Source organism: Schistocerca serialis, chromosome 1, assembly GCF_023864345.2.
Source record: "Schistocerca serialis cubense isolate TAMUIC-IGC-003099 chromosome 1, iqSchSeri2.2, whole genome shotgun sequence".
Taxonomy (NCBI): Eukaryota; Metazoa; Arthropoda; class Insecta; order Orthoptera; family Acrididae; genus Schistocerca; species Schistocerca serialis.
In genome coordinates, this window is record NC_064638.1 from 944,507,143 (window position 1) to 944,787,274 (window position 280,132).

General features: G+C 39.0%; 1 protein-coding gene and 1 non-coding gene across 3 annotated transcripts; one reads left to right on the forward strand and one right to left on the reverse strand.

Moving 5' to 3' along the window:
* Positions 1 to 7,549: 7,549 nt before the first annotated feature.
* Positions 7,550 to 170,856, reverse strand: LOC126412530 (transcription elongation factor SPT6). Of its 2 annotated transcripts, XM_050082176.1 has the most exons (31): positions 170,546 to 170,856; positions 159,092 to 159,170; positions 154,332 to 154,540; positions 154,137 to 154,253; positions 145,316 to 145,330; positions 142,264 to 142,427; positions 125,712 to 125,849; positions 113,981 to 114,089; positions 113,757 to 113,897; positions 109,762 to 109,950; positions 90,562 to 90,704; positions 86,786 to 87,087; positions 77,024 to 77,153; positions 75,524 to 75,703; positions 75,239 to 75,404; positions 58,816 to 58,992; positions 58,443 to 58,658; positions 57,600 to 57,812; positions 48,814 to 48,951; positions 41,082 to 41,377; positions 40,667 to 40,868; positions 39,654 to 39,828; positions 36,350 to 36,471; positions 24,719 to 24,966; positions 24,280 to 24,484; positions 23,880 to 24,188; positions 21,807 to 22,041; positions 21,551 to 21,702; positions 21,231 to 21,421; positions 19,669 to 19,803; positions 7,550 to 8,991 (listed from the first exon to the last, which is right to left on the reverse strand). In XM_050082176.1, exons 1-31 carry the CDS (start codon positions 170,582 to 170,584, stop codon positions 8,694 to 8,696), a joined length of 5,433 nt encoding a protein of 1,810 aa, XP_049938133.1. In that variant the 5' UTR covers positions 170,585 to 170,856; the 3' UTR covers positions 7,550 to 8,693. The 2 variants fall into 2 exon arrangements, with proteins under 2 accessions (XP_049938133.1, XP_049938141.1); XM_050082184.1 differs by lacking the exon at positions 145,316 to 145,330.
* On the forward strand, positions 113,131 to 113,205 carry Trnal-caa (transfer RNA leucine (anticodon CAA)). Its single transcript has one exon. It is a non-coding gene; the product is annotated as a tRNA-Leu (tRNA).
* Positions 170,857 to 280,132: the final 109,276 nt, after the last annotated feature.

The window sequence follows — 280,132 nt, forward strand, 5'->3', positions numbered from 1 at the left end:
AGTTAACTAATTTTGGTCATAGTCTGTAGAAAATATTGTGCAGATTGGAATATGGTTTTGAAATCTTTGTATTACCATTAGGTAACCTACCACTGTCTTTCATACTAACAAGCTTACACGGTTCTTAAACAAAGTGTTGGCAAATGGCTTCCCTTCCACTCTTTTGTGTACAGCTTAGCTTAGATTTGACCGTACTAATAACAAACATTCATAACTTTTCAATGACAACATATTTTCAGTTATTTCACTAAAAACTGTTTTTAGTTAATTGTTTCTGCTGGTAATTCTTTTTAATTTTTTAAACTGGAGGCAGGCACTCGTCCTAATAGGACACAGGCTTTGTGATATTTCATCAAGCTCCAAATAGAAGGTAATAAAATGCAGAGATTTTGACAGATAAACAACTGCAGGTAATGTGTGTTCATGAAAAAGAAATTTTGTTTACTTGCAGCAGTCATTGTCTTTTGTTTCTCAGCACTATCCCATAAATTAATGGTAGTACAATCTGCCTTTTTTTCCATTAAGAGCTCCCCAAAATCAGCTGAGTTCTTTCTCATTCTTGTCACACTGGACCTGTATGTAAATGCTTGTATATCTTAAGTATGTTTTATCACAGCACATCCAACATCCTTGTAAAACTGATCTGCACATGAACAAAGCAGCAGCAGCAACAACAACCACCAACTTCTAATTCTAAGCGCAGCAATATTAAGAGACAAATGCTGGAAACTGTATGTAAGGCAGTTGGAGTTCAAGTTCAACAGTATTTCTTATGATCATAAATCTAGTGTACCACATGACCTAATTTTGTTCGCACTTGGTCTTGACTTACTATCATGAAGTAATATTCCTGAAAATAACTAGTCTGATTAAAATTACTTGATAGTTCACACTTCATGCATTAGAACTGGTTTCCTTCAGTCAGAGTGATCAATGTCACATCCAAACTGTGTGCTGTTACCATGTCGGGTAGCCGCAAGGTCTAGTGCGCCTTGCCATGGTTTGCGCAGCTCCCTCTCATTGGAGGTTTGCATCCTCCCTCGGGCATGGGTGTGTATGTTGTCCTTAGCGTAAATTAGTTTAAGTTAGATTAAGTAGTGTGTAAGCCTAGGGACCAATGACCTCAGCAGTTTGGTCCCATAGAAACTTATCGCAAATTTCCAATAAATTTTTTGATTGCTGAACTGCCACAGCATTTGGTCAGTTCACTTCCAATTCCTTGTCTGGTTTTCTTTGTGTGTTTTTGATCCCAAACCCTATTTCTGGCCCTTTTATTTCATATATGATAACCACACCAAAAACAACAGAGGCAAACACACAATGATGCTGACGAAAAACACATTTCACACACAGGACTAACCGAACACTGTTAAATCATTCCACAAAGGTCGAATTCAGCATCACATATACAATTATTACAACCACAGAGATCGGATTACATTAGATTGGCTTTGCACATCGTGTGAAGCCGAATTTTTGAAGGCTGCAGGTTCATCGTTGCGACTGGGAAATCAGAGTCACATTTATAACAACTTGTGGGAGTACAAGGACATAGTGCAGTGGTTAGTGTACAAGTCTGACATGTAGAAGGTTGTAGGTTTGAATCTTCTCAAATGCAAGGAATTTTTTTTCCTGGATTTAATCAAATGACGATTATTAGTTTATTCAATTAATTGATTTAAATGTATTTTTTTTTATTTCTGATACTTTGTCACATCTTTTTCATCACATTGACTTTTTTATTTGCTCTTATTTTTCTGCCTAACATTCTTTTTTTGTTTGGAATCTACCCATGTCGCCTATAATCTGCAACCAAGTGCCAACCACGACTGCTCACTGGTTGGTAAGGTGGCAGCTCGTGTAGCATTTGTGAGGATAGTTTCAGGTAACAAAAGACACTGAGAAATTATAGTTTGCTTTTATCATCGAACTTAAATTTTCCTGTCTTGAATTTGCTCATAGAGGTTAGCTGTAATTGCCATGAACAAAGCGATCATGATTTTAGCTCTGCCACAGATTGCTGAGTGGCGTTTTCTGGGATACACCACACATGATGAGGTTGCAGTTAGATTAGGACATGAGTTTAAATTCAGGGTTACAAAATGTGCTGTCTGTCGCAGTTCAGTCACTTGTCACTTAAAATCAACTGTCGACAGAGCATTAGAATTTCTGTCATACCTAGCAGTGACCACTTTCACATTGCTCTCCATTACACATTGACAGTATTTGTGAAGTGACCCGCCCTGTTTGTGCCACCTATAACCATGTGGTAGCTGACAGCCAATGTGGCAACACTGTAGAGGCAAGTGACAGACATTAACTGCCAAGTAATTCTAATCAGACTATAGTTTTTAGTCAAAAAACAAAGTCACTTGAAGCACTCTTGAAATGGAGATCGTGAGCGTTGATGTGCCTCAATTTCAGCAATCTGCATCCATTTTCACATCTCTGAAGAAGCACTACTGGAACTGTGATGTCCAGGACCTCAAGCAATAATGTGATAATCTTAATATGTAGATATTCTTGGTGTTCTGGCTGACATCCATTACCAAAATAGTTGTTAAGGACCTGATCCTCACATGAGTCTATTGGTCATGGCCGGGAGCAGGAAGATTGTGTCTTTGAAATGGGCTTCAGTGTTTTGAATCTCTGTTAGTAATTTATATTCTAAATGTTTGTCTCAGAGAGAGAGAGAGAGAGAGAGAGAGAGAGAGAGAGAGAGAGAGAGAGGAGCAAGGAGGTGGGGGGGAGGGGGGGTGGCAGCAATTGGTCTGCCTGCCAGCTTAAGGTTTCACTTGGCAACAAAGACACAGTTAAAATGATCCTCATTGGGGACTATGCATTTCTGTAATGCCCAAGCTGTTACATAATGTTTAGCTCTATGTGTTTCATGGTAAACAGCTACATAAATAGCTAACAGCCAAGAACAATTCAACAAAGATTACAGAACAAATATGCCCTACAGTAAAGGAGCAGCAGTCAATTGCACAGAATTTCAGGTGTGCAGGACAAGGGAGTGAGGCCACTTAATTCGACTGTTCCAAGTTAAGAACATAGTTACTACATTCATGTTCAACTGACCTCAGATTTCCATTATGTTTTCACTCTTAATATCTGTCTCTGGGAGAGAAAAGGGGGGAGATGGTGGTGGGAGGGGAGAAGGGAGGGAGAGGGAGAGGGAGAGGGAGAGAGAGAGAGAGAGAGAGAGAGAGAGAGAGAGAGAGAGAGGGGACTTGCAAGGTATCAAGAACTTACAAGGTATCAGAGCTAATGAAATTTTGGTGAGTCAACTTTCTTACAAAGAATGTCGCCTATTTTCAGAAGCTGAGCACTTACGATCAAATCCAAATTTTTGGATAGAAATTGATAAATGTGCAGCACTTCTGTGTGTGCATGCGCGCGCGCGCGCATCTTTCCATTATGGCTGTCAAAACATTTTGCATGCTAGCAACCAGAGGAGCTGTTTTATTCCTGGGATAGGATTATTCTTAGACTGGTTGTCTATTGTTTTTCAGAGAGATTGCTTTTACTTCTTAGATTATGGACTAAATATTCTTAAAGGAAGGTTCTACATGTATGCAAACTTCTACGAAGCTAATTAGTCCCCATAAGTTTCCTTTCCTGTGCCAAGCGATAAAGTGTTGGTTTGTTCCTCATATGAAAGGTTGTATTTCATATACTAGACAGGCTAGATCTAGACACAAGCAAATTAGATGGCCTTAAGGCAGATGTAGCAGCCAACCTGACAGAAGAATGTGATGAAAACACAAATGCAATGTTTTAAGCAAGAAGTTGTAGTTTTGGGTATTTGGCACATTTATTTTTAAGCAGGTACGTCAACTCTGTTTGGACTGCAGTTCCACCTGTTACGTTCTTTTTATGAGTACTAAAATGCATTTGCTACTTACAATTGTTGCATTATTAACTCCTTGACTAGGCTGCTCCTTGCACTGCTACCTGTTATCATTCACGTAATTATTCCCATGCCTTGCTGCATTTTCTTGCAGTGCAATGTAATCTGATTGTAAGTTGCCTACAATTCGAAGCTTTGGGCAGCAGCATTGTGTACTATGAAAATAAGCACATTACAATTGATTTATTTTGACAGTCTCTGGAAAATAGATGCTTCAAGAATTTATTTACTTGAGTAATACACTTCAAAATCGAGTTTCTGAACTATGCTTTGTACGAATAACATTACAAACATGGAATAGAAATGTCTATTGTTGGTTGGTACCAAACTGTGCACATGCGATCATTATTTCAGTGTATCCACATGTGAACTTACAAACTGTTCAACATATTTGGTCGTCACAATTATTATTGTTAACAGTCTGCCACCAAGAACAAATGTGAAAATATCATGAGCACCCTTGAAGCTGTGTAAAACTCTAAATGCACTTTGTAGAGTCTTCTGAATGTTGCAAACTGCAGGCCCAATCGCCATTCATCGAGCAGGCAGCCCAAACACAGTTCGTTGAGCAAGGTTGAGGGGAGATATATTTTTTGTGGAGAGTAACTATACAATGTAAAGATGTTCTTTATAACCATGGACACCTTACCTAATTAAGATTAAAAAAGACTCTGGTTCAAAGATGAAATACTACTTTTGTCTCTGCTGTTGAAGAATTAAGTTGCTTAGCTGTTCTGATGCACTAAGTATTTGATGTACGTATTTTTTTTTTATAATACATGGCAAAAAGTTAATGTCTCCTGTTCTTATTCAAAGTCTCTCCCTCCCTGTACAAATATTTATGTGAAAAATAATTATTTAAAGTGGTTTGTGTAGAAGATCGCCCATCTGGCTCTCTTTTGTTGTAATGGCGGACAGGTTGCCATTACGCAATATTTAATTAAATATTGGGCTTCACTCTCAAGTTAACATTATAAATACTTTGAATATTGATAATAATTTCCAGGCATTAACTTACCAAAGTTCATTTTATCAGAATTTTAACAGAATTGCATGGATAGATTTAACTGCAATATAGGTGACAAGACTTAGGTTTGCTTCACGATATCTCTGAGTTTGCAATTGAATTCATTTCTGTCAAGGAAATGTTTTAACTTAAAATGAACCCAGTGAGATATCAATGAAATTATTTATCGTGAGTAGAAATCCTTACGCTACGGTAGGTGGTTATATACCGTATTTACTCGAATCTAAGCCGCACTCAAATCTAAGCCGCACCTGAAAAATGAGACTTGGGGAAAAAAAAAAAAAAAAAAAAAAATAAAATAAAAAAAAAAAAAATTCACGAATCTAAGCCGCACCTGAAATTTGAGACTCGAAATTCAAGGGGAGAGAAAAGTTTTAGGCCGCACCTCCAAATCGAAACAAAGTTGGTCCATTGTAATATGAGACACAATTTAGGTTGAATGAATGACGATACAGCTACAGTAGTTTGGTTCGAGTCGTAAGCTTAGCAGTTAAGCTTTACCAGGTAGTCATTGCTATGCGTCAGGCGCTCCGTCCGTATTTATATGGGTACCCTTCCTTTTCACATGCTTCGTCTGGTTTGAATCGATTGCTTATTTTGCTTTGATCTGATAAGTGCCATTTTCTTTGTTATAGGTGTTTACGTCACTCTAAGCTGAAAATGCATTACTGTACTGTGTCATGCATTGTTTGTCTTATTCTGATAGTGCATGTTTACGGCCTGTCGCCGCTCGCGGCATGGCTTGCTTTTGTGCACGCTACCGCCGCTTACAATTAAAAAAAAGAGAGAGGAATCGTCTCATTAGCGAAACAATGGCAAGAGACTGCTATTTGTTATTACTTACACTGCTGCTTTCTTTGATAATGATCAACAGGAACCAAATAATAGACTGCATGTGATAGAACATGTTCTGAACGAAAGTTAGGCAAAAATTTTTCTCCGTTTGAAAATCTTTGCGGCCACTTCTTTAGTACATCAAATTCTGCACAGAAATTAGAGTCATCTTAGATTTAAAAATCTAGTCAGTTGCCATGCTTCATTTCTGACTGTATCACTATTAGGCATAAGAATAATACGAATATAAACATGACACGATACGTATATTCTTCCACGTTTGCTGTTGTCTCACTCTAGTTTCATAGTTTATTAGGCAGACAGGATTTAAATGAGATAGCAGCAAACACGAAAGAATACATTGCAAAATGTTTATATTTGTATTATTCTTATGGTGAAGAGAATACTGCATGTGATTCACATTTCATCAGGTTCCTCTTAGCAACCATTTCTTCTCACAGGTAGGAAAAAATTCAGAATGTAGAGTTGGCCATATTGACAAACATCCCAAATAGTCTTGCCAGTCGGATTTTCGTAGCACATTGAAATTCTGCTACATTCGAAGATGAACAATACGGAATTTGTATTCACTTCGTTGGATAATGTATGAAAATGCAGTGGTCGAAACTCGGGGAGGAGAGAAAGAGCTCGTCTTCCACCCTTTTTTTTTTTTTTTTTTTAATTTATTTACTGACGTAGAGGTTTTGGCGCCAGTATTTATCTTTGTGCCTACAAAGCATGCCTGTGTAGCGCTAGATATATTCGACGGCAGAAGTTAGTTGTGGCGGCACCTACCAACATTTTTCAGAACTTCCGCTTGCTTTCCACTCGATTCTAAGCCGCAGGCGGATTTTTGGATTACAAAAACCGGAAAAAAGTGCGGCTTAGATTCGAGTAAATACGGTAGTCTCTCAAACCATTACAAGCAAAACTGTACCCATTTTTACTTATATTTGTGCCTGCATAGCAACCTTGATTATTGTCAGCATTTACAAGCATGCAGAATATACACGACGCTAACAGTGTATTAAATATATATATTTTTTTCCAACAATCCTGACCACATCTTATATTAAAATCAAAACACTTTAATACCAACGAAGATAGAGAGATGATATACAACCAGTAAGCAGAGATTCCAGCATGGTGAAAACTGAAATAAAATGAATATCTTACTTAATAATGGTAGAGACCAGATGTGGTTCATCAAGCTTTACACAACAATTTCCAAGGCTTTATTATTTTCTTGGACAAACAATGTCAATGGAATTGCCAGAAGCCTGCTTTTGCACTTTATTATGACGTTTAATTAGTATGAACTGTACAACACTAAAAAATGTTTTAAAAAAGAGGACAGTTCTACAATTAAAAACTTTGGAGCACATAGTGCTCACATTAATCCCAAGTTTGAATTCAGCAGATAACAGGCAACAGGAAAAATCATACTTTTAGTTTCAAAATTCCTCACACAAAATGAAAGTTTCCTCAGTTAACGACAAATAGAAGTGAGAAAATAGACATACCATGATTAAATATGAGGTGTAGTAAGAGTGACAGCAAAATTTAGCTACTACACTCTCACTGGCAAATACTTTCTTCTCTGCACACATGACTAAAACAAGGCAGAGGAGGAGAGGACATTAAATAACATATAAGATTTATTTGATTGATTGAATTTGCTGTGACCAGAAAATCTGGAGAAGACTAAATCAAATAAACTTACAAACTTGGTGTAATTAACATCCAGAGGAAAAAAAAATACTTTTAAGACAAGATGGAAAAAATTTCTTTTGTAATACACTTCTGCACAAAAGTTATAACATTTGAATAGTTTTTAACATCAGGAACTTTGAATGTTGGACAAATCTGTATATGTCATGAAAGAATAAAGAGCAATTTGGACAGAGAACAGTATGACCAAAGTAAAAAAAGAGGGAGCAATATATTTAAACTGACAATATGAGAGACAGGAGATGTACACCTGCTAATGACAATTTGAGACAGGAGTGATTATTGCCCCCATCCCCTCTCGACCTATGAAAACAAGAGGACATATGATCTCTCATATTCCGAAAGCATGAGATTAAACGAGCAATATTTTCTATTTGCATACAAGTGCATAACCCCTTATGTGGCTGCCCTTTTCTAAGGAATCTGTAAGTGAAAGCTCTTCCATCTCTCACAGAGTCAACTAGAAAGTAAAATGTAAAAAATTATTACTAAAACAAGTATAAAACTGTTTATGTATCAAAGCTATTTGTTAAGTGGCACAAATGAGAACACATTAATCTGACTGTGAAAGTATTATGAATGTAACACGAGTTTATTCTACATGAAAATATGAAATGCATTGTTTGTGAAAGAACACATCTAGTATAATGTAGTGAAGGTTATTATTGCTTTTGAATGTTGTGTGACCATTAGCAGTGACAATAAATGTGCTTCTTTACCAATACAATACAAATCAAATGCCACTATCTGAGGAAACTTTTCAAACTATCCAAATATTTCACAAATTTCAGTAAAAAATAAATAATAATTCTCATGTAAACCAGGAGAATGGTCCTTCTGCACATATAGAATATTTAACATTTGTACAAAAATCAAATTCTTTTTGATAAAATCATAAAATCATTATACCTTTAAACAAAAGCTTAATCCACATTTATACAAAACAAATTATATATCTTTATTACAAAAGATATCTTATAAAAACAACTTCTTTTCAGACTCAGGATAATCTGAAGCTGGTAAGTTACTATCTGAAGCCAAACAGCACACTCCAAATACTTTTTAAGGAGGCATAAATCTTAAGCACATTGTTTTCACCCAGTTTTTAAATATCACTGGAACAGCACAGTTAGTGGTGTTTTGCAAATGAATTCACAGCAGTAACTGACATTGTAATCTGTTAAAACACTAGTTTTCATCATATAGTGGTGTAGCATCACCACTCAAAGAACTTTCAATCATAGAATGTGGGCTAGTGTTAGTGCGGGGTGTAGATCGAAGGCTGTCACGTCCTGATCCTGAAGTACTTCTTGGTGATTTCATATTGTTTACTGACAACCCATAAGCTAAACGGCTATTGTTCGATCTGACACTTATGTTAAAGCTGCTACTGCCACTACTGTTGCTTCTTGGTGTAGCTCGGCCAGCCTCATCAAACTGAGGAGTTGTCTTCCTTATATCATCAAATCGTGGTGTTGAACCTCCACTGTAATTAAAAGAGATACTCATATGAAAGCTTCAGTACTAGAGCAATTTATTTTTGCAGCACACAGTATCATTAAGAAAACTAAGTTATAAATAGGGCATAAACTAACGAAACATAAATCCTTATGTGGACTTTATCTACATTTACACGACTACTTGCAATTCACACATTGTGCTCGACACAGGGTTCATTGAATCACACTCAGAATATTTCTTGACTGGGTCATTCAGGAGAGGTCAGTAACTTTGAACATGGACTACTAACTGGATGTCACCTGAGTAACCTTGGACAAACAAACATCTACATCTTTCTGTGTTAGCTACCTTACTTTGTAACAATAATCATTTCTCGCTATTTATAGTGGAAGTCAACCCAAAATATTTTCACATTCAGAGGAGAAAACTGGTGATTGACTCCCACTGCAACAAAAAACACACTGTTTTCAGATTATCACCACAACTCATGTATCATATCTGTAACATTCTCTCCTCCATTTTGCGATAATATGGATTATAAACAAATGAATAATTACATTATTGCCGACAGTAGTAATCTACAAAACTACTCTCCCCTCTCACCATTACATTTAATAACTGTTGGATGGTGAGAACAAGTAATCCATTAAATAATGGGACAACATTTTTAAATGGCTTCATCATGATATTAGAGCAACAGTGGAATAACCACCAATGATATCTGGGAAAGTATAAAACAGTCAGTAGAAAACTATAACTAAAGGGCTTCAAGTATTAGGTAATACTTTTGCAAGGATTTAACATATCAGAGAAAGTATTTTAGCTGAGGTGGGAATCATTTCAGAATATAGTTTTATGAAATTGAAGCTAATAAATGATGGTAATTCTTTGTTTTGAAAAGATTTTAGACCACTTGATTTCATGCAAGGCAGACCCACCATTATGAAAGGAGGTGGTGAGTATTATGTTGTCAGCACAGAAGCAGTAACAACAGCACAATGGGTCACACAGGAGAGCTCAGTAACTTTGAACACGGACTACTAATTGGCTGTCACCTGAGTAACAAATCCACCAGGTATATTTCTGCCCTTCTAAAGTTGTCCAAGTTGATAGTTGGTGATGTGACTGAGAAGCAGAACAAGCAGTCTTCATGTAGTGATGGACAGGGACTGTCAAATATTTCAGACGGTGCTTGTAAAAAATAACATGAAATTAGTAGAAGGAATAACTTGGAGTTCAAAAGTGCCCCCAGTAGATCAGTTAGCAAGATGTGTGTAGGGGGTTAAAAGGAATGGGGTACAATGGTCGAGCAGCCCCTCAAAAGCCACATGTTTCTGGAGTCAATGTTATGCGACACATGAGGTGGTGTGAATAATGATGCCACTGGATGGTGGATGACTGCAAACAAGTGACTTGGGAGTGATGAATCACACTACAGACTGTGGCAATTTGGTGGAAGGGTTTGGGTTTGAGAGATGAACAGTTCCGAGATGATAACTGACTATATCAGCATGATACTGCACCCTGTCATAAAGCAACATTTGTGAGCAAAGGTCCAGGGGCAATAACATTCATGAAATGCACTGTCCTGCTCAGAACCCCAACCTAAACCCCATAGAACACCTCTGAGATGAGTTAATATGTTGAGTTTTCACCAGACTCTAGAGTACAAACACTATTACCTTATTTGGTTTTGTCTCTTGGGGAAGAATGGACTGCCATTTATCTACAGACATAACACACAAACTCAAAAAATAAAGTTGCGTAATTAATTTTTTGTTTGTTTGTTTTCAGGAGCTTGACTGATATATAACAGTGCCATAGCATGTTGCTAGAGGAGTGAAAACAAGATGTTGCACACCATAAATAGAGTATTGTGTGGTAACTATTTTCTGTATTTGAAGGGGTGTAATGCTGCAACAATCCATGCAAGTAGAGGTCCCCAGTGGTGGGATCAACTTTCTGAAACTCCCATTCATCCTGGTAGGCCCTTATTTGCAAGCTACTAACAAAATTTTTTTTTTGTATTTTGTGCGGTACCCAACAGCATTAGAATAGTAGTAACATAGGTTGGTTGTTTTGGGGAAGGAGACCAGACTGCGTGGTCATCGGTCTCATCAGATTAGGGAAGGATGGGGAAGGAAGTCGGCCGTGCCCTTTCAGAGGAACCATCCCGGCATTTGCCTGGAATGATTTAGGGAAATCACGGAAAACCTAAATCAGGATGGCCGGACGCGGGATTGAACCGTCGTCCTCCCGAATGCGAGTCCAGTGTCTAACCACTGCGCCACCTCGCTCGGTGGTAGTAACATACTGATACACCCGTGGTATAGGGGTATCGTCTTTGAGTAAGCAAAATGTTCATGGGCCTGGGTTCAAAACCCACCATTGCTTACATTTTGATTAATAATTAGCATTGGTGGCCAAGGACTTCCAGCATGAGAAGTCACCCTCACTCAGCCAATGGCCTTGTCAAACAGTGCGGAGGAGCAGACAGAGGTTCAAGGCACACTCTTGTCCTCGGGGTGGGAAACTGCCCCTAAATGCAGAAATATCAGCAATGCTAAATGTCATGAGGACGTAGAATGCAATGGAAACCACTGCATTAAAGACAAAAAATGTGTATCCACAGGACATAAGGCCTGTAACTGAAAAAGTGTCATGATGATCTCTCCATTGGCAAAAGATTCCGGAATAGTCCCCCATTCGGATCTCTGGGAGAGGAGTGCCAAGGGGGAGGTAACCATGATAAAAAGATTGAATAATCAATGAAAGGATAACGTTCTACAAGTCGGGGCGTGGAATGTCAGAAGCTTGAACACGGTAGGGAAGCTAGAAAATCTGAAAAAGGAAATGATAAAACTCAATCTAGATATAGTAGAGGGTCAGTGAAGTGAAATGGAAAGAAGAGAAGAATTTCTGGTCAGATGAGTACAGGGTAATATCAACAGCAGCAGAGAATGGTATAACGGGAGTAGGATTCATTATGAATAGGAAGGTAGGGCAGAGAGAGTGTTACTGTGAACTTTTCAGTGACAGGATTGTTCTTATCAGAATCGACAGCAAACCAACACCGACAGTGAGGGTTTGGGTATGCACGACGACGTTGCAAGCTGAAGATGATGAGACAGAGAAAGTATATGAGGATATTGAAAGGGTAATACAGGTGTAAAGGGAAATGAAAATTTAATAGTCATGGGGGACTGGAATGCAATTGTAGGAGAAGGAGTAGAAGAAGAGGTTACAGGAGAATATGGGCTTGGGACAAGGAATGAGAGAGGGGAGAGACTAACTAAGTTCTGTAATAAATTTCATCTAGTAATAGCAAATACTTTGCTCAAGAATGACAAGAGGAGGAGATATACTTGGAAAAGACCGGATGATGTGGGAAGATTTCAGTTAGGTTACATCTTGGTCAGACAGAGATTCCGAAATTAGATGCTGGATTGTAAGGCGTGCCCAGGAGCAGATTTAGACTCCGATCATAATGTAGTAGTGATCAAGAGTAGGCTGAAGTTCAAGACATTAGTCAGGAAGACTCAATACGCAAAGAAGTGGGATGCGAAGTACTAAGGAATGATGAGATATGCTTGAAGGTCTCTAAGGCTATAGATACAGCAATAAGGAATAACTCAGTAAGCAATACAGCTGAAGAGGAATGGACATCTCTAAAAAGTGCAATCACAGAAATTGGAAAGAAAAACCATAGGAAAAAAGCAGGTAACTGTGAAGAAACTATGGGTAACAGAAGAAACACTTCAGTTGATCGATAAAAGGAATACAGAAATACAAGTTGCTGAGGAATGAAATAAATAGAAAGTGCAGGGAAGCTAAGATAAAAAGACTGCATGAAAAATGTGAATACACTGAAAAATAAATGACTGTTGGAAGGGCTGACTCAGCATATAGGAAAGTAAAAATAATCTTCGGTGAAATTAAAAGCAAGAGTGGTAACACTAAGAGTGCAACAGGCATTCCACTGTTAAATGCAGAGGTGAGAGCGGATAGATGGAAAGAGTACATTGAAGGCCTCTATGAGGGGGAAGATTTGTCTGATGTGAAAGAAGAAGAAACAGGAGTTGATTTAGAAGAAATAGGGGATCCAGTATTAGAGTCACAATTTAAGAGAGCGTTCGAGGACTTATGATCAAATAAGGCAAAAGTGATAGATAACATCCCATCAGAATTTCTAAAATCATTGGGGCGAAGTGGAAACAAAACAACTATTCACATTAGTGTGTAGAATGTATGAATCTGGACACATACCATCTGACTTTCGGAAAAATATTACCCATACAATTCCCAAGACTGCAAGAGCTGACAAGTACAAGAATTACCACACAATCAGCTTAACAGCTCATGCATCCAAATTGCTGACAAGAACAATACATAGAAGAATGGAAAAGAAAACTGAGGATGTGATAGATGATGATCACTTCAGCTTTAGTAAAGGTAAAGGCGCTAAAGAGGCAATTCTGATGTTGCATTTGATTATGGCAGCAAGACTACAGAAAGATCAAGACACATTCATAGCATTTGTTGACCTGGAAAAGCACTTGACAATGTAAACTGGTGCAAGATTCTTGAAATCCTGAGAAAAATTGGGGTAAGCTATAGGGAAAGATGGGTAATATACAATATGTACAAGAGCCAAGACAGAATAATAAGAATGGACGACCAAGAACGAAGTGCTCCTATGAAACAGGGTGTAAGACAGGGATGTAGTCTTCCACCCCTACTGTTCAATCTGTGTATCGAAGAAGGAAGATGGAAATAAAAAACAGGTTCAGGAGTGGAATTACAATTCAGGGTGAAATGATATCAATAATACCATTCACTGATGACATTGCTATCCTGAGTGAAAGTGAAGAAGAAGTACATGATCTACTGAATGGAATGAATAGTAGCAGAAATGATAACAGTGAGAAATTTAGCATCAGGATTGATGGTCATGAAGTAGATGAAGTTAAGGAATTCTGCTACCTAGGCAGCAAAATAATCAATGATGGATGGAGCAAAGAGGACATAAAAAGCACTGTCAAAAAGGGCATGCCTGGGCAAGAGAAGTCTACTAATATCAAACATAGGCCTTAATTTGAGGAAGAAATTTCTGAGAATGTACATTTGGAGCACAGCATTGTATAGTAGTGAAACATGGACTGTGGGGAAACTGAAACAGAAGTGAATGAAAGCATTTGAGATGTGGCGCTACAGATGAATGTTGAAAATTAGGTGGACTGATAAGGTAAGGAATGAGGAGGTTCTGTGCAGAATCAGAGAGGAAAGGAATATGTGGAAAACATTGACCAGAAGACGCGATGGGATGATACGACATCTGTTAAGACATCAGGGAGTGACTTCCATGGTACTAGAGGGAGCTGTAGAAGGCAAAAACTGTAGAGGAAGACAGAAATTGGAATACATCCAGCAAATAATTGATGACATAGGTTGCAAGTGCTCCTTTGAGATGATGAGGTTGGCACAGTACAGGAAATTGTGGTGGGCTGCATCAAACCACTCAGAAGACTGATGACTCAAAAAAATCATACTGACTGGTTAAATGGTGTGATGGAAAGGGAAGGCCTTGACATACAGAAGGTTATGGGCTTGAATCTCATCAGGCAATAAAAATCCTTTTCCTATTTTTAAATTTTTATTTAAATTACAGTGATGATCATTTTTATTCCTATTGCTTTGTTACATTGTTTTTATCATCATATGAACTTCGTTTGCTCTCATTTTTCTTCCTATCACTCTTTTTCCACTTGAAATCTTTGAGATTAATTTTATGCTATAATTTGATTTTTGTTTTGTTTTATAATCATGTTTTTTATCCATGTTATTACATTCATTATTTGTGTTCCTTATTTTTCTTGAATTTTGTTTTCCTTTTAATCCCTTCTTTCATTTTAGCCTACATCTACATTATTTTGCCCATAGTGTAATAGGCATTTAGGCTATGTTTTAAATGTTTGTATGATGATTACAATAAAAAATGCTTATCTTGTAACAAAAACACATATTCGACAACACTACACATTTTCAAATATTTAAATATTGTAATAGATAAATATAATTAAATTCCCATTCACAAAAATTCCAACTGAAAAAAATGATATAAAGAAAAAGTGAGAACAAATGAAAAAAATTCATATGACGATTAGGATGTGACACAGGAATAGAAATAAAAAAAAAGTTTTAACCAAGTAATTGAATAAAAATAATGATCAAAGTCATTTCAATAATGATTTCAAAAAAATTTAAGGCATCTGATTATATTCTAACCCCTGACCTTCAGTATGCGATGTCCTTAGCCTAGTAATTACACAACACAATCAGTCTAGAAAATGGTCTCTCTTTTAACGCTACTGAGCAACATGTAAAATTCAATTTTTTTCCCCCTCTCCTCGTCTATTACTCGCAAATGAGGGTTCACTGAGGTGAATGGCTCCAGGATGTGATAGCTGGGATCTTAACCTACATCATCATACAGATGGTTTCGTAATACCTGGCAAATCGAGGCAGCAGTGAAGTGTTGCAGCTGTGTCAAGCAACTTCCAGTTAACTTCTCTAGCCACCTAATTACCATGGATAAGTACTGCATGTTTCACTATGACTCCAAGACAAAAGAGGTGGTGACTAAAAATATAAAAAAAAAACTCTCATATGTCTTGGACACTATGTCAGGGAGCTGATTTATATCCAAGGATCAGTACAGAACATTGCACAAGTTGGTAAAGGGAAGAAGATAACAATTACAAGGTTTAGTTCTTTTCTCTGCTTTCCTGTCTTAAAATTCATTTAGTTTCTCTCTACCACTAAAGTTAAATGAGGAATATATATTCTCTTGTTTTCATTCTGTGCACAGCATGTACCTTGTGTACCTCTCATTGCAAAATTTTGAGCACAATTTGGAAAATGTGGTAAAGGGAAAGGCATAACCGCTGCTCGATAAAACGGTTGGTATGAGTGATTACTATACAATTTCTTTAGGCAATTTTTCGTCGCCACTGTCTTCAGTGGGTTCACAAACCATTTCATTTCAACAATTGCAAGATTGGTCACTTCAAACTGTTAATTCATTCTGAAACATTCACATTTTCACATCCAGCTAGTTTTTTCATCTGTTCTGCCAACTGTAGGTCATCTTTGTCTATACTACAGGTATCCATTTCATTCCATAAAAGCTGTTTCCAAGACATTCTTGTGTCTCTGCCTTTATTTTAGACCATGAATCAGCTACCCAGTAAACTACATCTTTTATCATAGCTTTTTAAGAAATTCTTTGGTGGTTCCTTAACCTTCTGTTGTTTGTACAAGCATATGAAGCAAACAACAACGATACCTTTTTTCAAGCATTGTAAAACACCTTGGTCCAAAGGCTGTATTAAACTCGTCACATTAAGGGGTAAGAACAATGCGCGAATACTGCCACAGTGTAATTCTTCCTCATCAGGGTGTGAACCAGTGTTGTCAAATATTAAGATTGCTTTGGAAGGCAAGCACTTTTTCATTAGGTATATTTTAGTCTCTGGAACAAAATCATCGAAAAACCATTTCTTAAAAATAGTTTTAGTCTACCAAGCAGATTTTTGGTGGACAGAAGTAACAAACAGTGCAGAAGCAGTGATATTTTTTTTTTAGCTCTAAGCTTAGCAGACTTCCCTATCACCAGCAGCTTCAGTTTATGGTCCAAGATTTTCTTCCTCTATAATTTTTCTTAATTTCTCACAAAATTGTGTAACAGTTTGAGAACCTGAAGAAAGTTTTTCTTCACAAATTTCAAGCCACCTTACACCATATCACTTCTTCCCCCATCCAGCCATTCTGAACTTGCAGTAAAATTGTCCTCACCTTCCTTTAACTCATGTCTAAAAAATACAGCTTTTTCTTCCACAATAGGCTCTGAAACTGGACTTCCTTTTTGTCTTTGTTGAGTAAACAAAACAAACAAAACTTCTCTCATCTTTTCTTATTCAGATTTCTTCTCGGACTTCCGTTCAAATGATGAAATAGAACACTTGTTTAAAGAAAACTTCTCAACTTTGTTTCTATGCCAATCTCAAACTGTCACTTCACCAACTCCATACTCAGCAGCAAGGTTTTCCTTTTTCTTTTTAAAAGGTTTCTCTTTTGTCTAGTCTTTTCAAAACCTCCAGTTTCTCATTCAATGGCACTAAGTTTCTCTAACTCCTACCACTCACTGTAATGTATGAACATTAAGAAACGCACAGTTACATGTGTACAGTACACTGAACAAGTGTACAACACTTTAACATTACACAGGTGGGCTCACTACAGTATAGATGTTACTACACTACCAACTGCAGTGAAAACAACAATGGTATCCCACTGTTGTAAAATTAGTACTGTAATGTTACTTAGGCCTACTGTATTTTAATGACCACTGTTACTGAGTAGCCGCAGCAGTAAGGGTAACAAGGATGGTATGCACTGTACAACTGATTGTCAGGTGGTCCCAATTAGTAAAGTGTCAACAGAGAAAGAGCAAGGGCACTCCTTGAAACCTAATAGTACTTTTCCATCTGTAATAAAAATACATTAGCAGTCTGAGGCCAAGGTTATTTTTGTGCATTATGAACAAAAACCCCAAGTAGAACAGTTTTACCTTTATTGCACATGGAAAATTGAAAGGAAGTTCAAAATGTAACACGTTCCATAGTGTGTAAAATGTACATGTGGACAACATACGAAAACGGGTTTTTACTTCAGTTTTCTGTAACATTTTAATTTTCTTAAGACCAGCTTGAATTTTGAAATACCACATATCCAATTACCGGGGCTCTACTGTGTATATTAAATGTAATTCATTGTCTACTGACCTTCCTTTTTCTTCATAATCTTCTCCTCTATCTTACTTCATAAAATGTAGGATTATAGAGTTTAATGGACTGTCAATAACAAGATCATTAGGGACAGAGCACAAGCTCAAATTGGGAAGGATGAGGCAAGACATTGGGTCATGTCTTTTTCAAAGGAACCACCCCCACACTTGCAAACCATTGAAATCTAATTCTGGATGGCTGGGTGGGGATTTCAACCACCATTCTTCGCATCGCAGGTCCAATGTCATACCACTGCACCACTTTGACAGTGTTCATATAAGGATAAGAACTAATCTTTCTAACACAGTGAGAGAGAAAAAGTTATAAAAAAGAAAAGAAAAAAAAAACACATGCTCTCTCATGTAGTCTTCAATACTATGAAAGCAGCATTACAGTTTTTCTTAGAAGCTGCCCAAAGCAAATTAGACAAAGACTATATATCAATGCTTGCTGACATCAACTTCTAGTATTATGTATTTTTCTCTGAAAGTATAGCAATTACACAGTCTCTATTCAAAATAAACCAAATACACATTTTTAAATGTAATTAATTTGTAAAGGTTTTCCCATCACCTGGGTCAACTAGAACATGTATTTTGTACATCTCAGAAGGCAAAACAAAACAATAACTGAAGATAACTCTTCCTTATGAAAGTATTATTGAGATCAATATTATAAGACTAGTTTTTTAATGTGAAAGGTTTTATTTTGTGTTAGTTAATGTTCTTAATGTTTATCTTATAATGATGCATAGGGCCCCTACTGTGGGGCAAGGGAGTGAGGGAGGTAATTCAACAGTCCTGAACTGTAGTAGGAAATGCTCTAATACTACAGCCACTTAGTTAAAATAATGTGTATTTTAGCAATATTTGTCTTTCAACAATATTTATATATTTGCCATTTAACATAAACACAAAAACTTAGCTGACGAAAAATCAAACACTGTTCACCTTAACAATGTATTATAAAAAATTCCAGAGACTCATCTATAAGGAAAGGAAAATTAGGGTTTCATTTCCCATAAACATTTAAATAATTAAAAATGGTGCACAATTTCAGGCTGGACCAGAAGATAAGTAGTATAGTCTTTTATATTAAAATAAAATAAATCCAGAACTATCCTGACATAAAATAAGAAAATCATGGAAAACCAAAATGTGGATGGCTAGACAGGAATTTGAACGCTTCCAAATGCCTTAACTACTTTGTCATACTGGTGGATATGCTCTTACACAACACGGAGAGAAGGACTACACGCATTTCTAAGGAACTATTTGTAAGATTTTATTAGTGCAGATATATTTTTGAACCTAAATTATGTCCTTATCAGAATAATCAGTTCATCTGGCATTTGAATACAGTATACTGCAGCCATGGAGTCACTGTCCTACAGATGACAATAACAATCATACCTCATGGTAGAAATTTTCTGAACGGGAACATGAACAACACCAGATGCCTACGGACTCAAATGTATCTTACTTTGAAGACACCTACCATTAACTGAACTTATTTGGAATGCACACAAATATGCAGGATCACTGTTGTTTCCTTTGTGTCAGGCTTCATCCAAGACATTTTCTGGAGGAGCACACGAACAGATCTGTAGTTACCTACTCTCTTCTTGCAGCTGATTTGCTTGATTTTGAGTGAACTTGTCACATCATTAGCACACACCTCAGCACCACATTTATATACCTTTACAAGTAATTACTTTGTGGTGCAAGCAGTCTTTACACTTTTCCTGCACAATCTCACACTATCATGATGAAATTTTATGCACAAGTGTTTAAAACTAGCACTCTAAAACTGAAGTATACATTAAGGGACACATAATAAAAATCATTTCAACTTACCTGTGTTGACGTGGTGTTGTTCGACCATCTTGCCTTGGTGTTCCCAAACCTGCTTCACGATTTTTCAATTTTGCCCATGCTTCAGCAGCTTTTCTCCAGTCCATTGGCTCTGAGGTTTGTGGCGTAACTTGTGGCCTGTTGGCAGTCAAATATTAATTAAAAGCTGAGAACAATCTGTAATGACTATAGCAAAAAACAGGGAAGCAAGTGAGTAGAGCTGCTTTGTAGATTACACTGTGAAAATGTTTCTACATGAATCAACAGTATCACTGATTACTGAAAAATTACTCAAGAGTACCAGTATCAGTAAGTTGTTTTTTATTACAAATGTTCATTGGCCAAGAATGGAGAACTCAAAAGTTGTACAAATAATCAACAGTTTCTTTTGTTTCAAATTAATGAATCACCAAATAAAATAAAAACTTTACCAAGAATAGCTGTGTTAATTTAATGCTAATGAATCATATCTATGGGGCTATATGAACAAGGGGATGGATGAATGAGAATGAAGAGTAAATTATGATTGCTGAAAGTGTGTTCAGAACACAGAATTAAATAACAACACATCACTACAAAAGACATCACTTTTACACAAATAATTTGAGTTTCAGAAAGAAATTGCTGCACAATTAGATAATTTATAAATTATCTTAATGGATATCCTACATTTGATACAAATATATTACCTTACTGCCTATTAACTCAGTAAAAGTATCTCTCATTCAACTGAGAGGCCAAGTCAGTAATCAAACCTTACTGAACTTGTTACGAAAATAGACACACTGTACAACTAGAGGAAGTGAAACATATCATTATTATTTTTATTACTCTACACTTGGTTATATTGCACATATAGGTAGAAGACTACAATATTTTTACAGAATGTGCGGAGAATTATGAATGGTGAAGTGTCATTCACATACATATTTAGAAATTACATATAATTTTTTTAGACTTTGGAATTAAAAAATTGTTCCAAAAAAACTGTTGACTGACAACATGTTCCTGTGTTCCAACACAGCATCTACTAAACACATATGCAGTTTGAAATTCAATTATAGTCTTAGTTTTTGTTGTTAAAATTTTTTGTGGTTTAACCACACATTAGTGAGTTCTACTACAGTACAGGTTTATTTTTAAAAACTCTAAATGTATAAGATGTGATTAATGAAACATTGGTTCCCTTTTCAAAGTAGGCCTATATTCATAAGTGGAAAGGTTCATTGTCATATTATCTAAGTACAGCTCTGAAAGATATTTCATGTTCTCATTCTTCAAAATTTTTTCTCTGCTAACTGAGTATTCACTGTTCTCAAATCAAACAACGATGTTTTCCTCTTTCTCTGTAAAGGTATAAAATTATTTTGTCTCACAATACTGTATCCAGATCTATGTTGCATTTCCTAACAACAGTTATGAAAGGTCTATATATTGGGAAATGTGCATTTCAAAAACTTCTCTATTAACACTATATTTTGCATTCTTTTCATTGCTCATTAATTAATTATTTTTATCAGTCCAATTTTTTTTGAACTACTCAAATATATTTGAAATATACAAACCTTGGCTGTGGTGTATGTGGAGTATGAGCTGCTCTCTGAGAAGGTGTTCTATGAGATGGCGTTACAGAACCTGGATGCAAAAAGCCTCCTTGCGTGTGGGATGGTGTCTGCTGTCCATACCTAGGTGTCTGTGTCATATGTGGAGTATGGTAGGGAGTCATAAAAGGTGTTTGTCCAGATGGAGTGTATGGCTGAAAAACACAATTTTAACAATTAATAGCATTCTCTTTTCACTGAAAAGAGGTTGATAAATTCTAATCTGTACTATAAATGCATTTACTTCATCTATATGCAACAGTAATTACTTGAGGCTGACTTACGGTGTTTGGATAAGTATGAACATTGGCTCCATAAGTACCGCCACCAGGAGTGTGAGGATAATGTGGCGTCTGGCTTGCAACCTGAGACAGACTATGCAACATGTGTGTTGGCATATTCTGAGCAACCCTCTGTATTGCTTCTGGGTTCATGCCTGTGCAAGTAAAACACAAATAAAGAATTGTATGTACTTTGGTTTTTGAAGGTAAGATTTAGGAGAATTGAGTGCATTTTTAGTTTTAAAGAAGCTCAACCAACCAGCAATATTAATGTTTGGTGTCTGGTAAGGTGTTCTGTTGGTTGCAGCACCACGAGGTGTACTTGGTGTACCTGGTACTGGATCTCTGAAGTGTTCTTTAAACCAACGGAACAATGAACCTAGTGAATCAAAAATCTGCTGTCTAAATCGAAATCCTTCCGGAGTCACAGTCACATACTCATGCCGACATCTTGTTCTTGGTAGGTATGACAGCAAAAATTTTCCAGGATAGCTCTGTAGAAAAAGATGCAAATTACACTACTTTACAGGATTATCAGAAATAGCCACTCCCTGAAAACATTTCATAGTTCTTTACTATATTGCTTTATAAATTTATTCTGCACACATTCATGGAACAACTGTAAGATCTGCACACAGAAACATGCTGTAGACTTCCTTATGTTTACATAAGAAACTGTACAGGTCACACAGGCACTGAACAGCTGCAACTAACGAGTTACACTTTTGATTATATTGGAAGAGGGAGATCACTATCAATGACAAAGACCAGATTAAAGAAAAGACTAAGCAATGATTAGAAAATCTAATGAGGCAAATCGTACACATTAGAAAAAATAGCAGAGCAATTGGCGTTTGACAGAGGAGACAGTGGGATACTGTTAAGACATGAATTTCAAAATGTCAGTAAAGTCAGTAATCAAACAAATAATTTTGCATAAGAACTAAAAAGTGGAACTAGTATGTATCACAGCAAACTATCACCAACCAACATTATAGTCTCACCAACTACATAAATGATTTAACTGAGATTCCAGTGCCCACAATATATGTAAAATTAAATTTTCAGTGCTTTTAATTTACACACACATAGCACATATCTACATCTGTACTCTGCAAACCATTGTGAATTGCATGGCAGAGGGCACACATTAGGATTTCTTCCCATTCCATTCACGTATGTTGTGCAGGAAGAATGATTGTTTAAATGTCTCTGTGTGTGCAGTAATTATTCTATTCTACACAAGTGATTTGTAAGTGATCTCTTTTGTAGACTGATTGCATTTCCCCAGTATTCTACCAATGAACCAAAGTCTAGGACCTCCTTTACCCACAACTGAGCCGATATGATTATTACATTCATTATCCTTACAGAGTGTTACATCCAGGTATTTGTATAAGTTGGCCAATTCCACCAGTGATTCATTGCTATTATTGTCATAGGATACTACCTTTTTTCGTTTTGTGAAGTGCAATTTTACATTTCTGAACATTTAAAGCAAGTTTCCAATCTTTGCACCACACTGAAATCTTATCTAATCTGACTGCATATTTATGCAGCTTTTGTCATGTAGTACTTCATCACAGGTAACTGCATCACCTGCAAAAAGTCTGAGTGTACTATTAACATTGTCTGCAAGGTCATTAATATACATCATGAACAGCAAGGGTCCCCACACACTTTCCTGGGGCACACCTGAAGTTACTTCAACATCTAACAATGCCTCTCCATCCAACATAACATGCTAAGTCCTTCCTCCCCTAAAAGTCCTTAATCCAGTCACAAATTTCACTTGATGCCCCCATAAGATCGTACTTTTGACAATAATAATAATAATAATGAGCGTATGGCATTGGTGGCCGGGAGACCCCTAGCGGGGTGGTTCGGCCACTGCTCCACAAGTTCTTTAACGCCACTACGGCGACTTGCGAGTGAATGAGGATGAAATGATGATGAAAGACAGGCAGAGAAACTCCCTGACCCCACTGGGAATCGAACCCAGGACCCCGTGCGCGGGAAGCAAGAACGCTACCACAAGACCACAAGCTGCGGACACTTTTGACAATAAGTGCAGGTGTGACACTGAGTAAAATAACAACAACAAAAATTCATTAATGTGACTGCTACAATATTTAACCAAAATATGGCATTCCAAATAACTACTTGGTAAAAATAGGTCAGGCACTAAAACACTAAACTGTCAAGAACTGAGTACACAGCAACAGTATCCAAAAATTTTACCAAAAACATGTTCTACTCATTAGGAAAATACACACTTAGACTTGAGCTCATGTGTTCAGCCACTCCATGTAAAAGGTGTTTTTTTTCATACCTTGGAGGCACTGGTAAAGTAATGAATTTTAGAGGGGTTTTTCTTCTTCTCTTCCTTCAGAAGCTCTTCTGCTTTGTCCTTCAGACCTTCAGTATCTCGGTAGTACTTAAATGATAATAAGTCTCGAGCGTGTGCAGCCATTGGATTGACATAACGGGCTATGATTTCATCCAAATCTTCAAATTCTTCATTGCCAATCCAAAGTGACTGACCCAAACTAAATGCATTTTCCTTTCCTTCTTCCCTTACATCTATGTGCTGGTAGACTCCGTCAGTCACTTTCCATGTAACTGTGAGATGATCTGCACCCTATAAAGAAGGAGCCACAGACACAATGTCATAAGCACTAACACACAAATGAATGAACAGCTTTACTTCTTCGCAAAAGAATGTAACATACTTTACTTGAAGGTCGAACTATTACTTCACCCTGATCCATCTGATTCATAATTTCTTCTGCTTCCTTGAAAGAAATATTATGGAAAGAAGGATGGACAATAACACGTTTTATGTATGTTTGCCGCTGTTTCATCTTTTTAGCTTCCTCTTCTGCTTTCAGATCTTTATCTTCTGCTTCATTATCATAAAAGGGATCTTTAGGAGGCCTAATAGATAAGAAAGCACCAGTGTAACAAAACTGCTGAGATATGAACAAAAGTACAAATTTAAGAATTTAATTAAATTAAAAATGCATATGTCAAATGAGACTAACCCCAATATGGACTAATAAACAATTAACACTGAAGCCACTTCAACTAATGTCAAACACAACAAGATCAAGGTAATGCATTTTAAAGTGAACTGCATTAAACACAATTTTTCTGAGAACAGCAGCTTACCTCCATTCATGATTTTTGTCAGCAAGGTCAGAGCTTTTTGATGTACATTCCACAGAAAATCGCTCCACATCAATTTTAATTACCCGGCAATGTATGGTTTGTCCTCTTGTAACTCGCTCTTCTGGATTGCTCACATGCTTATCAGAGAGATTTTTAATGTGAACATAACCAGAAATACCATTGTCTAGTCGTAATCTTACTCCTGTGGCTTGGCCAGGGCAACCTCCAGCATCAAAGTGATTCCACACCTAGAAAAATAAGTCATGATTTTTTGTGGAAACAGTACCAATGATAAAAAAGTGAATGTAGAAAGAATGAAGAGAAGAAGAAAAGGAAGACAGAAGGAAGGGGGTCATTGTACATCACCAGTAACTACTCCAGCTACCTCAAACATTTATGGCTCTGCTAATGCAGCATTTATTATATCTGTATTGTAAAAAGAAAATTTGTTTGGTTTAAATTTACAATGGGACAGAATGGTCAACATGTATGTATCTTTAGGAGATGAAATTACAAATATTGTGGACAGACACATTTAAACACAGAAAAACTGACTAGGGTTTTCAACTGTTGCTTCCTTCTCCATGGAGGAAAGAGGTATCAGTTGTAAAGAAAATATGTGTTCTTGCATTTGTTTAAGCTTACAGCATTTGGGTCAGTATATGTCTGTGAAAATAGTGGAGTAGGACAAAGGTGCATTGACAAAGTCTTGCATTTGGGTCTTCTACAGAATTATGACTCATCTGGCAAGGGACTAAGAGTACGTGTCATATGAAAATAGGACAAGCGTATTTCATACATGTATAGTATGCCAGATTACCACTTTGATTTTGGTGGTAATGGTTGTAAGTAAAATAGTCCACATTTTTGGGAAGGATAATAAATACCCAAATCCCTGGCAAAAGATATGGTAAGCTGTTCATCTGCGGTGGTAGTGAGTGTCGATGGGGTGTTCCTTTTGCAGATGGTTATGGAGAGTGATGGGGTTTGAGAATTTGGGGGACTGTAAGGACATGGTATGGGAGATCTGTTTGTGCATTAGGTTTGGAGGGTAATACCTGTCTGTGAAGTATAAGGATAGAGTTTGCTTACAACTACCTGGGTGGTCGAAAGTATGAGACACACATTTAGTTTGGAATTAATGGTTGCTGTAAAAAGTTGGGTACTGTTGATGGTAATGCAGTTGATAAGGACACACTTTCAAGAAGCTATCAGGGGGGGGGGGGGGGGGGAGGAGGAGGAGGAGCTCAAAGTTCAGGAAGGTGGCTTAGATTTGATAAGGTCCAGTTGAGGTGGATGGGAAAGAACAGAAGATGCTGCAGCTGTGGGGAATAAAGATAATATGTCTTGTAATGTCTTGTTACATTCCATCCTGGATTTTCCATTGTTTGATAATATGTCTTGGTGTTATGTCTAATAATGAAGGTTAACCACATAAGGAGTTAAAGAATGTAAGTGGCTAGATGAGTTTCCTATACATGGGTGGCATATGACAGTCCATGCCAGTACTCATGGTTGTGTCGTACACCTAGTTTGTATACCTTCCCTTGAGAGGAGAAGCAGTTATACCTGGGGATGAAATTGGTTAGATGTGGAAGTAGGGACAGGAAACAATGGTTTTATTTTACAGGTGAATTCAGTGTTAATTTTTTCCAGTTTTGGTGTTTTTTTCCCCCTGATTCAATGTTACTTTTTGCCAGATTCACTGGTACTTTTTGCCAGATTCCTTGTTACTTTTTCCAAGTTTGTTGACATTTTTGCCATATTCATTATTTTTTGCCACATTCAGTGAAATTATTTTTACCTGAATTTTTTGCGAAATTTGGAGTTGTTTATTTTACCAAATTTGGTGTTGTTATTTCATTTTTTTGTAAAATTGAGTTTGGATTTTTTTTGCCCAATTCAATGTTTTTCATTTTTCATTTTGCAAAATTCAGTATTTTCTTTGCCAAATATGATGATCTTTTTTTGGCAAATCCTCCATCGTCTATCGCCAAGTTCTGCATTTTTGCTCAATGTGATGTTTTTCTGCCAAATTTGGTGTTGTGTGTGAGCCAAATTCACTGTTACTTCTTGCCAATTTTGGTATTTTTGCCAAATTGTGTGTTGATGTTTTTGCCAAATTCAGTAATTTTTTCCCTGCCAAAAAGTATTCTATATTCTGGACATCTGTAGCTGTTGAGGGACATGGTGTTAAGAAGAATTTTGCTGACAGCTGGTGAAATTGTTGTTTTATTAATGTACAGCCAGTTTTGCAGCCTAAAGTCGCATCATCCGGTGCAACACCTGCAAAGATGATATCATAAGGCAGAACAATCGAAGATGCTTTGCAATTTCTTGCAAATCTGGTGTTTTCTTTGCCAAATTTGGTGTTTTTGACAAATCCAATGCTTATTTATATTTCAGTGTTGTCCTTCCCAACTTCAGCGGATTTTGTCAAATTTGTTTTTTCATGCATACATTGTTTTTTCCCCATTTTTTTGATGTTGTTTTTGGCAAAACAGGTCCTTTTGTCCAAATATGGTGCTACTTTCATCAACACATCAAAGTTCATTATGTGTGAAATGAACTGTTATTTTAAGATTATACATAAACATCAGCCTTCGAGAGATTAGAAGTCAAAATGGAATTTTAACATACATTAACCATCAGTTAAGAATATTAGTAAACTGCCGTCCTCAGAATAATAAGATTTCTGCATAGCAAAATTCCAGATGTACCGAATCTCATAAAATATCCAATTTTGCATTAAATAGCCGATTTTGTGATATTGCCCCAGAAAATGCTAATTTCATGTTTTTTTCATGCTATCACTTTTGAAAAATTTTCTTTTACCTCTATATACAGAATGAGACAGTGGGTTTGAGTCACAAGGATGTTGCGAGAGGTAGTATTTATAGTGGTAAGACCATGGGTGCACTGTGCACGCCTGGCCAAATAGTGCTTCACAAGCACTCCTACCATGCACCTGACTAGCGCTCCAAGCAAAGGGGCGAGTGGGGCTGAAGGGTGAGGAGGATGAGGAAAAGATTGCAGCCAAATGCCACTAGTGCAAGGTAGTGGGCTTGTCACAGTTTGCTATCAATAGCGTGTGTGTTAAATTAGATTTACATTCTGAGTTAGGAATACCATGGCATCTACACATATGGTGTCTACACATGTGAATGGAATTCTTGTTACTTTTTGTATAATTCAAAAGCCATGCAACATGCTTAAAATGCCACTGCACTATCATGAGCCATAAAAACTTTCACTGTAACATTGTTACAACACCAACCATACAGACGGTAAGATTCACGTCTCTTCAGACGAATGAGTGTGATTGCTAGCTACACTGGAGGCTGTCATTAGGAAAAAAATTGAGTTAAGGGTAAATTGTGCAACGACAAAATCTTTTAAGGTTGACGTCACCAATTATTTGAATTCATTAAGTCTTAACGCAAGGAGTGGATCATTTGGTAATAGATATGGCAGGCATGATTGATGTTATCAAACCAAAATAAATCCTATAGAAAAACCAGCTTCAAGTTCATGAAATGGAACACTTCCTTAAACTTAAGGCTGCCATCTGTGTAGCAGACATGACTGACTGTTTCAATAATTGAAACATTTCATCGTGAGTTTTCAAAAATATTCCAAGATATTGCACGACTCAATTCAGATTTCAATTTATTTGTCAAACCATTCTTCCTTTTGATTGTAAATGTATCTTATTACTTTTATCTTGAGCAGATAGACATCCACTGATAAAATGTTTAAAAGAAACACTATTGATAAAATCCTGCTTATAGAACTATGCTGCCATATTCTGTGGAATAGTCGCACTGTGTTGCAAACAAGTTTTCTGCTTATGCAGCCTCACTCACACACCCGCTCAGAACAGCACAGTGGTGGGTGGATGCTAGAGCACCGGCTGCGCTCACAGAGCGCGAGTGCGAATCTTGGCCAGGCCTGGTATAAAGAGCTGTTGTCAACAGTAACACGACAGATCCAGGTGGCAATGGGAAGTGGATGGTTGAAAGATACCTAAGGGTTGGTCTGTGTCACTGATATGGAAACTAAGCTGTGGGTAATGGGCTGAAGGTGTTGGTCAACAAGATCTGAGATTTTTTCCACATAAGCACAGAAAGCGTGTAGAAAGAGTGTGTGTGTGTGTGTGTGTGTGTGTGTGTGTGTGTGTGTGTGTGTGTGTGAGATGGGGAGGCTGTGGGGTGGAGAGGGAGAGAAGTTCTGCTGGGACGGACCTAAGGATTTGGCTGAAAGAATCAGAAAGTTGGAGGATCACTACATAATATGGTAGCATGCAAATTTCAGTGAAAATTGAAATTCCTGCATTATGATTGTTCTGCCATCTTCATTTGGAGCTATCTTCCTGGATTTGGAAATTTTATGCCAAAAGAATGTGGCTGTAAGTTTGTTTGGTTTTCTTGGTGGTCAACGATATTCTACACAGAAAGACAAGTACTTTAAGTCCAAACTCAAGGGTAGAAGTGAGTTAAAATGTGAACATCCCATATCCAGAGTCATATACAGCCTTTTAAAGTTTTGGTTACTTGACAACCAACAGCTGTTAAGTACTTGAAAAAATTTATCATTAAAGATAAGCTGTTAATAATAAACATATCTATCTGCTGATTTCGGTCATAGCCCACCATCACAGGATATAAGGCGAAAACTGATCAGGTAATGGCATATTTCATGTTCCTTTTAGGCTCATACAACAAAGTTGACGCAGCTTGTGGACTTTCACTATGTGACCTTTGATGTATGATGTCCTAAAGAACAGACATGACGCATTCATATAACTGACACGCCTTGATGGACTATGAATCCACAACCATCAATGCAGATGCAAATTTACATTCAACCTTCAGCGAGAATCTAAAATTAGTGAGCATGGAGAACATGGACTGAGGATAAGTGGTGGCACTAGGTGGGATTGTGAGTTGGCTAAGTAGTGTGCTGAAATAGTCAGTGCATTTGCACTGTGACCTGGTGGTGAATTGGTTAATGCAACTGCCTAGAAAGCAAATAGGAGATCCCAGGTTTGTGTCCCGCTCTGGTACAAATTTTCACTTATCACCACTGATTCTGCATGAAGTTCCGATGCAGCTGATATCATCCGTTCTTTCCCTTTCCTTTCTCCCTCCACCATCTTCAGTTTACATAATATGTATCACAGCTGTGGATTCTATGTGGTGTCTGTTCTTTTGGGCATGTCTGAAAGAACATACACCACACATTCATATAATTCATAATAAACAACTGATGGTTAATAATGCATTTGTTCAAAAACATATGTGGTTGTTTCAAGGGGTGCTACATCTTTACCAGATACCATCAGAAGTATATCAACAAAAGAATCGACTGACAATTACTGCCATTTATTTTTTTACATTTTCTAGCATAACGAAAGGGTCAGTAATAAAAATATGTAGAAACTGGGACTTTTATATCCATATGACTACACTGCAGTTAACACTTACGTGCCTGGCAGAGGTTTATTGAACCACCTTCAAACTATTTCTTTACTGTTACACTTTTGAACAGCACACGGGAAACATGAACACTTTAATTTTCCCAAGCAAGCTCTGGTTGCTCTTAGTTTCTTATAATGATCATTTCTCCCTTTGTTGATGGGTGCCAGTTCTACCAAAAAAATATTTTAATTCCAAAATGTTTCATATTTATTCCTGAAAAGCAAATTTTTTTCTTAAAGCGGGATTGCTTAAAACCAATTTTCAATAACACAGCTCTTATGGCAGCTACTTCTCAAAATGGACACCACAATTGTTGAGGCATTTATCATAATGGTGCATTATCAATTGTATGCCCAGAATCTGCTACCAATGTCCAGAGCCACGAAGTGAATTCAGTCTGTGCCTCACTGTCGTTGCAGAAACTTTTTCCTGCCAGAAAATGCTTCACAAGATGGAAGAGATGAAAATCACTTGGGGCAAGGTCACGACTGCAGGGTGGATAGTCTATGATCTCCAATCCAAACTGATTCAATTCATTTTATGTGGTGTTGGCTGTATGGGGTGTTGCATTTTCATGCAAAGTGTAATTGTCTGACAATACCGATCAGCATTTATGGTCTCCCTTTGTGGCAAAAACTTGCACAGGAGCATACCACATCAATCCCAGAAGACAGTGCACATACTTTTTTTGACAGAGGCACACCTTGAATTTGGTCTTCACAGGTGCAACAATATGCCGCCATGCATGGGTTGTTGTTTTGTTTATGGGGTGGCATGCAACACCCATGTTTCATCCCCAGTGACAACATGGTTGAGATACTTGTTACCTTTCTGCGCATACTGATGTAGGAATGTCAATGCTGTGACCAGACTTTGATTTTGTGTGATTTGTTACATGCTTTGGCACCCACCTCGCACACACTTCATCAAAATCAATGAGAGAGAAATTCATGCAACAAATTGATGAGAAAGTTCTGAAACTGTGAAGCGCTTGTTCTGCAAAATTGCTTATCACACACTTTCTGCCCATTCCAGTGTCACCAGGGTGGTCGGCCACTATGGTCTTTGTCATGAATATTGGTTTGTTCTTCAGCAAATTGCCTGGAGTATCATCTGACCATACTGTCACTCAATATCGTGTCTATACACATGGGAAATTGGCGATGCATTGCTGCTGGAAATTTCTTCTGAGTGTGCAAAAACTGGATAACTACATGAGACTCACAGTTGGTGAGAGACATTATCAGAGCAGGCATTTTATTTTAGCACTGTGCAGTAACCACTGCTGTCACAAGACAAACTGCACTGCATTATCACTACATACCTCCTATCTACAAACATGTGCATTCCTATCCGATTACTCATGCCATTTCTGGACATGATCAGAACTTATTTTCTGATGTACCTCGTACATTTAGTTTCAATTGGCTTCAAAGTTCTTGAGCACACTCCCCGAAGCAATCAGCCTCATTCATGTGTTTGTCTAGTTCCACTAGAGGACATTTACCAGAATGGACAGCGATTTTGTATGGCTACAGTGTCTGTTTTCTGTGTGGGGCAATGAATATATCCAGCTGCCAATTTTTTGCTGGCTGGTTCTGGCAGAAGACATGTAATCAATAGAGTGGGAGTTACTTAGAAAATGGAAAATAAATTAGGCTGCTCTGCAAAGTTATACAAGTTCTCCATGTATGTCCTTTTTTTATTTTATCTTCCTCCACACAATTCCCATTCCCCAGAACATATAAATTAATAGTCACCAGTTGCAGCACATTCACAGTGATAGAGAAAGTATTTATTTTATTTTAAATCCAGTCTCACACCACAAATGTTCATATATTATTAATTTAATTTCCTCAAAGTCTCAACTTATGCATTGCAATGCGTGTTCACAGTACTCAAAATTGTAACTTTTTGACAAAGCTTGTACAGCTAATTATTATGACTGCAAGGAGACAATATGTATATGAAGATGGTGACTGTTGACTGAAATTAGTAAGCTGATTTGTTGCCCATGACTGGATTGACAATAAAAACAAACAAATTAATAGCTTCCCGGGAAAATAACAGAAACAATATAGTTATCTGAAGAGATTTATCTGTTGTTTAATGTCTTTTGTGTGTGAAACAACAGCAGAAGGTGAATTAACACAAACAGACTCTTTGGAGTGCTCATAATGATAATGAAAATAAAACACAAGACTACTAACATTTACTTACAAAAATATTTTGTAAAAAAAAAAAAAAAAAAAAAACACCTGGAAAGAACAGAGAACTAAAGATCATACTACAAGACCAAAAAATAAACTAAAGATCATACAATAAGACCAAAAAATAAGGATGATCAGTTCATTTCAAATATAGTGATGTTAATGGGAATAGCTACAACCTCAAAAGGGACAAGGAATAAATATGTGATGAGATTCCTGTGGTTATGAAGAGCTGAAAACCAATTCCAAGAGTTCCTGAAAATGTGCATGGACTAGCACACCTGCTTCTGCAACAGCTGGAAAGAGTCTTAACAGTTTGATGCATTCACATATGTATCCTTATGTATTTCATTTGACATCACAGCCAATATAAATCTTTTACAGGCAATTGTAATATAACCGTCACCTCTCAGTGGATGCCACAGAACAGCACATCAAAACACGCCACAATGCTTTCCAAATGGTGGCATTTACCAAACTGACAACAGAACAGGTCAGAAGACACTGTCACACATTAAGCTTTCTTTGGAACAAGGTTTAGACATTAACAGTGAGTGGATACCTACATACATTAAAAGTTAACCTATTGTCGCAGCACATACTCATGTTACAGAATGGGCTTTAGGGCTTTTGTGTCTGCTTTTTATTGCTTGTTTTGTTTTTGTGACACACTACAAAGAATGCATAAGGACTTCATGTGTTTCTTAATGCAGTTCCCCCATGAAAAATATCAAATATGTGAAAGTGAAAAATAATTTAGATTTTACCATACCTGGATAAAGAAAAATCCTACATTATGCATAAATAATAATAATCATCATCATCATTTAAGATTGATTATGCCTTTCAGCGTTCAGTCTGGAGCATAGCCCCCTTATAAAATTCCTCAAAGATCCCCTGTTCAGTGCTAACATTGGTGCCTCTTCTGATGTTAAACCTATTACTTCAAAATCATTCTTAACCGAATCCAGGTACCTTCTCCTTGGTCTACCCCGACTCCTCCTACCCTCTACTGCTGAACCCATGAGTCTCTTGGGTAACCTTGCTTCTCCCATGCGTGTAACATTCCCCCACCATCTAAGCCTGTTCGACCTGACTGCTACATCTATAGAGTTCATTCCCAGTTTTTCTTTGATTTCCTCATTGTGGACACCCTCCTGCCATTGTTCCCATCTACTAGTACCTGCAATCATCCTAGCTACTTTCATATCCGTAACCTCAACCTTGTTGATAAGGTAACCTGAATCCACCCAGCTTTCGCTCCCATACAACAAAGTTGGTCGAAAGATTGAACTGTGCACAGATAACTTAGTCTTGGTACTGACTTCCTTCTTGCAGAAGAGAGTAGATCGTAGCTGAGCGCTCACTGCATTAGCTTTGCTACACCTCGCTTCCAGTTCTTTCACTATGTTGCCATCCTGTGAGAATATGCATCCTAAGTACTTGAAACCGTTCACCTGTTCTAACTTTGTTACTCCTATTTGGCACTCAATCCGTTTATATTTCTTTCCCACTGACATTACTTTCGTTTTGGAGATGCTAATCTTCATACCATAGTCCTTACATTTCTGATCTAGCTCTGAAATATTACTTTGCAAACTTTCAATCGAATCTGCCATCACAACTAAGTCATCCGCATATGCAAGACTGCTTATTTTGTGTTCACATATCTTAATCTCACCCAGCCAGTCTATTGTTTTCAACATATGATCCATAAATAATATGAACAACAGTGGAGACAGGTTGCAGCCTTGTCTTACTCCTGAAACTACTCTGAACCATGAACTCAATTTACTGTCAACTCTAACTGCTGCCTGACTATCCATGTAAAGACCTTTAATTGCTTGCAAAAGTTTGCCTCCTATTCCATAACCTCGTAGAACAGACAATAACTTCCTCCTAGGAACCCGGTCATATGCCTTTTCTAGATCTATAAAGCATAGATACAATTCCCTGTTCCACTCATAACACTTCTCCATTATTTGCCATAGGCTAAAGATCTGGTCCTGACAACCTCTAAGAGGCCTAAACCCACACGGATTTTCATCCAATTGGTCCTCAACTAATACTCGCACTTTCCTTTCAACAATACCTGAGAATAAATAAGAACACAAATAGATAAAACATGTTTTTACAATGAAAGCTGTTTCAACACTGAAGACGTAAGCTCTACCGAAGGAGAGTAACACACTTTTTTTGATATTATTTGTTAATCAAGATGTAATAAAATGCAGATAATAAAGTAAATAGGTGCTGAGTAGTGCCTACAAAATACTGTTTGACGTGTTTATTTGGATGTATTTTCTTGAGTAATTAAATGCTGATGTTTTGAAATATTTGGATGAAACTTTTCCTATTCTTTTAGTAGGCAGTAATATGAAAAAATTATGATGTGTCCTTTGCCAAAACCCTCACCTCTTCACCCCTGCACCTGTCATTTTTTATTTTGCTTTCCCCATTAATAAACTCTTATCATCATTGCTAGTCCGTTAATCTATGTTCCTCTTTCCTGTCAGGTGGATGATCCCTCATGATCCATTAAATTTCTGGCAAGCAGCTGTACAAATTTCATTGCTGCTATTCATAACCTAATCTTTATCATTCTGTACTGGGCTGAGTGATAAGACATTAACTGGAGTTACGACCCGTATGATGATACTACCAAACACTTACAGGACAAAAGTCGTGGGATAGCGATATGCACATATACATACGGCAGTAATACTATGCACACACAGTATTAAAGGACAGAGCATTGGCAGCGCTGTCATTTGTACTAACATGATTCATGTGAAAAGGTTTCCAATGTGATTATGGCTGCATGGTGGGAATTAATAGATTTTAAATGCAGAATGGCATTTAGAGTTAAGAGGCTTGGGACATTCCATTTCAGAAGTCATTAAGGAATTCAATATTCTGAGATCGGTGTCAGAAGAGTGCTGAGAGTACCACATTTCAGGCATTACCTCTCACCACAGACAATGCAGTGGCTGACAGCCTTCACTTAATGATCGAAAGCAGAGGCATTTGTGTAAAGTTGTCAATGATAACAGACAAGCAACACCTGCAGAAATTGATGTGTAATGTACGAAAAACATACCAGTTAGGACAGTGCAGTGAAATATGGCTTTAACGGGCTATGGGAGCACATGACTGATGTGAGTGATTTTGCCTACAGCACCTCTACTGAGCTCATGACCACACTGGTTGGACCCTAGATGACTTGAAAACTGTGGCCTCATCAGATGAATCCCGATTTCAGTTGATAAGAGTTGATGGTAGTGTTCGAGTGTGGTGCATACTCCAAGAAGCCCAAGTTATCAACAGGGCACTGTGAAAGCTGGTGGTGGCTCCATAATAGTATGGGCTGTTTTTACACGGTATGGGCCGATCCTCTGGTACAAACTAACCAATCACTGACAGGAAATTGTAATGTTTGGCTTCTTGGAAACCACTTGCAGCCATTCATGGGCTACATGTTCCCAAACAACGTTGGAATTTTTAAGCATGACAATGCGCCATATCCTCGGGTCACTATTGTTCATGATTGGTTTGAAGAACATTCTGCAAAATTTGAGCAAATAATTTTGCTACCAAAACTGCTTGACATGAATGCCATTGGACATTTATGGGACATAACTGAGAGGTCAGTTTGTGCACAAAATCTTACACTAGCAACATTTTCTCAATTATGGATGGCTTTAGAGGCAGCACAGTTCAATATTTCTGCAGGAGACTTCCAACGACTTGTTGATTCCATGCCACGTAGAGTTGCTGCACTACAGCGGGCAAAAAGAGGTCCAACATGTATTAGGAGGTATCCCATGACTTTTGTCACTTTAGTGTGTAATGGTACGGCTCTGCCATGTTCCTTGGCAGTCCAATGATGTCAAGTGCAAATTGAGCTTAACACACAGATTCTGTGTCTGTACCGACATTACCTCTGAAAGTTCCGGAAAATCATTCTTCAAACAGAAAGGGCACTGCCAGAGTCCAGTTTCATCATTACGTACTGGGTTTGCTTGGTCCAACTGGTCTCCTTGAGGTTTCCTGTGCGTAATGCCTGAAAAATGTAAGTAAACAAACTCTCTTCATGGAACACAAAATTGGTAAATATTAATTACTAGGGGAAATTCAAATCATGTAAATGATGAAACTGATATACCAAAATTTGGCAATGCAGTACACAGTAGTAACATAAAGAATAATATTCATTTTCCAAAAATAAGGACTAAAAATGTAACAGTTGATAATATGTAATTTCAGAAATATATGACCAAACTACAAATTAATGTACCTCTCTTTAGTTATTGTATTACAAGAGGGTACCCAAACAAAACCGGAGTTATTTTTTAAAAGCTGTATATTTTCAAATCGTTACAAAGTAATCTTACCCATTCAAAATACTCTCCATTACAACCAATACATTTGTCACATTGGTGCTTCCACTGTTCGAAACATTCTTTGAAGTCATTTTTAGAAATGGCTCACAGTTTCTCACTCATTTTCTTTCTCGACTTCCTTAATGCTGTCAAACCAGTGTCCTTTCATGCCCCTTTTAATGCATGGGAATAAGAAAAAGTTGTACGGTGCCAGGTCAGGCGAGTAGGGCGTATGGGGGCAGCTGAAACATGTCATTTTTAGCCAAAAGCTGTCTAACAGAGATGGCTGTGTGTGTGTGTGTGTGTGTGTGTGTGTGTGTGTGTGCGCTTGTGTGTGTCTGTGTGTGTGTGCACCAGTAATAACCTTTGATAGAAAATCTGTATCAGTTTCAAGCCGTTGTTTCAAAGGACAATGTGTTTCAACTTGATGTTCCTTTTAATTGTCAGTCAGAATTCGAGGAACAAACTTGGTAGCAACCCTTTTCATTTCCAGTTCTTCCATTAGAAATTGCTGAGCCAAGCTCCAAGATAACCCACTATTCCCTGACAGCAGATCAACTGTCTGTGAGCACAAGCTCTCTAATTTTTTCAATATGTTCATCGATTTGGGCAGTTGACGGATGTCCAGAACGAGGTCTGTCATTAACTGACACATCGCCATTTTTAAATCGAGCAAACCACTAGTACATTTGAGTTTTTTCCATAGTGTCATCCTGGTAAGCTGTTTTCAACAATCAAACAGTTCCAGCAGCATTTTTACCAAGCAGAAAACAAAAGTTCACAGTTGCACATTGTTCGCATAAACTTACCATCATAAACAATGAAACAAAAACAAAACAGAGGTAGCAAAAACAATCACTGCAGCTGAATAGAACAAGCCAGGTCGACAACATAGGCAGCACTGAACTGGCGATGAGTTGTGCTATACACGCCTAGTGGCAGAAATGCATACTACACAAACTCTGCCCATGACAATATTATTCTGGTCTTCTTTTTGGGTACCCTCCCACATGTAATACATGGATATTTGTCAATAAATCCTATGGTCATAATAAGGATAAGGAAACCCAGAAGCTATATATCGGAATGTTTCAAGTTTCTTGTATGGAAATGGTCAAAACATCTTACAGCTACTTAATTTCCTTATAGTTCCTAAACAATTATGCAAAATATAATAACATAATTTTTTTATCTTTTCTCTTGTTCATGTATATCAAAATTTATGCAAAACTGGCTTTTACAGTTGCACAATTTGTCGTTAAAGAATAAGTGTACTGTTAAATGAGTGGAGAAACTATGGCTCAGAGCACAATGGGACATAACATCTGAAGTCATCAGTCCCCTAGAACTTAGAACTACTTAAACCTAACTAACCTAACGACATCACACACATCCGTGCCTGAGGCATGATTCGAACCTGCGATCGTAGCGGTTGCGCGGTTCCAGACTGAAGCGCCTATAACCGCTTGGCCACACCGGCTGGCGTGGAGAAACTATCAATGTGGCATTAGCATGACTGTTAATAATCAGTTGGACATGATATTCTTTTTCAACTGTTTTTGCAGAATAAATATCTCGCTAACACAGCCGTTACTCCAGTTACCCATTAACAAAAAATAACGAGCAACTATGCTGTCATTTTACCTACTGGCTAATTCAATAAGAGGAAATGCTTTTAACTAATTCACTTTTATGCCAAACTCAGAACCATCCTGGCAATTACCTGAAACGATTTAGGGAAATCACGGAAAACCTAAATCAGGATGGCTGGAGATGGGATTGAACCGTCGTCCTCCCGAATGCGAGTCCAGTGTACCACCATTTGTATAACAAAGAATATCACTTAACAGGTTTTAATTAGTATGGGCCCATTTATATCTATACCGATGTACTTCAAGTAACTTCATTTGTTTGGAATTACACTTAAAAATAAAAATTTGTAGTTGCAACACATGTACTATTGTCTGTATTTTAAAAAGACTCTCCGCGAGGCAGCTGATGTGTGCAGATGGATCAACAGAAATCTAATGACATCAAATAGTAATCATGTCTTCCTCATCACTGTCAGTGCTACCTAGCAGACAAAACTGTGTTTAATGTGTCTGTGTTTGTAAAAACAAAAGTGATACTCAGTTAATGACTGCTGAAATTTTATATGTAACTGAATTTTAAATAATCCTATCCGTTTGACACGTTAGAGACATTGAACACTTCAGTAAGCATTCAGTATGGTTAACATACTCCAATTTATACTGCTTTAGCTAATCTCATCATGCACCTCAAAGAGAGTCTTCTAAGGGAACTAATTACAAAACTGCCCAATAAATTTCTCAGCAATGCCTAGCACTTGTGCCATCACTAAACATAACAGATTTTGAAAAGCCCCTTAACATATCTGGTTTATCATTGATTAAGTGCAAGAACAAGCAGAGAAAATGCACACTTTAATGGAGTATGTTACATGGGTAAGACACAAATCATGCACTAGTTTCTCTGGTAAAATATAATAGTCAGTATAAACGGACAATCTCACCAAAGAGACAGAAAATAAAAACAATTATTTAGCTCCACCAACACTGAATTAGTACCATAAAACATAGCGCTATCAGTACACAAGCCTTTAGTAGCCAGACAGGGGTGTTTAACATGCTACATACATATTTGTTAACATTAGCACTTCTAAAGCTTGCATCAATTATTTGTCACATGCATCTGCACAAGAAACATACTGACCCCACCACTTAGGGGCAAAATGTCATACCAGTAATTTACTCGTGCACTAAAATTTCATTAGTGCTTGTACAGTCCATGTGCTAGTGCTTACTAAGCAATTTTATTTTGTAAAGTCAGAGGAAACACTTACCTATAACAGTCGCAAGTACCATTTTTCCAATGAAGAATGTTTCTGGTGTTTCCTTAGTCAGCATATTAAACAGTTCTTCAGGATTAGGTGATGTATATGGGCTTCGTAAGTCCTTATATCTATGATTGAGTTCTGCCCTGATATCATATAAGGTAATACTCTTGTTACCAAAGCCCTAAAAAGCAACAGACATTACAATATAACACTGCAAATGCAAGTATTTAACTATTAATGTCAAATTTAATCAAATGATGGAGCAAAATTTTCACCAAAAAATATCAGTCATGATCTAATCATGGTGCTTCTATCATGGCCCCTCTCTAGAATGAAAGCAAAGATTTTCATACTTCTTTGTTGTGAACACTGAAGAAAGGTTCGAAGACCATTCTGATATTCATTTTTTTAACTGCTGGTGCAAAATATCCGTTCTTATAACACACAAACATTTCTGCTGTTGTTATGTAAGGAAGACAGTATGGTATCATGAGACAAAAACACGTAATTGGATACATGTGATTTTGATGAGCACAGGAAAATGATTCCAATAGCTCTGAGCACTATGGACTTAGCATCTGTGGTCATCAGTCCCCTAGAATTTAGAACTACTTAAACCTAACTAACCTAAGGACATCCCACACGTCTGTGCCCGAGGCAGGATTCGAACCTGCAACCGTAGCGGTCACGCGGTTCCAGACTGAAGCGCCTAGAACCGCACGGCCACACGATGATAATAGGAGATTAAGAATGAGTCTGCCAGATTTGTAGGGACTGAATCCAATTCTGAAATACACAGTGTCACTTATGGCCTGTTCTGTTATTTTTCTAGGATGAGGGTGCATCAAGAAGTGATCAAGTATGAATCACGATTACCAATAGTGACTTTCTGTGAATAGGGATGTCATGTGCAAAAGCTCCTCGATCTGCCATCATTTTATTGCCACCAGTTAATTTTTCAACATCTTGATGCAAATTTGCATGGTTCTTCATGCTTGACACATCAAAAACACACATACCTGTCTCTCAAGTTCTTCAGCAAATGCATCAAGATCAAGATCTTTTAATCTTTCTGGAGACTCTAGAATTTCTTCCAAAGCACCAGCAGGATTAGGATCTTCATCATCATATTCTAGGGCATCTACAGCCATTTTCCGTGCCCATTCATATGTTTCGGGATGTACTCTTGAGCCATCAAGGACTTCTACATACGCTTCAGTGCTGAAAAAATAACAGATTTACAAATACCAAATGTATCACAAGTATATCTCCAATCCAACAACAAACAATATATACCTGTACACAACTATAAGATTACAATCAAGCAACTGAACCATCCCTCAACTTTATCTCCACAGTATAACTTTTTTTTAACTCAAGCAGGAGTGCATTTCCAGAAATGTTGATAATAGAGTTAATGAGATTTATATATACCTGTCTCCTAAGGAATTTGTATCGATCTTAATAAACCCTGCACAGTTGATGAAAACTTTTGGACCCATACGGCAAGACGTCACAAGCTGGGTCCTGTTTTCAAGTCTCTGATTGTTCTGTTTGAGCAACTTCAGCAGTGCCTGTCCTTTTCTTGGACCAAGACCACAAACAAACTGGACAAGGTTGCATGTGTATGCTTGCTGGACAGCCAAATTTATGTCAACACCTACTTCGTTGGTTCGATTCACAAACTCAAGATACAGTGCTTCAAGCAGTTCCTCTCTTACCAGCTGGTCCTAAAATTGTATTACGAAACAAAAATAAATATTTGTAATATCACAGTTTTAAACATGAATAACTTACAAGCTGATGATAATCTCTGAACAAGCAAGCATATGATTAGGAAGTAGATGTAAGAGGTACAATTGAATGAAGTGTATACAAAGAGAGATACCTTTGTGAAATGTAACAAATGTCAAAGTAAATTTGTGTCAGTATTGGGAGGAAGTTACTTCAAAAACTGTACAGAAATTCCATTAAAACAATTAAATCATGGATAACTGGAGGGAACAAAATATCTTGTAAATAGAAAATAGTAACTTATGTAATTGTCAGGAAAAACTACTTCTGAACCATTCCCAAACACACCCATAATTATCCAAATCTCCCCATGAAGCATCTGCAAAGGAGCACCCCCTCATAACTCAATATCACCCTTGACTGCACCCACCCAAAGCATTCTATTTCAATAACACCAAAGGCATATCCTACCCTATCATAAGCAGGGGTACCTGTGCAAGCAGTCACACAATATACCAACTTTGCAGCTCTGCACAGTCTTTTCGATAGGCAAGTTGTGACCAACAGTAAAATTGGCCATCCAGTGACAGAACATGCTTCTCAGCACATGATTCTTGACTTCAATGACAGCTCCACAGCTGATGTAATCTGGAGCCCCCAATCCCCCTCCAGAAACATCAGCTTCTCTGTATTACCTTACCTCTTGTCACAGTCAGACTACAGCAATGCAACCCCCCCCCCCTCTCTGTCTCTGTCTCTGTCTCTCTCTCTCTCTCTCTCTCTCTCTCTCTCTCTCTCTCCATCTACATCTACATCTACATCTACATTGATACTCCGCAAGCCACCCAGCGGTGTGTGGCGGAGGGCACTTTACGTGCCACTGTCATTACCTCCCTTTCCTGTTCCAGCCGCGTATGGTTCGCGGGAAGAACGACTGTCTGAAAGCCTCCGTGCGCGCTCTAATCTCTCTAATTTTACATTCGTGATCTCCTCGGGAGGTATAAGTAGGGGGAAGCAATATATTCGATACCTCATCCAGAAACGCACCCTCTCGAAACCTGGCGAGCAAGCTACACCGCGATGCAGAGCGCCTCTCTTGCAGAGTCTGCCACTTGAGTTTATTAAACATCTCCGTAACGCTATCACGGTTACCAAATAACCCTGTGACGAAACGCGCCGCTCTTCTTTGGATCTTCTCTATCTCCTCCATCAGACCAATCTGGTACGGATCCCACACTGATGAGCAATACTCAAGTATAGGTCGAACGAGTGTTTTGTAAGCCACCTCCTTTGCTGATGGACTACATTTTCTAAGGACTCTCCCAATGAATCTCAACCTGGTACCCGCTTTACCAACAATTAATTTTATATGATCATTCCACTTCAAATCGTTCCGCACGCATACTCTGTGTGTGTGTGTGTGTGTGTGTGTGTGTGTGTGTGTGTGTGTGTGTGTGGTTCAAGGGACAGCATCTGTGTGTTTCACCTAGGACTTTCCACTACCATATCTGTTGACGTGAAAAGTGCTAAATTGTGTCATGGTTCTGAGTCTGGCTCTCCCACCACTTTATCTATTTGGGTAAGTTATTTCTGAAGTTGAAGAAAGGCAATTGTTTAAAAAAACCTTTGGGTGAGGACAGCTTTATATACATATTCCATAACAGAATTTATCATAAATAATCCATCATAATTTCAGGAGAATTATGGGGTCTACAGTTAAACCACAAATGAGCTTCATTCCTCATGACTAAAGCTGTCACTATTCAATATGTAACCATACTACTATTTGATAATTTTCTCAATAACATCACAGTATCTCCAAGAGTTAAGAAAAATTTCAGTCTTACTCTACAGAAAACATCTGTACTAACAAATTAATAGTGTGTGTGGTACAGAGAGCAAAGGTGTTTACTTTGTCATTAAATTCAAAAATATATCACTATTAACATCAGAAGTGTTAAAGACTAATATCATTTTTATTACATTTAAGGCACTTTACTGTTTAGTACAATGTAAATAGACAGCACATAGCCATACACATTAACAAATCATTACAATATAACAAATTCCAGGATGGAGATGACAGAAATTACCACAGCAACATCTCACCTACAGCTGTTTGATGTACGGCAGATCAATATATATGAAGCTTGTAAACTGACTCATTGCACATAATTTCAACACGAATTGTTCAAATCATCTGCAGAATATGAAATTAACTAACTGATTAAATTGACTGATCTCAAATCAGGCCAAAACAGATGTTAGGGAGATTTTGAAAGTTATTTTGTGTAAGTGTAAAGAAAAGACTCTGTTACTTGTTTATTGTATGTATAATTCCTATTGTACAGACTGGCTTTTTTCTTAGAACAGGGAAAGAGGAGGTGATGGGCAGGGTGGATGGAATGCTTTGCAGTGTGTGAGAGTTGGACATGTTATTAGGTTCTGAAAATCTATGCAGAAATACTCCTGTGGGAGAACCATGTTAACCATGTTGGAAGCATAGTGGAATGCAATGTGCATCATGATTTAAGCAATTACCTATTATGGAATATGAAATTTTCATCACAAACTTAGTAATCTTTAGTGGACTAAAAACTGTATAAAATGTTTTATCATAATACACTTCTTTGGAAAGAAACAATATGTAAGTAATATATTAAAGGAATCAGGAATACAGCATTGTTAAATTCAGAAGATACACAAAAGAAGCAAGGTAAAGTACACCATAAAAATTATTTTACATGTGTGCTATCATCTGGCAGATGCCACAATCCAGATAATGAGGTGATGGATATTACACCTCTATCCAGCCACTGTATAACGGCTACATCACTGGTTCAACTGATGTGGAGAAAAAATGAAGAAACAGCAAGAAAATTTATACCTTGGTATAAATAGCCTTGCACATCTCGCCAACAGTGCAACATGGAATGAAACGACGACAACATACTCGCTCTGTACCTTCATAAAGAAATTCATAACATTTAAATCTATGCACTAATTACCTTAGAAGCTAGCTTACTATTATTTGCAGTAAGTGAAGACCCAATGTAAAACCAAGGTGTAATGAACAATATGATCTTTCTTCCAAGTGTAATTCTTGTATGAAAGAATTGATATGAATGTGACTGTGTGTATATTTCTAGGCTTCGCCATACATTAAAGTTGTTTGTAACTATTTCAAAACTCCACTGAGAAAAGCTGGTCCAACATTATCTTTTTCCTGTATGGGTATCATTATTTAGCAAGGTGTGCATGTATCTATTTATTTGTGATTTGTTATTTGCTTCTCTAACAATTGTACAAGGATATTCACAGCTAAGACCTATCCTACATTTTCCAAAGAGTATTATCTGGCTACTGAATATGTCAGTGGAGACACGACAAAGCAATGCTAAAACGCAGAATAGTTTTTGCCTTTACATACTTTAGATAAACCTTAATATTTCAAATATCTGCTCTGCATTTATTTGCAGGCATCTATGCAATCCTCACTGTTATGTGAAAAATTAAATCAGAAAATGGAAGAAAAACATGTATGAGTTATTAATCACAGGTACATAAAATCTGGACATGCCATCAGAGGCTTCTTATTAAGAGAACTGACACATCATCATACAACGCATACCAATGAAGAATTATTGCCATACATTGGCAAAGAATTAATCCCTCAAGAAGCACAATAAGGCATGCTCATACTTTCACTGGCAAATAGTCAGAGCCCCAGAAGCACTAGACCTCTGGGACAAATGGAACGACCATTCACCTAAAGCAGTAATGTCAACTATATAATCAATATACAAACACACTGACCAACAGCTAACCAACCCTGACAAACCACTGACTAGATAAAAGGAAATTCTACTTTATGTCTTTATCTGAGGTTATCAGAACCTCTATAGTCAGAAATAAATATCATTATTATTATTATTATTGTTTCACTACTGGCCATTAAAATTGCTACACCAAGAAGAAATGCAGATGATAAACGGGTATTCATTGGACAAATATATTATACTAGAACTGACATGTGATTACATTTTCACGCAATTTGGATGCAGAGATCATGAGAAATCAATACCCAGAACAACCACCTCTGGCCGTAATAACGGCCTTGATACGTGTGGGCATTGAGTCAAACAGAGCTTGGATGGTGTGTACAGGTACAGCTGCCCATGCAGCTTCAACACGATACCATAGTTCATCAACAGTAGTGATTGGTGTATTGTGATAAGCTAGTTGCTCGGCCACCATTGACCAGACGTCTTCAATTGGTGAGAGATCTGGAGAATGTGCTGGCCAGGGCAGCAGTCGAATATTTTCTGCATCCAGAAAGGCCCGTACAGGACCTGCAACATGTGGTTGTGCATTATCCTGCTGAAATGTAGGGTTTCGCAGAGATCGAATGAAGGGTAGAGCCATGGGTCGTAACACATCTGAAATGTAATGTCCACTGTTCAAAGTGCCGTCAATGCGAACAAGAGGTGACCGAGACATTTAACCAATGGCACCTCATACCATCATGTCGGGTGATATGCCAGTATGGCGATGACCAACACACGCTTCCAATGTGCGTTCACCGCGATGTCACCAAACACGGATGTGACCATCATGATGCTGTAAACAGAACCTGGATTCATCCGAAAAATTGACGTTTTGCCATTCGTGCACCCAGGTTCATCGTTGAGTGCACCATCGCAGGCGCTCCTGTCTGTGATGCAGCGTCAAGGGTAACCGCAGCCATGGTCTCCAAGCTGACAGTCCATGCTGCTGCAAACGTCGTCAAACTGTTCGTGCAGATGGTTGTTGTCTTGCAAATGTCCCCACCTGTTGACTCAGGGATCGAGACCTGGCTGCACGATCCGTTACAGCCATGCGGATAAGACGCCTGTCATCTCAACTGCTAGTGATACGAGGCCGTTGGGATCCAGCACAGCATTCCGTATTACCCTACTGAACCCATCGATTCCATATTCTGCTAACAGTCATTGGATCTCGACCAACGCAAGCAGCAATGTCACGATACAATAAACCGCAATCGCGATAGGCTACAATCTGACCTTTATCAAAGTCGGAAATGTGAAGGTACACATTTCTCCTCCTTACATGAGCCATCACAACAACGTTTCACCAGGAAATGCCGGTCAACTGCTGTTTGTGTATGTGAAATTGGTTGGAAACTTTCCTCATGTCAGCACGTTGCAGGTGTCGCCACCAGCATCCACCTTGTGTGAATGCTCTGAAAAGCTAATCATTTGCATATCACAGCATCTTCTTCCTGTTGGTTCAATTTGGTGTCTGTAACACATCATATTCGTGGTGTAGCAATTTTAATGGCCAGTAGTGTATTATGATATCGGGTCAAAGAAGGTAGACATTACTACAAAACGAATGATGAGATGGGCTGCTCCCGAACCTCAGCCCCTTGGGTCACAGGCCCATGGCACACGGAGGTGCAAGCAGAGTCACGTACAAGATCAGCTGTTCTAGTTCTTTTACCAACATTTCTTACCCTATTGAATCAAAACTACATGTGAAAGCAGCAACATAATACAGGATTGCTAAAATAAAGTTGGCAGAAAGAGTGTTTTCAGTGTTTCTGACAATGTATGAGAGGTGTTCAAAAGGAAAGGTACAAAACAACACTATGTGTGCAATTGAAATCTATTCAAAAATAATCACCAGAGGCCTGAGAACAACTATTCCTCATTCCCAGAATTGCTGTGGCTGTGACGAGAGCCAGTCTTCCAATGTGTCTCCAGTTCATCATCTGAGTTGAAGCACTTCTCTTCAAGATGTTTTTCATAGCTGATCAAATACGTGGAAGTTGCAGGGTGATATATTCAGGCTTTAGGGCAGATGTTCAAGCCCCTCCCATTTGAACTTTGCCATTACACTTTTCGAGACATTGGGAATGTGTGGATGTGCATAATTGTGGAGCAGAATCACTCTCTCTGTGAGCAGCCCAGGCTGTTTGCTCTTGGTGGACTTGCATAGGCTACAGAATGTATCACAGTGCACATCACTGTTAATGGTTTTTCTCTGCTCCAGGAATTATCTGAGTATAGGACCTCAGACGCTGAAAAAGACGGTAAGCTTTACATGCTAACTGCACAGATTTAAATTTTTTTAGGGAAGTGACAAAGCCTTTGCCTAGATGTCTCACAACATTATCCCAAAGTGACATGTAAATTTCACCCTGTTTGGTTGTTACATCATTCCATACCTTTTCATTTGAACACACTCAAAACCTAGATAACATAATGGTAAACTAGTAATTTGATAAAAGTACTGAACTGAGAACTGAGTGTGTAAAGCACATGTTGGGCTTATTAACGTTTTTCTGGAATAGTTTCATTTTGGCAACCAAATGTAACAACTTCACTGCAACTGCTACACAGCATTTTATAGGCATATGACTAAAGTGGAAGACAATAAGTCATGTGCCAGAACATAAGCGTACAAGCACTATCAAACTATGCACTCACAACAATGAGTAACGCTGAACTGTAGCAAAAGGCCAACCAGGCCATCATGTTGTAGAACATGCTGTGTGACGAAGGGTACGCTGAACTGTAGCAAAAGGCCAACCAGGCCATCATGTTGTAAAACATGCTGTGTGACGAAGTGTAGTTTACTCCCATGGATGCTTCAGAACCTATACCTTTTTGATCCTCACTACCAATACAAGCTTTTCTGAAATGTGAAGATGGAAGCTCTCCCTCCTGCACAGCCTTACTTAGTTCTCATAACCACCCTGGTCTTCCTTGCCTCCATTATTTTCCGACTCCAACCCCAAACAATGCTCTCACAGTCCAATTTCTTCTCTCTTACAACCCATTCTAGTTCCTTCCTTTAAGCATTTCATTATTTCCTATTTTTTCCTCCAATTTTATAACTGTTTCCCCTTCTTTCTTATGCCCCTACTAGCACAGTTCTCAACATCAAACTTGTTCCTGCATGCAGCTACTTGTTTCGCGCCAGCATGATTCTTCAAGTCCAATTTGCCCTATTCTTCACTCTCCTCATTCCACATATAATCAGGTTTCCTCAACAAGCACTTCATCCAATCTTCCAGTGAATGTTGTTAGAAGACAACAGTGAGCACGCGTGCACGCACATGTGTGCATCAGTGTGTGTGTGTGTGTGTGTGTGTGTGTGTGTGTGTGTGCGTGTGCGCATTTACAATACAGAGGAAGTGGCTATTTTTATAGAAACATAAAGAAAGCAAATAGATTTGTTACCAGAATCCGTTCACTGAACACTGCAAAAATGTTACACCCGCCCGAGTGTGTGTGCGTACATGTCTACACACAAACACGTGCACGCACACACCCACATCCACACAAATAGGATGATAACAGAAAATGATGGAGAATAATTCACAATTTTCACCAATGCATTACTATTATATACCCATGCAACTTACCTGCAAAGGATGGTATCTAAGGCACAAGATTTCTTCATCAGATGTACAAAGCTGAGAGAACTCAATAAGTGGATCTTGCATTCTTCTAGCAATTGATATAGCTTGTCGTAGCAGATGAGGATAATCACGGAAGTCATTCTGCCAAAAAATGAAAATAAAATTAACTCAAAAGTTTATGATACTTTTCATCAGTGATTATAAATTTACAGACAACTAAGGACAGTATAAACAAAATTTATATACAGCAGAGGTAACATAAATGCATCAGTGCGTAACTGAAAATTGGTAAGCACGTAACGAAAAGGCTAAGTTGAAGGCGTGGGCCAGGTAAAAAAACTGACTGCCTCTTTATATGTTTGTACATTGGTTGGAAATATTGCAAGCAATGTTGGATGCGTCGTGAGTAGCAGTTAGCCCCACTAGCTGGAATGCTACAGTTTGTCAGTTCAAATCCAATCACCAGAACAATATTTGTTAATCAGTATTTATCATTTCTAGATGGTTCACAAAATTACTTACATTTGTAATGTATGCATTTACTGAAATATTCAATGTCTGTATAAATAACAGCATCCTCCATCCAGGAGGTAGTTTAGTTCTGTTCTTTTTTGTCTGTACACTGGTTTCCATAGCTTTCAGAGCTGAATGTTGTGCTTCACTGAGAATCCTGCTTTTGGATTTGGACTTCATTGTGGCTATGATGCGACTTGGTTTGGTAGAGACTAGGACTTGATATTTTTAAAAATATCGGAAATCTGATACATTGTCATGTTTTTGTTCTGGTCTTCAGTCCAAAGACTGGTTTGATGCAGCTCTCCATGCTACTCTATCTTGTGCAACCCTCTTCATCTCTGGAGTCACTACTGCAACATACGTCCTTCTGAATCTGCATACTGTATTCATCTTTTGGTCTGGCCTGTATTACACTATCAAATTTCTTTGTCAAAGATTTGATCAAATATTCCGTCAAATATATTTGACAAAGATCTTTGATGTAGCGCTAGAAGGGGTGTTACACTGTCATCAAAGTTTTCATCAAAGTTCAAGATGGCTGACAACAACTTGTTATTAACAGCAGCAGTTGCACGTAACGCAATTGCATTGTGTGCGTATGCGGAAAAGAAATGGGGGAAAAAAAGGAACCATACATACGAGGTTGACAGTCTTAAATTCTTGGGATTACAACTTGATAATAGATTCAGTTGGGAGGAGCACACCACACAACTGCAGAAATGCCTTAACAAATCTGTATTTGCAATTCGAGTGTTAGCAGACATAGGCAACATAAAAATGAAAAAGCTTGCATACTTTTCCTACCGTCATTCCATAATGTCATATGGTATAATATTTTGGGGTAACTCCAAGTCCAAAAGCATGTAATGCGTATTATTTGTGGAGTAAAAACACGGATGTCCTGCAGAACCCTCTTCAAAGAACTGGGATACTAACTACTTCCTCTCAGTATATTTACTCCTTAATGAAATTCGTCCTAAATAATATATCTCTTTTTCCAACAAACAACTCAGTTCATACATACAATACCAGGAACAAAAATGATCTGCACAAGGACTTAAAAAGCACTTACTTAAGTTCAAAAAGAGGTCCACTACTCAGGAACACTCATCATCTATAGTTTGCCAGCAAACATAAAAAATTTAGTTACAAATAAAGATCAGTTTAAAAGGAGCCTGAAAGACTTACTAGTGGCCAACTCCTACTCCATTGACAAAATTTTTAATAGTAACAAATGATGTATTGTATTTATTCATACTATTAGTATTGTTATTTCAGCTTAAAAAAATAGACATGCTCCACATCCATGAGGATCTCCTCAGCACGGATCTATGGAACGAAAAACTAATCTAATCTAGGGGAAGCGGTGGGTTTTACAATGACACGATAAAAGCATTCAACAAAACTTGTTACGTGAGTTTACAGTGGAAGACGTCAAGTCGTACATCAATTACTTAAGAATGGATGAGCATACATTTCTGTATGTGCTCAGTGAAGTGTATCCTCATATCACAAAGCACAATATTCACTTAAGAACTGCTACATCTTCAGAAGACAGGATCACTGTAACACTCCGATTCCTTGCTACAGGAGAGGGTTGGGTTAGGTTAGGTTACGTCTCCAATCTTCTTAATCTATTTATGTATTCAGGGTGCCTAACTTTGTAAAGCGCCTCATCAGCTTCATACATCTCTATTAATTTTGTAGTTGTCGGCACACATCAATTGTATTTACTGGCAATGTTTATAAAAACACTACAGACGACAGAACGCTGCAGCGATGCTAGCGCTCCATGTGGTAGCATGTCACATTGCAGTGAACAGAAGACAAGCGATTTCTTTGATCAAATCTACAGCGAGGCCCTAGATTTGATCAAATATTGGACGACATTTGACAAAGTTCCTATTACACCATCAAATATCTTTGACAAAGAAATTTGATAGTGTAATACCGGCCTCTGCCTCTATGATTCACCCCCCCCCCCCCTTTGCCACCAGTACAAAATTGGTGATCCCTTCATGCGTCAGAATGTTTCCTATCAACAGATCCCTTCTTCTAGTCACGCTGTGCCACAAATTTCGCTTCTCCATAATTCTATTCAGTACCACTTCATTACTTACGTGATCCACTCACCTAATCTTCAGCATTCTTCTGTAGCATCACATTTCAAAAGTTTCTATTCTCTTCTTGTCTAAACTGTTTATCATCCATGTTTCACTTTCATATATGGTTATGCTCCATACAAATACTTTAAGAAGAGACTTCCTGACACTTAAATCTACACTCGATGTTAACAAATTTCTCTTCATCCGAAATGCTTTTCTTCCCATTAGCAGTCTACATTTTATATCCTCTCTACTTTGCAGCCCAAACAGCAAAACTTATCTACCACTTTGAGTGTCTCATTACCTAATCTAACTCCCCCAGCATCACCTGATTTAATTCAACTACATTTCATTATCTTCATTTTGCTTTTGATGTTCACCTTATATCCTCCTTTCATGATACTTTCCATTCCATTTAACTGTTCTTCCAAGTCCTTTGCTGTCTCTTGACAGAATTACAATGCCATTGGGAATCCTAAAAGTTTTTATTCTCCCTGGACTTTAATTTCTACTAATTTTGCTCAATATACAGACTGAATAACATCAGGGATAGGCTACAACCCTGTCATACTCCCTTCTCAAGCACTGCTTCCCTTTCATGCCCCTCGACTCTTATAACTGCCATCTGGTTTATGCACAAATTTCGCTCTCTGCAACACCTTTAGAATGTGAAAGAGAGTAATCCAGTCAACATCGTCAGTGGCTTTCTCTAATTCTACAAATACTGCCAATGCGAAAATACACTTTTTACATGTTAAATGACAGTATGCTTTCCCTTGGAACTGTATTTATCAATCCTTTGAATGGTTAAGCTTTTATATACCAGTGTAGAACTTTCCAGTACTTCAGGTAATGAAAGCCAGGGAAAAAAAAGAACATGTTTTGGAAAGATCTTTGATGTGCAGCAACTAGTATGGTGTATATTTTCATATTACAAATGTATATATTCAAGTTCCACCACACTTAAGCTATATGAAAAGCTAAGCTTTCATACATAATATTGGTCTTTTTTTGCGTTATTTGAAATAATGACATACATGTCTAGTCTTCTGGGCTCAAAACTCTTCTAAGTGGCTGGTCCTCAAAGTGTTAAGTTTTAAATGAGAGTCAAATGCTCTGTGATTTAAGAAATTCACCGCACATTCTCAAATGTAACATAATTCACCTTGTGTAAAAGGGAATTTACTTTGAAAGTAACGCTTGCCACACCACAATTCGCAATATTTTCCCACGACCTGTTAGAAATAAGCTCATTTCAGGAATTGCCAGCGCACACCATAAAATGGGCATTATTGTGCACATGTAGCTACAATTATGTAGGAAGCCTAAATGTCAGTATGTATATAGCCTTAAGAGATCTTACATTGCGTCATAAAATAAACAGGATATCGTAAACCGTACTAAAATGCATAATTCGGCTGAAAGTGGCATTTGTACGTCCAGATTCACAGTGAAGTAGGCCCCAACCTAATATGAAGCTTTTCAGTGTGGTTTTCAGGATGCAAATTTTCTTGGAATACCGGTACTGTATTATCTCATGTTCTGTTCTTTATTATGGCATAATGTCATATGTGCCAGAAGGTGAAAACGTGCACTTCAAATTCAGCGAAAGGTTGAAACTAGCCAGTAATGTGGAATGAAACACTTCATTTCAAATAAAATGATTGTCTCCGTGGAAAAGATTAATGAAAGCCAAACTTCTTTAGCAAACCGACAAAAATAACTTCATTGTTATCCAAGGCAATTAATGCTTGACTGCCAAAAATGTGGAAATAAAATAAAATCAGAAAACTGAAAAAAAAATACATTTTAGCCTTCCATAATTATATGAACATATTTTAATTCACTTGATAGCTGGCCACAGAAATCCATTTGTTTTCATTTGATGCGAGAGCTGAAAACGAAGTGGAAACAACAAAATCACTAAATGTAACCACGGGTAACATGGAGACTATACCTCTCTCCACTACAACTCAAACTGCTCTGCGCATGCATGAATCTGGCAGCTTGTGTGAGCCAAAAAATTCCTGGGTAGCATCTGACTGTCTGGCTGCTTGTTGCTACTGCTGATACAGCTAACTGCCATACATCAACTAGCCAGAAGAGAATGAAGGTACTGCTCATCGCATGCACATTGGCAATTGCTCAAGTGAACCTATATGTGAACAATTGTGACATCATACTCATCGGAAGCAGTTTGTTGTTACGAAGTATTCCATAGTTTTTGTCCTAAAGCCTTTGACAAATTTTGCTTGTGTGTGCACTGGGTTTTGTTGTTGTAAATGGCACATTTCCTTCACAATTCAAGTTATTTTGGTTCTTTCTCTTGTTAATGTTTTATTGCTGCAGTACTATTCTGCAGTATGGAGTACAGTAAAATTCTTTGTTACAGTATCAATTCTTACCAGTCAAAATTACAAAAATTTAACTGAAAAATAGTACAATGAAAAATTCCTGTGTTTTTCCTGGGGTATGTACACCCTGTTAACCTATCTTCTATGAGAAATTGTAGGGTCAAATACTGCCTTGCATGTTCCTACATTTCTCCCGAATAGAAGCTGATCTTCCCTGAGGTCGGTTTCTACCAGTTTCTTCTGTGAAGATTTTGTGTTAGTATTTTGCAACTGTGACTTATTAAACTGATAATTTTCACACCAGTCAGTATCTGCTGGAATTGAAATTATTATAGTCTTCTTGAAGTCTGAGGGTATTTCGCCTGTGTCCACTAGTTGCATTAAAATTGTTTTTTAATGCAAGTGGTGTGCTATTTCTTCACATCAGAAACCATTCCATCACTCCCCCCTCCCTGTGGAATCGGACATATTCTTTCTGCCACCTATACTCATGTAATACAGTCAAAGAGAAAGACTGGACATAATGAAAGCTCATAGACTAGTAAGACTCCACACAGTGAAATTAAAATTATGTTCTATTACAATTTTAAAAGAACGGTTTGAAATATTTATCAAAAACTGTGAAAAAATAGAATATAAAATAAAAATATCGGCATTTGATATTGCCAATTCGACAGTGATATACCAGTGGAAAAACTATTGCCGACATATAACGCTACTTTTTAGACAAAATATCAATATGTCGATATTTTGTCAACAGCCATAGTAGAACGCTGGGTACTCCAGAACATCTGTATCATCGTGGCTCTAATTAGGCAATGTAAAAACAGTTGTCTACATGGTCAGGAACCAGAATGCAAGCAGTACACTCTTCCTAAGGTCCTCATATTCAGAAGAGTAATGGATTCCAAAACAGCAGTTAGTTAGCTGTTCACCAGACATCAATCATATTTTGCTAGAGTCATTGATCACGAACCAATAAAATGGTTGAAAGTATTCAATTGAGTTGCCACAGACAAAATGTGGAGTAACATGATGGGTTTGGCAAATGTGTGCTTTTACTTGGATAGCACAGCCCAGCAGTCGTTCAAGAGCAATGAAGAGAAGCTTGATATCTGGGACAAATTCCAGATTGAAATGAAGAAAACATTTAGTAACAATCAGCAGCAAGTCCACTCCTGAAGAACAGGGCCCAATGTCACAGGGAAACAACACAGTCTGGCATACAAAACGTTTTGACCCTATGCCACACTGTGAATCCAAATATGACAGAAACCAACAAAATCTCACATTTGAGAAAAGGAGTTACAGAAGACAGGAATGAAACTCCTCTCATAAAAGAAGTCATAACAGCAGAGGAATTAATGAAGTGGTGCAACAGAAGAAGAATCTGATTGCCAAATGTGGTCCCTATGGCAGTTGTGGAATACCATTATGACCTCACCTCTCTCTCATGCCAGGTAGAAAGAGAAGGCCACAGCATTTCAGGACAGCCAGAAATGTCAGAAGATTGAGCACACAACAGATAGCAGCCATGAATGTTGATCCCATATGTATGAAGATAACTGAGCATGCCAAGAAAATCTTTTGCATGAGAATGGACTTATGCATACAAGCTACTGGCAAACTGAGGTTGAGGATTCTAACTGCGGAAAGACTGTTTTCTTAACACTGACAGTCTCAACAAGTTCAAAGTTATCCTGTTTTAATTACGTGATGTTCCACCCACGTTTGAGCTTATGACGGACAACCTGCCTTGATATCATAAATGGACTGTGTGTCTCAGCTATTTGGATGACACTTATTTTTTCAAAAACATCTGAACACCACCTATGCTGTCTAAGGTGTTTATTTGACAACACATCCACCTTTGTGGAGGATCATCATTCTCATTAACAACTGACCTTCCTAAAGGATCCATCGGGTTGGCTGGTGAAATGAGCACTGAGGCTTCAGGTATACATCACAGTGGTATACAAAAGTGGAACCAAACACAAGGATGCAGACTGCCCTTTAAGGAATCTTTCAGTAGAATATAGTGACGAAGATGTGATCTCCATCACTGTTGCATTAAATGACATTGCTTCTGAACAGATGGAAGATCCATTACTGCTGAAAATGTCAGTACCTCTGAAGGAGGAGGAACCAACTCAAGGTGAATTCCACTTAACAAATGGAACATTTCATAGGAACTATGATCCAATGAGGCTGGAACAGTTTTTCATCAGGCCAGTTCATCTACAGCAAGCTATCCTGAAGTTTTCCATGACACACCTACATCTGGTTCCCTGGGATTTGTGAAAACTATAGAAAGAATCAGAGGTAGATATCACTTGCCACTGTTCTACTGTAATGGGACACTATATGAGCCAATGTAAGGATTGTCAGTAATGGGAGTGAGTCGCAATTACAACAGAGCAGCTCATACCAATTCTGGTTGTAGTAGCACTATTCCACCGGATTGGAATCAATCTCTTGGGGATGTTCCTGAAGCCAACAAATGGGAATCAATGGACAGTAGTCTCCACTGAGTACTTCATCCACTATGTTGACACCAAAACTGTGTCAACTGCAGGGGCATTGGGAATTGCAAGGTTTCTTGTAGAAGACATAATTTTGAAGCATGAACACCCTGTTTAATGATCTCTTATGGTAGAAAAGTTTTCCAGTCGAGACTGGTATCAGGGGTAATTTCATGTTGCAAAAATCACCCACAGAATGACAACTGCCTACTGTCTACAGAATGCTTTAACAAGAATCTGGCAGACATACTCTTCATGTACGTTGATGTCTAATTGAGAGATTGGGATACAATATTGCCCACTGTGGCATTCATATGTAACACAATGAAGAAAAACATAAAAGCTTCACACAATTCTTTCTGGCCCATGGTCATGAGGTCAAAACAATGAATACACTGTACCTTTCAACCAGGCATTACTTAGTATGACTATGTGAAACATATTATCATCATTGAGAAACAAAACAGTTGGCTCTAGTACAGTCTCTGGACACCCAGTAGAATGAGCGAGACCACTATTTACTGAGCTCTGGTCAGTGAAATACAGCCCAAGAGACACAGTATGAATTTTCAAACTTCTACGGAAAGGGGGACTATCGAAAATGTTACTAAAATGTTACTTCATCAAGTAGACAGAGGCACATAAATATCGAATATGTCCTCTGTATGAAGCTCTATTACAGTCCTTAGGTGCAGAGCTTCTTGTTCAAGGAAAGCGAAAGCCTGCTCAATAACAGCAAAGCTTATGCCTTCAATGCCGAACATAATGACAAGGATGTATCAAGGGAAAGGCTATTCCAGTGCTACCATACAAAGGACTGCTGATGAGATCTACTTTTAGGAAGGTGTAGTTGGCTCCAACGAGAACTTCTGAAACTGTGGGTCCTGTTTCTCCACAAGAGGGACTAATGTCAAGAGCTGTGCTGCAGGCATGGTGGAGTAGCAGTTAGTGTCGCTGGCTGGCATGCTACATGTTGCCAGTTCAAGTTCAATTACCAGTAAATATTCGTTATCCAGCATTTATCAGTTTTAGATGGTTCTCAAAATGTCTTATGTTTATAATGGCTGCAGATTCTGGAATATTAAATGTTGATATAAATAGCAGCACTCTCCAATGAGAAGGCAGTTTCGTTCTGTCTATGTGATGGTGAGCATAATAAAAGTGCTTTCAGTGCTAAGTGTTGTACTTCATTGATGATCCTGCTTTGCACCTGGATTCGATTGTGGTCTGATGTGACATTATTATTAATAACAAATACATAGTGGGAAATAAATTTGTTGTAAACTGGTTACCTCTCCTTTTATAGAATTGGCATACACTTTAGCCAATTCATTGTCACATATTTCCACAGCTATTGTTGGAAACTGGTCCTCTTCTACTAGCTGACTGACTATTTCCTTCAAATCAGCAGCCACCATAAGTGCTTCCCGTGACTCTCCTCCAACACAAATCACATGAGGCTTCTTGGTGTAGATAAAATTTCGTAAAGCAAGTAAGTCTGCTTCCTGTGGAGGTAAGGATCAAAAAATATTTTCAAAACAGCATTTACAGTGAGAATGACAATAAAAAGAACCACTAGATATTAGATATGATTTCAAAACACCAACATTATTCTGACATGATTTAAAAGCTTGTGGAAAGTGCGGCCAGATGGCCACTTGAACATTGCTACTTCCAAATGTAAATCTTGCATAGTAATGTTTATATAACACTATTTTATAAGAATATTTAGCCATTAACATGGCAAACCATATTAACATTTGGAGTCCTGAGTTCAAAATGCTTATTAGAAACTTCTGGTAGAATATACAAATAATAGCAAAACTTGTACAGCTTTGTTCTTAAGTAGCAAACACTTGTATTTTTAATAACATATTGTAAAAGTGAATAAGTGGCAGCTTCCTATTCTTCTTCTTCTTCTTCTTCTTCTCCTCCTCCTCTCCCCTTTGCTACCCCTACCTTCAAATAGCAGCTTTTTTGTTAGTGAGACAGATAATTATCAATACAAACAAAGCATACACCCAGCTAAATGAAACTATAGTGTGTGTGTGTGTGTGTGTGTGTGTGTGTGTGTGTGTGTGTGTGTGTGAGAGAGAGAGAGAGAGAGAGAGAGAGATTATAAACATTCAATGTACCTTCTGCAACTTTTCTTCTTCTCTAAATGAATTTTTCCTTCTCAGCAAATGGGGTAATCTGAGATAGTCAGTGCAGTCTCCATCCGGCCCAACCATACAAGCAAAAGATGCTTGACTGTAATCTGGAACGTAAGCTACTGCCATAACTCTTAACCCTTTACTGGTGTCCCACTCTTCTTCTTCCTCATCTGTGAACTCCACTGAATATGGTGCAACCTGGAGAAATAGAGACAAGTCGGTAATTAATTCTGTTGAGATAATAGATAACTGTGATATAATTCCTATATTATATTTTAATATGGTGGTAATACATAGAGATTGAGTAATGAAGGCAACACACACATAACTCCACTGGAAATCTGTTCACTCTCACCTTCAGCCAATTATACAATTTGCGGCAACACGTTCTAAGAACAGATTCTCTTGCTTCCATTAGAAGATTTGTTCGTAGTTCTTTACGTAAATCCGGAAGCAGGAGGCATTTCAGTGCCAGCTCCACACAATTTACTCTAAGTGAATTCCACTCTTGGACATTTTTGCTGAATTCGTCCTATAATGGAAAAGAATCAAATTTATATTGAGGTCCACAAATATGGAATACATAAAAAATATGGGATTCTTTTTATTCCAACTTTTCCTTCACATCTCAAAAGCAGTCCTAATATTGGACCACAAAACACACATCCTTAGAAAATTTAAGCAAAGATGTGCTCCGACTGAGCAAAGCTAAGTGCAGCACAGAGTCAGATTTATACTCCGTAATCGCATCGAAAATTTGACATCCACCGATGGATCTAAGACTTTCAGCAGATTTCTCTATGTGCATAGGTGAGAAAAACTCAAGAATGAAAGTACCTTTTGCATGACGTGTCAGTGCCAAGTAACATAGCTCAGTGATATGTGGATCATACATACAGAGAACAGCCACAGTATAGTAAAGATGGTAATTGAAACAAATATGCAGTGAGACATACACAAATGACATTTTTCTTCAAAGACGATAAGTAGACTGAAGTCAGCGTGATTCATGATGGTCCCCTGGATATTAAAAATGCCAGGACATTGCTCTTAATAGAGGATGTGATCACTATGGACTACAGTGCATTTTCTGCAACGTCCCCCCACGCTGGCCACATGATCGGTAAGGAGTTCTTGGAATATGGCATTCCATTCCTCCACCAATGTGGTTGACAATTGCTGCATGGTCACTGATGCACATGGACATGGACATGCTGCAGTTTGTCTTCCCAAAGCACCCCACACATGGATAATGGATTTAAATGCGAAGAACAGGCAAGCCAGTGCATTTCCTGCAGCTCCTCTCATTTGATATGGTTGTGCATAGTCATACACAAAAATGACCAAGTGGGCCCCTCGATAGATGCACTTGGGGAAGGAGTGCAGTGTCATTATTATGTTGATCGGTAAATGTATCCTGTTCAAAGATTTTGAGGTCAGTACATCCGTGTAACATGCCTCCCTCACTCTAACACCTGAACTACCAAAACAATCATGTTCAACAATGCTGGATGTATCTTCATACAGCAAGAGGTGGGAACATTGTTGAACATGATTGTTTTGGTGGTCCAGGTGTTATGCTGTGGGTTGGACTAAGGTGAGTACACCGTTTGTTTGTTACATATTTTTACGAGCGTCAAACAGGAGCAACCTATTTTCAGTTATCTGTGTAGTTACTAGTTTATTTTTGTAATTTCTTGTGCATTTGAGTGATTACTAGGCACAACCTTTTATTTTAATAACAGTATAGCATGCAGTACCACTGCGGTTATCGACCCTTGTATCGACTGTGGTTCTTTGGTGCACAGTGGAGAGTTTGAATCAGAGGCTATGGTGGTTCTGTGACTGTGTAGGCTGCAGATTCCTTGACTTGCGCCATTGGGTGGTGGGTTTCTGGGTTCCACTTAATAGGTTGGGAGTCGACTACACACAGGAAGTGACTACACATGGAGCGGGGGCTGTGTGGAAGGGACTGGGCAGTTTTTTTAGGTTCGAGAGTCTCAGTAAACCACAGAAAGGGTGTACATCTAAAAGGGCACAGGTAAAACACAGTAAGGTAGTTATAGAAACTATTGGTATTGTGGTTGTAAATTGTCGTAGCTGTATTGGGAAAGAACCAGAGCTCCAAGCCCTTATAGAAAGCACTGAAGCTCAAATAGTTACATGTACGGAAAGCTGGCTAAGGCCAGAAATAAGTTCAGCTGAAATTTTTTCAAACGAAGTAACAGTGTTCAGAACGGATAGATTAAATACAGTGGGTGGAGGAGTATTTATTGCTGTCAGAAGTGGTTTACCTTGTAGCGAAACTGAAGTAGCTAGTTCCTGCGAAATAGTATGGGTGGAGGTTATACTTGACAATTGGACTAAACTATTAATTGGATCATTTTACCAACCCCTCAACTCAGAAGATACAATTGCTGAACAGTTCAAGGAAAACTTGAGTATCGTTTCAAATAGTTCCCTCACTCATACAATTATAGTCAGTGGTGACTTCAATCTACCCTCGCTATGCTGGAAAAATTACGCATTTAAAGCCAGTGGCAGGCATAAAACGTCATCCGAAATTGTACTGAATGCTTTCTCAGAAAAATATTTTTAACAGTTCGTACATGAGCCCACTCGAAGCATAAATGGATGTGAATGCATACTTGACCTCTCAGCAACAAAGAATCCGGGACAAATAGGGAGTATCATGATGGTTACAGGGATTAGTGACCACAAGGCTGTTTCTGTTAGGCTGAATACCACAACACCCTCAACCATCAAAAAGAAACCCGAAGTACATCTATTTAAAAAAGGTGGTAAAAATGCTCTTAACGTCTTTTTAAGGGACAGTCTCCACTCCTGCCGTTCTGATCATGTAAGTGTAGAAAAGATGTGGAATGATTTCAAAGAAATAGATTCGATGGAAATTGAGAGACATATACCACATAAATTAATAAGTGATGGTACTGATACACAAAACAGGTGTCAGATTACTGTTGCAGAAGCAACAAAAAAGCATGCCAAATTTAAAAGAAAGCAAAATCCCCAAGATTGGCAAAGTTTTGCATAAGTTCAAAAGATTGCACGTACTTCAATGTGAGATGCTTATAATAATTTCCGCAACGAAACTCTGTCTCAGAAACTGGAAGAAAATCCAAAGAGATTCTGGTCGCTGGTTACAGTGCCACAAAAGCAGATGAAGTAAATATTCCTGATTTCCAATCAAGAACAACAGCCAAGATGACAAACATAGAAGTAGATATCCTCGGTTTAGCAAATCAGCTTAAATCACTTAATAAAGGCAAGGTTTCCGGTACAGTCAGGTTCCTTTCAGAGTATGCTGATACAATAGCTCCACATTTAGCAATTATATACAACCACTTGTTCACAGAAAGATCCATACCTAAAGACTGGAAAATTGCTCTAGTCACACTAATACCCAAAAAGGAAAGGATGAGAAATCCACTGAATTACAGCCCATATCACAAACATCGATTTGCAGTAGGGTTTTGGAACACATACTGTGTTCTAACATTATGAAGTACCTTGAAGAAAAAGATTTATTGAGACGTAATTAGCACGGATTTAGAAAATATCGTTCTTGTGAAGCACACTAGCTCTTTATACTCATGAAGTAATGAGTACTACCGACAGGGGATGTCAAATTGATTCCATATTTTTAGATTTCCAGAAGGCTTTTGACACTGTTCCTCACAGGCATCTTCTAACCAAACTGTGTGCCTATGGAATATCGCCTCAGTGTTGCGCTTGGATTCATGATTTCCTGTGAGAAAGATCACAGTTCGTAGTAATAGACGGAAAGTCACCGAGTAAAACAGAAGTAATATCCGGCATTCCCCAGGCCCTCTGTTATTCCTGATCTCTATTAACGACATAGGAGACAATCTGAGTAGCCATCTTAGAGTGTTTACAGATGATGCTGTCATTTACCATCTTGTAAAGTCATCAAATGATCAAAACAAATTGCAAAATGATTTAGATAAGATATTTGTATAGTGTGAAAAGTGACAATTGACCCTGAATAAAGAAAAGTGTGAAGTTATTCACATGAGTATTAAAAGAAATCCACTAAATCTCGATTATGCCTCAAGTCACACAAACCTGAAGGCTGTAAATTCAACTAAATACTTAGAGACTACAATTACAAATAACCTAAATTGGAACAATCACATGGATAGTGTTGTGGGTAGAGCAAATCAAAAACTGTGATTCATTGACAGAACACTTAAAAGATGCAACAAGTCTATTACAGAGACTGCTTACCACACTTGTCTGTCCTGTTCTGGAGTAATGCTGTGCTGTGTGGGATCTGCACCACATGGGACTGACTGATGACATCAAAAAAGTTCAAAGAAGGGCAGCTCGTTTTGTTTTATTGTGAAATAGGGGAGATAGTGCCACAGACATGATACGTGAATTGGAGTGGCAATCATTAAAACAAAGACATTTTTTGTTGCGATGGGATCTTCTCATGAAATTTCAATCACCAGTTTTCTCCTCCGATTGCGAAAACATTCTGTTGGCACTCAACTACATAGGGAGAAATGATCATCAGGATAAAATAAGAGAAATCAGGGCTCGCACAGAAAAATTTAAGTGCTTGTTTTTCCCGCACGCCGTTTGAGCGTAGAATGGTAGAGAGACACCTTCAAGGTGGTTCACTAAACCCTCTGCCAGGCACTTTATTGAAAATAGCAGAGTAATCATGTAGATGTAGATAGCATAATGTTGCATGGGTGTACTGGACTATAAATCTTTGGAAATGGTGCACTCAATGGCCAATGTTATTGTGACACTACTCCATCTCCATGTGCATCTTTCCAGAGTTGCAATCAGTCCTGACTTCATTTTGATGGATGACAATGTGCTTTTGCATGAAACAGCACTGGTGGAGTGAGCTCTTGGGGCAAGGGAATATTCTGTGAATGGACTTGCCTGCCTGTTTCCCCCTCCCCGATTTAACCATGTGTGGGAAGCATTGGGGTGGGATACATTGCAGCATGTTCACACGCACAAATGGCCATCCAGCAGTTGTCAACAACACTGGTGCAGGAAGGGAATGCCCTATGATGATAACTCATCATCAACATTGTGACCAGCATCCGAGCAAGATCAGAGTAAGTGTTTCTGCACATGGTGATAACACACCCTATTACGAACCATATCTCACCTATTTTAGATGTCCAGGGGGCCATCATTGTAATTATTGTCTTTGAATTAAAACATCATTTATGTTCATCTCATTGCATATTTCTTTCAGTCAACTTCTGTAGCAGTTCGTTCTATGTATGGTCTAAGTTTCATTGACCTATGTTGGTTGGCAGTGACACAAAATGCAAAAGTTACTTTTGTCCATGAGATTCGCACACCAGTGTATTACAGCCTTCATTTATACAAAAACACACTGCTCCAACACATTTTCTAATGAGATTGTCTCACCTTCCATAGGACTGTTGTCTTTGTCTGTTCTTATCCTTTGACTCACCCAAACATTTAACTTCATTGCTCCATGTAGCATCCATTTGCCTGGCAAAATGTTCTGCCCGCCTCATTTTCATTACATTAACAATTACATCTACCACTCTAATATGTTCCTCCATTCATTTCTTTGTTTTCCTGTCTCTTCACAAAATTGCTACCATGCACATCTCCACTGTTCGCTAGCAACCATCAGTTTTTGTATTTATTAATGCGTCACCGCCGTAAGTCAAAACAAGTAATAAACACTGACGATAAACTTTTTGTTTCATTCTGCAAACTCCATTTACTTTAGTAAATGCTCTTCTCAACCCTTTGTTTGACTCTACCCGTGTACACTCAGTTGTCATCTTCATGTCATATATTTCCTTTGTCAGAGAAGTTCCTGGACAGGTTTTTTTTTTTTTTTTTTTTTTTTTTTTTTTTTTAAATAGGAAACTGTACTTACCAAGTTACAATCTTAGCTTCTATCAAAGTAGTCCCCTTGGCTATCTATACACAGCTGCCAACGTTTCTGAAGATCTTGAAAGCAAGCAAGAAAATTTTCAATTGTGATGCTTGTAAGCACACTTGGTACAGTTAGTTGGATGTCTTGTCATATCCTGATGAAACTTTCCTTTCAGTCACCTTTCCTCTCACAGAAACAAGAAAAAAATCACATGGTGAGAGGTCAGGCGAATACGGCGGATGTGGGATGGCAATAACAGAATGTTTTGGCCATATACTTGGTAACGGATAAAGCAGTATAGATTCTTGCATTGTCATGCAGTAAGAACCAGTCCTGAGAATGCCACAAATCAGGGCAGTGACATCAAACTGCTAGTCACAAACATTTCAAGAATCTGATGTAAAGAATTTGGTTCACTGTTTGATCTGGAGGAACATACTCATGGTGAAATAATCCTTTAGCATCAAAGAATGCAATCAACATTGTCTTTGTTCTCAAAGGTCGTCGTTTGACCATTTTTGAGGCTGGTAATCCAGGACTCTATCATTCGGCACTTTGACACTTCGTGCGACAGTCATACTGGTGGCACCAACTTTCATCCCCAGCAATAATCTTTGGCGGAAATGTGGGATCATGTCTGGTTGTATACAGCAGTTCAGCATATGTTCTTTGTCTTTCCTCTTTCTGCCTGTCTGTTGTGTTTGTGTGGGACAAGTTTTGCATTAAGTTTCTTTTTCCCTTAATCTTTGCATAAAATCTTATGACACCCGTGATGATTCAAGTTATGTTCTTTTGATAACCTTACAGTTATATCACAGCGTTCTCGCAATAACTGCCTTAAACACTTCACACTTGCATCGATTGTGTTGTAGATGGGTGACCAGCTCTGGGATTGTATTGCACTGCATCTCTGCCTTCACAAAAACTTTCATGCCACTCGAAAACATGATTTCTTGAAAGTGCCTTGTCGGCATTTGCTTGCTTAATCATTGTCCATGTTTCACTAGGAGTTTTCCCGAGCTTGCTACAGAACTTAATGTTGACTCTCTGCTTACTCTCAAGATCCACTGTGCCACCGTAACTAATTCGCCAAGAACCCAGTGTGTTGCTAAGCACAGTCCTACCACATAGTAAATTCGCATGGAAACATGTCCAAGGTCATTTCAATGACACACGTATACCAGGTAACATAAAAATAACATTTGTTCCTTTTTAGTATCGCAAATTCAGAAATGGGGGAAAAAAAAAAAACCTGTGCTGGAACATTTCTGGCAAAGAGAGTACACTTCATTGTTAATTTCAATAATTTCCTTTCCTATGTTTAGATTATACACTAACTTAATCTCATTATAATTACAAATTTTCAGGTGTACTTTCAACTTCATCTTCACAGTTTTTCCAATCTTTTTTTATATAATATGTGAACAGTACAATCATCTTGTATAGTCTGTCGGTAAACTGAAGAGCGAGCGAACGAGTCCCCACTCTGCCAACCCAGCTATGTCACAAGGCGCTTCTACAGGCTGTTTCACAACGTAGAACCGGCCCTGCCGTAGCGCGCTCTTTAAATCTGTGGCGACGCCGTGTACAGATACGTCTCGGCTGTGTTTATTTCTAGACAAATGCATTAAGAGCATAAGAAACACAAAAAAACGATAGCTTCTTCCGAAACACAACATTATAGAGTAAATATTATTAACATAAGAACGGAAGTCAGGAGTCTACTAAAACATAGAACCAAATGCCTGTTCATGTGAATGTATGTTCCTCTATTGCTATTCGTAAAACGAACCCCAATATAATGCAATCAGTCTGTAGAATTTAAGGTTTGTTCTCATTTTGTTTTTCTACTAAAAAGTAGAAGTTTTCTTTGAAGGACTGCATTGAAACTCAACAATTCTTGCAACACGAAGAGTGTTTAAAAATTAAGCAGAAATTTATAATTTTGTGTGTTGTAATAGTCCGATTTGCACCACTTTTTTGTCACTGCTTTTGTAAACATGCCTCAAAAGTATGTGTGCAATGTTATTCATATTGGGTATTTACTCTGTTGTCAGCTGTCAGAAAGGTTACATGTATTTTGGTAGTATCAACGATTATTTGTTTTGTATAAAAATAAATTAGAGAATCTGTATTAAATTTTGTTATAAGAATAGAATAAAGTGTATGAAATTTTTAGAAATGGTAAATATTGCTTTTGGTGAGCCTGTTATGAGTAAACCAAGGGCAGACAAGTGGTATAAACATTTCAAAGCGGGCCTTAAAGGACAGCGATTTTACAAGCATGGATGAGATTAAAAATGCACAGTTAAGAGACCTATTAACTATCCCGAAGAAACAGCTCCTAAAGTGTTTCGGGAACTGGAAAAAGTACTGCTATAAGTGTATAGTATGTATTCAGGAATATTTTGAAGAGGATAACATTGCTTTAGATTAACAAATAAAGTTCTTACCAAAACATAAAAATGAATATGTGAACGCATCTCGAATGTCAAGCTTTTTGCTTAGAAGTCTAGAATCGGTGTACATGTTTCGAAGGAAATTTCAGCAGTGTTTCGAATAGCTATTGCACACATGTTTTAAGCCATATGTCTTAGAATCAGGTGAATAGTGACCGAGGTACAGATTTAGTGTTCCATAAGCATCAAAGGTGTCTATACCGATGGGTTTCCTCCGAAAACTATTAGTTTTCCTTCGTGGCGATTCCAGTAAACCATGCGGCTTTTTTATCCGTTCCTTACTTATGTGTCCTATTGGGTGAGGCTGACGTTTGCATAGATTGCAGCCCTTTAATTGGGACTGGTAATATTAGCCAATAGGTCTTTTTGCGCCGCCTCTTTAATACACGCTGTAATAACATTAGAGACGATCGAACGCTCGTTACTCTGCAAATACCTTCACTTCTTCGTATTTTACACATTTTCTTGCAATGCTAGACGATTATCCATCACTTCCAGATATCGGAGTACATCAGTAAGTATACAACGTTAACTCACTGACACTGGCAACTAAGATCCCACGAACAGAAATGACGTGTATCACTGCACGCCGATCTACACCGCTAGACCGATAATGGGAAACTGATTTTGGGTGCCCCTGTAGGCCGGTGGCAGCGTTCTTTCGGGAAAGGCCACTTCCCCCACCAAAAGCGCTGCTCGCTCTTGAGTTTACAGGCAGACTATACAGTTTCCCACCACTGGCAGGGCCTGCTTGGAACACAAGCCTCTCAATCTTCTTCGGTCATCCCACCAGCTCTGTGTCAATGCTCTTGATAAGTCTCCTCCTCTTTTCTGACCACTTTCTACACTCCTTTTAGACACTTGTCCCTCAGCCTTGCTCTTGGTTTCTTGCACTCCATCTTCCCAAGCATCCTTGTCCATCCATTCTCTTCAAATGCCCGTACCATTTTAAATTTCTTTCCTCAGTTTTATCTGGTAGGGTTCCTCCGGTGTTCTCTGACAAACACTTTCATCTCTCTTTTTTTTCCATTTTAGTTACACCTATCTGACTTTTTAAAATATTCATTTCACTTTGTCACTTGTTATTTTTTCCACTTTCCTTCATAATCTAGCTTTCTTTAAGGTATAACAGACTTGGTGTATAATATGTTAGGAGTGTCATCCATTTTTCTGGGGGATTTCTTTGTACCATATCAATACTCTCAAATTTCTCATAAAGCTATCAGCTTGTCTTGCCCATTCACTTATCTCTTTGTCATTTCTTACATTTTCTTATACAACACTCCTCAAGTGCTTACAGCTTTCCACTGTTTTTTGCTGTTCAGTGTCTAAATTCATGTTTACTAGAGGGCTATAATTTTTTTCTATTTTTGATCAACAGCTCAAATTTCTTTGTGTAAATTTTAGGCCATATTCTTCACAACTTCTTCCCAAGATGTAACTGCTTCTGTATTCCCTCCTCATTCCCCCACACTATGAAATTATCAGCAAATAACATTGCTATCATCTTGTCAGCTACTTCTTTTGCCACCTGTTCATTGTATGGTACATCACTACTTTGGAAAATAAGACACATTTGTGCCCTTCTTTGTACAGTATAATGTCAAGACCAAAAACAAAGGCTGTATTACTATGTTCCATTATGATACTTTTATTCTCCCAGTTTAAGGATGTACCAGCTTCTTTTATGGCTGCTAAAAACAGTTTTAGCGGCACTGTATTTACCACTGTTTTGATTCAGTCTACTGGAAGCCACTAGTGTATGTACTTGGCCCTGCAAAAATTTAGACTTAACAGACACTATATGCTTATATTTTGAGGAGTGCAGTTGCAGCTGTAGCAGTTCTAAAGCTAAGTAGGCCTACTGACAAAGTTGTTTGCGCATTGTATTCAAATATTAAATTTAGTCTTCAGAAGTCACATTAAATTTAGTAGTTTTCAATCGTTCAGCCAAATATTAGCACAGCGTTTACATTTTGCAGAGTGCAATTGCAGCTGTAGTGGTTCTTAAGTTCTGACAAAGTTGTTTGTGCACTGTTATTCGGTTATTAAATTTAGTGGTTTTCAACAGTGTCTCATGCTGTTTCTGGTGAAATAACAGTTTAATAAACTTTTGCCCGCTGTGTTTTAGAGAGTTCTTTTCGCATTGATGTCATTTATTAAATTTAGTACAGTAGTTTTCAGCCGATGTTTCTTATTGTTTGTAGTGAAATATTTCAGTAAAACTTTCGTTCACTGTATTTAATTTTGTTGAATGTTCCAGTGTTGCTTGGATTTCTTTTATTTTGGATAAGAAATTGTGTGAAGGTCTTGTTGGTATTGATATTAGTAGTGGTTTAATAGCATTAATAAAAGTAGTTGGTTTCTTAGTAGAAAGCGAAATTCAAGATCACTATTGTTAGTTCTTTAAATAATTCTACTGTTATAATTGAACTTAGGGAATGTAGATGTTTAGTTCTTTCAGTAACTGTTAACATTTTACCACGAGTGAGAAGTGTGGGCTATGTCAAAGGTATGTGAATAGTGGGTTACAGTGTGAGATTTGTTCAAAGTATTTTCATTGGAAGGGGGGGAGTGCAGTGGGGAAGCCAGTGAGCATTCTAGCAAGATCCTCTCCTGAAATTCAGAATTTGCAGCAAAAATAAGTTGATAGAGGAGCAGGAGTGTAAGATCTGCGCAGTTACAAAAAGCAAAGGAGGAAGTAGATAGATTGAGGGGGGTGAAGGGTAATGGAGACTGGGAACTGGCAATTGGTAAGAAGGCAATTTGGCCAACTGTCAGAGTTTAGTGGAGAGAAGTCTCTTGTAGCTGTAGGTGTAGGAAACATGCAGCAGTCCTCAGCAATTAGGAAGCCTAAGGCAGTCGCAAATTCTAACAGAAAGAAGAAGGTTCTGCTGCTACGTAGTTCGCATGGCAGAGACGTGGGCCAGCAGCAGCAGGAAGTGTTAGGGAGTGAGTACCAGGTCACCAGCATCATGAAGTCCAGTGCAGGGTTAGCTCAGGTGGCTGACAACATAGGGGAGTTATGAAGGAATTTTACAAAAGAGATCAAGTAGTAATTGCAGGTGGAGCTGGGAATAGTCTTGATAGGGATGGGGAGTATAATGTAGATGGTGATCTGGTAAAGGTAGCTACTCAAACTGGTGGCACAAATGTAAGTGCAACAGTTTCAGCATCATGAGCAGCCTCATCTTAATGCTGCTGTTGGGGGTGTTAACACGGGGCTGGAGGAGGCGCTGATGGTGGAGGACATGGCTCACATTGCAGTGGTGCCAGTTGAGTCTATCAACAGATTGGGTTTCACTAGGTATGGCCTGCACCTCAACAGGTATGGGAAGGGGGGGCTGGCAAAGCTTATAGGTGACAGTGTAACAGGTGGTGGTGGGATCACTCATGGGAAAATTCCTGTAGTAGTTGGTGTCAGAAATGCATCTGTTTTAGATTGAAGTCAGCTGATAGGTATCCCTGCTTAAAGGAAGTCCCTGTAACAAAGGAATCACTTTCAAAGGAGGCCAGATATCGAAGTAGTAAAGGAATTAGCATATTTCATCAAAATGTAAGAGATATTATAGATAAAATTAGTGAACTGCTTATAGATGTTGGCTCTGAAATTATTGATATATCAGAGCACTACCTAAATAATTTGACAATTCAGAGGCTTCCTTAACCAGGATACAGACTAGCTGGCATTTTTCAAGGAGTTCTTCGCGGAGTGGAGGAGTGGTCATGTACATAAAAAACAGAATTCCATTTGAGTCTGTAGACGTATTTTGGCACTGCACTGAACAGGTATCTGAATGTTGTGCAGGGAGAAAGGGATAATCTAGACAATTTTAGACCTATTTCCATGCAATCAGCATTTGCTACAGTTATTGGAAAGGCTGTGTATGTAAGGATAATTGACCACTTTATCTAGCAAAATTTGCTATCAAATGTGCGGTCTGGTTTTAGAGGTGGTTTAACAACTGAAAATACTATATTCTCTTTTCTCTGTGAGTTACTGGATAGATTAAACAAAAGGTTTCAAACGTTAGGCATCTTTTTGAATTTAACTAAGGTGTTTGATTGCACAGATCACAAAATATTGCTTCAGAAGTTGGACCATTATGGAATACGGGGAGTAGCTCACAACTGGTTCACCTCTTACTTTAATGATAAACACCAAAAGGTCATTATCCACAGTGTTGAGAATGGCTATGATGTGGGGTATCAGTAGGGCATGGTCAAGTGTGGTGTGCCCCAGGGATCAGTGCTGTGGCCTGTCCTGTTCCTTATTTATATAAATGATATGCCTTCTAGTATTACAGGTGATTCTAAAATACTTCTGTTTGCTGATGACACTAACTTGGTAATTAAGGATGTTGTGTGCAACAGTGGCACTGTTTCAAATAGTGCAGTTCATGGCTTGTAGAAAATAAATTAAAGCCAAATCACAATAAGACTCAGTTTTTACAACTTTTTACACACAATTCAACAAAACCTGACATTTTAATTTCACAGAATGGGCATATGATTAGTGAAACTGAACAGTTTAAATTCCTTGGTGTTGAGATAGATAATAAACTGTCATGGAAAGCCCATGTTCAGGATCTTGTTGAAAGACTTAGTGCTGCCATTTTTACTATTTGAACGGTATCGGAATTAAGTGATAGTTTGACACGAAAAGTAGTCTACTTTGCTTACTTTCATTCACTTACTACATATGGAATTATACTTTGAGGTAACTTTTGCCACTCTCAAAGGACATTTTTGGCTTATAAACAGGCAGTTTGGACAATAAGTGGTGTAAGTTCGTGAACCTCTTGTCGACCTCTGATAATTAGTCTGGGTATTCTGACTTTGGCCTCTCAATATATATATCCTTTTCTTTCGTTTCTTGTTAACAATACTGACTTATTCCCAAGAATTAGCAGTTTTCACTCAGTAAGTGCTAGGCAGAAATCTAATCTGCATTCGGATCGCACTTTCTTGACTCTTGTGCAGAAAGGTGTGCAGTATATTGCTGTATACATTTTTAATTAACTACCACAAGAATTCAAAAATCCTAACAGCAATCCACAGACTTTCAAATCAAAGGTGAAGAGTTTCCTCATGGGTCCCTCCTCCTATTCTGTCAAGAGTTCCTTGAAAAATTGAATCCTGTGTTATATTGTTGATTGTGTTTACAAAAACTTGTGGTTTGTCTTTTTTTGGTTCGTAAATATTTTATTTTTATCTGTAATTACTTTTACCTTGGAGATCTGCTCCTCAATTTGGTCCTACAAAACTAAATGGTTAAAAGAAGGCTTCTTTGATTTTTGTGTTCCAAATTCTGAGTGGTTTTATCTATCTGTTTTTGTCCTTTTCTCAATTGTTTTTGAGGCTGTTTCAATGGTCTAAGTCTTAACATTATTTCATTCTATGTATATTGATGTCTTTACAGACTGTTTACTGAAGCAAGCTTTCCTTAAAGAGACTGCGCTGAAAATTTTTTCTAATAGTATATCCCAAAGGAAGATGCACTTTAAACGACTAATATTGTGGTTTCTTTTGGAGTTGCTTAGTTTTCTTCCACTTTGATAGTAGCCTTAGTGTACATCCTAAAAGGAAATTGTTGCTACCTCTGTTGCTTCCTCGATAAGCATGCATAAAATTCTTCATTGTACCATTAACTAGTATATAATCAATGACAGATCTTGATCCTTCTGTACTCTGTGTAAAATTATGAATGTCTTTCTTCTTTTAAAATTATTAAAAGAGGCAGACTTGTGTAGCTCTGGTCCATTATTATTAAGAGTCTTACCTCCAAATAATCCTACTATGCATAGTATAGCTAGGTTTCTGACTCTTGCATTGAAAACACCAGCAATCAAAATATGGGCTGTCTTTTTGTTCACTTCTTTATGAAGATCATCATAAAAAGTACCAGTACCACCTTTTCTTCCCTCTTCTGGGACATACACATCTACAGCTGTTAGATGACCTCTTGGAACTTTGAAATCTGTCTGTCTTCATTCCACGGCATTAAGCAATCTGTCAAATCTTTTGCTCCTTTTACTTTTTTTCTTACTTTCTGTTATTACTGCAATGTCTACCTTTCTTTCTTTGGATACTTGATTCAATTCGCTCTCTTTGTTGGTCAATCCTCAAACATTCCACACTGCCAAAGATACATAAGCCATATAGTCAAATAATTTGTTCTTTACTATTTGCCATTATCACCAGCTGATCCAGTTCTTTATGATCTTCGTTGATCCATTATGGTCCGTGGGACAACAGCTGGCAAGTATTTCTTGAAGCAATAATTTACCAACAGTCATATGTATTGTAGAAAATTATTTTATGAACTTCTTACATGCTACCAGTTCCGGCATTACATTGATGCCATCTTCAGGCCCCACACGTCATAGTCATAAAAATGCTATACATGGAAGGAGCCATATAACTGGATCCATGAATCAAGTCATTGTGCAACAGCTCTTGGTGACCAAACGACACAGGCTGCGTGATGGGAGCTGCCTCCTCTACGCATCACAATCTGCTTGATTTTCTATTGGGGTTGACTCCCTTATGGAATCTGGCTTCAGTATGACTCAAGAACCCCTACCCCCACCCCCTGCCCTATGTCGTAGGATACAGTTTGGCTCCTCTGTAGAGACCACAACCAGTAGCTATGCTACCACCCATGGGAGTAATGTCTTGTTTCTCAAGGTCTATAGGAAATAATTTTATTGAATATTTCCTGTCTGTTCCCATTGTTAGAATTTTATTGAATGTAAGTCATTGAATGTAAGCTAAAAGAATCATTACAATTAATTAATGTGAGGAAAAATGGTAATCAATATTTATTGCTTACACTACTGTTCCACTCACAAACAATTTTTAAAACCATCTTGTATCTCTGCTCGATTACAATCCAATGGTTATCTTTTATGCAGTTTGTAATAATTGCAGTAGACTGCAGGGAGAAGATTGTCACACCTACAGTTTCTGTTGTTAGCAATTGCAAGCAGATTTATCTTGTCAGATCACAGAGCTGATTCTGGTATTATTCTTTAACAAAATATATCAGGTTTTGTCTCGCATTGCAACTCACATCCATGTAACAGCTTGTCCCAAAATGGCTGCTTTCATTGGTTCTGCAGGTTCTCCCTGAATGTTTTTGTTAAAATAATGGAATTGTATGATGTTTTCTTGATTTTTTACTCTTGAGAAATTATTGAAGATACAATTTGGTCACTACTTAGACCAGCCATGCAGGCAAACTTAGAATGCAAAACTAGGCCACAGTTAAAGTTGAGTAATATGCTGCAGTTTACTTGCCATGAAATCTAATTCAGACAGCATGTCTGTTGAATTCTAAATGGATCTGGCACTGAACCTTAAAAAAATATAAGCTAAAAACTTAATGACAGCAGCCCTAGCACTGTCATTCACCACAATAAATTTCTACATAACCTCCTACAAGATTAACACTTTCTGCAATATAAAGTTTGACAAAGAAAAAAAAATGGATATTTTCCCCACTGATAAGTAACTAAGAAAAAAAAAAACAAGTTTGAAATCTGAAGTAAAAAAATTAAAACTACTAGCTGACACAGAAGAAAAATGTGTTTCCAAATCACAAAAACAATTAAGAATGAATTGCCATTTGTACAGTACATAATCACTGGAAAGAAAGTTCATATGTGGAATTAATGTCTTCAAGTTAACAAAAGTGTGCTTATCCTAGTATCACAAACTAATGCTGTGGCAGGCTAGGCTTATAAATGTAATTAATGGCTTATAAATGTAATTAATGATAATAATTACTGTTCAAGCATTGTGATAGAAATGAAAGATCTCTTCACTTTCAACCCAAGAAAGCAGATGAAGTATCATAATTTTCATGAAAAAGTTCCAGCTGAACACATTCCCTTTAAGCTCGCTAATTTGAAGATGACTATGAGAGAAGTAAAGCAATTATTGTGTAGTTGGAGCACCATAAATTTCATATTTCTATAAAACTAAATGGAAGAAACTAATAATGTGGTTCACAACTGGACTAATTTTTCTACCATTCTATATTTTAAAAATCAGCTGAAATATATATTATGTGTAACACACATTTAACTGAAAACAAAAATAGCTGATCGATACGGGCACTTATTGTAACAAGGGACGTTACAGCCTTTCATGTTACAGCTCTTTTTTTAGCGATAGCTCAAAAGTTAGGACCATCTCTGGTTTGTTGTGTATTTTATTGCCTCTCCACAAAACAGGTATAGGTTAGTGGCTGCAATTTTTATTCATTGTTGTCATCTCGGAATTTTTATTACCGTAACAAATTAAACTGCCATGTTGTCAATTCTTTACCTTTTGGCAGTAAAAGTTTCAGATATAATTAGACACTGAATTAAAAATCTCACCCGGTAATATAGCTGTTTAACTTCTTCAATATATGAAGATGATGTTATTCCATCAATTTGCTCACTGATTGTAACTGTCAGAAGCTTGTCAGTTTCAGCTATTGTCAGCTTCAGAAACTGGTCTCCAGTCAGATCACGGACAGGCTTGTTCTTAACATACTTCATACTGAGAAAAAAAAATTAATTTACTTCAATCAGCACCATGATATTTCACAAATTGTTTTCAAACAAGCAAAAAACGCATAATTTATAAATATTTTATGGCCATAAATCAGAAAAACATACCTGTAACAAGGATGACTTTCATCAATTTCTTTTATGCCTTTTTTCGTGGGTTTTACATTGATCTTCGCACGTTCAAAGAAAGTCTCTCGCACACATTTCCTAACAAGTGGATCACGTGACAACTGCATTGCAACCATGAACTTAACAGCTTTCAGTACATCATCCACTGATGAAAATTTGCTGAAAACAAAAGTATATTTGAACAATAAGTTACAAAAAAGAAATATAGCAAAGAAACCAACATGGCAGGAAATGTACAGACATGAGAAAACTTAAACGTAAAAATAATACATGATGTAAACACCAAGAAATTGTAAGATAATGGATGCCAAAGTTATCAACAGCAGAATATCATCATTTGGTGGTAGCTTCACTTTTTTCCAAATAAGCATATGTTGCATATGCACCGATGTGGAGCCACAGCTATAAAATGACACTCAGTGTGAGGAAGTTTGTCCAGTACACAAATGTGTCTGGATGTGTCTAGCAGTGCTGTTTAATTGGATTAAGTTGCTGTGTGTTACGCTGTGGTTATTATGCTCTGTTGCACTTTTTGCTATGTGCTGTATCTTGCATTTGCTGTTAAAAATGTTATTTGAGAGAAAAATGAGTGCTTGGAATTTAAGTTCTGTTTTCTTTTTCGGCATTATGTTAAAAAATGCTTCTGACCTTCTGGGCTTGATAGAATAAAAGTTGATTCATGTTCTTTGTAGATTAGTAAATGTTAAAACTAGTGGCCATTAGATTCCAGTACCACATGTTGACTACCTTACTGCTGCGCTGTTTTTTGAAACAGATGATTGTTTTAATAAATTAATGCCAATGCTGATCTTTATGAATAGTTGATTTAATACCAAATATTCTATCCAGTAAATGTCACAAAAAATTCATATCGAACATTACCAACCATGTATAGGAATTTTAGGCTTGCCTAGATTTCACAGTTTAACTGACACTATTATCTTAAGCTAATGTAATTAGTTTACTGCACTATCTAGCATAAGATGTGTTAGCTGGGATACGTTAGTTTAAATGCACACACTTACAAAAACTCATCACTGACTGACTGACTGACAAGACATTTTATGGCCAGACTGACAGAAATTTTATGGCCACACTTCCACAACAGTGCTTTTCTGAAAAATGGTTATTTGGAAAATTTTGCTTCGTTCAATATCATCTACCTTGTTTTGATATTATTATCTTGATGATTTTTTCTATGCAGTATATGAGGGCTCCTGATAAACAATCAGATAGCAATCTGCAGTTATGTTGTTAGTAGTTACTTGTGCATAGCATCCATCAGAAAATATCCGTACATTAACAATTACTGCAAGTGCACCAATTTCTAAAGAACTCTACAGTGATATACAGATTTTCTGGTGAGATATATTGAGATTAACTATTGTACCTCGTTGGACACAGAAGACAGTGAACAGTTTATACACTGACAAAAGTTTTCAAATGTGCTAAGAATACAGAACTATTAAGCTTGCATACCTGCTGACAAACTCCTTTGCAACTTCAGTTGGCTCTGTTGGCTCTTGTTCTACTTCATGGCGTTGATAATTATCTCTCAAATTTTCTCCAAACTGTTCAGGAGATAAACCGAATTTCTTAGCCAAACCATCTGGAAAAAAATAAAACCAGAAGTTAAACACACACACACACACACACACACACACACACACACGTCAGTATCTTTTACACATCTATCTGCTATATGTATCTATTTGCTTCTCAGAACTTGGTCTTACTTAAATATTGATGAGTTCTCTATATTTTTGGTTATTATTAATTTAGTGTAAATGTGCCATTCAGTATCCACTGCATACACAATGAAATGGGATAGTAGCATTTCAGATCTGGCTGAATTCTGCTACAGAATTTATGATGCCACATAAAATGGGAGTCAACCGCAACATGTAATTAAAGGTTCAATCATGACAGAATGCTGTATGGATACTAATTATCTTTCTGAAACAAGAATGTTCATATACCTACCGTGAAAGAGAATGGTTAATTTTAGAGCAATAAACTTCACAATGCTGTCCTACTAGCACTGATAATCATATAACAACATTAGTGTGTGAAGAAACACAGGGAAGATACACAAATACACCATCAGAAAAGAAGTACACCTGGAAAGATGATGTCAATTTTCATCTGATGATGGCATATGCCACCTGGGAGATAGTAGATATACTGATAATGGTTTCAACACTTTCCAACAGATAATGCAGCGGCATAGCAATGAGAATGCCGTCTGTGCCTACCCTTTCATTGGAAATGTTTATGGCCAGAAGGCTCAGCGTGGTGTAAACGTGTGAAACAGGCAGGAAACCATGCCGTGGAGACACACGCATGCTTCCACAGCCAACTGAGCGAGTTTGAATGGGGTCAAATTGTGGCCTTCTAAATGGTGGGATGGTCCTCTTGGAGAATTACCATTCAAATTGGATGTGCTGGATCCTTTCTGCAACTACTCTGGTCTCAGTGGTCAGTGAACATTCTCACACCTGTAGATGAGGTGAGGTTCTGGACATCCATGAAACACAGATGCCCGCCAGGATCATCATATTCTAAAGGCAGTAGTGGCAGATTGTACAGCTATCACAGCATAGATAAGAAGCTTGTGAGTCCAGACATGTCTCCACAAACAGTTGTGAATCAGTTATTAGCAGCTGGATGATGGGAACGCACACCTCTAGCCTGTCTTTCACTCACAGCACAGCATCGGCATGCTCAGCTCAACCTGTTATCACAGGATCATTTGGCATTTGGAGTGGTGCACCATGGTCTTCAGAGATGAAAGCAGATTCTGTCTGCATGCAAGTGATGGTCGTTTGCACTTACAATGTAGACTTCCTGGTGAGTGCTGTCTCATAGAGTGCAGCTGTTCAAGGCACACTGGTCCCATCCCAGTAATTATGGTCGAGGGTGCAATAAGTTACAACTCTCATTCACCTTTGGTGTTTCTGGAGAAGATGCTAACCAGCACTCTGTATGTGCAGAATGTTGTTGACCCCTTCTGTTGTCATTCTTGCAGCAGGAAGGTGATGTGTTTTTCCAACAGGATAATGCTCACTCACATGCTGCCTGTAAAACTCGATGTGCACTGCAAGGCATGCAGCAAGTTTCCAGGCTAACACTAACTCTGGACTTGTCTCCAATCGAGCACATGTTGGATGCGATGGGACAAAAAACGACTCGTCAACCAACACCCTTACAGAACTACATAGACAGATTGAGCAGGTGTGGAATAACACATCTGAGGACAATATTCACCATCTTTACAACCGATCGGATGCCAGAGTCAGCGACTAAATTGCAGCCCGTGGAGTTACACCATGTACTAACATGCATGTTCCAGCATGGGTTGATACTCAGTATCACAGAATCGCTTGTGCTATTGACCTTGTAATCATCTTGTGCACCCCCAGATGCACTGTTGCAACAATAAATCTTGAGCAAATTGGAAACCTCTAAAAGAGGTGTACTACTTTTTTTTCCAGCAGTGTACACGTCAGGCACAGAAAATAACACATGTTAACTCACAAAAAAATGTTCTGAAACAAGGGAATGAGCTGTGTATTTCATATTTCATAGCAGTGATGGATAATATAATGACACGAATGGCAAGAGAAATAGCACAATGGTAACAGTGAATCTGTTTGGGGATGATTTGATGGTATGAGGGAACGAGGAAAAGGAAGTACAGAGGCAGTTATATATTTGAGAAAATGTTGTGCAAGAATGTGTTCCAAAACTTAATGCAAAGAAGTGTGAGCTAGTAATTAAACAAGAAAAAAGTACAGACCTACAGTAAATCTGACACTGGGTGCTGAGCAGCAGAAAACAGTGGAAAGATTTAAGAACCAGCAGAGTGTCATAAAAGAAAATGCAAGGAATGACAGAGATGTAAATGAATGGGTGACTCAAGTCGACAGAAAGGTATGAGAGGAATGATATGGAATAACAAAGTCCCCCAGAAAAATAAGGTGATATACCAAACACATTAACGTATCAAGCCTGGTGCACACCACAGAAACATAGGTTATGAAGAAGAAGGAAAGGGGAAAAAAGTAAGGTATGAGAAAGTGAGAGAATTTTTCAGAAGCTGGCTAGGTGCAACAAAAATGAAAGAGATGAGAAATGACAATGTAAATGTGGTAACACTTCTGCAAGAGAAGATTGAGGAAAAAGGATTAAAATGTTATGGGCATTTGAAGATAATGGAAGACACAAGGAAGCTTGGGAAGACTCATGACATGAAGGTGGAGGGCAGCAGAGCATGGGAAAGCCTAAGGGACAGGTGAATATAAGTAGTGGAAGAAAGTATGTGGAAGAATGCAGAAGACAGGGCCTAGGTAAAGAACAGGGGGCTGGTAGGAAGAACAGAGAAAGTGGAAGGGTTTGTGTCACCAGCAACTGGCTACATACACAGGCAATATTAGTTCCAATGTTGCCTGGCTTATGATCCTGGAACCAAGTTCAATGGAGTTATGCGGTCCTCAGACAATGTAAATTGTATTAAAATTTGTTCAGGAAGCCAGCAAATGCACAAGCTATTCATCAGAACTTTGAGCTTCCAAGCCTAAAATGCCTGTATCCCTGCAGCTGAAGGGAATAAGGAGAATGGCAGCCAAAAGAGAAGCTGGAAGATAGTGTAAAATCATAGAACATAACTTATACTATTAAGACCAATAAACTTAAAAGTAACTGTCAGATACACAAGACTGAAATACACAGGATTGGGACGAACAACCATATTGTTAAGTCAGATCAGGGTAGGGGATGCTGAAAGGAGCAAAAGTTTCCAAATAACTATAGGTTGGAAATGCAACATTTTGAGATGACAAGCATTTAAACCAACGTGCCTCAGCTAATAAATATTACACTAAAGAGCACAGTTACTAATTAACTTAGCTGAAGATAATGATTTTGGTTGAACAGTCAAACTGGACAACATTTAAATTCCTATCTATAGGTGGTGATGTTAAAGCTTGGTTATTAAATTAACCACACTAAAAGTACTGTATTGACGTAACCACAGCATAACAAAGGAGCAGCTCAGTTAGACAGAACAGCACTGCTAGGTACACTCAAATGCGTGCTTACAGGACAAACCTCCATGTGCTTGTCACTGATTGACTGTTATTTTATGGCTGCAGCTCTACAACAGTGTGTTTCTGATGAGTGATCTGGAAATTTTTGCTATATTCAATGAACCCTACCCTGCTCTGACATTGTCGACATGTTGCTTTTCTCCACACTGTAAAGTGGAAACTCATTTACATTTTGGTAACTATGAAGAAATGGTACTTTAAGAAAAAATGAGATGGTAGGGAAACATTGTGTACAGATAGAAAATGTGCTAAGGTGAAGGGTAACTCATTCTGAATGAAAAATCAAGACAGAATAAAATGTAAAGGATTAAATTACATCAGACATACTATTCATCATCTATTCTCACATGAGACTTATATAAAGACAGATGAAAAGTTCACTTACATTCACAGGGTAACAATAGATGCACTGACAAAATACAGGTATTTTGATCACACTTTTTCAGAAGCAGTGGTCCTCCTTGCTTGAACAAGGAGGGAAAGGGAGAGAATTAAACACCATATTAAGAAAATATTGTCCAAGAGCCCAATTTTAAAAGAGGACTTGGTGTTGAATGGTGTGGAAACAAAACACACAAAAGTAAATTAGATTTAAAAATCTACAATAGTAAAAAAGCTCTAGGACAGAAAACACACTCATAACATGGATATAAATTAATAATTAAAGTGAGGGGAGAAGTGAAGTAGTAATAACAGCAGGATGGATGGATGGAGGGACAAACGAATAGGAGCAGCATGGTTATGTTATGCTACAGTAAAAAGCGGAATCAAAACAAACAAGAAAAAAGGATGCAAATATGAGGAGGGGGAGGAGGAGAAAGAAGAAGAAGACTTGTGGGTACAAGGAGAATTACATAAGAAATAAATGGGAAGTAACAAGCTGCTCTTACCACTAATAAGTGCTGTGATCTTCCTTTTGTTACTTTCATTTCCACATCTGCCCATTTGTATTCTTGCTAAATCTCATCTCCTTATCTCTGAACTATTGACTGTATTGTTTGATATAGGTCATTCCATATCAACTCACCTAGGCCTCCATGCTTGACCATCTCAGATTTTGTCGAAAATTTATGTGAAGATTCACAAATGTCCCCAATGAACAATGGTAAAGTTTAACATTCGTTGAAGCAACACTGACTGAGATATAGTCATTTTTTAAAAAAATACTTGCACAACTTTGTGCAAAGTGAGCATGAACTTATGGTGACTTGGAGCTGTTATATCTCTGGCAATAGTGCGTTGAAAGAAATTAAATTTGGTCACCTTGCACAACCTTACGCATTCTCTTAAGAATAAAAATTAAAAGTGTTATACAAGCAATATTCAGCCAGAAAATGTTAAGAAAAATTACCAGAAAAAAGTCAAAATTTGGCTTCTTGAATCTCAGAGACTAAATGTAAAACAGACACGAAACTTGGTACGTAGTAATGTAATAACACAAGGGTCTCAAATGTTAAGTTTCATTTATGTACCCTTCCCAATAACTAATAAATTAAGTGCCTAGTTTAAGGTTATTTTAAAAGGAAAAAAATGTGGTATTTTCGAACTTATTTTGCAAAAAATTATGCTCTACACAAGTTTCCAAACTTGTCACATAAGAAAGATCATGGTTTGAACCACAAAGCAAAGTGTATTTAATTATTCAACACAGGCTAATAATGCCATATAATTTGATGGGCATGAAAAAATGTAAACTTTGGATTCTCATATCTGACAGAGTAAACACAAGCTGGACATGAAACGTAATACACAATAGCTTGATACCACAAAGGTGTAAATACAAAATTTCATTCATGTACTATTTATAAATAATCTACAATTCGTCACGAAGATGATGAATTTGTGAAGTAGCAGAAACAGGGGATATGTGACACTTCTTTTACACATAATGTTTTCTATTTCAGCTTCAAAACAACTCTCATTTGAAATAACATGTTTTTAAGCACCCCCCCCCCCCCCCCCCCCCCCGCCCCTCCCCCCTGCCACCACCACCAAACAGTGGATTTAATTTCCATTATTAGCTAACAATCATACATAATCTGAGGCAAAGTAGCCATAAAAACCTGATACAAATAAAGTTTTAACTTTGGCTTCTTATATTCATTGATTAAAGGCATGATAAACACGAAACTTTGGACACAACAACTTAGCAACATAATATTTTCCAACATAAAATATCATTCATATACTGCTTTCCAAATTTCTACAAAATTATTTCAGATTAGATTTGTGTACAAATTACAAAAATAGATGACACTTTTTGAAAAGTGGTTTTCCATAATTGACTTCAAACTTGGAAAGAGCATGTTTTCAAGCATCCAGAAAAACCATATTCGATTTTCCAGTGCACGCAACAATACCTGAAAATGACAGACATTTTTGACAGAATGTACCATGGCAACAGGCTACAGCATGGCAACCTGTTTTCATGTTTCACTGCATGTGTTCCTATTTTTAAACTGACAAGTACTATTGCACTACTAAATTGTGCCGGTGCATGGTGACATTTTCACTACCTGTTCAAGAACATGAACCAGCAATCCATCCCCACAGGGGTCACACAACACCAACTATGATTGGGTTTCTTCATCTAGATTCCCAAGCCTTTAATTTGGTTTCTTAATTTACAATCCAAAATCTTGTGGTGGTACCTGTCTGCTTACAAAGTACCTTTTCTTGAATTCTCAAATCTGTAAGAATATCTCACATAGGTGGCAAGCAAAATGTAATATCAATTTTGATTTTAAACTTCTTGAAATTGCAGTTCACGTTTTTCATTATTTTTGAACCACAGTTCACTTTCTGGAACTTGATACTGTCGGCCAGTTTATTAAATTACATTAATACTTGTTCCATCATTCATGAACATGACATTTCATAATGATGTGGAACTTGTCAATGATATTAAAATAAAGGAGAGTGTGGAAATCCTGTCTTTCAGGCCAATGAAATGAATAAGCCGTACCTTGAGGTTGCATAAATTTTATCATAACATCATTTTGTTCCATTTATATGTCAACAATGTTGCCAATCCACCATTCGTTACTATACATACAGGTAATGTAGTGGCCAGATAACAGCTCAGTCATTTTGAAACTTAGGATGGCTGTGCTAGATAGGTGTGCAGAAAGGTGTACAGTATACTGCTGCATCCGTTTTCAATACAAATTCAAAAAACTTAGCAGTAATCCACGGGGTTTCAAATTGAAACTGAAGAGTCCTCTTATAGGTCACTCCTCATATTCTGTTGAGGAGTTCCTTGTAAAATTAAGCTGATTCCTATGTTATATTGCTGATTGCACTTACTTAAACTTACGGCTTGACTTTTTTGGATTCATAAACATTTTATTTTATCTGTCATTACTTTTATGTTGTAATTTCATGTACTGACATGTTCCATGACCTTGGAGATTTCCTCCTCAATTTGGTCCTATGGAACTAGACATGTAAATAAAATAAAATAACTCTGGCAACACAATTTATTGTGTCATTAGAAACTTTGCTGATACTAATTGAGTCAATGAAGTGGTACAAACTGATGACGTTCTCTCATACCGGCAACCACGCTGTCTTTTTGCCACCTTATTTCAAGGAACTTTTTGCTTTCCTATATTGCTTGTTTTGGAACACACATATTTGATGACATATACATTTTGGTCTGGTCATGAAAGTTGAATAGATCTTTAGGCGGCATCAGTATTTGATTTGTAAATGGCCTCTGTAGGCTTGTATGAGTAGCCACTCACTTGGTTGTGTCACCATTCCCAAAACTTGCAGATTTTTCGTGACTGATGCCAAAAATGTTCCATTCCCTGTCACTGTTAAAATAATTTTTATGGCTATACAGACTGACAAAACTTTTATAATCTTTATATTTTGCAGCCGAGACATCACTGAAATAATGTTTTTGTTTTAGCTGACAAAAAGTCAAACAATTTTTGAATAAACATATGTACCTATTGCAAGTGATCCGAAATAATGCAACAATGAACAGTTTGCAACATGCCATCATTGTCATAATATGCTACGAACGATGTAATACAGAATGTGAATTTTCCCTATTAAACCCCTGAGTAGCATCTTCAACAACAAACTAACAATTTTTAATAAGTCTTTGGAACCTAAATTAAGAAACAAAATAACAAGCTTGGGAACCTGGATGAAGAAACCCACCCATGGTTGGTACCGGATAACCCCAATGGCAATGGAATTGCTGGTTCTTGTACTCGAAATGGTAGTGACAATGTCACCATGGACCAACACATTATAGTGAGATATTTCTTGTCAATTTAAAAACACAAATCACGTGCAACAAAACATAGACAACAGGTCACTGCAATTTGGCCTGTTGCTGTGGTAGATTCCCTCAAATTTGTCCATCATTTTCAGGTACTGTTAGTGCATACAGGAAAATCAATCATGATTTTCTGGATGTTTGAAAACATGTCCTTTCCAAAACATGCCCTTTCCAACTTTGATCAGTCTGGAATCAATTATGGAAAACAAATTTTATGACAGCAAATTGAAAGTGATCTATTTTTCTAATTTTTAGGGAAATCAGGTTGAACTGGTCTTGTAGAAATTTGGAACGCAGTATGTGAATGATACTGTATACTGGAAAATCTTATGTTGTTAAGTTGTTGTGTCCAAAGTTTCATGTTTATCGTGCCTCTAATCAATGAGATACAAAAAGCCAAACTTCATACACAGTGTAATTTTTCCATCTACTTTGCCTCATTTTATCTAGCATTGTTAGCCCACATTGAATAATTAAATACGTTTTGTTCTGTGGTTCAAATTACGGTCTTTCTAATAATCCTAGTTTGGAGAGATTTATACAACATTATTTCTTTCCGCAACATCAGGTTGAAAAAATTGCAGTTCTTACCTTTTTACAAAATCTTCAATTTTGCACTTAATTAATTCAGAACTGGAAAGTGGTGCATAATGAAACTTTATGTTTGATATCCTTGTGTTGTTAGGTTACTGCATTGAAAGTTTCATGTTGTAAGAAAATGGAGCATCTACAGCGGTCCCTAAGATGTTATTTATTGCATAGCTACCAGTTTCGGCACTTCAGTGCACCATCTTCAGGCCCTAGTTGATCAAGATCCATACATATGAAGCATCAGTGACCAACATAACTGGTTTTTGCACACTAACTGTAACTGTGATGTTGACTCTCCAACCATTAACAGTCCTCCAGTCACAAAGATGGGGGGGGGGGGGGGGGGGGGGGGGAAGTTTGTCATACCTTTAGTCCCTGAGATGTAAGAAGCCAAACTTTGACTTATTTTTTGATGCCAATTTTTTTCAGCTTTTCTGTCTAAAATTTTCTGGCTAATTATCACTCATAAAATTCTTTTCATTATTGTTCTTAAGAGAACATGTAAAGTTGTACAAGATGGCCAAATTTTATTTCTTTCAACAAAATATTGCCCTAGATATAACAGCTCAAAGATGCCAGAAATTCATGCTCGCTCTACACACTTATCCTGTCATGTACAGAGTCAAACAGATGATTATATCTCGGCCAGCATTGCTTCAACAAATGATAAACTTTACCGATGTTGGTTGGGGTCCTGTACAAATGTTCACATTAAATTTCAACGAAATCCATGATTGTCGAGCAGGAAAATGTTCTGAAATTAGGCAATCTGATATGGAATGACCCCCACAGCAATTTTTTAAAGTATATGGCATCTGAATCTTGTCTACTATGCTCCACTATTAAATTCAATTTAACAGACTTCCTTAGAACACCTGCTTTCTAAGACCTCCATAAATTCTTACTGTTCTCCTCTTTACTCCCCGTTTCAAGAAGATAGGCTGCAATACCTTTAACCTTGTTGATCAGACATGTTCTTTGTTTCACTTGGAACTGAACTTTTGCGAAATCTTCTAAGATAAACTCTGCTCACAAATGCAATGATGCAACTAAGAGCTTGACAGTGGACATTTATTTGTAATATCATTTTGATGTGTGCCTGTAGTGATACGCAAAAAATGAAAAGGATGTCAACACCTCTGTTAATCATCTGTCATACTATAAATATGGTGCTAATGTACTGGAACTGTTCAATCCATGAAACAAATCACCTAACATTTTCCAGAAAATTTTTATACAGCCTACCTAAGCCAGCTTTTCTGCACATTGTGAATGGACCACTACGGACAGCTTGCTTCACCGTTTCGGTTTCAGTTGGTTCCTCCACAACTTCAGGCTCTTCAGCTTCATTTTCATCCTGTTCTGCTTCTTCTCCATCTTCTCCCTCAACAGGAGTCTTTTTCCTTTTGTTGCGACGAGCTTCCAGAGCTGCTTCTCTCTGTTTAGCTCTCCATGCTGCCTGCATGGCTGGAATTTCATGTGAGTAATAAAGGAGGAAATGAGAATGTACATCCTTTAACTCTTCTGTGGTCTGAACAGATTTCAACCTGTAAAAGAGAGAGTCGCACAATATCCATAAAAATTATCAGTTTTTCTTATTAAAATAGGGCACAAACACAGAAACAACACACTAGCAAAAAAGCAACAAACATGGAAATTTATGTTACATCTAATATGCAACTGTTTCTCCTAGTTCTACTGTATATAAACTCTTGCAATTGTATTACATAAACAGAACATCTGCTTGTTACCACTTACCCAGAGTGCACCTCCAGTACAAACGCACAGTTACTATCATCACTAAAAATTCATTCATTTTCCAATACAGTGCATTGATCATAATCAACAATTCTGTCTCAATTTTTCCTGTAACTAACCAACAGGTACTATCCCATCTCTCTGATTTTACCTTATTTCCTTCATCATCCATGCAGCACCAAACTTCAACACCCGTGGACTTTTTTTTTGCTATTTATCTACAGCAGACCTACTGTTCTTTATACTGCAACTGTCCTTTATACTGACACGTAAACATAAAATAAAATCTCTGGATTAGAATTTGTTAATTAGCATCCTCAATATTAACGTCCTTACCTACTGGTTCATGATTATTGCGTGTGGGGACATACCCAGTGTAAATCCTGCTCTATGCCACACACACATAAGAAAATCAATATTTTATTTCACTTAAGAAGCCATGGACCTTGAGAGCAGTACATGACTAATACAGACTCTCCATTTTGTGCTTCTGTGACATTCACTGCTTTTCACATTCTGTTTCACATTTTGTTGCTGCCACCTATCTCTGACATCATTGTGTAATAATTACTCAGACAGTAGGTGGCAGCACTAGCAGTGGAGGGCACATAAAGCATGTCCAGGAGAAGGGTGGTCATGCAGTTATCGTCATAATGCTGAAAACAAGTGATTCATCTGACATACAAAAGAGCATGACCATAAGCTTTTGGGCCAAGAGTAGAAGCATGTCTGAAATGGCTAAGTTTGTACACTGCTCACATACTGCCATGGTTAAAGTATACCGTGAGCGGCAAAACGGCACATCCGTAATTGGCACCAAGGCAACTGTGGTGGATCACAAGCCTTAGAAGACAGGGGTGAACAACAGTTGTGAAGATGTGAACAGCGAATAGACAGTAAATGTTGAGCAACGGACTGTCCAGATGAACCGAAGTGCTACCAACAGTGTCGTCTCAACAACTGTTCAGAAAACGTTGCTGTGCATGGGCATCTGCAGCACGCGCCTTGTTCATGCAGCCAAGCTGACTGCTGTTCATTGGTGAGGAAGTATGCAATTTACATGCCAGTATCACAACCGGACATCCACTGGGTGATGACAGGCGGCCCTATCAGATGAAACACATTTTATGCTCCATCAGTCAGATGGTTACTGGCATGTATGGCTTGAAACGTCTGAAAGCAAACACTCTGAACCAATCATCAGAAGCTTCCAAGCTGGAGAAGGGTCTGGGGAAATGTTTTCATTGCATTCCCTAGGTAATATCATCATTCTGGAAGGCACAATGGATCAACATAAATATGCATCCATCCTTGGGGACCTTGTCGACACATAAATGCAGAGTGTTTAACCTCAGCAGGATAGCATCTACCTAGAGGACAAAGATATGTATCACACAGCTCACAGTGTACATGCGTGTTTCGAAGAACACCAGTAAAGTTTACCATACTCTCATGGCCACTAAACTGCCCAAATTTAAACCCAATCAAGACTCTGTGGGACCACTTCGATTGGGCTGCTAGTGTCATGGATCCTCACCCAAGACACTTGAAGTCAGCATGGCTCCAAATATCTGTTGGTGCCAGAACCTCATTGACTGTCTCCGTGCATGTCTCGCGGTGTTCCATGCTGCAAAAGGTAGTTATTCAGGCTTTTGACAGGTGGTCATATTAGTGTGATTGGACACTGCACTTGTTACTTGATATCAGGATAGACAGAAGGCACTGCCTGATACGAAACATTGAACCTAGTCACATTAAGTATGTGGCTAAAATGTTAATGCTAAAAAATATCTGGGCAGCACCAAACTATGCAAGTTTTGCGTTATGTTTATCAGATTATGTATCAATTTGTATTCTTTGATACCTTGGTTGTCTTTTCTGTTTTTTACACAAGGTGTGGTCATTTTCAAAGTAAATCTACTATTATTCACAGTAAAATTGCTTCAAAGTCAAATCAACTGCACCACTTAATGCCCAACACCAGGTGGCTGTGATCTATCAGCTGCCATGCAATGCTGTCAGTGGTACTGGTCATAAAGCTAGCTATGACAACACGATATGTTTTGAAATCATAGTGCTTGAAAAGAGAACTTGCTGTTTACCTTGTGTTTTGGGCAACTGTAGTTAACACTCTGCATCAAGAGCCTTAAGCACTGTGAATTATATTGTTCCTTTTCATCTTCTTGGCAGGTATGTGACCATTCCGAACTACTAAGGAAGACAATGAGTTCCAACAAGCTTTCAATGTGCTCCGCAAAAGGGTGAATACATGGAATTAAATAATAAAAACCTGATATTTTGCATGGACAAAAATACTGAGCACAAATCAGAATTACTTTTTTCCTCTTTATGGTGTCATAACACACTTTTAAACTTTTACAGTCACGATTCGATCCAATGTTTCATCAATTAAAGTCAACAGTGACTTCTTCCCCATCTACTGGTTTGGTAGCCATGCAGTTACCTTACCATTTTTTCCCCCTTCAATCATGTCATTATACTGGCACAAGATGAATTCCAACAATAAATCATTTTCAGCTGTGGAGAAGTTTGAAGACTGTGCCTTCTCCTGCTAATTTCCCTCCATCTTTACAACTTTATTTCTGAAGGTATGATAATCAAATGCAGTTAAAGTGTAATAATAATGTGTATATCCAATTGGCAGTATTACCAAGTATGCTTTGTGCTAATTAAGATCAATAATGAACCTTGTTTATTTGATAAATGTCTAGCATTATACAATGTAGCAGTTGTGACCTGTGTTCATTTACTGAATCAAGATCAAAAATGATCTCCAGTCATTGAATTGTAAACACTTGGCCCTTAATGAGCACTTAATTGAAGGATAATACACTCAGACTTATTATTTTGATATGAATATTCAAGTATTCCTACTATGTATTTTACAAAATTGTGGAACAATTTTATGAAAATAAATTTCATTGAAATTTTTGCACCAGTGGTATACATCAATCACGAAAGAGCAAGCAGGGCTTATCAGTCAGACACCAGGATTAAGATTTTTCTTGTAAGACATGAGAGTACTATCTCCTGAAGTGAGTGTGATTCTCTGATTAGATGCACTAAACAAATCATGATTATGTATGATATGGCCTCATAAACAACATCCTTTTTAATACAAAATGGTATTTAAGAAGCTGTCAGTCTTATTAAAAAACCGTTGATACATAATATCAAACTAGGCTCCGATTCAAATCATTATACAGACTGAGGAAAAATCAGTTTTACATAATTTCCTATACCTTTCAATATCTTCTTCCTTTAGTACACGAACACTGTCTGGAATTGGCTGGTCAGGATCCTTCATCAGTTGTTCTGCCTGATAATCCCGCATTTTTTCAAATAATGACAATAAATTTGTTTTCCTTGTTCGTAGCTGACACCACTGAAATGAATCAAAATTCATCCAATTGTTAGTTATTTTACAGAGCGTAAATAAGAATCAAATTTATTTTAGATCCAAGAACATTACATCAACATTCTAAGCTACCAGGGCACATTTCTTGTTTCTGAGCAGTAGGTACAATCCAATATTTCACATTTATACACATTCCTAGCATTTTGTAATTTTAAATCTTTTTCAATAGGTTTTTACTTGTCTCATACGTTTCTCCATTGTCTCTAAAGAACATGCCCTGCTTGTGAAAGAGAACTATTGTATTGTTGTCATGTTTCCTGTTTACAAACTCAATCATAAATTCTGAGTAAGTTAACAGATGACTGCATAATTTTTTGCTACATTATATCATAAACTTTGACATTAATTCATTTTATTAACCCTTTGACTGCCACAGATGTGCTCTCTACATACCATGCTGAGAGCGGCTTTATCATTGCTGTACGAGGGGCATTTGCAAAGTCCGTGCAAAGTCCGAGAGATGGCACCACCGGTGCGTATCAAGGTCATGTTTAGTTAGTAGCATCTTTGGAAGGAACACACACCAAGTTTATGCCATATTGGTCTATTTTTTTGTGTTTGGCATTCGTGTGAATCAAGGAAGTCGAGTAAATGTCAAAAAATGGATGAAAAAGATTTCGTGTAGTGATTAAACATTACTTTATGAAAGGCCTCAGGAGACTAAAGAGAAGCTTGATAAACATTACGGTGACTCTGCACCTTTGATTAGAACAGTTTATAAGTGGTTTCAAAATTTTCAGAGAGGCCATATGGGCACAAGTGATGCTGAACGTTCTAGATGCCCTGTGGAGGTTACGACTCCGGAAACCATTGATAAAATCCATGATATGGAGGTGGATGACAGAGAGTTAAGGTGTGTGAGATTGCTAGTGCTGTGGGCATCTCAAATGAACGAGTACATAATATTTTGCATAAATATTTGAACATGAGAAAGCTATCTGCAAGATGGGTTCCACGACTGCTCATGCTTGACCAAAAACGGAATTGTGTGAAGTGTTGCAAGGATGGTTTGCGTCAAAATTTAAAAAAAAAAGAAATAAATGCCAAAAATGGAAAAATATAACAGAAAAACTGGCAAAATAATACAAAATTTGGCAGTAAATAACACAAAATTTGGCCATAAAATAAAACAATTTTTTCCTGTCCCTATCCGTAATCTATAGGGTCAAGAAATTTCACTAATACTTGTATGGAAGAAGCTCTGAACTGATCACATATCATAAGTCTCTGGTTCCAATATTCGATCTAAATAAACAGCTCCCAATAATGACAGTTTTACAATGATCAGTCACATTGACAGGATGGAATTGCGAAATCAGATACATGTCCATAGCAAAACATTGTGATGCTGATGTCTCATCAAGGCTGCCTACTGATGTGGATAAAAATTATTCAATATGTCTGAAGAAGTTAATAAACAATTCAATTCATTTTTGGTTGATCACAGAAAAATTCAAGAAGCTGTGAACAAATATGCAGTACTCAAAATGACTCTGCATTATGTGTAAAATGTATGGCCCGACTATTGCCAAATGATAAAAATATTTTGGAGCCATATTTTAACAAAAGGACTGTCTTGAGCACCAGCCATGACTTGTCACTTCTTCAGTCAGGTTTCACAAGAGTTCTCATACTCAAAATGTACCAAAAGAAAATACTGAAGATTCTTCATGGTGAACACTGGAGTTTCATCAAAATGAAACAAATGGACAGAAGATGTTGTTGGTGGCCAAATATGGATGAAGAAAATAAATAAATGGTTTTACAATGGCAAAAGGTAAAACAAAACCTATACAAGGATTTTCAAAACTGGTCCCAAGCAACAGAACCATGGGAAAGAATCCATACTGATTACTTTGGATCATTTTGGAAAGCATCCTGATTCAAAATATTTGAAATGACGTCAACAACTTCCGAAGCCACAATGAAGGCACTCAAAGAGATCTTTGCTATAGGTGGCTTCCCCCAGAACATAGTGTGTGACTGGTACACAATTTGTACCACAAGAATTCAAAGATTTCTGTGGCAGGAATCGCACTGAACATCTGGCTACAACTCCGTTTCACTCTGCTTCAAATGATGGTGAAGCAGGCAGATTTGTCAGGACTTTCATGGAAGCCATGAAAAAGGCTAACTGGGCTCGACGGAAAATGCTGATTACTTACCAGACAACTCCAATAACATGAAAATCACCTGCTGAACTATTTCATGGCCAATGGCCAAGCATCACTTTATCCCTGATCCTTCCATCAAAAGAGAAGGCAAAGCCAAAGAAGATTTCAAAATTTCAGGTTGTTTATCAAGTGTATGCCAAAAATTTCTCAAACAATTTATTAACTGGATCACCAAGGAACACTGGCAGTGTAATCAAACAGCTGGGAAATATGCTGTACACTGTGAAACTGCCTTATGGAACTGTCAAAGGGAATTAAAACAACTCAGAAAATTTTGCATCTTGTAGAAAAGAAGATGAACGGCACTGAATTTGGCTGTCTCCTGGATCAGTAGTAGAACAGGATGAAAAATGGACTCCTGGACACTTTAATGACCGAACCATACAATACACAGATTGAGGTGACATCAACCGGACTTAGGAGATCAACAAGGATTTGTTGAACTGGTACAGCCCATCCTCAAATTAACTAGTGAAGAAAGGTTATATTTGAACTGTACAGAATTACTGCTTTGTGTTTTGTGTTAATAAGGGTGTGCATTAAAGCACAGGCTATCACAAGAATTTTGACTACATAACCACTACCCAAATAACATATTAGGCTGGAAGATTTTATATGACTTTGGACTGACATACACTCATTTAGGTCATTTCCAACCTTAGCTACCAGTCCTGTGTACACTGTTATTTCCATGTTAGCTTTACCTTGTGACTATGATCATATACAGACAACATTCACTTCCCAACACCTGCAACTAATAATCTTGTTTCATTTACTATACATAGGTGCAATGAACAGTGTCATCCTTTATCGAAGGTTTAACTAGACTGACTGTGAGAAGAAAGCTTTCAATATCGAATGAGACCATTTGATTTCAATTGATATAGCTACTCCCATCAGTCACAATAGAATCTCAATTTTGTGTAGCATTGCTCATAGCTATTGCGTTTGTGAATGAAGAGTTGTATTGTTAGTTGTTTGGAATTAAAGTTTTTTCTGTCCGTTTTCAGGCGGAGAATATTAAGAAGAGAGACAGCAACACTCTCTTAAGGGAAGAGAGAGTAAAAATTCTCGAGAAAGTTAAAACTCATCATACAACACTGAATGGATGAACTAAGACCTCACATAACAGCACCTGTGGAAACTGTAACTCAAGACACGCTTGCTGCAGTGTCGGAAAAATCTGAATACCGCATTGACACATTCCGTGCATCTCAAGGATGCATATTGAACACCAATGAAACGGATGAAATAAACTTTTTCAGTTTCCCATTCATCAAAAATCAAAATTCATAGTATATGTTTCTTATAGTATATAGTATATGTTTCACAGTATATGTTTCTTATAATTAGGCCACTACAAAGGTGGGAGATAACAACTACTCACACATGCGTCTTTGCATGGGTTCGATAAAAAGGAGTAGCAACAATACCGTAACATGAATGATGTGCGTCATACGGTATGTATGCTATCTGTAGCTGATAGGAAAGGGTGGGGTGAAGTATGCAATCAGCAGAACAGGTTGTGTTTGAGTCAGTTGCGGTATGTACTATCTCAAAGTTGGAAAGGCTAGTTCCACCGCTTTAACAGTATGTCTGGGAAATATGAAAAAGGTGCGTGGATCAAGACTGAAGTGGCACTTGGTCGGAATGCACAATAATATTTCCTTCCGGCGATGCATCCTATCAACTTTCGCGACAATACAAGATGCCAAATGACGAGCCTTGTGCAGGAACTCTGCGTATTTGGCAGTGGGAGATACTAGAACATCCACTGTATTCACCAAATATGAGTACCCTGATTATGATTCGTTCGCCAAAATGAGGGAACTACTTCGTGGTAGGTGTTACAGCAAATAATAAGACACCATATGGCGGTCCTAGTGAGACATCATCACAGATGGATGCACTGACAGTGTATGACGTCTTCCACGTGGGTGTGGAAAGTGACGAGATGTGAGACGGGCATGTAATAAAGTGAATTTCACTCATTGAAGTCTGGCATGAATTATAACCAAATTGCCACTACTTTTAATCCACCTAATGCATATCACCATACCCATTTATTTTGACTCATAAAAATTTGTCAGCAGTCTTGTGTGAAACCTGTTTACAATTTTGGTTTGCTATCTACATGGATTTCCACTTACAGTACTGCCCTGGCTGCACACTTTTCTGGGTTCAGAACTGATATCTTTAGCTTGAATTTACTTTGGCTTGCACCACAGCACATTTACTTGACATAAAATACGACGAAATACTCCAACAATACAGTTTGATTACCATCTCGTAACTGTCGGACCTGGTGGTCTACCGGTACAGTGCATGCCTGCAAATCGAGAATCGTGGGATCAAATCCCAGTCAAACAACAAATTTTTCAGTCTGCGTTTAATCCAGCCTTCACCTCTTAATGATATGAGGAGTCGGCAGAAACAACATGTAGTGCGGATTCCCTGTGGATTCCCTTTCCCCAGTTGGACAAGTGGTGTACGTTAACGATAAGCAAATCGCCAAAGTGGCGTCCAATTGAAAGACTTAAACCAGGGTACTGACAAACGCAAAATTTATTATTATTATTATTATTGCCCAGAGGTACATCCTGATGAAAGGTTTCATGTTACACAAGAAGGCATTGGAAGTGGCCAGTATACTCGAAATCGAGACTCTCTCTGTATCCAGCAAGTGGGTGCAAGATTTAAGAAACATTATAATGTGATTTACGAAGCTGTATGTGGGGAAAAAAATAATGTGAACATAAAAACTGTTAGCGAGTAGCAGACTGGTGAGTTGAAAAAAATTTGAACAGCACTATGAACTGAACAACATTTTCAATGTTGATGAAACAGGTCTCTTTTTACCTTTCTACCACGAGAATCACATGTGTTCCAAGGTGGAAATTAGCATGGAGTGAACCATTGTAAAGTTCACCATACAGAAATGTTAGGCATTAATTTTGATGGCTCTAAAAATAAAACACTTTGTGATTTGCAAATCAAAGAAATGACATTGTTTTAAAATGTGAAAATTTTGCCCACAAACAAAAATTCCGATCACAAAGCATGGATGTGTCAGAACTCTTCGAATATATATATATAATAGAGGGAAACATTCCACATGGGAAAAATATATCTAAAAACAAAGATGATGAGACTTACCAAACAAAAGCACTGGCAGGTCGATAGACACACAAACAAACACAAACACACACACAAAATTCAAGCTTTCGCAACAAACGGTTGCTTCATCAGGAAAGAGGGAAGGAGAGGGAAAGACGAAAGGATGTGGGTTTTAAGGGAGAGGATAAGGAGTCATTCCAATCCCGGGAGCGAAAGACTTACCTTAGGGGGGAAAAAAGGACAGGTATACACTCGCACACACACACATATCCATCCGCACATACACAGACACAAGCAGACATTTGTAAAGGCAAAGAGTTTGGGCAGAGATGTCAGTCGGGGCGGAAGTAAAGAGGCAAAGATGTTGTTGAAAGACAGGTGAGGTATGAGCGGCGACAACTTGAAATTAGTGGAGGTTGAGGCCTGGCGGATAATGAGAAGAGAGGATATACTGAAGGGCAAGTTCCCATCTCCAGAGTTCTGACAGGTTGGTGTTAGTGGGAAGTATCCAGATAACCCAGACGGTGTAACACTGTGCCAAGATGTGCTGGCCGTGCAGCAAGGCATGTTTAGCCACAGGGTGATCCTCATTACCAACAAACACTGTCTGCCTGTGTCCATTCATGCGAATGGACAGTTTGTTGCTGGTCATTCCCACATAGAAAGCTTCACAGTGTAGGCAGGTCGGTTGGTAAAATCACGTAGGTGTTTTCACACATGGCTCTGCCTTTGATCGTGTACACCTTCCGGGTTACAGGACTGGAGTAGGTGGTGGTGGGAGGTTGCATGGGACAGGTTTTACACCGGGGGCAGTTACAAAGGTAGGAGCCAGAGGGTAGGGAATAGTTCATCCCTATGAAATCACCAAATCACCTTCCCTACCCTCTGGCTCCTACCCTTGTAACCGCCCCCGGTGTAAAACCTGTCCCATGCACCCTCCCACCACCACCTACTCCAGTCCTGTAACCCGGAAGGTGTACACGATCAAAGGCAGAGCCACGTGTGAAAGCACCCACGTGATTTACCAACTGACCTGCCTATACTGTGAAGCTTTCTATGTGGGAATGACCAGCAACAAACTGTCCATTCGCATGAATGGACACCGGCAGACAGTGATTGTTGGTAATGAGGATCACCCTGTGGCTAAACATGTCTTGGTGCACGGCCAGCACATCTTGGCACAGTGTTACACCGTCCGGGTTATCTGGATACTTCCCACTAACACCAACCTGTCAGAACTCCAGAGATGGGAACTTGCCCTTCAGTATATCCTCTCTTCTCGTTATCCGCCAGGCCTCAAGCTCCGCTAATTTCAATTTGCCGCCGCTCATACCTCACCTGTCTTTCAACAACATCTTTGCCTCTGTACTTCCGCCTAGACTGACATCTCTGCCCAAACTCTTTGCCTTTACAAATGTCTGCTTGTGTCTGTGTATGTGCGGATGGATATGTGTGTGTGTGTGTGTGTGTGTGTGTGTGTGTGTGTGTGTGTGTGCGCGCGAGTATATACCTGTCCTTTTTTCCCCCTAAGGTCTTTCCGCTCCCGGGATTGGAATGACTCCTTACCCTCTCCCTTATAACCCACATCCTTTGGCTTTCCCTCTCCTTCCCTCTTTCCTGATGAAGCAACCGTTTGTTGCGAAAGCTTGAATTTTGTGTGTATGTTTGTGTTTGTTTGTGTGGCTATTGGCCAACCTATTCATGGGTCGCTTAGAGGAAGCCTTCTTGGTTACCCAGGCCTGCCAACCCAAAGTTTGGTACAGATTTATTGATGACATCTTCATGATCTGGACTCACAGTGAAGAAGAACTCCAGAATTTCCTCTCCAACCTCAACTCCTTTGGTTCCATCAGATTCACCTGGTCCTACTCGAAATCCCATGCCACTTTCCTTGACGTTGACCTCCATCTGTCCAATGGCCAGCTTCACACGTCCGTCCACATCAAACCCACCAACAAGCAACAGTACCTCCATTATGACAGCTGCCACCCATTCCACATCAAACGGTCCCTTCCCTACAGCCTAGGTCTTCGTGGCAAATGAACCTGCTCCAGTCCGGAATCCCTGAACCATTACACCAACAACCTGAAAACAGCTTTCGCATCCCGCAACTACCCTCCGGACCTGGTACAGAAGCAAATAACCAGAGCCACTTCCTCATCCCTTCAAACCCAGAACCTCCCACAGAAGAACCCCATAAGTGCCCCACTAGTGACAGGATACTTTCCGGGACTGGATCAGACTCTGAATGTGGCCCTCCAGCAGGGATACGACTTCCTCAAATCCTGCCCTGAAATGAGATCCATCCTTCATGAAATCCTCCCCACTCCACCAAGAGTGTCTTTCCACCGTCCACCTAACCTTCGTAACCTCTTAGTTCATCCGTAAGAAATCCCCAAACCACCTTCCCTACCCTCTGGCTCCTACCCTTGTAACCACCCCCGGTGTAAAACCTGTCCCATACACCCTCCCACCACCACCTACTCCAGTCCTGTAACCCGGAAGGCGTACACGATCAAAGGCAGAGCCACGTGTGAAAGCACCCACGTGATTTACCAACTGACCTGCCTACACTGTGAGGCTTTCTATGTGGGAATGACCAGCAACAAACTGTCCATTCGCATGAATGGACACAGGCAGACAGTGTTTGTTGGTAATGAGGATCACCCTGTGGCTAAACATGCCTTGGTGCACGGCCAGCACATCTTGGCACAGTGTTACACCATCCGGGTTATCTGGATACTTCCCACTAACACCAACCTGTCAGAACTCTGGAGATGGGAACTTGCCCTTCAGTATATCCTCTCTTCTCATTATCCGCCAGGCCTCAACCTCCGCTAATTTCAAGTTGTCGCCGCTCATACCTCACCTGTCTTTCAACAACATCTTTGCCTCTTTACTTCCGCCTCGACTGACATCTCTACCCAAACTCTTTGCCTTTACAAATGTCTGCTTGTGTCTGTGCAGTGAAAACTTTACTGCGGGATGAGGTGGTTAGCTAAAAACGAGAATTTATCATCAGAACAGTTTACTGCTAGGCTTCACAAAAACAACAATCAATGGTGAAGAATATCAACAGTATGCAATTTGTCTAACTACTTTAGCTGCTGACAGCATGAAGGCTAACAAGTTAGAGAGAGATATTGAAACCAAACAACCTTAACGAATGGGAAAACAAAAGGAACTTGTTATCGGGAAACTAAATGTTTCATTGTCTATCCAGAAGAACTTTGCTAAAATGAAAATGTAACTTCCACGGCCCTCTTGCCAGATTTCACACAGGATTGCTGAATGCAAAAATCCCACACCGTTGCAGATGCTCTGGTTGTGCCAGCAGTGATTGATACAGTATCAACATTTTTTATTGAATCATTTGCTCAACAGCTGAAAAGTATTCCTATGTCTAACGACGCAGTGCATAGAAGTATTTTGGGCATTTCTGACGATTTATGTGAGCCGCTAATCAATAATGTGTTTAACAACTGTTTTGCACTTCAAGTGGCCAAAATGACTAATATGTATAAAGATGCTCACTTGATTGCTTGTATTAATTTCATTGTTGAGTTTAACATTCTTGAATCACTAGATAAGGACAGTTATGTAACTGGAATTTCCATAGATTATCAAAGGCCTTTGATACTGTTGATCACAACATTCTTCTTCACAAGTTGGAGTCTCTGGGAATCAGAGGAGTGGTAAATAAATAGCACCTAAACAGCAGAGTGCAGAGAGTAGAAATTTCACATAGCACTTCCAAATATTTGGTAAATCACTTATCTGGCGCACAGTATGTTAATATAGGAGTCCCACAAGGAAGTTTTCAGGGGCCCAATACTGTTCTTAATTTATATTACTGATTTTCTACAATGTGAGGAGCATGGAGATGCTGATGACAGTAATATACTGATTACTAGCAAGACACCTGACCTGCTATTGGAAAAAGCCAATGAAGCACGAGCAGATGTTTACAAATGGTCTACAGAGAACAGAATAACCCTCAACATTAAGAAAACAAACAGCATGTACTTTAGAATAAACAAGAAGCACAAGTCCATAAATTTAAAACTACACAACACTTCAATAACAGATGTAACTAACACTAAATTCCTAGGACTGCACATGACCAGCCGACTAAAATGGAATGAACATGTCATGATTATCTCAAAGAGGGTCTCCATAGCATGCTACGTGCTCAGAGTTCTTGCATCAGTATGCAGTGACATCTGTGTACGGTCAGCTTACTTTGGTTATGTGCATGCCATCCTTAGCTACGGAATAATCTTTTGGGGAAATAGTACCCAGAATCTACAAACAGTTTTCAGATTACAAACGAGAGCTGTAAGAATAATGACAAAATGCAATCAATGGGCTCACTACAAAGAATTATTTAAAAACCTGGGCATTTTGATTGTTCCTTGTGAGTCTATTTTTCATACCATAATGTATATTAGAAAATATTTTGACAATTATAGCTTGAATAACATTATTCTTGATCGTAACACAAGGTTGAGTCATTGCCTCTATTTAGATAGAAAGATTGGGAACACCTAGCATAAGTTATACCTGAAATCATATTTTTTTTATTCATGTATTATGTACTTATGCCTATGTATTTGTCTGCTAGTTCCATATCAACACACCTAGTATATTTACTTAAACAACATAAATAATCTTTTTTCATTTGTATAATACGCAGAGCTCTGTATTTATGTATGTTAGTTCCACATCAAAAAACCTATGGTTATCAAATAATGTAAATGGCATTGGTTAAGAAAATATTTAGTGCAGTAGCCACCAGAAAGATCGCGGGAGGCGCACATTGGCATGGTGCGTCACGGACAGTAGTTGCCGCAAGTAAAGTCCCGCCCAACAGAGGGCACGCGAGAATTCGGCTGCGCCCTCTGCCGGCGGAACAACAACTCAGGTAGCACGGGCCGTGCCCAGCCAGTTCACATCGGGCATGCCTAACAGACAGTTCCCGGTCTACACTAGGTGAAGTGCGACAGAAACGTGAATCGTGTTATTACATTTAGACTTCATACGATAATTTGCACATTCACTGACGACATCCATACAATGTATATTGTCTAAGGGTGGATAAATAAGTACATAGAAAAATAAAAATAATAAAAAAATAAAAAGGAATCGATCTTCTGTGAGCTGATACTGGAAACAGCTACAGCTCAAAGCCTTTTTGACATGATCCATACTTTTTAAAATCAAAATTGTATTGTGGAACAGGTGAATTAGGGTATCTATAAATGGAGCTTGCTTAACATATGGTATTCATATTGGATTGCAAGTGAAAGTTAAAGCTGTAACTCCTGATGCAGTACTGACTCACTGTGTGACACAGTGGAAGGCTCTGGCCACTAAAGAACATAGCCCACCATTTCATGAAGTGCTGCAATCAGTTGTAGAAACAGTTACTACTATTAAGGCAAAATCCATAAATTCGAGGCTTTTTAAGGTGCTACATGAGGAGACAGATGCTGAATACACTCAACTGCTCCTTTTTAATAATGCTCAATGGCTCTCAGGGGATGAAGTACTAACAAGAACGTTTGAACTGAGGAAAGAGGTATTCTGTTTCTTAAAGGAGAAAAGCCATTCTCTGGCAGACTGTTCCAGCAACAGAGATTTTCTGCCTTAAACGGCTTACCTCATTGACTTTTCGTGAAACTAAATATTCTTAATGCCCTTCACTTCAATATAATTACACAACTGTACTATCTTGGAATGAAAAAGTAAAGGTTTTTACCAAGAAATTAGAGATGCAGTAATATCAAATGGAAAGTGGCATGCTAGATATGTTCTCTACACTAGTGTTACTGTTAGAAGATCCAGACGGTATGATACTTCCAATGGAGAAAAAAAAAACCTGTCATCTTCATAATTTTGCAAAACTGAAAGTTCACTTTGAAAAGTATTTCAGTGACGATTTTGTTGAATTAAATTAGATTAAAAATCCATTCAAAAATGCTCCTGGACCATCATGTCTAAATATAAAGGAGAAGAGCAACTTATTGGTCTTAATTGTGATACTTCACTGAAGAGTAAATTAAATGAAGTGTCTTTTTTGGAGTTTTGGATACACATTAGCAAGGAATTCCCAATGCTGAGCGAAAATGAAAGAAGATCCTGATTCCTTTTGCAACTAGATACATGTGTGAGACTGGTTTTCCAGCTCTGAAGTCTAACAAACATTCACATCTAAATGTAAGCGACGAACTTCTGAGTGGCAGTTTCTGCTTTTTTACACCACATTTCAAAAAACTTTCTTCTCAAAAGCAAGCTCATCCACCACACTAAACTTTGCAATTTAAATTTTAAATGCTCTTGTAATCTTTGTTTGCTGATTAGCAAATACTGTTCATTTCACAGTTTCTGAATAAACGAAAATCTGGTAAAAAGGAAGAAAGTTTCAGAACCAATGACATAGAAAAAATTTACCTAAGAAGTTAAAAAAGACAATAAATCTAAATTTCTTTCAAGAAAAACATTTTTTTTATTTTGGAAAAAAAGTTACAAGCGTGTTAATACGCCAAACTCGTGTACAACTATTGGTTGCCAATTCAATGTCTGTACAATTAATAAACTGGTTCACTGATTTTTTTTTATAAAGTACTAGTGACCTGTCCCGGCTTCACATGGATATATCAGACAACATTAGGCAACAGAATATCATCACATTCCAACAGTCGCGCAGACCACTTGCCAGCATAGGCTACTGCAGTGTCTAAAGGCATCAGTGACTGTCCAGCCGCAACCTGCTAACAATGTGAACTGTGCATCAAAAGGCTATGCACATCTGTGACCAGTTCATGCCTGATACATGAGGTAAGAGCTGGCCATTAGCCGGAAATCACCACTGAACACGATTGTGCCACTGCAGATGGTACGGTATGTCGCAGCTCCCTTCATTGGCATGCGATGTCCATCCAAACTCCAACGAAATATGGAACAGATAAGATTCGTCGATCCTGGGAATTTGACGACTTACGCGCAAGTGTGTCACGAGTACCAAAATCTCTACTATAGTTCCTGAGAGTAGCTTTCAAATATAGGCAGTGAGAGACTATAATTTACAACACGTATAGAAGGAGAATGTATGTATATACGCATAGAGTCTGGCAATAATAATTTCACATGGCTCATTGTCCTGGTACAAGTCTCAATTGGACATCACTTTGGCAACTCGTGTCTCCCTTTCCAGTCATCCAACCAGGAAAAGGTGTCCTACTGTTTAATGGGGGACCTAAACACGTTGTTTTTTTCATGAATCTCCACATCATTGAGAGGTGATTGCTAGATTCACAGACAAATATAAAAATCTGTGGTTCAACCAGGATCCAATCCCACAACCTTTCGGTTATCAGTCATGCACCTTACCACTAAATCACCTCACCTGACTTCAATGCTGCATCGCGAAAGGAGACATACATTTACCATGTTTTGCTTCTGGTCTATGTCTACGTAATGGAGAAGTGAATGCTAGGTTAAAAAACCAGAGTGAAAAATCTGTGTCCAATCAGAATTCAATCCCGCAAGCTTCCGGTTTTCAGGTACACACCACCATGCCCAACTTCTGCTGAAGTTTCACTGCTGCTTGGAGTTGTGGCAGCTGTACTGCTAGACGACAATGCCATCATTTTCACAGCAATGGCACACATTAATTCATCGTAGTTCAGCCAATTTTCACAAACTATTTACAAATAACATAAAAGAACCTTCCCCGTTAATCACTCTATCTATTAGTCAAAACTGGATCAAAATAATCAATTTTTGACAATACAATGTAATTGGATGGATAAAAATTCTACTCTCCAAGTGGCAGCAGGAGAATACAGTATAAAAAAGATTTCACATCTGCAAACTTTTGGAGCCAGTGACTCCTTCTTCCAGCAGAAGGGTTGAAGGGAAAGGAAGATGGGCGAAGGAAAAGGACTGGAGAGATTTAGGAAACTCTTCCTTTCCCTTCAACTCTTCTGCCACAAGGAGGAGCCACAGTCTTGCTTGTTTGTGTGTGTGTGTGTGTGTTTTCTCCTGCCACCGCTTAGTGAGTAGAATTTTTATCTATACAATTACATTATATAAAGTACATTTTATTTTACATTTTCATATTTTTATATCATTTCTTAAATACCCTTGAAAAACATAAGACAGTTTTCACTGTATATACTTTTAAATGTCTCTTAAATCACTTCAGTTTTTTGAAAGGACGATGAAAAATATATGAATTATTGTCCTGTGTTTCACTGCAAGACAAATAAATATTATAAAAAAATATACGCTCATCAAAAGTCATGAGAAACCTAGTACTCGAAGATCCTTAATGGGATACTCAAATATAGGGTGTCCAGAGATTAAGTATTGTTTTGGTAGAAAATGGGGGTGTAGACATATGGTGTTTAGTGGACTGCAGGTGCACTGTAGATACAAAAGTTGTAGTTGTTGCTGAAAATGATGGACTGACTTCATGGCACGCCTAAACACTAGTTCTATCATTAAAGGTGATATTAACTCCGTAAGTGAAGATATACACTCTGGCTTGGAGGTTGCAGATGTTGTTTTATGGTGAAATTCAGATGAGATTTGACCACCAATTCCATAAACCTCGACCTACTAATACGGCGATTCAGCAATCAGTGAATAAATTAAGCACCTGGTACCATTAAGAACAAGCTTGGCCATCAATCAAACTCTGCTGACTGAACTGAAGACATCAGCACACAGCAGTCTAAAATTGGTGTGGCAATTGTCAGTGGAACTGGACATTCCATACTTGACGGTAGATAATGGGTTGTGATGCATGCTGGAAAAAAGCTGTACCATCTGCACCAATTACATGTGAACGATTTGGCAGAGCATGTGGACTCATGGCAGGATTTGCTTGCAGTAGATGCAAATTGCAACATCCTCAACCAAATCTTATTCAGTGACAAGGCAGCCTTCCACCCTTGTGGAAGAGTTGACCAACATAACTGCATTATTTAGGCTGACGCACCACCAGTAGAGCACCTAAAATTCCATCAAGATTCTCCCTAAGTTAATGTGTGGATGGGAGTATCCTATGACAAAATGTATGGTCCATGTTTCATCACTGAAAACTCCATCAATGGGGCGACATACTTGTATATGCTGAAACAGTTTCCTTTACCACAATTTGTGTAAGATGGAGCACTGTGTAATTATGCCTTAGATGCGCATATGTTTTTGAATGATTTGTTTCAGGAAGAAGGATTGGGTGTGCATGACCCATGATTTGAGCAGGGCATTCTCCCGATCTCACACCCACTGGTCTCTTTTCTGGAGATTTATCAAGGGACATGTGTTTTGCCGACACTATGTCAAACCACTGGCAAGCTTCAAGACTGAATCAGAAGAGCTGGTGCAGCTATAACCACACAAATGTTCCAGAAAGTCTTTCGTGCCACAGCCACTGCAACTGCTGTGTTCGGATGCAGGCTGAGTTGGCATCCCTTCGCTCGCAGCTTCAGGCAGTGTTGGCTTCGGTCACACAGCTTGAGGCTGTTGCCAATGGGCATCACTGTGGGGGTCGGGATGGGGGTTTGTCGGGGACGGCCAGCTCGTCCCACGCATCCCCTGATCGGACTACGACTGTGGTTGCCCGGGATACTGCCCGCATCGAGGCTGATCCCTCACCTGTGGTAGAGTGGGAGGTCGTTTCAAGGTGTGGCAGGGGGCGAAAGACATTCCGGAGGGCTGAACGGAAAGCCTCTCCAGTTTGTCTGACGAACCGGTTTCAGGCTCTGTCTCAGGCTGATACTGATCTTCGGCCTGACATGGCTGCTTGTCCTGTTCCAGAGGTTGCCCCTCAGTCTGCAAGATCCGGGCAGTCGCAGAGGGTGGGCTTACTGGTAGTTGGGAGCTCCAACGTCAGGCGCGTAATGGGGGCCCTTAGGGAAATGGCAGCAAGAGAGGGGAAGAAAACCAATGTGCACTCCGTGTGCATACCGGGGGGAGTCATTCCAGATGTGGAAAGGGTCCTTCCGGATGCCATGAAGGGTACAGGGTGCACCCATCTGCAGGTGGTCGCTCATGTCGGCACCAATGATGTGTGTCGCTATGGATCGGAGGAAATCCTCTCTGGCTTCCGGCGGCTATCTGATTTGGTGAAGACTGCCAGTCTCGCTAGCGGGATGAAAGCAGAGCTCACCATCTGCAGCATCGTCGACAGGACTGACTGCGGACCTTTGGTACAGAGCCGAGTGGAGGGTCTGAATCAGAGGCTGAGACGGTTCTCCGACCGTGTGGGCTGCAGATTCCTCGACTTGCACCATAGGGTGGTGGGGTTTCGGGTTCCGCTGGATAGGTCAGGAGTCCACTACACGCAACAAGCGGCTACACGGGTAGCAGGGGTTGTGTGGCGTGGGCTGGGCGGTTTTTTAGGTTAGATGGCCTTGGGCAAGTACAGAAAGGGCAACAGCCTCAACGGGTGCAGGGCAAAGTCAGGACATGCGGGGACCAAGGAGCAATCGGTATCGTAATTGTCAACTGTCGAAGCTGCGTTGGTAAAGTACCGGAACTTCAAGCGCTGATAGAAAGCACCGAAGCTGAAATCGTTATAGGTACAGAAAGCTGGCTTAAGCCAGAGATAGATTCTGCCGAAATTTTTACAAAGGTACAGACGGTGTTTAGAAAGGATAGATTGCATGCAACCGGTGGTGGAGTGTTCATCGCTGTTAGTAGTAGTTTATCCTGTAGTGAAGTAGAAGTGGATAGTTCCTGTGAATTATTATGGGTGGAGGTTACACTAAACAACCGAACTAGGTTAATAATTGGCTCCTTTTACCGACCTCCCGACTCAGCAGCATTAGTGGCAGAACAACTGAGAGAAAATTTGGAATACATTTCACATAAATTTTCTCAGCATGTTATAGTCTTAGGTGGAGATTTCAATTTACCAGATATAGACTGGGACACTCAGATGTTTAGGACGGGTGGTAGGGACAGAGCATCGAGTGACATTATACTGAGTGCACTATCCGAAAATTACCTCGAGCAATTAAACAGAGAACCGACTCGTGGAGATAACATATTGGACCTACTGATAACAAACAGACCCGAACTTTTCGAATCTGTATGTACAGAACAGGGAATCAGTGATCATAAGGCCGTTGCAGCATCCCTGAATATGGAAGTTAATAGGAATATAAAAAAAGGGAGGAAGGTTTATCTGTTTAGCAAGAGTAATAGAAGGCAGATTTCAGACTACCTAACAGATCAAAACGAAAATTTCTGTTCCGACACTGACAATGTTGAGTGTTTATGGAAAAAGTTCAAGGCAATCGTAAAATGCGTTTTAGACAGGTACGTGCCGAGTAAAACTGTGAGGGACGGGAAAAACCCACCGTGGTACAACAACAAAGTTAGGAAACTACTGCGAAAGCAAAGAGAGCTCCACTCCAAGTTTAAACGCAGCCAAAACCTCTCAGACAAACAGAAGCTAAACGATGTCAAAGTTAGCGTAAGGAGGGCTATGCGTGAAGCGTTCATTGAATTCGAAAGTAAAATTCTATGTACCGACTTGACAGAAAATCCTAGGAAGTTCTGGTCTTACGTTAAATCAGTAAGTGGCTCGAAACAGCATATCCAGACACTACGGGATGATGATGGCATTGAAACAGAGGATGACACGCGTAAAGCTGAAATACTAAACACCTTTTTCCAAAGCTGTTTCACAGAGGAAGACCGCACTGCAGTTCCTTCTCTAAATCCTCGCACAAACGAAAAAATGGCTGACATCGAAATAAGTGTCCAAGGAATAGAAAAGCAACTGGAATCACTCAATAGAGGAAAGTCCACTGGACCTGACGGGATACCAATTCGATTCTACACAGAGTACGCGAAAGAACTTGCCCCCCTTCTAACAGCCGTGTACCGCAAGTCTCTAGAGGAACGGAGGGTTCCAAATGATTGGAAAAGAGCACAGATAGTCCCAGTCTTCAAGAAGGGTCGTCGAGCAGATGCGCAAAACTATAGACCTGTATCTCTTACGTCGATCTCTTGTAGAATTTTAGAACATGTTTTTTGCTCGCGTATCATGTCATTTCTGGAAACCCAGAATCTACTATGTAGGAATCAACATGGATTCCGGAAACAGCGATCGTGTGAGACCCAACTCGCCTTATTTGTTCATGAGACCCAGAAAATATTAGATACAGGCTCCCAGGTAGATGCTATTTTTCTTGACTTCCGGAAGGCGTTCGATACAGTTCCGCACTGTCGCCTGATAAGCAAAGTAAGAGCCTACGGAATATCAGACCAGCTGTGTGGCTGGATTGAGGAGTTTTTGGCAAACAGAACACAGCATGTTGTTATCAATGGAGAGACGTCTACAGACGTTAAAGTAACCTCTGGCGTGCCACAGGGGAGTGTTATGGGACCATTGCTTTTCACAATATATATAAATGACTTAGTAGATAGTGTCGGAAGTTCCATGCGGCTTTTCGCGGATGATGCTGTAGTATACAGAGAAGTTGCTGCATTAGAAAATTGTAGCGAAATACAGGAAGATCTGCAGCGGATAGGCACTTGGTGCAGGGAGTGGCAACTGACCCTTAACATAGACAAATGTAATGTATTGCGAATACATAGAAAGAAGGATCCTTTATTGTATGATTATATGATAGCGGAACAAACACTGGTAGCAGTTACTTCTGTAAAATATCTGGGAGTATGCGTACGGAACGATTTGAAGTGGAATGATCATATAAAACTAATTGTTGGTAAGGCGGGTACCAGGTTGAGATTCATTGGGAGAGTGCTTAGAAAATGTAGTCCATCAACAAAGGAGGTGGCTTACAAAACACTCGTTCGACCTATACTTGAGTATTGCTCATCAGTGTGGGATCCGTACCAGGTCGGGTTGACGGAGGAGATAGAGAAGATCCAAAGAAGAGCGGCGCGTTTCGTCACTAGGTTATTTGGTAACCGTGATAGCGTTACGGAGATGTTTAATAAACTCAAGTGGCAGACTCTGCAAGAGAGGCGCTCTGCATCGCGGTGTAGCTTGCTCGCCAGGTTTCGAGAGGATGCGTTTCTGGATGAGGTATCGAATATATTGCTTCCCCCTACTTATACTTCCCGAGGAGATCACGAATGTAAAATTAGAGAGATTAGAGCGCGCACGGAGGCTTTCAGACAGTCGTTCTTCCCGCGAACCATACGTGACTGGAACAGGAAAGGGAGGTAATGACAGTGGCACGTAAGGTGCCCTCCGCCACACACCGTTGGGTGGCTTGCGGAGTATCAATGTAGATGTAGATGTAGATGTAGCCAGCAGGTGGGAGTTGTGTGGGAATGTGAAGGATGCTCATGTTGAATGTAACATGTGACTAACATACGCCACTATAAATAATAAGAACACAATAATTATTTCAACAAATTCAATACCTAATTTATGGACACCCTGCACATGCAATGTTACACGATGTGGGAGGAACTGATTTCTCAATTTCATTTACTGCAATGTCATATGAAATATAATAGTTCCATCCATTCTTTCTTTCTTTCTTTCTTTCTTTGTGCAAATAATAAGAGCAGTTTTTGCTATGCAAGTTTACCAATATAGGTACATCTTAAGTACAAAGGTAATCTCCCTTTACTTGTAATATGGGCATATAAGTGCTTTTTAACTACACTTTAAAGTAAACACGATTTGCCTGTATCCCTAATGGTAAAATCATCATTAAGCATTTTTTACTTACCTTTTCATCAAATTTATACACTTTCCATAAATCATTTATATTTAATTCAGGCTGAACATATTCTTTTCTGTAGAAGGCAATGAAAGGAACTTCCAAGTGTTGATTTCGCATAAAATCTAAAGCCTTTTTGATTTTTCCGACAGTTTGAGGACCTTTTCTCGACCTATCTCTCATATCTCCATGTCCATCCTAGGAACAAACAACAGAATAATGCATGAATATTTACGAAAGTGCACTTTTCAGTTACACAACAGCAAACATAAGATCCAAGTTTTCAAATATAATAATAATAATAATAATAATAATAATACATGCATGCACTGTGGTGCAACGTATCGACTAATAAATTACACATTCCACTTCTACTCTCTCAGGCCAATGAAAGATGTTCGTGGAAACTGGGAATGTTATTAAGAAAAGGAAAGATTGTTGCTCATCAGAAAGATGACCTGCTGACTAGCAGACAGGCACAATGCAAAGATTGTTACACATCAAAGCTTCTGCCACAAGCCGTCTTCAGCAAAGAACACACACACACACACACACACACACACACACACACACACACGCACATTCTTTCACTGCTGAAGTACTCTTTGGCTGAGAGCTTACATGAGTCAGTATTTTCGTTGTAACTGTCTGCAACCCAACAGGTCACCTATACGGTGCACAGCAATCTGTCCTTTTCCTAATATTGTTGATATTGCAACTTGGAGTTTCCATTGTTTGGAAACATTGTTTAATGTGCGCTCTGGTTTGCCGTATATGCTAGATGGAGTGTAAAAGGCATAAGGCTCAAAACATCAACAAGGCACAGCAATGAGTGAGCATCTCCAACTGCTGTGAAGGCCCACTTATGCTTTGGCATAGTGGTTTGGTATTGCCTTGGAAGTCATGTGGAAAAGGGTGCAGACAATAATGTTAATGCCAGAAAAATTGAGGATTATATGAAGTATGTCATCCTGTAATGTCAAATCAATGTATGAATTCCAGTCGCAATCTATGCTGAGTTATCAGTTAAAGAGATATCTGTTTCACCCTCAGATATAAATGAAGTTATACAGTGGAAACATTGTGATTATAATGCAGAGGAGTTACTGCAAAACTGATTACATCATTTTTGTAGCTTGAATAGATTGGAGTCTCTTTCAGCACCAGCCCACAGCAGAAAGTGAAGAAATAATATCACATGCATGCACGCACATACGCACACAAGAAAGCGCGCGCACACACACACAGACACACACACACACACACACACACACACATACACACATACACACGCACACACACACACAAGGGAGAGAGGAAGGGGGGTAGGCAAGGGGTAATTGCAAAAATAAGGATAAACTCATTCCTCCACTAGCAAGAAAGGAAAGTAAACACATGCTGCAAAAATTCTTACATAAATACTGGGCTATCAGTTTCATGGCAGAAACCAGCAGCCAACATGTAATGCCACTTTTCACAACTTACTTGCATGCAATACCGTATTACAAGTATCACATTAGATCTGCCCAGGTAAAAGAACTGCTATCCATATACCCACTAAAACTGCAAGTCTCTTATCTGTATGCACAAGTCTTTTATCCACAACTTCAGGCATTGAAGTTTTGTAAAGCATTTTCACTTGTTTGGTACACTACGGCTCTGATAATAGACTTCCACAGGTCTGAATTTTCAACTGGTAAAGTCCACACTCAGATTTGATGCTTTCCTGCAAACTGCTGGCTGGACATGCCTATGTCAGTAGTCTCAAATTTAAACTAATTTATTTCTTTATCCATGAGTGAGGAAAAAAATGTTTGTTTTTTTTATTTATGTTTAAGACCTTTTACTGGGAAGAAATTTTGAACATCTTACAGATGGACCTCATAATCTACATTTTGTACAATAAGAATGTAGAGGCCGATCCTGACCACTAATACAACGTAGCCTGTCGTATACTCAATAGGTTCCAGAAATTATAACTTTTGTCATAATTACTGAAATATAATGCAGGAGATTGATTGTCACAGCTGGCTTCAAGTTTGGAGGGTCCTCAGGAATTTTGATGTCTCTTTTAGTACTACAAAAACTAGTTATATTATACTGTCCAGCCCCACAATTTTGTTTTAACAAAGTTGACATCACAGCTTTGTGTTCACAGTGAGAATGCACTTTCTTACAACCGAAAATAAGCTATTAAAATTTGGTTTTCTTCTTACCATTAGAAAGTGTAAACAAATTTATGCCAAACTGACAGTTTCAATATGGTTTCTTGGATCAATATTTAGTCACCTTGTTACCCATTACACAAAATCAAATCTATAGTGTTAATTTTGTTATTGTTATCACATTCTCACAGCCTGTTTACTCCAACGTGCTCTTTAGCTGGTCACTCAAGCAATACAAAGCCTTAGCTGAGGGTAGCAGAAACTGTGCTACCACACCTTGCATGTAGCCAGCAACCATGGATGACAGACAGAATGAGCTTTACAGATTGCATGAAAGATACAATCACAGTAACACAAGGCCAGTAAATGCAGGTAAAGTAGTTGTAAACAGAAGCTAAGGAATAAACAGGATTTTGTTAACCTGCAAACATTCAAAAATTGGCTGCAGAAAGAAAGGTTTTAGCTGCCCTTACAATAGACATGTGGTACTGCTTCATGAAATCATGTTAACTGATCACAAATAAAACAATTTGATAAAAATTGTACAATATTGAAAATGCCCTTTAACTTTTGAACCACAAGGTAAATCTTATAGCAAATACACCAAATAGTATACGCATCCACACTAACTTCTAAGAATAATGAAGGTACGCTGCAGTTATTGGAAAACGTAAAGATGTAGGTATGAATTTTGGATATGAACAGGGAGGTGTAAACGTGCAGCTCAAAACACTAAACAACACAGGAACTTTAGGAAAGGGTCATCTTCTCATCTGGAAAGTATTAATCAAAAGATCAGATAATGGCCAAGACTGATAGATAGAGAGAATCTCGTACTGGTAGGTATAGCAAAGTTGGTAAATAAATGACAACAAAAAGAGAAAAAAGAATTACATATAAATAACAGCAGAAACAAAATTTTTTAACAGTACTCAAACTGAAAAAGTGAAATTCATCTTACATAATTCAGCACAATATGAAAAGAATAGTGACACCCATACATTTAACACTAGAGCAAAAAATAACCTTTAACAGCGAGTGAAAATCTCATTCTGGAAACATTCCCTAGGCTGTGGCTAAGCCATGTCTCCGCAATATCCTTTCTTTCAGGAGTGCTAGTTCTGCAAGGTTCGCAGGAGAGCTTCTGTTAAGTTTGGAAGGTAGGAGACGAGGTACTGGCAGAAGTAAAGCTGTGAGGAGGGAGGGTGAGTCATGCTTGGGTAGCTCAGTTGGTAGAGCACTTGCCCGCAAAAGGCAAAGGTCCCGAGTTCGAGTCTCGGTCCGGCACACAGTTTTAATCTGCCAGGAAGTTTCATATCAGCGCACACTCCGCTGCAGAGTGAAAATCTCATTCTGGACATGCCAATGTCTTGGAAAAAGATATGAGATGAATATCAACCAGAGTCGAACTTGTTAACGGAGCTGAAATAAATAAGGTGATAGATCAGGAATTGTGGCACTGAAAGTAGATTAATTCTGTTAATGGAGCAGCAAAAGAACTAAGATGGCTGAAGTAGAGAGGTTATTGAATGATTAGCACCACTGCCTTCAATAATGAAGGACCCAGGTTTGATTCTTGGCACCATCTCAGATTTTTTCTGAGTTGGGAAGGTCTGACGAGGGGTCTACTCAGTCTTTTGAGGACCAATGAGGAAATGCTTGGTTAAAGAAACAGTGGTGCTGTCAGGATTTATCTACTGGCAATAACAGGTGAAGAGATTGGTTGTATGTAGATCACATGTGCTACAAACATAGATTCCTTGTATAGCCTTGCAGGCAGTGCGGGAGATGAGCATGGAACAATTATTTGATTTGATAGTAAAATGTATATTATATTACCTGGCATGATATAGTTGGTTTGCAGAATGCTTGTTTGTAAATCCATTCTGCTTCATCATCCAGTTCATCAGATCCCTCTGGAACCGGTGTAACAGGGATGTCACGAAGTTGCATTCTCTCTGGTATATCTTTCTCTCTGATCTTTAATTGACAAATAAAAAACAAAATAAACACAAATGCAATGAGGATCATAATTTATGTTCTCAGTCATGTATATAACATACCTCATTATCCAAATCTGTGAAATGTCCCCTCTTCAGTTCACTAGGTTCATAAATTTCAAATATTGACTTTCTAGTAGGCTTCTTGCGAGCTGCTTTCTTCGGTCGCCTCCTTTAAATATGCACAGAAGAAAACCATATTGTGAAACACTACATGATCTTTCTTCTACTATGGCACATTACAATAATTTGTACATCAACATTGGCATATTAAAATGGAAATAGATTTGCAAAAATTCCAAACTCTACACAATTACTTATTCCAATTATTTAACATTTTAAAGAAAAAAATGGAAGATTTGGAGTAACAAAGAGCAGAATATATTACATTAAACACATCAGATGATGAGAAACTTAATTCTCTGCAATAATTATTTGATATAATTTAATTGTTTCTCGCTAAAACACAATTAAACACTATACAGGGTGGTTAAAAACAGCCTGGAAAGCTTGCAAGGGTGTTACAGGGTAGGTTAGCTCAGAAATAATTCTTAAGAAAAAAATTTAATACATTTTGCTGTTTCTGAGTTAATTAACAGTGAAGTTAGCCAATCAGTCAATTGCATGTGCAAATTCAAGCAGCCCGTCAGTCACAATTAGTGTCAGTTGTTCTCGCAGCATAGATGATAGCGTATGAGACTGCCCAGCCTTTGGCTCAGTTTCAATCCTTACTACTACCCCATGTCCAATTATTGTATCACACTCTTCTTTGGTTTTAGGAAACCAAACAAAAGAATATGTTTGGCAACATTGTCTCTGGCAGGCTACTCAAATTGCACAAGCAATGGCCTGACTATATAAATTCAATGGTAATTAACTTGGAAATGGCACAATACATTCAATTTTTTCTTAACAATTATTTCTCAGGACAACCTACCTGCAACACCCTTACAAGCTTTTCAGGCTGTTTTTGGCCATCCTGCGTACGTATAATTCTGAAGCTGTTACATTTTATCATGGAAAACATTCATCATGAAGTGCAGTGAGCGTACTGTAGTAATGAAACAAAATTTTCACTAAAAATATGCAACAACTGATTTAATTCCCTATTGCTTTCATTTTGCATTTTTACTCATATTTAATAGAATTTGAAATTTATTAAGCAGTACATAGTTATTGTGTCATCTTATTTTGGAGGATTTAACAGCAGCATCTTTTTCATAATCTGCTGGTGTGTCTAATGTAAGAACTGACCATTTCATCTTAATTTATTGTGGCAAGAAATTTGTTAGAATGGTGTTCACATCACCAGGTATGTGCTGAGTCATACTGTGTGTATCCCACACCACGTCTGGACTATGCTCTCTCCAAGTAATTGGCAATAGTGGGTTATTCTCCAAACACCCCAATTGCAAAATGGCACCATACCTGCACTAACATGAAAATCAAATGTTTAGCTAACAGCCCAAAGCACAAATTTCAAAGAGATGTGGATGAATATACCTACTATTGTGTGTTGTACAGTACATCTTGCTATTGCGTAATGGACAACTGCTCTAAAAATTTGCCTACTGTACAGAAATCAGTCTATTTCAAAATAGTAAATATCTCTTTTTGAAAAGACAATTTTTTCCTATAAAAGCTTTAAAGCGGGCTATTCCAACTTGAGTGACCACAGGCAGCAGAGCATGCACAGGAACAGGTGGTTCAATGTGGGTAAACAGCTTACATGTCGGCAGTTAGGCAGGTAGGCTGCAACTTAAATGGTCGTACTTCCCTAGTAGAGTGCACACTGACAGGAGTGACCAAGCAGCTTGCCCATGTGCTGAACTTTGCAATAAGTCCACCTGGCTGGTAGCCTTGACTATCGACGCCTGCCTACATTTCAGCTGAAGAGTGCTTTTTGGCATCTGTATGCTATGGGGCAGTGTTGGAAAAACCTGTCAAGGTTCATCCTCAAGTAAAACTTCATTCTGTGTCATGTAGGGTTTGTTCAAGCAGCATCAGGCAGATGATGGTGCCTTATCTCTAACCATGTTGCAGTGTTAAAATAATTTAAGCAAGATAACAACGAAGAACTGTGACTGGCAGTTGTGACGAAGCAAGATGGGATATTTTTACTTCCCCTCGTGTTTTGCCATCTGCCTCCTTACATTCGTTTTTTTTTTTTAATTTTAACTGATTACCATTAACATACATGAGTATAATCTGCATTTTCATAAAAGAGAAAGGTTGGCCCTCAGTTTTAAAGAATATAACACCAGATCTAATTTTGTGCTTAGTTTTACGTATGTAATTGATTTTATAATTTATTTTGACTACTCCTAGTTAATACTTTTGTTATAGGGTGGAATCAGTAATTGTTGCATAACTTAAATTCTATTGTTGATGTATAAACAAATATAAATTCTGTACTAATTATAAACATTTGAAGGAACAACTAATAGTATTCTTAAATGATCTTTTTGGCTCTATTCGAAAACATGTTAGCAAAGCTGGATCTTAATTAATTACAAAGTAATTAACAGTTTTGTCCAAAGAATGTTTGCATACTTCTATTTGTTAATTTCATAATTTAAACAAATAATTCGGCCTTACTCTTGCAGTAGAAGAAACTGTTAAAAAGAACAAAATTTTCAATGTATTCAGTTAATTTAATGAGTTAAGTTTTAATTGTAATTTCTGTAACTTAAACTTTGAACAATGTGTAGTTTCAGTACCCATTATTGTGAAGCTATATAAGGGCCCAATTTTTGGTAACGAGACAGACAGTCCATGGCCGAGTTTCAGATGAGAAACCTGTGTTGGTTAGAACAACAAAAATGCATCAAAGTAACTGTGAAATAAGTGTAACACAATGAGGCCATGTGCTAAAACAATGAAAGTGTCTGTTCCATACATAGCTGATTGTTCCAAAAGAACTGTGAATTATGTGGTTATGTTTTTACTGCTCATAGATATTCAGCAGTAAATTATTGCAGCAGTATGTGGATGTTCGGGTGAAAACTTATTGAAAGTTAAACAATAGTTCACTGGCCATATTAAAGGTGTATATGAGGGGGTTGTGAAAAGTGAAAGTAAACAACTGTGAAACACAAATGTGTGCCTGTCGACTCGACTACATCATTTACAGTAGACAGTACTGCACTTCCATCCTCTATTTTTTCAGCAAGTACGTCGACACCGAGGACAACAAATGAAGAAACAAAGAGGGTGAACGGTCACACAGTCACAACCTAAGAAGCCTGTTTATAAATATTCACAGTCACAGTCACAGTCAAACACCCAATATAGGTATGTTATTACATGTTTTCAGCAGTAGACACACATACACACAGGCGTGCATGCGCGCGTGCACGCACACACACACACACACACACACACACACACACACACACACACACAAAAATGCAAACACAACTTGCAGACACATGTGCAGTCTCAGAGAGCTGAAACCCTGCAGACGTGTGTGCAAGTTGTGTGTGTGTGTGTGTGTGTGTGTGTGTGTGTGTGTACTGCTGACGAAGGCCTTAATGGCCGAAAGCTATAACTGTGTGAATCTTTTTGTTGTGCCTATCGCGACTCAGCATCTTCACTATATGGTGAGTAGCAACTTTCCTTCTCTGGTATTGTTACATTCCATCCTGGATTTTCCATTGTTTGATTATTTCAGGTTTTTACAATTCAAATTCAGCTTGAGTCCAATATCTTTGATAGATGAACTTTAACAATTTATTGGTTTTGACAATGTTCGAGATTTTCAATAAATGCATGGAAACTAGGAAAAAAATAATCCCCAGACAGTTTTTATGGTCTGTGCATTTACTGTGGTGGAACTGTATTCCATCATTACAGCCCTTTCCAACAGTTGTGCAAATTCTGTTTCGTTGTTCCAGTTGTTGAGAAACACTGAGACAAAGTGATGTTGAAAGCATGTTAAATGTAAGATAATGATATAGAAAAAGGCAATTTTAGGTAATTATCTTTCATTTAGAAACTGAATTTTGGAGTGAAGTTGAGTCAGTTCAATAGACCTATCACTACTCAACAGGAGTAACACAATAACTTTTGAGAGGTATAAATGGTTGGGAAATTTTGCTTCAATCTTAAAATTGCAAAGCACAGCCTACAACTCACGTCATTAAAAACATTATAACAACTGTGAAAATAATTCATGAAATTAGAAACAAAATATCTCAGCAGAAATTTAAAAACATCATCTCTGAAACACTGCTTTTGTCAGTACTGGAGAAGATAAAACGAGTGAAAGATTATGCCCTCGGTTGTTCCTCCTGTGATAAAGTAAGAACAAATGGGCTATATGAATTTTGCCAAGACTTTTACATGAAATTAAAAGTAGCAATAATATTTTGGACAACGTTATGGGGGATTAGTCTTGTGTTGTACATAATATCACGAAGTAGAACTTCTGATTTCAGAACTGGTCAGCAAAACTTTCCCCTGCTGAAAAAATGTTGTACTCTTACCAACTTTTATTATTTTCATTATTTTTGTCAATCAAAAATCAGTGCCTCTGCTTATTAAACACTAAAATCTCACAGGTGCCTTTCTTCAAAAGGGGTAACAGGGTAACACCACTATGACACCAATCGCCATCCACAAACTATTATTCATACCAGTATCTCCTCTTGTAGATTGTGTTACAATTAAAATGTTTGCATTTTGGCACCATTGCAGAGTTTCAAAAGGTAGAAAGAAACACTACTGTCATGACTTCCACAGAAGCATTAGCTATTATCAAGAAAATGTTGTCAAGGCCACGATTGGAACCAATTTCACACAAACAAACTGTAATGGCATAAAACTGCACCACAGTCCAGAGCCGTAACCAGGTTGCAGTCCCTGGCAGCAGCTGCGGATGAAGACCAGTCAATGCAGCAACCTTTCACTGTCGCATCACTTTCGCATCGACCTCCTTCTGTGCAATGACACTCACACCTAGAACACTGACCTCGTTCAAGATGTTTCGATGTGACCCAAAAACATGACTTCTTCCACAAAGGTCAGTGGTATTTAACCCCACCCCCTCCCAAGGGTCAGCCTCTCATCACTGAACAGCTGGGCAGTAGTATGATGAAGTCTGTACCACCCAGCACTGTACATGTAATGCAGCCACCAATGGCATCTCTGGGATATACAAACCACTGACTGCTGGGCTCGTGGTAGCCAGCCAACCCACAACTGCCACACGGTGCAAGACATATTGCAACAGACACTCAGCTGAGCATCACCCCTCCCTTGCCTGTGGTGTTATGCTCAATGCCCGGGACAGCCCTGTTGCCTATAATTGGTTGCTGCTACCCCGTCCTTTTGAAGCTAGCAACCATCCACCAGAATGCAGAGGTAATAGAAAACTGTATGCTGCCATCCACTAATGCCTGTATTGGTGTATCCATGCCAGCACACTTGGTCCACCAGTTGCTATTTGCCTCCTCCAGACACACTGATCTATGATTGTTTATGAGCCATAACAAAGGGTTTCAACTGTACTCTATGAGGCTATTGAGAGGTGCATTGACAGCCAACTTAGAAGTGTTACAATGACAAGGCGTTGAATAGAGATTTCAGTGTACAATACTCAAAGCCAGGAGTCTGTCAATTTAATCACACTAAGGGGAAAGGTGTCACATCTTAAAGGACGTGACAGGGCAACATGGAGATATTATTGGAGGATTACACAGAATTATTTACCCCACCTAGCCCACTGCCAGCTATGCTAGTGCAGCACAGAATTCCCACTGGGAACGAGCCAAACAAAAACCATATCGAGTCCTACACCATCTATAATCAATGGCGGAGGAGTTTATTGTGCAACAGCTCCGAGTTGGAGTTGTAGAAAAAAGCACCAGTCCCTATGCAGCAGCTACCATCATCATTCCAAAGAAGTCCCCAGTGGTAAGAAGGCTGATAGATTCTGCTGCAGTCTAGGTCTTTAAATGAATCGACAATCATGGATGCTTACCCAGTACTAAAAATTAGGGAGACATTAGACAATCTGAGGAAATGCCCTTACTTTGCCACCTTGGATTTGGATGATCGACCTAAAATGGTGTTTTTAGTTACATTTGGTTAGTAACAGTACTGTCAGATGTCATTCAGTTTGAAAAATGCACAGGCAACTTAATTTTCTAATACTTGTTACACAGGGTGCTACGGGGTTTGAAACAGAAACAATGCGTGTCTACCTACATGTGGTGCATCTACAAGAGGTCTTTGATCAGTTACATATGGTACAACCGACACTTAGTTTATGAAAGCGCTACTTTGTGTTACAGGAGGCCAACTACTCGGGCAATATTATTGGCCAAGACTGAGTAAAAAATGACCCCTGACTTGAACAAGCCATTAAGGATATTTATAGCACAGTAAAGGAATTAGTCATATCTTTGGATCATTAATTTTTACAGAAAATTTATTCCAAAATTTGCACGTTTAGCAAGACCCATTACACAGTTATTAAAGGAGGAAGTAAAGTATCACTCGAATCCAGATTGTGAAGCAACATTTGAACAATTAAAAGATTGATTGGCCACCAGTCTCACCCTCCATTTTCCTGACTATCAAAAACAGTTTATATTGTCACATGACTCAATCAACCTTGCTGTAGGCCGTGTTTTGAGTCAAGGGGTATATGGGAAAGAACACCCAATAGCCCTTGTATCTCGACAGCTCAATGAGAAGGAGAACAACTATTCAACTATTCAAAAGGAAATACTTGTTCCAATTTTTGGCATCACCTATTTACATTATTATCTGTACAGGCAACATTTTTAGATCATAATGGCTCACACAGCTCTGAAATGGCTTCTGGGACTAAGAGATCCAACCAGTCATCTGAGCCACTGGCTTTATGGCTACGCGAATTTGATTTTGAGGTTGTACATCATTCTGGGAAATCTCATGGAAACAAGGACAGACTTAGTCACAAAATACATGAATAGAATGTGTTGGGATAAGAACAGAAGAATGGCGAAGAGCTCAGGCCACGGACCACGTTTGCAGTTTGTGAGACAAGTGCAATTCAGCTCTGATGATAGAGTGCTGTACAAGTAATCAAGGTGCAGCTGCCACATAAATTGTGCCAGCAAGCTCGCTGGACAAAGTACTGAGGCAGGCTCACAATTCCATTTTGGAAGGGCAGATGATGTGCCACAGAGCACCATGTTGCAGAAAATTATTGGTGGCCTACAAGGAAGCAAGATGTACAGTTTCACATCAAGACATGCATTTCTTGGGCTCAAAGAGTCGAGCTGAGTTATCAGTAAATCCCATTACAAAGATTTTCCGAGGTGGACAGACTATTCCAAATAATCAGAATGGACATTCTGGGTTCCTTTGCACAAACACCAACAGTGAATTGATATGCATAAACTGTAACTGATCATTTCTCACGTTTCTTGGCCACTACTACAAGCCAAATCAACAGGCAGAAACCGGTGGCACAGGCTATGGTTAACCAACGGATACTGAAGTTCAAAATGCTGGAGGCCGTAATAACTGACCAAGACATTACCTTTACATATTGAGTTATTGACGCAATTGTGTTCAATAATATGCATAAGAAAGTTACGAACTAGTGCACTACATCTGAAAACAAATTGCATGACTGAAAGGGAACATCATATTATAGGGAAATTGTTGTTACGTAAGTAGTAGCCATAATGATTGAGACACACTACTATTATATGTAGTAGGAGCAGAACTCAAAGATCCGCAAAAATGTGTGTTTGTTAGCATATAAGGTTATTTTTGGTCAAAAAATGCCCTCACCTTTCCAAGCCTGCAAGCCTATCCAAGAATAGGGCATATCTTCATTTGGAATTTTGTTAAAAGGTCAAAAAGTACATGGCACCACATTAAAAAGCAGATTACAATGGCCCTTGGAATGAAGGAAGGCACTCACAATAGAGAGGCAAAATTGCCTAAGTAGGACATCCAACAGTGGGTAATGCTATCTAACTCTTAGATGCCGAAAGGAAAAACTAAAAAGTTCATGTCTTGTTATCGAGGACCTTATCAAGTAACTGATATGATGTTTCTGGTTAACATTAAACTATGACTTCTGATATGAAGCACAGTGGTGTATGTAGGAAGAATTCATCCATTTCATGGTGAACCAGAAGCACTGCCTCTCTTGCTAGCAGCTCCTTCCAAAGGGGAAGGGAAGTGGTCGGATACAATATGAGACAGAAAAGTAAAACTAGACAACTGAATCAGTTCTTCCAACATGCCCATATGCCATAAGATCTGCAAGCTAATTTTTTGTGTTTCTGTATTAGTTATTAGGGATATTTGTGAGTATATATTATGATTATGTCTATGTTTTGCTTTTGAAAGAGATCCACAAGCGAGTGCAAAGGAAACATTTTGTTTAGGTATTAGGTTAAAAGAATTTTTCTGGTAAAACTTTTATTTGCAATACAGGTGAGACCTTAAAGTGTGTCTAACTTAGTTTAGAAGAAAAACATTGATGTTGCATGGTGCAGTATGTTTGTTGTTTTACTAAGTATGTGGTTTGTGAAAAAGTGCTTGTGCTGACTTGCAAAAGGAAGTAGTTTGCCAGTAAATGAGTGTGACTGTGTGTTGCACTTCAGCATTAAAAGATTTTTTATAATGGATGTTTGCTAGGTCAGTTTAGTCACTTAAGGTGATGGGAAGTTAGAGGAAGTACAACTCTCCACCACAGAATTATCACAGGGCCAAACCAGAAAAGTTACCTCCTGCACAAAGAATGGTTATGCACAGTCCCTGAGTCATGCAAGTACACTCTGTTTCACTCCGATAAGCCTGTGACCAAGTGGTCCAGGAGGTCATCACAAGTGAAGCCGAATTCTTTCAGAAGATAGGGTCACACTGGCTATTTTCAGGACCAAAACCAGTAGTTGTCATTTGCATCTACTATGAACAGGGTCATTTATACAGCAAACAACCCACAGAACTGCAGGGAGAAAGGATGTTGATAACTGGCACACAAAGGAACATTTTAAGATCTTCTTTCCAGTTAACCACCGTTATCACCAAAACCACAACCCAGAACACCAACATCATTAATCTACCATCAGACCTATATTCTGAGACCTGACCAAGGAAAACCTTCCTTACTTAAATGACATGCTAGAACCACCACTTCCTGCTTCTCTAGCTCAGATGATGGCCACATGAAATAGTGATGTGGTGATGGAACACCTGCTCGACCATGCAAAAAAATATTGGACTGCACATTGCCACCAACTCATCGTGAAAGGAACTTCCCACATCAGCAGCCTGTATGATTCTGATGATAATAGAATTCCACTTTCACCTTCCTTTAACCTGCACCTCCATAGCAGTCACCTGGCCCACCAATGAAGAAGCGATTCAACTTCTGTGAGTGAGATTAGAAACTCGCAAGTTTGAGCATCACACCAATGAGACAGTGTATATAACATAACGGAAAAAGGGCAGAAGGACAAGCCAAGGGTAAAAGATCAGATCAGATTAGATTAGATTAGTCATGCAAGAAATTTTTGTTCTGAATTTGTGCGTCAGAATGTAAAGTGTAGAAACAATAACAGATATATCAGTGTCTCTGTTGCAACTAGACACTCTAACAGCAATCTGGTGGACCACATTAATCTTATGGCCCTCGTAAACTATCACACTTATTTGTCAAATTCACTCTTATCTAGCCAGGGATTTGTCAAACAAACCAAAACACGCAACAACAAAGTTGTCAATTTATGCTCATTTCTGAAGCAGACATTGTTCGTGTATGCTTTATTCTGACATTAGTGGGAATGGCTACAAACGCAGGTAAAGCATTTACAACACTGACTTTGGCAATGTGTTTGGAGGAGGAGGAGTAAACAAGATGATGGTCCAGGGAATGGTTTAAAATGAGAGGGAAATATACACATGAGAACCGGTTTAGTGCTGCTACAACCTCACACTGAAAAAGATGTCAAAAGTACATGAACATTTATTCTCTTCCACTTGATCCTCTAATGATTGTTCTTTAAACATATCACCATGGAAGAACTTGAGAACTTCGATTTTTTTTTAATTTTATTGCACTCCTGCTTACACGCTGTGCATAGAATATTGACCTCCTCCTTAACCTCTTCCTGCACAAAACATGGCTGGGAAAGATGTGACACCTCTACCATTTTGGTAATTGCCAGTGATTATTTTGTTTTTATCCTTAGCCATAGTTTCCATGATTGTGGAAACATACAATACTGGAAGACAAATTTTAATATAACTATTATTCACTAAACATATGTGGTGAAACATCAACACAAGTAACATGTACTATTTTGTCAAATTTTCCAGCAATCAAAATTTCTGCCAAATATGGCAAACACACTTAATGTTTGCTAAGACATCACATAGTGCAGTAAACAGCCAAATATATGGCAAACATAGTAAAATTTGACACATTGTTTGATTGTGTACATGAGGCTTAAGGAGGAAGGAAATGTAATGGCATAAAACTGTGGCACAGTCCAGAGCCATAACCAGGCCACAGTCACCATCAGCTGCTGTGGAAGAAGGCCTACCAGTGTGCTGCGGACGAAGGCCTATCAGTGCAACAACCTTTTGCTGTTGGGCCCCTTTCACATTGATCTCCTTCTGAATGATGAGGTCTGCATCCAGAACACTGGCCCCATTCGAGATGTTTCAACATGACTCAGAAACTTGCCTACTTCCTCAATGGTCACCGCTGGACAGCGATATTTAAATCCCTCCCAGGCCAGCCCAGCATCACTGAATAGCTGATCAATAGTATGGCTTTGGTCTGTGCTGGCCAGCACTGTAATTTTGACACAGCTACCACCATCTCTGGGATGCAAACCACCAACCACTGACTGACTGCCTGGAATCCTAGGAGCCAGCAGCTCCACTACTGCTACAAGGTCCGAGGCAGCAGGGAGACCCAGCCAGCTCAGCACTGCCACTCCCTAGCCTGTGGGGTCCATGCCTGACACCAGGGGCAGACGGCAGACCTGCTACCTTTCCCTGCCCACCAATCACTGCTTCACCACCCCTGCCTTCCTGATGAAGGTAGCAGCTGCAGCCAAAATGCAAAGGTAATGCTCTCATCCCCGAAGAACACCTGCACTGGGGCATCTGTGCTGGCATACTCAGGCCTAAGGGTCATTCCCGCCACCTGTTGCAGCCACTCTGCTCTATGTTTGTTTAGGATTGTTAACAAAGTATTTCAACAAGAAATTGGTTACCTACATCATCTGCATGTCCACCCACATCCAACAGGGAGCCACTCACCTGCAAATTCTTAAGGATGTACATTATAAAACAACAAGAATACACCTGGTTTGGATGGTTCATAAAAATGGCATCAGAACAGTTTTGGCCATATTGCCCTTGCAGTCTGGCATGGCAGTAAGACAACAGCTGTATCAAATGCTCTTAAAGCACACAATACGAGATGGTGTATTCAGCATTGCCTACAATTTCATAAAATGGCCACTGCATTTATTATGTCATATTTAAACTGGAAAATTAATAGGCATACTGCTATCAACCCTAGTCACGCACAAATAAATAAAAACCGATATGTATGCTGTCACACTTAACTTGATATCTAGATAAAGATGATGAATGATTCTGTGAAGAAATATGAGTCAACCTCAAGAATAATGTGACATGCAAGTGGTAATGGAACATGATGAACAGGACATTACCTATGAAGTATAATGTGAAATGAAAAGTAACACAAATTTTTTCCAAGAGATGGCAGAATAAGATATAATGGAACACAACATGTACATACCTTCTTTCAGCATCTTCTCCGTCATCATCAACATACTCATCATCTTCCTCTTCTTCTTCATATTCATCTTCACCATACTTCTCAAACTCATCATAATCAAAGTCCACACCAAAAATGTCCTGGGCTTCTTGCAGGGCTCTACAAGTATAAGAAATGGAAAACTGTAGTAAATACATAGTAAATAAAGTATCAACATGATAAAACTAAACTGTGAATCACAGAAATGGACTATATAAGTAATGATCAGGAAAAAATACATGCCATCAGTAAGCTACAAGGTGAACCAAAAGTGTTAAACACATATTACAGCAAACAGCACTAAGCCTAATACACTTAGTCCATCATCTGCACTCCTCACGTCTTATTGCAAATAATATTAAACCTGAGACCTTTAATTCATCAACAGTATTTTTCATGAACTGTTCAAAGCAAACTAGAATGTGTATCTGCATATTAATGCAAGTTCTAAACTGAGATGATAGTCCACCGATTTTCTTCCCATACAACCACCTTAACCCTTGGCTCCTTTCAGTGTAACCAGTTCCGCTGTAAATCCTGCTCCATACACCCGCTGGAAACAACTTATTCTAGCCTCACTAACAGCAAATCTTACAACATTAAAGGTACAGCTGAAAGAATCTACACTCATGCTCATAAATTAAGGATAATTGCAGAATGTGGTGCCACACAATGTGGCACTACACAAAACTGGTGCTAATAGCATAGGCACGTAGGGAACACACGACACAGATCTGCAAGTCCATGGTATTGGTGATAAGTTGAGAAAACCATCCCAAAACACATGTGCTACAAAACGCCGCTGTTTCCTGCGCATGTGCCCCTACATCAATATGGGATATGATCACCATGCACAGGTACACAGGCCGCACAACGAGTTGGCACACTCTGGATCAGGTGGTCGAGCAGCTGCTGAGTTATAGCCTCCCACTCTTGCACCAGTGTCTATCAGAGCTCTTGAAGTGTCCTAGTGGTTTGAAGACATGCAGCGATATGTCGTCCGAGAGCATTTCAGATGTGCTCGATGGGATATAGGTATGGAGAACAGGCAGGCCACTCCATTTGCCTGATATATTCTGTTTCAAGGTAGTCCTCCATGATGTCAGCTCAGTGGGGCCACGCATTATCATCCATCAGGAGGAAGGTGGGACCCACTGCACCCCTGAAAAGGTGCACATACGGGTACAAAATGAGTCCCGATACACCTGACCTGTTACAATTCCTCTGTCTAAGACATGCAGGGGTGTACGTGCACCAATCATAATCACACCCCACACCATCAAACCACAACCTCCATACAGGTCCCTTTCAAGGACATTAAGGGGTTGGTATCAGGTTCCTGGTTGACACCAGATGAAAACCTGGTGAGAATCACTGTTCAGATTATATCTGGACTTGACCATGAACATAACCTGGGACCACTGGCCCAATGACCATGTACTGTGTTCTTGCCACCAGGCTTTATGGGCTCTCCTGTCATCAGGGGTCAGTGGAAAGCATCTTGCAGGTCTCCGGGTGAATAAACCATGTCTGTTCAGTCGTCTGGAGACAACTGTTCCAGTGGCTGCAGTAAGGTCCCGAGCAAGGCTACCTGCAGTATTCCGTGGCCGTCTGCGGGCACTGATGATGAGATATCGGTCTTCTTGTGAAGTTGTACACCGTGGACGTCTCGTACTGTAGCACCTGGACACATTTCCTGTCTGCTGTAATCGTTGCCATAATTGTGAGATCACACTTTGTGGCACACGGAGGGCCCATGCTACGACCTGCTAAGTTTGACCAGCCTCCAGTAGACCGAGTATTCTACCCCTCATAAACTCAGCTATATGTGATCTTTGAGCCATTTTCAACACACAGTCACCATTAGCATGCCTGAAAATGTCTGCACACTTACTCGCTGCACTGTACTCTGACAAGCACCAACACACCTCTGAGTATGTGGACTGCTGCCAGTGCCACCATGCGATGACCGCAGGTCAAATGCACCGCATGGCCGCATGGTCATACCCCGCAAACTGCCCACCAGAGTGTTGTTTCACCATGTATCAGCATTATCCTTAATTTATGAGCATGAGTGTATTTGACATTTACAATTTAGTATCAGTCATAAGTTTCCCTAGTGAAATAGCTTAAGAAAGTGATGCCCTAACTGATAAGGTATTCATGCAGCAGATGGCTATCCTATGGTAAAAGGATAGTCAGATTATGATGCACAATCAGTCACATCACATAACATAGCCACATGTACAGTCCAGAAACACCCCAAGGAAATAATTAAAGTTATTAATGACGAAACAATGGAAGATTTTTGAGAAAGCTTTAAAAATGTTGAGTTAGCTTGAGTGAACTCTACAAAGAGCCCACATAGCCAGCTCTGAATTGAACATATTTTTTAATAAGTCGGTATTCATTTCGAAAAGTAGTTCTCCCGCTGCCGCCTTTCCCATGAACACAAAAGAATATTAAATGCAATACTAGAATGTCTTCAAAGAGATCTTTTATCTTCAGAAAGAGAAAGGGAAACCTACTAAATGGTCACAACAAGTAAAGATTAAAATACTTTCATACATTACTGTATCAAGAAACTTTCTGGCACATTAACATTGTATGTCAGACCTGGCTCCAAACCTGGGACATTTGTCTTTTGCAAAAGGCTAAGGTCCCAGTTTCAGGTTCTGGTCTGGCATACCGTTTTAATTTGCCACGAAGTTTCAAGTCAGCACATACTCTGCTATAGAGTGAAACTTCTTTCTGATATACTGTATCATATTAAGTAAAATTCTAAAAAAGTACACACGTCTTGTCAGAAACTGACAGATCTGATGGATACAGTGGGCAGCAATTTGTCACTATTTGTTGACAATACCGTAGTGTACAGGGAAGTGTCACTGTCGAGCGACTATACTACAGGATGACGACTTGGGAATTTCCATTTGGTGTGATGAATGGCAGCTTGCTCTTTATGGGAACAAGTTAAAGAACACGAGTGTGAAAATTACCGCTGCAATGCTTGATAGTCACATCAACAAAATATTTAAATGTAAGCCTGTGAGCAACATGTAATGAAATGAACGCACAAGGTTGGCTGTAAGAAATGTGAATGATTGGCTCCAGTTAATTAGGAGAATTTTAGGAAAGTGCAGCTCATCTTTAATTGAGATGACATATGGAACACTTGTTCAACATATTCTTAAGTGCTGTTCAAGTGTTTGATATCCTTACCAAAGAAAGTTGAGAGAAACAGTACTAGCAACAGACACTGCAGACTGATTCAACTGCTATCAACATATATCTCACATAAGAACTGTGAAGAAAAGATAAAAGAAACCAAGGCTCATACAGAAGCATATAGACAGTTGTTTTTCCTTCTCTCAGTTTGTGAGTGGAATAGGAAAGGGAATTACAGGAAATGGTACAGGGTACTGACCACCATCCACCATACGGTGGGCTGCGGAGTCGTATGTAAATGTAGGTTAAATGAAACCAATACTGAATACTGTTAAAACAATGACAGGGAATGATGACAATACTTCCATTACAGAAAATGGAGCATTGTAAAGACAGTCCACGTGTTGCAGATTTTTTATGATCACTTTTTGAAAATAGATAAGAAAATTGTATCAACACATTGAAATGAGGAAGAAGAAAAAATCCAATGGAAATTCAGTGAAATGAAAATTTCTTAAGCTTCTCAATAAAAAATGTGAATCTACACTGGTCAATAACTACTGGCCAGTCTCACTCTTGTCCCATTATCCAAAATTTTTGAGAACATAATGTAACATAAGGTTACTGGTTGGTTGGGGATTTAGAAAAGTAAACAGTAAGGTGGTTAGTCTCTCTGTCAGCAGTTCATTGACCCCCCCCCCCCCCCCCCAGAAACTTGATTGATTTATGAAATTATGTAGGAGTGATACAATTGTGCCACTGAAAGCAATATGATGCCACACTGAGAAATATTTTAAGGAGAAGTGAAAGTATATGGGTTGGTCTGCTTTTATCTCAGAACAAACAAGGGCTCTCCCAGGAATAATCTGATGAAAGTAGTGTCACAAACCTTATGCATGTCAAAAAAGACCGTCACTAAGATGTTGGCATTCAGAAAAAGCTTCTCACATGGCTTCTGCCAGCCCACCCACAACCTGGTCCGTTGTGGATCATCCCTCGCAGAAACCACACTGATAGGGGGCCAAAAGGTCCAGTGATTCAAGGAAACAGTATAATTGCAAGACTGCTGTCCTTTCAAGCAGTTTGCAGAGCATGTTGGTGAGGCTAATAAGTGACAGCTGTCATATATGTTGTGTCTTTGAGAGGTTTAAGATTGGGATGATGATACTATCTCACAATTGTGAATGGAAAACACCTTTTAACCACACTCTTTGCTAATGCAAGGCACATATCAATAATGTTGAACAATAAAATCGCATTAGCTGTCAAATTCATGAATAGCAGTACAAAGGAACAATGATTTTCCCATGTCAGCAACCTTCATCACGCATACACAACAGGAACCTGGACACATGGAGTCTGGACTTAGCATTAGTAATCACAAAGATGTCTAGTTGATTTATAGCCATTTCCCAAAAAATCCACTACTTAAGTTATCAATTTTTGGTCACACATTTCATCCCATTCAATACAATGTTCAACTGCCTAAACCACAGGACCCTTATTCTCGGACATTTTTGGAATAAGTTTTATAAGCTCATTTGCTGTTTTTCTGACAGTCCATATTGCTCTCTCACATTTTGACATTGCACACGGATCCCTCTTGGAACATGTATTCTGTACAATTCCTCTTAAGTTAGATGTCATGTGCTACATTAATTTAGAAACACATATGGACATGAAATAATGCTTGTACTGACATGCCTTTTGCATAATATCACTAAAGGATCCCGTATTAAGCTGTTGAGTTTTAACACTGTGTAATTCATATTACTTAATCCCGGTAAGTTTTTTCCCCCCTTCTATCCTAGTTGATGTAGCTTCCCAATAATGTACTGGGAACCTTTTCTTAATCATCTGTTCCTCAGTCCCTGTATGTTGGGACATATGATGTACTTAATTATACATTGTACTCGGAATTTGGCACATTAATTATGTTTCAAGAGATTTTTGTCACAGGTTACATTCTTTACATTATGATCATGCAATCCTTGTTAAACAGGAAGTACATTGTGATGTGCTTCTAAAGGGTGGTGCAGATAATAGCAGCCCGTGTAAATATAAAGGAAATGCAGTGAAATTAAGAAACAAAGAGCTGATGAACTGGAATTATCATTTATCGTGAAAAATACATTCATAGACAATGCTGAAAGTGACCCCCCGCAACATCAATACGTGTGCATGTCTAAGCACATTCAGATACACCTGGCGTAAATTTCAGATATCGATGGCAGCGACTTCACAGCTGATGATCTCTTTCAGTTCCTGTATTGTATGCAGATTTGTTTCATATACCTTGTTCTTCAAGTTTCCCCACATGAAAAAAATCAAATGTTGTCAGATCCAGAGAACATGGTAGCCATAAATGTTTGCTGACAATTCATTCCTCAGTGCAGATATCACAAACTCGTTCCAGAGATACGTGTGGCATGTTGCCCCATCTTGCTGGAAGAAGCAGTACTGTCTTTCTCAATCAGTGAGTTGAACACAAAACATATCAGAATCACCATATATGCAACTGTGTTGAGGGTAGTGTAAAAAAATGGCAGTCCAATGATGCACATTCCTGTTGCACCACACCAAATGTCAATATTTTTCATCACACAGCTGCTGCTGACACAATGTTAGGGGTTTCCGTAGCCCTGTACATCACATTATGTGAATTCACATGACAAGAAAGATGAAATCATGCTTCATCAGCATAATATAATGGAAAGGGTGTAACAAACCATTGCTGATACTGTGAAAAAGCCACATGCAGTAATCTACAAATGTCTGTCATCCTCCAGTAATTGCTGCACAACTGTCTCACAGTATGGCTTCAAATCACGACTTTTCAATATCCTTTGGCAACTCCTCCTGCTTACATGTGCCTGTTGGACCAATTTACATGTAGACTTCTTTGGTCCCTGAATAATTCTCCTGCAAATGTCTGCAATAACTTCTGATGTGCAAACTGAAGGACTTCTTTGTTGTTTTACATTTTGCACATATCTATAGATGCACCAACTGTGTCAGACTCTGCATTGCTCTTTTTGCTGGTAGTTCTCTATCCAGATACTTGACCCCAAAAATTTTGTGAGTTGCCTTAACTGAATCTGTTTTCACATATGCTTCGACAATTTCAATTCTTTCTTCTACCAAGAAAGTAATTTTGCAGACTGCAAAGAGAAACTAACTTTACTGAGGAAATAGACTGAAATGCTGACAGAAGAATGCTGACAATCGATTACTGCATAGAACTGTCCTCTGTTGTAGCTTTTACTCTATTTCAGAAGTCTTAATATTGCATTCACATTCAAAGGGGAGGCAGGCTACTTTTAACTGCATCACCCTGTACATTAATCATTAATTCTAATTTTAAAAATCCATTTTTTTTTATAACCGATGCTTGTGATTTTTTTTACAAATATTTCTTATGACCGTACTGTAATTCTTGTAATTGTGGTTGTTTCTTATCTTAAAATTATCTATGTGTGTCATGATTTATACTGACTGAACATCTTTGTGATGTTATCTTTGAGGCTAAAATTACCTTGGCTACTCATGCTAGGTTCAGACTACACAAGTACAGTTTCCTGTTGTGTGGGGCTGACAGAGGTTGTCGATGTGGGAAAGTTACTATTCTTCTGTATTACTATTCATGAATCTGACATCTAATGAGACTTAATGGTTCAAGATGATTGGCATGCAATTTGCATGAGCTCATTTATGCAATCCTCAACAATCAGTCCTTCCTTCTCATCCCTTCCAGCAAGTCTCTCCTGAACCATGGTTCTGGGTGACTTTCTGAAATCTACCCCTTTTCCTAGACCTCTCCAGGCCTTTTCCTTCACCCCTCTTCCTTATCCTTCAACCCTTCAGCCTGAAGGAGGAGCCACTGGCTCTGATAGCTTGTCTAATTATAACTTTCTTTTGTGTTTGTGTGTTCTGCCACCATTTGGTGAGTGGATTTTTTTTTATCTATACAATGGAATTATTTTGTCAAATATTATTTGTTTTTGTTGTTATATTCTGAATTTAGTGTCTTTATGACACTTTGTAAATTGCAGTTTTGGTATCATTTCTATTTTCTTAACACTGATTTAGCTGCCAGACGATGATCATTGACCAAAACTGGTAGCAAATTACGAAATTGTTTTAATGCAGCCAAATGTCATCAACTTCCAGATAAAGCTTCATTTCATCGTGTTTCAGGTTGTCATGAGTGAAGCATAATGAAAACAGTTCTAGAAAAGGCCCAGTGTATGGGATTGTTTATTCAGACCCAAATCAGGCACACAGGTTCAAAGGTTCTTCCAAACATGGCACAGGAAGCAACTATCCTCATCGACATTGATACACTGGTGCTACAGGAATTTTGTGCACACAGGAAGCAGGGCACATTGTGCTCAGATCGTGTGCGACGTTCTAGACAAGGTGTTTCCAGTTCGCTGGATTGGTAGGTGTGGTCCAATTCCCTGCCCTCCTAGTTTGCATGATATTCCACCAATGGAGCTTACCAAATGCCTACCAACTACTCCAGCGATTTTAAGAACCAAATTGTTGCTGCTACTGCCACAGTTAATATGGATATGTTGCGCGAAGTGTGGATGGAGCTTGAACACAGACTGGATGTTGTGCATCACCAAAAGTGCACATGTTGAAATTGAGAGAATGGCATAAAAGCTTTGTGAGGTAGTATCACAAAAGCCGAACATGGAGTGAATATCTTATACAACACATTTAAGTTGAACCATAGCTTTTGAGACAAGTCCTGCCTTTCAAATGGATGGCACAATCAGTCATTGTTTCAAATGTAAATTATCAAGCCGAGAAGAGAATCATCAGCAGTGAAAACAGTAAATGGTATTTTTGTTAAAGCCTTCACATGTTTTACCAAGAACTGTCTAGCTTTAAACTTTGAAAATAAATAAAGATAGCTCATGCAATTCCTTAGCATAAAAATACAGAACACATTAATGTGTGTACCAACAAAAATAATAAATCTGGTAGATTATACTAAGTTTTTGGATGTGCATACTGATGAAAACTTAAACTGTAAAAACCACAAACTTGATGTTTATTGCATGGCTTTCAATGGTGGAATACACAAATGGCCACAGGAAAACTGTCTGCACTGAAGATGTCCAGTAACCATCTGCAGAATATGTTCTACAGCATACATAGTGTAGTCAAAAAAAGAAAATTACAAGGAAAAAAGTGTAGTCAGAAATTTTTATACAGTGGTAGGATGGAGTTTCATGAACAACATACTAAAAATTCCCAATGATGGGGTGAGTCTAGAGGGGTGCTATTTACAGGTCACTTTTTTATATTTTCCTTGAATAACAAAAACTTCGGCTTCTAGAGAAAATGTTTTACAGTACAAAATTAAACTACACTAAATTTTCTACAAAAAAGGTACTATCCACTTTTTTTTCTCTGAGACTAATCATTTTACATAGGATGAGATGGAAAAACCACAGATTATTAAAAATAGTCTTTTGATGATATAAACTTAATTTTTACTGTTAAATGAAGTGGATTACAGACAAATATTAACCGTGTGTAATGCATCTAACAAGGGAACCTCCCCATCGCACCCCCCTCAGATTCAGTTATAAGTTGGCACAGTGGATAGGCCTTGAAAAACCGAACACAGATAAATTGAGAAAACAGGAAGAAGTTGTGTGGAACTGTGGAAAAATAAGCAAAATATACTAAATGAGTAGTTCGTGGCAAGATAGGCAACATTAAGGACACTAGGACCGCAGGAGTGCCGTGGTCTTGTGGTAACGTGAGCAGCTGCGGAACGAAAGGTCCTTGGTTCAAATCTTCCATCGAGTGAAAACTTTAATTTTTTATTTTCAGTTTATGTGACAAAACTCTTATGTTTTCACCACTTTTTTGGGAGTGATTATCACATCCACAAGAAAACCAAAATCGGGCAAGGTAGAAGAATCCTTTTACCCATTCTCCAAGTGCACAAGTTAGGTGGGTCGACAACATATTCCTGCCATGTGACGCACATGCCGTCACCAGTGTCGCATAGAACATGTCAGATGTGTTTTCCTGTGGAGGAATCGGTTGACCTATGACCTTGCGATCAAATGTTTTCGGCTCCGATTGGAGAGGCACGTCCTTTCGCCTACTAATCGCACGGTTTTGCGATGCGGTCACAAAACACAGACACTAAACTTATTACAGTGAACAGAGACGTCAATGAACGAACGGACAGATAATAACTATGCAAAAATAAAGAAAGTAAAATTTTCACTCGTGGGAAGACTTGAACCAAGGACCTCTCCTTCTGCAGCTGCTCACGCTACCACGGGACCACGGCGCTACTGAGCTCACGTTTTCCTTGATGTTGCCTATGTGGCCCATGGACTACTCAGTTTGTATATTTTGCTTGTTTTTTCACAGTTCCACACAACTTCTTCCTGTTTTCTCAATTGATCTGTGTTCAGTTTATCAAGGCCTATCCACTGTGCCAAGTTATAACTAAATCTGAGGGGGGTGCGATGGGGAGGTTCCCTTGTAAGCACAATAGAGCCATACTAAGAGAGAAATTGTGTTTTGGAGTTAGAACAGGGTGGAGAGTAGAAGGGCGACGGAAGATTGGTCAATGGATTGTGGTCATGCAATCCTCTCCTTCGTGGGTCCACAGGATGAGTTAACGTCACATGGAATACAGATATGAATTACCAGCAGTGCTAGCACCAAAAACACACATGGACAGAATCTACATAAATCTCTGGACATTGTTCTAAACTGCTAGAGGGGAAACTTATTCTTTATCATTCCACAAAAAAGCTGTAGCGTTCTTCCGTGAAAAGCAACATTCCCCACCACAAGTGCGGCTCACTGTCAGTTTACAGACAGACTATACTTCCCCCAGCATTTTCTGTCCAGTTCTCTTATGTAAGCAGACAAAATAACTTCACTGAACTCATGTTTATATAGTGGAATTATTTTCATTTTATTAAATGAGTACTTATTTGCAGTTGTTATGTGAGCTTTTATGTAAAATATGTTCCTACAAACAACAGCTGAGAAGTGTACAATTTGTAGTATGATGTTGTCAGTAATCTTTCTAGTGTTGGGAGGAAAGGAATTGAAAAGGTAAATATGGAAACTTCCTTATGTCTATCGTTGACAGCATATTGTCAAGCTGTGTAACTGTGTTGTAAGTCACTTGATGGTGAGTTAATGAGTGACCAGAAAGTTACTGCACGTCTCTCAACATTAATTGTGTTACTGGTAGACTGCATAAATCTCCTCCAGTCAGAAATGACACATCTTGTAGGGTGGACTGCAGTGACTACAGCCACTTACTACACTTCCACAGCATATCTTCCACAATGCATGTGAATGTCTGATGCAATGAGACTGATTATGTTCATATCTAGAACAGTAATTTGCTGTAATGCAATGTTCGATGTACACTGAAATGTCTGAACTTTAACGACACCCAGGTGACCTGCTTCTGTTACAGCGTAACCTCTTCAGATGTTGGGAAGGCTTATGATGGCATGATGGATTTGATATCCCTTATACCGTGAGAAGTATTCCAGCGAATGATGGTGGAGATAAGGAAATCAACATTGTTGAATATGTATCGACACCACATTACACTTGGGATATGCTCTTCAGTGAGGTATACAGCTGCCAAGTCCAGCTCTTGACTTACTGAATAACTAAAAATAAATACTCATTTCACAAACTGAAAATAACTGCACTATATAAAGCTCAGTGAAGTTATTTTGACTATCCACATAATACAGTTGGAAAGGAAATGCTGAGGAGGTATAGTTTGTCTGTAAACTGAAAAGTAGCAGCACTCGTGGAGGAGGAAATTACCTGACGCAGAAGAATGTCAGAGCTGCTGCACGAGATGAATAAGAAAAAAAGATTTACGAAGATTCTGTCCACATGTGTTTTTTTGCATTAGTATTATTAGTGACTCATATCTGTTTGCCATGTAGTCGATGTACTTTGTGGAAAATAAACACCCTTCTCGATGACCCCTCCCACCTCACCCCTGGCATGTCTGTTCACTGTTGCTAGTTCTTCATCAGGTCACTGCAGAGGGTCAGTATAACTTTGTGGAACAGCCTATGGTTGCTTCTTGAGATTAGTGGGTAAATAGAGTGGGGAATCATCTGCTTACTCCTCAGTTTGTGGCACTATAAAAGAGGGAATTGCATGACCACAATCTGGTCACCTGTCTTGCAACACAATTTATCCCTACTAAGGCTCACATGGTACACACATTTAATATTTGTTCTTAACCCACTTCATTTAACAGTAAACAGTAATTTTATACCATTAAAACACATTTTTAATAGCCTGTGATTTTTCCATCCCCTGCAACACAGTAATTGTTAGGATCTTTTTTGTAGGAAATATGCAGTTTAGTCTTTTACTGGAAAACATTTTTGTTAGAGGCTACGTTGTTTGAGTTATTCAAGAAAAACAATTTAGATCCTCCCACACAGCACTTCTTTCCCTAAACTCCAAGCTCAAAACTTAGTCTCCATCATATCTTCTCATACCATTATGTTCCTATATTTAACCTATCATTGCTTGGACCACTCCCATATACTTCCTCTATTGGCATCTTTTTCGAATTTTATATTGTTTGTTTATTTATTTGTTCTCCGTCAGTATTAGCCCCCTGTCTCCTCTTTGAACTTGTTTTTCAAATACATATATATATCTCTCTCTCTCTCCTATACCAAATAGCTCTTTTTCTCATACTTTACTTCTCACTCCACTCATTTCTATCATCTCTGAATTCAATCATAAACATTTCATACTGCTTTACTACCTTTGACCTCCCACTCTTGACACCTTCCTCTTATATTTTGCCTCCCCTTCTGCTCATAAATATTTGCCTCTCTTAGTCTGGATTTTCACTATCTTTCCATTCAACACTACACATAACGAAGTATGAACTGAAAGTCATAATGTATAATGACTCAATACTATCTCATGAGATTATTTAGTTGCACACAGAAACAAATGTAGATTAAAAAGACCAATAAATGACCATCACACTAATAGAAATGTACTATAGATTCTTCAGGAAACAATGTGAAATGGGAGTAAATGATAATGTGGTCAAATAATTACAACACACAAGAATTATTTAATGAAAAGGACAGTTACAATTCACCATATAGTGAAGATACTGAGTTGCAGAAAGGCACAACAAAAGACTGCTGGAAAGTTAGCTTTCGGCCAACAAGGTCTTTGTCAAAAATAGATGACATACACACATACACACGCTCACGCAACAGCAACTCACATACACATGACCAGTTTCAGGCAGCTGAAGCCAGACTGTGAGCAGCAGGGCATTATGGGAGAGGCAACCGGGTGGGGGTAAAGAGGAGGCTGAAGCAGGGAGGGGGAAGATAGCAGGCTAGGAGTGGGGGATGGTAAAGTGCAGGAATGACAACCTCTTATCATGCCCTGAAATGAGAAATGTCCTGCCCACTATCCTTCCCACTCCTCCCACAGTGGTGTTCCTCCGCCCACCGAATGTGCACAATATCCTTGTGCATCCCTACACAACCCTTGCTCCCAGCCCCTTGCTTGATGGCTCATATCTCTGTAATAGATCTAGGTGCAAGACCTGTCCCAAGCATCCTCCCATCACCACCTACTCCAGTCCTGTCACAAACATCACCTATCCCATAAAAGGCAGGGCTACCTGTGAAACCAGTCATGTGATCTAAATGCTAAGCTGCAACTGCTGAGCTGCACTGTACGTAGGCTTGGCAACCAACAAGCTGTCCATCCGCATGAATGGCCACTGAAAACTGTGGCCACAAAACAACTGGGCCACTCTGTCACTGCGCACACTCCCCCACAAGATGTCCTTCATTTCAATGGCTTTTTCACAGCCTGTGCCATCTGGATCTTCCCACCAACACCAGCTTTTCTGAATTGTGCAGGTGGGGACTTTCCCTGCAATATATTATATGTTCCCGAAGCCCTCCTGGCATCAACCTTCATACCCGTCTACAACCCCTCCCTGTTCCCATTCCACTACTGCACAGCCCTCTCTTCCACCAACACATCCGTTTTTTGTTTTACTTCTCTCCTTTCCCCCTAACCACACCTCCCCCTCTCTCCCCCACCTCTCCCCTGCCCTTAGCTGCGCCACTCTCCGCCTCGTCCCTGCTTGCTCTCAACAGCACTTCCCCATCCCCCACCCCTACCCTGCCACCCCTCCCAACCTCAGCCTCCTCCTTACCCCCACCCAGTTGGCTCTCCCGTAATGCCCTGTTGCACGTAGTCTGGCTACAGCTGCCAGAGACTGTGGTTGTGTGTGTAAATTAAGTTTGCGTCAGTGTGCGCTGTAACACAGCAAGTTATAACGAGATGACATTTGTTGCAGTAAGGCACGCAGCCGTTTGGTATGATGGCTGCAGAAGTGCTATGTTTTCTTTGTTGCTTTACTCACAGCACAGCTGACTCTCCCTGCCACGAGAACTGCATAGTGTAACAGTCAGATTCGAAGATTCATACCATCTACGAATCTAAATAATCCATATTAGTTATTATCTGATTTTGTTCAAATTTGGTACACAGCCTTTTGTTATTAATGGAAAGATGCTGTCAAGATTTCTGGAGATAGAGAAAATTACCTAAAAGCCCTAAAACCAATGCTTGTTTTTTAAAACCAAGTCAGGAATAAATACAGATTGACTTTCATTATCATTTGAAGCCATTACAAATTTATCAGTGCACAAAATCAATTAATTAGAATTTTCTATTCAAAACTGTCATCACTGTGCATTACGAAATACAAAAATCGGTCAAAATTATGATTTTATTATATTTTGTTATGTGAGTGTGTAAGAATGATTGAGAGAGTGTATGGGGACATATGTTAAAACTTAATATGTCATTTTTCATAAAACCTTGCACAAATAGACCGTGGGAAAGTTATGGTGCAACCATGGTCCAGATGACTTATGTCGGTGTGAGCTTGCTTTTGTATATAAGCAGCCAGAATAAAAGTTAGAGGCAGAATAAGCTTATTTATCAATTTGAAGAATAATTCGTTCTTGGCTTATTTTCATTAAACAGTATACTAGAAATTGAAGGTTTAATGATGTTAATTACTATCAGATTATTGAGTGGATAAGGCAAGTTTTGCCGTGAGAATGATCTCGAAGAAACATTCTGGTTGGTCATTTATATCACCAGCCAAACAGAATTAAACTGTTCCCATGCGAATACAGTCGAGTGGGCAGTGAGAAGAATAGTTCAAGAAAGTCGCTTGCTAACCAGCCTACGGGTAACACCATGTTAGATAGCTCCATAAAAATAGTCCGAAAATTGAAGAAATAGTGAGTTAATTGCGATTCGAATACATTATGACTGAAGCAACTGGAGTTACGAACAATTTAAGAAAGTTTGGTGTTTCTAAATTAAATAGTTTGAGAGTTATGAGCATGTGAACTTTCTGGTCGTAGTAACAATTTGGTGTGGCATGTTTCGTGCTCTGTACGGAATACTTTGGCAAGCACTTCTTTCGAAGAAGACCATTGAAATGACTGAATGTTTAACTCGTGAATAGTTGTGGGTCGGTACCTGAGAGAACATGAAAATTAGTCAGGTCGGGCTTGCAAAAATTCTGGCTGCTTTTTGAGTGAAACTATGTTGTACAGACAGTGACTTTTGAATGATAGAGCATTACCATATTAAATACGGACTTGATAGCCATTTCACGTATTTCCATATGAATAAAAAGCAGATTCAATCTAATTTTAAATGCTATCTGCAAGTAGACTGCATCCTCCACAACGACTGATTTTTTAAAAATGAACTTTCAGGAACTGACTTTCAACTCGAGTTACACGGCCTCTGTGTGTTAGGTATTAGGCAGTGGTTTCATCAAAACTACTTTACACTGCCTAGCATGTATCTGCTACTACAGAGTGAAGGGGCATCGGAAAGAAGCATATCGAGGTAGGTGGACTTTCAATAAGTGAAAGAGAATGCAGACGACTGGCCCCGCCCTGCACACAGCGCGTGTGTGTGTGTTATCTATTTTTGACAAAGACCTTGTTGACTGAAAGCTAACTTTCTGACAGTCTTTTTGTTGTGCCTTTCTATGACTCATCATCTCTGCTATACGGTGAGTAGCAACTATCCTTTTCATTATATTGTTACATTCCATCCTGGATTTTCCATTACCAGAAGAATTAATTGATAGCCACAACAGCAGAAACCCATCTAAATCAGCCAAAACGCAATTCTAAGTAACAATGACTCTGTGTAGAAGCAACATAATTAATGCGCAGTCAATGCACTGATGAAATAAACATTACTACCAAAACAGCATATACACTTTAATACTTTTAAAGAAAACTATAGTTGGAGTCACGTATGATGGCGGTCGAGTTTAGGCTTGTTCTGTGGACCTACATAATGTATGCTCTGACAGCCAATAAGTGTTAAGTATGAGATATTCACTCTGCAGCAGAGTGTGCGCTGGTATGAAACTTCCTGGCAGATTAAAACTGTGTGCCGGACCGAGACTCGAACTCGGGACCTTTGGTTCGGAGGAGAGCTTCTGTAAAGTTTGGAAGGTAGGAGATGAGGTACTGGCGGAAGTAAAGCTGTGAGGACGGGGAATGAGTCGTGCTTGGGTAGCTCAGTTGGTAGAGCACTTGCCTGTGAAAGGCAAAGGTCCCAAGTTCGAGTCTCGGTCCAGCACACAGTTTTAATTTGCCAAGAAGTTTCAGTGTTCAGTATGTTCTGCTGCGAGCATTAAATGTGATTGTAGAGAGTTGTTTGGTGAATTTCGATTCCATTTGTTGTGAGTTGTCACTGCTGATTATGGTGGTAATTGTTAAATTCTGCGTAAGTAAGTGAGAGACATAATTTACAAGATATACTCTTTCCTCAAGCAGAAAGCACGCGCATGTGTGTACTGCAACTGTCACTTGTCATTGTCAACAATGCAATCCCTGTCCATACCCCAACATGCACGAACCGCCATCATTTGTGGATCAGACTATAACAAGTTAGGAGGCATATTTAAACAATACATAAAATATTGTTGATCTGAATGATATATGTACCCACACTTGAACAGTGTTCCAAGTAAGATTGCTTTTTCCAGAGGAAATGGCCAACCAAAGTATTAACAATATGACAATGCAGAAAAGGAAATCTTATATTTTAGTCACTAGCACAGCCGAAGAGGGCTTACACGTACGTCTCTCTCTCTCTCTCTCTCTCTCTCTCTCTCTCTAATATAGCCAGGTAAACAGTTTAAAATGTTAACAAACATTCAAGCATAATCATTGTACACATTTTACTCCAATATAATGAAAAAAGTCAAGCTGATACTCACGCATCACTAAATATTGGTTTTCGACGTTTTCTTTTGTCAGCAATTGGACGACCATCATCATCTACAATGAAATCATCCTCATCTGAATAGTCACCCTCTTCATCTTCTTCCTCATCAACACGTTCTGTTTCAACCCTTCCTCTTTCTGAGGCTCTCTCCTCTTCCTTGTAATAGGAGAACAACATAGAAAGTAAGTGTACAGTTCAGAGCAGACAATATGATTCATTGCTATCTTTAACTTACCCACGATATCCAGTTTTATGTCCCAGAGAAATGCGTTAAGTGAAAGCTCTTGGTGATAATGTTATTTCTACCTGTTTCTGTTTGAGATAAATACCACAATTTGGCGCTGACACTTTTATGTGTCATATCACTACAGCTGAGAAACATATACTTTCTAAAGATATAATATTTTGTGAGTGCTGAAACATCACCAACACCATCAACATCTAAAAATCTACATATAAATGGATTCCCCTTGCATTTATATTACTTTTAAAAGATTTACGTGAAATGAGGACAAGACATTCAAATGATCGATGAATACCACATAGCAGTGGGCTCTTACAGAAAGGTTAGCAGCCCGGGGAGAACAAATACAATCACATGGTTCTTATCAACGCTACTATTGCCCATTTTTTAAGTTCTGGTCTAGGATTACATTTCAACTGGTACTTTAAGAAATGCATGATTTTTAGATTATGAAATATGCTGTGGCATGTGCCTACCAGTATCTCCAATATTTAGTAGTGCTTTAAATAAGAAATGAGAGTCCCAAGAACTATGGAAAAACATGAAATATCCATATTATTATTCCCGAAGGGCCTTGTCTGTAAAGCTACTAGAATAATTAAAAAGTACTCTCACTGCCGTAGTGAAGATGAGCACACCAAGCCATTTTCCACATTACAAATGGAAGAAACACCTTTGGGTGATAAATTAATGGTTTTCGATTAGTTCAACAATTGGTTAACAAAACCATTCAACAAATGAGCAAAAATTTTTGTGTAATGTGATTTGGACCATTATCATCTAAGGAAAAAATGTTGAAGCAATGAAACACGAGGGTGCTACTAAAATTTTAGTAGCATCTGCAAATATGCTTCCTATCTAACTCCAACAGAAAACTGATTTTGTTAACAAATCTGGTCACTGAAAATTGGAAAATTGCTGCTTAACCTGACACATTCAGAAGTACTGTAATTTCAACCACAAATTTAGCATAATATTGATTTGAAATGACTAAAAAATAAAAATAAGATCATCTTCATTCCACAAAATTTTTTTACAAGACTGTAGAATGTCTGCAGTAACTACACTGGCAGAAAAAAATCGCAACACCAAAAGTTAATTAATATAGCGTAATGAAATTTTGGGAATTTTTGTCTTAACATATTTAAGTGAGACCACTGGTTATTATAAGTGTGAGATTAGCCATCGAAAATTTGAAATGCTGGTACATTAATCACCGGTGTAACTGCTATTGGTAATTATAGGGATGGTTAATGCTGTTTGTGGATGATGCTGGAGTTGTCATCCACTGCTGTCCCATAAGTGCCCGACCTGGTGACTGCGCAGGCCAAGGCAACATTTCAACACACTGTAGAGCATGCTGGGTTACAACAGCGGTGAGTGGGTGAGCGTTACCCAGTTGTAAAACACCCTTGAATTCTGTGCATAAATGGCAGAACAACAGATCAAATCACCAGATTGACACATAAATTTGCAGTCAGAGTAGATTGGGGGAGGATGAGATTAGTGTTTAACGTCCTGCCAACAACGAGGTCATTAGAGACTGAGCACAACCTCAGATCACGGAAGGATGGATAAGTGATTTAGGGAAATCACGGAAAACCTAAATCAGGATAGCCAGACACGAGTTTGAACCATCATCCTATTGATGTGAGTCCATTGTGCTGACCACTGCACTACCCTGTTCGGGAAATTCGCAGTCATGGCGCATGGCAAACCAAGAATGCTCCAGCTGTCATACAAAATCACAACTGAGGCCACAACTCCAGGTGTAGGTCCAGTGTGTCTTGCACGCGGACAGGTTGGTTGCAGGCCCTCAACTGGCCTCCTCCTAACCAACACATGCCATCACTAGCATTAAGACAGAACCAGCTTTCATCACAAAAAACAGCACAGCAGACCTCCATCTCGCCCTCCAATGAGCTCTCCCTTCACACCATTAAGGTCACAAATGATGATGGTTTGGAGTCGGTGGAATGCATGCCGCAGAATGTCTAGCTCAGAACTATCCTTGAAGTAAACAATTTGTAACAGTTTCTTTTGCCACTGGGGTGTCAATGGCGCTCAAATTGCTGCTGCAGACACAGTATGACGCACCACAGCCATATGCCGGACAAAACAGTCTTCCATCCCAGTAATGTAATGTGAATGTCCAGAGCTCAGTCTTCCTGCAAATGTACATTCTCGTGATTGCCGCTGCCAGCAATAATGCACAGTGGCTACATTCTTGCCAACACAGAAGGACCATCCAGCCTCTTGTAGCCCCATTACACTACCTCATTCAAATTTAGTGAGGTGTTGATCATGGAGTCCTTGTCACACTCTTGAAAAACATCAACTCAAGCTGTCCAATTTCAAAGGTAACTAACGCTCATGACCATTACAGCATGTATTTAAAGCAGACCTGATTTGGATTCTCATTGTGATGCTGCTACCACCGCTCTTATGCAACTGGTGTGAAACTTGAATATACATCATATTTCAGATGTAGAAACACACTTACCAACTTTATGTTGCGCAACTTCTTGGTGTTGTGATTTTTTTTTCCAGCAGCTATTTTCCTTCATTTCCGTGACCTTTTTCGTTTTTCAAATTTTTCATCCTAAACATGATTTCTTTCAATCGAGTTAATGATTAAAATTGTTTGCAGAACTTTCAGTGCTAAAAACTTATATAAACTAGCAGTATCTCAGAAAAATATTTTTTTGCATTATTATTAGGAATAACATTACACAGTAACATGCTACAAATGGTTTTCCGATTACTTATTCTTAAAAGAATGAGATAGAAATAAACATACCATTTCCTCCCTTTCCTTTGGTTCGTGTTTGCAAAAATGAAGGAAAAAAAAGGACAAGAATTAGCAAAACAAAACAAACAAAAACATCACACAAGACAATACTACCAATCTAACACACAAAACAAAGTTACACACAAAACACGCAACAAAAAACAGTTAATTACAGCAGCCATTATGTAATTTAATAGGTACTGTATTATTCATAAAAAGGTATTCACAAATAAAGTGACGTATAATTACCAGTAAATTAATGGCATATTTATAAGGGTCCAAACATGCTTTTTAACCTAATTACCTACCACTTTTACACTAGAGTACCACTCCCCACTCAGACATCTCAAAATACTATAAATGGTTTTTTTCCCAAGAGATAACAGCTTTCAAATGAGATTTTCTTCTTAACTGTTCCCTACTCTTTAGCTCAACTCCCAGATTCAAGTTCTGTTTTCACTGGCCTAGTGAGTTTCATAACAGACTTAATCTTAAATTAACAACAGATTTAATCTTAAATTAATTTTGTATATATGTCTGTAAAGCTTCAGTTATTGTAAGAGTATGTCATTGCAAGTTCATATAAATACAATTTTCGGAGAGATTAATAGAGTGTTTGTAAAGGTATGAATGGAAATTTGAATGTATAATTACACTCTAGTCATAAATTTATCTACAAAAAAACAAATCACGGAAACAACTACAACCTGCAGATGACTGGAAGGAATACACACTTTAAGGCTAAAAATCAGGCTTAATAATTTAGGAGTAAAGAAGACCAGTCACCAAACAGCAGAAACAAGGAGGCATCAACAGGCACAAGCAAAAGAGGAAAAAAAGCTTGTTGGCTCTCAGAACACATCCTCTGCACGCCTACATTGTACCAGGCAGACGTACAATGTCAGCATTGCATTTTTGCAGGTGGACAAAACTAGGGTGGGGGCTGCATCAGGTGTGGCTAGTAAAGGGAGACAGTGTGGGGAGGCAGGAATAAGGGTTATGGGTAGGTAGTTAGTGGCTAGGAGGGAGGTAGCAGGTTTGCTTGTTGCCAGTAATGTGGGAGGGAGGTGTGCCAGATGCACATGCTAGGCATTTTATGCACAGGTGCCAGAGCCAGTGGGCTGCAGTGCACACTGAAGGTGATGTGGACTGGGAGCGGGAGACAGGATATAGGATGCAGGAATTATTGGGTGGACGGTGCGGGATAGTTGGTTAATGGAGACTGAGGACAGGAAGGTTACAGGAGTGAAGGATGTGTTGCAAGGAAAGCTCCCATCTGCATAGTTCAGAAAATCTGGTGGTGGAGGTAAGAATCCAGATGGCCTGGGTTGTGAAGCAACCACTGAAATCAAACACATTGTGCTCAGCTGTATGTTGTGCCACTGGTTGGTCAACTTTGTTCTAAGCCACAGTTTGGCAAAGATCACTCATTCTGATGGACAGTGGGTTAGTTGTCATACCGCCATAAAAAGATGTACAGTGACTGCAGGAGAGTTTGTGTCCAATATGGTTGCCTTCACAGGTCTCTGTCTCTGATGGGGCATGTCAAGCCTGTGACATGACTGGAGTAGAAAATGCTGGGTGGGTGGATTGGGCAAGGGGTTGGGAGTGGTATAGGGATGAACAGAACATTGTGTAGGCTGGGTGGGCAATGGGATACCACTTTAGGAGAGTTCCACGGATGGCCAGCTGTGTGGGAGCAATTTTTTTGTATGGGAGAGATAACGGCTGTTGAAATGGAGGTACTGTTGGTGGTTAGTGTGGATGGAATCATCAAAGAGATATACATCAACACTAAGAAAGGTGAAACTTTGGGTTGAGGAGGACCAAGCAAGCACATGGGAGTGAAGTAGTTGAAGTTGAGGAGGAATGAAGACAGAGTTTCTTGACCCTAATTCAGATTGTGAAGATGGATTTGTCAAAGACCTTCTCTTCTGATCCCTGCAATGAAAACACTTCTTTGCTCTCTTCAGCCAAAGCCAACCTAACCCCAACATTGTATCCCCCTCCCACCCCACACCACCAACCTAACCACCCCCAGATCACCTCCCAGGAATTTCTTCACTCCAACTTCGTGTCACCATACTTCCACAGGTACCTTCCTAAGAACACTAATCCTCAGCAGAAGAAAGCGCAGTCATACACAACCTCAAAACAGATCCTGACTTAAATCATCCTCCATGTAGACAAAAAAACCCATCACTGCCATAATGAATCACAGTGGCTACCTCACAGAAGGCTTCTGCCAACTGCCCAACTCCTCCACCTACAAGCTCTGCCATACTGACCCCACTACATGCTCCCAAAATCCACAAACCCAACAATTCTGGATTTCTCATTGGAGCTGGTTATTGCACTCCTACTCAAAAATTTCCACTTTTGATGACCATCACCTCCAACCAATGGTCCAAAGCCTGGCCTCTTACATAATAGACACTGACCATTTCCTTCACTGACCTTCCTCTCGACTCTCTCTACTCATCACTGCTGAAGCCCCCTCCTTACATGCCAACATCCCCATGCACATGGCCTTTCCGCTATCAAACATTACCTCTCCCAATATCCTCCAGACTTCAAACTCTCTATCTCATTCTTCATACACATTACCAACTATATCCTGACACACAACTACCAGGTGTACCAGTATGAAATGAGCGTTACGATACAAATGTGTCAATAAGGAACATTTGTTGTGAACGAGCCTTAATTTTTTGTTTTTGTTTGGTTGGTATGACATCTGTCAAAGATATTTAGTATACATCAAGTCATGGAACAAACAACATCATATGTTTTCATCGTGTTAACAATGAAAAATTTTGTACCAGAAAGTGATGATTTGCAGAAAGTATTAATTTTTGGTTTTCAGTTGAAAAAAAGTGCTGCAGAGTCGCATCGAATGCTTGTCGAGGCATATGGTGATCATGCTCTATCAGAAACAACATGCAAAAGATGGTTTCAATGGTTCAGAAATAATGATTTTGATGTAAGAAATGAAGAACAGGGAAGACCACCAAAAAAGTTCTAAGACGCCAAATTGCAAGCAATATTGGATGAAGATGATACTTTGCTTCAGAAGCAAATGGCAGCAATGCTAAATGTTACACAACAAACAATTTCTGACCGTTTGAAAGCTATGGGAAACATCCAAAAGTGTGGAAAATGGGTGCCACATGAATTGAATGAAAGACAGATGGAAAACCGAAAAACCATTTGTCAAATTTTGCTTCAAAGACATGAAAGAAAATCAATTTTGCATCAAATTGTTACTGGCAACAAAAAATGGATTTATTTTAAGAATAATAAACGGGAAAAATCATGGGTTGATCCAGAACAACCATCAACATCAACTGCAAAACCAGATCGATTCGGCAAGGTTACAATGCTCTGTGTTTGGTGGGATCAGAAAGGTGCGGTGCATCACGAGCTTCTAAAACCTGGTGAAACTGTGAATACTAATCGCTACAGACAACAAATGATCAATTTGAACTACACACTGATCGAAAAAAGACCAGAATGGGCCAGAAGGCATGGCAAAGTAATATCTTTACACGACAATGCACCTGCACACAAAGCAAAACTGGTTCAGGATACAATCAAAACACTTGGCTGGGAGCTGCTACCCCACCTGCCATATTCACCAGACTTGGCCCCTTCTGACTACCATTTGTTTTCATCAATGGGACACGCATTGGCTGAGGAACACTTCGATTCCTACAAAGAAGTTGAAAATTGGGTGTCTGATTGGTTTGCTTCAAAAGACGAACATTTCTATTGGCGTGGTGTCCACAAATTGCCAGAAAGGTGGTCAAAATGTATAGAAAGCAATGGTCAGTACTTTGAATAACATGTTTTTACTTTTCAATTCAAAATTAGTGCTTCATTTTCACAAAAAAAATGCTCATTTCATACCGGTACACCTGGTATTTCCACTTTGAGGTGAAGTTATACAAACAAATCTGCTGCACACCCATGGGCATCTGCATGCTACCCTCTTGTGCCGATCTTTTTATAGACCATCTGGAGAGAACTTTTCTAGCCTCCCAGAATACCAACCCCCTTGTCTGGTTCAGGTTCACTGATGACATCTTCATGATCTGGACTCAGGGCCAAGACACCCCATCCTCCTTCCTCCACAACATCAACACCCCTCTCATCCAATTTACCTGGTCCTCCTCAACCCAACATGCCACCTTCCTGGACATTGTTCTCCATCTCTCTAATGGCTTCATTCTCATCTCTGTCCATATTAAAACCACTACTAGGATCCTCTCCTTCTTGATGCAATCTTTTTACTTGTTCTGGAGGGATCCCTCCTTCCACCAGACTTTTCCTGTGAATGACTGCTATTACATAGTAACAGGCTCTGGTAGGTTCACATACAAGGGTTTATTATTCCAATTACAAATTTGTTTAACTTCTGACAACAATAACTTCCTAGAACAATAACAAGAACACACACTCATTCTGCTCCTGAGTCAAATACGGTTCTGTGTTATCTATAGGGCTCCCTAGTTACCAAGTCCCATGACCACAGAATGGCTTGAGCTCAATGGCACGCTTCACTGCTCTGCAGACTCTGAGCCGCTGCCTGCTCCGACATCACAAGCAGTTGTCCCACACCCCCAGAATATCTCCAAAATAAATCAGCACACCAATCCAAACAGAACCTAATTTCATTTTACATATAGCTCTTATTACTTAATCTTTTGAATTCAGCTCTCACCTTATATATATTTCTACAAACACAAACACACATGATCTCACAATCTCATTTCAGCTGTAAGGGTGCTTATCACCAACTCTCACTGATCACCACGAGCATTTGCACCCTTGTGCCACTAACCACCAACAGTACCTGTGTTTCAATTGCTGGAATCACTTTCATACAAAAAAATCTCTCACATACAGCCTGGCCACCCATGAATGGCATATCTGGAGTGGTGAGAACTCCTTTGCCAAGTATGCTGAGTCTCATTAGGGCCTTCACAGACAGGCAGTACACCCCATACCAAGTCCACAAACAGATTCCCATGCCATATCCTCCCACCACCACAAGAATCAGCTACAAAGGTGTGCCCCTCTCCCTGGTCATCCAATATCACCATGGACTGGGAGAAATGAATCATATCCTTCACCTGGGCTTTGATAATCTATCATCATGCCTAGACATTAAGATACTTCGCGTTCCCCCTAAAGTGGTATTCCATCACCAACCTACAACAGCAGCTTTGTCCATCACTACACCACTCCCAACCCCTTGCAACAGGGATCATACATCTGTGAAACACCAAGACACAAGACCTGCCCAATCTGCACACCCAGCACTTCCCCTTCCAGTCCTGTCACAGGCTTATCCTACCCCATCAGAGACAGAGCCACCTGTGAAAGCAGCCATGTCATATTGCAAACCTGTAGCAATCACTGCACAGTATTTTTTAAATACTGGTATGACAATCAACCAGTTGTTTATCAGAATGATGGCCACTGCCAAACCATGCTCAAAAATGGCTGCTTCACAACCTGCACCACCTAGATTCTTCCCTCCAGCAATAATTTTTCTGAACTAAGCAGATAGGAATTACCCCTGTAACTCTCCTGGCCACAATCTCTGTTAAACCATTATCCACACACCCTCTATCCTATAGTTTCCATTTCATCTGCTATGTAACCTTCATCATCCACTGCACTGGCTCAGGCACACATGCATCACATGCCCAGCTTGTGCACCTGTCACTCCTCCCTCCTACATTCCTAGCTGGTAAATCTCTTGCATCCCTCTGAGTCACTAGCTATCCATGCCTAATCCCTCACCCTGCTTCTCCCCCCTATCTACCTACCTCACAACCCTCACTCTCCCATTCCATCTTGGCTCCCGGCAAAATGTAACACCAGCACTTTGTGTCCAACCAGACAACAAGAGTGCAGGTGTGTGTGTGTGTGTGTGTGTGTGTGGGGGGGGGGGGGGGGGGGGGGGGGGTACTCTAGCTCCAGACAGGATTTATTCGGAAAGCTGACAAGTTTCCTTCTGTGTGCACCAGTCAACGACTCAACACTGCTATTCGGTAAGTGGTCCCCTATGCTCCTAAATTATTTAGTTTCTATCAGAACATTCCCCCTATACTTAAAAATCACACCACCTATTTTCCTAGTCTCTCTCTCTCTCTCTCTCTCTCTCTCTCTCTCTCTCTCTCACACACACACACACACACACACACACACACACACACACACACACACACCTATGAGCTGATATAGTTTATGAGAAGTTCATCTACATCTACACCACACTATGCAATGCCATGCCATGGCATGGGGTGGTGGAGGAGGGGGCTTTAAGAGTGCCGGCAGAGGTCTGGGAACGCAGCTAGCTCACAGTGACAAGATGAAGTGAATAAACTAAAGCTGTCTGCAAACTGAAGGTTAGTCTGAAGACTGCAGTGACTTTCTAGATGTTCTCCTACCTGAGGCAGTATCTCCTTCCCTTGCTCTGACCACTGAACTGACTTCAGCCATTAACAGTGAGATCTAAAGTTTGTGGACTATTAAATGATGGATGAGGAGGAGTGGGAGGGTAGAGTGTGTGTGTGTGTGTGTGTGTGTGTGTGTGTGTGTGTGTGTGGGCGCGCGCGCGCATGCGCTCAAATTCGGAAAAGAGTGAACACTAGTGAGATTTTTCCTGAATTGATGAGTTTGTTTACATGCCACTGATCAATCATGTACATGTGACTGGTTACCTTTTCTCATTTATACTCATTGTTTCCATCCTGGAATTTCTAGTATCGAACTAAATTCTTCTAAATTTCTATCTTTTTTCCAAATCAGTCTATTAACTGACTAAATGCCTGCTTATTGTCTCATAACTTACAGTGGTTTCCACAGTTTCCAAAGGCAACTGGTAAAATCCAATTTTGGCTTGCAAGTTTGAACAGTAACTAACTGGTTTTTCTGCTGTATAACAACAACACACAATTTCATAACAATGCTACATACAAACAGTAGTAGATACGTATTGCTGGTCACAGGGCTGCTGCAATAAAAAAACGTACCACTTGACTACACAATGTCAATATTGATAGCACGCAAGGATTTCTACCCATGCGTAGGCTTATTATCCTTTCCAGTGTCAAACACTTACTGATCTACCTACCTGACAAATCTTTTCTTCTTCCAACATTATCTTAAAGCCCACATCTCACACCCTCTATACAGGGTGTACATTAAGTCCAAAAACACATTCAATTATTTATTGCACAAAAACCAAACATTGTACAGATATCATAAATGTCATTTTGAAGAGAAACCCTCAAAGTTTTTTCATGTATACCGTCACAGCGTAATTTGCCAATAGTCAGCGCTAGCTGCAAACATAGCGAGTTCAGGTGCGGAGCGAGCTTTAGTGTGCTACAGCTGTTCAACAGGAGCTCGACAAAAACAAGTGTGCTACAGCTGTACCAAGTACGTAAGAAGCCACCAACAAGGAAGCCCATTTACCACTGGCACAACAAATTCATTACAATGGGTTGCTTGTGCCTGGTAACAAGAAGCAGACGTCCCAGTGGGAAAGAAGTGAATCTGGAGTGCATACGAGAGACATTCATAAGGAGTCCAAAGAAATCAATGTGTTGTGCATCCCATGAACTCTAAATGACTCAATGACAGTGTGGAAAGTTCTGCGACGGAAGCTGTCTATGAAACCATTCAAATTGGAGCTAGTGCGGAAGCTCAATGATGATGAAAAGGACAAGCGTTTTTAGTTCTGTTCGTAGTTGCGACAACTGAATGAGCATGGAGATGGCATTGTTGATCACTTAATTTTTAGCGACGAAGCCACTTTTCACATTAATGGGAAAGTGAACAGGCATAATTGTTGAATCTGAGGTACAAAGCATCCACACAAATGCATTGAATTTGAACGTGATTGCCCAAAGGTAAGTGTTTTTTTGCGCCTTGTCACATAGAAAAGTGTATGGGCCATTCTTCTTCGCCGAGAACACTTTCACTGGATATTGCTACTTGGACATGTTGCAGCAATGGCTGATGCCTCAAATGCAATCTGACTCTCTGTTCTTCTTTCAGCAGGACTATTTTCATCGTGAAGTTTGTGGGTCCCTGAACACAGAGCTGCTGCATCGATTGATCAGCCGTGCTACAGAAGGGTACAGCTGTTTCAGGAAATGACTTCCCCGACCACCAGATCTCACTCCGTATGACTTTTTTCTGTGGGGGCACATTAAGGGTCTGGTGCATGTACCGCCTCTACCATGTGATGTAGCAGAGCTCCAGGAGAGAATACGGGAAGCGACTGACACAGTCGATGATGCCACGCTGGGACAGGTATGGCAAGAATTCGATTACCATATTGATGTCTACCAGATCACTCATTGTTCGCATATCAAATGTTTGTAAAAAAACTTTCCGTTTTTCTCTTCAAAATGCAGTACTTATGACGTCTGTACAATGTTTAGTTCTTGTGCAAGAAATAACTGAAAGCGTTCCCACACTTTATGTACACACTGTATTTATATTCAGTACTTGTTGTCAACTCATTCCATGGTTTCCGGGATATATGAATAGTTTATATGGTTACAGTCAAAAAGACTATTCAGTCTTACAATGTTTCAACTCTTAAATGAGTATTCCCAGAATTAGTTTGTTATACCTCCAATTAACTCACAAACAAATTTGATAGCTATCAATACAAAAAATTAAATATTGGCATTTCAAACAGACTTACCGATGAACAAACCTTTCCTTGATGAAAGGAGAGATACACTGATTTTAACAACTTAAATGTAAATTCACAAAAAAAAAAAAAAAAAAAAAAACTTACGTGGTCTGATCCTTCAAATAACTCATTTGCAATAGCATCTCTCTCATCTTCATTTTGTTCTTCTTGCTCCTCTTCTGATTCTTCATCTTGAATTCGTTTTAAACGTTTGAAACGTTTCTAAAACCAAAGAACACGTAAGTACAGAAGAAGAAAGAGTCTACAAGACACTGAGGTTAATCTATAACTATCACTTACACGTCTTTCAACTTTTACTCCCAAGTTCTCCTCAATTAGATCATAATCTTCATCTTCAAGGCGATCATCATAGTCATCATCGTCATCATCATCCCGTTTCTTACGCTTTGTACTTCCACCTGATCCATCAGAATCTTCTCCATCACTTTCATCAATTGGTGCATCATCTATAAGATCCTTTAGCTCTTCTCGAAGCTTGTCCTCATCATCTGCAACATTAAATGTTTAGTATTAGTTACATTTCAAAACCAACCCTTCCATATGCCACACAATCAAACCAATATTTTTTTCATATTATTTATTACCACAATAAAAACCATCACGATCTATTAACTTAACAACTATTGGCAAAAATTTATTTTTAGTACCTTTGTACATACACAAGAATATGGTAACTGTAGCGTGAAATTAGTTCATAATTATAACAATAATGGAAATTCCTTGATGCAGCTATACATAAAATAAAGGCAACAACTGACCTATAGTGGACTGATGCATGAAGCACAGTTAACAGCAGTCACAATACATTTTGAGCACTAGCTCTTTTTCCAACAACAGTACACACATTCACGCGCACAACCACACAGACACCCAAACCGCACTCCCGTCGATACTGTAAGACTCATTATTGAAAGCAGTTGCCTGAGCTCAAGGAGGTGGGGAGCAGGTAGGGAAGGACCGAAGGACGGGGTAGTGGGAAGGGGGCAGGTCTTTGGACAGATGACTTTCGCAGCTGCACAATAAGACAAGAAAGGTACAGAAGGTACAACAAAAAAGAGGTGTAAGATGAAGGAGACAGGAGGAGGAAAAGGGAAGGGGGAGAAAAAGACAGAAAGGTGAAAATGAAGAGGATGAGAGGGAGGGTGGAGAGGAGGGAGGAGGAGGAGGAGGAGGAGGAGGAGGAGGAGGAGGAGGGGCTAAAAAGGGGGGAATGGAGAGGAGGGGGGAAGGGGAGGGAGGGAGGGAGGGAGAGCACGCACAAGTGCGAGAGGGAGGAAGGGGAGGAAGGGAGGAGGGAGGGGGAAGGACGGAGGTAGAGGGAGAATCCCCTCAAAGGGGAGGTGGAGAGGGAGAGTGGTGGGAGTTGGCAGTGAGTGATCTGGACAGAGAAGGAGCGGTACAGACAAAAGAGAGACGGGATGCGAAGAGACAATTCCCATTTGCATACCTCAGAGAAACTTGTGCTGGAAAGGAATGGCCTTCACAGTAGTGCAGCTTTACTCCACAATTAATGCAATACTGGAAAGTCATGGGTAGAACACAAATAATGGAAGGAGTGAAGGTAACTATTTGCCAAACAGTTGAGGCTTTAAGTAGTTGACAGGCACGTAAACAAGGTTGAAATTTTCACTCATAATCTGGACAATGTCCTTCCTCAGAACTCATACACACCTGGCAACAATGTTGCCGACCATGTGAGTGAATGTGTGTTTTTTGTTAGCCTGTTAGCTCACTGGAAGACACTATCTGAGATCTTAGCAAAGACTTCAGTCATGTTTACGTACCTGTCAACCACTCAACACTTTAACTATATTGTGAGTAGTTATCCTCCTTCCTTTAATGGTACTTATTGATTAGATGTCCTAAAATAATGTTTTACATTCTACATTAATGTGGTTGTTGAAATGAACACAGCTAAAGCACTTTGACACAGAAGATAATGATTTAGTCACAGGATATGTGTGCACTTTGTAATACCTAAATCATATAGGGCTGCCAGAAAAAAGAGAAATCATTAAAGTATGAATATTAACTGTAAGCCTTGTAACTTAGGTAGAGACGAACAGTGCAAGCTGCTTTCGTCAATCCATTACCATGCCATGTGAACCTAGGAAACTGCTGACTTCACGCTCACTGATTGTGAAACGGTGGTAAAAAGTGACACAGTCACATACCATCTCCAAGCAAACGGCCCTAAATGATGTGTATAGAGGCCAGAAGAGTTCCAGACAGCCTCGGATAGACGAGCCTGCAGCAGATACTATGTGAGTGGGCGTGATACACAATTGAGTTTGTGTAGGACTTCCAAGTTTGCATGCACATACCTCTGGACTAGTGTTATTAGTTTCCATTGTACAATGGCCTACATGAATCTACATCTGTATGCCACTTTCACTGCGACAAGTACTTGAACCTAAACGTTTGATTAGAGCAATATAATCTGACATTTCCATTGTTCATGGTTTGTCGAACCATACATTGCTGTGTAAACCCGAATCTTAAAGTTACGGGCCAGGGTGGCCATTTGCTCTGGTAATTAACTAGGGAATCTAGTATGCCTCACCTATGTTTTACACTTACAGAATTTATAAAACTACTTCTGTGTGTATAAAATATTCTCGGTATTCTTGCCGCGTCAGTTCTAGATAAAATCTCGAGCTTTCAACCTCACAGGATGAAACACCGATTGCGGTTCTTCCTTTTTGTGGCGCAATTTCCAGCAAAATAGGAAGAGTCCTGCGTAGACGTGGTATTAGACCGATTTTTCGTCCTCCTAAGAAAATTAAGGAGATGATGCGCCCTGTTAAGGACAATCTCGACCTCAGGGTCCCCGGTGTTTATAATATACCCTGTGAGTGTGGAAGCAATTATATAGGTCAGACTATTCGTACCGTTTCCGACCGCTGTGCAGAACACCAACGCCACATTAAAAATAGAGAGCTTGAGAAATCGGCAATTGCGGAGCACAGCCTCACGAACAAACACAAAATATTGTTCGATGAAACTAAAATTCTGTCCCATGCCTCCACGTACTGGGATTCTGTTATTAAGGAGGCTGTTGAAATCAGAATGAGCCAAAAGAACTTTAACCGCGATAGCGGATACCATCTGAGCTGTGCGTGGAAACGAGCGCTTGATGCAGAGAAGCAGCAGAGACGTTCCTTCCAAGGTTTACGTTTAAACGGAAGCGGTGGCGCCACCGGCGCACACAGTGACACCGTCTGAGACAGCAGCACGTAATCGCCGACCAATCAGAATCCGACCAATCAGAAGCCGTCTTCGGGCTATATAGAGGCTACCATAGCAGCAGTAGAGACAGTCAGCTCCTGACGATGACGATGGAGGTAATCGTCGAAAGCTCGAGATTTTATCTAGAACTGACGCGGCAAGAATACCGAGAATATTTTATACATAAGTGCCGCCGCGAAAAACTTCGTTCTCATACTACTTCTGTGTGTTCACTGGAAAAACATGAAAACATGAAAAGCAGGCCCCTAAGCTAATCCAGAGTTTTGTTTCCTCATCACCACCACATCTACGTCCTTAGCCTAACATCCAAGTCATTCTGTAATGTTCCCAAACACAGTGACCTGAAAAAATTCAGCTTGACTCCATCGCCATTTCACTTGTGTGTGCAACTGCCCATGTACTAAGAAATGGATTACCTAAAATTTTGTGTCACCTCTGATCTGAATTTGAGCTTCTGAATAAGTATGTTCTGAGCTACACTGGGTTATGACAACTTACACACACAAAAATGGTGCAAATAAAGTTAGTAAGGTACTTCATCCCGAAAGGAACTTCATTTGATCAATGCCAGTACCACTGCAGTATAGCAAAATTTCATTTTAACAGCAAAATACCATTGTGTGGGTTAGACTATATGTTGTGAACTGTCGTGGGAGGTTAGAAGTCTGTATAGCTAGAGAGATGCATGGTAGCTATGCATGGAAAAACTGAGTAGTGCTTCAGTTTCTAAATGTGTGATACATGTTAGCAATAGCTTATCATGAAATATATGAAGCACTGAAACAAAGACAGGTTCACACGTGAGTGAAAATCTGAAATTCGGGACATGAGATGTTTGTGACGATGAGGACAACCGCACCAAGTGACAGGAACCAGTGAAAGCAGTTGATTTAATGTTTACAAAGAATAGGCATAGCACAACGATAAATCCTGCACTTTTGTAATAATGATGAAGTGAAAAAGATCACCATTTGAATTCAATAAACAAATTGTTTCTCAAAAATGAAGGTAACCATGTAGAAAAGTAATGGGAGGTACAATCATTAATATGCAAACATTAATTCCATTATTACTTCTATCAATTAGTATGCTGCTTTTCTATACACACAGAGGATCACAACTCATTTTCTGGACACCCTTTTAAGAAAGTGACTGAAAGAAATATGAACAGTAGCACCACAAAGGCATCCTAAGTCTGAATCAATGTGTCTTCAGTCGAAAATATACCTGAGTTATAAGTCTGCAATCAGGGGAACAGAAAGACAAGACTTCTTGTTGAACTTCGCATCCCAATTCAGGTCTTCAGTGATGACACTAGCTTATGACCATTATCAATCACTATGTTCGAGTTAACTTGATAAAGGGAATTTCTTACACTGTAACCAAAAGATGGAACTATTCAAGGGATTCTCCATATGGGTAGTCACAAGACCATTGTGATCAATTCACTTGCTTCAAATGACAAAGGAAAAAGACGTAAGAAAATAGTGTAATATAGCTGACACTTTAATAACTACTACACAATACTGAGAATTCCAATATCTTTGTCAACAGCTTTTAACTGGTTAGAAGTGTGATAAATATGATATCTGTGAACATAAAATCTTCAGATCCTGTGTTGATTCTTTTTAATAAAAACACAAAAGAGAAAAAAAAAGGCAATGTTGGTATGGTAGGATTGGTAATTTCTTTCTCAGATTATGAAGCTGATTTTGCATGGTAAACACTTCAGGAATAATAAACTGTTATTTCCTATACGAAACCTACATAATTAAAAAAGAAAACATTACCTTCTTCTTCATCTTCATCATCACTGTCGACGGCCTTTGCACGTTTATTCTTTTTCCCGTATCCTTCGACTTCCTCATCCTGTTGAGCAACAAACTGAGATCACAAAAAGCTCACACATGAAAGCTTCATAGCAAATGGCTTAATCACAAGACTCAAGAAAAATAAAATACTTCAAATAAAAAATAAAAGTCTTTCAAACCAAAGCTCTCTTTTCCATTAAAAAATGTGTAAGATATAGGCTGGAAGAACTAATAAATTTCTTGATAAATACTGGAAAAAACATGAGCTAATTTTGAGACCAAAGTTCTAAAAAATGCACAGCATCTTTGTTGTAGTGTCTTCTGCAAGAGGATGTTGAACCATTCTGTATGACCTCACTGACTAAACACACCCATGATGGAGTGTGTCACTCATACACACACTCTCTCTCTCTCTCTCTCTCTCTCTCTCTCTCTCTCTCTCTCTCATGTTAATCCTATTTCCCAAGTGTCCAGGACTGATGGAAAGTACTCTAGAAACGGTCAAAGCTTTTGCAAGTAATCTATTTTGTGGGTAAATTAACTTCTTTAGGATTGCTCTGTGAAGCCTCAGTCTAACAACTTCCATTCCAACAGAGATACTGATAGTTTAGATTTATGTTAAATCACTCCATGTACTAGCTACTTGATGATACTGACTGATACCAGATATCGATAGCTGAGCATAAAGTAAAATTATACCATGTCTTTTATTGTATTTACATAGGTTATATTACAGTTATTAATGTTAAGAGTCAGACTGTCCACTTTTGCAACAAGTGCTGATCGTCTTCAAATCTACCTCCTTTTTGAAACAATTTTCTAATGACAAGATTTCCATGTATAGCACTACACTCTCTACTAACAACCATAGGAAGCTAAAAATGTTGTCTGCCACATTGTTTATATATGTTGTGAACAGGTCACATGTTCTTGGGGTGCACAAATGCAACATTTGCTTTCAACAATGTCTCCCCATTTACATATGGTAATATTGTTTCTGCTCTCAGTTTTGCGTCGTCACGCTCTTCAATCTGAAGACTGGTTTAATGCAACTCTTCTCGCTAGTCTATCCTGCGCAGGCCTCTACATCACTGTGTAACTACTGCCTTCACATCTGCTCACCTACGCTCCAAGAATTCTACGCCAGGTGAGCATGAAACAAAACTTCATTACTTTAATACAAAGTGGTACAAGATACTGTTGAGTGAACTTTATTTGTATAGTTATCATATTTAAAGTTAGTTTTAAATGCTTACAAGAGCTAAAGCATACAAGAGTATGGGAAATATATAACAGGTTGGAGAGACTCAAGACCCAGCTATGGCCATGAAAATTAGCAAAGAAGTGCCTGACTGCACTGAGTTGTTAAATTTAATCAAAGCTCAGTGTGCAACTTTAAGTAAAGAACTAGGTTCGGTAAATTCTCAATTAAATGCTCAGAGTCTTAAGTTAAACTTACTACATTCGCAATAAATACCCAGAGTGAGGCTTCAAATGCTCAGAGGGAAACTCAATACTCTAGCATCAAATTTAGGTTTGTCAAGCGCCACAGTAGACTCTCAAAGTAAAGAATTTAGTAATCTATGCGAAGGCATGGGTGCTCTGAAGACTGAATTTGATGCTATAAGTACTAAAGTAGTGAATTTAAAAATAGATTTGAAGAACTATTTGACAAATTCTTTAACCACTCTAACCTTAGTCAGAAACAGAATGACAATTTGCAAGATTTATCAAGAAGTTACAGCTGGGCAATGAGAAAAAATGCAACAATGTAGAATCCGAACTTATTGAAAAGTTAGGATCTATTGAAAATGTGTACAATATTAAATATAATGATGTAAGGCATGGGTTGTATACTTGAGAGTGTAGAGAAGAAAAATGAATTAACGCTGATCATTCAGTTGCATATTACAGGTGTCACTACACGAGTAGATAATGTAGAACAGAATTTCAAAATGAAAATAGCCAACTCTGATATTATAAATGTAATTGGTTTGGAGGAATAATTTGTAGAAATTATAGATTGAAAAGTTACTGAGAGAATAACATCCGGCAACATATCACCTATTCCTTCCTCCGAACTTAATGATACCAGGAAGTGTACGAACAACCTGTGGAAAGAGATTAAGCTTATCCAAGATAAAGTACAAAAAAGGGTATTTTCACCTAACGTTGTATTATCTAGTGAAGCTGTGACTTATTTACAATGGGGAGCTAATTCAGGGTTATCTAGATAATTCCCTAAATTTAAGCCGGACGGAGATGTACATCCAACCCATTTCTTAAAAAGGTTTAACCAAGCATTACCAAAAAATTGGGAAGATTCTAAGAAGATCACATTTTCTGTGGGGTATGTTTTTAGGAAAGTCTCAGAATGGCGTACAGTGAATATTGATAATTTTTGCTCTTGGGAAGACTTTAAAAGAAATTTAAAGAAAATTACTGATCTGCCTGTGCACAAGAGAAGTTAATATCAGATCCATCAGACCTCAGAGACGTTAACATTCTGAGTTAACGGGCGAAGTGACAACCGACAGATCCCGAGTTGTTTTTGGTGTTTCTTCCAAAATAGTTTTCCTGCACCAAATTCCTTTAAAATCTAAAACTATCCTATTATCTTAATGCTTAAAAAACTGAATATGACAATAAAATAGAGACCAACTTACGAGAATCACAGAAAAAAAGTGATATCTAGACAAAATATACTGAATAAAGTAGTGTATTTGTAGAAAATGTAATATGATGTGACTAGCTGAACAACTGTTATACCATAGCATATAGCTTTTCTATTTTGTGTAGAGTATTTTATACCTTGTGTGAGATGGGATATAGATGGGAGGGTTTGTATAAATTTTGAAAGGGGTGGGTATTGTAGCTAAAAGCTTGGTTTACAAGAACAGATAAATCATGACTAACACAAAACACACATCACACCTTTCAAACAACCCACACAAACAAGTGTGCCTGATTCTTCTTCATTTGCCATTTCAATAGGGTTGCTAGGATTTCGTTCGGGGACCTCAAAGGGTGAAGGTGGGACAAGTCCGTTCTGTAGGAGACGATTAACACCAAACCTCTGGCGTCTCACTCACGTACCTGAGAGGTAGGGATACTGGGAAAGGGGGATGGGAAGGGTTTCCTGTCTTTGGGGCTATCTTCTTTGATCCTAGCAATCACACCTATTTTTTCCTTTCTTACTTCTCATCTTGAGGATCTGTCTATCTTTTCCCTCTTTCCATATTCATAAACTTCTATCGCTGAAGTCCTTCCTTACTTCCATGGTTACTAATAACCTACATCTTATCTTTAGATAAGAAGGCCAAAGAATCAGACTACACAAACACACATCCACATATACACACTTCTACGCAATTATGAAATTATAAAGAGACAAAGTCTGTTACAATGTGAGAACCACCAGGTGTTGTAGAGGAAAAGGTGTGTACATAGCGAATTATGCACACATATATGGGGAGTTATGACGGTTCTACATCAAATATACATAAGGCTAGGTGCCCATACATAACGAACTACAAAATAGTAATGAATAACGGATAAATAAGAAAAAAGCATGAGCAACGTCAGTGCAATAAAAACTCTGATGAATTGAAGGATAGTGGGACGTAAGTAGTATATATAGACATAATATCTATTGAAAGTATAGAAGTTGATAAGTAGAGGAGGAATCTAGGGAGTGAGTGATATATTAAAGAATGAATGCGAAGTTCAAGATATAAATTATCTTTACCAGGAAATACTTAATTATAGTATACATAGATATGTATACTAGGGTAATGAACTGTGAGGCCTACTCAGAAAAGATAAGGGGGGTGTACCCGGCCTTCACTAAGTATAAAGGGCAGACATACCTACGTGGAGATAGGATGATCTGTGGCCTAAAAAATAGAGATGTTTTGTAAGGGGCGTACCTACCAGAATGTAAAGAGGAAGTGCTCTCATAAGGTCCACCTACAAGCGAAAGATTGTGCAAGAGAGGACAGAGAATTGTTAGTGAAATACATTGTTAACTGACGAAAAGGAAACTTGTATGTCTACTCATTTTATAAGCAGAAAGAGGCTCAAAAGTTCCTGTACCTAGCGCTATTCGACGGAGAAGAAGTCGATAGATTTTCAAGCAGCTGACTATCCCGTAAAGAAGAGGGGCTGCAAAATTCCAAATAAGTCACCTCATAAAGAAGCGGAATGTGGTTTGGGGAAATAAATCAGTATAACTCACACTCACACTTTAAGTCGTCAGAACATTAGAATATATATAGTAGATTTCTTAATTTAATGAGACTGGGAGTGAGAGAGGAGGAAGGGAGACCAAGGGTAGACGGGGGCATGTCCCATTCACCCATCGCTGCAAGCCAGTATATGGGACATATCAATGGCAAAGCTTGAAAATTAGTAACATGGAAGGCAACTTGCTTCTTCTGTTATGTAGGCAACACATTTGGAACTTCGCCACATGGGTAAGAACAATTAGAAGATTTCCTACGTTTAAATTCAATACATCCCAACATACCTTTCACAATGGAAGTGGAAACAGCTATTTCTGATTATGTTGCTTAATGATGAATGCAGAAAGAAAACTGGGACAAAACATTTGCTATAAATCCACTTACACCAAACTCTACCTGTATGCTGACTGTCATCACTACCCAGAACAGAGAAGTGGTGTTCTCAAGGCATTGGTACAAAGGTTTCATACTCTGTCCATTTCTGAAAACTTAGCAGCTAAAATAGTCCATCCAAAAACAGGATCCTGCAGCAATGGTTACACAGAACAGCATCAGTTGAAATGGGACACAACACAGGAGGCGGCAGAGAAGTCACAAGCAATAGCCTTCCTTCCACACACTGGAGCTCTGTCCATGACAATCAAATATATTATCAAAAAGTAAAAGGAGCAAGGAAGATTCCACATACCAGGCATGATTAAATCATTCCTGGGCAGCATAAAAGACAATTCAGGCTTCTGCAGGTTGGAAGAGCACCAGACCCATTGTCAGTGTGGTTTATCATACATAAGCCAAGCTGTCAGAACCACGGAAGAACTCTACACTGAACATTAACAGCACACATGCTTAGCGCAACAGTGCACGACAGCACTTATAGAGTATCATTTAGAAATTAGATATTCATGAATTTTAACCAAATTATAATACTGACATGGACTTCTATCTTCTAGGATTCCACTAAAATAGAATCTTTTGCAATTAAAATCGTATAATTCCTTTTAATCATCACTCGTGGTACTGCCACAGTAAAACCTGAGATACTACATTATACATTACATTGAACAATAAGAACCGAATCCAGGGCATGCAAATAGAAAAACAAAGGTCAAACAATGTGATGGACAGAGTTATGCTGAGGATATTGGACACAATGTCAGTGAGCCATGCTGGATACTTAAGTGCAAACCGGGTAATGAATGCCCGGCGCATCAACAGCACCTGCAGGTATAAATAATAGCCACAGCAGCCTCCTGGTGTAAGTATATTAGTGCACTTAATGTTGAGAATTCTATAGATGAAATACCATGCATGACGACGATTTGCATGAGAAATTTTCCCTTGTGATACATGCCAGAAAAAATAAGCATCATGGGTCAAGAGGAAAGTTTGGTACGAGTCATCGACTTTGGTTATGGTGGCAGACTGATGTGTAGCTTAGCCCATTTGAAAAAATTGCCAGTAACATAACATTATAGTCACTGTATTATTAAGGCTTTTGTCACGTTTCCTATGTCACTGGTCAACGCTGATGACTTTTACTGAAAATTCCTCTATGTTCGAATCATAATGTAAATTAACTGCTAGTGCAGGCAGCACAACAGGGATAGGAGAGCTGCCATACATTTGAAAAATGTCCATAATATCAAAACTACAGACATCATGAAGTTATGCACAGGATCACATTTACAAGAGTGTGTTCCGTATTAGTACTACCTAACAGCATCTGTTTTTAACAAAAGGTTCACACATTTTCAACTGGAAATTTCTAGGTGACTTTAAATGATCTGATTACTCATTTGCCACAATGACAACATTCTTTTCGCACCATGTGACTTATATACATAAATGTCTCACAAAAAGACACAGTATTTACAATTTAGTTTTCACACCTGTTTATAATTAGGCCAACTGTATGATCAGACAAAGGTGCTGACCTTGAAGCATCAAAATAGTACGTACAATACTACATTTCTAAATAAATAATAAAATTCTACAGACTAAATGAATATATGGATTGTTTCTGTGCAGGTGGTGACATTTTCATTAGAGCACGTATGCTTCCCAACAGAAGTAAAAACGGAAAACAAATTCCAGGCCCCCTCCCCCCGTCCCCCAATAACATGTTTTACTTGTGTGTAAATACACATGGTTAGCATTTTGCCACACAGTTTGTGCCTGTTTGCCCTCAGGCTGATGTGGTGGGTATGGTTTCAGTCCTTGCAAATTGCACATTTTAAGACTAATAGACAAATATGAAAAATATTTCACTACTTCTGTGACTTGTTGACATACATAACACACGTGTACTTTTAGAATCTCTACTGTTCCACAGGGTAAGCAAGAGGAGGATAATATTAACCCGTTGACTATAAACTAATTTTCTGCAGTCAACACGGAATCATTGAATCAAAATATTACTTCCAATCTACAGGCTAATTTGACATGATCCGCAAACAAAATGACCAACATTAAATAGCCAGGAACTTTGTAATTACATGAAGAACATACTATAACATTTATACAGTAAGAAATTGGTTCTTGCACCATAATGGTCTGTACATAATTGCACACAAGACGGTAAAAGTGCACTTTGAGTGTCAGTGGCTTTTGCATTACATGCGGTAGTAGGTAGCTGTTTTCATGGTGAATAATGGTAAGTGAACACGACAAATAATGAGCACAGTATACAATGAGTCTGATGATTAGATAAGATGGCAGAACTAATGAGAAAATAGCATTCGATAAGTCGCCCTGACATGTAATGGAACATAGTGAGCGGAATTTTGTATAAAAGAGAATATTATGTAAAAGTAAAACTGTAGTTTTAGGTTCCTGTGTGACCACAAATTCAGAAATTGGGACATTTCAAATTTCCTCCAGTCACATTTGTTGGCATTATCAACACACAACCAAATTATAACACTGAAATAAGAAACAGTATCCCAACAAATCCTGCCTTATTCTGAGAAACACACAATACAATAAATACATACGAAATCCAGTTGGCTAACCAACTTTATAATCCATTATAGCCAGATAAATAAATGTAAATCTCACATTAACAAAAATTCATCAATTCACATTTTCACTGACACTAGTCATTGGATTTAGTGCTCCTCTATATCACCATCCAAGGAAAAAGAATTGCCAACAGCTTCACACAGCAGAAGAGCAACCAACACTGTTACATGCACTGGTAACACAATGTGTCATAGTGTTACAGTAGTCTTCAGCATCTCTAGAGAAATTTCTCTCCACCTTTCACAACTGTGTCTTAATGGACGCCATACAATGTAATTTCAACACAAGAAGGAACATAGTACCTATAACAAGGGTAATTAACTAGGCTACAAAAAAAGCATCGTTAAAATGTCATACGACCAGCTCTTACAGGAAATAGAGGGGGGGGGGGGGGGGGGGGGGGGGGGAGGCGGCTACCGATAAATTGAGAAAATAAGTCACAAATATGTGAAATTAATAAAACAGCAGTGTTGTTGTTGTGGTCTTCAGTCCCAAAACTGGCTTGATGCTGCTCTCCATGCTACTCTATCCTGTGCAAGCTTCATCATCTCCAAGTAACTACTGCAACCTACATCCTTCTAAATTTGCTTACTGTGTTGGTCTCCTCTACAGTTTTTAACCCCCCCCCCCCCCCCTCCCTGCTTCCCTCCAGTACTAAATTGGTGATCCCTTTATGCCCCAGAATGTGTCTTACCAACTGATCCCTGATCCATTCTTCTAGTCAAGTTGTGCCACAAATTTCTTTTCTCCTCAATTCTATTCAGTGCCTCCTCATTAGTTACGCGATCTACCCATCTAATCTTCAGCATTCTTCTGTAGTGCCACATTTGAAAAGGTTCTATTGTCTTCCTGTCCAAGTTTCATTTCCATACCACACCATATTTATACTTTGAAAAAGAACTTTCTGACACTTAAACCTATACTCATTAACAAATTGCTTTTCTTCACAAATGATTTTCTTACCATTGCCAGCCTACATTTTATATCCTCCCTACTTCAACCATCATCATTTATTTTGCTTCCCAAACAGCAAAACTCATATACTACTTTAAGTGCCTCCTTTCCTCAACTAATTCCCTCAGCATCACCTCTACATGTACAAAGATATTCTGCAAGCCACCATACTCCATTATCCTTGTTTTGTTCATGCTCATCTTACATCCTCTTTTCAAGACACTGTCCATTCTATTCAACTGCTTTTCCAAGTTCTTTGCTGTCTTTAACAGAATTACAATGTCATCAGCGAACCTCAAAGTTTTTTATTTTTTCTCCCTAGACTTTTAATTCCTACTCCAGTTTTATCTTTTGTTTCCTTTACTGTCTGCTCAATATACATACTGAATAACATTGGGGATAGGCTATAACCCTGTCTCACTCACTTCTCAACCACTGCTTCCCTTTTGTGTCTTTCGACTCTTTTCTTGTTTCTGTACAAATTATGGTTAACTTTTTGCATCATGTATTTTACCCCTGCCACCCTTTAGAATTTGAAAGAGAGTATTCCATTCAACATTGTCAAAAGCTTTTTCCAAATCTACAAATGCTATAAACGTCTTTCAGTGCTTTGTCAAATTCTTCCTGGAGTATCATTTCTCACTTCTCATCTTCATCTACGTCCTCTTCCATATCCATAATACTGCCCTCAAGTACATCTCCCTTGTATAGACACACTATGGGTCATCTCAACCTTCTGCTTTCCCTTCTGAGCTCTTGATATTCTTATAGGTGGTTCTCTTTTCTCTAAAGGTCTCCTCAATTTTCCTGATAGCAGCACCTATCTTACCCCTAGTGATATATACTTCTACATCTTTACATTTGTCCTCTAGCCATTCCTGCTTAGCCATCTTGCACTTCCTGTCAATCTCATTTTTAGAAGTTTGTATTCCATTTTGCCTGCTTCATTTATTGTTTTTTATATTTTCTCCTTTCATCAATTAATTTCAATATATCTTGTATTACCCAAGGATTTCTACTATCCCTTGTCTTTTTACCTATTTGATGTCTGCTGCCTTTACTGTTTCATCTCTCAAAGCTACCCATTCTTCTTCCACTTTATTCCTTTCCCCTGTTCTTGTCAATAGTTCCCTACTGCTCCCTTTGAAACTCTCTACAACCTCTGGTTGTTTCAGTTTATCCAGATCCATCTCCTTAAAATCCTGCCTTTCTGCAGTTTTAATCTGTAGTTCATAATCAATAAATCGTGGACAGAGTCCACATCTGCCCCTAGAAACGTCTTACAATTTAAAACCTGATTTTGAATTTTCTGTCTTATCATTATATAATCAATCTGAAACCTTTCGATGTCTCCAGGTCTCTTCCATGTAAACAAGCTTCCGGCATGATTCTTAAAGCAAGCATTAGCAATGATTAAATTATGCTCTGTGCAAAATTCTACCAGGTGGCTTTGTCTTTCATTTTTTTGCCGCAGTCCATATTCACCTATTACTTTCCCTTCTCTTACTTTTCTTACTACTGAATTCCAGTCCCCCATGACTATTAAATTTTCATCTCACTTAACTATCTCAATAACTTCTATTATCTCATCATAAATTGCCTCAACCTCGTCCTGTATATTACGTAGTTATCAGTGACATAATAGACATTCAATATGAGTTTAGTTCAACGTCTTCCAAGACAATAGTTAACACTCTCACAAGCAAATTCTGCTATTAAACTGAAACAATTCTAGAGATGATTTAAGTATAACATTAGAAAATAAACTGACTTGGTGTTTCAGTGGTTAATTCTTTTGACTGTATGAATCACAACACATTTTTACAGGAACAGAAAGCATATTATTAATTATGTTTGGCAGCTTCTTCAGTTAAAAAAATAATGAACAGAATGTGTACAAACCACTGCCTACTACCAGATGGTTAGATATTTGTTTCCCACAGAATTTAGTTGATGGATAGCATGCTAGAAGATGATAGTGTCATTCAAATGCTTAGCCAGAATACTATCTACACTTTGCTTCTAAAGGATTACAACTTGGATTTGCTTAAATGACATAGGCCTATTGCAACTAAGTGAGGATCACATCCCAAAATTTTCAGCTGGAGACATACCAAAATGCTGCTCATAAACTCAACAATAACCTCATTAAATATTCTAAGGAACACAGTTAAATAAAATGTATTGAACCATGCAGACAATAACAACATATGCACATTTTACATTGCACACCAATGCATCTTGGTCTACATATGTCACAGTGAATTAAAAGCTTAGACTTGCTTGTGTGTCTACAGTAATCTCTTAGTTGATATGACAAATGTTATCATCTAAGTCACTGACATAAATGGTGAAAATAGTATAAGCAAAATAGCAACAGAAAAACTGTATCTGTTAGGTAATGGCTAATTTCTATTCTGTAATTGGGCACTCAAACCATTATTGTTACCAGTTGTCCATGGAAATTTCAAATAACAAATAACTACAATGGCAAGCCAAAATTAAGATAGCTATGCAATGATTTGAACTCTATTACCAATTAACGTTGGGTAACAAAACATGCTGCCCTTTGCCATTTTTCATTCTATTTCCACACGGACAGGGAGAACTGATGCTGCACTTAATTTTATTCGCCCAATCCCAGCAACCTGGGCATAGGGAGGAAACGGAAACCTTCCAAAATTAATGGTTGCATGCAGATGACCAACTATTTTTAATTTATTAGAGGTACAAATAAAAATGTAAAAATAAATATCTGTGTTAATTGCAAAACCTACCACATGCGTACTTAATATGTTACTTACTGTGCAAACTTTTGCACAAATTCTATGGAACCTAAATCCAAATGAAAAGTATTTGCAAGTTTATCAAATACTACCAACCCTGATATGTTTACATCGCTATACACATAATTAGCTGTAACTCTCATAGAAGATAAAAAATAAATTTGGTGATGTCAGCATGATTTCTTCTCAATTTAGGGTACTCATACGACCACTGATAAAATTCAACACAAAAAATATTCCTGTATTAGTGCATGGAATTTAAACCTAAATATCTCAATAATTCGGTCCAAAGGGAATAAAACTGAATAACGCTTCCTCACTCTGATAAATGGGAGTATTGTCATTCATTCTCCACGTGAACGACATGTGAATAACTGTATACCGTACATACACACACAATTGAAAAAAAAAATAAATGTTTCTTTTACCTCACTTTCTTCCGCTTCGGAGTCGAGAAAGTCCGCCATAACTCTGAAGGGAGAGTCTCAAGAAGTGGCGAGGAACAATTCTATATCTTCAAAACAGTTTTTCCTACGTGGTACGCTACTTTATGTTCCAAGGAGAGAAAAGGGTGGCAGACGATTCTAGGTTTATTACGGGTGGGACAGAATATTTTATATTTGTTTATGAACTTTCATTCTACCACATTAATACTGGCTCCAATATTAATATGGACAAAACATTAATCCATATTTACATTAGAGCCACCATTTAACACAAATATAACATGGCTGCCAAATGACAGATTCTTTTTGCAAAGAATTTAAATATCACATTGTGAGTGGAATATCTTACAAGGTAACAAGAAGACAAAGAAAATGAAGATGAGAATTTAAATTGTTTGTTGCCTTATTCGATAAGTATATAAGAAATACCTGTTACACAAAAATTACTAAGTAACACAGAGATTCGTAATTTTGATAATAAATTCAATTGGGAGGAGCACACCACAGAACTGCTGAAGCGTCTTAACAAATCTCTGTTTGCAATGCGAATTTTGTCAGACGTAGGGGATATAAAAATGAAAAACCTGGCATACTATGCTTACTTTCATTCCATAATGTCATATGGGATTATTTTTTGGGGTAATTCATCAAGCCAAGCTAAAGTTTTCCGGGCACAAAAACGTGCAGTAAGAATTATATGTGGTGTGAACTCAAGAACATCCTGCAGAAGCCTGTTTAGGGAACTAGGGATACTAACTACAGCTTCCCAATATATTTATTCCTTAATGAAATTTGTCATTAAAAATATATCACTTTTTCAAACCAACAGCTCAATTCATGGAATCAATACTAGAAATAAGAATAATCTTCACAAGGATTTAAAGTCACTTAGTCTTGTACAAAAAGGTGTGCATTATTCAGGAACACACATTTTCAATAACTTGCCAGCAGCCATAAAAAGCTTAACAACCAATGAAATTCAGTTTAAGAGAAGCCTAAAGGATTTATTGGTGGCCAACTCCTTCTACTCCATTGATGAATTTCTGAGGAAAACCAACTGATTTGTATATAAGTACAACATAACTTCTGCACAATTTCAGTGCAGTAATGTGTTCACTGAAAATTTGTGTGTGTGTGTGTGTGTGTGTGTGTGTGTGTAAGTATAATCTAACTTCTGCACCATTTCAGTGCAGTAATGTGTTCATTGTAAATAAGTATTACAGTAGTTGTATTACATGTTTCTTACCTTATAAATAAATATAAAACTTTTTTATTTTAAATTCAGTGCAATAGTATTTGTAAAATGACTCTTAGTGTTCATTAAAAAATGACGATCATTCCACTTGGGACCTGTGGAATGGTACATTAGCTTATTTGTTTTAGTTTAAATATTTGTCATGTATTATTGTTTTTCTGACATGTTCCACATCCTGGAGGACCTCCTCACTACGGATCAATTGGAATGAAAGTAAATCTAATCTAATCTAATCTAATACACATTTTCTACATTTGACTTCGTGGCAGTATTGTGACACTATTTGACGTGGAAGATTTGACTATAAGGACGAGTTTCAATAGACTAATGAATATACCAGGTTTTGTCAAATACATTTATTATAGAATTAAGTGTTCTCAGATGAATTTAATTTTTCATCGTCAGTCATTTAACACCCACTGTTCGATAAAGAACGATTTTCCGTTTGTTATGGTTTTTAGCTACAGAGCTACAAGTTGTTTTTGCATACCTTCTAATTTAATCTTCCCTATCAACAATTTTCCACTTTTTCTGTTTATTTGTGTAAGTTTGGATTGATTACAATACTAGTGGGATCTACAAAAATAACTAATTCTGCTTCTTATGTATTAGATGGAGGATCTTTTACATATCTGAGGAACACAAGTGGACATAAGACTGAGCCTTGGGGAACTCCATACATGATTTCTTCCAGTCAGAGATCAACTTTTTGTGTAGGGTAAACGGTTCTAAATTCTAGGCCATTATTCTATCATAATGCTACCACATAGAATTCGGAATCAAGCACCAGTTAAGAGAGCAGCATGTTCATCAAGACCTAACACATCACATTCAAAGCCATTTATTGAGATATGATTGTACTCTTGAAGCTGAGTAATTCTGTTTATTGCTCCCTGTAAAATTATCGTTTCCCTAACCCAGAAGCAGTTTATAAAAAATTTACAAGTTTTTCAAGAACTATACTAAAACAAAAGTTAAAAAAATCATGTGTGTAAGTCAACTAAGACCGCTAATGTACACATAAATTCTGTCTGTTGATGAAACGAAAGTTGTTATGAGCAAACTGTAGCAGTGGACAAACGGAATAGCGATGTATGGGTGCCTATGGCATGATGTAAGCGCTAAAGTAGCTTCAAACAATAAAACACTGGTATTGAGTGGCAAACTAATTTTTCATCTCATGACTTCTTTTGGGTGAACCCAATTATCAAATTTTGGCATAAAACGTAGGATATAAGACAAGAAATTAAAAGGAGTCCATTGCAACAACCCAGTCACAGCAGAGAATATGCCTGTTAAAAGTGATACAGAGTGTCTTGTCACTTACCACTCCACATCATCAGTGCTCAACTAATATAGAACATTAAACATTGTACACACAAAATACTTTCAACAATGGGTTGCATCAGAGAAAGTAATGGCTTTGACGAAATTGCCATGTGATAGATGTTTACTAAAGACTATCATATTATTTAGATTAAATGTATCAGAAAAATTACTAATAAAGGCATAAATATGTTGGCCAACCTGTAGTACTCTAAAATTCCTGGGATTTGGGAATAGAAAAGAAGTATACTCTTCAAATTTCAGCACAAATCTAATGATACAGTTCTGCTGAAATGTGTATCGATATGATAGATAAAACTGTTTGGATATCAAGACAAGTGTTTCACGATTAAATTGTAATATGCCCATAGATCATCTTGGAGGTATTTCCCAAAGTGTTGAAGTGAACTAGTATTAATGTTCTTGAACCATCACAATGTTGACACCAGAATTCGAATGTAGCTGATAGAAAATTGTCTCATATGCTTGTGGTGCATATCTGTGCAGTCCATCACTTCCTCTACGTCCATCAAAATCCATTGCAAACTGAGCTGTGTTGAGAGTCCTGAATATGACAAAGCAAACATGTTGCAATTTATAGTAGATAGAACACACGAGTAAAACAGCCAGTTGGCTGAGTGCTAATCTCTTCTTGTTTACGTGGTCATGTAACAGCGATCGACCATGTCGGCAAAGACATTATGTATGCATTGGTGCCGGCCGGAGTGGCCGTGCGGTTCTAGGCGCTACAGTCTGGAGCCGAGCGACCGCTACAGTCGCAAGTTCGAATCCTGCCCCGGGCATGGATGTGTGTGATGTCCTTAGGTTAGTTAGGTTTAATTAGTTCTAAGTTCCAGTTAAGTCGCATAGTGCTCAGAGCCATTTGAACCATGGCCATATGCGTTGGTAAGGTGCAGACAAATAAAAGCTATCATTCATTTTTCTGTGTAAATGATTTTGTTTTTGCTCTCTCTCGTATGTGGAAGGATGGCTAAGATGTATTGCTTAAAATGTTATTAGTGTTATGTATTACATGTGTGTATGAATAAGAGAGAGAATAAGAGAGAGAAGATCAATGAGAATCTGAGTGATATCATTAGTCCAGGTGAAGCAGGTATGTTAGATAACGGTAATACTGTTGCAGAGCAGATAGTAACAGATTGTAGGTTATACACAGATGCAGTAGAAAAGGTTATTCAGAAAAAAAGAAAATGAAATAGTGAAAAAGGTAAACATTAACCTACAAGCAGTGGAAAATAGGATCTGCAATCTTTTAGAAGAAAATATTATCGTTCTCGAAATATACGACAGTGAACAAACCATTGGTATTTACCCACAAATTGTCATGAGTCCCACAGCAGGTACCAGTGATGGTTGTAAGTGCAAAATATAAACATATCCACAACTCAAATACCTAAGCAATTACCTACCAGAATAACAGCCCTAACTACAATAACAACATAAATACGACCGAAAATGCCACGTATCTATCAACTATTTATGCAGACTCTCGTGGTAAAATAAAATGTGTGGCTGCGAAACATTTTAATGATAGTGCTTTGGATTTGATTTTGAATTGAATTGAAATGTTTATATGTTTTAAGTTTATGCTTTTAATAACTGGCTGATTAATGAAGATTAAGATGACCAAAATTTTTGTTCATGTTAAGAGTTACTTTAATATGAGCCAGTCTAGAAACACCTTACATTTAATTTGAAAACTGAAATAACATTTTTGTATTTGCCTCAGCTAATCTTTTTAAGAAACATTAGATCTTTGTTATAATTTCCAAGTGCCCCCACATATGAGGGAATTGTTCTTACCGCCATTAACAAATAATTGAAGTCTGAGTCGTGGCTCTGGATCTCGGTAAGCACCTAAAAATAAAAATCTTAAAAACTATGTTTCTTCCGCTGCATGAGGAAAAAATATTTGCTATGTTTTGAGCGGGCAATCTCTTTGCTTCCGCTAAATTCGTGAATTAAAAATGCCACATAATGGCGACTGTTGCTGCAGCGGCGGCTGCAACTGTTGAGCTAAAAATTCCTCAGAATACTGATTTTAAAATGAAATGGACATGACACAGGGCTCACCTTCTACAAATAAAGGTGAAAAATAACTTTAAACTACTATATTATTGAATAAACATCACAAATGAGCTTACATTCGTCAGCAATTAACAAACATGTCCAACGTCTACAACATCATATAATAGATAAAAAATAGATAGTAGAATAACAACTGAATGCTGTTCTTCTCCACATCAAACTTACATAGATTATATTGTGCATAATTAGTAATCTTTGCATTCAAATATTGAAATTAACATTTTGCATAATAATAATAATACAAGTTCCTAGGCTGTCAGTTCATTATGAACTGAAATAACTCGATAAACTCGTGAAAATATCTCTGCATTCACAGGTAAAATTACACCTCAGCAGTGTGTAGCATTACTGGCATTTACTAATTATAAGTCATTCTTTGCCCACAACACATGAAGTACCTTTGGTGTTATACACACCTTACACTTATGTTCTATAGCAAATTAGGATCAACTGGTGTCTCAAGTTTGGAACACATAAATACTGAGAATACAATATACAACATATGCTTCTACAAGCCTCTTTAGTATTACAATTAAAAAATATTATACACACTAATAGAAATTCATTCAGCTTTGTATGTTGTTGCATATTCTTGAATAAAATTTTAAAACATTCTTTAACCTACGTTTTCTGTTCCTTCAAAATTGAAATTATTTTCATGGTAATGGTATTTTAACCTCTACAGAAATGAATCATATGAAACAACTCTTTGTCCATAACTTTTCTTACATACTACATTGAAATAAATGATATTTACATATGAAAAATATGCTACAAATTTAATCTACTATTTACAAATTTGAACACTGCTCTATTGAGCAAATATTTCAAATCTTTGTATGGATATAGTCCTTTTACTCCCTCTTATTGGACATCACCCAACAAATAATTATACCTGTGAGGTATGTCAATTGTTTTATAATGTCTGGCATACACTGATTGCCATTTCTTATTTCTGTTAGCTAACATAGAAGACTTGGGGTGTATCTTCAGTAACACCAAGCTACCAGGTTGATATAACATTACTTTTTTAATTTTCTTGTCATGTTTCGCCTTCCTCTTTTCTCCAGATCTCGTTAGCTTCCTGAAAGTCTCAGTTATTATTTGGTCATGTGGTGTAGCTTGCCGAGGTAAAGTTGGCCATGTTGATAGCCAGCCATCGGTCTCATTTCTGCTGAACATGACTTCTGTTGGAGCATACCCACTGGTGGAGTCTGGTAACTTATTACGCAGCTCCTCAAAAGCCCAAACATCCTCTACCCACTTGGTACGGCGATTAGGGATATAGGTTCGCATGAACTGGTTCAGTTCCTTAAACGTGCTTTCAACCAGGCTGTTTTTTGGATGAAAGCGAGTACAAAAATGTGTTTAACACTGTGTCCTTGCAGAAAAATTGTCCATTTCATACCAGTAAAGTATGTGTCATTGCCTGATACAATGATATGTGGTTTACCAAATTTAATAATGCAGTCGGTTGACAACTTTTGAATGGGGGGGGGGAGCAGTTGAAGTTTTCACTGGGTATAACTTTAAGAATTTGGAAAAAGCATCATACATTGCAAAGATATATTTTATACCTCCTTTCTCGGTGGGTAGTGGTCCTTGCATATCCACTGAAACCAGTCATAACGGTTTGCTGGGTACAATAGGATGAAGTTCGCTTGCAGTGGGCAGATTGATATGCTTCACCTTTTGACAAACTACACATGTCCTCACTAGGTTCTGAATTACTCTTTTCATATTATTAAAATGAGAATGTCTTGCAAGAAGGGCTCTACACTTCTCAATACCTATGTGTTCCCACAAAAGGTGCCAGTGCCGTATCAAATCAGTAATACATTTTTTTGGGTCCACAGATAAACCATGTATCCCTGTTTGTATCCTCTCTGTAAAATAATATCTTATTTTTAATTGCTTCCTACTTCATTTCCTTCAGAAGCCTGGAGTTCTTGTTTGATTCTTCCTAACACAGGATCTGCAACCTGTAATGTAGGTATTTGCCTGCATATCTGCAGGAACTTTTTTTCTGTAAATATGATCTTTCATGATCATGATTCTATATGCTGACGCCTGTTCCAGTATTACTGTCAATTCTGGCAGAACCTGTGGCAAACATGATAGATCGTTGGGGATTACATTGTCACTATCGTTAATATACATTATTTGGAATTGATATTCCTGGAGTGCAAGTACCCATCTAGTCAATCTATCATGCGCCAGGTTACACATCAACAAGAAACTCAGGGCCTGATGATCGCAAAAGATTTTCACATTCTTCCCATACACATAATATTGGAACTTTTTCATGGTCCCCATAACTGGCAGTGCTTCGAGTTCAGTAGCAGTGTAGGAACGTTCACAACTCAATAACACTTGACTTCCAAAACCAATTATTTGTATTTCCTTTATTCCTTCCTTCTCCTCAATTTGGAACAAACAAGCTCCTACCCCAACAGCAGAAGAGTTTGTGGTAAGACAAAACTCCTTTTGACATATCAGGATGCGATAATAAGTTAGCATTCAAAAGGGCTTGTTGTATTTGCTCAAACGCCCACTGACACTAGTCATTCCATATCTATGGTACATTTTTCCTCAGCAAGTTTAAAAGTGCTTTGTCACTCAATAGCTGGTTGGGTATAAACAGTCGAAATAAGGACACTAGGCGTAAAAATGCCTTCAGTTGTTTCTTAGTTCTTGGATGAGGAAAGTTCTCAATCACCTTCATTTTCTTTGTATCAGGTACAACACCTGTGAGTGACATTATGTGCCCAAGAAATTTAATTGTCCCTCTGCCAAACTTGGACTTCGCCAGGTTTACAATAACGCCTACTTCCGAAAATCGTTTGAGTATGCATGTTAGCATATCAATGTGGCTTTCCTAATGTGGAGAAGCTATTAACAGTTCGTCTACATATAATGTTACATGGTCCAGTAAATCTGGTCTCAACACTGTGTCAAGTACTGTAATGAAAACACCTTCATTGACATTTAACCCAAATGGCAAAACTTTAATCTGATAGCTTCTCCCAGAAAATACAAATGCAGTATATTTTCTCGATAACTCATTAAGAGGGATCTGCCAGTAGGATGACCTAAAATCTATAGATGTTAAATATTTTACCCTGAAAAACCTCTGGATTTGTTCCACCAGGTTCTTGGGTCGTGTCCTCACCGGTACAATGATTTTACTGATATCCTGCACGTCGAGTACAAGACACATGCTACCCTTTGCTGCTGCAACTAGCGGACTACTATAAAGGGATAAAGGTGGTTCGATTATCTACCATTTGAACATATTTCTTATCTCTTTAGTCACTGTCTCCTTTCTGGACCATGGGATGGTGTAGTTGGAATGGCAAAATGCATCATGAGGCACTGCCTCAATGTTATAAGTGTACCCTTTTATTGCAACTGATTTCTCTGAGAACACATTCTCATGGCTTACAAGCAGCTGAGTTAATTCATTCTGTTGTGCCACTGACAAATATTCTGATTCCATGACCTTCATGTTTATCAGATTTCTTTTCTCTTCACTGTCTTCAGTAACAGATTCATTATAATATTCTTTTCTTCCACATAAGTCTGAGTACAGATTCATAACCCGTAGCCCCTCAAATCTAACCTGAAACCCACAGCAATATTTTTCGTGCATTTCTCGTGTTGGTAACACTGGAAATGTCACACGTTTACCCTTGTTCATAATGGGTAATTCACTGCACAAGAGGTCGATTTTTGCGTTCCTGTGTCGTAAAAATTTTATTCCCAGAATGCAAGCGACCATCAATCCTTTAACAACGAGGAACAAGCTTCTTTTTGCTTCATTTCCTATAAGAAATTCAACTTGCACCTGTTGCTTTATGATTTGGGATTGTGCACCAATTGCACATGTCACTCAACAATTTTTTACTGGCAATACAGGGATGTGATTGTTTTGACTTATGTACTTGTAAAGTTCTAAACTCAGGACGTTAGTTGTCTACTATTATTTGAATTGGTGCACCGTATATTTCGGCTTGTAATACCACTTGCACAACATCTTTATCTGTTTGTTTACATTTTTGAGGTACATTTACTAATTCCTCCTCTATTTTCACCCTTTCATTATATCTCAGCATACAGAGATTGTTATTGTCATTATGGAATGTGCCCTCATTACACCAACTCACAGCCAACAATGAGCGGATTGCTCTTTAGTTCGATGAATGAGTGACATTGGGTTGACAATTATCTGTCACCTCCATTACCCTCACACTATGATTTTGGTTGTTGCTACTGTGGTTGGGTTGGCTGTCCTGCCTTCTGGATGGTGCAGTTTGATAAGTCACATTGTTCTGATTATGTGGCGGGTGGTTATAACCTCCAGCCATGTTTTGTTGTGGACCAGAATTTGTACTCCACTGTGGCGCTGCATTTTGTTGCCACTGTGCTGGTGGTTCATTGTACCCAAGCCACTGGTTCCGGTTATTCTGCCACTGCAGATTACCATTACCATTGTAACCATTACTTATGCGCCCATCATTGCGCCTTTTTCTGTTTTGATTAGTATAAGCGTTACTATTGTTTGGCACCCAATTCTGTTTCCTATATTTTTGTCTGTTCACATTACCGTTTGGTATTGGGTTATTATAACTACAGTTGTAATCAGCTTTCTGCTGGCTACAACCTGCATGATTCCACTTATTTTCGCTTTTCATATCCTCAATTAACAGATCCACAGAGTCAACAATGTAGATGAATTTCATCTTTATCAGTCTGATCACATTGAAAGGGTACAGTACCGCCCGACATTGAAAATAGGTACAACATTCTTCGTTATTCTTGTCAGAACAACATATTTTTTCTAATAATAACTCAATTTCAATTAATACAGCGAAGCTGGATACCAGTCTGGGAAAGAATGAGAATTTATTTATTTAATTGATCACATGTGCACTCCCACAAAATAAATCCCTACATCCAGTTTGGTGAGATCTGTGAAATGAATGAATGTATGGTCGTCTGCTAACCGCAGATAGTGGATGTGAATATATGATCATCTTTGAGACGGTACTTGGGTCACCTTTGGTGGGACCAAAGAGATGAAACTTACCTGAGCTGTGAGCGCCTGAAATGTGGCTGACCAATACGGTAGCAAGGTGCTCCCCCACTTCGGCAGAGGTGCGAGAGGACCTGAAGAACGGCCATGTTTCAGCACTCTGCCGCTGGATCTAGTGTTGGTAAGACCTGTCTTAGGCGTGCTCCGTAAGGACAAAAGAGTGCATGTGAAATACATAAGAGTAGTTTAGAATAATAATTTCTCTATTTCAGGAACTTTTGTGGGGAGAATTAAATGTCAGGCAGGTAATATTAAGGGGATCGTAGTAATCTTTGGAAGTGACCAATGGTCACAATGAAACCACGTGTAGCAATAAGTTGAAATACTTCCGAGTGCTTAAGTTAAGCTGAATTACTAGCGTGTGTACTATAAGTTGGAAATATTTAAGAAATGGCGAGTGCGGGACTTGAAATTAGAGACGAGTACTTCCACGTGGTGAGTACTGTGTGATCTCAATCTGTGTATGAGACAAAGGATAAAGAGAAGTACTCGTCCATGGTATGAGTTGAGGACTCGTGTGTGTGATGAATATGTTCTTAATATTACTTTGCGTTTTATGTTTCCGTGTGACGCTTGATTCAAACTATAATACTCTGAGAGAGAAGCAAGGTGAGTCAGCCGTCTATCCAGCAACGCCACTTGGCTTGCATTGCACAGGAAGACGTGCATATATCGCCCATGGTTCGTAGTAGGAAAGTAAAGTTACGAAGTGGGGCAGTGTCGTGTGAAACTGGGATGAATACTAATTGAAGTGGGAAAGCTGAAAGTGATGTGATTATAATGTTGTGACTATTCCTTATGTTGTATTCCATGTTGCAGTGTGGTGTATGTCATGTAATTTAAGTATGTGTGGTTTGCATGGGAGAGTAGCAAGGTAGTTTCAGAGGTAGTGGGTTATGCATGTTCCCATTGTACCGCTCGGTCTGGAGGAAAGTTTCGTAATGATGGTTGTGAGAGTCGAAGTGTGAGATATAGCAAAAGATCCACCATCCTATCCAGAAAGAGCACTGTAGCATTAAATAATTACGTGATCATAAGATAGAGAATCACCAATGTAAAGCCATGCCCACTGGGCGGAATTTCTAGTGTTATTGTTGTAGGTTATGGAATTTGTGTGTTTAGGTTATAGGATTTATCGGAATAAATAAGATAGTGAAAAGGAAAAGATTGGTGGCCTTTTCCTTCGAATTGTATATTGTCATGATATCCAGAATTTATAATGTGTGCGCCATTCATATTCAGTTCGATGGCCACGTGTTGATCAAAGCCGTTAAATAAGAAAGAAAATGTGGTATTGCCAGTGCGTAGTGAACAGTCAGAGTTCTGTAAATTAGTGATAGTCAGATGTGCGTTTCCGTTGCGTAATATTCATACAGGAGGGTAATTTGTAACTTAATTGTGAGTATGAGAGTTCATGTTACTCGATAAATAAGAATGAATCCACTCGCTTGGCAGGCCACTCATCTTGCAGGCCTGACTGCTTGATGCCCTAGTCTGATTTATGTAGTTTGCAAAGTACTTGCACAAAGTTCCTAATTTGGGATTGTACATTTCAGAGCCGTATAGTTCTTTATGCAGTCTTTCTTGTACACTGTCTGACCAAAATTTCTGCAAAAATGCACACTCGAATTGTTGCATAGTATGGCGTTTTTCAGATACATTTGTTGCCTACAGTGCCACATCAACTGCATGTATTGGCTTTCTGTCGAACCCCTGGGAAAAATATTACAGAAGCTCTTGATCAAAACAACTTGGTGGGCATTACGTTTCTCAACATTGAAAGGCGGAAGTGTTCGATTTTGATCACATTATCCTCCTTCCAGTACAGTGGATTGCTACTGTCCGTTTCGTTTCTTAATTCGTGTTGTGAACTACATGGTATTGTATATTGTTCATGTCTGTTATTGACAGCTGGTTGTGTCTGCACGTAAGTGCTTTGCAGTGGATTGCTACTGTCCGTTTCGTTTCTTAATTCGTGTTGTGAACTACATGGTATTGTATATTGTTCATGTCTGTTATTGACAGCTGATTGTGTCTGCACGTAAGTGCTTTGCACACCGTGTATGTAGTCATAACGATCTGTACATGGAGTCTGATTAGCTGTCAGTCCTCCACTGTATACTTGGTTCTCTAGCTCAGATAGCCTTCGTGTGACATTTCGTTGTCAAATTGGTAACTCTGCCGGCACACGTGACTTTATCTGCACTAGTTCGACTTGTATTGCGGCAGCGCTAGCGTCAATGTTTACGCTCATAGCCGCTGTCGCTTGTTCAACAGCTGACTTTACATCGCTCTCTATCTTTGACGAGATTTCGCGATTTTTAAGTTATAGCCATTAATCAAGTTCCTTCTCAACTTTGTGTGCTTGGGCTTCTAAATACTCATCAATGATATGATGCGCCCTAAGCTCCACACATCTATACGATTTGTTAGGTTCTGAACATCGTCTTTGAGACTAGTAAGAGATATTTGCAATTTCTGCATCTCACTAGACAAACTTTGTACAACATCGGGTATCTCCTTACACACATCCCACATATCGACAAGTTCATTTTGTACACCACTTAGGTTTGATTCTATATGTTGCTCTCGCTCACTAAGCATTGGAGCTAATTTTTGGTCTCTATCTCTTTGTTACTCGCGCTCATGGAGCATTTGAGCTCATTTTTGCTCTCGCTCACTGAGCATTTGAGCCAATTTTTGCTCCTTTCTGTTCTAAAATTCGTTCCTTCTCCCGTTCTTTCTGTTCTAAAAGTCTTTCCTTTTCTCTGTCTCTTTCCTCAAGCCTTCTCAAAAATTCTGCGAAAGGATCTGCGATAGGCGAGCACACAGGTGCCACACCTAATCTAACACTTGGTTGGCCCCTTTGCGCATGCAAAGGAGTCGTTAATATTTCATTGTCATTCTGCTGTGGAGCATCATTTGACGTCCACAGATCCTTCCTCCCTCCCCCTCCCCCTGCTTCAGAAGGTATGTTTTCCGAGGCGGTGGCATTGGATTCGTTTACATTCTGAGTATGATTTTCACTTTCCATTTCGAGCAAATTTCGCTCGTTCGGTACAGGTGCTTTAGCCTGCCTTACTTTACCCATAGTGGATTCAATTAGACACAATTACAAGTTCAAACACTAACACAAATGTACATATATCCCTTTCAAAATAAACATACAAATACATACACAAATACATTCACTTCACTTTTCACTACTTAGTGTTCTGAAACAAAGGCATCTCATGTGCGTATGGCTTGAATATTTCGTACACAATTATTCAGGGTTCTTGCACAATAAGCCTTACCTTTTTCTTTCAATCAATATCGTTTTCTTTTGCAGTATTTCTCTTCTCCAGTTAGCCTCAGATTATGACTTGGTATAAGAAAATTTACACAAACATTAATACATTACAATGGTTATGTGTATACATAATTATATCAATCATAATAGTACATAATTTGGGCCAGAGTTGCGGCGCTAGTCTCGTGGTAAAATTGTGTCTGACGCAACTAAGCGTGTGCCGATCGCCTATATTTTGGTATGCGCATGCTCGGCAGCTCAGTCGGCATCCATCCGTGACAGCGCAAACGTCTCTGCGAGTCTGGTTTTTTCGATATTCGAATTTGAAATCTGAGCTGCAATCGAAAGTCCCGCCAGTGGTGAGGTGCGGTCTGTGATACGAATTTTGTTGGCAAAAAACTTAAATCCTATAGAAATTTATCGTGAACTGTACAGAAACAACGTATTGAGTGAATGTTCCGTCCGGAAATGATGCATTCGGTTTTAAAATGGCCGAACCAACGATCGTGATTAAGAGAAGAGTGACTGACGATCTTGTCGCTGAAGTTGATGAAACGGTTCGTGAAAACCGTCGCTTCACAATAACGGACCTTGCGCTCTCTTTTCCATAAGTTTCACGGACTCTGTTCTTTGAAATTGTCACTCAAAAGCTAGGCTACCACAAATTTTGTGCACAATGGGTGCCCAAAATACTTACAGAGCATTACAAAGAACAACGAATGGGGGCAACGTTGACATTTTTGGAGGCCTGCCACAAACATAGTGATTACTGGACCTAATCGTAACCAGTGACAAGACTTGGGTGGAACACGTCAATTGCGAGACAAAATAACAGTCCAAGGAGTGGGGGCACACAAGGTCCTCCAAAAAATCAAGAAAATGTTTGCAAACCTTGTCAGCAAGGAAATTGGTGGCGACAGTGTTTGGGCCAGGCAAGGTGTGCTTCTTATTGATTTTCTCGAATGTGCTGCAACCATAAATTCTGCCCACTACTGTCAAACTTTGCACAGTCTTAGAAGAGCAGTTCAAAACAAAGCCGACCTCCAAAACTTTGTTTTTGCATGACAATGCCTGACCTCACATGGCAAACTGCACAAAAGAACTCCATAATTAATTCAAATGGGAAATTTTCCCTCATCCGCCCTACAGTTCCGATCTTGCACCAAGCGATTTCCACTTGCTTCTCAAGATGAAGAACTGGCTTGCCATGCAGCGCTTTGGTGACGTCGCAGAACTCCAGGCGGGCGTGACTCACTGACTGAAGTCTCAGGCGGCAGAATTTTATGACAAAGGTCTTCCAAAGCTCGTCCACCGCTATGATAAGTGCCTTAATGTGTTTGGTGACTATGTGGAAAAGTAGTATGTCAGTCGCTCTTTCAGATGTATACAATAAAATGTTTTTCTTGTACTTACTTTTTTTAATGCCAAAACGTTCCTACTTTCTGAATAGCCCTTATAAAATGTGTGGACGCAAAACTTTTTAATGATAGTGATTTGGATTTGATTTTGAATTGAATTGAAATGTTTATCCTTTTATGTTTATGCTTTTAATAACTGGCTGATTAATAAAGATTAAGATGACCAAACTTTTTGTTCATGTTAAAGTTACTTTAATATGAGCCAGTCTAGAAACACCTTACATTTAAATTGAAAACTCAAATAATATTTATGTATTTGCCTGGGCTAATATTTTTAACACGCATGAATTCTTTGTTATAATTTGCAACTGCACACACATGTGAGAGAAATGTTCTCACCACCGTTGAAGTCCGAGTAGTGGCTCTGGGTCTCGGCGAATAACTGAAAATAATAATCTTAAAAACCATGTTTCTTCTGCTGTGTCAGGCGGCTGTAGAAAAAATATTTGTTATATTTTGAGTGGGCAATCTCTTTGCTTCAGCTAAATTTGTCAATTAAAAATGACACATAATGGCATCTGTTGCTGCAGCCCTGTCTGCAACTGTTGAGCTAAAAATTCCTCTGATTTTAAAAGGAAATGGACATGACACAGGGCTCACCTTCTACAAATAAAGGTGAAAAATAACTTTAAACTATTATATTATTGAATTAATATCAGAAATACGCTTACATTAGTCAGAAATTAACAAATATGTCCGACCACTAGCACATCAGACAAGAGAAAAAAAAGATAGTAGAAGAACAACTGAATGCTGTTCCTCTTCACATTAAACTTACATAAATTATATTGTGCTTAATTAGTAATCTTTGCACTCAAATATTGAAATTAACATTTTACATAAAATAATACAAATGAGAAAAATTATGCCACCTATGGGACCAATATCGCACTCTATATAATATTTCGCATCGAGATAAAAGCTTTCGTCTGTATTAAAGCTTTTCAATATTTGCGTTTAAGTTTTTTCAATATTTTCACTGGGGATGGCACAAGACGAAGCTCTGCTGAGACATGGACAGTTTCCTGGTTCACTACCGAAGGTAAGAGAATGAACATTTATTTAGGACTAGCTTCGTTTTTTCGTAAATTCGAACCACAGCAACTGATGAACATTGATGTATTATTCAACTTGTTACAAAAAAATTGGTCTTGATTATGGGATGATAAGTGTCAGGAGGACTTTAATACATTAAGTAGGCATTAGTCAATGCAAACATTCTTAGCCGCCCTGGCATGTCCAAGGATTTTTGTCTATGCATAGATGACTCATCTGAGGGGCTGTGGGCATGCTTGTTCCAAGTGCGAGAAGAAGAAGGTAAATAAGTTCCCAAGATCATCAGTTTTGTTAGTCGCACATTACCAGAAGCAGAAAGATGTTACTCTCTGTCAGAATTGTAACGTTCAGCTGTAATATGGGCATTTAAAAAGTTTGAATATTTTTGTGGGCTAAGAATACCACAGTTTACTATGACCATCAGTCACTGTCATTTCTTTTAACATGTAAAATATTGCACCATAGATTAGCTAGATGGTGCCTATATTTGCAAGAATTCAATTTTGAGGTCATTTATATTAAAGGAAGTCAGAATGTTACTGCAGATGCCTTGTCTAGATTACCATAAGGTTTATAGGAATTTGGTGAATTAACAGAGCAAGATGCAGAAATCAAAACGTTATTAATCCAAGGTACAACACAAAAATCTGGTTACCATAAGTTTTGTAAGCAAATGAAAATTATACAACAGCAAGCTCGCAGATGGAGTAAAGGCAAGAAGAAGGTGAAAAGGTAAGTAAATAGTATCAGGAGTACAAGGGCGTTTTCTTTCACAGGAAACATAAAAAATCTGATCAATAGTGTTTGTGTATTCCTGAAGATTATATCGACGAATTTATAAGACAACACATAAAGTATGGGGACGTTATGGAGTAGGCAAACGTAGTGAAAAAACTGCAACAGTTCGTTATTTTTCCAAATTTCAGAAGGCGAGTCCTACAGGTATTAATAAAGTGTGCAGTATGTCAAAAATGAAAACAGTGCAATGTGTCAAAATGTACTGAGCTACAACCAATACTCACAAAAATCCCTCTAGATGTTACATTCCTGGACATAGCTGGTCAATATCCAAGAAGTAAAAGAGGGAAAAGATATGTAGTAGCACTGTACAATATTTTATCGAAACATATAAAAATGTATGCCATTAAAAATGCATCAGCCACAAATGTCAGAAAAAGAATTGAGGGAGACTATTTGAGAAGAGTAGGTACAGCAAAAGTACTACTAACTGATAATGCTTCATATTGCGTTGACCAAAAGTGGAAATAATTTATGACCTCACAGGGTATAACACATGTATTAGTAAGCTTTTTTCATCCACAATCAAGCCCAGTAGAACGAGTCATTAGGATATAAACCCATCACAAACACATTTGATGGGTAGAATGCGTAACTCCTTTCCTGAAAGTTGTCAATAACCTTACACATTCTTCAAGAGGTTTCACTCCTATCGAATTGATGTTCCAGACAAATATATATATATATATATATATATACACGAATGAATGGGAGTCTCCGACACCAAACGTACCCACTAGAGAAATGACACTTCAAGACAAAATCAAACAAGCCGTGGTTAACTAGAAAACACGGCCGAGTATAGAAAGAAAATTTATAATAAGAAACTGAAATGTGTTACACAGTTTTTTGAAGGGCAACGAGTCCTCTTACAGACGGACCCTAAAATGACAAAAACTGGGATTCTGAATAAGAAGTGGCATTTACTCTATTCAGGACCATATAATATCCAAAATACCATATCCTTGGATGTACAGATTAGCCTATGAGAAAAAAGGGAGAAAAAAGGGTCTCCAACATCACAAAGATATAAAAGCTTTTATAGAATGATGAAGCTAGATAGCATTTTTTTCTTTCTATCACAAGATAATTGTACATAGTGTACATAACTCCAAGTGTAATTTTTCTTCTGGAGTGTATTTTAAAAAAAGGAATGTGTATAGGCGTAACTAATTTTTTTTAATTTGTACACATAAGCATAAAATCAAAAGCACTGAGAAGTAATACACCGCTTCATGCAAAGCGAAAGTATAAATAAAATTAGCTTATGGCTCAGCTGTCCACGCTCAACAATACGCGCTGATGTCATTAGTAGGAGAGGAGGCATTGACCTGTGTGCATGCGCGACATACTGGCAGAAGGCACAACCCAAATAGGAATACGATATGTACATGTACCTAACTTAAACACAAAGTAAATGGAAATACTGAGCAATTGCATCTACTATCTGAGAACTAAGGAACCTCTTGATACATGGACAAAGAGATTTAATTAAATACTAAGCTGTATACAACATACACTACTGGCCATTAAAATTGCTACACCAAGAAGAAATGCAGATGATAAACGGGTATTCATTGGACAAATATATTATACTAGAACTGACATGTGATTACATTTTCAAACAATTTGGATGCATAGATCCTGAGAAATAGTACCCAGAACGACCACCTCTAGCCGTAATAACGGCCTTGATACGCCTGGGCATTGAGTGAAACAGAGCTTGGATGGCGTGTACAGGTACAGCTGCCCATGCAGCTTCAACGCTATACCACAGATCATCAAGATTAGCGACTGGCGTATTGTGACGAGCCAGTTGCTCGGCACCATTGACCAGACATTTTCAGTTGGTGAGAGATCTGGACAATGCGCTGGCCAGGGCAGCAGTCGAATATTTTCTGCATCCAGAAAGGCCCGTACAGGATCTGCAACATGCGGTCGTGCATTATCCTGCTGAAATGTAGAGTTTCGCAGGGATCGAATGAAGGGTAAAGCCACAGGTCGTAACACATCTGAAATGTAACGTCCACTGTTCAAAGTGCCGTCAATGCGAACAAGAGGTGACCGAGACGTGTAACCAACGGCACCCCATACCATCTCGCCGGGTGATACGCCAGCATGGCGATGACGAATACACGCTTCCAATGTGCATTCACTGCCATGTGCCAAACACGGATGCGACCATCATGATGCTGTAAACAGAACCTGGATTAATCCGAAAAATGACGTTTTGCCATTCGTGCACCCAGGTTCGTCGTTGAGTACATCCTGTCTGTGATGCAGCGTGAAGGGTAACCGCAGCCATGGTCTCCGAGCTGATAGTCCATGCTGCTGCAAACGTCGTTGATCTGTTCGTGCAGATGGTTGGTGTCTTGCGAACGTCCTCATCTGTTGACTCAGGGATCGAGACGTGGCTGCACGATCCGTTACAGCCATGTGGATAAGATGCCTGTCATCTCGACTACTAGTGATACGAGGCCGTTGGCGTCCAGCACGGCGTTCCGTATTACCCTCCTGAACCCACCGATTCCATATTCTGCTAACAGTCATTGGATCTCGACGAACGCGAGCAGCAATGTCGCGATACGATAAACCGCAATCGCGATAGGCTACAATCCGACCTTTATCAAAGTCGGAAACGTGATGGTACACATTTCTCCGCCTTACACGAGGCATCACAACAACGTTTCACCAGGCAACGCCGGTCAACTGCTGTCTGTGTATGAGAAATCGGTTGGAAACTTTCCTCATGTCAGCACGTTGTACGTGTCGCCACCGGCGCCAATCTTGTGTGAATGCTCTGAAAAGCCAATCATTTGCATATCACAGCATCTTCTTCCTGCCGGCTAAATTTCGCGTCTGTAGCGCGTCATTTTCGTTGTGTAGCAATTATAATGACCAGTAGAGTTTTTACAAGCAAAAGGAAGCATTATGAAAAAATGTACAAGATGTGTAAACTAAGGAGAAACGACAAAATACCGTAAAAAATGTCAAATAATTTTCTTTGCAGGGTAAATGATCATAATGGGTAACAAAATAAAAGAGGGTCTATGAATTTAAACAAAGTACGGAAATATCTCCTGACGGACGTGATGACCAAATGTATCAGTGGCCACCAAGATACGTAATGCAATTAGTTTTAAATTAGTTTTAAGTTTTTTTCTTTCAGCGACCACTGCATCGTCACGGCGCAGAAGAAGAGAATTACGTCGAGAGTAGCAGGTACCAAATAAATAAATGGGCTGCACTTCGGATAATCAATTTAGTTATAAGAATATTTATACAAAGGTCGTAAAGCAAACGTAAAATGAAAATACGCATCGTCGCAGTATATCTCCAAGACATTTACCAGTATCTATTCGCTGCAGAGTACACATAAACACTTAAGCATGTGATTTTACAAAAACCAATTAATTTTTATTGTGTCACATGAAAGCTCAAATGATGACATTTCCAGGTGTTCGAAAAGATAAGTCTATGATAGTTGAAACTTCTTCATATTTCACACTGAGCTACATGTGAATTGAAGTAAACAATACTAGCACATGAAGAAACAACATGACACTACGTGAATGATTAGTCAGTACACATTATTTCCATGAAATAAAAGTTCCTTGGCAACTTTTTTTTCTTTAGTATTCACTAGATAGCCCCTAGGAGGAAAATAAGCACCAGATCTAGCTTCTACCATACATTTTTATTGTTTTTCGTTGTTGATTGTCCTTTCTGTCAACAAGAGTGTAGCTGTTAACCTTGTGTGGTAGTAGGTTTCCTTAAGTTTCTTATAATAAATTACATATTAGCTAGATGGATAGGGACTGTGTCTGTTGTGTGCGCATGTAGGAGGAGTTGGACACAGTCCAAACGCAGCTGGACGCTTTGTTGGCCAGAGTCAACAAGCTCCAGAGTGCCACCTTGAGGTGCTGTGGGGATGGGGTGCCTAGGGCAGCCTCTGCTGTACTAGATATGCAGAGGGGGGATGTCACAGCTCTCTTTCACTGAGCCGACCTCAGGCTCCTGCCAAATGCCTTCCACTTTGCTAATAGGTTCAGAGTGCTATCTGATGCTGGGGGGAGGCTGAGCCGGATCAGAATGCACCTTCTGCCAGGATAATGGCCACTCCTTCAGCAAGGTTCGGACAGGCACGTGGGGTTAGGGGTTTGTTAGTTATTGGGAGTTCCAATGTTAGGCGGGTCATGGAGCCCCTGAGGAAAACAGGAGCTAGGGCGGGGAATAAGTCCAACGTTCACAATGTGTGCTTTCTGGGGGGCCTTGTCCGGGATGTGGAGAGGCTCTTCCGGCGGCTATCGAGAATGCGGGGTGCAGCCAGCGGCAGATTGTTGCACATGTTGGCACAAAAGATGCCAGTTGTTGGGGTTCCGAGGAAATCCTTGGGTCCTTTCGACGGCAGGCTAAATTGGCGAAGGCGGCCTCCATCTCTCGAGGAATGGAAGCCAAGCTGACGATTTGCAGCATCATACCCAGGATGCACCAGGGTCCTCTGGTTTGGAGTCGAGTGGAGAATCTAAACCAGATGCTATGTCTACTCTGTAACGAAAATGGCTGTAGATTCTTCGACCTATGCTATGGGGTGGATGGTTGTAGAACGCCCCTCAATAGATCAGGGGTGCACTACACACAGGAAGCAGCTAGATGGGTAGCACAGTACTTGTGGTGAGCACAAGGGTATTTTTAGATTAGGTTCCTCACCACAGGAAACAAACCATTGGCCTGAAGAATTACCAGTTCGTGACACTGATGTGGGTGTGCCAATTGTAAAAATTGTTAGTTCGCCTAAACAGGTCATTCCAAAGGGTTTAAATATGCTAAATCTGATGTTTGTAAATTGTCGAAGTGTCTGTAACAATATCCCCGAGTTACTCTCGGAAATAACAGCAGTAATGCCAATATTGTATTAGGTACCGAAAGCTGGTTGAAACCAGACATAAATGACAGTGAAATTTTGAACTCAGATTGGACAATGTTTAGGAAGGATAGGACTGATGTTATAGGAGGTGGTGTGTTCATTGCAGTTAAAAGCTGTTTAAATGCAGTTCAGATCGATACTGGGTCGGACTGTGAAATAATCTGGATAAATCTGGTAGTCAGATAAGAAGTGACAATTGTATTAGGATGTTTTTATAGACCACCAGCATCCGCAACAAACGTCGCTGAACGTTTCAGGGAAAGTCTTGAGTACATATCCAAATTATCCATTAGTTACAGGTGGAGACTTTAAACTGGCGTCCATTGACTCGGAAAATTACACGTTTATCACAGGGGGAGAAGCAAAGACTCGTGTGAAGTTATTCTAGGAGAGCTCTCAACATACAACCTTGAGCAGTTGGTTAGAAAACCAACTCGAGATGCGAAAATATTAGATATCTTGACGACAAACAGACCTGATCTTTTTGAGGAAGTTAATCCAGAAGAAGGTAATAGTGACTATAATGTCGTTGTGGCTTCTATGTCAGTGGAAGATGCAAAAAAACCAAAGAAACAGCGTAGCGTTTTCTTGTTTGGGAAAGCAAATAAAAGTGTCATTAATGAATATCTTCAAAGTCAGCTCCAAGCATTCACCATGGGACACAAAGATATTGATCATCTTTGGTCGGAACTTAAAGGTATTGTCCACCACATGCTAGAGAAATATGCACCTACTAAAAATATAGAGGAGGGAAAGGATCCACATTGGTTCAACAAACATTTTAGGAAGTTGCTGACAAAGCAAAGAATTTTGCACAGTCGTTTTTAACGTAGTCACTGCCCTGCCGACAAACAGAAATTATGCAAAATGAAAGAAGCTGTTAAAAGGTCAATAAGAGATTTTTTTAATGAATTAGAAAGCATTATTTTATCTGCAGATTCTAAAAATAACCCCAAAAAATTTTGGTCGTACGTAAAATCTAAGAACGCTACAAATAATTCAATACCTTCTCTTGCTGACAGTATGGGTAATGTAACGGATGATGATAAGCAGAAGGCCGAAATTCTAAACCTAGCTTACAAAAACTCGTTTGCGGTAGAGGACTCAGCACCATTCGCTCTTTTAAGTATCGAACAAACGCAAGGATGGGTGACATAGTGTTTAGTGTATCTGGGATTGTAAAACAGCTAGGATCATTAGACGCCAGGAAGGCGTCTGGCCCAGACAGTATCCCTGTAAGATTTTATGTTGACTATGCTACAAATGTGGCACCATTCTTATCCATCGTCTATCAGAGATCATTGGAACAGTGGAGAGTTCCACGGGACTGGAAGAAGGCCCAGGTCATACCAATCTATAAAAATGGTACAAAATCGGATACTCATAATTACCGGCCAATTACACTGACATCGTTTTGTAGTAGAATCAACGAACATATTTTGTGTTCAGACATAAATAACTTTCTAGACTCTGAGAAGCTCATCTGCAGAAACCAGCACGGTTTTAGGAAACAGCGGTCATGCGAGACACAGACGGTCCTCTTTGTGCATGATATACAACAGGCTCGATATACTGGCTCCCAGGTTGATGCCATATTCCTCGACTTTCGAAAGGTGTTCAACTCAGTTCCGCACTGTCGCTTGCTCCAAAAAGTGTGTGCTTACGATCTATTCGATGACATATGCGATCGGATAGAAAGTTTTCTAACTGACAGAGAGCAGTATGTCGTCCTGAATGGGGAGTCTTCAACAGAAACATCAGATGTGCCTCAGGGCCGCGTAATAGGTCCGCTCCTTTTTACAATTTACATAAACAATCTGGTTGATGGTATTGACAGTGGCATTAGACTGTTTGCCGATGATGCTGTAATCTACAGGAAAGTAGTATAACACGAAAGTTGTGAACAAATCAATGAGGATTTGCAGAAAATCATAGCGTGGTGTAATGACTGGCAGTTATCTCTCAATATTAGTAAGTGTAACCTACTGTGTATAACAAATCGAAAATCACCATTTATGTACGAGTACAAAATAAATGCCCAGTCTTTGGAAGCGAAAATATCCGTCACGTATCTGCGTGTGACTATTCTAAATGATCTGAAATGGAACGATCAGAGTACACAAGTAACAGGTAAGACGAATTCTAGATTGCGGTTTGTTAGTAGAATCCTGAAGCGATGCAGTCCTTCAACAAAGGAAATTTCTTACAATACTTTAGTTTGTCCAGTCTTAGAGTATTGTTCGTCTGTATGGGACCCTTACCAGCTGGGTCTGATTCAAGAGATTGAGAAGGTCCAAAGAAGAGCGGCAATATTCGTGACTGGCATATTTAGCCAGCGCAAGAGAGTTACAAATCTCATAGAAAGTTTGAAGTGGGACACACTTGCAGATCGACGACAAGCGCTAAACGGAAGGGGCTGCTCACTAAATTCCAAAATCCGATCTTCTCTGAGGATGTAGAGCAAATATTACAGTATTAACACCAACTTTCAAATCGCGCAATGATCACCACTCAAAGATAAGGGAAATTAGAGCTTGTACTGAGACGTTCAGACAGTCGTTTTTCCCTCGCGCCATCTGCGAGTAGAACAGACTTTGGCGCTAATAGTGCCCTCCGCCAAACAGTGCTTGATGACTGAGGAGTATATATGTAGATGTAGATTGTACCAGTAACATCTGATAAATCGTTGAACCAGTAGATGAGTATTTCCTTTCTTCCCTCCCAAACAAAGGAGGCGGCGCCAAATGTAGTTAGGCCAGCAATGCGTAATGTTTTAGTCCTATTTCGAATGTTTTTATCTCTCCTCTACCTAAGGAGGATATGAGCTCCCTTAAGTGATAAAAGCCTGCCTACAGTGTGAGTCACGAACTATTGCCACCAAGAAGAACTCCGAAAGTATGATAGGAGCTGAAAACTTCGTGGGACAAAAGTTGGATAGGACAACAGGGGCTATAATATGGCATTGGTTTTTTGTTGCTATGTGGGGTCGCGTCAGAGATATGAAGGTCAACTTTTTTAAAAAAAAAAATTGGATGCTATAGTTTGGTACTTATTTTCCGCGGCTATGGACACGAGTCCAATGATATGTAACAGTAAGGTCTTTGAAGGTCAACGAAGGTCATAAAGGTGGCATGAACGTTTATTTACAGGAGGTGTTAGAAGTGATGACCATTGGTATCAATGCAGTGCTGCAATCTTCTCACCTTGGATTGAGTGGTATTCCTTATCACATCGACACTTATCGAAACACATGCTATGGCAATTCTCTCTTGCATATCGTCAAGTGTAGTTGAAACGTCTTTATAAACAATGTCTTTTACCAATCCTACAAGAAAAAATCCAGAGGCGTCAAGTCTGGCGAACGAGCCGGTCACGACACATGTCCTCCACATCCAACCCAACTATTTGGTAATTGTCTCTGCAACTCATTTCTAGCCATCAGCAAAAAATGTGCTGGACACCCATCGTGTTGATACCACATTCTGTTCCTTGTTGCTGAAGGTATTTCTTTCAATAACAGACTTAACGTTTCTTGCAGAAATGTGGTGTACTTCCTACCATTAAGATGTCCTTCAATGAAACAGGGGTCTATAATTCTGTCCCTCAGAATCCCACACCATATATTCACCGACCACGGTTTTTGGTGTACAACTTGCCACAGCCAACATGGATTTTCAGTTCCCAATAACGCATGTTATGCAAATTAACATTTCCATGGTTTGTGAATGAGCCTCGTCAGTAAACAAAATCAACTTTATAAATGTGTGATCCCTCTGAATCTGAAGTTGAACCCATCGGCAGAATTCACTGCAACACATACAAGCCATACCAGTTAATTTTTGGTGAAGACTGACATGGTAAGGATGATATTTATGGCGATGTAGAGCACGAACAACACTACTCTGGGTCATGCCAGATTCCCTTGTGATTTGACGCGAACTAACACAAGGATCTCGAATCAAAGTGGCAAGAGTACCAATATCTGTTTCGTCGTTAGTAACTTTCCTTTGCCAAATATGTTTCCAATACATTAAAGATCCAGTTGTTCTCAATTGATCATACACATATTTAATGTAAGATGTGTAGTGTGAGTACGTTGAGGACATCTTTCAGTGTATAAGTCTCTAGCTTTCACTGAATTTCGTTGGCAATCTCTGTAAATGAGAAGCATATCGACTTGTCCTTCAGAGGAATACATCATTCACATTCATTTGAATCGACGATAGTAGTCTTACCGTTACTATTAGTGTTGTATTGCGAAACCATCGAAAGGTGTTTACATGTTAATGGCATGTTATTTGGATACGCCGTATTCGGTGAATATTAACTATTTGCACGATATATAAGAGAGAATTGTCAGAGCATGAGCTTCGATAAGTGTCGATGTGATAACGAATACCACTCAATCCATGATAAGAAGATTGCAGCAATGCATTGATACCAATGGTCATTACTTCAAACACCTTCTGTAAATGAGCGTTCATGCCATATTTTTTACTTTCGTTGACCTTGAAAGACCTTACTGTTACACATCATTGGATTCGTGTCGATAGCTGCTATCAGAAAATAAATAGCAAACTATAGCACCTCATTTAAAAAAAAAACAAAGTTGACCTTTTTGTCACTGATGCGACCCCACCTAGCACCAAAACACCAACGCCATATTACAGCTCCTGTTGTCTCATGCAACTTTTGTCCAACAAACTTTTCAGCTCCTATCATACTTTTGGAGATATTCATGGTGGTAATAGTTAATGACTTACCCTGTATAAAATGAAGTATAAATATATCATACGCTTGTATTGTGCCATAACAATATGTTATGTAATTAATTTGTGTATGTGATGTGAACGAACATAAGTTAAAACTAACACACAAACTGTAGTAACAGAATCTAGTTAATGAAAAATTCATAACGTTTTAAATCTTAAGAAATTTATGTTCGTAATATAAGCGATGGATGGAATGTCAGCCATAGGCATAAGCTATCATGTTATGTATATTGTTGTACCTCTATACTTGTATAACTTTTCATTGGAAAGCAAACTCCAGGTGAAGGAATGAACTCCAAAGACAAGGAATTTATACAATGTTTTGATTGGCTATATGTGTCTTTCAACAAGTAGACGGTCAAGTGTAGTGACATTAACATATGAGTGCAACGAAATAATTTCTGAGTATCGTGATTTACAACACATGATAAATTAATAAGTGAACTACAGTTGTTCGAGCCAGTACTTACCTAGTCGACGGATGCTGTTGGCCAGGGTTCTCACTGCTGAAAATGCGAGTACGACGGGTAATAGTGACGCCTGGTTAGTAAAAATGGAAATCTTCTGCCACAGCTTCGGAGTTTGAACAACAAGCACACACGTACCCAGAATGAAGACAAATGCCACGGAAATTCTTTAATATGTAATACTCAGGTGAAAGTGTGACACTCAGTGTGAAATCAACACTAAGAAAACGAGTGCTCACAAGTGCAACAGTAGCAAATAGCATGTTGATCATTAAAGAATAGTGCTTAGATGCCAAACCTGATAGTGCACAAGGCCAAAGCAAACTGAACATTGTTGTCAGTGCGCCAAATTCATGTATGTAATGAACTATCATATTATGTATATAATCTTTCAATTTCTTGTATAAATTTAACATACATAGGATAAGCTGTCATATCCATTCCATTAAATAAAAGAGAAGCCGACAAATAAAAGGACTCAAGCCCAATCAGCAAATATAAATGTAAATATGTACATGCGAAAACACAGTATATCTCCAAACCATGTCAATGTACAATGTGGGGGCAGTTTTATAGGTACATGGTGAAACCCCCCCCCCCCCCCCCCCCAGATATGGTAAGGTTCAGATTAATTTAAAAAAGAAATGAACAGCGATCGACCATAAGCATCGGCAAAGACATTAATTATGAATGCACAGTAAGGCACAGACAAATGAAAAAAACCATCATTCATTGTTCTATGTACATGATTTTGTTTTCACTCCCTCCCATCTAAATGATTTTTAGTGGTGGACTGAAAGAGGAGGAAAAACTCAAGGCAAACAGACTGAAGCACAGATCAGACAGTTTTAATGTCCTTCACTGGAATGTACAGTGTTTATCTAATAAGTTGGAAGTAGTGGAAGATGTCATAGAGACATTCCACATAGATGTAGTCTGTCGCATAGAACACTGGTCAAAGCATGATGAAATAGATCTATACTGCCCTGAGAGCTCAATCCTAACAAACAAATGTAGAACTAATAAAAATCATGGTGGGTGTGTGATATTCCTATTAAAAGGGATTAAATATGAACCAATAGCAAAAGTTAAAGAATTATCTTTAGAAATGTTCTGTGAAATTGCAGCTGTTAGATTAACAGATTCAAATGTAATAGTTGTAGCTATGTACTCAACTAAGACTGGAGGCAATTCAGCAGATGATTTTGTTAACAAGATAGTGTCTTTAAGTGAGACAGTCTGTAATTATAAGTGTAGGATAATAATCTAATAATCTATGGAGATTTTAATTTTAATTTTCATTTGTCCACTATATATAACTCATAAATAAATAAAAAATTTATTAAATTCTTCTCGCCTTTATATTACAACCACTGAAATAACAAGGCCACGTTATAAAGGTATTGACAACATAGTTGTATCAAATGAGTTAATGCACCTCAAGTCAGAGGTAATTAAGACCTGGGTATCCGACCACTGGCCACTATTTCTTAGAACAGATATAACAAGAATTTGTAACACTGACTCAGTGCACATGGCAGGATAGAAAGTATGTGTGGTTAATTATGATAATCTAAATATGTTTGAGTCTCATATTGAGAAAAGTAATTGGTTGCAGGTTTATCGAGAACATGCAATAGATAAAAAGGTGAAAGATCTCATATCTACTCTTTCCGTATATGCTAAGTTGTCCTTTCCCATTAAGTTACTAAATAAAAAAAGGCGCTTCGAGTAAATAAGGTCAGGGATGAAAAGGTGTTGAAGATTGAGAGGGAGTGTGATCAATATTTTGACTGGTATAGCAGTACAGGTACTCAAGTAATTAAAAACATGTTCATAGTGAAAAAGAAAAGATTAAGACAGGCCTTAAAGGAAGATAGGTTTAAAAAAAATGAAGATACGGTACTAACATCTGAAAATAACACATGTGCAATGTTGAAGATCATTAATAGTCAGTGCAATAGGAAAATTACTTCACAGGCTGAAAACAGTAATCTGAATGCAGCACAGTTAAATACATTCTTCACTGAGAAGGTGCAAGAAATAATAAAGGTGACTGGCACTTCCAATATAGCCACTGACCATAATTATTACGTGAGAAACACCACAAAGCCTGAAAGCACATTTAGCTGGTCAAGGTACAGGATGTTACTAATATACTAAAGAAAATGAAAAACAGTCTCAGTAATGATGTTTATGGTTTAAGGGGATACGGAATCACCTATCCCCGCAATGTTAATATATGCCTACTATAGGGAACATTTTCTCACAAACTACTGGAGACAGAGAGGTAAAAATTTTACTGTATGTGCATTCATATGTTACAACAATACTGAAACAACAGTTTATTGTCAAAGTATTTTCTTACAGAGATATTGTACATTTATTTTTAAGTAAATTTTTTCCATCGCTTTTTACTAGACTATCACCCCTAAGTCTTTTGTAAATCAAGTAATTAAAAAATCGTTGTTTCAGTATGTAATAGGGACCTATGTCACTACGTCATAAAAATTTCAGACTTCTAGGTTGACCAGTACCTGAGATAATGTTCCTAGATGAAGTAAAAAGTAAACTTACGGGAAACGGAGAAAGAAGATTAAAACATTCCTGATCCGTAGCTAATACCCCCTTCACAGTCTTCATAATCATCTTCAAGTCTTCTTTTGGCACCCCTCTGCACCTGTCTTGCTTTTTTCACTAATGTCTTGATTATATTATCAGCATGCCTTAGTCTGTGCTGATCTAAAAAGAACATAGCACGTACTGTACGGGAACCAACACACATACCCAACTTTTGAAGGACCTGGCATTTAGTTATATTTCCAAGATTGAAGGTTGCCACAGCATCATACACACCAAAATGTAGTGTATTAATTCCGACAAACACTGTTTTTGGGAGACGATGCCATATCACACTATTCAAGCACTCGTTGGGGTTCTGCGTTTTTCCGTGAAGACATTTCATCAGAAGACTTCTGTCAGCCAGATCTCTGAAAATGGGCTTTATTTCTGCCATGATGGCTGATGGTAGACTGTGGTGGTGAATGTATTTCTCTCCTGTTGTTAGTCCCCTATTGTATTTACACCAGCTGTTTTCACCTTTGGGGCACAAACCATGTTGTGGATGCTCATCCGTGGATGCGGTGTGGAAATATAAAGCCCATATAGCTCTCCTCATTTCTTCAAGATTGCCTGTATTTTGCCTGATTGCAAGGCCATAGCAGTTCTGAATGTGGTCTATTATGGAATCAGTCAATCTTCCTCTGCCATCCAAAGTTTTCCCATCATCTAGTTTTTTCCCTTTCATAACTGATTTTAACCTTCTCAGCCTGGCACCCATTCTCTTCTGCACATGTCCTATACATTCAAGTTTGCTTATATTTACACTGTTCCCATATGGTTTGCTTTCCAAAACTTCTTTGAATGCTTTAGAGTCACCATCTCCCAGATATTTGACATAGCGAACATTATACCACTGTGAAGAGCGATGAAAAATTTTCTTCACCCCAGCAACCTCCATGCCACCACTACTACCATAATAATTAGCAATACAGTCATCACTGTGTTCATTTTTCAGCCTGCCTGTGCACCTACAGTATTTAGACATTATTGCAACATCAATAACCTTGCCAGTATCAACACTAGTTGCTGTTACAACACCATTGTTGGAGGTGTGGCCCCTTTTCTGCCACGTGCCATCAAACGCCACTGTGAGGTCACGACTGCCGTCATTTTCTTCCACTGCTTCTTCCACAGCAACCTGCATTGACTTCTGTGCTACATCTTCAACTGCAGATCCTAGTACATAATTGTAAGCTTCAAACTTTGAAGGTGCACTTGGAAGATTTAGAACACCACATAGCATATCACCAGCTGCTTTGCCCTTACCAATTGCTCGCAATCCATAAACTAACCTAATATTTACACTATAAAGTTCAGTTTTCTTGTATCCATTATTTACAGTTACTGAAACCGAACTTGGAAACTTACAGCTGTATTTACAAACACTGCATATTAAATTAAACTGGGCAGCCAGGCCAACATGGGATTCTACTTTCAGAGAAACGTTTCCATGACATTTTTTGCAGCACAAACTGTTTTCAAGAGCTTCACACAATATATTCGTATCAATGAGTTCAAAAACTTCATTCCCTCTATCAAGTAAATTATATTTCTCTTCCAAATCTCTTAGTTTTTTATGAGAAGCACTGTTTTCATTTGGTGTAAGTTCGTTCGGCAAATCAGTAATAAGTGGATTCACATTTTCCAACAGTGATAATGAGGAACTGCTTTGCTTTGCTAATGAATCATTATTTCTTTTCTTTTGCCAGTTCACACGCTTTTTAAATACTTTTGCTTTAGCTCTAGGCATTTTCACTGCGAAAAATGAAGCACTAAATACGAAATAACTCAACAACAACTACTTTCTTATATCACACTGTTTACAAAACAGTCCCGCCACAAAGTCAAAGAGTAACTTGAGGAAACCAGAGAGAAACATTTTCGGGCAACTAGTGTATAAATAGTCGCTGGAAACCGGGATATTTGAATTCATGTCACTTTAAAGGTACTGCCAAAAAGTTCATGGTCAGCCACGAGAGACGTGTATAACTAAAGCGCAATACCCGATCTCACAAATATATAAAAATAAAATAGTTATAATTGTAGTAGAGCTATGTATGATACGTCATTTTAAAGAGGAAACATGGCAGAATATAATACGCCAATAAAAAAAAATTCGATTTCTTAACCCAAAATCCGATTCCGTATCCCCTTAAGTCCAGCCATGTTAAAGTGTGATTCAGTTCAACTGCCAGAATTGATAACACATGTAGTAAATACATGTATATTGGAGGCTCAGTTCCCAAATCCACTAATGTTTCTTAACGTCACTCCAATACACAAAAAGGCAGCCTCTCATGTTATGATAATTTTAGGCCTGTTACAATTGTGCCAATCTTTTCTAAAGTGATAGAAGTTATACTAAATAATCAAATAGTAAAATATTGTGAAGAAAACAAAATCTTCACTGATAGTCAATTTGGCTTCATATCAGAGTTAGGAACTGTTAAATCGACCTTATTACTTTTAACACAGTGTGTGAAGCAACTAGAAAGCAAGCTAGTGGTTCAAAATAAACTCTTTGGTTTATCAAAAGCTTTCGACACTGTGTCACATGAAATCTTATTGAACAAACTGCAATTCTATGGCTTTACAGGAAGCGCTCTGGAACTGATAAAATAATATCAAAGTGGTAGAGTGCAGAAGCTGGTTTTTAAGGGTGGAGAATCAGATTACTTACCTGTGGGCATGGGTGTCCCACAAGGTTCTGTACTTGTCCCAATTCTATTTATCACTTATATAAATGACTTACCATGTAACATAGTTGGGCCATTCTAGGACTTGCAGATGATCTTGCAATCCGTATAGCTGCAGAAACAACACACAAGGTGAAATATGAAGCATACCAATACACTGTCAAAGTTGAAAATTGGTGTTAAGCTAATTCCCTTTGTGTCAACCGAAAAAAATAGAAGACCTGTAGGTATAGTGGAATAATAACACTGAATTTGAGCAGAGCTCAAATGCTGTTAATTTTCTTGGAATCTCAATTGATTCAAAATTATCCTGGGGCAGCCACATAGAAAAAGCTGGAAGCAACATTAGCAAAAGACTATTTTCCTACAGCACAATACTGTGGGGACATCAAAGCAAGACAGCTAATGTCTTCAAACCACAAAAGAAGGCAATAAGACTGATATGTAGCTTGGTACCCAGAGTTCACTGTAGGCCAAGCTTAAAAAAATTACAGATCATGACCCTACCATCAATATTTATACTACAGTGTGTAATGCATAGTAAGGAAAACTATTCCAGTTATCAATAGTATGAGATGCAACATAATTATAACACAAGAAACAAGCAGGACATAGCTTCTTTACAATGTAACTATAAAAATACACAATAGTGCTTCCTATACAAGTCCATAAAATTTTTTAATGCCATACCTCAACATATCAGGTATCTTCCAATGCAACAACTCAAAAAAAAAATGTAAAACAATTTCTTCTTGAGCTCAGAATTTATGAAACTAATGAATTTTTAAGAGAGGCAAAGAATATGGCATGACTACACTTTATGTGATCAGTTTGTATATGCTTCTATATCTGAGTAAGTCTGTAATTGGCTAAATTTACTATGTAATATCAATTTGTACCAGAAGTTTCTCTGTTTTGTATTTGTGTTAAGGTACTATAATTATTTGTGTTTTAGATTAGATTAGATTTACTTTCATTCCAATTGATCTGTAGTGAGGAAGTCCTCCAGGATGTGTAACATGTCTGAAAAACAACAATACATGACAAATATTTACAACTAAAACAAATAAGCTAATGTAGCATTCCACAGGTCCCAAGTGGAATGATCGTCATTTTTTAATGAACACTATATGAAAGAGTCATTTTACAAATACTAATGCACTGAATTTAAAATAAAATTTTTTTTATTTATTTATAAGGTAATAAACATGTAATACAACTACTATAATACTTATTTACAATGAACACATTACTGCACTGAAATGGTGCAGAAGTTAGATTGCACTTACACACACACACACACACACACACACACACACACACACACACACACACATTTTCAATGAACACATTACTGCACTGAAATTGTACAGAAGTTATATTGTACTTATATACAAATCAGTTTGTTTTACTGAGAAATTCATCAATGGAGTAGAAGGAGTTGGCCACCAATAAATCCTTTAGACTTCTCTTAAACTGAATTTCATTGACTTAAGTTTTTTATGGCTGCTGGCAAGTTATTGAAGATGTGTGTTCCTGAATAATGCACACCTTTTTGTACAAGACTAAGTGACTCTAAATCCTTGTGAAGATTATTCTTATTTCTAGTACTGATTCCATGAATTGAGCTGTTGGTTTGAAAATGTGATATATTTTAATGACAAATTTCATTAAGGAATAAATATATTGGGAGGCAGTAGTTAGTATCCCTAGTTCCCTAAACACGCTTCTGCAGGGTGTTCTTGAGTTCACACCACATATAACTCTTACCGCACGTTTTTTTGCCCAGAAAACTTTAGCTTGGCTAGATGAATTACCCCAAAAAATAATCCCATATGACATTATGGAATGAAAGTAAGCACAGTATGACAGCTTTTTCATTTTTATATCCCCTATGTCTGACAAAATTCGCATTGCAAACAGAGATTTGTTCAGATGCTTCAGCAGTTCTGTGGTGTGCTCCTCCCACTTAAATTTATTATCAAGCTGTAACCCCAAGAATTTAACACTGTCCACTTCTTCTATCTTCTTGTCATCGTATGTTAGACATATACTTGTGGGACACCCCTTAAAAATTCTGAACTGCATGTAGTGTGTTTTTTCAAAGTTTAGTGACAAACAATTGGCTAGGAACCAGTGATTAATGTCCACAAATATTTTATTGGCTGATCTTTCTAAGACTACACTTGAATTGCAATGTTTGTATCATTGGCAAACAAAACGAAGTTAGCATCTGGTAATGTTACTGATGAAAGGTCATTGATAGACGCAAGAAAAAGTAAGGGCCCCAAAATAGAACCTTGTGGGACCCCACATGTAATTAGTTCCCAGTTGGATGATGTCTGATAGCTTGATACATGTCTCTTTCCTAATAACACCCTTTGTTTCCAGCCAGAGATATAAGATTTGAATCATTTTGCAGCATTTCCTGTTACACTATAATATTCTAATTTACTTAAAAGGATAAGATAAGATGATTATAAAGCCAACTGTACATTACTTTTTCGAAAATTTTTGAGAATGCTGGCAACAGTGAAATTGGAAGGAAATTTGATGCTATTTCTTTATCTCCCTTCTTAAACAGTGGCTTAACTTCAGCATATTTCAGCCATTCAGGAAATATTCCACTGATAAACGACCGGTTACACAGGTAGCTTAATATGTTACTTAGCTCAGAATCACATTCTTTAATTAACTTTGTTGATATTTCATCATAACCACTAGATGTTTTTGTTTTTAAAGATTTTATGATGCACATTATTTCTGTTGGGGCAGTGAGGGTCAAATTCATATTATGGAAGTTACTTGAAATGTCCGGTCTGAGGTATTCCATAGCAGCATCTACCGAACCTGACAACCATATCTTTTCAGTAACAGTTATAAAATGTTTGTTAAAAAGTTCTGCAACACTATACACATCTGTCACCAATGTATCATTTACTCTTAATGCTATTTGTTCCTCTTCATGTCTGGTTCTACCGGTCTCCTCCTTCACTATATCCCATATTGTCTTTATTTTGTTATCTGATACGACTATCTTTTCCTTGTAATTTATTTGCTTTGACATCTGTATTACCGTCTTTAATATTTTGCAGTATTTCTTATAATATGCTATACCATCAACATTGGAAATGTTTCAGATTGACAGATACAGTTTTCTTTTTGTTTTACAAGATACACCTATTCCTCGAGTAATCCATGGCTTCTTTGTAGACTTTGCTCTAACCTTGGTAAGTCATGGGGGAAAGCAGTGTTCGAATAAGGTAAGCACTTTATTAGCAAAAGTGTTATATTTTTCATTGATGCTATGAGCACTGTAAACATCAGTCCAGTGAATGTCTCTGAGGAGTGTCCTAAAATAATGAATTTTTGGCTTACTGATTACCCTCTTGAGCTCAGATTTAACAGATTTTATATCCTGTTCAGTATTAACATTTAACAGAAGGTACTGCATGTCATGGTCTGAGAGGCCATTGACTATTGGTTCTGTAATATAATTTTGTTCATTGGCCTTTTCTATAAAGATATTATCAATGGCTGTTTGTGAGCAAGTGGCTATCCTAGTGGGGAACTTTACGGTGGGAATTAAGTTGAATGATAGTGTTACTAACTCAAATAAGTTCTTATTGGGAGAGTCTGTAAGGAAATCTACATTGAAATCACCAGCAACCACTATTTCTTTGTTTTTGGTTGCTAAATGGGCCAGTACAGCTTCAAGATGGTTTACAAACAGATTAAAGTTACCTGCAGGTGCTCGATATACACTTAATATTATGAAGGATTTTTTGTGAAATTCTAATGCTGTTGCACATGCTTCCATATGCTGTTCTAGGCAAAATTTATGAATGTCTATGTTCTTAAATTTATGACAATTCCTGATGAATGTGGCAACTCCTCCTTTCTCCATTTCTGATCTACAAAATTGAGATGCTAACCTAAACCCTTAAAAGTGTAATATTTATATTGTTCAGTATTTTTCTTGTTTTTGTAATTATTTGTGTAACATTAATACTGTGTAATAAGGACTTTCGTAATGCCTCAGATGATCTCTGAGGTCTCTACAACAATAAAAATCAAATCAAATCAAATATGTGGAAGGTTGGTTAAGATGTATTGCTTTAAACATGAAGTATTTCGAGTGTTATGTATTATGTGTATGTATGAATAAGAGAATACTTATCAACAGTATTAAATATTTTTATTGAAGTGAAGTGGAGCCAAACAAGGAGGATTTTCTTCATTTTTTTACACACACTGATGTCCTTGAAGTCGACTGCTTGCTTCTAGAATAGAAATGTGAGAGAATTGCCTAAATTCGTACAAGCAGAACATTTCTAATAGTGCAATTGTATTACCCTTTTTCCATTCATATGTATGTATTTTTTTATTAATATGAACAGTGACCAATCATTGTTAAAAGCTAATTTGAAAGTAATATTTCAGTGAAATAGTTTTGTAAATAGAGAACTTTAACGTTCCACTTGATTATATGATAAAGAATGTTGACTATTACACGAATGTTTTATATTTCTGTAGTTATGAAGACCTATTATTTGAAGTGATTGTCGAAATAGTGATATGATGTTGGAGGATAAGTTCGTAGCGTTTTTGTTTTGGTTGTTGGTATATCGGTTTCTACGGGTTTATTTATCGATCGTCATTTTTTATTTGTAGTTCACTGTTGCTATTTGAATTTACATATTGTCATTTTGTTATTTGGCGATAGTAAGTGGAGCTGTGGACGCTAGAAAATAGAGTTCCAAGTGGAGAAGCCAGAGCATTTCCAACATATTGTTCTGTTTGAGTTCGATAGAGGGGTGACAGCAGCAGAGACAGACAGAAACGTTTGAACTGAGTATGTGGATAATGCCACTGAACTTAGCACTGGAAGGAAATGGTCGTCATGTTTTAAGGAGGATCGGTTGCACGTTAGTGGCTCTCCACATTCAGGAAGACCTTCGGAGCACGATGATGATCCTTTTAAAGCATTATGCCCCAATGATCAATGTCAGTGTATCAAGAACAGGCAAATGTGATGAACTGTGATCATTACCATTGTGCGACATTTGTACATAATGGGGAAGGTTCAAAAATGAGATATATGGGCACTGCATGCTCTATGCCAAAGTCACATAAACCAGTGCAATCTCTGCTTGTTCATCATCAACTGGCTCATGAACAATGGCGACCATTCCTATCCTGTATAGTTAATGGTGATGAAAAATGGTGTCTTTGCGCTAATGCAGGGGACAAAAGGAACGGTTGAGCCCAAACAAGGCTTCAAATGCCTGTACAAAGGGTTGTGTCCATTTTCAAAAGATAATGTTATGAATCTGGTGCAACAGCGAGGGTGTGGTGCACTACGAATTGCTTCACTAAGGTGTAACCGTCACTGCTGTCACTTATTGTCAACAACTGAGACAACTTGCAGGTGCAGTCCTCAAACAAAGACCAGGAAGACTGCATGAAGTGATGCTACTCCATAATGCCCGCCCGCATTCTGCTAGACCTACGAAACGAACTATACAGGAGTTGAGTTGGGAAGTCATTCTGCACTCACCTTATTCACCTAATCTTTCGCCCCCATACTTTCACCTTTTCCGCTCTCTATCGAACAAACTTCAAGGGACTTCGTTTACAAACCAAAATGCACTCCAAACATGGTTCAATGAGTTCTTCACTTCAAAACCACATGGTTTCTAAAGTAGTGGAATCGAAAGTTAAGCCATCGTTGGCAGACTGTTTTAAATAGGGAAGGAGAAAATATTACTGAGACGAAAGTCTGTTGTGTTTATTAAACTTATGGAAATTCAGTATGAACTTATGCACCAACTTGATATAAAAGCATTAAGTTTTATAAACCAGTATAAACACACTTTAGCTGTATCATTAATCTCTAATAACAGGAAGTTTCAGAAATTAATGAGTCTCAAAACCTTTAGTTTTTCTGTAAACAATTTATCTGCACAGTGAAATTGCATATCTTATTTTAAGAAGATAATGATTACAAAATGTATATTTCTGTGTTTATTTTATCACTATGTCATGTTTGATTTTCTATCTATGGTAACATGAATCTACTTTGTTACCTTATTATGTTTAGTATGACACAGCTGTCTTTTCGCTTAAGTACCTCATCAGGGGATACTGCTTTATCATAGCACTGACTGTGCGAGCATAGAGGTTTGTATGTTTGTGTGAAACGAGAGCTATGCCAGTAGAGGCATAGTCTCCAAAGCTGGACAGGCCTCAGTGAATTAACCTGACAAAGAATTAAACTTCTGGCAGTTTAAAACTGTGTGCTGGACAGAGACTTGAACTCAGGACCTTTGCCTTTCGCTGGCATGTGCTTTACCAACTCAGCTAACAGAGCACAACTCATGACCTGATGAAGAATATCTCACAACACCGGACCCCCCCCCCCCTATCTTTCCTATCGTCCTTTTCCCAGCTTCCTGAAGCGCTAAACCCGAGGTGTGAAGCAATTTGTGCGAAGAGGTGCATGGCAAATAATAAAAACACTGTGACTCGGTGATTCCATGCAACCTATCAGAATAATTAGCCTTGCACTTTCGTGGGACTTCACTGGCGTCGATCTGATATATCACCGGTTCCCATGGGAACACGATGGAGACCATGAAAGAAACTTAAAAACTGATGGGCTCAATGATACTTCACATAACCATACATCACGTGTCAAACTGATGGAAGCTGTTTCTACAACTGGACTGAGGCATAGATCAGTTCAAGAAGTGGAAGATACACACATCAAAAAAAGTTTTGCATCACTGCAGTTCCCAGAACTCCTGAAGATAGACGTTCATTCTTGATATTGTGTCATAGACACAGTTCCTTTGACTGTTCAGAGATTTCATTAAACCTGTCCTAAGATGTTAACAACCATGCATGAGCAGCGGCTATTAGACGGAGAGGGTCCAACAGCCGATCAGTTCCAGTCATTCCACGAGGAAGGAGATACATAGCTTGTGTTATCTGTAGTTGAACCGTGCTGAGATGGTCAATACCGTGGTTCGATCGCGTCTGCATTGTTACTTTGTGCCAGGAAGGACTCTCAACGAGGGAAATGTCCAGGCGTCTTGGAGTGAACCAAAGCGATGTTGTTCGGACATGGAGGAGATACAGAGAGACAGGAACTGTAGATGACATGTTTCGCTGAGGTCGCCCAAGGGATACTACTGCAGTGGATGACAGCTACCTATGGATTATGACTCGGAGGAACCCTGACAGCAACAACACCATGTCGAATAATGCTTTTCGTGCAGCCACAGGACGTCGTGTTATGACTCAAACTGTGCGCAATAGGCTAAATGATGAGCAACTTCACTCAAGACGTCCATGCCGAGGCGCATCTTTGCAACCACGACACCATGCAGCACAGTGCAGTTGGGCCCAACAACATGTCCAATGGACCGCTCAGGATTAGTATCACTTTCTCTTCACTGATGAGTGTCTCATATGCCTTCAACCAGACAGTCTTCAGAGTCGTGTTTGGAGGCAACCCGGTCAGGCTGAATGCCTTAGACACACTGTGTGCAGCAAGGTGGAGGTTGCCTGCTGTTTTGGGGTGGCATTATGTGGGGCTGACGTACGCCGCTGGTGGTCTTGGAAGGCGCCGTAACGGCTGTACGATACGTGAAAGCCATCCTTCGATCGATAGTGACCACAATATCGGCAGCACATTGGCGAGGCATTTGTCTTCATGGATAACAATTTGCGCCGCCATCGTACCCATCTTGTGAATGAGTTCCTTCAGCATAAAGACATCGCTCGACTAGAGTGGCCAGCATGTTCTCTAGATATGAACCCTATTGAACCATGCCTGGAATAGATTGAGAAGGGCTGTTCGTGTACGATATGACCCACCAACCACTCTGAGGGATCTACGCAAATCGCCGTTGAGGAGTAGGACACTCCAGACCAACAGCGCTTTTATGAACTTGTACGCCATCACGAATATAGGCATGCATCAATGCAAGAGGACGTGCTACTGGGTATTAGAAGTACCGGCGTGTACAGAAATCTGGACCACTACCTCTGAAGGTTTCGCTCTATGGTGGTACAACATGCAATGTATGGTTTTCCTGAGCAATAAAAAGGACGGAAATGTATGTTTATCTATATTCCAATTTTCTGTACAGGTTCCGGAACTCTCAGAACTGAGGTGGTGCAAAACTTTTTTTGATGTGTGTAGTACTCAGAAGCTGGACCAGAACAAGATCAACGACTTGTCTGGGGCACAAATGAGGAAACTTCAGAGAGAAAAGAAAGGCAAAGATTGGCTTGCATGGTTTAAATGGAGGGAATTATAAGATCTTGAATCTATGAACTCCAACAAAAGACAGCCCCAGAGTGAAGGAGGTAAGCAGAGCCCCTCCCACTTCCAAGACAGGGAACCAGAGAATGAGGGAGAAGTTGGTGCTTCCACTTCTAACGATAACCAGATCCAGAGAAAGCCCATCCACTAAACAGGGAAACAGACCAATAAACTGCATCCACGGTTTTTAGCATGATGGTAATCGAACAAGGATATCCAGTTGTTAACATCACCTTACAGCAGGAGTAGCTAGTTCAGATGACTCTCTTTCAAATCACTGTGGTAAATACATGTCAAGGCCCCAAATTCCGAAGGGTCTATCTGGAAAAAGGTGCTCTGATCTTTGTCTGTGAGGGAATCAGAACAGTAGATTAACTGAATTAGATGGTGCACAAGATATCTCTGTGGGAGGAGGAGAAGCTCTGCTCAAAACAGCAGAGGAACTCTTCAGGACCGCAAAGACATCAGTCTGGGTACCTAAATTTCTTATGGATTTTGCTCCAAAGATTCGTTCTACAAAGTAATGGTAAAAAACGAGGAAGTCTCGACAGATGACTGATGGATAATTAACCAGAAATTAGCATCTGACAACCAAATCCTTGTTGTGGAAGTCTGTGAGAAATGCCTGAAGGCAATGCAAGGGTAAGACCTAAAACTGTGTTTAGAGTTCTGGCAACTTACTAGGCGGCAAGCTGGTGGGAAAGGAGGTGACTGCCACCTTACATCCCTTTCTGGGAGGTCAGAAGGTGGACATGGCCCAGATCTATGAACCCTGTTTATATAAGGGGGATTTATCATCCCTTGGAGGAAATGTACATATGCTGATTTACGCTATATATGAGATGTTCTAGTTTGTATCGCTCAGTGTCTACGTGAGGACGTTTTCTGTAATGTAAATGTGGTAGAGGGTTGCTTTGTTTGTTGGTCACAATAATGGACTGGATTTGTGCACATACAAGCATGATGCAATAGTATGCAGGTGTCTGAGTGCCTATGTAGTCGTGTGAACCAGTCGGGTATGTGGACTGAGTCACACATTCATATTTTATGTGTGTAGTAGTGGTGCATGGTAATAAAAATTTCAATATATGTTACTATAAACGGGTTGTGTAGAATGGTGGAATAAATATCCCCATTGTTCCGTGTTGGTCAACTTGTGTGTTCATCTGCATCCTTCCAAATAAAGTTTGTGAGATCACAGTGTAATAGAGAAAAAGAGGAGAGGAAATTACAAAACAGTGATGCAGGAATGAATGTCAGACAATGTGCAGTCTTTGGATGTGGTCAATGCACATCACACTAGTTATTTGGTGGGTCGTTTTGCAAAATGTATATCGTTGCCTCTTGAGAAGTTCTAAGTGCAACATTGGATCATATAGGAAAAATTAACTGTGATTTTTAAATATCGATGAAGATTGTTACAAACTCTTTCTTTTCTGTGGTAGACTGAAGTGATTCAGATAGACAGTGACTAATAGTAGAAAGGTCGATGACTTAAAATTGGTGGGAAACGTAATTAACTATTCTGAGCCAGAAAAAGTGCAGAAAATCTTCAAGACAGTCAAATTTAATTTAATTTAATTTAATTTAACGATGTCAAAGCCGTGTACTCATGCAATTTAAGACTTTACTAAAGCATTCTTTATTGCATCGAAATCTGCTTGACGTTTTTCTGACCAGTGCCACATGGCATTCTTTTTTAATAGGCTGAACAGTGTTGGACAATTAAGTAACCTTCCAAAAACAGAACTATGAGAAAATAAACAAAGGCCAAGAAAAGCTTTCAACTGCCATTTTGTGTTTATAGATGGAACATTTTTCAGTGCAGTTTTCTAACCGAATTTTTTTCTATTTTATTCCTATAGGAAATATGATATGACCAAAAACTTTGTTTCCTCACGACCAAACTTTGATTTCTGCAAGTTAACTGTAGCTCCAATCTGTGAAAATCTATGTAATGTTGGTCTGGTAATTCAAGGTACTCTTTTGTGTAGGAGTTGCAATAAATACGTCATCAACATATAGTTACTTTGGCCAAGAGATCTGGTCTGAGAACTGTGTCTAGTGCTATGATAAATACATCACAACTTACTTAAAGTCCAAATGGTAAAACACAAAACTGTGTATTTCCTAGATTTATTTGATAATAAGACCTGCCACAGGAACAGTGGAGATCTACGCTAGTCAAACAATGTACTTCATGAGGTTTTTGTAGTTGCTTGTCTAGATTTACTGGTTGGTTGTGGACTGATACAATTATATTATTAATAGCATGCGTATCCAAAACGATGCATACATGGCCATTAGATTTATTTACTGCTAGTAAGGGACTACAGTATGGTGAATGTGATGGTTCCATTACTTTCAACTGGAGCATTCGTCTTATTTTTCGATCAACAATCTCCCATTTCGTCCACAGAATGGTGTAAGAGTTTAAGAGAAATTTGTCAAGTGGCATTATGTCCGTGTGACACACAAACAGATTTATTATACCAGGTTTCTCCACAAAAACATGTAAAGGTTAGAAAAGTATGTTTCTTAAATCTAATTGCTGTTGTGTTTCCAGATAAGAAGATTCCATTGCCTTATCCTGTACAAACGCTTTGTTAATGTCACTTTCAACATACTGAGTTAAAAACAATCTTACTGGTACAACCTCTGACTATAAAAATTTTGTTTTAATTCCCTGGCAGTACTGTAATATTCACGACAATATGTTCTAGCCACAAGATATTAAAATGAACTAGATGCGCAAACTTCAACCAATATTATCGATACTATGTATAAAAAACACTGTATTGTGTAAATATGACGATAATTATTTCATTATTTCTGTAATAATTTAATTTCTGTGTGAATTAAAACTATTATCAGAGAACTACATTAATGGACAACGACAATTATAATCTTTTTTTTATCTGTGATAATTCTGGTTCAGTTGTTCTTCATGTGCCCAACTGTAATCCAATCTAATTAATGTTTTTTAAGTATTAATTTTCAGCTCCATAATTAGGAGCGCAGCCATTAGCGCTAGTAACTTACAGCGGAGTTTACTAGTAGCTAGTATAAAAAATATGACGCAATTTCGATTGATCATAATTTTTAATGCTAAAGAATAGAGATAAAAGGCTTAGAGTTTTATCTAAATATATTATCTTCATATAAAAGGAATCGAGAATAACAATAGACAAATTGACTATCGTCTGTCTGCCACCATCTTAGTAAAAATATCTCTGTGGCAATTTTGAATCGAGAATTTTAACAAACATAAATGTTGTCAGACATAAATGAATGGAAATAAACATGCACCAGTGGCCCCAAATCTACTTTAAAAGACAGAATTCAGCTCAGATTGAATCTTTAAAAATAGTGCTCAGAGCACATTACGTAATATGAATTTCTTATTTGGTGATGTATGAAGCCTAATTATTTTGGACGATTTACATGAAATATTTTAATAGGAGACATATGTGAGTGTTGTGTGTGGGCAGTATTTTGTGACTAAATGTTCCTTTTCCTAGAGAAAAGTGCTTCCATCTTAAGTAACAGTTGTGTAAAATCTGATAAATGATATGCAATTTAGTGCCACTCACACGATTTTACAGACAACATTTCTACACGATGTCAAGTGGAGATTTCTTTAGCAAAGTGACAACTATGAGCTGGGAGAATCATTTTTGAGATCAAACGAATTGTTATGCTGACAACAGGTAACTGGTTTTACATGTTTTTATCTACCTGAAAGATCATTTATAAGTAATTAAAGTCATGAAATACTATAAACCTGTTTCCATCACACTGGTGCCCAACGTGGGGCCACCAATGCACATTTATTTATTTAATTATTGAGTATTGCGATTTCTTACAGGTACAGTGTACCATGACAAAATATTAATGTTTGTGTTGTTTTTTTATTTCATCACTGAGCTTGCTGTGCGAGTGTTTGTCATCTGAGGTGTTGCGAGAAACAACTAAGAACATTTGAGCTGTACTATCCACCATCAGCTGAAAGAAAGGTAGGAATGGATGTTCATGTTTGTGGCTTGCATGTGCACACACGCATATAATGGACATTTGTTGCTTGTGTGCTTTAAAAATTTGCAACAGCAACGGCAGCCCTACATAGTACTACTTTTGTATTCTGGTTGCGAGTGAAATATTTTCAAGCATAGGTAGCTGGTAAAATGTTGTGTACACATTTGAACCATTTCAGTTATTGTTTGTTATCTATGTATATGTGTTAGATATAAGATTATTTTGTGTCAATCTTGTCATTGTCAGTGATATCTCTATATATTGTGCAAGATTAGTGATAAAATGGTTAGGCCAAAAAAGCAGATAAAACCGAATGAGCAGGCTGATGCAGAAACAGCATCAGATCCTCAAGTAGATCAATCTACGCACACTTCTGTGCCATTACTAGAAAATCTAATAGTTGATGATGGCAGTCCATTAACTGATGTCCCAAGCGAAAGTGAAACTGAGGAGTTGTCAAAACACGCAGACATTCCTGCAGTCAAACAGTTAGAAATTAATGATGATATTTCTACTGGGCAAGGGGCACAAGTTAGCAATTCTCAAGTTGTGTCACTACAGGATATGCTATCGTCACTCTTTGAAAGATTCACTATCGAACAGGAGCAAAGGGAACAAGAGCGTGAAAAGCAATGCAAACTAAGGACCAGGAGCGTGAAAAGAAATTTATGGAACAGATAAACAATATATTTGTAAAGTGAGATAACGAGATTGTTCACAGAATAAATCAGTTATTGCTCGATCGTGATAAAGATATCATTACTCATTTTAACAAAGAGATCAGTGCTATAACAACTACTATCTAACCATTAACAACCATACCAAGTTCCAGTCAATAGTCTTCAAACTGAAGTTGATAAATTAGAAAACCATTTCAAAGCTTTGGCTAGTACTGTGGAGTCAATGCAGGATGACATTCCCACAGAAATTCTAAAACAAGTCCGAACTGAACTAGCCAAGGTATTGAAGTTTGAAAATCAAAGTTTTGATACAATGTCAGCACACAGTAATGAAAAAACTGGTACTGACAGGCAAAAGATCAGTGAAAATCTGGCAACGAACTTTAATGCATCACAAGCAAGACCACGTTTTGGTAATCAACCCTTAATACCCAAGCATTATGTGTCACCAAGGAACTCAAACTATGAAGCAGAGTGTACTTGTAATAGAGTTTAGTACACCGTCTGCTAAGGACAAAAACTCCCGGGACGTAACTACCTTGATGCATGAAGAAAGCTTGATTAACCATCGACAGTTCGAAGTATATAACGAAGAGAGTAAGAAAAATATTCATCCAGTAGTATTTTCGGAACTTCAAAAGTATTCCTCCAAAGTATTGGACGGAGGAGCAGAAAATACAGTTTGTGGTTTCTCACATTTCTGGTGATGCATCGCTCTGGGCGTTAAATGCAGCAGAAACCTGCAACACTTTCAATGAGTTTGAGAAAGCGTTTCTCCATCAGTTCTGGTCAACGTCGACTCAAGAACGACTGTGAAAGACTGTCTGTAAGGCAGAAATATATAATCCGAAGACAGGTTCCTTAAGGAAATACTTTGAAAAGTATATTAAGATGATACGGTACTGGAATGAGCCAGTAACCACATAGGACTTGTTACGTGTATTGAAGGCTAGATTGCCGATACATATTAGAGAAAAATTGTTCACCTTGTGTGTTTTTTCTGCAGCTATACGGATTGCAACATCATATGCAAGTCCTAGTTGATGGCCCAACTATGTTACATGGTAAGTCATTTATATAAGTGATAAATAGAATTGGGACAAGTACAGAACCTTGCGGGACACCCATGCCCACAGGTAAGTAATCTGATTCTGCACCATTAAAAACCAGCTTCTGCACTCTACCACTTTGATATTATTTTATCAGTTCCAGAGCGCTTCCTGTAAAGCCATAGAATTGCAGTTTGTTCAATAAGATTTCATGTGACACAGTGTCGAAAGCTTTTGATAAATTGGTGGGAAAGCCTCAAGCAACACATCCAATACTTTTAATTATTATTTGAAAAATAGAGTCGCTATTGTCTAGACATGGATTTGTACTTATTTCAATTGTAATCCAATCTAACTAATGTTTTAAGTATTAATTTTCAACTCTGCAATTAGGATCGCAAGCCATTGGCGCTTACAGCAGAGTTTACGTGTAGCTGGTATAAAAAATTTGACGTAATTTCCTTTGAAAATAATTTTAAATGCTAAAGAATAGAGATGAAAAGCTTAAAGAGTTTTATCTAAATATATAAAGGGAATCGAGAGTAACAACAGACAAATTGACTATCGTCTGTCTGCTACCATCTTAGCAAAAATATCTCCGTGCAGGTTTTGAATCGAGAATTTTATTTAACAAACATAAATGTTGTTAGATATAAATGAATGGAAATAAATATGCACCAGTGGTCCCCAATCTACTTTAAAAGGCAGAATTCAACTCAGATTGAATCTTTAAAAATAGAGCTCACAGCACGTTATGTAATATCTATTTCTTATTTGGTGATGTATGAAGCCTAATTATTTTGGACGATTTACATGAAATATTTTAATAGGAGACATACATGAGTGTTGTGTGCGGGTAGTATATTGTGACTAAATGTTCCCTTTGCTAGAGAAAAGTGCTTCCATCTTAAGCACCAGTCGTGTAAAATCTGATAAATGATATGCAATTTAGTGCCACTCACACGATTTTACAGACAACATTTCCACACAATGTCAAGTGGAGATTTCTTTAGCAGAGTGACGAATATTAGCCGGGATAATCATTTTTGAGATCAAACGAACAGTTACGCTGACAACAGATAATGGGTTTATATATATTTCTTGATCTACCTGAAATATCATTTGTAAGTAATTAAAGTCACGAAATACTATAAACTGGTTTCCGCCACAGTACTTACTATGTTCTACTGGGATTTGTATTAAATCTTGATGTGTAAGCAGCACTTACCAAAGAAAAGTCTAATTTTATATACTTATCTCGGGAAAACATTATACCCAGCAAGCAGTCAGAGACAAGATTGTTTGGAATCAGGAAGATGCATATCATAATTTCATTTCTAGTGACGGTATTTGCTTGTGTCTGCCACTTGACAGATTGCAACTTAGCACCTGGAGCTCCAGCAAGTCAACAGTTTTGCACTGGGTAGATTGGCAGTTCATCTACTTCTTTAATCTCTTTAAACAAGTTTTACAATAAGATATTAATAGAGGCACCTGTGTCTAAAACTATTTTTTTGTAGGAATGTTTCCCATTATGGTATGTATCGAGGCTTGCACTAAAACCTGAATTTGTTTAGTGTGCACAGGTTAATCTATAGTCAACTCATCTCTGATGTCTGTACCATTATTACATCTTAAGAGATAGACATAATTGAATTGATTTGCCACCACTACATGATATAACGACCATCAGAGGGCTTAATGAGGTTGAAATTAGTTTGATGAAGCTTCTCCATGGGCAGCTGGTGGTGGTTCATTGGTGGCTTAATGTTACAAAATTGCTTTCATTTTTCCAACTACTAGCATGCGCACCTGTAGTATGTAGCTATTTTGTGGATACGTATTCTTTACGTTTCCTTGGTTCTGGACTTCATTGCTTGTGGTCCAGTACCTGTTACTGTTATCTGTAAAATTTTGTCCACCCCTTTTCCCTTTTACTGAACTTTCTTTCTGTTACTGTTATCCAAATTCCGTGCGTGTGTATCTGTATGATGTGCATTTAAGTTGGGAGATGTAGTGTAGAGGACAAGGGTTATTTTTTGGAAATTACGGTGCGAAATTGTGATTTAGTATGTTACAGTGAGCAATGCGCCAGCCTCACGGCAAACGGCGGACGAAGGCCGATCGGCCGTTATGCAAGTGACACAGTTTTGCAACGAGCGTCGGTATGTGTGTACGTGCAGCCATCAACAGCCAGAACGCAACATTCGCAGAATTACGCAGGCGCGGGCCGCGTGTGGCGCGGTTGCGTTAGCCAACTCATCGAGAACCTTCTAATAAACACGCCACCGCGTAACCGGCGGATTCAGCAGCAGTCTGCACTATTTAAGGGCATCAGAGGTGGGCGTCGGCATTCGGTTCGATCGATTGGGCGTTCGGTCGCTGTCACGTCGTCGTCATCATTGACGCTGTCTCCGAGGACCGGTCGGTGGATGGCGTTGCCCTCTGCTGCATCGGCGACTCCCGGCGTCGTCACGAGCCACCGCGTCTGCGAGCTGGGCCGCGTCTCGTGCTGCTTACCTCCTGCCGCCTACGCAGCCGCTGACGGAGGGCAGCGTCGTGTTCCCCGGACTGCGTGCATCAGCTTGTCTCCACCACGACACGAGCGGTGGGGCTGAGATACCAGAAAATGCATTGGGAGAACCAACAATGAACAGGAAGATTCCTAAAAACAGCCACCTTAATTTCCAAAAAATAACCCTTGTCCTCTACACTACATCTCCCAACTTAAATGCAGCCACACCATACAACCCCGAACACGTCACCCGCTTCGGTCATCTCATTACAGTAGGTTGTGAAATCACAGGACTGGAATGGTACCTGTAGGGATGGGCTGGTGTTATGGACTTCAGCGCACAGCTGACATGATTGAGGTGCGCTTTTGTGGCCATTATTGTTATGGTTAGGGGGCTTCATGTGTTCATGAATAAGATCAATATGATATAGAACAAACATAAAATGTTATAAATCCCCTTCTGGCACATGTACAAGTTTCTCCAAGTATCTAAAGGCAAGTTCCCCCTCAGAGTTCTTAATCCTAGCAATACCAATTCCTTATTTGTCATTGACTTATATCAGCAACATGTTTTATTTTCCATATGTGCGTTTTGTAAGTAGTGTCAAGAACCTGAAAACTTCTTTTATCAAATTCTTAATAATATCAACACACTTCCAATAATGTTTGCTACCAACAGCAAGGTATTTTATGCCCACCAAACAAAATTTTTAAAAAATCAGTTTTTGTTAATTGTTGTTGACGTTTACTCACAACAAACTATTTAAATGGATATTTATTTATATGTAAGGTTCTGAACCTGAAAACATTATTTGACATCAAAGGGGAAGTGACACCTACTTCTAAGACTGAAGTTGTTGGGAATAACTTCAACAGGAAAATTCTAAAAAATATGAACTGTGGCAGAATTCATACAAAACAATAATTTTTTTCAGAATTTTAAAATCGGAGGTAATTTACTGGATTACAATATTTTCAAAGGGTAGGTGTAAAGAACCCTCTCCCTTTTGATTTTATGAGGGTTAATAAATCTTTGTGAGTAATGGGCTCATCCCAGTAATGAATGACATTTAAATATTTTTCAAAGTACCTGCAGAGACTAACCTGCAATCTCTCTTGATGAATATTTCGATAGAAATGCTCTTTAAAACTGCTCATAAGTTTGACAGAGTTGTTCAGCTGTATCTGTGGCCTAAGTGGCTCTATCACCATATATGCATCCTGCAGGGAAATGGATTTTCTGGTGTTCAGTCCAAGACTGCAGTATCACACTGTTGAAGGCTTGTATAAACACAACTGGATGCAGAGTATTTTTCTCTGCTATAAAGATTGAGCAAACTTACATAAAGCGACACAGGAGACAGTGGCTATGCTGTCATTACTTCATATGGTATGCAGTTTGGCTATAAGTTACTGAAATTTGTTTCACTACCTTATATTGTATGATCTGCCGCAGTAGGGCTGATGTAATAATCATATACTTTATTGACAACCACGAGGTATTTTTAGCAATGCCCCTGACTGTAGACAATTCCTGTTGCATGTTTGCAACTTGTAATTTATTTTCCCTCATCGTTCTGGCAGATCTTTGATCACAGTGACTTTTATTCAAGCCCATTTGGACTCTGTAGAATTGTTTTGTTCAGACATAGCACCATTGACAGATTCATTTAAACATGCTGTAATTCAAAATTTAAATTATCAGTTGTTATTGATCTTTTGCGTCCTGTTCTTCCATAGAAGTATTGACTTAATGTTCGAGTATTTCAGCAGTACCCTTTAACTGCTTCTGATCTTTTCACAATGTCTGTACATCTTCTGGAAGACCATGATAACCTTTCTTTGATTCTAAAACATCATTTTATAGAATATTGTAGTGCATTGACAGTATGTTGAAATAAATATGTGTTGTTTGACCGCCTATTTGTTTACTCATTTCACATGAAATATCGCCCATCTGGAATATAATCTAAATGAGCAACATTTTCACACAAGAGATTTTCTATAGTAGTACCTTCATCAGTTTCAGAGCACAATTCCTGTTCGGTTTCCTCAACCTGTGTATTTTCAAAATCCATTTCAGTAACTCATTCTGTTCAATGTTAAGCTATATCTTACCATCTTCCTGTGTAGTCTTTTAAATATCTTGGCTATTTGTACCAAAACATTGATGTACATAATTTTTTTTTAGTGTTGAATGGCTACAATCTGAAAGAATATCTACTATATAACAATTTCCATCTCAAGAGTGCTGGTACAACAATGTAAAGCAGCAACACATACAATTATTGGTAAAATGTTATAAACTCAGTCATCTTGCGGCTTACAATCATGTAATCTCACTAACAACACCCAAATTCAACACAGAAAATGTTGTTATTTAGTGAATTGGACGATACTTTCGGTATTACACATTGTACCCATGATAAACTAAACTTATGCACCGCAGGTTGCCTTTACCTGTAACAGCAGTGTGTTGATGTTCTCAAAATTTTTGCTGGGTGTGATGAATGGAATTCTCTAATTTTGCAAAATGAAGAAACTGCATAACTGTCACTGAATCTACAATCTTATATAGTATACACGAATGACATTGGAACACTTAAGGTTCCATTGTCTGGTGTAAACAGTAATGATCATAATATTGTATTACAAGAAATGGGAGGGGATCCTCAAGTTTGAATTATCATATAAGGAACCCCACTGTTGTAAATGTCACCAGAATCATGAAACATGTTAAATACAGTAAAAAAGGAAAGAAAAATCGCATATTGTGTGGAATTACATAAATTCCATAAAAATGATGACGGGACTTTAAGTATCCCAAAATCGATACAGTTGTGGCTGGCCCATAAGATTAACTTTTTGGCAACTGTCTAAGTTCAATCAATAATTTTGCTTCCTGTCTATTTTTATTTGTTTTCCCTTTTAAATGTAAATTCCCCATTAAAATGTGGTACATGTAACATAGAAAAATAAACATCAGACACAAACGCTCTTTCCATTTAATAAGTTGTTAATGTTGGTTGTAGTGAATATAAGAGGTAAGAGAGAGAAAAGGTGATTATAACGAAGAGATGACAGACAAAAATATATTATCAGCCTATTTTGAACGTGATGATACATGGTCGTAGAAAGATGATTAAACAGTTTTGTGTGCCAGAGTGCACTCTGTAATAAAATGACACTCAGAAATTGGCATTAGACTTGGTTGTCATTCAACTATATGAACGTAGGTACGTTTTCTGGAATGCACTATGAACACATAAGATTGCAACAATGGCGGCCGATCTGTTGCATAATCCCATTAGGACCACCAACAAAGAATATTTGCTGCAAACCATTATAATTTATCAGATAGCAACAAGGAGTAAATTAAAAAATACAAATTAATAAAGTAAATATTAAGAATAATTTAATACAACTTGGTTAAACGAACATTGTAAGACACCACCTTTCACGCCATCCATTCACTGAGACAATTCTGAGAGAAGAGACTGTAGAACAGTACTGAGACACTAGCATTATCCTAAAAACAAATTCAGATCAACAAGAAAGTCATAAAACATACATACAAGATAAAATGATTTATTAGATTGGGAAGTTTTGATGATGATAATGATTTGTGCTATTATAAGTCACATTAGTGAAACTGATAATGTGAATTTAATTGAAACAGTGCCAGGTATGTAAAGCAAAACCATACATGAAGACACATTAGAAGAGGCTGGGCACAGGTATTATTTGAATTCTTTCGAAGTTTAAAGACTCAGGTTGTTGCAGGAGATAAGCTAGTACAGGGAGTTCAGGATAAAGTAAGACAAACAAACATTCAATTTGTTTATTCGATTTCACAGAAGCAAAATGTGCTCATGGTCGAATTTCAGGGTAAATGTGATAAGCGTTATCACTGCAGTAAAAACAGAGTTCGAAGAGTAAAAGGTTCAATTTCAAGAAATTTCTACTACTACCCTGACAATGTGAGGGCTGTTATTAAAATTCTGTGTGGTGCACAAGCTCATTGCGCCAAATTTCAAACAAAATTTGATGACATTAATGAAGTGATACACTACTGTGTCGACAATACAGTAGAATTTGATCACAGAATTTTAAAGAATCAGTTAATACACTATTCAACGAACATAGTAGTGAACCTATTGTTACCATACCAGGACTTATTACACTAGTCATCAAATTTAATTACTTGGCTGCTTTGTAAATGGGTGGAGTTACCTAATTTTGTGATGCTCAGTGCACTGGTATTATCAGATTTTCTCTATCACGTCACATTTCCAAGATACACAGCACAGTCAAAAAAGAGAATTGGTGAACATTGATAGAATTAAAATAAACAAGAAGTACATATTCGGAATTTTAGAACTCACTAATATTTCATGTACATATGGACATTATACCAACAGAATGTCTAAATTAGTTCGCAACATATTTTCAACCTCAGTCTCCTTTGGTATTCGAAAAAGCTGACAACGACATTCTTCTTTTGATTGTCATTTCAGTACTCTACCTAACAAGATCCCAGCAGTAGTCGCCCATTGTCGAAGAGTTCCAGTGATCTTGACAATATACGGATGTATTGCTGAATGTGTTCACCCTGGTCATTGCTTGCAGCTTCCAAACTTCCAGAAAGAAATCAAGGTGGTAAGGTAAAGAGTGAATTTTAACCAACATTTTACACCCCATGTTCTTGCACCAGGCGAACGATTCATTTCATCCCATGTCCTTGTAGCTGTCTAACAGATCATTCAGAATGGAAACATAGTTGTCATCTCTTCTGTTACTCAAAAAGCACTTTACAAACTATTGTGTTGAAAGTGGACCAAACAGGTGATTCGATATTTGTGGGTTTGGCAACAAAGGCTGGATATTTTATCAATTTTCTTATTTTTGGTCCAACAAATATAGTTTCTTTCAGCTTTGCTTCACTTAATTTAGGAAACTTTTCTGTCAAATGATTTAAGGCCTGATGTCCTTTATCCATAGCTTTTACGGAGTTCTTCACAACGCCCAGCTTGAGATGAAGAGGACGCAAAATAATTTTATCAGGCTCAACCATGGAGTGTTTTTCGTATCTTCATATCCAGATACAAATAATTTCCTTATAGAGCGTTCCTTGACTGTATAGCTGTCTCATAGCCACGAAAAAAACAGTATTTTTGGATCCACCCTTTAAACCTGTGACTTTTAAATTATGGAGAGGAATAGGCAACCCTTCATCTTGGGGCACAGGTAAATGCACTGACATTACATTTGGATATTTTATTTTATGTCTAGTTTTTCTTGAATGCCCTGCAATATTTGTAAGCAGAAGTAACGGTCTGAAAATGGTCTTTAGCCTCACACCAAACCATTGGAAGAGGGAATGGCCTAGCTTGAAATTTTGGTTTCAGCCATTTGTTTAAAGTGGTAGTACAGGTTGTGCACGCAATATGAGGAACAAAATTTTTATCTTGATCACAATTAAAATATAGTTTATATGCATTCATAACTAAATAAGTGGTTGGTTTTGTTTGAGATTTTGGGGTTAACAATAATAGTTATTGTTGTCAGAGTTGTTTACACTACGATTTTTGCCAGTTGCCAAGTTTTAAACACTACAAAATTAGCAGTGGGACTACCTTCGTTTCACTCCATTTTGTTAGTGCGGGTTGCTGATATAAGGGGCAGGTATGCACTCAGTATCAAACCTATTGTTCTCCTTTGATTGACAGGTACTTAACCCATTGTTCTGTTGAGTGGTTTTCCAAGGCACACCCCTTTCTTTTTGATTGACAGGCACTTATCCTATTGTCCCCTGGACCCCTCCCCCTGCCCCCCCCCCTATCGCTGCTACAGGTACACTTTCAGGTCTGAGGTATTGGAATAGCTCCTCTCACTCTTATCAATTTGATTGACTGCATAATTAAAATGATCAATTAATTAAACTCTCACCCATTTGTAAACCCCTCCCACCCCAGAAAATGGTTGTAAGTTCAAATTCTGGTACACTTTTCGAATTTCATATGTTTCTGAACGCCATTCCTGGTGCATTCTTGTTTGTCACCCACACCCTTATACTACTGTACTGCGTTTTACATAAAAATTATGGAAAGTAACCTATTGCTCTGCAATTAACCTGCTGCTCTGTTTCACGTCACCCACTCACACACACCCTCTCCTTAACTGTTGTACTGCTAACACCACATTGATATAAAAAATTTATGCAAATTAATTAAATCGGTATTCTTCATATCTATAGAGTAGTTTTTCTTAATTCAGAGCATTCTAATCGTCGGTGAAATCGATGGAATATAGTTTAAACGAAAGATTGCTAATAAGAAACACATGCAGTCACCTGACCCTGGAGCCCGGGTGCATCAGGAGGCCCACGAAGTAGCGACGCAGCTGTCAGCTGCCCAGCGACAGACAGGTGCCTGTTCGGGACCCGCAAGCATGGGGCAGTGGCATCCCTTTCATACTTGACATCAGGGAAATTCCTGTCAAAATACGTGTTCACCTAGGCACTGTTGCTGGCGCGATGATGCATAACTGAGGTACAGGTCCAGTGCCAAGAGATGTTGCTGTGCTTCCCAGAATAGCACAGGGTGCATTGTTGCTAGCAATCCTAATGGGGCAGCCCGTCCGTCACTAAATTTACACATCAAACTGCTGCTGCTGCTGGTGTGGGAGCGTTGTATACCCTTATTTTCCTGCAGATGAGACTCTCAGCGGCGAAAACTGTTTTCGACACATCGGCATATTTCACTGGCAGTTAAACCCCGCAGATGTTGTCTGCAGATAATCAAATACATACAAGACTCATAAAAATATTGGGAGCCAGGAACATATTTATCAGTGTAACTACAATTAAATATTGCAATTGCTGCTACAGTCTGACGCCGATCGCTGTACAGGTAATGTCTCCTCTTGACAGCTGTCGTTCTGGGACGAATCTCAGTATCTATAGTGCACATAATTTTCCACATAAAAATCTCTCTCATACCCTCTTGGTTATCGATGTGCTGAATCTATACATCCCTCACGATAGGACTCATTTTCTGTTGTCACGCCATGACATAACCACAGTAACTTTGCACTGCAACATATATGCATTTCAGACAAACAGTGCAGCTATCTTTTATATTTGTACAGCACCCAAAAAAAATTAGGGTGTGCCTAGACTAACACTGTCCATATGTCTCTATTCTCCTCAGTCCTAGGAAATTATCTGACAAAGTCCTCGAATCAGCGCTTCTGGAAAGTGCTGCATCTTGCCAAGATTCTCTCAAACAAGTGTTATGAAGGACAGGCGTCCAGCACTATGTGCGATAATGAATAACGCACCAGCGGACGTAATGCTTGGAAAGACATCATCGATGCAGACTGGTGTACTGTGATCAACATCACTATCGATAGAACAACAAGGAATATGTGAGGGTACGCTTAGGGGTGCTGATAACATTCTCACCACTATGTAGAGACTCCTGTATTCCATCACAAAGGCTATCTTGTGAATGAATGATTATGATTGCCTCTTATCGAATTTACCCACCAAATTACTGATGACACCGGTGTGGAAGCACCGTCCACCTTCTTTTTTTCTGCAGACGAGACTTTCAGAGACAAAAAACTATTTTACACAGACCGCCCTATTGCACTGACAATTAAACCTTGCCAACTGCCCCACATATCTTCAAACATGGAAAGACTCTTACTCAGTTACACTGGTCTCCCACTGAAGACAGGAGCTCGAATATTAGAGCGTGAAACTGATCTCCAACCCAGCAATATATCTTCGTGTACTGTGCTGATGTAGTAAACATAAAATTCGTATCCTGCACCATACACGATCACCCCTTTTACATCATTCGTACACATATCGCGAAGACAGACAGCATAAGGACATGCACCATAGATATTTCCCATGAGGTTGGGTTGTCATCCACTCCCAACGTCTTACCAGCATGCCCTCAGTGGATTGAAGTCACTCTCAGAATTGTTGTGCAAAGATGGTCTCGTTTCCCCCTAGGACAAACGTGTTACTGTTTCTGGTCTGGACCTGCTTGCTTGCTTTTCTACACACATCTCCAGACTCTGAGATTACAAAAAAATTTTGCATGGTTTTCTAGAATATCATACCATTTTCACAGTACATCTCGATATCAAGCACTTAGCAATATCGCTTCCATAGCAGTATCACTTGCATGACATAATTCCGAAAATACAGACTGGAAAATATTTCTCTAGAAATCCTAAACCTTAGCTAGGTGGAGCATGCTGCAAACCATAGTGGAACTAGTAACTTACCCCGTATGTGAAGACCTTTACTTAAGAACTCGAAAAAAAAAAGAGGAAACTGATATTTCCACTTGCGAATACCAATATCAGTGATGTAACAGGTTCCGAATCATCCCTATTATTTACGAAGTCAACTAAGGTGTTTCTCACGTTGTGCAATATATATATATATATATATATATATATATATTGCACAACATGAGGACACCAGACATTCGCGATACCACTGGCTCACAATGTATGGGATTTGTGAATTAAAAGGAAAGACTATATATATATATATATATATATATATATATATATATATATATATATATATATATATAATTAGCCAAATTTATTGTATACTATTGGCATATTTGACTTTTTATGTTTTTTTGCAGGGAATAAATTATCTTTCCTTTTAATTCACAAATCCCATAAATAATTGGTTAATTATATATATAAATATATATAAATATATATAGGGTCGAGGCCCCAGTTATGGCCACATTAAGGGCAATTCGAGATACACCACATTTTTAGTATAGGAAGAAAGTATACAAATTACTTAAAAAAATCGTATCTATTGCTTCAAAGTCTACACATTACACTCGCCGGCCGAAGTGGCCGTGCGGTTAAAGGCGCTGCAGTCTGGAACCGCAAGACCGCTACGGTCGCAGGTTCGAATCCTGCCTCGGGCATGGATATTTGTGATGTCCTTAGGTTAGTTAGGTTTAACTAGTTCTAAGTTCTAGGGGACTAATGACCTCAGCAGTTGAGTCCCATAGTGCTCAGAGCCATTTGAACCATTTCTACACATTACAACCATGTAGAAACAAATATTCTAAGTTATTTAACAAAAGCAGAAAAAAATATTGAAAAATAAATGGCGCATTTCCCCAGTTTTGGCCATGTTAACCCTACCTATGGCCAGTTGTTTCCCCACTTATGGCCACTTCATATTATAATAAAACTATGGCTAAAATAATTGTCAATCCATGTGCCAGAAAGTAATTTGTGCTTTATACAAGTATATAAGACAACAGACAACAAACATACATCAAATAGGTAAAAGGTACAGAAACTGAATGAACAGAAAAAAAAATTCGTTAGGCAAAGAATTGTCCCAGTAATTACTTAAATCAATTTCCACACAAGTTTATTTCTCACGAGTATCAATGGAACCAGGGTACTTTGTTTTTAATGAACGTCCTTCTTGCACCAAGACTGGATCTGGCAGTTTCCCTAAAATATCTTCACCCGTTATAGTCGAAACATCATTTTCAATGTATTCGAAACAAGTTTTCTGAACATTAGAACTTTTTAGGCACTGAATTTCATATTCAGAGTCAGAAAGCACTTTCAAAATTACAGATACATACTTAAAAATTGCAGGTCTTGTTCTTCTATTTCCTGTTAAACTAAATTTTACCAAAATAAAGTCCCCTACTTTCAAATTCTCACTCGAAGATAGTTTCACATTTTCTGGTATTTCATCTTCATCTCCTTCTACATAGTCATCGAAACTGCTTCCATTGTCCGTCCATTCTCGTTCCTCAGAAGACCTTGTTGACCTATCACTTAACTCTTGTCTGTTTCTTGTTTTCCCCCTTTTTACGTGAGATAATGCCAAGTGCTGCTCTTTGGACTTTAATTCCTTCATAGCTTCTCTCTTCCTTTTTTCCTGCTCCTTCTCCTGCTTCTCTTTTTCCTTCAGTTCATGATATTCCACCCACTTGTCACTAGTCACAACAGTGGGTGTATGTTCTTTCTTTCTCTTTGTGCCTCGTTGTTTAAGTTCTGGCCAAGTGATAACACTTTCAAAAACTGTTGCTAATGATTTTGGTGGTGTCACTTGGATACACACTGAAGATGGACTATGGTTGGATATTGGAGTACCTGAATTAAGTGAAATACTGTTGGGGGTTGTTGATATATCTGCAGGAATAAGACTGTTGGTGGGTGTTGAAGGAATATCTGAATTGCGTGTTGAAAATAAGTCAATATTATCAACATTTTGATTAAATCTGTCTGCGTTTTGTGAAACATTCTCTGTTTGATTACCTTCAGAGGGAGGCGCTATGCTATCTGTCAGAATGTCATCAGTGTTACCACTAGCACCATGCATTTCAACCTCATCAGCTATTTTTCTCCAGAACTTGAAAAGTAATAATGCTTCTTGATTTCCTTCCCACTCATGATTGCTTCTCTTGGTTGCTCTGAACTCATCTAGAAGGACAGGATCAATTTGCTTTTCTATGTATGAGAAATGTCTCGGAAGTTCCTCATTTGTCTGAACTGTGGTTGAGGCTGGTATACTACGAACAACTATCTTGCTGTAATCTACATTGTTTACATTAAATGGAAACAGACCAGTGGCCCTGAAACCAGCACGAATATTTGCCACCATTTTAGGTTCTGTAATAATTTGTGACAGAACAGAAGGTACATCAGATTTTGAAATTTCAGTGCCATTATTTTCAAAATGCCATTTCTGAACAATCTTCTTCCACATTTTTTTCGTAGGTCCAAAGACAGCTACATCTAATGGTTGCAAGATGTGTGTAGAATTGGGATGGAGAGCAACTAGAATGATCTGATTTTCCCTACAATATCTGCTCAAATGAAGTGTCAAATGAGAGCAGTGCCCATCTAAAAATATTACTACAGGCCGGGGAATTTCAGCTTCTTTCAAGAACGGATCAAATACATTTGTTATATACTCAAAAAAACTTTCACCTGTCATCCACCTATTTTCTGTTTTTCCAATGCCCCAGTTTGGAGGAGCTGCTTTCACCAATGATGCTGGAATCCTTGCATATTTGAACAGTGTTAAGGGAGGAGCAACTTTTCCAGCAGCATTCACTGCAAACAATGTAGTAACGTTATCTTTGTCAGAGTTACACGACTCTTCATAAACATGATGGCCACGAGGACCTATGATTAATTCTCCTTTAGGAGCCAGAAAAAAAGAAGTTTCATCCATATCAAAAATTCTATTTGGGTCATTTAACACATCCATATCATTTAAAGTGATGGATACTTCTGAAACCAGTTTCTTATTTTCTCTTCTGTAACAGAACCTCTAGACCTATTGACATATTCTGCATGTTTTTGTGACAGAACCTTGTGCCTCTTAAGAAATCCATAATACCACTTTTTTCCAGGTCGATTGTTAGTAAATGTAGCCTTACAACTTTCCATATCTGCATTCCCATTAAGTTTGTGCACAGATGCACAGAGATTTTCTTTAGTAACTGGAAATCCCATGCTAGAACAGTCCAAAACCCAGTCCACCAATTTTTTTTCAATTTGTTCTCCTAAGACAGAAAGTGGACCACAGTGCCCTGTAGATTCTTTTGGAGATACACCAGAAATTTTGTTTCTTAATGTTGTCCTTGGAACTTTGTACAACTTGTTTGCAGTAGCAACCTTCATTCCCTCATCAATAGCCTTTAGAGCATCTTTAACATTGCTGGGAGAATACTGAAACTTCTTATTCTTTGGTTGACTCATTTTTCCTATAAATAATGCACAAAGATTTAGTTAAAGAATGTTGCATATTTGAATAGTGCCTATTGCATATTTTGTATCTTACAAGCATAGGTAAATTAGTATTATATGCCAAGACAATACTAACAATGAGGTATACATTGATTTAAAAATACCAAAAATATTTTAATAAGCCTATTTAAATAAAATTAGCCTAGTGTAATGTAGGACAGAACACTAATATTGATGTTTTTGTATCAGTTTTTAGAAGTGGCCAAAACAGGATACATATATGTCTCCACTTATGGCCACATAAATGGCCATAACACGGAACCAGGGATAAATATGGATCTGTTAATGGCCACATACTTTTGATAACATGTTTTTAGGCTGAGCGATATAAAACTTTAAAGAAATGAAAATATAATGTCTTATCTTACCTCTGAACAGATTAAGTTTCTTCTGATGTTTTATTTAAACATGTAATATACAAAAAAACAGATCATGTGTTGCTTAAAGAAAACTTCTGCAAAACCCAGCTTCTGCAACACTGATCATTTCACAAAATGGTGTCTCCAAACAAAAACAGACAAAAGAATGATTATGTAGACAAATGAAGAGAGCCTTTCACAAAGTTTATAATAATCTATAGTAGAACTGGCTGGTATTCCAGAGAAGCTTAAAAATTAACCTTTGACATCAAGTTGGCCATAAGTGGGGTAGTGGCCAAAACTAGAGCCTTCACCCTATATATATATATAATTAACCGAATTTATTGTATACTATTGACATATTTGACTTTTTATGTTTTTTTGCAGGGAATAAATTGTCTTTCCTTTTAATTCACAAATCCCATAAATTGTGAGCCAGTGGTATCGCGAATGTCTGGTGTCCTTGGTTATATCCATCTTCTTCCACCATAAGTTTTTAATCAGGCTTCTTCTTCCGAGCCGGCCGAAGTGGCCGTGCGGTTAAAGGCGCTGCAGTCTGGAACCGCAAGACCGCTACGGTCGCAGGTTCGAATCCTGCCTCGGGCATGGATGTTTGTGATGTCCTTAGGTTAGTTAGGTTTAACTAGTTCTAAGTTCTAGGGGACTAATGACCACAGCAGTTGAGTCCCATAGTGCTCAGAGCCATTTGAACCATTCTTCTTCCGAATGCAGGCCGCTTGTTGACTTGACATTGAGGTGATACCGAGCGAAGTGGCGCAGTGGTTAGCACACTGGACTCGCATTCGGGAGGACGACGGTTCAATCCTGTCTCCAGCCATCCTGATTTAGGTTTTCCGTGATTTCCCTAAATCGTTTCAGGCAAATGCCGAGATGGTTCCTTTGAAAGGGCATATGGCCGATTTCCTTCCCAATCCTTCCCTAACCCGAGCTTGCGCTCCATCTCTAATGACCTGGTTGTCGACGGGACGTTAAACACTAGCCACCACCACCACCATTGAGGTGATGCATGGAAGAAAAGAAAACTTTCGTGGTTTTGTTCCAATAATAATTATTATTCAGACAACACAAATGGCTACCACACACATCATACAAAAAATAGGTCTTCTCCATTTGAGAACTAAAGACAGAGTCTCTCCATTAAATGACAAAAAAATCGAATGAGATTTCCCTCATTTGTTACTGCCTGCTGTCATAATAAAATACATCTTTTGCTGATGCTTACAGCGGTTGCACTGATGGTTTTTGTCAGTGCTTTTTTTACCTACCAATACAATTGCCCCCACACTGTGTGGTGACATGCAATGGAAGCACACAGTGTTTTGTATATATTCATATAGTTTAAATTTAAGTTTGTGCCGAAGGGGGTATAATGATCTTTATTTGTTGGCGTATTTCTCTTTGTATTTTTGGGTTGGATAGGTCAGATTTTTTTGGTTATACATTATCTTACAGATAAGTTTCATACAGAATGATAGTTCACAAAGTATTTACATGAGAGCGCTGATAGAGCGACTGCATGTCCTTTTGGCAACAGTGCCAGTCTCTGTGCCCATGCACACGAAATATGTTTATTGATTGTGCAACAGCCATTAATGCTCCACACATTATTGTGTACAGTCATTCGCGCTTCCACTCCCGCTTTAGTGTCATTTTCACACTGAGTGCCGTACTGTCAAGTCTAATAATTTGCTGTGGTGTGGTCTTCCATTGTGAGTGCAGTGCATGTGCGTTTACTCTCCAAGAACCGATGCTGCGGCAGATAATTCACCTTTGATACAACCCGGGAAGGATCTTCTCTGTTGTATCCACATTTTCAGTGTGGTATATCCTGCATGTCAACACCCGACGTCAAGGTAAGTGATCCTTCCACAGTTGAAGTTTGCTGATTAATACATCAGGCGTTGCATAGCATGACATTACCATAATTGATTCGTTGCACTAATGAACATGCGTTTGTACACCACCATCTATTTCGTTGTTCAGTTTGGCGTGAGAATTGTTTTTAGTCCTTGAGGTTTTTTCCCTTTCTGTTAGTCTTTCAAGTTCATATTTTACATGTGGCTCAATATCAGCATAAAATTTACATAAATATTTTGACATACCAATTCATATCACAATGGCTTAGATCTGAAGCTGACATTCCACCCATTTTTTGTATCAAACACAGAAAATCCTTAATTACTAAAACATTACAAAATTTCTTCTTCAATTACAGTTACTGGTTAGTACAGTTTGTTTCTTAACTTCAAAAATTTCCTTTGTACATAAATACAAGTAACTTATTTACATTCCATTACAACATGTTACTATATATGCATTTAATGCACCCACATTTTATTTTCCAGTCATGCATACATCAGTTATGACAGTTTAATATTTTCCCAGAGAGAACCAGAGAAAAAATTTACAACAGGATTTTACTTTACGCATTGCTGACTTAACTTCGCTTTGGCACCGCCTCCTGCATTGGGGAGGGAATAAGGAATACTATTCTACTGGTTTATGGATCACTAAGGAAATGCTATTCATCCTTTCTTAAATCACGTATCAGGGAACTCCCATTTCATGGAACTGAAACGTATTAACGACTCATGTACTATATACCATTGTGTTGCTTATAATTGTAACTTTGTGTTTGTAATGCGAAAGTTTTTACATTACATCATGCTTACCTCTTTATGATTATGTGGAAATGTCGTCGTTTATATTCGCATGGTACGCGATATGAATGTGCACTTTGTAGTCACTACGTATGGGTAAATGTTTTGTAGTTGCACTGTAACGCCAGCCGGTGTGGCCATGCGGTTCTAGGCGCTTCAGTCTGGAACCGCGTGACCGCTACAGTCGCAGGTTCGAATCCTGCCTCAGGCATGGTTGTGTGTGATGTCCTTAGGCTAGTTAGGTTTAAATAGTTTTAAGTTCTAGGGGACTGATGACCACAGATGTTAAGTCCCATAGTGCTCAGAGCCATTTTGCACTGTAACGATGTCTATTCTTATTCTTCATTTATTTGATTACCAAAATATACAAATAGACATACTAATAACTAAATCATTTGCTTGAGGTGTGGTCCGATTTTTCATTTGGTACCTATAATACCCTTCGTAAATCTCTTCTTCTGCGCCGTGTCGATGCACTGGTCGCTGCAATACAAAAAACGTATAACTAACTTAAAAACTAATTATGTTTCGTAGCTCATAGGCCAAGCATATACTCGGTCATCACATTCGTTTGCAGACGTTTTTCATATTTCATTCTTATTTGTTTATATATTTATTTACTTGCATTTGTATTCCTTTTATTCATTTACCCTTCAAACAAAGTTACTTTGACATCTCCTACAGTATCTTATCCTTTTGCTAGCTAACACGTCCTGTATGTTTAGTTGTAATGAGTTCTTTTATTTCTAGTTACAATATATATATATTTGAGTATTCACGCAACTTCGCATGTTGATATAAATGTAATATTATATTCCTTCCTTCCCTGATAGTATATATAGTTGTAATGTATTATTATTTATTATGAAATTGGGCTTAATACTTGTGCAGCTTCACGTTACTATTTGGTTGCGTCGTGAGTTAGCCTGTTGCGCTTGCACCAGGTCAATGTCTCTTCCCTAGTACTGACGTAAACATACATTGTTGAGCGCGCACAGCTGAGTCGTATACAGCTCCAATTTGCATTTCGCTTCGTGTGAGGCTGTGTTTTTTCACTTCCTCCCAAACAAATGTTTGTCTATGACAAGAAATCTACTGTGACATTGTGTTACTACTTGTGACAAGCTTTTAAGTCTTTGTGAGGTTGGAGACCTTTGTCTCTCCCTGTTCTTTCATATACCAACCTGTAAGTTCCAGGATAAGGTATTTTTGCAATGATATAGGGCCCTGAGTATAGTAATTGCCATGTTTTGTTCAACTTACCGATCTCTGTCGATTTGGGATGTGTTCTCAAAAGGACTCGTTGCCCTTCAGAAAAATGTGTAACTCTTTTTAGCTTTTCGTTGTATATTCTCTTTCTGTTTTCTGCTCTTTTCTCTAGCTTAATTATTGCTTGTTATTTTATCCTGTAAAGTTAACTCTTTAGTAGGTAATTTTGGTATGGGTGATTCCCATTCGTCAGTTTGCTTTGTGTTAAGCATAAGTTCATTAGGAGTGAAACCTGTGGGAGAGTGGGGGAGATTGTTTACTATCAGCATAAATGGAGTCACGTATTCAGTCCATCATGAATGCTTATTATGAGCGTAAGTCCTTATAAATCTATTGAATTCTTTAAACACCTTCTTCACGGGACTTGCTTCTGGGTGGAAAAAACGTACCAAGATGTGTTTAATGCCCTGTGTATTCATGAATTGTTTCCATTTTCTTCCTACTTGACTTTGGGTTTCCCTACTCTTCGTAAATAATCCTCTTCAATTCTCCTTATGCTGCTACTGGCTGTAGTGGTTTTGGTAGCATAAAGTTTGATGCATTGTGTGAAAATATCACAAAGAGGTATTATCTATCTGACACCACGTTTTGCTCCAAGATATGGTCCTGCAATCCAGAGAAACCATTTACAGTGGAACTTTGCTTAGTATGGGTGTAGTTCTGTGAACTTTGACATATTGGATGGTTTTGTTCTTCGGCAAATAGCACACTTTTTTAATATTTGTGAAACACGTCGTCGTAAATTAGGAAAGTAACAAAGTTTGGAAAGCTTGTCTGTACATTTTGTTGCCCCGCAGTGCCCCCATACTTCGTGTGTGTTTTTGATAAATTCGTCGATATATTCCCCTGGAAGGCATACACACCAATGGTTAGAACTTTCATGCTTCCTGTGGAATAAAACGCCTCTGTATAACTGATACCATTTATTTATTTTGCGGTTTGCACTCTGGTTAAGATTTTGTATTACCTTCTTCCACCTGTTGTCTTGCTGTTATTATTCCCCATTTTTTCCCTAAATTTTTGTAGTCAGGTTTTTGTGTACTACTTTGCATCAATAATGTACAGATTTCTGAATCGTGTTCATACAGTTCACTGAACTCATCTAGTCCATGCGGTAATCTGAATAATGCATCTCCAATAACATTCTCACTGCCCTTTATGTATATTATTTCAAAATTGAATTCCTGCAGGTACAAACACCACCTCGCTAGTCTTCGGTGTAACAGTTTACATGTTAAGAGAAAAGGTAATGGTTTGTGATCACAATAGACTTTAGTACTGCTGAACTTTCCAGTTCTAATATGGAATATGATCTTTCCGCCTCTGATAAAGTTCTGTTGGCAAAGCTGATGAATTTGAGTACGGTTTTTCCTTCTTCTTCTGGTATCTGGAACAAACATGCCCCCAGACCCTGAGACGAGGCGTCCGTGCTTAAACAAAAGTCTTTGGACATGTCAGGATGACTCAAAATGTTTGTAGATATTAATGCATTTTTAACTTTGGTAAAGTCCCCTGGCATCTCTCATCCCATAACCAAGGCTTATTCTTTCTCAACAGCTTAAGTAAGGCATCGCTATTCATAGACTGCTGTGGTATAAAATTTCGGAAAAATGAGGTTAGATATGCTTTCAATTGTGTTTTGTTCCTTGGGGGTGGACAATTACGTATGGCGTCTAGTTTCTTTGGGTCTGGTAATATACCCTGTTCTGATACGATATTTCCTAAAAGTTTCACTTGTTCTTTGCCAAAGTTAGATTTCTTTAGATTTGCTGTTACTTAATACTTTGTAATCACTGAAATACCTTTTCTATTATACTGATGTGTTCTGCGAAAGTTGATGTGGCTATTAACATATCGTCAACATAAATGGTAACTTTACTGAGCAATTCAGGTCCTAAGACCTTGTCCAAGGCTGATATAAAAACGCCTGCGCTAATGTTTAGGCCAAAGGATTAACTTGAAAATCGTAACTCCTGCCATTGCAGACAAATACTGTGTATTTTCTACTCTCCGCATGTAACTTTATTTGCCACTAAGATTTTTCAAGGTCAAGGGTGCTGAAATACTTGGTGTTATGAAATTTTGGTAACTATTCATCTAAATTATCTGGTTTTGTTCTTACTGGTACCAGCCTTTTGTTTATGCCTCTAGCATCTAAGACTAGTCATACTGATCCATCAGGTTTGCTAACTGGTAGTACTGGGCTGCAATATGGAGAAAATGATGGCTGGATGATTCCCCATTCGCACATTCTATTAATTTCATGCTTAACTGCTTCACGCTTTGCCCACGGTGTAGGGTAAGACATAACACAAAATGTTTCATGAGGATAGACATTAAGTTTATGTTCATAATCTTTGATTACTCCTGGATTTTTATTAAAAACACTTGCATATTTAAAAAGTAAGTCGTTCGCAAAATACACGGTGGGATATGAATACTGTACAGTGAGTGACATCGGGATCTGGGTTTACTTTGTCATACCTCTCCGGTGTGGTAATCAGGCTGATAGAAAATCTGTGCTCCTTCACAAAGAAATGGCACTTACCATTACCTACGTCTATTTGAGTTTTGTAGGTTCCAAATGTGTCCATACCAATCGAGCAGTTGACTATAAGTTTGTCTGCTTTTAAAAAATTACACTGCACAGAAAATTGTTCAACGTTCACAGTGATAAGAGCTTGGTGTTTTACTAATATGGTGTTGCCGCCTGTAGCGGTTTGTATTTTGCAGTTTTGCCCCAACAGAACAGGAGATTTATTCCGTCTTTTTAATTCAGTGAAAAATGCTTCAGGCATTAAATTAGTCGTAGACCCTGCACCATGTTTTAACTGTGTGTCTACACCAAAAATTTTCGCTCTGATTACTGCTTGCACTTGTTCTTCCAGTGTATTTTCCGCCGATTTTAGTTCATGTTGGTATAGATCGTCTTTTATGTCTCCTTGTTCATCGAATCATACGAAACATGTTTGCAAATCTGGTTTGCCCCCATCGCTTATAAGGTCTATAGTATGGGGCTCAACTACGGCCGTTTCGGGTTTTCCTGCGGTGTAGTCTGATCTACTTTGGTACACGGGACAACTTCTGTCAGTTGTACTGTGTAGTTGTTTCTCGAATTTGAATCATTACCAGCTGGTGACATACTTTCTCGTGTGTTCACATGGCTGTTGTGAAATGTTGCCGTACTGTGATTTTGCTGCGCAAAGGTTGGCTGCGGTACGACGTGTTGTACGTTATTGTTGTTGCCGCGCGCCGGGCACCGATGCGGCTGACTGTTTTCATTGACACGCGGTGCATAATTTTGAGAGGAGGGATTGAAATTAGCTTGTGGATGGTAATCGTTCCTGTTATACGGAAAGTTTTGCTTAAATCTGTCGTTCCTACCACTTCCATTCCCGTATCCATTATCACGGTTAATGTATCCTTGCGGTTGGGCGTACCAGCTTTGTTTGTTCGTTTCTGGCTTTTTGTATTGACCATTCAAGTTACGTTGTTGTGGTGTTTGGCTGTCTGATGCCCTATCTGTTACTATTTTCTCTTCATATATTAAGTCGATTGAATCTAAAATGGATAGAAATATTCTGTGTCGTGCTCATGTGTAGTAATTAATTTTTCACGAATGTGTGATGGCAAACGACTTTTTAAAATTTTTGAAACATCCACATCAGAAATAGGATTCGTCCAGTAACGTGTTTTGTTGAGATACTTCTCAAAGCTACCATATTTGTTATTAAAAGGGGCGAGATTAATAACCTCTCACCTAAGTCTCTCCCTTACGGCTTCGGACCAATATTTGTCAAGAAATGCCCGTCCATATTGTAAATATGTGGTACGACGCTCAGCTTTATCGGTCGCCCACAAAAGTACATCAACTTGCGTGTACCCAACAACAAACCTGATCTTTTGTGCTTCCGTCCAATTTCTAGGAAACACATGTCGAAAAGCACTAATAAACACAACAGGATTCATCTTCTTATCTTCACTAGTAAATGTAGGAAATTGACGGTGTCGTAATATACCTTCCTGGGCAAATATAGTGGACAAGGTGCATGCATTTTGTACTGCGTTTAGATAGCTGTCATAATTATTTACACTTCTTGTAGGTACTGGTTCTGTTGTTATGCCATGTAAACTTACACTCTGCGTTCTGTCATTACTACTGGCATTGTTCATAGGGTTTGCAATGATCTGTGTGGCCTACATTACTTTGGTTTGGCGTGGCTGGCATTTTGTTTATGTGTAGAACTGGTGTCTCTGTATCAGTTTCACGTAAGTAGTTGCGTATCCTGTGCTCTGTAGCTTGCAAATTTGTGTTCACTTTGTCGATAATGTCATTTTCCTTTCGCTCAATAAGTTTTTCAACTGCATCATTGACTAATTTACATTCCTTCACTGCCTTTTCCGCTGAGGTACTGTTTTGTCTAAAGTACCTGCTTCAGCTTGTGAAATTACGTCAGATAAATTTTCATTAATTTTGTCTCTTTCCTTTTTGGCACAGACTGATTCGATTTCAAGTGATGCTACTTTTAAAGTGAGTTCGTTAATAGCTATTGGTATATTTTCGTAATCCTTGTGCAGTTTGTTTACTACGGTAGAGATGTTCTTTACTGTGGAAGTTAATTGTGTTTGTGTAGGTTCGTGCGTGTATCTTTCATCGCTTTTATTTGCTGCTCTACTGTATCATTCGGCTCGTTAAGAGTGTCTTAATTACTGTTTTATACCCGTAATGTCGTTGTTTACTTCGGAAAGTACATCTTGTTTTAGCTGTTTTACCACGTCTTTAAGTTTTACGTTCATCTCCTCGCGAAATTCTTTGTCAAATCACTGATCTGCTGTGTGACTGTATCCTGAAAATCTCTTAAAACTTCTTTTTACTCTTGTTTTATGTGGTTTATGTCTGGTGTGACTATGGTAAGGTTTTGCGACAAACTGTCAAATTTTGTATTTATGTCCGTTCGCAAATTGGTGTTTATATTTTTTATGTCTGCACGCAAACTGATGTAATTGGTGTTCATACTATCCAGTTTTTGAAGTATCGCGGCAAGTGCGTCATTTTGGCTGCTATTTAATGTACTTTGGTTGTTGACAACTGTACTCTGCAAATCAACATTTGAATTTCGTGTGATGGGTGACGATAAAGTGTACTAAAAAATCATGTTATCTGCGCTTTCTATGTTTTCCTGTGCGAACAGTATGTTGCTCGCGGCGGAGATACGTGATGTAGTTCCATCTATTGTCATCAACGTATCATCAAAGTTAGAGCTCTGTGAAAGCTCGCCATTGTTAACAAGAATAGAAACTGATTTTTGTGCCATTCTGTTTGAATATTACAATTAAAATTTTTGGAAAACAGAAAATTGAAATATATTATTGTTTTGAATTTAAACATACGATTTACGTGTCGTCAAGCGTCATTTATGAACTTTTGTGACGCACAAAATGTTATGTCACAGAAACTTTAAAATTTTTTCTCGCTACTCATTACGTAAAATTTCTGAAAAATTCACATCAATGCATTTAGGAAAAGAAATTAAGGAAAGGTATTTCTAATTATTACGCAAGAGACGCTACCAATCGTAGCTAAGCAAGCGGTTGCGTAGCGGTCCTACCTTTGTTGCGATGAAACAGTGTATTTCCAAGATTTTCCGTAAATTCCGGCTTCACTTTTGATTCCCTTTTGAGTTGGTTACTTTATCCATAATAATTTTTGGTTCTGATTTATTTTGCTCCCAGTCGTGATGTTGCACATGAAAATTGGAAAATAATTAGTGCACGCAAAAAAAATCTCATACAATGTCATAAATAATTTTGAATAATTTACACAACTTGTTTCACATGGCTTTCTCAATGTCCTGTCACCAGGTCGCCAGTTGTGCAAATATATATATATATATATATATATATATATATATATATATATATATATATATATATATATATATGTGTGTGTGTGTGTGTATTTAATTAAACAAACTTATTGCATACTGTTCGCATATTTTATTTTTATGATTTTTTTTTTTTTTTTTTTGCAGGGAATAAATTGTATTTGCTTTTAATTCACAAATCCTGTAAATTCCGCCATAAGTATTTATCTCTTGACCGTGTGTATAACAGTTCTTAATCGGGCTTCTTCCGAATGCAGGCCGCTTGTTGACCTGATATTGAGGTGATGCGCGGAAGAAAAGAAAACTTTCGTGGTATCGTTCCAATGATAATTATTATTCAGACAACACAAATGACTACCACACACATCTTACAAAAAATACGTCTTCGCCACTCGAGAACTAAAGACAGACACTCTCCATTAATTGACAAAAAAATTGAAAGAGGTTTCCCTCATGTGTTACTGCCTTCCATCACTGGAAAGTACATCTTTTGCCGACGCTTACAGCGGTCGCGCTAATATTTTTTGTCACTGCTTTTCTTACGTAGCAATACAATGTCTGTTGTGTTGTTGTGGTCTTCAGTCCTGAGACTGGTTTGATGCAGCTCTCCATGCTACTCTATCCTGTGCAAGCTTCTTCATCTCCCAGTACCTACTACAGCCTACATCCTTCTGAATCTGCTTGGTATATTCATCTCTTGGTCTCCCTCTACGATTTTTACCCTCCACGCTGCCCTCCAATACTAAATTGGTGATCCCTCGATGTCTCAGAACATGTCCTACCAACCGATCCCTTCTTCTAGTCAAGTTGTGCCACAAGCTCCTCTTCTCCCCAATCCTATTCAATACCTCCTCATTAGTTATGTGATCTACCCATCTAATCTTCAGCATTCTTCTGTAGCACCACATTTCGAAAGCTTCTATTCTCTTCTTGTCTAAACTATTTATCGTGTACGTTTCACTTTTATACATGGCTACACTCCATACAAATACTTTCAGAAATGACTTCCTGACATTTAAATCTATATTCGATGTTAACAAATTTTTCTTCTTAAGAAACGCTTTCCTACCCATTGCCAGTCTACATTTTATATCCTCTCTACTTCGACCATCATCAGTTATTTTGCTCCCCCAATAGCAGAACTCCTTTACTACTTTAAGTGTGTCATTTCCTAATCTGATTCCCTCAGCGTCACCCGACTTAATTCGACTACATTCCATTATCCTCGTTTTTCTTTTGTTGATTTCCATCTTATACCCTTCTTTCAAGACACTGTCCATTCCGTTCAACTGCTCTACCAGGACCTTTGCTGTTTCTGACAGAATTACAATGTCATCGGTGAACCTCAAAGTTTTTATTTCTTCTCTATGGATTTTAATTCCTACTCCAAATTTTTCTTTTGTTTCCTTTACTGCTTGCTCAATATACAGATTGAATAACATCGGGGAGAGGCTACAGCCCTGTCTCACTCCCTTCCCAACCACTGCTTCCCTTTCATACCCCTCGACTCTTATAACTGCCATCTGGTTTCTGTACAAATTGTAAATAGCTTTTCGCTCCCTGTATTTTACCCCTGCTACCTTCAGAATTTGAAAGAGAGTATTCCATTCAACATTGTCAAAAGCCTTCTCTAAGTCTACAAATGCTAGAAACGTAGGTCGCCTTTCCTTAATCTTTCTTCTAAGATAAGTTGTAGGGTCAGTATTGCCTCACGTGTTCCAACATTTCTCTGGAATCCAAACTGATCTTCCCCGAGGTCGGCTTCTATCAGTTTTTCCATTCGTCTGTAAAGAATTCGCGTTAGTACTTTGCAGCTGTGATTTATTAAACTGATAGTTCGGTAATTTCCACATCTGTCAACACCTGCTTTCTTTGGGATTGGTATTATTACATTCTTCTTGTAGTCTGAGGGTATTTCGCCTGTCTCATACATCTTGCTCACCAGATGGTAGTTTTGTCAGGACTGGCTCTCCCAAGGCTGTCAGTAGTTCTAATGGAATAGTGTCTACTCCTGGGGCCTTGTTTCGACTTAGGTCTTTCAATGCTCTGTCAAACTCTTCACACAGTATCATATCTCCCATTTCATCTTCATCTACATCCTCTTTCATTTTCATAATATTGTCCTCAAGTACATCGCCCTTGTATAGACCCTCTATATACTCCTTCCACATTTCTGCTTTCCCTTCTTTGCTTAGAACTGGGTTTTCATCTGAGCTCTTGATATTCATACAAGTGGCTCTCTTTTCTCCAAAGGTCTCTTTAATTTTCCTGCAGGAAGTATCTATCTTACCCCTAGTGAGATAAGCCTCTACATCCTTACATTTATCCTCTAGCCATCCCTACTTAGCCATTTTGCACTTCCTGTCGATATCATTTTTGAGGCGTTTGTATTCCTTTTTATCTGCTTCATTTACTGCGTTTTTATATTTTCTCCTTTCATCTATTAAATTCAATATTTCTTCTGTTACCCAAGGATTTCTACTAGCACTCGTCTTTTTACCTATTTGATCCTCTGCTGCCTTCACTATTTCATGCCTCAAAGCTACCCATTCTTCTTCTACTGTATTTCCTTCCCCCATTCCTGTCAATTGTTCCCTTATGCTCTCCCTGAAACCCTGTACAACCTCTGGTTCTTGCAGTTTATCCAGGTCCCATCTCCTTAAATTCCCACCTTTTTGCAGTTTCTTCAGTTTTAATCTACAGTTCATAACCAATAGATTGTGGTCAGAGTCCACATCTGCCCCTGGAAATGTCTTACAAGTGAAAACCTGATTCCTAAATCTCTGTCTTACCATTATATAATCTATCTGATACCTTTTAGTATCTCCAGAGTTCTTCTATGTATACAACCTTCTTTTATGTTTCTTGAACCAAGTGTTAGCTATGATTAAGTTATGCTCTGCCCAAAATTCTACCAGGCGGCTTCCTCTATAATTTCTTAGCCCCAATCCATATTCACCTACTATGTTTCCTTCTCTCCCTTTTCCTACTCTCGAATTTCAGTCACCCATGACTATTAAATTTTCGTCTCCCTTCACTACCTGAATAATTTCTTTTATCTCATCATACATTTCATCAATTTCTTCGTCATCTGCAGAGCTAGTTGGCATATAAACTTGTACTACTGTAGTAGGCGTGGGCTTCGTGTCTATCTTGGCCACAATAATGCGTTCACTATGCTGGTTGTCTAGAGAACCAGTAAACGTGTCTTCCACCTGTCTTTCACCTGCTAGATGCACACACCACAATCGATGTCCTCTTAACTAAATAAAGCCGCGAAATTTGAAGAAGCAGTCGACCGAACAACTTACATGGGAGGGAATAATGGTCCAGCGCAAACACATGTACATGTTGAATCTTCTCAATCTCTCCATGCGATCGCGAAACCCACCCAACACATACTAAGTATTAGTTCGCTGTTCAGCCGTCTAGAGAAGGATTCGGTTAAGTCAGCTACATTCCTACACTCCCAACAGCCCTTTCCATTCGGACAGCTCCTGCCGTTAACGGGAAACGTGAATCATTACTGCCACAGGACAACGGTGCTGCACTCCAAGCACCCCTAGACAGAATTATCCTAGGAAATCGGTCACATATATATTTGATCGCTATACTTACAATTAAATGTTACGATCGCGGTCTCAACAGAACGACATTCGACAATGAACTAGGTATCGGAGATACACCCTGCTGACGGCTGTGGCTCTGGAAATAGAAATATCTGTACCATTCTTATGCCTTGACATACTCTCCCCTTTGCTATCACAGTATTCCATGTCAAATCCATACCTTCCTTACGACTGGACATAGTCATTTCCTTTGCACATGTCTGAGCACAAACATACACTGTATGACCCTGATGCTCAAGGTGAACCTATCACCCATCCCCTACTACTTCGTCAATAAATGATTTCCGGCGATACGAAATAATATGACTGAGAATCAACGATGAGAGGACATGTCTAATAAGTTTTCTTGAGAGTGGTACCACTGTGTCTTAGAAAGAGAGGCGTAATCGTCTTACAAACCGCCAGATGTTAAAAAACACTACCATATTACCATCACAGGCGGTCTTGATTCTACAGGTGCATACAGATATCCATGTTAAAAGCTATACTGGCCCTATAAATCTACGTATGGCATTACCTCTGAATGAAGTGGTTTCTTCCAGACAAATACCATGACACTGAATGTAGATGGTGATCGCCGGAGTGTATAGTATCAGACTAACACGTCGCCGACGGTGCAACCTTGTAATAAAATTACCACATTTTGAAAGCGATTCAACTAAGGAGTTGTATGAAACGCCACCGCCACTAGATATTTCTGCAGCATTTGTAACGCATTCTGTCTCGATGCCATGTCAGAGGTTCTGCGATATATCCACTGAGTTATAGGCGACGATTGATTGAGAAGAATCACAAAGAGTAGTAGATGGTGTGATGATTGAGGTCATAAGAAATGTACACTAGCTTTTCAGATCTCTAGTGCTACGCTTTCGGTAGAAATGATGTCTATGACTTGGGATCAAGTCTTTCCATTCAATCACAAACCTGCGATGGAACCTATGGAGAAGTCCATTAATGATTACAGCCACTAGTGAATCATATTTCTGGCATAATCATATCTCGAAATGAGCCACCTTTCTCGGACTTATCTGCTTTAGTAAAACTCCAATGTGGTTTTAGGTAGCCCCTGTGCATCTTGCAACTACCTCTCAGAGTCTGCGCTACCGTCCCTGCAGCTTTGCACATGTGATTGTTCCAATATAAGTCGGAACTGAGTAGAAGTCGGAGAAAGCTATATCTATCACCTTCTGCAACCCGTGTAGAAACAGGCGAAGCTGAGTTACTGTGACAGAACGGTGTGTTGACCATTCGACAGAAACGAAACCTACTCCTGCAACACGAGGTAGTGTAAAAGACAGTACGGGAACTGGGTGAAGTATATCGATTTTGCTACTGCATTGCTGTGCTTCTCCAAACTACAAGCAGGTACTACAGATCCACACCACTCAGCTCCCATTCACGTCTACCACCCCAACGTTCTATCATCGTTATTCTATTCCTTCCACCAGAGAATAATTACGAACTATAAAAGCTCCACTACTTCATCCGATAGAGAACTCAACAAGATTTTTACCGCATCTCTTTCCTCTCATATATCGAAAACAAATACCACATGCATGCTGGCTTCGAGCACATGCGACGATCCTATTAAATATACAGGTATTGATCCACTGTACAGGCCAGTTTAAATGCTCCTATGCTATAGGAGGATGACTGTATCCCACAGACTATACTTTAAGTCGCAGGAGACGCCCCCTGTGACCCTGTGTCTTTGTTTGAAACATCGTGTTATGCTGCTGTAACACGCTTTGTACACTGCCATACATTTTGTTTTCCAGCCATGACTTCGAGGTCTGTGTCAGGTTCTAAATTGACATTAACATTTCTGATCCATTGCCTCTTGCAGAAAACTAGACGTCGCACAGTGTAAATCATGTTGTCACTGCACCTACCATAATATGCCGCACACACAGGATGATTTTAAATAAAAGACAGTTACAGTATAAGGAAACTGGAAGAGTTTGGCAGCGTTGAGGAGTTTCCAAATTACTGTCCGAAAGTGATTGACGACCTCTACATTTAAACTCATCTATCACAGTGATGGAATAGCCAATGGTTCCGTGTTCCATTTCGACTGATTCCTCATATTGCATCTATGTACCCAATCACTGTTTTAGTGCTATCCATCCCCCAGAAGGTGTTGGCCCTCCACCAAAAATTTTTCTCCAACTCAAATGAGTCAATCATTATGCTGCAAGCAACAGCGCACCAGTGGATGGATGGGATAGAAAAGACACCCCTGATGTACTGAAATAATAAGCATTGATTGTGTGGACAATTTTACCAATTTTACAGTAATTTCAACACTGAGCAATAATGTGACAGCACGTTTCTCAATTTCAGTATCATAGCTAAACCACCCTCTCCCCACTTTGCAAGTATTATTGCGAATGTGGATAGATGACTGTGCAGTACGTCCATGCATTGTTAATTCTCGAACACATCCATCATCAAAGTATATCAGACAACACTCTACATATTTCTAGCACATACTACATATTTCTACATATTCTAGCAAACCATGCGAAATTTTCTTGTAGTCGCAGAGTCTGGAGATGAGTGTAGTAAAGCAAGCAAGCAGGTCCGGACCAGAAACAGTAACGTGTTTGTCCCAGGGGGAAACGAGCCCGTCTTTGCACAACAGTTCTGAGAGTGACTTCGATCCAATGAGGGCGCGCTGGTCACGCGCGGGAAATATCTAGTGCCGCGAGTATACCTACGGTGCATGTGCTTATACTGTATGTCTTCGCGATATATGTACGAATGATGTAAAAGGGGTGATTTTGTATGGCGCAGGATGCGAATTGTACGTTTACTACATAGGCACGCTTTGCAGTGTGACTAAGAGTCGATCCGTGTTTGACGATGTGTAGGGCACTTTGCAAGGTTTAATTGTCAGTGCAATAGGACGACCTGTGTAAAATAGTTTTTTGTCTCTGAAAGTCTCGACTGCAGAAAAAAAGGTAGACGATGCTTCCACACTGGTGGCATCAGTAATTCGGCGGGTAAATTTGATAAGAACCAATCATAATCACTCATTCACAAGACATCCTTTGTGCTGGGATATAGGAGTCTCTACATAGTGGTGAGAACGTTATCGGCGCCTCGCATTTTCCTTGTTGTCCTATCGATAGTGATGTTGATCACAGTACACCAATCTGCGTCGATGATGTCTTTCCAAACATTACGTCCGCTGGAGCGGTATTCATTATAGCACATTGTGCTGGACGCCTGTCCTTCATAACACTTGTTTGAGAGAATCTTGGCAGGATGCAGCACCTTCCAGAAGCACTGATTCGAAGACTTTGTCAGATAATTTCCTAGGATTGAGGAGAATCGAGACATATAGGTGGTGTGAGTGTAGGCATACCATAATTTTTTTGGTGCTGTACAGATATAAAAGATAGCTGCACTGTTTGTCTGAAATGCGTGTATGTTGCAGTGCAAAGTTACTGTGGCTTATGTCGTGGCATGATCAGAGAAAATGAGTGTGTGTCCTATCGTGAGGGATGTATAGATTCAGCACATCGATAACCAAGAGGGTATGAGAGAGATTTTTTCACAAATTATGTGCACTATAGATACTGAGATTCGTTCCAGAACGACAGTTGTCAACAGAAGACAATACCTGTACACCGATCAGTGTCAGAATGTAGCAGCATTCGTAATATTTAATTGTGGTTACACTGGTAAATATGTTCCTAGCTCCCAATATTCTTGTGAGTCTTGTATGTATTTTGATGATCTGTAGATAACTTTTGCGGGATTTAACTGCCAGTGCAATATGGCGATATATGTTGTTGGTCTTCAGTCCAGAGACTGGTTTGATGCAGCTCTCCATGCTACTCTATCCTGTGCAAGCTTCTTCATCTCCCAGTACCTACTGCAACCTACATCCTTCTGGTCTCCCTCTACGATTTTTACCCTCCACACTTCCCTCCAGTACTAAATTGGTGATCCCTTGATGCCTCAGAATATGCCCAACCAACCGATCCCTACTTTTAGTCAAGTTGTGCCACAAATTTCTCTTCTCTCCAATTCTATTCAATACCTCCTCATTAGTTATGTGATCTACCCATCGAATCTTCAGCAGTATTCTGTAGCTACACTCCATACAAATACTTTCAGAAACGACTTCCTGACACTTAAATCTATACTCAATGTTAACAAATTTCTCTTCTTCAGAAACACTTTCCTTGTCGTTGCCAGTCTACATTTTATATCCTCTCTACTTCGACCGTCATCAGTTATTTTGCTCCTCAAACAGCAGAACTCATTTACTACTTTAAGCGTCTCATTTCCTAATCTAATTCCTGCAGCTTCACCCGATTTAATTCGACTACATTCCATTATCCTCGTTTTGCTTTTGTTGATGTTCATCTTATATCCTCCTTTCAAGACACTGTCCATTCCGTTCAGCTGCTCTTCCAGGTCCTTTGCTGTCTCTGACAGTAACGTCTGCAGAAAAAAATGGGCATACAGTACTGCCACACCGGCAGCAGCAGCAGTCTGAATTGTAAATTCAGTGACAGACTGGCTGTCCCATTAGGATTGCTAGGAACAGTGCACCCTGTGCTATTCTGGGAAGCATTGCAACACTTCTTGGCACTGGACCCACACCTCAGCTATGCTCCATCGCTCCATCAACAGTGCCTAGCTGAACACATATTTCGACACCTGCGAGTCGCTGGGCAGCTGACGTCCGCATCGCCACTTTGCAAGCCCACCAATGCACCCAGGCTCGACATTGATGTCGGGTGGCCTGATGTGTTTTTTACTAGCGATCTTTTGTTTAAACTATATTCCATCGATTTCACTATCCCAGTAGGATGCTGCGAATTAAGAAAAAGTACCCCATACATGTGAGGAATACCGATTTAATAAATTTTTTATATCAACATGGTGTTATCAGTGCAATAGTTAAGGGAGGGTGTGTGTGAGCGGGTGACACGGAGCAGAACAGCAGGTTAAGTACAGAACCATAGGTTAATTTCCATAATTTTTATGTAAAATGCAGTACAATAGTTTAAGGGCGTGGGTGACGAACAAGAATGCGCCATAAATGGCGTTCAAAAGTATGTGAAATTCGAAAAGTGTACCAGAAAATGGTGGGAGGACATAACTAATTACTTAATTTGGTATCAAAGGCGGTACAAGAGTTTAAGGAAATGGGGCTGACAGAACAATAGGTTAAGTGCCGACAAAGGCCCAAACATTAGGTTAAGACACCCAGACTATAGTGCCAAACATTAGGTTATGCAACATGTTTGGCCCATGTAATTGCTTCTTAGTTATACATGTTTTCAAACAGCAGGGAACGATGAGTAAGAGAAATCCAACCCCAAGAACTATTTTTTATATAAATAAACAATATACTGTTGAACTTCGTGTTATGAGATCCTTCCTCTCCACCACCACCAGGCCGCCATCTTGGATTACGTCACAGAAGGGACGACAGTGCCCTCTGGTTGCAGTGCTGTGTACTAGGTCAGTTGGACTCTAGACCTTTGGGTGAACACACTTGATGGCGGTACTGCCTCTAATTGTTTAGATAAAGACTGAAAATAAAGACTTAAGTCCAGCACAGGCAGAGTCCTTTTCCCACCAGTCCCTAGGAAGAGGTGGTGGTCGGATGACTTATGTTAGTGGAGGTAGCCAAAGTGCCCTTTTTTCATCCATTTTCTTAGGTTAGTGGAGGTAGCTGTGGTGTGTTGCATGGTCCTGATGGAATTTCAACTCCCAGCATTTTATGGGGGGGCAGTGGAGTGGGTTTACCAGTGGTAAATTGATCAATTTAATTATGTAGTGAATCGAACTGATTAGAGTGAGAGAGGAGCTATTCCAATACCTTAGACCTGAAAGTGTACCTGTAGCTGGGAGTGGGGGGGGGGGGGGGGTGTTGGGTGAGGGGGAGGAGGCGGAGGAACAATAGGATAAGGGCCTGTCAATAAAAAGGAAATGCGGGGTGACATGGAAAACCACTTAACAGAACAATAGATTAAGTTCCTGTCAATCAAAGGAGAATAATAAGTTACATACCTGTCAATCAAAGGAGAACAATAGTTTTGCCCCTGAGTGCATAGCTGCCCCTGATGTAGGCAACCTGCACTAACAAAATGGATGGAAACGAAGGTGGTCCCACTACTAACAGTATATCTCTTAGAAGGAACACTCATCAAGGTAAAAGTACTCACAATACACTATGTGACGAAAACTGAACCATGTATTTATCAGCATCCACTAGTTGTTATAGTATCCTTCCATCAGGTGAGCAAAGTTTAGAATCTGTACCTCACATCCCATCTAGTGAAGATTTGTAAATCTTCTAGCACCCCTGTACTAAAAAATAAAAATATAGACATATTAACAAAAGGAAGGTAAACATTACAATAGATAATACAACCGATAAACAATAAAACCATTAAAATTCAAAAATCTTATGTGCTAGAAAGGTAGATTCAGATTCTACATGCCAACAACCATACTAACTGATATATCATATTCCAGTTGCAAAATGGCTGTTGAGTAGTGATTTACAGGGTTATTATAAATAAAGTTAAACTTTCAAACCGCTGTAGAAATAACACCACTAGTCAGAATGACAACAAATTGCAATGGAATATTATCAGAGAAGGGGGAAAACGTATGTCAAAAGAAAAATAAATAGTTACAAAATGTAGCAATAGATGGTGCTGTAATCACCATAATTTAATAGTGGTCGACTACCAATGACAAATGAATCATACAACAATGCCTAAGGTGTACATTTGGCGCTAAAAAAAACTATACTCACGGGGGTGAAAGCTATATGGGCGAAGAGGCAACAAGCCACGTAGTTCCATTCCAGACCACTAGAGGCGCTAGATATCAAACAAAGCTGGAATTGATCAATGAGAGCTGTCTGAACTCCAATGGTGGTTGTTTTGAAATATTCTATCGTCTTGCTCCGCACTGAAGTCTGTGGTCCTCGGTTACAGTCGTCTTTGTATTTGTTTCATATTTACATACTACTCATCTTCATTATAAACAGATTTTTTACTTTGAATTCATAAAGTTCACTGTAGAACTGAAGAAATTGTAAGGTAAGACATGTAATTTTTCATTAAATAATCTCGTAGCCTATAAATGAAATGTATTCTCTTCTATTGTGAATTAAGCAGTGTGGTTTCCGTTTGTTTATTAAAATAACTTTGATATGTCTGTAGTAGTTTTATTTAATGAAGACTTTTATGTTTTTTATTTCAGAATATCCAACACAATGGATTGACGTTGAAATACTCCTGCAAGTTCCTCAGCTTTTCATCTGGCTATTACATGGGTTCAACAGAGGAAATTTGCAACAAGCATTTCTACAGGTTTCCAAAACAACCTCAAGAGTTGCTTCTAAAGTGGAAGAGTATTTGTAAACTGTCATCAGATGTGAACTGTGCTTCTTATTTTGTTTGTGTAGATCATTTTTTTGAAGAAGATTTTATGAATAAAAGTAGGCATAGGCTAAACAGAGGTGTGTTTCCAAAACATGTGACAGGTGTCCCTTGTGTAATTGCCAAAATCGGTAGTGAATCAGGTGACACTGTTGTTAATAGTGAATTGGGCCTACCAAGCACTAGTGGTGCTATGGCAACTGTTCATTTTACAGCTGCTAATACCAGAAGTGATACTGATGTTAACGAACTACAAAGCGTTAGTTGTGCTGTGGCAAGTAGTTCTCATGTAGATGTTTGTACCAGAAATGGATCAGGTGTAACTGGTGCTAATAGTGAGTTAGACTTACCAAGCACTAGTGGTACCATGGAAAATCTTTACTATACAGGTGCCAATACCAGAGGTGAAACTGGTGTTAGAGAATTACATAGCACTAGTTGTGCTGAGCAGAGTAATTCATTGAGTGATGCACCTCTTAAATTTGTTTATCTCCCCTCAAAATGAATCTGCAGATAGTGAGTACACATTCTTATCTGAAACATTTTGTAATGAGGAAAGTGGGGTTTTAGGTACAGGGGTTTCAAAAGCAGACTTAACCCCATCAAAATCTAAAATGTACAAGATTCATAGGAACACTCTAACAAGGCTATCAAAACTGAAAGCAAAGCTACATCATGAAAAATCAGAACTGAAAGCACTTAAAGATTTATATGACAGCAATACTTTCTCTTTCATAGAATCTAATTTAAACTCCAAAGATTTCATAAACAGCCAATTACGAAATGCTCATCGATCAGCAAATGCAAGGCAATGTGCACCCAAGGACATAGTGTTTGCTTTATCCTTATACAAACGAAGTCCCACCTATACAAATATTTGTAAGTTCATTTTAATCTTCCTTCTGTGAGGTATCAGAAATGTCTGTTGTCTTCTATATCTTTTGAACCAGGATTGAATACTTCGGTCATGAATGTAATGAAAACAGAAGTTGAAATAATGAACAATGCTGAGAAATATTGTGCTTTGTTGTTTGATGAAATGCCTTTAGAAAGAGGGTTGTATTATAATGCAAGCAAACAAGAAATTTCTGGGTTTCAAGATTTAGGGAGGTCAAAAGTTCATGCAAATCATGCATTAGTTTTCGTGGCTAGAGGCATACATAAAAGCTGGAAGCAGGTTGTTTCACTCACAACTCAGTTTCAAGTATCACTTTAAAAAGTCTTACTACCTATGTCATAAGGCAGTTGCAAGAAGTAGGGCTAAAGGTAGTTTGTACAGTTTGTGACCAGGATGCAACCAACCAGAGAGCACTGAAGGAATTCTGCTGTGAGAAATCTACTGAGTCCAGTCCATTTCATTTTCTAGTCAGAGATGAACCTATTGCAGTCATTTATGATGTCCCACATCTATTAAAAATAGTATAAATGCTCTGCTAGGAAATAAAATACAGTTTGAGTTTAAAAAAGAGGCCAGTTTTGAATATATTCACAGGGCTTTTCTTCTGGATCAGCAGAAGATGTTTAAGACACTGCAAAAACTACATAGGAATCATTTTGAATTAAAGGATTCTTTTATTAAAATGAAAGTCAAGGTAGCTGCAGCCCAGCTTAGTCATACAGTTGCTGCAGTTATTGAAACTTATGTGGCATTTAATATCTTGCCTGCTGAGGCAACATGCACTGCATAATTTGTTGAAAAGACGGATTGTTTATTTGATTCACTGAACAGTACATATTGTTATCCACAAGCTGGCAAGTCTTATAAGTGTGCCCTCTCTGCAGAGTCCCCACATATTGAAGTGTGGTGGTACAGTCTGTTAAAGGAAAATGGAAAATTGAAAAGTGTTGGAGCTAGTCACAGGGAGAGATAAGACAAATATGTTCAGTTTCGTAAGTGGGTGGCAAACTACAATAAGATCACTGATGTTCATTCGGAACAGATTTAAAATAATGGCTTTCATTTTTTAAGTATGAGGGCTTGCAATCAAGACCCAGTGGAGAATATATTTTGTTGTGTGAGGCAGCATGGTGTTGCAAACACCAACCCAACTTCAAAGCAGCATTGAAAACAGTTATAGTCAATAACATGTCCTTACCTACAAATTCACTAGGTAATTGTGAGGATGATAGATGCATGCCATTAAGCAATTTAAAGCAATTTTTGGGAGCTAGTAATGACAACTTTCTTGACTCCACAACAGACCATTCCATTATGGATCAAAGTGCTTTATATTGTGCCCTTGCTGATAATGAAGCTGCTACTGGTAGTGGTGGGGCTGATGTAAGAAATGACAGACAAGCACTGGCATATGTAGCTGGTTACATTCTACGAAAGATAGGGGCGTAACACCTGAAATGAACTGTAGTGACTGTAAAACAACTCTGTTCTCATCATCACCCACAGAGCATCATTTATTTAAAAGTTTCAAAGAATATGATGCTTTAAACCCAAAATTATTTTATGCTAGTGACAGCTTAATGTCCTTTGTAGCAAATGTTCATAGTCAGTTGTATGCATTCTTAGATAAATGTGGACGCCAGGAACAATTGGAGAATATATTCTATTCACTGTTTAAGTTTCCAGAGGAAATAACATTTTGCAAGGCCCATTTTTCTGAACAGTATATTTTAAGACAATGTGTACCTCTATTGATTTAAAGTATGTGAAAGATTGGAAACACACCATCAGTAAAAAAAGACTTGATATTGTTAAAGACAAATTCAGTAAAAGGTTTAAAGCTTTATAACAGCTAAAAGAAAATTTTTCTTGTGTGCTTGAGAAATAAAGAGTAAGTTTTGTTTTCATTTCACTATCCACCTTTCCTGCTTTTGGTATTTGTTATTGATGTTTTCTTTTTTGTGTTGAAGCATTTACAGTAGTAAGATGTAGCAACCTTTTTAAGAAATTAATGGTCAGTAGTGCAAGTTTGCTGGGCAGTTACTCAGAACTTATAGTCCTGAAACATAGTTGTAACAAATTTTAGAATTCTTCATTAATTAATACTGTGATAAATATTTCTTAATTGAACCTCTTTAACTGCTGCTTATTCTCGTAATAATAGGCTTTTTTTCTCCGTTGATCCAGCAGCTTGTATGACGTAAAAATTATGACATTATTCAGGAGTATTCATACTCCAGTTTAGCTGCTACAATGTTATTTTTCTTTTGCTTCAATTATTTACACTACAAGCTTGTTTCGACTTACTCTCAGTTTCAAGTGTTGCATCTAGTTCTTATGAGCCATAAAACGTGTTGGAGCTATTACATGTTGATAGATGACAATATAAGCATGTCAATTTAAAAGTCTATTTTTGACGTTTGCGCCTGACAGTCACTGCTCCTATCATGTTTCTTCTCTGTCAGACGCAAACGTCAAAAATAGACTGAAAATATTACTGAATAGGTTTCTCTCTGCTGTAGTACAGTGCGCCATAGCTGTGTTTCAATTATTTTATTATGATGCCAGCCAAAATAATTACGTAGCACGCCCAGAAAAATAAGGTAATAGAATTAAAAGAAAAACCTACATCGTAAGTAAGCTAGGGGGGGGGGGGGGATGATGCAACTCGAAATGTTTTCATATTTTAGTGCATCTCCATACCACTTGAGGCGCTGCTGTCGGTCTGTGTTTCCCACTTGTAACACGGGAGTTTCGTTTCTCTTTTTATCTTGTTCTGTGCTCTCAGTGTGCATGGGTGTACAGGTGTGATACTGTTAGTTCCATTAAGCCCATCCACCACGGCAGGGTAATATCACATCGAATGGGAAAAATCGGTTTTTAATTGCCCTGAAGCCAAAACCCTCATAAAAAGCATCAATCACATCGATTTTTAATTGTTATGAGACAAAAACCGCATAAAAAGCATCAATCAAAATCTAATCGGATTAATAATTTCCGTGTGACTGGCGCAAAACGTGTTCAGTATGCTGTCCACCTTTTTCTGCAGCAAGCTGAAATCGATAAACAGCATGTTCCACAACTGATCGAACTGTTTCTGGGGTGATGTTCAGAATGTGTTGCGCATTGCGTGCCTTCAATGCATCTAAGTTTGCAATCGGAACACTGAACGCATCTTTCAGATAGTTCCACAGCCAGAAGTCACGCGGATTAAGTTCAGGTAACTGGGACGTCCAGGCTGTAGGGAAATGGCGGCTGATAATTCTAGCGTTTCCGAAATGCCGCTTCAGCAGCTGCTTAACTAGATTTGCAATGTGCGGAGGTGTGCCAATTGCATAAAAATGATCCCATTCATACATCCACGCTGTTGGTGAGCTGGAATGACGTGATTGCGCAAAAGACACTCATAGCACCAGTCGAAAAAATATGGGCCTATGGTAAATGATGCCATAAACCCACACCACACAATGACCTTTTCAGGATGAAGTGGTACTGTTTGATTTGCGCGTGGATTTTCCGTTGCCCATATTCGACAATTCTGTGTATTGACATATTCTGTCAGATGGAAAAGGGCTTCGCCGTCCACAAAATCGTCCACGGTCAATTTTTGTCCACTTCTACGCGAGCAAGAAATTGTAAAGCAAAGGTCTCTCTTGCTGGCAGGTCAATAGGAAGCAATTCGTGCACATGGGTAATTCTGAATTGACGTTTCGTAGGATTTTACGCACTGTGTTCACGGGTATGTCCAATGCTCGGGCGATTCTCCATGCCCTACACGTTTGCACATCACCATTCGTCTCCCTCTGCATTGCTGTAGCCAATGCCTCCACTGATGTCAAATCAATTCGTTTCCTCCCTCTACCAGGTTGCACACCAAAAGAACCCGTCTTTTCAAATTTCCGAGTCATTTTCTCCAAACCCACAGCAGTCATCGAAACAACGCCTTTTTTCAAACCTTTTAGTGTCCGGAACTTCTGCAGAGCGACGTGTGCACAGTCATCATTCTTGTAATACAGCTTTACAAGGAGACCGCGTTCCTGCATTGAGACAGTCATGGCGAACGTCGCAGACGCGAAAGGAGGAAAAGCCGAGTACCCGGCGTGTTTATACCAACTTCCGTGGGTCGTGCGCATGACAGGCGTTTTCATTTACGTATTCTGACACATACAACGCCATCTATTGATCAATTTTCACACTTTTTTTTCTTTTGCCGTACGTTTTCCCCCTTCTCCAATAATGTTCCGTTGCAATTTGACGTCATTCTGACCAGTGGTGTTATTTCTACAACGTTTTCCAAGTTTAATTTTAATCACTCTGTAGATAGCAGTCTAAACATGGAAAGCATTATTATAGTGACCATCAAATTATATCCAATATGAGGAAACCATACGAGAATATTTAAGAAAATATTGGGATCAAAACCTGTGGGAATGACAATATTACTGACCAGCGAGATCAACGAGCCCGGACTCTCTGTGACTTTGTAGTGTACAATCGTGTATTGATATATGTATGACATATTCCTTAATAAAGAAGTATTTTTTGTTACTCCATATACACTCCTGGAAATTGAAATAAGAACACCGTGAATTCATTGTCCCAGGAAGGGGAAACTTTATTGACACATTCCTGGGGTCAGATACATCACATGATCATACTGACAGAACCACAGGCACATAGACACAGGCAACAGAGCATGCACAATGTCGGCACTAGTACAGTGTATATCCACCTTTCGCAGCAATGCAGGCTGCTATTCTCCCATGGAGACGATCGTAGAGATGCTGGATGTAGTCCTGTGGAACGGCTTGCCATGCCATTTTCACCTGACGCCTCAGTTGGACCAGCGTTCGTGCTGGACGTGCAGACCGCGTGAGATGACGCTTCATCCAGTCCCAAACATGCTCAATGGGGGACAGATCCGGAGATCTTGCTGGCCAGGGTAGTTGACTTACACCTTCTAGAGCACGTTGGGTGGCACGGGATACATGCGGACGTGCATTGTCCTGTTGGAACAGCAAGTTCCCTTGCCGGTCTAGGAATGGTAGAACGATGGGTTCGATGACGGTTTGGATGTACCGTGCACTATTCAGTGTCCCCTCGACGATCACCAGTGGCGTACGGCCAGTGTAGGAGATCGCTCCCCACACCATGATGCCGGGTGTTGGCCCTGTGTGCCTCGGTCGTATGCAGTCCTGATTGTGGCGCTCACCTGCACGGCGCCAAACACGGATACGACCATCATTGGCACCAAGGCAGAAGCGACTCTCATCGCTGAAGACGACACGTCTCCATTCTTCCCTCCAGTCACGTCTGTCGCGACACCACTGGAGGCGGGCTGCACGATGTTGGGGCGTGAGGGAAGACGGCCTAACGGTGTGCGGGACCGTAGCCCAGCTTCATGGAGACGGTTGCGAATGGTCCTCGCCGATACCCCAGGAGCAAGAGTGTCCCTAATTTGCTGGGAAGTGGCGGTGCGGTCCCCTACGGCACTGCGTAGGATCCTACGGTCTTGGCGTGCATCCGTGCGTCGCTGCGGTCCGGTCCCAGGTCGACGGGCACGTGCACCTTCCGCCGACCACTGGCGACAACATCGATGTACTGTGGAGACCTCACGCCCCACGTGTTGAGCAATTCGGCGGTACGTCCACCTGGCCTCCCGCATGCCCACTATACGCCCTGGCTCAAAGTCCGTCAACTGCACATACGGTTCACGTCCACGCTGTCGCGGCATGCTACCAGTGTTAAAGACTGCGATGGAGCTCCGTATGCCACGGCAAACTGGCTGACACTGACGGCGGCGGTGCACAAATGCTGCGCAGCTAGCGCCATTCGACGGCCAACACCGCGGTTCCTAGTGTGTCCGCTGTGCCGTGCGTGTGATCATTGCTTGTACAGCCCTCTCGCAGTGTCCGGAGCAAGTATGGTGGGTCTGACACACCGGTGTCATTGTGTTCTTTTTTCCATTTCCAGGTGTGTATATAGTTTGCTTTACTATCCAAAACTATTATGTACCGGAGTTCCACGATTGGTGACCCCAGCTACCGTGTCCTGTTCGTTCATGTAAATTCGTTTTTTCCATTCCGACAATGTAGCCTTTCTGCACCCACTGTATAGCGAACTTTACTAATCATGATGCTATTACTCGTCTTTGCTAACATAAACCGTGTTCCTTGTACTTCAGGAGTGATAAAAAGTGGCAGTGACACTACACATACCATTGTTTCGCTGATGATGTGATTGCACAACGGTAGTGTACAGCGGACAATCCTCTTACTGACTTCGTTGCAGAACCTACCTGTGGTTTGACTTCTGCAGCCTCACATGAACATTCGCATTGTTTCGATCCGATTAATCCTCCAACCATGTCGTGTTTTCGTCCGCATGTATCAGTCTTGTTCAAATGGCTCTGAGCACTATGGGACTTAACATCTATGGTCATCAGTCCCCTAGAACGTAGGACTACTTAAACCTAACTAACCCAAGGACAGCACACAACACCCAGTCATCACGAGGCAGAGAAAATCAGTCTTGTACTCGCTCACCAAGCATCACTTTCTGACTGTGCCACGCCACGCCTGATTCAGTCCGTTTTTCATGCAGCAGGCTGCATTAAAGGCCGCCACATTTGGCTGCCACATCGACTGTACGTATAGATTCGCCACACACACATCTAGGCTGTACAGCCATGCTGCCGCAACAACGTGTAGGAGAACAACAAGCAGAATCACATGTTAAGCTTTCGCGCACTGATGACCCTCAGCTTTGATTCGCTATGACAGAAGCGCCTACGCCATGGGTGCTATCGTCACCTACTGTATGAAACATGTCACCTACAATATGAATCACAGTCACCTTACTCACCCACCTGGACAGCCAAGCAGACACCATCAACACCCTTATTGTCGCATCCCCTCCCAGTGACAAGTACCTGACAGTGCTCCTACAGCGTTTGTCACACACTCCTAGGAAACAGCTGTATCATGTATTATATGATGAACATTTGCAACACAGGAGTCCATTCCAACTGTGAAGGCGCCTCCGCGCACAGATCGACCCACATCTCATGTCTTATGAAGCCTTATGGATGCTTACGTGTTTAACTCCCTACGCAAGTTCAAATGGCAATAGTAGCAACTAAACATCAATTGCTGGAGGCCCATTTTCGCCTGGCTGATCGAATTTTTGCTCTCATTCAACATCGATAAAGGATCAACAAAGCAACAACAATGGTGTTAGGTGCAACGCAGTACCGCCAGAGACCTGTTCGCCTCCTGCATTCAGCCACCACTGACCACTTCCAACGCCGCCCGACACTGACGTAATTGCAGGCACCACTGTCAACTCCCTAGGTGTTGAAAAAAAAAAATTCTCCCACCACTGTCACCCCCAACGCGGCGGACGTTGCACATTTGCAGTCACGCTACTGCTGGTGCCATTCATGTTTCAGGTTATGCTCCATGTAATTATCGACAGCCCTGTTAAAACCCAAACTTGCTGCACAGTCTGCGAGAAGTACCCAGGGCCGTGTCAGACACATAGGACGGCTCGATCATCACAGGAATGTCTCTTTCTCCTCAACACACGACGCTCCCCTAAATAATAGACATATATCCTCGATCAGAACAGCAGTCCCCACTTCCTCATTGACTCTGGTTCTCAGTTCAGTACTTCACTGCCTTCGCCTTCCGTACCAACTTCTGTCGCACAGCAGCTTCATCTGGAGGCCGCAAGTGACTCTGTTATTATTGTTCATGGTTCACAAACCCGCACACTCGTCCTGGGAATCTTCACGCCATTCACTTGGACGTTCATTAACACTGACGGTGCTTGGTGCCGATTTTCTTTCGGCCTTCCACCTCATTTTCACACTGCACATGGGCCAGATCACACTCTCGCCTTTCAGACATTCTGTGAAGGGAATCTGCGATCCTGTTGCGTTGACAATGTATCACGAGGGCACGGACCTGCATGCAAGTCAACCATCCCGCGGCAAGCAGTACCTGTGACAATGTGTCGATTACATCAAACGCATTATAGACATCCAAGAGCTCCAAATGAACGCTCTTTCGACACAGACTCAGCCTCAGAATGACAATGGACCGGTTCATCTCTTCAACCACACAGTCGAGGACGAACTTTCTGCGACATACTGTCTCCTCGATAATCTCTGTTCCTCGCCTCCCGCTGATACCCACTGATCTGAGCCGGCCACACACCAAAACAAGTCTCCTGACACACCCACTGCGAGCACAGCATTACTATTGGGTAATGAGACACGTTCCACTAGCGCATTGCCCGCTACTTCTCAGTGCCCTCTTCTCAGAACTTGTTCATTATGCCTGTGATTAGGAATGGAACAGTGCACAGAATAAACACAACCCTCAGGCCCCCAGTGAGGCAACGCCCTCACAGACTAACCCTGATCATCTCCATCTGGCAAAGGCCGCAGTGGATGAATTTCTCCAGTCGGGCATTGTTCATACTTCAGACTGTGTGGTGACTACTGCGCCCTCAATGCTCACACCATCATAGACTATTACCCTGTACCTAATATTTAGGATTTCTCGCACTACCTCGCCGATGTTACAGTGTTTAGCATTGTTAACTGTAGGAAAGCTTACTTACAGATCCCCATGTGGCCAGAAGATAGCCACAAGACGGCTATAATCATGCCTTTCTGCCTGTACAAGTTCCTCTAAATGCCGTATGGTCTTAAAAACACCGCCCAAACTTGGCAACGGTTTATTGACAGTGTACTCTTCAAGTTCTCATTTTGCTATGCGTATTCTTGTCCAACTTCTACATTCATTCATCTCAATCCAGAAAAAGTTCTCAGTGCACTGACTGATGACGGTGTCATCATAAACAATTACCAGTGTTAACTTTGCAAAACTGAAGAGATTTTCTTAGGCCACATTGTGAACGCCTTGGACATCCAGCCCACCTCCGATCTCACAGAGCTTGTCCACCACCTACCTCCACCTTCCTACCACGAATTTCATCGTTTCCTGATTTTGGTTAATTTCTACGCCACCATCTATGTAATGTGGTCTCTCTCCATGTCCTCCTCACTCAAGTGCTAAAGAGCAAGAACACCTCTGGCTGACGGAAACTTACGTGGACGTGGGATACGCAGTGTGTCTTTGAATGCATCAAGGACGCCCTCGTGCAAGTCATCACCTCGGTACGTCCATTCCCCGACGTTCAACTCTCAATTACCGCTGATTCTAGTGACTTGGCGCTGTATTGTAACAAGAAGTAAACAGTTCCCAACAGCCCCTAAGCTAGTTTTCCCGCAAGCTTATACAATAGTAGTTCAAATCATTCGCTTTCGACACAGAGCTCTCAGCGGTTTTCGAAACCATGTGGTACATTTGAGAGAACGTTGAAGTACGTCCCATTGTCAGGTACGCTATCCGTAACCCTCCCAAAGATGACTGCCATATACGATACAAGCATTGAGAGTGCATCGCACAATATACAAGCAACTTCCGTCACGTCAAAGGTGCAGATAACTTTGTAGCTGATTACCTCTCGCGCATTGGCACTATTTCCGCGCATATGGATTACGAGGAATTTGCAGAGGCACAACGTAACGACCAGCAGCTACAAGATACGCTTAACGATCAGAGACAATCAACAGCAGTGAACCCAGGTTCATACTAGGTGTGATTCGTCCAGTTCTCTGTGACACATCACATAACTACACACACTTCCTTGTCTCTCAAAATTTCCGTCGTCTGATTTTCGAGAAATATCACGATCTTGGATATCCTGGGGTACATCCGACAACACGCCTTATCATCTAGCGTTTTATTTTGCCAAACTTTAAGAAAGACTGTAAGTTGTGGACAAGAGCGTTTGTTCCCTGTCAACAAGGGAAAACCTCACGACACACCCAGCCACTTTGAAATTCCGAATGGTCGGTTCCAACATATACACATCGACCTCATAGTCCCTCTGCCTCTCTCAGCCAGCTACTGTTATACCCCATTGGTCATTGACCACATGAAACAATGGATGGAGGCAATCATCCTTCCAGGCATTACAACTGTTATGAAGGCTCTGGTGTCTACTTGGTTCACTCATTTTGGATGCCCCTCGTCCATCCTCAAGGAACAGGTGCACAGTTTGAATCTTTCAAATTCCATGAACTCTGCAACTTGTGCAGCATCACTCGCTACAGAACAACTGCATATACTTGCAAAGCAAGAGGCTTGTTGAGAGGTGACACTGTGCTCTCAAAGTGACCCTAACATGCCACTGAGGTGAGTGGACTGACACCCTCCCTTGGACACCTCTTGATGTCCACACAGGTCATAAATGTGACCTAGATGTCTCACTTTATGAGCTACTTTATGGTGAGTCATTGTCACTCCGTGGAAATTTAGTTTTGTACCGGTCTCCATCTGTGACAACTCTTCTGCCCACTATCATCAACTGAGTGAGAAAAAACATCTCCTCACTCCGCATACCTCCCCCTCCCTCACTCTACTCCAAAGATCTCCCTGCTTGCTGACAGCCAATTCGTCCTGCTTCACGAGGGACATGATAGGTATGGCCCTTAAATCCCCTTACATGGGCTCCCACAAAGGGCTATGCGTGAAGCGTTCAGTGAATTCGAAAGGAAAATTCTATGTACCGACTTGACAGAAAATCCTAGGAAGTTCTGGTCTTACGTTAAATGAGTAAGTGGCTCGAAACAGCATATCCAGACACTCCGGGATGATGATGGCATTGAAACAGAGGATGACACGCGTAAAGCTGAAATACTAAACACTTTTCTCCATAGCTGTTTCACAGAGGAAAACCGCACTGCAGTTCCTTCTCTAAAAAACGAAAAAATGGCTGACATCGAAATAAGTATCCAAGGAATAGAAAAGCAACTGGAATCACTCAACAGAGGAAACTCCACTGGACCTGACGGGATACCAATTCGATTCTACACAGAGTACGCGAAAGAACTTGTCCCCCTTCAAACAGCCGTGTTCCGCACTGTCGCCTGATAAACAAAGTAAGAGCCTACGGAATATCAGACCAGCTGTGTGGCTGGATTGAAGAGTTTTTAGCAAACAGAACACAGCATATTGTTCTCAATGGAGAGACGTCTACAGACGGTAAAGTAACCTCTGGCGTGCCACAGGGGAGTGTTATGGGACCATTGCTTTTCACAATACATATAAATGACCAAGTAGATAGTGTCGGAAGTTCCATGCGGCTTTTCGCGGATGATGCTGTAGTATACAGAGAAGTTGCAGCATTAGAAAATTGTAGCGAAATGCAGGAAGATCTGCAGCGGATATGCACTTGGAGCAGGAAGTGGCAACTGACCCTTAACATAGACAAATGTAATGTATTGCGAATACATAGAAAGAAGGATCCTTTATTGTATGATTATATGATAGCGGAACAAACCCTGGTAGCAGTTACTTCTGTAAAATATCTGGGAGTTTGCATGCGGAACGATTTGAAGTGGAATGATCATATAAAATTAATTGTTGGTAAGGTGGGTACCAGGTTGAGATTCATTGGGAGAGTCCATAGAAAATGTAGTCCATCAACACAGGAGGTGGCTTACAAAACACTCGTTCAACCTATACTTGAGTACTGCTCATCAGTGCGGGATCCATACCAGATCAGGTTGACGGAGGAGATAGAGAAGATCCTAAGAAGAGCGGCACGTTTCGTCACAGGGTTATTTGGTAAGCGTGATAGCGTTACTGAGACGTTTAGCAAACTCAAGTGGCAGACTCTGCAAGAGAGGCGCCCTGCATCGCGGTGTAGCTTGCTGTCCAAGTTTCGAGAGGGTGCGTTTCTGGATGAGGTATCGAATATATTGCTTCCCCCTACTTCACCTCCCGAGGAGATGACGAATGTAAAATTAGAGAGATTCGAGCGCTCTCAGAGGCTAAGAAAGAACAATTAAATCAAGCACTACGTCAGTGCCCTATGGTATTTTCCAAGCTGCTGGGACTAATTAAAAGTTGTAAATGTAAACTGAAGGTAAAAGAATATGAGGCTTTCCACAGGAAACATTATCCAGTGCCATCCCCACAATGTGTAGTTATGGACCATGAAATTAAATGAATGCTATGAATTTTGCTGCAAAGGGACCAAACAGAATGTTGCAACCTTTCAAAAGGCGCCAAATTTCTCATCAGCTTCGGAGCATTTTTTGGCACGTGGAGTTCGATGAAGAAAGGGTAAATACACCGTTTCTTTGTATAACTGGAGAAGTTGTCAGGTTAATATCATTTCATATGGTTGAATGTTCCTGCAGCTGCTTTCACATGGACTCTGGATGGAGTTTTAAGGGGGAAATCATTAAAGGAAGTCGCTGTCTGTGGCGATGATATATTAATAAGTTCTGGATCATGGGAAGAACATATGGAGACTATTGATGAAGTCCTGCAAGCTTTCAGAAAATTGGGAGTAACTGTTAATTTGAAGAAGACCAAACCTGTAAAGAAACAGATCAGGTTTTTAGGATATATAATCACTCCACAAGGATCGAACCTGATCTGGAGAAAATGGATGCTCTCAGAAAATTCGCTGTACCAAAGTGTTTCAAACAGTTAACATAGGACCATAGCATTTTGGGTGTCGATCACTTGCTGACTAGAAGAAAAAATATACTGTAACAGAGAGAGAGGCATCAGCCATTGTCTGGGGAGTTGATAAGCTCTGATTTTATCCCTTGGGAGGGTATGCGATTATATATCTTTTCTAAAGAGCTGCCGTCTTATGCACAATCGTCTTATGCACTGCTTATTAAAGTTGCGGGGAAGAAGAGGCATGACCAGAAAGTGAAAACTGGTGGTTACAAAGATAATTAAAGGGTTTTGGTGAGATAACTTACGAAATTAAAAAGTTCTAGCACTACTTCACTGGGCCATTTTGCATAAGTGAAATTGTGCAGCCAAACTGTCTCTATTTTTTATGCATTAACTCTGGGAAATCAAACAGACTGAGGCATATTGAAAATGTAAAACTGTATCAGAGAAGTGAATGATTTTCTTCTTATAGTGTTAATATAATTTCACTGTTTGATGAACACTCTACGAAACTCCAAGTCATAGTGTTAAGAAGTGTAGTTTAGCTAGACTGGCCACCAATAGCAGCTACATAAGTACCACATCTATTATAACAATGTGCAAGATGGAGAGACAATGACAATGCTGTTTTGCCAGGACACTTGCCATTGGTTTCATGTTATTGAGCTCCATCAAGTAGGATCGCTGGGAGCAGCTACCACTGTGACAGAGGGCATTACATCCCACAATGGCATGGTGCAATGGAGCAACAATTCTGATTGGCTGACAGGCGACACGCCCCTTCCATCATTGCAGCCAAGGTCAGTGTCTGGATACATTCTTGGCTAGACATGGGCGTGTTTGTTTACAGCCTCGCCCCATTTACCCACTCCACGGCTCTACACCCTGTCATGTGTGTCGTCATCTGTATTAAATCGGTGTCACTGTCGTAATCTTTGCTATGAATATGATGATTTCAGTGCATGCAAGTGACACCAGTCCAGTGTGTCGATGTGCAGTACATAATTTCATAAGAAGGTATTCATGTTACATTTTTCTTCTGTTTTCAATTTTGTTGTCTTAACTTAGGAAGTAGTATGTTAATCATGTGCCAAGTTAAAGTTTTAATTTTGTATTTGTTTACTTGTTGACATGCTCTTTCTATGATTCTCTTTGCATGCATTATCATAACATTTAATGCAAAATATGTCGTAATTTTATCCACATTATAACATTTTTTAAAATGTATTAAGTTGTACTTCACTGCTTGTCTGCAGTTTTGTGACAGACTATTCACCTTTAACAACAGCATCATGGTCTTTAGCTTTTTCGCTATGTACATAAAACTTTTTATTGTGCACTTTAGTCAGAAATATAAGATTTTTTTTCTGAGATTTTACTAAAGTTCAGTGTGGATCTTTTCCACATTATTGAAATGTCTTTTCACTGATGAAATGAAATGAATGCATGGCATCGTTGGCCGGGTGGCCCCATCCGGGGAAGTTTGGCCACCAACTGCAAGTCTTATTTTAGTCGACGCCACAATGGGCGACTTGACTTGCATGAATGAGATGAAATAATGATAAGGTCAACACAACACACGGGTCCACTTGCACGTGAGGCCAGCATGTTACCACCCAGCCAAGCAAGTGGACTTTTCACTGATATGTACATTCTCACTAATCTGTACTACGATAAGCTTCTTGCATTTTCATGAATTTATGGAAGATGGATGTAAATATTCTGTACATGTGAAATGTAAGACACACTTCATAATTATTTATTTATTATGATCATTATTCTTTTGTACCATATTATGAGTACTGCTGTACATAATTAATTTTTTTTTAAAAAAACCAGTTTTAACATTTTGAGATTTTTCTTACGATTTTGAGATTCTTCATAGGTATGTTTTGTGATCATATATTTACTTAATTTTTTTGTATCTTTGTGGCCCACATGTGATTTTTTGTACTGTTTGGAGTTCTTCCTCTTTTCCTTTCTTTTTATGTTACTAGTATCATTTTGATTCAATTACATATAAAAAGAACATGTTCTTTTCATTTCTGGGGTATATATATATATTATAAAAACTTATGTATTTGCGTATGTATATGTATGTTCCACGTGTGCTCCTAACACTTCTAAACCACTGTATTCACCCAAACTTGGTTCACAGATCATTTACTGCCTGGAAAGAATCGCGGTGGAGGTAAGAACCACCCACATATCAAAGGGTTGGATGTGGGGTGAAAAAGCGTTGTAGCCCACAATGCGAGAATACCCAAACTTTAATTATCCAGCATTTGTGAATGAGAGTACTCGGAGACTTGCAACAAACTTTGCACATAATTTCAAACCATCACAGGCCAGCTGGGTTGGCCGTGCAGTTCTAGGCGCTACAGTCTGGAACTGCATGACCGCTACGGTCGCAGGATCGAATCCTGCCTCGGGCATGGATGTGTGTGATGTTCTTAGGTTAGTTAGGTTTAAGTAGTTCTAAGTTCTAGGGGACTGATGACCTTAGAAGTTAAGTCCCATAGAGCTCAGAGCCATTTCAAACCATCACAAAACTTTTTCTTGTTGGCGCCCCCAGAAAACGATAAAAGAAAAAAAGTTCAGTGCTTACTACATTTTCGCTGTTCATGCAGAAAAACTGGTATATGAAGTATGAGGTTTTAATTTACTACTTCTTTGCTCCTTACTGTATCCATGACACATTTTTAGAAAATATTCACTTATAGCACTGAATTATCAGAAAAATTTCATCATTGGACGAGACTTAATTCAGATGATACAACGCTATAAACACTAGATGCATGAAAAACTACCGCAATCATCCAAGACACTTAAATTTATTACCTCGTTGCTATTAACACTATAAAGCAACACTTTTCACAGGCAGTATGCACATTTGGCGCTGAATGTATCTAAAAAAAATGTATCATTGTACGACACATAGTTCGCATCATGCGTGACGTTTTAACTTCTTACTTCTTTGCTACTAACTCTATTTGCAACACATTTCACAAACAGCGTCCACATATGCTGCTGAATGTACGTAGAAAAATATATCATTTTACGACACATAACTCAGAAGATATGATGGGGTTTTGTCCCTGCTATTGTGGCATTCAGTGGTGAATGAACTCATTAAAGAATTAAACGCTAGAGGTTATTTTTGCCAAGGGTATGCAGACGACTTAGTCAGAGTAACACTTGGCAAATTTGCAAGTATCATACTGATGTAAGAATTAGGATCTAAATTTAGTCCCAGAAAAACTGTTGCAGTATCATTCACAAGTGAGTATATCCTCAGCTCTTTCAGTAGAGGTGGTAGTGGAGAACCAGGGGTTATCCTAGACACGAAACTCACATGGACCCCTTACATAAAGAATATAGGTACCAAGGTAAAAGATCTTCTCGTGTGCACTAGAAGCGCCTGTGTTAAAAACGGGGGAGGAGCATGTCCTGGATATACACATCAGTAATAAGACCAAAGATAATTTACGTGGCTATGGTATGCAGGAGTAAAGTAAAACAGAAGATGACTGGCAAGGAGCATCGGAAGGTGCAGAGACTGGCCTGCCTAGATATAAGAGACGTAATTAGCAGCCCACTCACAGCTGGAATGTGTGACATATCACTTTGGACATGTGATGTGTTTCTCAGTCTCTATAGTACCGACGAACGATGATCGCCACCACGAAAGTATTTTTAGATTGTTTAACGAGTTTAGGCTACCATACTGTTTTGGAGTTTCATCTTGCTTGCGCATGTTATTTGGTGTGGATTGACGCAGCGCTCTTGCAAAGCAGGACAACGATAGCTGCTTTGTCATGCTTTGAGGTACTGCTGGTTTTGCCGTTTGTACCATGTAATCCCGTCAAAGCTCGGAGATGTGCAGCACGTCATAGAGCAACGAGTAAGGCATGGGGTTATCGCTGAAACAACCGGTTTTCAGTTATAGTGATTTTTTTCCAGCGCCTGTTTAACAGGACTGCTAAAACCGCTCAAAATAACCGGTCGCCGAAATAACCGGTTTCCGGTTTTTTATTCCCATTATTTTCTTTAATAACGGTAGAAGCCGGACAAAGGTTGAAAAATGTTGATTCTCTCACTTTCAAAATACTTAGAACCAAAACTTTAAATCAAGCAGACGAATAAGAGAAAATTTAATCAGTCCACCGTTTGCTGCTTTTCTCGAAAAGTGATAAGCAATTGACTACTACAAAACATCTCAAGTATTCTTCTATTGAGTCAATTTTTTTTTTTTTAAACGCTGCTCAAAAGTCATATTGTAACCGGGGACCACTCCGCTGTTTGGGCATTACGAATAGTCGGTTCTAAAGGCTGAAAAATGAAGTCGAAGAACTATGTTTTTCGTATAATTTTCAACGTTTACAAGGGCTACTGTAGCTGGAGCCATCAACGACGGCGGTCGAGTTCAGGCTTGTTCTGCGCATCTAACGTGGTATCCTCCGACAGCCAATGAACGTTCAGTAGTTTCCACAGCGCGCTGCTGTGAACATCTTGGCCAGTGTGAGTGTTGAACGTGTATGTGGCGGTTATTGGGTGAATTTTTATTCAGTTTGTTGCGATTTGTCATGGCAGGTGATTGTGGTAAGCGACAAATTCTCAATAAGCAAGCGAGAGACATAATGTACAGGATACACGCTTTCTTCAAGCGCTAAGCAGAAAACGGTGGACCTATCACAGATGCTGCCAGATCTCAGGAACGCATAATAGAAGCGAGTGGTGTCACCTTGAGAACAGTTCAGCGGATTGCCAGTGACGGTAATTCATCTGTCCAGACAAGTGGAAGCCCAGTTTTCAGATCGCCAGGGAAACATCGCAGTCATGAGAAGACTGTCACGAATTTAGACGATATTGACAAAAATGTTTTAAGACGAGTTGTGTTAAATATGTGCAAGACAGGTGAATTCCCTACAGTTAAAAAAATTACGTTGAGAAGGCTTGAAACTATAAATTTTAAAGGCAGTGTTCCCTCAATCGGAAGAGTACCGACAGATGTTGGGTTCGAGTATGCAGATACAAATGACGGACGAAAATTCTTAATGTAACATTGTGATATCGGTTCTTCAAGGGCAGAGTTTTTAAGAAGTATTCTTGAAGTAAGAAAATCTGGCAATCATACAATTTTTTACTTGGACGATACATGGGTAAACCAGAATAATGCAAGGAAAGCGTGTTGGAAACTAAGTGATAGTTCGGGTGGTTTTAAATTACTAGTTGGTAAAGGGGGATGGATAATTGTGCTTCATACTGGTTCTGCTTTCGGATTCATTCCAGAAAGCAAATTAGCGTTCCAGCCAGAAAAGAGCGATTCAGGTGATTATCATTCTGAAATGAACTCAGAGACATTTATATTGTGATTTAGAAAAAAGTTTCCCCTTGCTGCAAATTCAGCGATTGTTATGGACAATGCGAGTTATCACTCAGCTGTTGTTGACAAGGCTCCCACAAGTACAAAAAAAGCCGATATCATGCTGTGGCCTGCAAGTAAGGAGATTCCTCACACTGCCAGTCAAAGTCGGTCTGAATTGTAGGACCTCACAACTCTCGGGTGAAAGTATAAGAAACCGATGTATTGCATAGGAGTATGGACATACAGTTTTGCGTTTCCCGCCATATCGTCGCCAGTACAGTCAGATAGAACTCATATGAGCACAAGTGAAAGGATATGTCGCAGAACGAAACACGACATTTAAAATTGCTGACACAAGGAGACTTTTGATCGAAGCATTTGACAGCATAACACCTTCAGAATGGAATGAATGTGTTCGACACGCAGGACGACTAGAGCAGGAGGACGTGGAGAGGAAAATTTTAATTCTTCAAATGTGTGTGAAATCTTATGGGACTAAGGTCATCAGTCCCTAAGCGTACACACTACTTAACATAAATTATCCTAAGGACAAATACACACACCCATGCCCGAGGGAGGATTCGAACCTCCGCCGGAAAATTTTTAATTGACAATATGCTCGATCCCATCGTCATGCCTCTAAGACAAGATGAGACAGGCACTGATACGGACTGCAGCGCCGCAGATGACGATCGTCGCAGCGATTGAAAACAACCAAAGGTGAGCCACACATACTAAATTCGCGTTGTCTTTTCTTTTTCTATAACTTCTCTTCTGCAGTTGCAGTTTTACCAGTAACACTGAGATATATTCTGTCTTTTACGACTGTAATAAAAGTCATATTTACACCAGCCGCTTTTTGTTTTATTTTGAAGCATCTTCAGTGGACATTATTTTGGCTTCTATACTGACAGTTGATTGTCTTTCGTAGTTTAGTACATCGCTGCGTTGTAAGATCATATTCAACGTTTGTCTCAACTGATCTACACTCCTGGAAATTGAAATAAGAACACCGTGAATTCATTGTCCCAGGAAGGGGGAACTTTATTGACACATTCCTGGGGTCAGATACATCATATGATCACACTGACAGAACCACAGGCACATAGACACAGGCAACAGAGCATGCACAATGTCGGCACTAGTACAGTGTATATCCACCTTTCGCAGCAATGCAGGCTGCTATTCTCCCATGGAGACGATCGTAGAGATGCTGGATGTAGTCCTGTGGAACGGCTTGCCATGCCATTTCCACCTGGCGCCTCAGTTGGACCAGCGTTCGTGCTGGACGTGCAGACCGCGTGAGACGACGCTTCATCCAGTCCCAAACATGCTCAATGGGGGACAGATCCGGAGATCTTGCTGGCCAGGGTAGTTGACTTACACCTTCTAGAGCACGTTGCGTGGCACGGGATACATGCGGACGTGCATTGTCCTGTTGGAACAGCAAGTTCCCTTGCCGGTCTAGGAATGGTAGAACGATGGGTTCGATGACGGTTTGGATGTACCGTGCACTATTCAGTGTCCCCTCGACGATCACCAGTGGCGTACGGCCAGTGTAGGAGATCGCTCCCCACACCATGATGCCGGGTGTTGGCCCTGTGTACCTCGGTCGTATGCAGTCCTGATTGTGGCGCTCACCTGCACGGCGCCAAACACGGATACGACCATCATTGGCACCAAGGCAGAAGCGACTCTCATCGCTGAAGACGACACGTCTCCATTCTTCCCTCCATTCACGTCTGTCGCGACACCACTCGAGGCGGGCTGCACGATGTTGGGGCGTGAGGGAAGACGGCCTAACGGTGTGCGGGACCGTAGCCCAGCTTCATGGAGACGGTTGCGAATGGTCCTCGCCGATATCCCAGGAGCAACAGTGTCCCTAATTTGCTGGGAAGTGGCGGTGCGGTCCCCTACGGCACTGCGTAGGATCCTACGGTCTTGGCGTGCATCCGTGCGTCGCTGCGGTCCGGTCCCAGGTCGACGGGCACGTGCACCTTCCGCCGACCACTGGCGACAACATCGATGTACTGTGTAGACCTCACGCCCCACGTGTTGAGCAATTCGGCGGTACGTCCACCCGGCCTCCCGCATGCCCACTATACGCCCTCGCTCAAAGTCCGTCAACTGCACATACGGTTCACGTCCACGCTGTCGCGGCATGCTACCAGTGTTAAAGACTGCGATGGAGCTCCGTATGCCACGGCAAACTGGCTGACACTGACGGCGGCGGTGCACAAATGCTGCGCAGCTAGCGCCATTCGACGGCCAACACCGCGGTTCCTGGTGTGTCCGCTGTGGCGTGCGTGTGATCATTGCTTGTACAGCCCTCTCGCAGTGTCCGGAGCAAGTATGGTGGGTCTGACACACCGGTGTCAATGTGTTCTTTTTTCCATTTCCAGGAGTGTATATTTTAGCAAATAATTGCTGTTTGTGTGTGACAGATACACTCAAATAAGTTCCTTTTTTGGCACATTGCACGTCACTATTATAACACTCAATGAATTTTAGTCCTTATGTTTTTATGAGTCCACAACCGACTTTGTATACTATATCAACTTTGTTTTAATCGAGATGCTTTTAAAAAAGCGAAATGTGTCTGGTGTGAATAAAAATTTTGTCACAGTCGCAAAAGACAGAAAATATTCTAATATTACGTACAATATTTTTGTGGTATTAAAATTATGTCATTCAGAATGTTATTAACATGTAATTTGTGATAGACTGTGTCCATGTTGGAAGTAGTGAAGCACTGCACATGACAGCAGTTTTTTGATGTTTTACGAAAATAATTATGTGTAAACCTTAATTTTGTCATTGGACACAAACATTCGTACTTCCCTGCTCGGGACGAAGCATCGCAACTTGCTGTGCCAGACGACATCGCGTGTCTCATTCCTTTCGATCCGACTATCTCTCAGTGGTAGTCATGTGGTGATGGGAGCTTAACTCTCTGACAAATCGCAACAAACTGAATTAAAGTTCACCGAGTAACTTTCTCTGCTGCCCGCTAGCCGTTGAACACAAGCTTACGAACTGTTTGACGTCTTCACCTCTATGTACGTACCGCAGCTGTTGTTTGCAACTGGCAATGCTGCAATACCCCTCTGTGCCTCTACACTGCTCGGACCTGTGCTACCCGCTATCGTTCAAACTTCATGGATTCAAGTATAGCAGAGGCATGTTGTTCAGACACTGGTACCAGATCAGTTACTTTATATTTTTATTGTAACCATGGATGGGCTGTTAATTTTTCTCCTTGCATTGGGTCACAAATTTGCTGTGACTTCGCCCGTTTTTAATCTTCTAAAGAAAATTAAGTATTGTACTTCACTGATACTGCACCTCGTAAAAGACAACTGATGTTCGACGACGACAGTGAGTAACAAGCATATACCAGATGAGGCAGGTCTTGCACATACCATGTAAACGCGAAGCATCAACAGGCCACGCCATATGGTAACAGCTACATTACTGTCTCAGCAATGCTGTACCAGTTCTTATGCCATGTCTTTGTGGTTCGCTTCTATCGGCATTGTTATTGAAATAACACTGATCACTTTTCCCATTTTCTACAATACCGCAATATTTCAAACAATACAAATGTTACGATTAAAAATGGCTCGTTCTTTAAAAAAGGTTTGCTTGATAACGAAAATTTTAGCACTGTTGCTATGGCTGATTGATATTTCATTTTTTTACCTGGTTTTAAGTAAAAAATAAAAATACATGTTATAACGAGAATGGACGAGCACCGAAATAATTACGGTTATTCAGAACTAAAATACCGGTATCGGTTTTAACCGGCCGGGTTTTGCCATCACTACTACCGTTACAATCGGTATTACGTCACGAGAACAACAGAGAAAGATGAACTGTCGTTCTAAAGGGAACTGCCATCCAAGTTGTACTGACTTGTGATGACATGTGATGATATTTTGCACGCTGTAATTGATGGACAAATATCTCATTAAAATAAGTCTGTTCTCTTAATTGGTAGAAAGCGGAAAAAATAGATAAGCACTTTTCGATTTTCAGTACAGATACAGTTTCAGCGGAAAAGAGTCATCCATTACACGGTTAGCTGGACGGCAGTTCAGGAGACGTAAATTTACAATGTAAGGGTTTTGGAGATCGAGATTTAACCTCATAATCACTTTCCACACACGAAACATCTCAAATGGAGACCATTCTGGACATACTCCCATTACATCTTTGGGTTACAATGAAGGTTGTGACAGTGGAATACACGTTAGAAACAGGAAAAACTAGGAACCTTTAGGATATTCAACACTCAATACTAATTCAATGAATGTGGTAGGAATGGTCGAGGAAATTACAGCTAAATATACAGTAGCTTCCAGCTGCTTCAATGAACATTTCAGTGTAACAATTGGAAGTAGGTATCAGTGGAAGAATGAATCATAATGCCGCTTAAGAGACTTTCTCTGGTTTACAGATAGGTCGGAAACAGATGAAGTTACTGAGGGTGGCTATAATGGTTACAGCCTAGAATAGAGAGCGCAAACCCTCTAGGGAAGCTGGCTACGGTATTTCAAACGAAGATATTCGCTATCAGTGTGTGTGCAGAGGAGAATCTACGTAGGTGCTACAAAATTCGTAGCATCTACATTCATTCAGACAACCAAGCAGCTCTGAAATGTCTATCAGCCCGTACAATGAGATCGCGGATCATCGCAGAATGCTACGAATCCCTTGTGAGGCCAAGGGAAAGCGACAGGAAGAATCTGCTGTGCATCCCTGGTCACTCCTGAGTTAGCAGTAATAAGCAAGCTGATAGGCTGCTGAGGACAGGTGTGACCGAAACCTGTCTTAAGCATTACTAAGGCGACGAAATCTAAATTATATAGCTGGATCATCAAGCAACACGTAGAATATTGGACTAAGATCCAAAAACAAAATCATGGTCAGCTATAGTTCAATTCATTTATCTTGGCGGCTCGCGCATGCCCGCCCAGACGCGGGAGATTGCAGCGTTGCCAGTTGTACGCGCCAAGAGAAGCAGCGCCGTAGCAGTGTAGTTCTCAAACTTACGTTTAGGGGGGAGCGCGCAGTTTATGAAGTAAAGCCACCACGGCCGCATTAAACCTTTCGCTGCTACAGAGACGTGCTCCCCGCATTCCACGCCGTGCGCAATTTTGTAACCACTGCACTGCTCGCCTGTGCAGACACATAGTGTTCCGACTGCTTTGGCACACTTATCATTCGATTTCACAAAAACTATTTGGCCCAAAAATTTGATTTTGACACATCTTCTTGACTGATACCTTCCCCCCATAAATGACTTAGTTTTGTTTCGATTTTCAACGCAGTTATATTGCAGCATTAAATGTAGTAAACCATTGCACGAAATTTTGAAGAGTTTGCAGAGGTAAAGTTCATAGCGTATACTTTCCGTATGTTCGATTGTAGTTACCACAATGTTGAGAATGAAATGTGGACAAGATACCTAAATTTCATATAAAATTTACTGTATAACAACATCTCATTTAATTTAAGTACCAGATTGGTGTCGTATGTAATATTGAGAAATATTCCGTCTTTCGCGACTGTAATAAAAGTTTTATTCACACCGGGCGCGTTTGACTTTATTTTAAAGCATTTCAATCAATCAAAAGGAAGTACTCAAAATACGTTAAACAAAACTGTGGACTTACAAAAACATTAGGACTTGAATACACTGTGTATCAGTGCTCTGAGCTATGTCAAATATAATTTTTGTGTGTGGCACACACAAAAAGCATTTATTTGCTAAAACACTGATCGGCCGACACAAACGTTGAATATTGTGTTACCTCAGCACAAAACTACGAAAGGTGACTTGGCAATGGAGGAGACAAAATGCTGTCCAATGAAGATGCTTCAAAAGAGAAAAACGCGTCTGGTCTAAATAAGACGCTTATTACAGTTGCAGAAGAGGAATATATTTCAATACCATTGGTAAAATTGCAACTGTGGAACAAAAACAAGAAAGAGAACATGAGTATTATTGTGTATGTGCCTTACCCTTCATTGTTGTCAATCGCTGCGATAGTCTTCTGCATCGCTGTAGTCAGTGTCGCAGTCCGAATCATCAGGTCTTAGAGTTATGACGATGGGTTCAAGCAGATTGTCAATTACAATTTCCCTGTCCATGTCCTCCTCCTGTAGCCTTTGTGCGTGCCGAACACATTCAGCCCATGCTGAAGAAGTAATTCTGTCAAGTGCTTCGTGCAGCAGCCTTTCTGTATCGGCAATTTTAAATGTCACGTTTCGTTCTGCGACATACCCTTTCACTTGTGCCCAAATTAACTCTATCGGATTGTATTGGCAATGGTACGGTGGCAAACGCAAAACTCTGTGTCCATGTTCCTGTGCAATACAATCGATTTCATAAACTTTTGTGCGAGGCTTATGAAGCACTACAAGATTCAACATTTCAGCACGAGTTTGGTTGGCAGTATGTGGAATATTTTTACTTGCAAGCCATAACATGATATCGGCTTTTTTTGTACTTGTTGTGGGTGTCTTGTCAACAACAACAGAGTGATAACTCGCATTGTCCATTACAGTCACCGAGTTTGCAGGCAAGTAAGGGAGAAACTGATTCCTAAACCACAATTTAAATGTCTCAGAGTTCATTTCGGAATGATAATCCCCTGAATTTCTCTTTTTTGCCCGGAACACTAATTTGCTTTCTGGAATGAATCCAGAAGCAGAACCAGCGTGAAGCACAATTATTCGTCCACCTTTACCAACTGGTACTTTAAACCCACCTGAACCATCACTCATTTTCCAACACGCTTTCCTTGTGTGATTTTGGTTCACCCATGTTTCGTCCAAGAAAAAAAATGTTCTTATTCCCGGATTTTCTTACTTCAATAATACGCCTTGAAAACTGTGCCCTTGAAGCAGCGATATCACTACGTTCCATTAAAAACTTTCTTCCGTCATTTGTATGTACATATTTGAATCCAATGTTTTTAAGTATTCTATTCATTGAAGTCATGCTACCTTTAAAATTTATGGTTTCACGCATTTTCACAGTGATTTTTTTTACAGTAGGAAATTCGCCTGTGTTGTACATGTTGAGCACTTCTCGTCTTAGAACATCTTTGTCGAAATTATCTAAATTAGTTACAGTCCTCTCACGAGTGCGATATTTCCCTGGCGATCTGAAAAGTGGGCTTCCACAGGTCTCCGTAGATAACTTTCCTTCATTGGCAATCCGCTGAACGGTTCTCAAGCTAACGCCTGTCGCTTCTGCAGTGCGTTCCTGAGATCTGGCGACATCCGTGATAGGTCCACCGTTTTCTGCTTCGCGCTTGAAAAAAGCGTGAATCCCGTAAATTATGTCCCTCGCCTGTTTATGGAGAGTTTGTCGCTTACCACCATTATCAGCCATGACAACTTGCAACAAATGCGATAAAAATTCACCAAAGAATAACTACAATCACATTTAACACTCGCACTCGCCAAGACATTCCCAGCAGACCGTTCAGAAACTGAACACTCATTGGCTGTCAGCGGATGCGTGACGTCAGGTGCGTAGAACGAGCCTTAAATCGACCGCAGTCGTTCATGGTTCCAACTATACAGAGTGTTCATTTTAATTGGAGACATTGAAATATCCGCAAATCTACACATCGGATCAAACAAATTTATAACTAATTTTTTTTTGTCTCAGAGGGGGACATCCAATGATACCAAATTCGACGAATTTGTAGCCAAATTTGTTATAATTGGATGTCCCCTTCCGGGAGGAACTAATTTTCATTAGGATTTCTTTTGGCTCTGTGTGTCGTTTTCAAGAGATTTCAATGTCCCCATAAAATGAACACCCTTTATAACATAAACAGTGTTTATAAATTGGGAAATATTCTATCTTTAGCAACTGTAACAAAACTTTCTTTATACCAGAGTCATTTCGCTTTTTTCTGATTAAAACGAAGTTGGCGAAGTTGGCGAAGTACACAAAACTGAATTTTGGACGTAATAAAACATAAAACTAAAATATATTGCCAGTGAGGCACAGTGCGCAAACATTTTGTTTTTGTCAAACATAGATCAGTCGACGAAACCATTGAATATGATGTTGCCAAAGCAGCGAAGCAAAGAATTCCGTCAGACAATCAAATAGCTCGGCAACGTACGAGCCGAAATTCTGCTCTAAATAATACTTTTAATACTGCCGCAAAAGAATATATCTCAATATGAATAGTAAAACAGCGACTGCGGAAGAGGCGATATACAAACAAAACGGATAACATGAATATTGTATGTGTGCCTTTTCGTTGTTTTTAATTGCTGTGAAAAGAAATATTGGAGGAGAAAATTACAAAAACTGAAAACTTATTATGATAATAATGAAGCACAGGAAATTTCAAAACATTACATTCAAACGAATAAAATTCATTAAGTAAGACACTTCGCTATTGTTTTTAAACAAATAAAATATTTAGTATGCAACAAGCCTTGAACTCAGAATCTTCTGATTAGCAGCCCAACACCTTAACCATTACGACAACGCAGCTACTCATTTCTGGCATCTCCTGGAGCACTCTAAACGTTTGCAAAATACCGACAAACACTGTTGGGATGACTATGAATTACTCACGTTGCGTCGAAGTACAATAGGAAATAAACAATTACCGCTGTTCTTTATTGCGAAAAAGCGGTTCGTGAGACTGATACAAACACCTTTCCTTGCTATCGCCTGAATTAGGAGGCTTATTGTTTGTTTGGTTTAATTAATTAATAGAATATGAAGCAATTGATGTAAAGAATACTTTTTCCAAACTTTCTATAAAAGAAAGTCTGCTATCAAGACATTGCTTTTGTTCAATTACTTCATTTATGACTGAACGTTTCTAAAATTGAAGACACTCGTCCGTGCTCTGCACTGCAGTCGAGATCTGGCAACGTCGTTCTCTGTTCATTGGCTGACTGTGATTTGTGACGTCAAATGCGCAGAACGAACCTAAACTCGGCCGCCAAGATATATGACGCGCACCTTAATGACGCTGAAGCCACATTTTAAGAGAAGTTCTGCAATACTGGACTTGAAAAGGAAACAGATTAAAGTCATAGTAGGTCTAACGACTGGCCATGGGAACTTCAGGAAACAGTTGCACATGATGGATAGAGAGAAGTGCTGGAGTGCAAGCTATTTGGCCTGGTGGATGAAAATGCACCACATTTAAGTTTTCAG

Excerpts from the sequence above, each read along its gene's own strand:
- LOC126412530 (XM_050082176.1), bottom strand. The coding sequence starts at position 170,584 with ATGGCGGACTTTCTCGACTCCGAAGCGGAAGAAAGTGAG. Across the intron at positions 24,189-24,279 it reads TAGTTCGACCTTCAAGTAAA|GGTGCAGATCATCTCACAGT; the intron begins GTATGTTACATT and ends CCTTCTTTATAG. Across the intron at positions 19,804-21,230 it reads CCACATACACCACAGCCAAG|GCCACAAGTTACGCCACAAA; the intron begins GTTTGTATATTT and ends GACTGCCAACAG.